General features: G+C 42.3%; 2 protein-coding genes across 2 annotated transcripts; both read right to left on the bottom strand.

Moving 5' to 3' along the window:
* Positions 1–14,528: 14,528 nt before the first annotated feature.
* LOC141804796 (uncharacterized) lies at positions 14,529–25,322 on the bottom strand. Its single transcript, XM_074689415.1, has 11 exons — positions 25,056–25,322; positions 24,814–24,916; positions 24,613–24,716; positions 24,246–24,518; positions 24,013–24,106; positions 23,788–23,855; positions 23,467–23,688; positions 23,239–23,373; positions 23,091–23,153; positions 22,908–22,976; positions 14,529–22,805 (listed from the first exon to the last, which is right to left on the bottom strand). Exons 2-11 carry the CDS (start codon positions 24,914–24,916, stop codon positions 14,658–14,660), a joined length of 9,279 nt encoding a protein of 3,092 aa, XP_074545516.1. The 5' UTR covers positions 25,056–25,322; the 3' UTR covers positions 14,529–14,657.
* Positions 25,323–112,271: 86,949 nt separating this feature from the next.
* cdh6 (cadherin 6) lies at positions 112,272–247,718 on the bottom strand. Its single transcript, XM_074688741.1, has 12 exons — positions 247,619–247,718; positions 195,269–195,587; positions 166,370–166,664; positions 166,157–166,276; positions 160,517–160,690; positions 141,900–142,087; positions 139,917–140,167; positions 132,546–132,682; positions 129,928–130,049; positions 121,703–121,820; positions 119,301–119,552; positions 112,272–116,791 (listed from the first exon to the last, which is right to left on the bottom strand). Exons 2-12 carry the CDS (start codon positions 195,485–195,487, stop codon positions 116,244–116,246), a joined length of 2,424 nt encoding a protein of 807 aa, XP_074544842.1. The 5' UTR covers positions 195,488–195,587; positions 247,619–247,718; the 3' UTR covers positions 112,272–116,243.
* Between the last annotated feature and the right edge of the window lie 40,640 nt (positions 247,719–288,358).

The following is a 288,358-nucleotide window of genomic DNA, read 5'->3' as shown; positions in this document are numbered from 1 at the left end:
TTAGCAGGGGGCTGGAGTCAATTGTTAACTACCATCAGTGATAAATACTTACTTTTTGGAAAAAGTTCCTGATATCCATTCTTTATTGATGGCTTAAATAAAGACTTCTTGTGTCTTCTTTTACTCCTGAGTCCATGACAAGAAGATAGCCTCCATCCTTTTGACTGTCCATCCAGTAACAAGGAAGAAGAGACGGATAAAGCCTGCCCACCGCTCCTAGCTTAGCTCAAACGCTGTGAGTCAATATGAAAGTTTAGCCTGTCTCTGCCTCATCAGATAAACTCTTCAGCCCTCCAAACGGTCTTGAATGCCCTTTGTGAATCGTTTTTAACTCATTAGTTAAGCTAGCTTCTACTATCAAAGTATTATCTCCTCCCACTACTAAAAAGAGGCTTTGTTTCGTAACTTGTGTTGTCCTAGTACCGGGATGGTTTTCGCGAGAGATGGGACGTTCTCGAACGAGTCGACTCTTTTGAACAGCACTTTTCAGTGAACAAAAATAACTAATTCGCTGCTCTGTGTCAGCCCTTTGTTTGTAGGCCATTACTGAATACAAATTGCCTGCACGTTTCAGAACGAACAGCTCACTCACGAGTGTGAATCGGTTCTCACCGTTCATTTGAAAAAGCGATACAAAAGACTCGAGTCGTTCGCGATTTCACATCTCCCGCGAAAACCACAGCGGGTGTGAGTAGTATGTTGAAATCACCTCAAATCATTTAGGGGGGCTTGATGATACTTTAGGGGGGCTTCAGCCCCTCAAATTAGGCCTAACGACGCCACTGTTTTTTTTTTTCATTTAACACAAATTCATGTATTTTCAGTTGAGGCTTAAGGCAGGTGGCAAATGAGGGAAAAAAAGATGTGTGTGAAAGTGTGTTTTTGTCAGATTTTCTGTCTGATGGTGGTGACATAGTTTGACGGTGTTGACAAAAATATCCTTAATGGAAGCTTGGATTCAACTTTTTTTCTTACAGTAAATGGTAACACAGCTTGCTTACTTCCATATTCATCATACTTGCAAGTCATAGTAAATTTGTTCCATGTGGAGGTCGACAGTATTTCCTTAATATTTGTTTTCCAAATGACTTAAACCATTAATGAATGTAGCTGCAACATTTAATAGTTTCACACATTTTCAATACAACAAACATTTTCCGAGTCATTCTATTAAATCCAGAATCTCTGTTTATGTATAGCCTAGTTAAGCAGGATCTATCTGTTGCAGAGCGCAGAAGAAGAAACAGACTGAAAGTATCCAGTCAGCCAGAGTTGAAGTGAGAATACCAACATCTGTTCAGGGAACACTTAGGCCTTAATCTGATCCTTCTCCTCTTTGTCTTCAGGGGCAGAATGAGTCAGAAGGTCTCAGACCAGCTCTTAGTTCTCAGCACTGATCATTGAATGTTGTTGAAGGTTGAATCATATAGTTGCAGCAATTAATCATGATTAGTTATAGCTACATTATTGGACATGGAAAAAAATCTTCTTGCTCTTAACGGCAGCACCTGCAGCCAAATGACTTGTAGCACTTAGTGGCACTAACTAAGGTTTTCCTTTCTGTATGAGGTATTTCATGTTGATTGTTCATGATTAAAAATTGCCTTTCTGGTTGATGATAACTATTGTTCACAGTACAGATGAAATGTTGAAGACACATTTTTATTTGTTGGCTCAAATTGCTCATTGAGGTGTTCAGTAAACAACATTAATTTGAGAAGAAAAAGGTTTAAGTTATTTGTTGTGCTCGGGCTGCAACAGCCATCAGAACTGTGTCACCACCATCAGAGTGAATGTTTTTTTCTTAATTAATACGTTCACACTGATTCATTTAAATACTCTAATGATTAAAAAGACTTAAATGTTTTTAAAGTCCAAACTTGTCGGTTTGAATATCTTATGTAAATGATAAAAGTTGCAAGTCTGAAGTTTTTCTAAAAGAGAAAAAATAAAACTGTGGAAAAAAAAACAAACAAAAAAACAAGAGGTAATATTTAACTTTTGAGAATCTATGAGTGTTCCTATGATGCAAACAGATTTATTGAATAACACAATACCAGAATAAGGATAAATGAACAGAAATTGAAAGCTTTTTATTGCGTCTGACAGTGTTGACAAAAACTAAGAAATGACAGTAAGAAACGACATTTTTGATACAATTACAGAATTAGGAGGCTGCAACTAAACATGTTTTGATAGCTGAGACTTTACTTCATATACACATGGGTTAATATTTATTAATATTTCTAAAAAAAATCAAAATCAAATCCTGTTTGAGCCAAATTCTCAAGAATCAGTGGAATCACATTTACTCCAGTTACAAGTTACTGCTCACAAGGAAGAGAGAAGCACAGAGAGGGCAGTGAAAAGAGAGCACAGAAGGGAGTAAAGACAGAGAGCACAGAAGTCAGAAATGTCAGAGTCTGAATGACTTGAATTAGACTTTGTAGAAAGGAGGCCTGAGTAAAGGGATGAGCTGAAAGAAAGCAGAATAAGTAGAAAGAAAAGAGAAAACCAACCACCACCATGTGAAACGCTGTGAGTTAGTTTTGAGGTTGGTAACCGAGGGTGAGACTGCTGGACAACATTGGAGTACTGCAGCACATGTCAGTTTTCAACGTGGAGGAAACTCTAAAAACCAATAAGAGCCTTGGAGAAATGGGAAAAATAGTCCAGCTCCTCGGCTCCTCTCCTGCAATGATAGATGAGATGTTCCAGCAATGGCGTGCCATTGGTCTGAGTAAATAGAATGAAACACTTTCTGTGAGCCAGCACAGTTTTTTTTTCTATTTAGGGTCCTCGGCCAACGGAAGAGGGCACCTTCTAGCAAGCTAGAAGGTGCCCTCGGCCGAAGGCCGAGGGCACTATTGTTCCTGCTGCGTTTCTTTTTAGGGTCCTCGGCCTGAGCAGAGGGCACCTTCTAGCAAGCTAGAAGGTGCCCTCCGCCGAAGGCGGAGGGCACTATTGTTTTTCGTCTGTTTCTTTTTAGGGTCCTTGGCCTGAGCGGAGGACACCTTCTAGCAGAGCTAGAAGGTGTCCTCCGCCGAAGGCGGAGGACACTATTGTTCCTGCTGCGTTTCTTTTTTCTTCTTCCCTCCTCCAGTGAATCGCTTATTAGAACCCCTAAACATGCTCAAAAACTCACCAAAATTGGCACACATGTTCTATGTGCCCAAAATTTATGTTTAATACAAAACATGACCCCCGACATCCCATAATAATCTCTCTACAGCCAAAAAACCTCTAAAAACCACTCAAAAACACACAAAAATGGCTCTCGCTCGGTCCAGGAATGTCGTAGAGAGATGAAACCAACATCAAAACGTTCGTCTCATTGAGACGCACAACTTTGGGGGTGGTCTTTTTTCGCGTATCTCGCACAGGAAGCCGGCAATTTGCCCGCCAAAATAAGAGATTTCGGCATTTTTACCGTTTCTGCCAAAATTATCTCCTCTGGAACCAAAAATGGTACTGGCATGAAAATTGCCTCACATGACAGATCAGACCCTGTTCTACAAAAGTTGTGGGGGAAGTTGTTGTTTCGAGCCCGGTTTTCGAATGGCTAACCCTCAAAGTCGCCGACCACGCAATGTAAACAGATGGGAGAGCAGCCCTCGCTGAGCAGTTGGGCCTCTAGACAAAAAAGTAAAAGTCGCACAGCTTTAAAAATGACATGGTTGGATTCCTCACAAAATGTTCTTTAAGAAAATCATATTTTTACACAGATAAGGTCAACATTCTGGCCTACAGGATGAGAAGTTTGTCCCTTTGGAATTTGATCCTCTCCCAGGGCTGCTGCATTCCAGTGATGATGTCACACACTGATTAGGAGTTCCACACAGCTGGTCACATGACTCAGCAGAGGCAACAATGACTCTCTCCTCCATTAAAGTGCTTATTAGACCCCCTGAACATGCTCAAAAACTCACCAAAATCGGCACACACATTTCAAGCATCAAACTCTTCAATATAATACCAAACATCCCATAATATTCCCTCTGTCCACATTCTGACACATTAAAACAGCCATAGCAGCCAGTAGGAATGTCCTAGAGGGATCAAACCAACATCAAAATGTTCATCTCATTAAGACGAACAAATTATTTGCTGACACCCTGACCTTTCCCTGACAGGAAGTTGGCTATTTCTCTTCAGCATAGCAGAGGATACGTTGTCATGGTATCAACTGACTCCCTGACATCCCATAATATTCTCTCAGAGCCATTAGGCTCACTTCCACCTATGCACAGCAAAATAGCCCTAACTGGGGCTAGGAATGTCCTAGAGAGATGAAACCACCACCAAAATGTTCGTCTTATTCTGTTGGACACAGTGGGGCCAATACCATGATAGTAGGGCAAAACCGGCATGAGCCCCGAGGACCCGTCTAACGCTGCTTGCAGCTTTAATTAGGGTCCTCGGCCAACGGAAGAGGGCACCTTCTAGCAAGCTAGAAGGTGCCCTCGGCCGAAGGCCGAGGGCACTATTGTTCCTGCTGCGTTTCTTTTTAGGGTCCTCGGCCTGAGCAGAGGGCACCTTCTAGCAAGAGCTAGAAGGTGTCCTCCGCCGAAGGCGGAGGACACTATTGTTCCTGCTGCGTTTCTTTTTTTTTCTTATTATTCCACACGCTCCGAGAACGCAAATTAGACCCCCTAAACATGCTCAAAAACTCACCAAAATTGGCACACACATCAGGATCGCGTGAAATTACGATTTGATACCAAACATGACCCCAAGACATCCCATAATATGCTCAATAGCGCCACCTAGGCACACTCTGAGGGCCCTAGCTCGGGCTAGGAATGTGGTAGAGAGATGAAACCAACACCAAAACGTTCGTATGATCGAGACGCAAAAATCATATGCTGATACCCCTGACCTATCTCCAACAGGAAGCCGGCAATTTCCCCCCAAATTAAAATCCCCCCACATTTTTTCATCCTTTCTGCCAAAATTTTCTCCTCCGAAACCAAAAATGGTACAGGTATGAAAATTGCATCACATGACAGACCAGACCCTGCTCTACAAAAGTTGTGAAGGAAGTTGTTGTTTCGGGCCCGGTTTTCGAATGGCGAGCCCTCAAAGTCACAGACCGCTTTTGGCCAATTTAGGATTTCTCCATGTTAGCAGATGAGGAGAACAGATTTCAGGTCAAAACACTCACTACTAGTACTTCTACTAGTGCCGCATTTGGGCCTCTAGACAAAAAACTAAAAGTCATAGAGCTTTACAAATTACATGGTTGGATTCCTGACAAATTTTCCTACAACCATATGATATTTTTACACAGATTTAGCCAACATTGTGGCCTACAGGACAAGTAGTTCAGACATGTCTCTAAAATAAAAAAATCCATTTTGAGCACTTTTCCACCGGTTTAGTGGCACATTAGGGCTTCTAGAGAAAAAAGTTTAACTCGTACAGCTTTAAAAATGCCAAAAATGGATTCCTCACAAGCCCTACTATCAAATATGATATTTTTGAAACAGATTGGGGTAAAATTGTGGACTCTGTGAGGATTTCTTTACATTAGATGGCTGATAAACTCTCCCTCTACAGTCTAATCACACTAGTGTCACGCTAATTAGAACTCCACGCATGCAGCTGCTCATGTCACTCAGCATAGCAGAGGATACGTTGCCATGGTATCAACTGACTCCCCAACATCCCATAATATTCTCTCTGAGCCATTAGACTCACTTCCCCCTATGCACACGAAACTGGCCCTAACTGGGGCTAGGAATGTCGTAGAGACATGAAACAAACACCAAAATGTTCGTCTCATTTTGTTGGACACATTGGAGGGAAAACCGGCAGGAGCCCGAGGACCCGTCTAACGCTGCTTGCAGCTTTAATCTTTTTCTTATTATTCCACACGCTCCGAGAACGCAAATTAGACCTGCTAAACATACTCGAAAACTCACCAAAATTGGCACGCACCTCACAATTGCGAAAAATCGCGATATGATACCAAACATGCCCCCCGACATCCCATAATAATCTCTCTAGAGCCAAAAAACCTCTCAAAAACACACTTAAACGGCCCTAGCTCAGGCTAGGAATGTCGTAGAGAGATGAAACCAACACCAAAACGTTCCGCTCATTGAGGCGCACAAAAAAGGTAGGGGTCACTATGGCTCTATCTCCAACAGGAAACCGGCAATTTCCCCGCCAAAATAAGAGATTTTAGAATTTTTAGCCTTTCTACAAACATTAACTTGTCAATAACCAAAAATGGTACCGGCATGAAAATTGGCTCACATGACAGACCAGACCCTGTTCTACAAAAGTTGTGGGGGAATTCGTTGTTTCGGGCCCGGTTTTCGAATGGCGAGCCCTCAAAGTCGCCGACCACGCAATGTTAACAGATGGGAGAGGAGCTTCAGTGAAGCAGTTGGGCCTCTAGACAAAAAAGTAAAAGTCGCACAGCTTTAAAAATGACATGGTTGGATTCCTCACAAAACGCTCTTCAAGAAAATCATATTTTTACACAGATTAGGTCAACATTCTGGCCTACAGGATGAGAAGTTTGTCCTTTGGGGAATTTGATCCTCCTGCACTTCTGTGATGATGTCACACACTGATTAGGGGTTCCACACAGCTGGTCACATGACTCAGCAGAGGCAACAATGACTCTCTCCTCCATTAAAGTGCTTATTAGACCCCCTGAACATGCTCAAAAACTCACCAAAATCAGTACACACATTTCAAGCATCAAAGTCTTCAATATAATACCAAACATCCCATAATATTCCCTCTGTCCACATTCTGACACATTAAAACAGCCATAGCAGCCAGTAGGAATGTCCTAGAGAAATCAAACCAACATCAAAATGTTCATCTTATTGAGACGAACAAATTACTTGCTGAAACCCTGACCTTTCCCAGACAGGAAGTTGGCTATTTCTCTTCAGCATAGCAGAGGATACGTTGCCATGGTATCAACTGACTCCCTGACATCCCATAATATTCTCTCAGAGCCATTAGGCTCACTTCCACCTATGCACAGCAAAATGGCCCTAACTGGGGCTAGGAATGTCCTAGAGAGATGAAACCACCACCAAAATGTTCATCTTATTCTGTTGGACACAGTGGGGCCAATACCATGATAGTAGGGCAAAACCGGCATGAGCCCCGAGGACCCGTCTAACGCTGCTTGCAGCTTTAATTAGGGTCCTCGGCCTGAGCGGAGGGCACCTTCTAGCAGGGCTAGAAGGTGTCCTCCGCCGAAGGCGGAGGACACTATTGTTCCTGCTGCGTTTCTTTTTAGGGTCCTCGGCCTGAGCCAGGGCACCTTCTAGCAAGAGCTAGAAGGTGCCCTCGGCCGAAGGCCGAGGGCACTATTGTATTTCGTCCGTTTCTTTTTTTAGGGTCCTCGGCCTGAGCCAGGGCACCTTCTAGCAAGAGCTAGAAGGTGCCCTCGGCCGAAGGCCGAGGGCACTATTGTATTTCGTCCGTTTCTTTTTTTTTCTTATTATTCCGCCCCGTCAATGAACGCTAATTTGACCCCCTAAACATGCTCAAAAACTCACCAAAATTGGCACACACATCAGGATCGCGTGAAATTGCAATTTGATACCAAACATGACCCCCTACATCCCATAATAAGCTCAATAGCGCCACCTAGGCACACGCTAAGAGCCCTAGCTCGGGCTAGGAATGTCGTAGAGAGATGAAACCAACACCAAAATGCTCGTGTCATCGAGACGCAAAAATCATACGCTGCTACCCTGGACCTATCTCCAACAGGAAGCCGGCTATTTGCCTCACAAAATTAAAAAAATTTTTTTTTAACCCTTTCTGCAAAAATTTTCTCCTCTGAAACCAAAAATGGTACAGGTTTGAGACTACCATCACATGACAGACTAGACCCTGCTCTCCAAAAGTTGTGAAGGAAGTTGTTATTTCGGGCCCAGTTTTTGAATGGTGAGCCCTCAAAGTCGCCGACCGCTTTTGGCCGATTTAGGATTTCTCCATGTTAGCAGATGAGGAGAAAAGATTTCAGGTCAAAACACACATTCTACTAGTGCCGCATTTGGGCCTCTAGACAAAAAACTAAAAGTCATAGAGCTTTAAAAATTACATGGTTGGATTCCTGACAAAATTCCCTACAACCATATGATATTTTTACACAGATTAAGCCAACATTGTGACCTACAGGACAAGTAGTTTGGACGTTTCTCATAAATAAAAAATCCATTTCCAGCACTCTTCCATCTGTCTTGTGACGCATTTGTGCTTCTAGAGAAAAAAGTAAAACTCGTACAGCTTTAAAAATGCCAAAAATGGATTCCTGACAAAAATTCCTATCAACATGATATTTTTGACACAGATTGGGGTAAAATTGTGGACTCTGTGAGGATTTCTTTACATTAGATGGCTGATAAACTCTCCCTCTTCACTCTGATCACACTAGTGTCACGCTAATTAGAATTCCAAGCATGCAGCAGGTGATGTCATTCAGCATAGCAGAGGATACGTTGCCATGGTATCAACTGACTCCCTGACATCCCATAATATTCTCTCAGAGCCAGTAGTCTCAGTAAAGCCTATTCACACCAAAACAGCCCTAACTGAGGCTAGGAATGTCGTAGAGGGATGAAACAAACGGCAAAATGTTTGTCTCATTTCGTCAGACACATTGGAGGGAAAACCGGCAGGAGCCCGAGGACCCGTCTAACGCTGCTTGCAGCTTTAATTTCTTATTATTATTCCACACGCGCTTTGAACGCTTATTAGGTCCACTTAACATATTCAAAAACTCACCAAAATTGGCACACACATTGTGACTGCCAAAAAATTTTATAAAATACAAAAAATAACTCCCGACATCCCATAATAATCTCTCTAGAGCCAAAAAACCTTTAAAACACACAAAAATGCCTCTAGCTCGGGCCAGGAATGTCGTACACACATGAAACCAACATCAAAACGTTCGTCTCATTGAGACGCACAAAAAATATAGGAGGTATTTTTGCGTCGCTCCAACAGGAAACCGGCAATTTGCCCGCCAAAATAAGAGTTTTCAGAATTTTTAGCCTTTCTACAAACATTAACTTGTCAATAACCAAAAATGATACAGGCATGAAAATTGGCTCACATGACAGACCAGACCCTGTTCTACAAAAGTTGTGGAGGAAGTTGTTGTTTCGGGCCCGGTTTTCGAATGGCGAGCCCTCAAAGTTGCCGACCACGCAATGTTAACAGATGGGAGAGCAGCCCTGGCTGAGCAGTTGGGCCTCTAGACAAAAAAGTAAAAGTCGCACAGCTTTAAAAATGACATGGTTGGATTCCTCGCAAAATTTCATATAAGACATGTATATTTTGACACAGATTAGGTCAACATTCTGGCCTACAGGATGAGAAGTTTGTCCCCATGGGAATCTCATCCTCCTGCACTTCTGTGATAATGTCACACACTGATTAGGAGCTCCACACAGCTGGTCACATGACTCAGCAGAGGACACAAAGACTCTCTCCTCCATTAAAGTGCTTATTAGACCCCCTCAACATGCTCAAAAACTCACCAAAATTGGCACACACATTTCAAGCATCAAACTCTTCAATAAAATACCAAACATCCCATATTATGCTCTCTGTCCACATCTACAACATTCAAACAGCCATAGCAGCCAGTAGGAATGTCCTAGACAGATTAAACCAACATCAAAATGTTCATCTCATTGAGATAAAAAAAAATACACAGACACCCTGACCTTTACCAGACAGGAAGTTGGCTATTTCTCTTCAGCATAGCAGAGGATACGTTGCCATGGTATCAACTGACTCCCAGACATCCCATAATATTCTCTCAGAGCCACAAGGCTCACTTCCACCTATGCACAGCAAAACCGCCCTAACTGGGGCTAGGAATGTCGTAGAGAGATGAAACAAACGCCAAAATGTTCGTCTCATTTTGTTGGACACATTGGAGGGAAAACCGGCAGGAGCCCGAGGACCCGTCTAACGCTGCTTGCAGCTTTATTTCTTATTATTCCACACGCGCTTTGAACGCTTATTAGGTCCACTTAACATATTCAAAAACTCACCAAAATTGGCACACACATTGTGACTGCCAAAAAATTTTATAAAATACAAAAAATAAAACCCGACATCCCATAATAATCTCTCTAGAGCCAAAAAACCTTTAAAGACCACTCAAAAACACACAAAAATGGCTCTAGCTCAGCCCAGGAATGTCGCAGAGAGATGCAACTAACACCAAAATGTTCGTCTCATTGAGATGCACAAAAAATATGGAGGTATTTTTGCGTAGTTTCAACAGGAAGCCGGCAATTTGCCCGCCAAAATAAAGAGTTTTCTGAAATTTAAGCCTCTCTACAAACATTAACTTGTCAATAACCAAAAATGGTACCGGCATGAAAATTGGCTCACATGACAGACCAGACCCTGTTCTACAAAAGTTGTGGGGGAATTTGTTGTTTCGAGCCCGGTTTTTGAATGGCGAGCCCTCAAAGTCGCCGACCACGCAATGTTAACAGATGGGAGAGCAGCCCTCGCTGAGCAGTTGGGCCTCTAGACAAAAAAGTAAAAGTTGCCCAGCTTTAAAAATGACATGGTTGGATTCCTCACAAAATTTCCTACAAGATTTCCATATTTTTACACAGATTAGTTTAACATCCTGGCCTACATGATGAGTAGTTTTTTCCTTCAGGGGATTTGATCCTCCCCTTGGGCTGCTGCACCTCTGTGATAATGTTATACACTGATTAGGAGTTCCATGCAGCTGGTCACATGACTCAGCAGAGGTAATGATACATTGTATCAACTGTCGTAGCACTAAGAGGGCCAGAAAGGGATGAAACTCTAACTGTGGAGGTAAAACAGGTACAACACACCCGCATCAAAACTCATCCAACACTGCTTCCACCTTTTTCTAGACGCACTTGGTAAATATTCTGCCATTTATTAGTGCTTCTTGCTTAGCTCTGCAACAGTTGTGTGATCATATCACAAGCTCATTTGGATTTTAGTGCAGCTGCTTATGTGTCTAACTTATAGGGGGGAAATGCTATGTTTTTCTCGCGCAAACATTATGAATGTAATTTATATAATACATGACTCCAAACATCCCATAATTTGCTGTCACGATCAAGGCACTCAAAAATGGCCATAGCGGCCACTTGGAATGTCCTACAGGGATGAAACCAATGCCAGAATGTTTGTCTCATTGACACAAAAAATTAAACGCTGACACTCTGACCTTTCCCAGACAGGGAATTTCTCTTTTAAAATAACATTTCCACACATTTTTACCCTTTCTACACTTTTTGATTGCTTATTACACCCCCAAGCATGCTCAAAAAATTGGGACACACATTATGAGCGCCCTGAATTTTCATATGATACCAAACATAACCCACAGCATCCCATAATATGCCCCCTGGCCAGACTTAAAAGGCCCTAACAAGGGCTAGGAATGTCATAGATCAAACCAACGCCAAAATGTTTGTCTCTGTCACGATGTGACAGACTGTGTATGTGTGTGTGTGTGGCCTACATGATGAGTAGTTTGTTCCCTCAGGGATTTTGATCCTCCCCCTGGGCTATTGCATTTCTGTGATGATGTCACACACTAATTAGGAGTTTTGTGCAGCTGGTCACTCAGCAGACGAAATTATACATTGTATCAACTGGCATAGCACTAAGAGGGCCAGGCCAAAAAGGGATGAAACTCTGACTGTGGAGGTAAAACAGATATGACAGACCCATGAGAGCATCAAAACTCATCCATCCCTGCTAACACCTTTTTGTAGACACAGTTGGTGAATATTGTGCCATCAATCAGCACTTTTTTTTAAGCTCTGCAACAGTTGTGTGATCATATCACTAAATCATTTGGGGTTAAGTACAGCTGCTCATGTGACCAACTAAAGCAGGAAAAACACTCCCTGTGAGAGGAGGCACCCATGAGTAGTTTCAAACAAAACCCACCAACATTAATCACGTCAAATTATGTCTTTTTGGCCATGTCTTCCTGAAGGAAGGACCACTTTCTCTAAGAAATGTCTAAAACACCTACAGGTAAGAAGTATAGAAAATTGACATATGTATGCCCACATCCATCTTTTAGAAGTAAAACAATTACCCTCAACACTTTAAATGTGATTTATTCAAATCAAATTAAAATTGGGATCTGCAAATTTATGTCCTCATCCCTAAGGAAGAATCTAGGTGGAGTAGTACAAAAAGACAAACACCTTTAACCGTCAGGTCTCTTTAACACAAACAGATACCATATTTATTTAGTTTTATGTAGCAGTAGCTCAAACATTAACACATAACAAATGTGTAGAATTCAGGAAGTTCTAAACTTTATGGGTAAAAATTTACATTTAAAACAAGCAAATTAAAAGGCTTGTCTCTTCTTAGAGATCAAATTGAGTCCCCCAAAAATGCCAAAATGTGCTCTCTAGTGTCACCCCAAAAATTCTGTGAAAAAAAAGTCATTTAAAACAGGCAAGCCAAACAGGTCTGTTGCCCTAAGGGCACCGTCATAAATCTTAATCAGAAACTACTAACAAAAACATATAGATTGGAGGTTTTACAGTCCACATACTGCTGATCTACTCACAGCTGCAGCTTCACACATCAGTGTAACTCTAGGAAGGTCACAGGGTCCCCCCTGAACTTTGATCTAGCATGTGAATGCGCACTGTTTGTTTGAAGGTACTTTTCATAAACAAAAAACACTTACAGTGGAACTCAACACTCACTGCACACATTGAAATCAAGTTTTTTGTCTCTGGATTCAGTCAATTTGTTCTTCTAAAAGGCTGCAAGTACAGGTGTGAAATGAACATGTTGGGTATGATGGGGTTGAATGAATGGGCAATTCTCATTTCAAATGAAACATTTGTCTGCTTGCCTAAAAATACTTTTTTCTCATCACATCAGTCACGCTTTCACCATTTTTTAATTTATGCCTACAACTTTATATTCAAAAACTCACCACTTATAAAATTGAAATCTTACTTATCAAAAATACACTCAAAGAACACCATTTCTTCTAAACCAAAGTCATCAAGAACTTTTAAATTTTCAACTACACTATGTTAACAGAATTGTTTTTAATGAACTCACATCTTTGTGACTAGTGTGGGACCAAGACAATCAAATCTCTGCCTTTCTCATCCTCACTCAGCCGACACTTTAAGTTTGACCCATTACACTGTAGACCAGGAAAACAGTTATCACTCACCTGTGTTTTTTTCACACTACATGGAAAACATTTTGAGTAACTATTAACAGCATGATAGACAACACTGATGATTAGCATTATATAATTTATTTTGAAAAACGGTTTCACATTAAAATGTCTGCTTTCTTGCTTAAATGTACTTCAACATACTTTAACTGTCTACACATTTTACTTGTGATTTCTCTTGTGAATATGAAAAAGTTACTCAACATAAAGATGAATAAAATGGTAATTTTATTTTACAATTCATCCAACACTTATTAGGAATCTAGATATTCATTCTTTTCATGCTGTCAAACTTACATTAAGATATCTTCAATTTTTTATCTTTAACTTTTAACATTTTAATGTCATGTACATAAATACTTTGACTACAGCTCATCTAAACGACTCCGGCTGAAGAAAAACAAATACATATGTTGTTGTGAATCCAAAAGTCTCTCGCTGCTTCATCCACATCCACAGCTCATTGCTGGTGAGGAGGTTGGGGATCACTGCAGCACCTTCCACCAGGCAGTTTACCTCAGAGACACAAAGATTCATTTTAAGAACAAAATCATCTGAGTATGTGCACCGTCTGCAAAATTAACTCTAAACACAGATTTACATGACCACAATGTTGTTATAAGTTTCAGAGGGACAGAGAGAGAGAAAACATAAGACTGAAAGACACAAAGGGGGAGGAGACATTGAAAATGACAACAATAACAATAATCATTATTTATTTTTATAAGTGTCCTGTCCTGGCAGTCAGGCATGCAGAATGGGGAGTCTGAGCCTTGTGGTGCCAGAACAGATTTGCTCTTACTTCATGTTCACAAACAAACAGTTTTCATCTGAACTGTTGAAAGTGAACTTATGAAGATTGAACACAACTAAACTGAAACATACAGTCAATAATACATATTTACACTTTAAAACATGAAGAAACTGACAGTTAATGTGCAGCAAGCAAAGACTAACAGCTAAAGGCACTAACAACTATAGCATACATGATTATCTCAAACACCTGCCTACATGATCAAAAACATTAAAAAAATCAAAAACACTTTCTTCTTCACTGAGACACCTGATTATTTTGGAAACTATCAAATCATAATTACTTTTTCTGTCTTTAATTACAACTAGACAAAATTTACATGACAAATACCTACAACTCCAAAACCTCACCATAAATAAATGAATAAATATATAAATATATAAATACAATCAATATATATATACAATCAATATATATATACAATAAATATACCAATATAGAAAACAACCACAATGGTCCACTAAAAGTTAGTCCAGTTTCCTCTTTATAACCCACAGGTAAACACAACCAATGCCAAAATACCAAGATTTGCACCCGGGCAGAGCGATGTAGCGGTGTTTGACTCAGACAAAGAACCCACACTGCCACTGTGAATCCTTTGTCAAACCAACCACATTAAACATCATCTAGATTTAACTCAGCATCAAAAAGCTCCTCTAACTCACCTACACTAATATCTACCTGCCCCTGATCATCTTTAACTCTAAAACTACACAGAATTCCTTCATGATCACTGAAGTACGTGGGCATCACTGCACATTCCACATCGTACTGTGCTGTTTTAACATAAACATGATCAATCAAAGTCCCCTTCTCTGTGGTTTCCTGTGTTACATGCTGCATGAATCCTTTTGTGCCCATGAATTTACAAATTGATGAGGTTTTCAAGATGTTTTCGTTAAAATCTCCCATCACTACAATTGTGTTACTGATTGGATTCAACCAATCAAGCAACTTCCCCAGATTTTCTTTCAGTACTAAATTTGGATAACATGGTGGACAATAGATCACTGCCAAAACTACGTTTACTTTTGGAAACAGGCACACCAAACACTCCAGATTCAAATCGGGTACCTGCAGAACGTCACAGTCCAATTGGTCTTCACTATACAAACCAACTCCACCATGTTCTAGCTGCTGAAGCTCTAACAATTTGGCGTGACTGCTGCTGCTGCTGTAACACACACCACGAGGACGACTGTGGAAAGTGTAACCATCTATTTGGACACTGTCCAATGAGGACTGTGCAGTGAGCCACGTTTCTGTGACAGCAATACAGTTAGGCTGTAAATGCTGTGTGCAAGACACCAGATCCACCAAGTGGCGGCTTAAACTTTGAACGTTCATCAGATACACAGAGAAGCTGGGTGCATCTGATGAAGGTTTCTGCTGACCAATCAAAAATGGAGGCATGCCCTCCAGTGCCTCCCTGATGGTGGTCTTGCTGAAAATAGCCTTTTCATTAAAATCCCTGATGATCAGTCCCGACAAAGCCCTGACTCGGCTAAGTGCTACATACGCCTGCCCGGGTGCAAACACCTTCTTAAAACAGACCACAGCCTGGTCCACCGTCAAACCCTGCACTTTGTGTACAGTACACGCCCACGCTAACCTAAGAGGAAACTGAACACGCAGACCCCCCCACTTAGTGGCCTTCTCCTGCTCTGGATCAATAGCAGTAGAATCCCTGCATTCTACTGCTGCATGTGCACGCTGTTTCCTCCTCTGTGAGCCAATTCTAGGGTCGTCAAATTTAACATAAACTGTTTGAGGAAACTTGTCACTCACATTTTTAAACTCAATGTGAGTGACGGTGCCACATGCTCCATTGACCAGACCATCCCCGACATCTACATTTTTACAAAGCATGACGCGCGCGTTTCTCGCTAAACACAGCTGCTCTTGCAAACACGTGTCTGATGCTGCTCTATGATGCCCGGCCATCTTTTCCAATTTGCCTGTTTTGCTACTGTTTTGGTAGTCCTGAGCATCAATAGTGACATAATCAGGACACGAGGCAAAGAGCTGCTCCAGATTGTGCTCAGCCACTTGCATATTTGTCGGGAAAATATGCAAGGCTGAGCTCTCCTCGCCGGTCTCACGTGACTCTAAAATTTGGACGTCCGTTTCTAACAGGGGCGTGTCCTTGGAACGCACTCTCAACCTGTTCAACAACTCGGCAAACAGGCTATCCTTCTGCCTAACTACCGTTGTGAGCTCCACTACGCTAAAGTTAGACCACAGATCCACCCCGATGGGACTGCTATACAGAGGCTTCCCTTTAACAGGAGGCAACTGATAGAAGTCACCAACGGCTATCACGCTCACACCGCCAAAAGGGGAAAAGTCGCCTGTCTGTCTAATCTGCCTTAACCTACCATGAACATAAGCCAGCAGGATGTGATCAACCATACTGATCTCGTCAATGATTAGAATTTGGAGGTGACCCAATTCAGCTCTGAGCGAGTTTAGTTTATCTTCACCTAAAGGGGTGTAAGGTAAACTAGCATGTGTTCCGATGCCGAATGTGTGATGAATTGTGGCTGCATTTAAATTGTATGCAGCGATGCCCGTAGGAGCAGTTAACAAAACTGTGACATCGTCTGGTTGATGACATAGTGCTGACAGAAGCCTCCCTGCCTCATACTGAATGGCCCTGATTAAATGACTCTTCCCCGTTCCTGCGCCGCCTGTCACAAACACCTGCAGAGGCTCTGGGTTTTTGCCCATCACCTTCTGCAAACACCAATGTCTCACCCTGTAAAAAACACCTAACTGTGTCTCGTTCAGAGACCTAACCAAGCACAAACCCTCACTACGAGACATGGTGTTTCTGTTCTTCTCTAACCTAACAACCTGTCTAGCAGCACCCATCAAATCTGGAATATTCTCTAAACCTTCAACCAGCTGCTCTCCCTCTATCTCCTCTGCCTGCTGCTGCCTCCTCTCCTCTAAACACTCAATGCGCTCCGCTTCCTGCTCAGGACACAACTCACCCCACACATCCTCATCTACACCGCCGAGCAGCTCAGCAATCTCCTGAGCTCGCTCCAAATCCGGACAGTCAAACTCAAATTTGGCCCTATTCTCCTCGACCACGGCCTGCACCGAGTGCACGGAGCAGTCCCTAAACCTGACCTCTCCGTTCTCATAGAACTGACTGAAAAACTCAAAGCCCTCAGGTTTGAGCTCAGAGTCAGTTCTATAAGGAAGGAACAACTGCAACAGACTCTGGAAATGAGCCTCCTCCTGCTTCTCTAAGTTAAACCGCATATACCGAACCACGGCAAACTGAGATCGTGTTCTCCTCAGGACGAAGCCCAAATTGTTTTTCAATTTAATCGCATTTTCAGATTTTTCATTGCCGTAGAGAACACGATATTCAGATGCAAACGTCGCCATACACATGTCCGCAAACACCTCGTCGTCAGGCCTGTTCTTGAACCTGTCCACTATGCTAGTCATCCACATGTCATCCGAGCGAAGATCATGTGATGACGCCCTCTCCTGCAAAACACTCAGAGGTAAACTCATCTTGACTATGTTGCTCCCTGTCGGCACAAAGACAACCTTTCGGGAACATTCCCTCAGATGCATGGACGTTAGCCTGTACACTGCCTCCTGAGCGCAGACGTCTCTGTGGTGTAAATATACACTCCCCAGCTTCTTCAAGCTTTCTCTAGCAGAGAGATTTCCTTGTTGGGAAGCTTCTTTTTGGGCATTGCTCAATAAAAGGCCAATTTCTCTCTCTGACTTCGTAATGTAGGAAATTATATAAATGACGACTGCATAGGCGTCAGTGACAAAGCTAAGGTCCATGTTGGCGTTCCAGCACTTCAACAACTTTTTACTGTACTGGTTCACCCAAACACTGTTTACCTCTCTCCTATACACTACCTTTGTCTTCTTCTCTAAACGCCGATACGCCTGCTCATAGATGTCCTGATTAATGCCCAAAGTCGCAAACAACTCATCAACAGACACAGGAGGCACCTCATTTTCAACAGCTTTCTTAACAGCTGTTAAAATTGCCTCAGCTGTTTCTTTGGGCATCTCGTCATCGTCATCAAAACACTTACAGATTGGCATGTTTTTAGAAGCAGCTCTCTCCTCTGCGCTATATGCATCTTTCCCGTCACATTTGCACTCTTTCTTGTGACAAATAAATGTCCGCTTCGTCGCTGGTTTTGGAAAATTGAAACGACATTTGCTCTTCTTTGACTTTCTACAAGTCTTAGCGTGCCGTTTGGAGTGTGTTTGAACCGATGTCACAATGTCCAATAATGTGTCATCGTCAGAGGGCAACTCGCACGAGACGTATTTATCTATGAACGCAACTACCTCCTCATCTGTGTTCTTACCAATTTTGGGGGCGCCCTCGATCCAAAACAAACAGTGAACATGAGGAGAACCGCGCTGCTGAAACTCGACCCTATGAAAGTGATCGGAGATCTTGCCAATTGGTTCAGTAGGAGACATGAGAACTGCTTTCAAAAAACAATGCCATCTGTAATCGAACATCCTCGCAGCCGTTACCGGATTACGACGCAACAACTGACACCTGTCTGCCCACTCCAAATCCTCTACCGTCTGCGATCTGCCTTCCTGCCTCAGGATGCTGGTCAGCAGATTCTGCCAGCGCATATCAGCAGACGAAAAGGAACAAAACCACGTTGGGATCCCTAATTGACGAACGCAAGCCATCACTTCTTTCTGAACGGTCTGCCAAAATGCCGGAGTTCCCCTAATTGGTCTCAGGAACTTAAACCCATCATCAAACTCCAACAACTGCTTTAAAGCCTCCACATCCTTCAACATACCCTGAGTGATTCGCTGAGACCTCTGACCTACTTTACCTTTACGTAACGCCACAGAAACATTCGACACTACCTGATCTAACTCCGACATGTACTGCGCAAAAAATATGTACTCCACATTACGCGCAAAACGACCGTCTGCATGCATAATCCTATTGTTGAAATAACGCGTAAGTGACAGATGAGCATTTCGAGTGTCATGAAAGGTCTTATTACCTCTAGGAAACAACACTGGGAAACATTTAGCCTCATTCGTTTGGTCAGAAAGCATCTTCACCGGACAATTTCCCTCTGCAGGCGCAATATTAACTATATCCTCAAAATACTGATCTAATGCCTCCTGACCAATATCAACAGGCATAAGACAAGTGTCCTGAAACATGCAGTGCTGCTGCCTGTCATGTAACATTTCATCTTGTATTATGTCTGAAGCTTCCTCGACATCTCCCTCAACAAACTCAGCCTGTGCTCTAACTTGATCAGCTCCCTGAGCACCAACACCACCCTGCTCTGAAACAACCTCTTCCTCACTAAACTCAGCCTCTTCCCTTTCTTCATCCTCTATCCTACAAAACTCATTAACCCAGTCCTCATTAAACTCTATATCTGCATAAAGGGCATTGGTCCTCTTTAAATAATCTAGCGCCTGTCTTACACGCAGAGTATCTACAAACTGATACTCGTAATACCCTTTATAGGTCAGTTTACGCTTCAGCTTAACCTGTACCAAAGACCCCTCCATACTGGACCGGGGCAACACACGAGTCGACTGCACGATGTCAGCTGGAACACATGTCACAGGTCCATGTACTCCGTTCTGCCCCCCTTTCGGCAGTGCCAACATCTTCATAAATGGAATATGCAACGCGACTAAATGCTGCTCTAAACTATTCAGGCATCCCAGTTCAGGTGGAATGGGATCCAGCTCCAGGTTATTGATCCAGCATTCAGCTGGCATCTCACCCTTACTAATCTTACCCTGACAGGAGTGACAAATCCACAGCTGACCTCTAGAAACTGCCAATTGACAGGGCACAACACACTCATCACTACACTGATGCAGGAAACACTCACTGATACACGCCTCAGCAAGTTCAGCTGTTCTGCTGGTTCTGCTGTAAGCGTCCCTATCACAACTAACAACCTGATTTCTAAACAGCAACCTGTGACAAACACAGCAGACAAAATCAGGTCCGTCTCTAACCTGCTCCAAAAACTGATTCATAACAAAACCAAAGTCTTTTAACTGCTCTAGCCTCTGTTTCCTGCTCAGCCTAACACGACCAATAACTTTCTGCCTGTGCTTTAAACTACCGTACTGACTCTTACTAAATTTTCTACTCCTAGCTTTAACTTTCTCCCTACGCTCCTCACTATCCCTGTATTTAACCATAATCCTGTCTATAACTTTCTCCCTATGCTCAACACAACCTTGATATTGTGCCCTAACCTGGACTTTAACCCTCTCTCTGTGTTCAGTGTTCTCTTTATACTTCCCTACGCTCATTCCTTTAACCCTCTCTCTGTGCTCAGGGTTCTCTTTATACTTCCCTACACTCATTCCTTTAACCTTCTCTCTGTGTGACACATTTTCACTATACTTTTCAACACTCTTGAACTTTTTCTGTTCCTTAAAACTCTCATCTTCCCGATACCTCTCTCTAAACCTGAACTGACATCTCTCCATAAGCAACTTATTTTTTTTCCTTTGTGTCCACTCCCTACGGATCATATATTGTGATTTTAAAGACAGCCTACCTGGCTCTGCACCCTCTTCATCTAAACCTAGATCTGACACTTCAAAACTCTCACTGCACCTAAGTGCTGTTTCCTCCCTACCAACAACACCTTCCTGACATCTAGCCCTAAAGCTGTAACCTGAAACCTCACTGACTTTACAATAACCATAACAGCTCTGCAGTCCAGGCTCATAAACACAAACCACATTCTCAAAATGGCTCCCTGAGACATTCTCTAAATAAATGCAATCCGACGACAAACACCTACCGCTACAGCTGTACTTTAGCCAACGACCATCATAAAATGTACAAACACTAACGCCTAACATATCTGCTGTAGCCTGAATTTCCACCTCTGAAGCCCAAGAATTAACACTTGCCATCCTGGACTGCTGAATGTACTCTGACACTGAAGAGTACTCACTCCTAATCAAATTAGAATAGTGACGAGCATTCCGCTGGAGATGTTTACAAACCGCAAGCCTAATTCTACGATGGTGCTTCTGAGAACCACTCACAGCCTGAGAGATGGCTCTGAAGAAGCAGTTACCATCCGCCACGATCCTCTCATTTCTACAAGGAACCCCTAACAAACCGACACGTGTGGACACCGGTCCACCGAGCTTCACAAACTCCAAGTTAAAGCTACTGCACACAGCCTTGCAGGCGTCTACGCTGAGAGGACAGAAAGTTAACTCTGCATTTCTGACGGTATCTACAAACTCTACATCTAAATTAGCCTCGCCAACATCAAAGCGCTTGGATTTCTTTGACACACAAGGGTCAGAAGAAATCCTACGCTTCTCTGCTGCTGACACACCGCTAACTTCGCTAGCTAAAGACACTCCTGACGACGCTGGACTCGCATCTACACTAACACAAACCTCAGGCTCACAACTGCCTTCAGAAACCACATCACTTAACCTGCACTCACTGACTACACTAGACTCTGGTGTTGGAGCAGTGTTCACCTCAGTGACCCGCCTCTCCACGGAAACACTAGACAGCACCGGACTGACATCTGCATAAGCACTAAGACCAAGCGGAGGGAAATCTTCATCGTATCTAAAACGAAAGCCGGATCGCCTTGATTTCTTCGACCAACAAGTGTCAGAAGAAATGCCCCACTTACTGCCATCAGTAACGCTTGGTCCTGCCGGTGAGCCGCCGCTCAACACACTGGCATAAGACCGCAGAGAAACGCCTGACAGTGCTGGACTAACATCTGAACTGACACAACGCTCAGACACAACACTACACTCTGGTGCTGGAGCAGCAGTCACCCCTGTGACCCTACCCTCCACAGAAACACCAGGCAGCACTGGACTTGCACCCACATGGACAGAGATGCCACACAGTTCAAAGAGCTTCTCCCTCGAACTGAGACTGTCGGCCAAGCGACAGATGTAGTGGTGCAGGTCATCCAGGCACGCAAAATGCAAAACCACGCTTGTACCGTTAAAGTGTAACAAGCCCTCGTTACCCCGTGAGTGACTGTCCACCACAGCGAACCGTCCATCCTCACGGATGATGGCAGAAGTGTTGCCACACATCGTCAGAAGACATGTGTGGTACTGACCGAAGATCCTGTTCAGTGCGTCACGCAAACTGTTGAACACACCGCTGTCGATGTGTTCACCCTCTGTTACGCCGACATCACCAAACGCCGAGTCGCCAAAAACAAAGCGAACCACCGCATCATCAATCATCAACCGCTGTGGCAAATCTGGGACAGAGAGCAGATTTGTCACGTGGTTGAAGATGCCTCGATCGCGCAAATTACTGTACAACTCGTCGCCGCAAATCACCGCACGATCAAGCTGACGTCTGTCCCAGGAAAAAACACTGCTCAGCGTGTGTTTGGCTAAGCTGACCAAAGCTATAGCCATACACTGCTGTCCTCCGTAAAAAAAGCGCTCGTCAGCCTGATGAAACGACCCGCACACAACCCTGACTGGCCTCCCATCTCTGCTAGCCTCTGCTGCTACATCACTACTGTCACAATCTAACCCAGCATCAGAAACACAAGCAGAAGAAAAAAAGTGGTCCTTAGCTTTGCTGATCTTCCGTGGCCTCTGGGTTCCCTCGGCGACAGCAAGGCACGGCGCAGCCACCTCCTCCGCGACGACCTGCGGCACCTCGGACTCCAGCGATGTCTCCTCCACGACGACCTCTGGGACCACGGACTCCTGGGCTGCTGCCTCCGCCTGACACAAATCAAAAATTCAGTTTAACTGCATGACAAACCAGGGGGAAAAATGCAGGTGTAAAAACAATAAGTCACATAACATGTTTAAACAAAAACGCACCTGGCGCTGGACCGGACTGGGGCCGGAGGCAGACACGGTCTCCTGGGCAGGTGAAGGTGTTGCCGCCACCTATAGAGAACAGAAAACATGAAAAAAAAAATCAAAATGCAACTCTTATCAAAACATATATCACACCGCATTGGTCGCTCTTCGTAACCAGCAAAAAATTAAAAAAAAACACACCTGCCGCTTTCCTCCACTGCGCTTCTTGGCAACACCTCGTGGCCGACGCTTCGCACGCGAAGCCTAGAGGAAGAAAAAGAAACTTTATAACAGCTGTTTACCGCTTGTGTTATCAACTATGTGGTCATATGGCTTGTGTGCACTTTACCTGGCCAGCTGGTGGCTCAGCGATGCAGCCGGAGCCAGAAGAAGGACTGACCTTCTCCATAGCATCCAACATGTCACCGCTGAACCACACAGGGTTGGGCGGGATGACAGGCCGAACCACAGCAGGTGTTCCGGCCTTCAAAACAAAAAACAAAAATTGTTTTAAAATAAAACTTCACATGCAGGCTTTGTACAAACTTCTACACACTCAATCAGAGAAACACTTTACCTTGTCCTCCTTTCCAACCACAGTCCACTCCCAGGGGTCGCTGTGACGGGTCACGGGGAGGTGTCCTGTCACAACTAGCCTGGGAGACACCGTGGCACGCGGCGATGTCCGGCGGGACACCGCGGGCGTGGGCGAGGGTGGACGCGTGGCCAGCTGCTGGACAGCAGCGTTCCACAGCAGATCCACCAGCACAGGGGTCCCATCGGTGTCGCTGAGGTGCACCTGAAAAACAGTCAGACACAGCAGACATTTCACTTTGTTAGCTGGATGTTTTCTTTAGTGTCACATAAAGTGATGTGTAAATTTTAGGACAATACTTACGCCGTCGGGGCACCACAGCTCCAACCGATGGAGGGGGAGGTGCTCAGCCACAGACACGTAAGGGAAACCTGAAATAAGTGTCACAAACCACACACAAAAAAATCATTAAGTACTTGAAAACATTAACACATGCATTTACATGTACATGTCCATCCATGCATGCGGTCACACAAAAATAAATTTCTCAAATCTCAGATTTTGCAGAAAAACTCGATTGAAACGTACCCATGCGTGCTGCGACTCGGTGGAATTCCTGACGCAGCGCCAACTGCAGGCCCGGGTGGATGTTCAGGCGTGGAGGGAAGTCCAGCACGAACACCTTACAGAAAAAAAACCTTTGTCAGCAGATCACATTGATGTCTCTAAAATAAGTGCATGACAATACAAAGGCTGCTCACAACAGCTTTGCTGACACAAAACCAAACGATTAACAACAAAAACATGAAACAAACACGCACCTTGGGCCAGCGGCTGGCGATGGAGGTCAGGAGAGCACCGAAGTCCAACGCTGCCTCGCCAACCGTCCGGCTGGCCGTGAGGTTGTTGCTCGGGGCGAGCACGCAGACGGCGTCGGGGGTCCACGGGACGTCTGCGTGCAGGGCCTCTGTCCTCAGCTCGGCTGCCGATGCACCTGGAACAGACAGAAAAGCAAAGGACAGAGAACCTACCGGCATGGGCACGAAGCCGTCCACCATGGCCCGGAGGTGGGAGTCTCCGACGACGAACACCAGCTGCAAAAACACAGACGTTCTTTAACAACAGAGAAACCTACCAACAGACACCTTACTCGCTGCAATTTTTCGATGAATTAAACAAAAATCATACCTTCTGGTCCGGACGATGCGCTGGAGTGACCAACTTGCGGCTCCGGTGGGTCAGTGCAGAGGTTGGCCATCTCCGCGTTCGGTGGCGGTACCCGGTACCGCGCCCTGTTTAATGGACATTGAAGTTTGTCAGAACATTATTAAGGGACATTACATCCAAACCATATCAGTGAACATTCTGAAATGAAAGTTTGACACATACGAGCAACGAACTCGGGGACAGGCTCGAGGGCAGTCCAGGGGTGGTCCTCTGCCCTCTTCCTCTTCAAGGCCAACGCCCTCCGATGGCCTTTCGCTCTAGGCATCTGAACAGGAAGATTAAAGAGAAATTTTTGAGTCCACGCTCACAGAGAAAACACCAGTCAATCTGTGCCAATCATACTCACAAGGCTTCACATAGCAACGCTTCACCTAACATTACAATGTAGAAATGTTTTAACTCACCTTGGCTGAGGGCAAGTGTGTGTGTGTCTGTGTGTGTGAGTGTGTGAGTGTGTGACTGTGTGTGTCTGCTTGAGTGAATGTGTATAAAATCAATTAAAGTGTGTGCAGATTAGCAGTTACTCTAGGTGTGTGTCGGTTTAAAGAGATGTATAAGTGTCAAGATGTGTGTGTCCTGGATCAAAAGATCGCAGAAATGCAGCAGTCTCAGTCGCAGTCAGTAGCCAAAGCACAGGTGAGCACAGGGAAGCAAATCACACAGCCAAGGAATCTGCAAATTAATACCATTTAAGAGTAATCAAGATAATTGTAGGAGAAAAAAGCAACAAAAAGTGTATGCAAAATGTATTAAAACATGCACCAAAAAGCACAGGACAGTACTGAAGGAAAAAAGCCACAAAAATGCATGCACATGTAATCTATACATTAAGATCATGCCAGGAAAACCACACAACACAACTTTAAAATGTCCTAAACAATCACTTTATTCACTCACACATTATGGATCTATAACCCTCACAAAATGCCAGTAAGCTCAGGCCTGCTAACCAGGACAGATACACAACTGATTAACAGCTTAAACTAAGATTAAAACATTGGCAGACAAACCTCACACATACTCACACAACAATAAGTCTTTTCTCTCAGCAAAAAAGGAGCAAAAAGATACAGCTAACGTTGCTATCAAGTAGCTTTCACAGAAAAAAAAGGCTGAAACAGCACAGCTATAACTTTAAAGCACATATCAAACCAAGTTATAATCTTCAAAATGTATTCAAAATGCAGCAAAAAAGCACAGGAGAGAATAAGATCACGCAGCTGAGAATTTTGCAAATCAATACCATTGAAGATTAATCAAATTTATGTGGGAAAATAAAAAGCTACAAAAAATGCCAATCTAGTCTACACATTTAGATCAAGCCAGGAATGCCACAAAACAACTTTAAAGGACCAAAACAAGCACTTCAATCACTCACACATTATGTATTTTTAACCCTCACAAAATGCCAATAAGCTCTGGCCTGCTTACCAGGACAGATACGCAACTGATTAACAGCTTAAACTAAGATGAACAACATTGGAAGACAAACCTCACACACACTCTCAAACAATATGTATTTTTTTATCAGAAATACCCAAAAAGAGGAAGAGCTACATAATGTGGCTGACAAGTAGCTAACACAGGAAAAAAGGCCGACACAGTGTAGCTTTATCTACAACCTTAAAGCACATATCACACCAAGTAATCGTTTTTCAACATATATATATAAAATGCATCAACAAAGCACAGGAGAGCATTGGAGCACACAGCCAAGGAATTTTCAAATACCATTTAAGAGTAATCAAGATAATTTTGGGGGGAAAAAAGCCACAAAAAATGCACGCAAACCTTATCTACACATTTAGATCATGCCAGGAATCCCACAAAACACAACTTTAAAGGACCCAAACAATCACTTTTATCACTCACACATTATGGATCTTTAACCCTCACAAAATGCCAGTAAGCTCTGGCCTGCTTACCAGAACACACACACAACAGATTAACAGCTTAAACTAAGATGAACAAGCCACATAATGTGGCGAACAAGTGGCTTTCACAGAAATAAAAAGCCAACATAGTATAGCTATATCTACAACCTGAAAGCACATATCAAACCAGGTCATAATCTTCAAAATGTATTCAAAATGCACCAAAAAGCACAATAGAGCATAAGATCACACAGCCAAGAAATTTGCAAATCACTACCATTGAAAAGTAAGCAAGATTATAGTGGGAGAATAAAAAGCCACAAAACACAACATTAAAGCACCCAAACAATCACTTTCATCACTCACACATAATGGATCTTTAACCCTTACAAAATGCCAGTGAGCTCTGGCCTGCTAACCAGGACGGATACACAACTGGTTAACAGCTTAAACTAAGATGAACAAGCTACATAATTTGGCCAACAAGTAACTATCACAGGGAAAAAGGCTGGCGTGGAATAGCTATATCTAAAACCTTAAAGCACATATCACACCAAGTAATAACCTTCAACATATATTTAAAATGCACCAAAAAGCACAGGAGAGTAATGAAAAGCACACATTTGGGAAATCTTCAAATCAATTCCATTTAAGAGTAAGCAAGATTATAGTAGGAAAAAAAGACCATCAAAAATGCATGCACATGTTATCTACACATTATAAGCATGCCAGGAATGCAATAAAACACAACTTTAAAAGTCCCAATCAATCACTTTAATCACTCACACATTATGGATCTATAAGCCTCACAAAATGCCACTAAGCTCTCGCCTGCTAACCAGGACAGATACACAACTAATCAACAACTTGGACAAACAACAACAAAGGCAGACAAACCTCACACACACTATAAGTCTTTTCTCTCAGCATGACCCAAAAAAGGAGCAAAAAGCTACAGCTAACATGGCTAACAAGTAGCTTTCACAGAAAAAAAGGCTGACGCAGCATAGCTATATCTAAAACCTTGAAGCAGATATCACACCAAGTAATAATCTTCAAAATGAATTCAAGATGCACCAAAAAAGCTCAGGAGAGTACAGTAGAGCCCACAGCTAAGGAATCTTCAAACGATACCATTAAAGAGTAATCAAGATTATTGTAGGAAAATAAAAAGCCATCAAAAATGCCAATTTAATCTACACATTAAGATCAAGCCAGGAATGCCACAAAACACAACTTTAAAAGTCCTAAACAATCACTTTAATCACTCACACATCATGGATCAAAACTTCAACAAAATGCCAGTAAGCTCTGGCCTGCTAACCAGGACAGATACACATCTGATCAACAGCTCAAGCTAAGATTTAAAACAAAGGCAGACAAACCTCACACACACACTCACACAATAAGTCTTTTCTCTCAGCATGACTTAAAAAAACAGCCAAAAGCTCCAGCTAACGTGGCTAACAAGAAGCTAACACAGGGAAAAAGGCAGACACATCATAGCTTTGTCTTAAACCTAAAAGCACATATCACACTTAGTAATAATCTTCAAAATATTTTTTAAAATGCACCAATCAAAAGCACAGGAGAGCATAAGATCACACAGCCAAGAAATTTGCAAATCAATACCATTTAAGAGTAATCAAGATTATAGTAGAAGAAATGAAGCCATCAAAAATGCATGCACATGTAATCAAAATGTATCTTTTATCAGAACTACCCAAAAAAGAGCAAAAATATATAGGCAACATGGCTAACAAGTAGCTTTTACAGAAAAAAAAAGGCTGACAGCGCAGCTATATCTAAAACCCTAAAGCACATATCACACCAAGTAATAACCTTCAAAATGCACCAAAAAAAGCACAGGACAGTATAAGATCACAAAGCAAAGAAATTTTCAAATCAATACTATTTCAGAGTAATCAAGATTATTATGATAAAGAACCACAAAAAATGCATGCATATGTCATCTACACAATAAGATCATGCCAGGAATGCCACAAAGCACAACTTTAGAAGACCCAAACAATCAATTAAATCACACACACACATTATGGATCTTTAACCCTCACAAAATGCCAGTATGCTCTGGCCTGCTACCCAGGACGGATACACAACTGATCAACAGCTCAAGTTAAGATTTAAAACAAAGGCAGAAAAACCTCACACACACACAACAAGTCTTTTCTCTCAGCATGACCCAAAAAAGGAGCAAAAAGCTACAGCTGACGTGGCTAACAAGTAGCTTTCACAGGGAAAAAGGCTGACATGGAATAGCTTTATCTAAAATTCTAAAGCACATATAACACCAAGTAATAACCTTCAACATATATTTAAAATGCACCAAAAAAGCTCAGGAGAGTACTGAAGAGCATGCAGCTAAGGAATCTCAAAAACAATTCCATTTAAGAGTAAGTAAGATAATAGTAGGGAAAAAAAAGCCATCAAAAATGCATGCAAATGTAATCTACAGATTTAGATCATGCCAGGAATGCCACAAAACAACTTTAAAAGTCCCAAACAATCACTTTAATCATTCACACATTATGGATCTATAACCCTCACAAAATGCCAGTCGGCTCTCGCCTGCTAACCAGGACAGATACACAACTGATCAACAACTTGAACTTGGATAAACAACAACATAGGCAGACAAACCTCTCACACGCACACTCTCACACAATAAGTCTTTTCTCCGGGCATGACCCAAACAAGGAGAAAAAAGCTACAGCTAACGTGGCTAACAAGTAGCTTTCACAGAAAAAAAGGCTGACGCAGCATAGCTATATCTACAACCTTAAAGCACATATCACACCAAGTAATATTCTTCAAAATGAATTCAAGATGCACCAAAAAAGCTCAGGAGAGTAAAGTAGGGAACACAGGTAGGGAGCCTTCGAATCAATAGTATTTCAGAGAAATCAAGAAAATTTGAGGAGAATAAAAGCCATCAAAAATGCATGCAAATGTAATCTACAGATTTAGATCATGCCAGGAATGCCACAAAACACAACTTAAAAAGTCACAAACAATCACTTTAATCACTCACACATTATGGCTCTTAAACCCTCACGAAATGCCAGTTAGCTCTGGCCTGCTAATCAGGACAGATGCACAACTGATCAACAGCTCAAGCTAAGATTTAAAACAAAGGCAGAAAAACCTCACACACACACTCACACAATAAGTCTTTTCCCTCAGCATGACCCAAACAAGGAGAAAAAAGCTACAGCTAACGTGGCTAACAAGTAGCTTTCACAGAAAAAAAAGGCTGACACAGCACAGCTATATCTAAAACCTTAAAGCACATATCACACCAAGTAATAATCTTCAAAATGCATTCAAAATGCCCCAATAAAAAGCACTGGAGAGCATAAGATCACACAGCTAAGGAATCTTCAAATTAATACTATTTAAGAGTAATCAAGATTATTGTGGGAGAAAAAAAAGCCACAGAAACAGCATGCTGTCATTTTCTAAACACAAATGCTGAATGTTGAATTTCAGAGCCCATAAACTCTAACTCTAAGGGCAACAGTCCTATTAATGACTTCTGTTCACTGAATAAAAATGTGAAAAAGCAGGACAAAGAAGACAATACTTCCACATTTAAAAATTTTAAGTTTGAATGCAAACAAACAGAGCCCTAGCCTGCCCTCTGAGAGTTCCACTTCTATTTGGAACCTCTGTCAAGAGTTCCAGAAGCCTAAGCTCAAATTCTTATGAAATATTTATTTCACAAATTTGAAAGTAAACAGGCACAACAAAGAAGAAGGTTTCCATGGTGACAAATCATTGAATATTCATTTATTAGTTTATTACTACTATCATTTATGATTTATATTAATATCAACTTGTTATTTCATATTTCAATATCCTGTGTTCACTCTTTAAAACATTTTTCCTACTGTTAAACAAGACTACAACACTACAGGAATATTAAAGCCACAAAAACAGCATGCTGTCATCATTTTCTAAACACAAATGCTGAATGTTGAAATTCAGAGCCCATATCCTCTTACCCTAAGAGCAACAGTCCTATTTATGAGCTCTGTTCACTGAATAAGGACACTGCATAGCCATATCTACAACCTTTAAGCACATATCACACCAAGTAATAATCTTCAAAATGTTTTCAAAATGCACCAAAAATGTTTCATAGTGTCTAAAATACATATATTTAATTTATTTAGAAGCCAATCATTGTACTTGGAGGTAACAAGCATTTCTCTCAGTATTACCAGAAAAGCAACACACCAACCAACCAAGTAAAACTCATAAAAATTTTGTTAAATTCCCCAAAAAAGTACCAAAGTATCTTAAATATATATCTTAATTGTGTTAAGGGCAGACTTTTTAGCATTTCTTTCAATATTACACAAAACCAAGCACTGAGCAGGCCGAGGCTGGCACACCATGGTGGCTAACTAGTAGCTATGACACAGCATTATTAAAGCTAAACCCACAAAGCAAATATCACACCAAGCAATACTCTCCAAAATGCACCAAAAATGTTTCATAGCATGTAAAATTCATATATTTGATTAGTTTAGAAGCCAATTATTGTACTTGGGTTAAGGAATATCAAGCATTTGTCTTAATATAACAGAGCAGGATAACGTGGCTAACACAAAGCAATTATTGAACAAAGGCCGAGCTTACATTAGCATATGTATGCACAACTTTTGCCAACCGAGTAAAAGCCATCAAAATGTATTCAAAATGTACAAAAAATGTACAATTCTTTCATCAATATATATATTTTATTTGTTTAAAGGGTAACCATTGCACCATGATCAAAGTTCATCGAGTATTGGTGTTAACATGACACAAAAGACAGCACAGAGTAGCTAGCGTGCTAACACAAAGGCTGAATGCAGATCAAAGACTGAGATTTCCATAACATTAGCATACGTTTAGCGTCGGAGCACCAACCACAAATGCTAACTAAAAGTCATCAAAATGTTCTTCAAATTCACCACAAATGTAACACAATATCTTACATTTATAAAACTTATTTAATTTAGGACAATTATCGTCTTTGGAGCAAAGACTACCGAGCATTTCTCTCAACAGGACACAAAACCACACACGGAGCAGGCCTCGCTAGCGGGCTAACAGAACAAAGGCTGAGATTTCCATAACATTAGTATACTTCTAGCCTTGAAGCACCACCCACAAATGCTGATAAAGTCATCAAAATGTACTCAAAATGCGCCAAAAATGTATCACACCATCTTAATTATGTATATCTTATTTGATAGAAAGGCTTACATCGTTTCACTATCAAAGTAGTTCAGAAAACACACCTCACAGAAGCTTCTAGAAAGTTTAAAATCTCACCGCAGACCAGCAAAATCTTACTTATACCTGATATCGTTCTTTCATTTCACCTTAAATCACGTTTAACATTGCTCAGGTTCAACACAACATATGCTTGCATCAAATTAAGAGACAACGAAATGGGTCTTACCTCCAGAGTCTGTGAGAAGGAGGAGACGACGCCAGATCGATCCTTTTATACCCCGCTGGTACCTCACGTCACTCTGACGTACATCCCCCTTCGGCAGAAGACGCAGCAGAGAATGCTACCATTAGCTGTGCATTCTAATCACATTGACATTGAATGATACCACACAAAACGTAATTGAACATAACCGAATCGTTTAATCATGTGTTTAACGCAACTGTAGTGTTTTTAACGTCTTTAGAGTCAGCTATAACGAATAACAAAGCACCACATCTACAGTATTTGTCCAAGAGTCACCAGTTATACGGTCGCGATTAACTCCAAAATACTGGGTTGCTCGGTAGCCGTTAAAACTTGATCAACGTTGCCTCTGTTGTGAAGTACAATCTCTGGTAACTCACCACGAAACAACCGTACATTTTGATGCTGCTACCAGGTTGAATTTATTGTTTAAAAATGCCAACTCGTCTCAATGAATGCAGATAAATGCAGCAAAATACGTGCGCATCTTTATGATATGTAGACTGATAATCTCCCTTTAAATGCAGAAGCTTGTATAGTCTTTCATTACACCACAATTATATTTCCCAACCCCTTTTCTACAATAAATTGCTTGTAGCTAAGTGAGCAACAGACGTTTAGCTTCTGTTAGCTTCTGTTAGCTACACGGTCCAACTTGCCTTTCACGTTCAAAAATACTGCTGATAACTAAGATGACAGGTAGTAAAATAAACAGTACTGAAGCCTAGAAACTTTAATTTACCGTACCTGTTCAAACCACAGACGGAATCCGTTGTTTGAGAGCTCCCGACGTTAGCGCTCTCTCCTGGCTTGTCCCCTGTTTCAATCAGTCTAATCCACTTCATGTCATCTTGCGGGATCTCTGGGGATACGGTGAATCCTCTCTCTCCTCCCATGCGCTGGAGCAAAGCAGCTGTGTACAATAAGTTGACCGACCGACAGAGAAACAGACTCATATCTTCCTCTGCATCCGCTCGCGTTTTGGTGAGATCAGCTGTTGACCAGACCGTATACTGTTGACAGGTCGCGTGACGTCATCCCCCGCCGCTCCATTGATCCCCGCGGATGTTTTACAAACCACGTACGACAGTAGTAGTGCCTGCTATTTTGCCCCAAATTCAGTATTTGTTAGGCAGAATGGTAAAAGTTGTAAAATCTACTGTATACATCCCAGGATGTCCCACTGATACTAGAGAACGTTTCTATCTGTGTCTGCATCTGACCGGTGTTCTTGGCATACAGTTCCCACAATGCACGGCGCTAACGCCGGTGGCAAGTATTACTGAATTACCGCCATCTACTGGAATGAGTTGCCATGATAAATACAACACAGTCCTTGAAATACAAGGGAAGTGATGCCAAACACTGGTAAATCCTGTAACTTTCATTTGTAAAACAGGTGTTTAATTGTACTAATTTATTAAAGCCCATATAAACCAATGAATACTCGTTTTAACCATACGTGAATGATATAGAAATGTTTATTTTTCCACCAGCTGTAAAAATAAAAAGTCAATCCCTTCCACATTGTAATTTTGAGTATAAGATTAAAAAGTCAAATATGATGATTCTACTGTGATATGATAAACAAAATAAATAGGATGTTGACATCTGCCCATAATTTTTTAGTACATTAATAATAATGCAAGAAAACAAACAAAAAAAAATATTTTTTTCTTTTTTGTAAAAAAAAATCCATCACCTAAAATGTTGCTTACCAGACCTCTCTGGACACACTAAAATGGCCACCACAGCCAGTACATTTTTTTTCCCTTACTACACCCTTTTGACGTTCTCCCATCGCTTATTACACCCCCAAGCATGTTCAGAAATCCACCAAAATTGGCACACACATTATTTGCGTCCAAAAAAAGAGAAAAAATACCAAACATGAACATGAACCAAACATGACCCCAAACATCCCATAAAATGCTGTCTAGCGCCACCTAGGCACACTAAGACAGCCATAGCGGCCAGTAGGAATGTTGTAGAGAGATGAAACCAACACCAAAATGTTCGTCTCATTGAGACACACAGTAGGACAGACTGTGGGGGGACAGGAGCCGGCATGAGCCCCGAGGACCCGTCTAACGCTGCTTGCAGCTTTAATTTCTTATTATTATTCCACGCACCCCGAAAACGCAAATTAGACCCACTAAACATGCTCAAAAACTCACCAAAATTGGCACGCACCTCACAATTGTGAAAAATTGCGTAATGATACCAAACATGACCCCCGACATCCCATAATAATCTCCATAGAACCAAAAAACCCAAAAAACACACTTCGACGGCCCTAGCTCAGGCCAGGAAGGTCGTAGAGAGATGAAACCAACACCAAAACGTTCCTCTCATTGAGACGCACAAAAAATATAGGAGGTATTTTCGCGTAGCTCCAACAGGAAGCCGGCAATTTGCCCGCCAAAATAAGAGTTTTCGGATATTTAAGCCTCTCTACAAAGATTAACTTGTCAATAACCAAAAATGGTACCGCCATGAAAATTGGCTCACATGACAGACCAGACTCTGTTCTACAAAAGTTGTGAAGGAAGTTGTTGTTTCTGGCCCGGTTTTTGAATGGTGAGCCCTCAAAGTCGCCGACAACGCAATGTTAACAGATGGGAGAGCAGCCCTCGCTGAGCAGTTGGGCCTCTGGACAAAAAAGGAAAAGTCGCACAGCTTTGAAAATGACATGGCTGGATTCCTCGCGGAATTTCATACAAGAAATCCATATTTTAACACAGATTAGGTCAAAATTCTGGCCTACAGGATGAGACATTTGTTCCTTTTTTTGGGGGATTTGATCCTCCCCTTGGGCTGCTGCATTCCTGTGATGATGACACACACTGATTAGGTATTCCATGCAGCAGCTGGTGATGTCACTCAGCTTAGCAGAGGATACGTTGCCATGGTATCAACTGACTCCCGACATCCCATAATATTCTCTCAGAGCCATTAGGCTCACTTCCACCCCACACACACCAAAACAGCCCTAACTGGGGCTAGGAATGTCATAGAGAGATGAAACAAACGCCAAAATGTTCGTCTCATTTTGTTGGACACATCGGAGGGAAAACCGGCAGGAGCCCGAGGACCCGTCTAACGCTGCTTGCAGCTTTAATTTCTTATTATTATTCCGCACTCCAGTAAATCGCTTATTAGAACCCCTAAACATATTCAAAAACTCACCAAAATTGGCACACACGTTCTAAGCGTCCAAAATTTACGTTTGATACCAAACATGACCCCCGACATCCCATAATAAGCTCAATAGCGCCACCTAGGCACACAAATAGGGTCCTAGCTCGGGCCAGGAATGTCGTAGAGACATGAAACCAACGCCAAAATGTTCGTGTCATTGAGACGCACAAAAAATATAGGAGGTATTTTTGCGTAGCTCCAACAGGAAACCGGCAATTTGCCCGCCAAAATAAGAGTTTTCAGAATTTTTAGCCTTTCTACAAACATTAAATCCGCTGGAACCAAAAATGGCACTGGCATGAAAAGTGGCTCACATGACAGACCAGACCCTGTTCTACAAAAGTTGTTCAGGAAGTTGTTGTTTCGGGCCCGGTTTTCGAATGGCGAGCCCTCAAAGTGGCCGACCACGCAATGTTAACAGATGGGAGAGGAGCTTCTGTGAAGCAGTTGGGCCTCTAGAAAAAAAAATAAAAGTCACACAGCTTTGAAAATGACATGGTTGGATTCCTCGCAAAATGTTCTACAAGAAAATCATATTTTTACACAGATTGGGTCAACATTCTGGCCTACAGGATGAGAAGTTTGTTCCTTTTTTGGGGGGACTTGATCCTCCCCTTGGGCTGCTGCATTCCTGTGATGATGTCACACACTGATTAGGTATTCCATGCAGCAGCTGGTGATGTCACTCAGCTTAGCAGAGGATACGTTGCCATGGTATCAACTGACTCCACGACATCCCATAATATTCTCTCAGAGCCATTAGGCTCACTTCCACCCCACACACACCAAAACAGCCCTAACTGGGGCTAGGAATGTCATAGAGAGATGAAACAAACGCCAAAATGTTCGTCTCATTTTGTTGGACACATCGGAGGGAAAACCGGCAGGAGCCCGAGGACCCGTCTAACGCTGCTTGCAGCTTTAATTAGGGTCCTCGGCCTGAGCCAGGGCACCTTCTAGCAAGCTAGAAGGTGCCCTCGGCCGAAGGCCGAGGGCACTATTGTTCCTGCTGCGTTTCTTTTTAGGGTCCTCGGCCTGAGCAGAGGGCACCTTCTAGCAAGAGCTAGAAGGTGCCCTCCGCCGAAGGCGGAGGGCACTATTGTTCCTCGTCCGTTTCTTTTTAGGGTCCTCGGCCTGAGCCAGGGCACCTTCTAGCAAGGCTAGAAGGTGCCCTCGGCCGAAGGCCGAGGGCACTATTGTTCCTGCTGCGTTTCTTTTTAGGGTCCTCGGCCTGAGCGGAGGACACCTTCTAGCAGAGCTAGAAGGTGTCCTCCGCCGAAGGCGGAGGACACTATTGTTCCTGCTGCGTTTCTTTTTTCTTCTTCCCTCCTCCAGTGAATCGCTTATTAGAACCCCTAAACATGCTCAAAAACTCACCAAAATTGGCACACATGTTCTATGTGCCCAAAATTTACGTTTAATACAAAACATGACCCCCGACATCCCATAATAATCTCTCTACAGCCAAAAAACCTCTAAAAACCACTCAAAAACACACAAAAATGGCTCTCGCTCGGTCCAGGAATGTCGTAGAGAGATGAAACCAACATCAAAACGTTCGTCTCATTGAGACGCACAACTTTGGGGGTGGTCTTTTTTCGCGTATCTCGCACAGGAAGCCGGCAATTTGCCCGCCAAAATAAGAGATTTCGGCATTTTTACCGTTTCTGCCAAAATTATCTCCTCTGGAACCAAAAATGGTACTGGCATGAAAATTGCCTCACATGACAGATCAGACCCTGTTCTACAAAAGTTGTGGGGGAAGTTGTTGTTTCGAGCCCGGTTTTCGAATGGCGAGCCCTCAAAGTCGCCGACCACGCAATGTAAACAGATGGGAGAGCAGCCCTCGCTGAGCAGTTGGGCCTCTAGACAAAAAAGTAAAAGTCGCACAGCTTTAAAAATGACATGGTTGGATTCCTCACAAAATGTTCTTCAAGAAAATCATAGTTTTACACAGATAAGGTCAACATTCTGGCCTACAGGATGAGAAGTTTGTCCCTTTGGAATTTGATCCTCTCCCAGGGCTGCGGCATTCCAGTGATGATGTCACACACTGATTAGTAGTTCCACACAGCTGGTCACATGACTCAGCAGAGGCAACAATGACTCTCTCCTCCATTAAAGTGCTTATTAGACCCCCTGAACATGCTCAAAAACTCACCAAAATCGGCACACACATTTCAAGCATCAAACTCTTCAATATAATACCAAACATCCCATAATATTCCCTCTGTCCACATTCTGACACATTAAAACAGCCAAAGCAGCCAGTAGGAATGTCCTAGAGGGATCAAACCAACATCAAAATGTTCATCTCATTAAGACGAACAAATTATTTGCTGACACCCTGACCTTTCCCAGACAGGAAGTTGGCTATTTCTCTTCAGCATAGCAGAGGATACGTTGCCATGGTATCAACTGACTCCCAGACATCCCATAATATTCTCTCAGAGCCATTAGGCTCACTTCCACCTATGCACAGCAAAATAGCCCTAACTGGGGCTAGGAATGTCCTAGAGAGATGAAACCACCACCAAAATGTTCGTCTTATTCTGTTGGACACAGTGGGGCCAATACCATGATAGTAGGGCAAAACCGGCATGAGCCCCGAGGACCCGTCTAACGCTGCTTGCAGCTTTAATTTCTTATTATTATTCCGCACTCCAGTAAATCGCTTATTAGAACCCCTAAACATATTCAAAAACTCACCAAAATTGGCACACACGTTCTAAGCGTCCAAAATTTACGTTTGATACCAAACATGACCCCCGACATCCCATAATAAGCTCAATAGCGCCACCTAGGCACACAAATAGGGTCCTAGCTCGGGCCAGGAATGTCGTAGAGACATGAAACCAACGCCAAAATGTTCGTGTCATTGAGACGCACAAAAAATATAGGAGGTATTTTTGCGTAGCTCCAACAGGAAACCGGCAATTTGCCCGCCAAAATAAGAGTTTTCAGAATTTTTAGCCTTTCTACAAACATTAAATCCGCTGGAACCAAAAATGGCACTGGCATGAAAAGTGGCTCACATGACAGACCAGACCCTGTTCTACAAAAGTTGTTCAGGAAGTTGTTGTTTCGGGCCCGGTTTTCGAATGGCGAGCCCTCAAAGTGGCCGACCACGCAATGTTAACAGATGGGAGAGGAGCTTCTGTGAAGCAGTTGGGCCTCTAGAAAAAAAAATAAAAGTCGCACAGCTTTGAAAATGACATGGTTGGATTCCTCGCAAAATGTTCTACAAGAAAATCATATTTTTACACAGATTGGGTCAACATTCTGGCCTACAGGATGAGAAGTTTGTTCCTTTTTTGGGGGGACTTGATCCTCCCCTTGGGCTGCTGCATTCCTGTGATGATGTCACACACTGATTAGGTATTCCATGCAGCAGCTGGTGATGTCACTCAGCTTAGCAGAGGATACGTTGCCATGGTATCAACTGACTCCACGACATCCCATAATATTCTCTCAGAGCCATTAGGCTCACTTCCACCCCACACACACCAAAACAGCCCTAACTGGGGCTAGGAATGTCATAGAGAGATGAAACAAACGCCAAAATGTTCGTCTCATTTTGTTGGACACATCGGAGGGAAAACCGGCAGGAGCCCGAGGACCCGTCTAATGCTGCTTGCAGCTTTAATTAGGGTCCTCGGCCTGAGCCAGGGCACCTTCTAGCAAGCTAGAAGGTGCCCTCGGCCGAAGGCCGAGGGCACTATTGTATTTCGTCCGTTTCTTTTTAGGGTCCTCGGCCTACGGAAGAGGGCACTTTCTAGCAAGCTAGAAAGTGCCCTCGGCCGAAGGCCGAGGGCACTATTGTTCCTGCTGCGTTTCTTTTTTCTTATTATTATTCCACACGCGCTTTGAACGCTTATTAGGTCCACTTAACATATTCAAAAACTCACCAAAATTGGCACACACATTGTGACTGCCAAAAAATTTTATAAAATACAAAAAATAACTCCCGACATCCCATAATAATCTCTCTAGAGCCAAAAAACCTTTAAAACACACAAAAATGCCTCTAGCTCGGGCCAGGAATGTCGTAGACACATGAAACCAACATCAAAACGTTCGTCTCATTGAGACGCACAAAAAATATAGGAGGTATTTTTGCGTTGCTCCAACAGGAAACCGGCAATTTGCCCGCCAAAATAAGAGTTTTCAGAATTTTTAGCCTTTCTACAAACATTAACTTGTCAATAACCAAAAATGATACAGGCATGAAAATTGGCTCACATGACAGACCAGACCCATTTCTACAAAAGCTGTGGAGGAAGTTGTTGTTTCGGGCCCGGTTTTCGAATGGCGAGCCCTCAAAGTCGCCGACCACGCAATGTTAACAGATGGGAGAGCAGCCCTTGCTGAGCAGTTGGGCCTCTAGACAAAAAAGTAAAAGTCGCACAGCTTTAAAAATGACATGGTTGGATTCCTCACAAAATGTTCTTCAAGAAAATCATATTTTTACACAGATTAGGTCAATATTCTGGCCTACAGGATGAGAAGTTTGTCCCTTTGGAATTTGATCCTCTCCCAGGGCTGCTGCATTCCAGTGATGATGTCACACACTGATTAGTAGTTCCACACAGCTGGTCACATGACTCAGCAGAGGCAACAATGACTCTCTCCTCCATTAAAGTGCTTATTAGACCCCCTGAACATGCTCAAAAACTCACCAAAATCGGCACACACATTTCAAGCATCAAACTCTTCAATATAATACCAAACATCCCATAATATTCCCTCTGTCCACATTCTGACACATTAAAACAGCCATAGCAGCCAGTAGGAATGTCCTAGAGGGATCAAACCAACATCAAAATGTTCATCTCATTAAGACGAACAAATTATTTGCTGACACCCTGACCTTTCCCAGACAGGAAGTTGGCTATTTCTCTTCAGCATAGCAGAGGATACGTTGCCATGGTATCAACTGACTCCCTGACATCCCATAATATTCTCTCAGAGCCATTAGGCTCACTTCCACCCTATGCACAGCAAAATAGCCCTAACTGGGGCTAGGAATGTCCTAGAGAGATGAAACCACCACCAAAATGTTCGTCTTATTCTGTTGGACACAGTGGGGCCAATACCATGATAGTAGGGCAAAACCGGCATGAGCCCCGAGGACCCGTCTAACGCTGCTTGCAGCTTTAATTAGGGTCCTCGGCCTGAGCAGAGGACACCTTCTAGCAGGGCTAGAAGGTGTCCTCCGCCGAAGGCGGAGGACACTATTGTTCCTGCTGCGTTTCTTTTTAGGGTCCTCGGCCTGAGCGGAGGGCACCTTCTAGCAGGGCTAGAAGGTGTCCTCCGCCGAAGGCGGAGGACACTATTGTTCCTGCTGCGTTTCTTTTTAGGGTCCTCGGCCTGAGCAGAGGGCACCTTCTAGCAGGGCTAGAAGGTGTCCTCTGCCGAAGGCGGAGGACACTATTGTTCCTCGTCCGTTTCTTTTTTTTTCTTTTTCCCTCCTCCAGTAAATCGCTTATTAGAACCCCTTAACATATTCAAAAACTCACCAAAATTGGCACACATGTTCTATGCGCCCAAAATTTTCGTTTAATACCAAACATGACCCCCGACATCCCATAATAAGCTCAATAGCGCCACCTAGGCACACGCTAAGTGCCCTAGCTCGGGCTAGGAATGTCGTAGAGAGATGAAACCAACACCAAAACGCTCGTGTCATCGAGACGCAAAAATCATATGCTGCTACCCTGGACCTATCTCCAACAGGAAGCCGGCTATTTGCCTCAAAAAATAAAAAAAAATTTTTTTTAACCCTTTCTGCAAAAATTTTCTCCTCTGAAACCAAAAATGGTAGAGGTTTGAGACTACCATCACATGACAGACCAGACCCTGCTCTACAAAAGTTGTGAAGGAAGTTGTTGTTTCGGGCCCGGTTTTCGAATGGCGAGCCCTCAAAGTCGCCGACCGCTTTTGGCCAATTCAGGATTTCTCCATGTTAGCAGATGAGGAGAACAGATTTCAGGTCAAAACACTCACTACTAGTACTTCTACTAGTGCCGCATTTGGGCCTCTAGACAAAAAACTAAAAGTCATACAGCTTCAAAAATGACATGATTGGATTCCTGACAAAATTCCCTACAACCGTATGATATTTTTACACAGATTAAGCCAACATTGTGGCCTACAGGACAAGTAGTTCGGCCATTTCTCTAAAGTAAAAAATCCATTTCTAGCACTTTTCCAGCGCTTTTCCAGCGTTTTTGTGACGCATTTGGGCTTCTAGACAAAAAAGTATAACTCGTACAGCTTTAAAAATGCCAAAAATGGATTCCTGACAAGATCTTCTATCAAACATTATATTTTTGACACAGATTGGGATAAAATTGTGGACTCTGTGAGGACTTCTTTACATTACATGCCTGATAAACTCTCAGTCTCCACTCTGTTTGGGGTTCTGTCACGCTAATTAGAATTCCAAGCATGCAGCAGGTGATGTCATTCAGCACAGCAGAGGATACGTTGCCATGGTATCAACTGACTCCCAGACATCCCATAATATTCTCTCAGAGCCATTAGGCTCACTTTCACCCTATGCACACCAAAACAGCCCTAACTGGGGCTAGGAATGTCGTAGAGAGATGAAACCAACGCCGAAATGTTCGTCTTATTTTGATGGACACATTGGAGGGAAAACCGGCAGGAGCCCGAGGACCCGTCTAACGCTGCTTGCAGCTTTAATTTTTTTTTCTTCTTCCCTCCTCCAGTGAATCGCTTATTAGAACCCCTAAACATATTCAAAAACTCACCAAAATTGGCACACAGGTTCTATGCGCCCAAAATTTTCGTTTAATACCAAACATGACCCCCGACATCCCATAAAAAGCTCAATAGCGCCACCTAGGCACACGCTAAGGGCCCTAGCTCGGGCTAGGAATGTCGTAGAGAGATGAAACCAACACCAAAACGCTCGTGTCATCGAGACGCAAAAATCATACGCTGCTACCCTGGACCTATCTCCAACAGGAAGCCGGCAATTTGCCCGCCAAAATAAAAAAAAAAAATTTTTAAACCTTTCTGCAAAAATTTTCTCCTCTAAAACCAAAAATGGTACAGGTTTGAGACTACCATCACATGACAGACTAGACCCTGCTCTCCAAAAGTTGTGAAGGAAGTTGTTATTTCGGGCCCGGTTTCTGAATGGCGAGCCCTCAAAGTCGCCGACCGCTTTTGGCCAATTTAGGATTTCTCCATGTTAGCAGATGGGGAGAACCGATTTCACCTCAAAACACACATTCTACTAGTGCCGCATTTGGGCCTCTAGACAAAAAACTAAAAGTCATAGAGCTTTAAAAATTACATGGTTGGATTCCTGACAAATTTTCCTACAACCATATGATATTTTTACACAGATTAAGCAAACATTGTGGCCTACAGGACAAGTAGTTTAGACATGTCTCTAAAATAACAAAATCCATTTTGAGCACTCTTCCACCGGTGTTGTGACGCATTAGGGCTTCTAGAGAAAAAAGTACAACTCGTACAGCTTTAAAAATGCCAAAAATGGATTCCTCACAAGCTCTACTATCAAATATGATATTTTTGACACAGATTGGGGTAAAATTATGGACTCTGTGAGGATTTCTTTACATTAGATGCCTGATAAAAACTCCCTCCAGCCTCTAGTCACACTGGTGTCACGCTAATTAGAATTCCACGCATGCAGGTGGTGATGTCATTCAGCATAGCAGAGGATACGTTGCCATGGTATCAACTGACTCCCTGACATCCCATAATATTCTCTCAGAGCCATTAGGCTCACTTCCACCCTATGCACACCAAACCAGCACTAACTGGGGCTAGGAATGTCGTAGAGAGATGAAACAAACACCAAAATGTTTGTCTCATTTTGTTGGACACATTGGAGGGAAAACCGGCAGGAGCCCGAGGACCCGTCTAACGCTGCTTGCAGCTTTAATTTTTTTTTCTTCTTCCCTCCTCCAATGAATCGCTTATTAGAACCCCTAAACATATTCAAAAACTCACCAAAATTGGCACACAGGTTCTATGCGCCCAAAATTTTCGTTTAATACCAAACATGACCCCCGACATCCCATAATAAGCTCAATAGCGCCACCTAGGCACACACTAAGGGCCCTAGCTCGGGCTAGGAATGTCGTAGAGAGATGAAACCAACACCAAAACGCTCGTGTCATCGAGACGCAAAAATCATACGCTGCTACCCTGGACCTATCTCCAACAGGAAGCCGGCTATTTGCCTCACAAAATTAAAAAAAAATTTTTTTAACAATTTCTGCTAAAATTTTCTCCTCTGAAACCAAAAATGGTACAGGTTTGAGACTACCATCACATGACAGACTAGACCCTGCTCTCCAAAAGTTGTGAAGGAAGTTGTTGTTTCTGGCCCGGTTTTCGAATGGCGAGCCCTCAAAGCCGCCGACCGCTTTTGGCCGATTTAGGATTTCTCCATGTTAGCAGATGAGGAGAACCGATTTCAGCTCAAAACACACATTCTACTAGTGCCGCATTTGGGCCTCTAGACCAAAAACTAAAAGTCATAGAGCTTTAAAAATGACATGGTTGGATTGCTGACAAAATTCCCTACAACCATATGATATTTTTACACACATTAAGCCAACATTGTGGCCTACAGGACAAGTAGTTCGGCCATTTCTCTAAAGTAAAAAATCCATTTCTAGCACTTTTCCAGCGCTTTTACAGCGTTTTTGTGACGCATTTGGGCTTCTAGACAAAAAAGTATAACTCGTACAGCTTTAAAAATGCCAAAAATGGATTCCTGACAAGCTCTTCTATCAAATATGATATTTTTGACACAGATTGGGATAAAATTGTGGACTCTGTGAGGACTTCTTTACATTACATGCCTGATAAACTCTCAGTCTCCACTCTGTTTGGGGTTCTGTCACGCTAATTAGAACTCCACGCATGCAGCAGGTGATGTCATTCAGCACAGCAGAGGATACGTTGCCATGGTATCAACTGACTTCCAGACATACCATAATATTCTCTCAGAGCCATTAGGCTCACTTTCACCCCATGCACACCATAACAGACCTAACTGGGGCTAGGAATGTCGTAGAGACATGAAACCAACGCCGAAATGTTCGTCTTATTTTGTTGGACACATTGGAGGGAAAACCGGCAGAAGCCTGAGGACCCGTCTAACGCTGCTTGCAGCTTTAATTAGGGTCCTCGGCCTGAGCGGAGGACACTATTGTTCCTGCTGCGTTTCTTTTTAGGGTCCTCGGCCTGAGCCAGGGCACCTTCTAGCAAGAGCTAGAAGGTGCCCTCGGCCGAAGGCCGAGGGCACTATTGTATTTCGTCCGTTTCTTTTTTTTTCTTATTATTCCGCCCCGTCAATGAACGCTAATTTGACCCCCTAAACATGCTCAAAAACTCACCAAAATTGGCACACACATCAGGATCGCGTGAAATTGCAATTTGATACCAAACATGACCCCCTACATCCCATAATAAGCTCAATAGCGCCACCTAGGCACACGCTAAGAGCCCTAGCTCGGGCTAGGAATGTCGTAGAGAGATGAAACCAACACCAAAATGCTCGTGTCATCGAGACGCAAAAATCATACGCTGCTACCCTGGACCTATCTCCAACAGGAAGCCGGCTATTTGCCTCACAAAATTAAAAAATTTTTTTTTTAACCCTTTCTGCAAAAATTTTCTCCTTTGAAACCAAAAATGGTACAGGTTTGAGACTACCATCACATGACAGACTAGACCCTGCTCTCCAAAAGTTGTGAAGGAAGTTGTTATTTCGGGCCCGGTTTTTGAATGGTGAGCCCTCAAAGTCGCCGACCGCTTTTGGCCGATTTAGGATTTCTCCATGTTAGCAGATGAGGAGAAAAGATTTCAGGTCAAAACACACATTCTACTAGTGCCGCATTTGGGCCTCTAGACAAAAAACTAAAAGTCATAGAGCTTTAAAAATTACATGGTTGGATTCCTGACAAAATTCCCTACAACCATATGATATTTTTACACAGATTAAGCCAACATTGTGACCTACAGGACAAGTAGTTTGGACGTTTCTCATAAATAAAAAATCCATTTCCAGCACTCTTCCATCTGTCTTGTGACGCATTTGTGCTTCTAGAGAAAAAAGTAAAACTCGTACAGCTTTAAAAATGCCAAAAATGGATTCCTGACAAAAATTCCTATCAACATGATATTTTTGACACAGATTGGGGTAAAATTGTGGACTCTGTGAGGATTTCTTTACATTAGATGGCTGATAAACTCTCAGTCTCCACTCTGTTTGGGGTTCTGTCACGCTAATTAGAGTTCCACTCATGCAGCTGGTGATGTCCTTCAGCCTAGCAGAGGGATACGTTGCCATGGTATCAACTGACTCCCTGACATCCCATAATATTCTCTCAGAGCCATAAGGCTCACTTCAAGCCTACACACACCAAAACAGCCCTAACTGGGGCTAGGAATGTCGTAGACAGATCAAACCAACGCCGAAATGTTCGTCTTATTTTGTTGGACACATTGGAGGGAAAACCGGCAGGAGCCCGAGGACCCGTCTAACGCTGCTTGCAGCTTTAATTTCTTCTTCCCTCCTCCAGTGAATCGCTTATTAGAACCCCTAAACATGCTCAAAAAGTCACCAAAATTGGCACACATGTTCTATGTGCCCAAAATTTACGTTTAATACAAAACATGACCCCCGACATCCCATAATAATCTCTCTACAGCCAAAAAACCTCTAAAAACCACTCAAAAACACACAAAAATGGCTCTCGCTCGGTCCAGGAATGTCGTAGAGAGATGAAACCAACATCAAAACGTTCGTCTCATTGAGACGCACAACTTTGGGGGTGGTCTTTTTTCGCGTATCTCGCACAGGAAGCCGGCAATTTGCCCGCCAAAATAAGAGATTTCGGCATTTTTACCGTTTCTGCCAAAATTATCTCCTCTGGAACCAAAAATGGTACTGGCATGAAAATTGCCTCACATGACAGATCAGACCCTGTTCTACAAAAGTTGTGGGGGAAGTTGTTGTTTCTGGGCCGGTTTTCGAATGGCGAGCCCTCAAAGTCGCCGACCACGCAATGTAAACAGATGGGAGAGCAGCCCTCGCTGAGCAGTTGGGCCTCTAGACAAAAAAGTAAAAGTCGCACAGCTTTAAAAATGACATGGTTGGATTCCTCACAAAATGTTCTTTAAGAAAATCATATTTTTACACAGATAAGGTCAACATTCTGGCCTACAGGATGAGAAGTTTGTCCCTTTGGAATTTGATCCTCTCCCAGGGCTGCGGCATTCCAGTGATGATGTCACACACTGATTAGTAGTTCCACACAGCTGGTCACATGACTCAGCAGAGGCAACAATGACTCTCTCCTCCATTAAAGTGCTTATTAGACCCCCTGAACATGCTCAAAAACTCACCAAAATCGGCACACACATTTCAAGCATCAAACTCTTCAATATAATACCAAACATCCCATAATATTCCCTCTGTCCACATTCTGACACATTAAAACAGCCATAGCAGCCAGTAGGAATGTCCTAGAGAGATCAAACCAACATCAAAATGTTCATCTCATTAAGACGAACAAATTATTTGCTGACACCCTGACCTTTCCCAGACAGGAAGTTGGCTATTTCTCTTCAGCATAGCAGAGGATACGTTGCCATGGTATCAACTGACTCCCTGACATCCCATAATATTCTCTCAGAGCCATTAGGCTCACTTCCACCTATGCACAGCAAAATAGCCCTAACTGGGGCTAGGAATGTCCTAGAGAGATGAAACCACCACCAAAATGTTCGTCTTATTCTGTTGTACACAGTGGGGCCAATACCATGATAGTAGGGCAAAACCGGCATGAGCCCCGAGGACCCGTCTAACGCTGCTTGCAGCTTTAATTAGGGTCCTCGGCCTAAGGAAGAGGGCACTTTCTAGCAAGCTAGAAAGTGCCCTCGGCCGAAGGCCGAGGGCACTATTGTATTTCGTTCGTTTCTTTCTTATTATTAGGGTCCTCGGCCTGAGCCAGGGCACCTTCTAGCAAGAGCTAGAAGGTGTCCTCGGCCGAAGGCCGAGGACACTATTGTTCCTGCTGTGTTTCTTTTTTCTTATTATTATTATTATTATTCCGCACTCCAGTAAATCGCTTATTAGGTCCTCTTAACAAATTTGAAAACTCACCAAAATTGGCACACACATTATGGGCGCCCAAAATTTTTGTTTAATACCAAACATGACCCCCAACATCCCATAATAAGCTCAATAGCGCCACCTAGGCACACGCTAAGGGCCCTAGCTCGGGCTAGGAATGTCGTAGAGAGATGAAACCAACACTAAAACGTTCGTGTCATCGAGCCGCAAAAATCATACGCTGCTACCCTGGACCTATCTCCAACAGAAAGCCGGCTATTTGCCTCACAAAATAAAAAAAAAATTTTTTTTCCCCTTTCTGCAAAAATTTTCTCCTCTGAAACCGAAAATGGTACATGCATGAAAATACCATCACATGACAGACTAGACCCTGCTCTACAAAAGTTCTGTAGGAAGTTGTTGTTTCTGGCCCGGTTTTCGAATGGCGAGCCCTCAAAGCCGCCAGCCGCTTTTGGCCGATTTAGGATTTCTCCATGTTAGCAGATGAGGAGAACCGATTTCACCTCAAAACACACATTCTACTTGTGCCGCATTTGGGCCTCTAGACAAAAAACTACAAGTCATAGAGCTTTAAAAATTACATGGTTGGATTCCTGACAAAATCCCCTACAACAACATGATATTTTTACACAGATTAAGCCAACATTGTTGCCTACAGGACAAGTAGTTCAGATGTTTCTCATAAATAAAAAATCCATTTCCAGCACTCTTCCATCTGTCTTGTGACGCATTTGAGCTTCTAGACAAAAAAGTAAAACTCGTAAAGCTTTAAAAATGCCAAAAATGGATTCCTCACAAGCTCTACTATCAAACATCATATTTTTGACACAGATTGGGGTAAAATTGTGGACTCTGTGAGGATTTCCTCACCAGAACTTTTTCTTAAACCCCCCTCTCCACTCTACTTCTCCTCTGCCACGCTAATTAGAACTCCACGCATCCAGCTGGTGATGTCATTCAGCACAGCAGAGGATACGTTGCCATGGTATCAACTGACTCCCCGACATCCCATAATATTCTCTCTGAGCCATTAGACTCACTTCCCCCCTATGCACACCAAAACAGCCCTAACTGGGGCTAGGAATGTCGTAGAGAGATGAAACAAAAACCAAAATGTTCGTCTCATTTTGTTGGACACATTGGAGGGAAAACCGGCAGGAGCCCGAGGACCCGTCTAACGCTGCTTGCAGCTTTAATTATTATTATTCCACACGCGCTTTGAATGCTTATTAGGTCCACTAAACATATTCAAAAACTCACCAAAATTGGCACAGACATTGTGACAGCCAAAAAATTTTATAAAATGAATAAAATTAAACCCGACATCCCATAATAATCTCTCTACAGCCAAAAAACCTCAAAAAACCACTAAAAAACACACAAAAATGGCTCTAGCTCGGTCCAGGAATGTCCGAGAGACATGAAACCAACACCAAAACGTTCGTCTCATTGAGACGCACAAAAAATATAGGACGTATTTTCGCGTAGCTCCAACAGGAAGCCAGCAATTTGCCCGCCAAAATAAGAGTTTTCAGAATTTTAAGCCTTTCTACAAACATTAACTTGTCAATAACCAAAAATGGTACTGGCATGAAAATTGGCTCACATAACAGACCAGACCCTGCTCTAAAAAAGTTGTGGGGGAAGTTGTTGTTTCGGGCCCGGTTTTCGAATGGCGAGCCCTCAAAGTCGCCGACCACGCAATGTTAACAGATGGGAGAGGAGCTTCAGTGAAGCAGTTGGGCCTCTAGACAAAAAAGTAAAAGTCGCACAGCTTTAAAAATGACATGGTTGGATTCCTCACAAAACGCTCTTCAAGAAAATCATATTTTTACACAGATTAGGTCAACATTCTGGCCTACAGGATGAGTAGTTTGTCCTTTGGGGAATTTGATCCTCCTGCACTTCTGTGATGATGTCACACACTGATTAGGAGCTCCACACAGCTGGTCACATGACTCAGCAGAGGACACAATGACTCTCTCCTCCATTAAAGTGCTTATTAGACCCCCTGAACATGCTCAAAAACTCACCAAAATTGGCACACACATTTCAAGCATCAAACTCTTCAATATAATACCAAACATCCCATAATATTCCCTCTGTCCACATCTACAACATTCAAACAGCCATAGCAGCCAGTAGGAATGTCCTAGAGAAATCAAACCAACATCAAAATGTTCATCTTATTGAGACGAACAAATTACTTGCTGACACCCTGACCTTTCCCTGACAGGAAGTTGGCTATTTCTCTTCAGCATAGCAGAGGATACATTGCCATGGTATCAACTGACTCCCTGACATCCCATAATATTCTCTCAGAGCCATTAGGCTCACTTCCACCTATGCACAGCAAAATAGCCCTAACTGGGGCTAGGAATGTCCTAGAGAGATGAAACCACCACCAAAATGTTCCTCTTATTCTGTTGGACACAGTGGGGTCAATACCATGATAGTAGGGCAAAACCGGCATGAGCCCCGAGGACCCGTCTAACGCTGCTTGCAGCTTTAATTTTTTTTTCTTATTATTCCACACCGTCAATGAACGCTAATTTGACCCCCTAAACATGCTCTAAAACTCACCAAAATCGGCACGCACATCAGGATCGCCAAAAAATTCGAGAAAATACCAAACATGACCCCTGACATCCCATAATACTCTCTAGAGAACCAAAAAACCTAAAAAAAAAATACACAAAAACACACAAAAACGGCCCTAGCCGCCACTAGGAATGTCGTAGAGAGATGAAACCAACACCAAAATTTTCAGCTCAATGAGACGCAAAAATCATACGCTGCTACCCTGGACCTATCTCCAACAGGAAGCCGGCTATTTTGCCTTTCAAAATAAGAGTTTTCTGCATTTTTTCCCTTTCTGCAAAAATTTTCTCCTCTGAAACCAAAAATGGCACATGCTTGAAAATACCATCACATGACAGACTAGACCCTGCTCTACAAAAGTTGTGAAGGAAGTTGTTGTTTCTGGCCCGGTTTTCGAATGGCGAGCCCTCAAAGCCGCCGACCGCTTTTGGCCGATTTAGGATTTCTCCATGTTAGCAGATGAGGAGAAAAGATTTCAGGTCAAAACACACATTCTACTAGTGCCGCATTTGGGCCTCTAGACAAAAAACTAAAAGTCATAGAGCTTTAAAAATTACATGGTTGGATTCCTGACAAAATTGTCTACAACCATATGATATTTTTACACAGATTTAGCCAACATTGTGGCCTACAGGACAAGTAGTTCGGCCATTTCTCTAAAGTAAAAAATCCATTTCTAGCACTTTTCCAGCGCTTTTACAGCGTTTTTGTGACGCATTTGGGCTTCTAGACAAAAAAGTATAATTCGTACAGCTTTAAAAATGCCAAAAATGGATTCCTGACAAGCTCTTCTATCAAATATGATATTTTTGACACAGATTGGGATAAAATTGTGGACTCTGTGAGGACTTCTTTACATTACATGCCTGATAAACTCTCAGTCTCCACTCTGTTTGGGGTTCTGTCACGCTAATTAGAACTCCACGCATGCAGCAGGTGATGTCATTCAGCACAGCAGAGGATACGTTGCCATGGTATCAACTGACTCCCAGACATCCCATAATATTCTCTCAGAGCCATTAGGCTCACTTTCACCCTATGCACACCAAAACAGCCCTAACTGGGGCTAGGAATGTCGTAGAGAGATGAAACCAACGCCGAAATGTTCGTCTTATTTTGATGGACACATTGGAGGGAAAACCGGCAGGAGCCCGAGGACCCGTCTAATGCTGCTTGCAGCTTTAATTATTATTATTATTCCCTCCTCCAGTAAATCGCTTATTAGGTCCTCTTAACATATTCGAAAACTCACCAAAATTGGCACACAGATTATGGATGCCGAAAATTTTCGTTTGATACTAAACATGACCCCCAACATCCCATAATAAGCTCAATAGCGCCACCTAGACACACGCTAAGGACCCTAGCTCGGGCTAGGAATGTCGTAGAGAGATGAAACAAACACCAAAATGTTCGTATGATCGAGACGCAAAAATCATACGCTGCTACCCTGGACCCATCTCCAACAGGAAGCCGGCAATTTGCCCCCCAAAAAAAAAAAATTTTTTTTTTTAGCCTTTCTTTAGAAATTATACCCTCTGAAACCAATAATGGTACATGCTTGAAAATACCATCACATGACAGATTAGACCCTGCTCTCCAAAAGTTGTGAAGGAAGTTGTTGTTTCGGGCCCGGTTTTCGAATGGCGAGCCCTCAAAGCTGCCGACCGCTTTCAGCCGAATTAGGATTTCTCCATGTTAGCAGATGAGGAGAACCGATTTCAGGTCAAAACACACATTCTACTAGTGCCGCATTTGGGCCTCTAGACAAAAAACTAAAGGTCATAGAGCTTTAAAAATTACATGGTTGGATTCCTGACAAAATTCCCTACAACCACATGATAGTTTTACACAGATTAAGCCAACATTGTGGCCTACAGGACAAGTAGTTTGGCCATTTCTCTAAATTGCATAATCCATTTCTAGCACTCTTCCATCTGTATTGTGACGCATTTGTGCTTTTAGAGAAAAAAGTATAACTCGTACAGCTTCAAAAATGCCAAAAATGGATTCCTGACAAAAATTACTATCAAATTTGACATTTTTGACACAGATTGGGGTAAAATTGTGGACTCTGTGAGGATTTCATCACCAGCAGTTTTTCTTAAACCCCCCTCTCCACTCTACTTATCCTCTGTCACGCTAATTAGAACTCAACGCATGCAGCTGCTCATGTCACTCAGCATAGCAGAGGATACGTTGCCATGGTATCAACTGACTCCCCGACATCCCATAATATTCTCTCAGAGCCATTAGACTCACTTCCACCCTATGAACACCAAAACAGCCCTAACTGGGGCTAGGAATGTCATAGAGAGATGAAACAAACGCCGAAATGTTCGTCTCATTTTGTTGGACACATTGGAGGGGAAACCGGCAGGAGCCCGAGGACCCGTCTAATGCTGCTTGCAGCTTTAATTATTCCCTCCTCCAGTAAATCGCTTATTAGGTCCTCTTAACATATTCGAAAACTCACCAAAATTGGCACACACATTATGGATGCCGAAAATTTTCGTTTGATACTAAACATGACCCCCAACATCCCATAATAAGCTCAATAGCGCCACCTAGGCACACGCTAAGGGCCCTAGCTCGGGCTAGGAATGTCGTAGAGAGATGAAACCAACACCAAAATTTTCAGCTCAATGAGACGCAAAAATCATACGCTGCTACCCTGGACCTATCTCCAACAGGAAGCCGGCTATTTCCCTCCCAAAAAAAAAAAAAAATTTTTTTACCCTTTCTTTAGAAATTATACCCTCTGAAACCAAAAATGGTACAGGTTTGAGACTACCATCACATGACAGACTAGACCCTGCTCTCCAAAAGTTGTTCAGATAGTTGTTATTTCTGGCCAGGTTTTCGAATGGCGAGCCCTCAAAGCCGCCGACCGCTTTTGGCCGATTTAGGATTTCTCCATGTTAGCAGATGAGGAGAACAGATTTCAGGTCAAAACACTCACTACTAGTACTTCTACTAGTGCCGCATTTGGGCCTCTAGACAAAAAACTACAAGTCATAGAGCTTTAAAAATTACATGGTTGGATTCCTGACAAAATTGTCTACAACCATATGATATTTTTACACAGATTAAGCCAACATTGTGGCCCACAGGGCAAGTAGTTCGGCCATTTCTCTAAAATACAAAATCCATTTCTAGCACTCTTCCATCGGTGTTGTGACACATTAGGGCTTCTAGAGAAAAAAGTATAACTCGTTCAGCTTTAAAAATGCCAAAAATGGATTCCTCACAAGCTCTACTATCAAATATGATATTTTTGACACAGATTGGGGTAAAATTGTGGACTTGGTGAGGATTTCTTTACATTAGATGGCTGATAAAAACTCCCTCCAGCCTCTAGTTACACTAGTGTCACGCTAATTAGAATTCCAAGCATGCAGCTGCTGGTGATGTCATTCAGCATAGCAGAGGATACGTTGCCATGGTATCAACTGACTCCCCAACATCCCATAATATTATCTCAGAGCCACAAGGCTCACTTCCACCCTATGCACAGCAAAACAGCCCTAACTGGGGCTAGGAATGTCGTAGAGAGATGAAACCAACGCCGAAATGTTCATCTCGTTTTGATGGACACATTGGAGGGAAAACCGGCAGGAGCCCGAGGACCCGTCTAACGCTGCTTGCAGCTTTAATTCTCTCTTTTAGTTTATGTTGATGAAGATTGTAAACAAAAAGTTTAAAAGGTTATTATAAGAAATATTCATGTTCTGCTGTAACTCACTGTGATACTACAAAATCAAAATTAGGAAAGAAAAAATATTTTCAAAAAATAATTAAAAAAAAGAATGAAAAAAAGAAAAAATAATAATAAAAAAAGTTCTGATTGAAAAAAAGAATAAAAAAAAAAAAAAGAAAGAAAAAAAAAAAAAAAAGTAACTCCGCCATCGTGTCTCTGTTGAGTCACTTTGCCGGTCCCAAGCCCAGATGAAGGAGGAGGGCTTTTATTATTATTATTATTTTGATATTTAAAGGATTTAAAGGCTGAGGGCTGATATTTGTGCAGCCACAAACTGAATTTGAATGATTATATTGAACTTAAAAAGCTTGATCTCAAATTGATTTTAATGTTCCCTACTTGGAAATTCAACTCTTGATCTATATTCCTTAGATTAATAAATATAAATTTAATCTCAGTTCAGAGAGACACGTCCAGTACATAGTCTATGACCATGAGGTAGACTAACTGAGCTCAGATTCAGGTTTTATCAGGTTTTCTTTAAACGTTAAAGTACATACACGCCTGTTTTGTTTAAACACACCTAGCAATTAATTCATTATTACTACAGTTACCACTACTGTTAACTAGTTAGCTGGTTAGAACAAATGCCAACTAAACACTGTGACATTTCCCAGACTTCATAACCACCACACATAGAAACACAAACTGCTGTGTATGTTCAATTTCAGATTATGCTTTTCAAATTCAATATAATGAGTCAGATTAAGTTTCTGGTGGCCCAACTCTCAGCCCATATTACCATGTTCACTCACTTTTTGTCTCTCCAACCACTCCATTCCTCTCCATATTGTATTACGTTTTTATCCTAATGTCTGATTGGAATAAAAATAAAACCACTGGTTTCTCTCCTTACACTTTCTGTAAGGAGGGAATTTATGCTTTCATGGTTTCTACATCCTGGAGCAGTTTGGTCTCCTTTACATCTTCAAGCTTATTTATGCTGATTTGTTCTGTATTCCACAGACATCAGAGTATTTGTACAATATCCAGTACATATCTACATCATAACCAGGGTTCAAATTACACAGTGGCCTCCACTCAGGAGCAGCAGCGGACTGTAATGTCACACACAACAAACAGTGCTATCCATGGTGCTGAAACAAGCTCTGTACAACTGATACACCAGCTGGATACTGAGAGGAAGAAAGGCCTGCTGTCACTGTTAGTTGGTCAGCTGCTGAAAAAAAATCACCTCAAGGAAAATTTCTGTTTCTGCTTTAAGGCAAAAACAGTTCCTGTTTCAATAGCGAGAAACAACAACAACAACAAAATAGTTAATTGGAAAAATTAAACAGTTGATCACAATTAATGTATTAATAAACACATAAGGAAAAAAAATGTATTCATTCAATAAATTAATTTAAACCAATTAAAACCAAATAAATAAAATCAATTTTATTTATTTGGTTTTATTTTTGAGACGCACACAAACGCACAGACGTACATGTACACTGCAAAATCTTGAGTGTTAATTCAACTCCCATAGTGTTAAATTTAACACTTTCCTAGAGTTTATATAAATCTCACTGACTCAGAGTTAAATTACTTCTTTGGAAAGTGTTAAATTTTGAACTCTCTCATAGTGTTAAAATTCTAACACCCACCATGTTATTTTACCAAACTAAAAGTCGTTTTTTTCACACTAAGCTAAGTTGTTCTGTTACACTAGGGGGTTTAATTTCTAGCATTTACAGTATTAATACATCACCCATTCAGTGTACACTGCAAATCTGAGAGGGTCAATTTAACTCCCTTAGTGTTAAATTTACCACTGCTCTGTGGTTTATATGGGAACCACTGAAAAAGTGTTAAATTAACACTTTTCCAAGTGTAAAAAGTTTAAGACTATAACAGTGTCACCCAGTAAACTCTTACAATGTAAAATAACACCACAATGGTGTTAAATTATCACTCAGTTGGTATACGTTGTTCTTCCATTGGTACCACTATGATAATCACCAAAAAACAGATTGAAGTGACACTAAGAACATTTATTTGTTCTCTTCATCAATTTACAGGAGAAATGTGAAGGGACATACACTATCATCCAAAAACTTCTGTAACACAAGGTAGTCTATAGATGCAGTTCCCTCCTCTCTCACGGTTCACTGCAAAGTTGAAATGGCATAATTTAACTCTGTGGGAGTTAAATTTAACACTGCTCTGGGGTTTATGCGGGAACCTCTGAAAAAGTGTTAACACTTTTCAAAGTGTCTAAAGTTTAACACTATGACAGTGTCAACCAGTCAACTCTCACAGTGTAAAGTATTAACACCACAATGGTGTTAAATGGACACTAGGTTGGTGAACATACACTGTAAAAAGGGAATCTCTAGTCAGTTGAAGTGATGTAATTTTTTTAATCAATCCAACTCAATATTTTAAGTTAAGGTTTCCAATGTATTTTTTGTGGATCATGTCAACTTGAAATTCTGCGTTGCTACAACTAATAAAACAAAATAGTTGGACCAACTTAAATGAATTGCTTCAATTGGTCACACCTAAATACATTAAGTTCTTTGAAATGAAATTAACAAGTTCATTTAACACAACTTAATAGGTCAAATAAACTAAATATTTCAATTCTTTTCAAATCAACATTTGCATCAGTCCAACTTAAAGTTTTCAGCTGTTTCAACTCAATAATCTGCAAAACCCAAAAGGAAAAACCGTGGGTGAGGAGGGAATGCTGTGGATATGAGACCCTGCTGCACATTGAGATACACACAGGGACAGTGTGTCTGTGCTCCATGGCATGGACCAGCTGTCTGTGGTCCACTGTGCTAGCTGGCTGTCTGTACTCACCCTCATACGAGAATTCCATTCCTAATTGTGACTTCAAATTCAAAGACCAAATTGAAAATTCTTGGATTTCTGAATTAGATCTTTGAATTTTCAGATGAGAGGAAGATGTAACAGAGTTTACAATGCATTCTGTACAATAAGTGTACTTTGAGAATTTCCTTAGTGAGTCACTGTTTATTGACCATTAAGATGGAGCCCTTTAAATTTTTCCTCCTACATTTTTTGGGTGTTTATGCAGAATCATGAGCTTATTCTTGTGTAGTTTCACACCACTTTAGACAATCTTTAGAAGTGCCATTTGTTCTATAGCTTATGTTTCATGTCTGGTGATGATGTCCCGTTGCAGAAACCAACAGGCATAAAATCCATTCTTTGTATGTTTGGTAGCAGAGGCACAGAGAAGATTTTAAAAGACATTTGATGTGTGCTTTTTGTCTTCTTACAGGGATGTGTTTAAAATATCAACTTATTTCCATTCAGACATCTAGATGCATGTAGTTGTTTATTTTGTCCACTAGATGTCACAGTTGTGCCGTGTAGAATCACTGGAAGACCTGTGAATATGTCAGCTCCCTCCATGTGCCAATCATCACACGTTACACAGACCTTCAATACATTTTATTGCTCTCATTCATCCCCTGTAGCAAGTGTTTGCAAGTTAAATGAAGGTGAAATATCAGGATAGATAACAGCTAAACTGTAGTGTTTATATAAGTGTCCTGTTTGCTTCACACAGATTCTGCAAATATTTTGTTTCAACACAAAGTTGAACTCTTTTTGCACCTTTATCAAATAAACTCGATGTATCGGGGGTTTTTACACATGAGATATATAAAATGACTATACTGCAACCATGGAGTACAAACAGTCACACTAATGTTTTCAGATGTCTGAACTTAAATGTCTTCAGTAATTTACTGTGGCTGAGAAGTGCAAACGAAAATTACAAAGTGTAAAACACTTTTTCAAATCAAAAAACCAATATACATTTCTTAAAACAAAATTACATTTGGAAAAACAAATTTACACTTAGAAAGACAAATTAAAAAGGAAACAAACAAAATAACATTTTGCGAAACAAATTTACAAATGAAAAAACAAATTTACAAATGAAAGAAAAAATTACATTTTGTGAAACAAATTTACAAATGATAAAAAAAAAATCGTGAAACACCTTTATAAATCCTGAAACAAATTAACAAATTATCCAAAACTGAAATGGAATGTACTAAATGCTGAGCGTGACCCAGAAGTGGTTACCAGAGGCGTCAGTCACTGGGTGCATCTCAAAGCGATAAAGTTCCATCCATCCTTCCTCCACTTGTGTCTTACACTTGGGTCTCAGTCCTTCCCACCAGAGATGCATGGGAGAGACACGAGGAAATAAAGAGAGGATAGAGGATGGAGGAGGTTTGTTTTTAGAGCAATGGAACATCCACTCCTCCGGAGCGTCACATGAAGCAACGTGTTTCAGTGATGACAGCATCAGCTGATCACCTCTGGATCATCTGTCAGTCAGCTCTAACAGCTGTTTGTGTGTCTGGGCATGTGCACTGTAATAACTCTGATCAAACAGAAACAGTAACAGAACTTTGTCTGTTTCTTTAAATGTTTAACAAACACGTTACCATGAAGAAAACCTGCTCTCTGTTTATTCTGTGTGCTGTTTAGAAGCTTGAGGAACACTTTACCGGTAAAATGCATAATTGTGAGATTATTTATGAATTATTTAGCCTTTATCTAGATTGTGAACTTGGAAACGTATTAATTTAACCTAGTTTATTGTGTTTCAGGAAGATATCATTTATGACATTTCAGTATAAATCCTTCATTATATTGATTTAATGATGGTTGTGTTCAGTGTTTTGTGCTTTAAACTCACAGCAAACACTTTATTACCAGATTTATGATCAGTTTCAGAACGATCCCCTGTGCCTGTTTTCAGCTCGTCTTTTCTCTCATTGAACTCTGTTGTGTTTGTGAAGTTTCATGTGAAGTCTGAGCTGCTGCAGCGTCCAATCAGAGAGTGATATTCCATATGGGGGCGTGTCTGTCAGTGAAAAGACTTCTGCAAAGCCAGCTCTCGTGTTTCCTCAATCATAGCTCCTCTGATCAGTCTCCTCCATCCTCTTTCCTCTGCCCTCAGAGCACAGTTATCGCTTGGGGACAGTCTTCAAAATGGTGACTAAGAAAGTACTTCCGGTGCCGCGTAGAAGATAAGGACGGAGGAAGCACAAAATTAACGCATTGAGACGCACCCACTGTGTTGACGGAAGTTGCGAAGGAAAGGGCGGTGTGATATCAGTGGAGTGTATACGAGTTTTAAAAAGAATTTCATGAGCATAAAGTATGTTCTGGATAACTGATTGAGGAATTGATTGAAAGTAAGAATATGGTGTGCTTGAATGATGGTAGTGGTACAATAATAAATATTAGAAATGGTACAGAGTCAGCAATAGACCTTACCATAGTTTCAGATTCACTTGCTGGATTGTGTACATGGCATGTAACTAAAGAAACCACCATTGGAAGTGGCCATTATCCTATTGTTACTGAAGTGGGATTAAGAGTGGAAAAAGGTGATTTTAGTGGTTTAAAGAAATGGACATAGTACCGCTGAATGGGTGAAATTTAAATGTCTTTGTAATCAAGGCATTGGGAAAATTGATATAAATGAAGATGTTGATCATTTAAATTTTGCTGTGTGTAGAGTTATCCTAGAGGCAGCAATAGAATAGAATAGAATAGAATAGAAAATACTTTATTTGTCCCCGAGGGGAAATTCAGGAGTCACAGCAGCATTTAAGAAAACAAAAGTAAGAAAGAGTATAGAAAGTGCAAAAAGGTCCATAAGAAATTAGATGACGACATCCCGTCCACCACTCTCCAGCCCAGCCAGTCTCCACCTCCACAGGGTCCAGGACTGAGCCTCCCCAGCAGTCTGTTCAGTCTCTGTCTCCTGGATCCTGTCTGCCCACAGCAGGTGAAGCTCCTCCAATGTGGCACCGGCGTCCGATGTCAGCTCCGTCAGCCACGTCTGTGAACAGCACGATGCTGCTGGGTTAGCACAGCTAGCTCGTCCATCCCCAGGAGCTAGATCCCACGTTCCCAACAACGATGGATGGAAGGACAGGTCCACGTCGTCACCTCCCAGCTCACATCCGAGAACCAGCACGTCGTCCTCACCTCCTCCTCCTCAGCTCGAGGGAAATCATCAAGCCCTATACTAGTTAGCATTGACATGCTACAGGCTGCTAACAGCTAATTTCACATGTAAACAATGCAGCCATGGTTACATGTAGGATCTCCAGACAAACACAGGAGAAACGTAGTAAAAAATATCGCTGAAGCCATAAAAAGTTTGGTGTCTGTGACCGACAATGAACCATACAAAGTGATGATCCACTCCAAATACAAAGATGACGAAAAAGAGACGAAAAAAAATTACAAGAAACGGACAAAGACGAGAGAGCTGCTGCAACAGGCAACTACTTGGGTAGCGCCTAGCAACGAAAATCCAACTGCAAAGCAGTTTACAAATGAAAGAAAAAATTACATTTTGCGTAACAAATTTACAAATGAAAAAAAAAAAAATTGCGGAACACTTTTACAAATCCTGAAACAAATTAACAAATTACACAAAACGGAAAAGGAATGTACTAAAAATGTACTAAAACCACATTTGTAAAATCAGACTGCAAAGTAGTCTATTCAAGAGAAACTGGGTGAGTACAAGAAAAAGATTGTTCCGTGGTGGACAAAAGAGTGCAGTACAACAATTAAAGCCCAAATAAGTCATTTAAGATGTTAAAAAGAGATCACAGTTTTTTGTAACTAAGTTGGAAGAGAGACAGGAATTGAGAAAGTGAGGAGAATGATTAGGAGAATGAATTGGGTTAAATGTGAGTATGTGTTTCCAGTTCTGATTGATGGGGAACAGACTGCAATAAGAGAGCAACTGTCATTACAACTTTAAAAAGTTAACGAAAGCATGTCTGACTACGACACTGATGAAGATGATCTTTATGAACCCGAAAATAATGATGCTGAAATTCATCAGATGGAGTTAGAATGGGCAGAGAGGGAGACGAGGCACAGTCATGTCGCTCCTGGAGCCACAGCTGAAGTCGTGAAAGAGAGAGTGACAGACAACTGCTGGTGCACTTGTCTGAAGTGTGAAGTCATGTCGACAGAGGTGAAGTGCTACTGCTGCCACGAATGAAACGTCATCATGCCACAGATGCAAGACCTTTCAATTGATGAGGAGGACAGTGTTGCAGCTTCTGTCTGCATCACAAACAATAATGACTTCCCTGCATTACTGAATGAGCGTGTCTTAAGCTGCGTTTCCACCAAGCAGTCCGGGTCGGTTGAGTACGGTTTGGGACGGTTTGGGACAGTTAGGCCTGATCCCGTTTGCGTTTCCACAGCAAACTGTGCCCTCTCGTGGTTGGCGGCGTGTAAGCCTGATGCCAAAAGCCACAGCTGGTAAACAATAGCGCGACGCCGTAGCAGCTTACCCCGCTATTAAATCCAACAAAGAAGAAAACGCGACACAGTAAACAAAGAGCAAAGATGGAAGACATGCAGCATTTCATCCTCTCTGTGATTTTCATGTAACTCTCTGTTACAAAGTGCAATCAAGCTTCGTTTCAGAGAAGTCTGTGAGCCGCCAGGAGAAATGCAGCCGCTGTCGGGGTAAGTGACGATTCTTTTGACCAATCAACCGTCTGCAGTGTGTTGCTCCACCTTCCGAGTGCGGATCGGTTCAGTCTGGCACCGATACGAAAGGGTCCCAAAAAAGTGGGACGGTTTTTAGGGATCCGTCCCGGGATGAGTCAGTGGAAACGCCGCTAAAAGCGCACCGTACCAAGACGAACCGACCCAGACTACTTGGTGGAAACGCGGCTTTACAGACCTTTTTCCACGTACCTAGGTACGTGGAAAAAGCAGTAGCACTCCACCTCTGTCGGCATGACTTGAGTCAGAAATCCTCTTGGGCAAGCCAATAATAACAGCTAATGTATTAAAAAAAGACGTTTATATTACAAAAAATCACAAAAGCTGCATTAAGTTTTGATCCCTTATGCAGTGATGGCTTGTCAGGCGACAAAGCACAGCTCTGCTCTTCGAGAGAGAAACAACTGAGTCATTTGACCTGGTTGCTGAGCTCCCTCCCGATACTGAAAACTCCATGACCCATCCACAGTACGTCCAGCAGCTCAGAGAACGGCTGGAGCTCTCACATCAGCTGGCACGGGAGGCTTTAGGAAAATCTGTTCAACAGGCCAAACGACAGTTCGACAAAAACATGTGTCAAGTCCAATATAAAGTCCGAGATGCAGTTTTGCACCTGATAAAGGGCACCAAGAGGGTGAAAAACAGAGTAAGAAAGTTCCTACCATCCTATGAAGGTCCCTATCTCATTGTGGGACTGCTGGACGACTTGGTCTACAGGATTAAGAAGAGCCCACGATCAAAAACCAAGGTAGTTCACCATGACAAGCTAAAGGCCTACCACTCCAGGGCCACGCTGAATAACAGCTGGGTTTTTTATGATGCTGACACCTGGACGCCAGTGGAGGTGCTGCCACCTTTACCAGACTCTGGATCCTTCACCCTGGATGTTGGGCTCAGCGAGCTGAAAGAGACCCCATCAGAGAACGAAGACGCAGCCCTGGAGTAAATTCAAAGTCTCTACTCACCATCACCGGATCAGAGCAGCAGCCAGGTCCCTGACCTCCCTCCTCAGCCTCAACTAGATGAGGCTGGGACCCAGTCTTTTGCAGAGGGACCCAGCCGTCGTCATCCTTTGAACTTTATGCCTCTTTGAAGATCCTAGAGAAGTCACAGACTACCGGATATGCTTGGTGACTGGGTTAGTCACTGAACTGAGTTAAAAAGGATCTACCCCAAGGTAGGGTGTAGGCGGATCGCTGCCCTCCTTGGAGAAAACAAAAACAAAAAGGAAAAAAACAAAAACAAAAAAAGAGTTCCAGAAATGTTCAAAGCTGTAAATGTTCAAAGAGATTTGGATATTTTTGCATATTGTTCCTTATATGGGTCTAATAGTTCGTTTCTTGACAAGAGTAATTTGGACAGTTTAACTTTGCATTTCAGTCTTGATATCCTGCATGTTTATGGTCTAAACTGTTAGAATTTCAATCGAGGTTGACACATGCAATTGAAGAAAAAAAAAAAGTTCAATTTGCTTATATGTGTAGCTAAGGTGTAAACTCATTTTCTCCTTTTTGAGTCTGATGTCTATAAGTGGTATCACATAAAGGTTTGATTTAAGTAGTCTTCATGACCACATCTCTCCTTTTCAAAGTGTGTGTATACTGTAGATGTTGTATTCTGCATGTGTTTGGTTACATTCTTACAGGAAGGTTATGCAGTATGCCTACATTGACATTATATGGACATTTACGTTTTCACCTGAAATTGTTTTACCACAACAGGAGGACTCATTCAAGGACTGTGGGAAACAAAGGTTGTATTGTGGCATGTTTTCATTTATAATGTCTAATGTTTACCTTCTTTAGAAGTAACGTGCTGAGGTGATGTTCATGTCATCATCCAGAGTGGGGGTAGTGTTACTGGCCAGCCCTGCCTCTTTAATGGGATGACAGGCTCTGTGTGTGTGTGACGTAGACGGCAGGCGGGAGAATGTGAGTGAGGGGAGACCGTCTGAGTGCTGGTTATGTGTGAAGCAGGAGTTCTGCAGCAGGGGTACATCATCATTTTTGCTCATAGTTATAACAGTGTCCACTATTTGGCCCAGAGTAAGCAGAACTGTTCTATTTGCCTAAATAAATGTGCGGTTGTGCACGAAGAGCACCTTTTCCTCCTGTTTCCTCTTTCCCACACTTTTGGCCCTGACTCCTAGACGCAAGTTACCAGCAATAAGCCAAAAAAGAAACTAATTCAGCTCTTCCAACTATGGTTCGGAGACAGACTGAACCCCAGGGGCTCTAATTTTGTGGCGCAGCGCAGGGGGCGCAAGCCTGGCGCACCATGCGCAGTTCTAATTTCGTGCAGCGCACCTCCGTGCGCTGCAAATTTGACAATTTGGTAGACCATATGCGCAGAGATGGGTGTGACTGAGCACCAGGGGGAGTTGACAGCGCACCAGGGGGAGGTGTTAGCATTTTTGTGCCAAAAACAGCGCAGAAAGTGTGCTGAAGCTCGCTAGCTCCAACCTGGTCTATTCTCGGCGCAAAGCGGAGCGCACCCTCCACAGCTGCAATTTGGTGACAGGCGCACATGTGCGCACATGTCAACAAAGCCTCAGAGGCAGGTTTCCAGAGTGTCAGGCACATTTTAATGCAAAAAACAATCAAAGTAATCACTATTTAATGTAACCGTCTGAACCAGCATATACATTTGTATCTATATTAACTGTCCCGTCACATCTGATGTCAGATTAAAGCCGTTTGTCATAATGGAAAGTTAACCTGACCGCAGCTGGAAGTTTGATGCACATCTTACAATTAAACAATAAACAGCCTTAACATCTGATACTGAGTATATGTCTGGTTCTCTCATTTCATTTAATTCAAAGAAAAGAGGGAGAAAAAAGACAAAGAAAAAAGAGACAAAATAAATGTGTGTCACTCAGGATTTACCCGTGATTTCCCATATTTCTCTGTTTTAGTCTTTATTTTTAACCTGATCTAAAAAGATGGAGTACATTATTGTAAGGAGGATGAGGTGGATACACTGGGAGAGTATACAGTATATCACCAAAGGTTCTGCTATTTGGCGATGACAAACCAGGAGTGCAGGTGGATCAAAAGTATTCTGAATGGATAAGCCAGCTGTGTAACTGTCTCTTCATTTTGTTCTCCTATTAATGACAAAGGAACAGATTACATCTGTCCGGGAGCTGGCCCACACGGTGACACGCTTCATGTCCTCCGATGTGCCCCGCTGTCCATTCTCCTGCTGCAGGGACAGCGGCTCTGACCATCTTCGCTATCGGGTCTTTCCAGCACACTGTTTTCGCGGTGCTGGGGATCAGTCAGACCAATCAGACGCTGTGCCTCAGCCACAGCGCATTTAAAGGCAAGGAGAGGTGCTCATTTGATTGGTAAAAACAGCGCTCGGCTGTGTTAAACCCACTCACGGCTTTTCTCCTCCCTCTCTGCCATTTGCCCGGAGGGAGGCATGGACGCGCTCCTCTGCGCTCCTCTGCGCTCCTCTGCGCCTTGACTGTGCCTCTCTTGGCACTGCAGGAAACTTGCAAAGTGCGCCGGTCACGCCCTGTCCGCACGGCAAAGGGCGGTGCAGAGCAGGTGTGCCTGCGCTTGCGCCTGGTCTACGAAATTAGAGCCCTAGGAGGTAACAGTAAAGCTAGAAGTAACAGCAGTAGATGTAATGTTATCAGAGAGCCAGTATTAGTAGTAAACGTGAAAGTCACGGTAAAAGTAGTATGGAGTTTGTAGTATAGTAGTTAATAATGGCAGGCAGCAGTAAGTTAGTAGCAGCAGCAGTCATGGTAACATTAGCGAGAGTAACTTACATATAATTTTTTTGATAACATAAATAACACTCAATCTCAACGGGGCAACGTTTCTTACTTACCCAGCCATGCATGTGGAGTTTGCCCTCAAGGTGTAGCTGCTTCTCCTATTGACGATTGCCCATGCCTGGTACATCCTTGTCTTCCACCCTTGTTGTTGACTGGGCAGCACTTCTGATTGCACGACACAAAAGTCGTTGCTTAAATTGTTATACTGCAAATCTTGAACATATCCATTCAAGATGTAGTTATCGGCGTCCAAAGATTTATAGGCCTTCAGTTTGTCTTTCGTGTAAACCCTCGGCTTCTCGACAAAGTGATTGTAAATGTCTGGGCTTTACACAGTCCTGCCACATCATCCATCCATTTAGGGACCCCCTTGAAAATGAGATGCTGCATCTCAAGGGGCTATCCCTTAATAAATTCAATTCAATTCAATTCATCCAGTGAGTGGGATTGTAGGGGTGTTTGAATGTTGTCCCATCAGTCAGAGTCAACTTTTTGAAAAAGCATTTATGGTCTCAGAGAGTGACTGCACTGCAAAAACTGAAATCTAATCAAGTGTTTTTGTCTTATTTTCAGTAGAAAATTCCTTTTTAAACTCAATATGAGCCAAATTCACATGACCAATCCAGAAAAATGTCTTGTTTAAAGTTATTTAAAGACAAAAATGAGGTCTGAATTGATCGTAACCAGTAAAAAAAAATCTGCCAATGGAACAAGAGAAAAGTTACTTGCATTAAGACATTGTTCTAGTCTCAAGGAAATTTTCAAGCAATCTTTTCTTGTTCCATTGGCAGATTTTTTTACTGGTTACAAGCAAATCAAACCTCATTTTTGTACTCTGATAACTTGAAACAAGATACTTTTCTGGAGTGATAAGTTGAAAGTGGCTCATATCGAGTATAATAAGACAATTTTTAATTAAAAAAAAGACAAAAACACTTGATAAGATTTCAGTTTTTTGCAGTGTGTGAAGGGGTCTAGCAATAACCCGGCTAGGTACAGGCATGTAAACATGAATAACCCTATTTAAAAAACAGAATATGCTCATATTCTGTTTTTTACAAACCTGAAAATCCCCTCCGGGTTCCTCCTTTTCTAACCTGAATATTTGCTCATGTATATGCCCATCAGTATATCCCCATCCAAAGGAACATTAAGCTGTGTTCTGCACATGTTCTATTCACAAGGAATCTTGGTATTTGGAGTACAGGAATTCTGCTGTGCTGCTGTTGCTGTTGTTGTTGATGTTGTTGCTATGCATACAGTAAGAAGAAGTGAAAATGACGCACATTGTGTCATGACATTCTCCGTGCATCTCCTGTGGTTTGGTGTGGATGGCAGGCCCAAATGTAAAAAAATATATGTGGTTTCCCCGATACCTAGCTACATGTGGACAGGGCCTGAGACTGAACCAGACTCAGAGACCATTTCAAGGCTCAGGAAACCTTAGCAGGTGTTTCCAATTCATCAGCTGAGTAGAGTGATACCATTATTTTACGGTAATCAACTTATTTTATTGGATTTTGAAAGAAATAAATGCTTAAAATTAGTGCTGGGCAAGTTAACGCGTTATTTTCGCGTTAACCCGTCAGTCTAACGCCGTTGAATATTTTATAGCACATTAGTGCATGTTGCTCACATGCTTTTATTTTGTAAATGTCTGTTGCTGACCGCAGTGGAACCGGAAGTGAAATTGGCGGAAAAACACGATGAGTAACCAAAACAAGCATGGAGAAGAGGGGCAACGCCACGGAACTTTAAGGCGCTCGCCACTTAGTGTATCAGTCCACGCGCATGGCGTGCCAGATATAAACAAACGCAGGTAGTCTGTGTTTTTGGTCAAGTGAAATATGGCCCCGTCTGAGTGCTGAGGAAACCGGCAGAGGAGCAGGGAGGGGGTGCTTGGTGCGAGCGCTCTGGTCTTCTGCTGCACAAAATCACTCCTGTAGGGGTAATGTCTGCCCTAAACCTTGTGATTGGACCCAACTTGTTCCATCCTGGAGTATCACTTTAATGCCCTGACAGTGGCAATAAGCTTTAATTTTGTATTTACATTTTGTAAATTTGATTTGCACTAAATATGTGATTTAACTATTACTGTATAACAAGTACTGATTTAGTGTTTGCATGACAGATGTTATGGCACTTTCACAATGGGATTAATTATGATTAATCAGGGAAATCATGCGATTAATTACAATTAAAAATATTAATCGTTGCCCAGCCCTTCTTAAAATATTTTACTCTATGTGAACTGAATCTTTAGAATTTATGAGTTTCACTTTTTGAATTAAACTACTTACCTTTTTTTTTTCCTCAACAAAGACAGGACTGTCTTTCTCACCTAACAGCTCTTTTATCTCGAACGCCGGGCTGGATGTTGTTTTTATTGTTCAGTAAAGCCCTTCAGATCTGTTTGCTGCAATTTACTGCTTTAAGATTTGATGTGATCCTTTCCACCAGTGAGATGATCCTTTCTCTCTTTTGACCTGAGCTATGTTATGTGCTGGAGCTGCAGATAGATACTAAAGCATGCAACCTTCCTTCCCTGTATGTGTGTGTGTGTGTGTGTGTGTGTGTGTGTGTGTGTGTGTGTGTGTGTGTGTGTGTGTGTGTGTGTGTGTGTATTCAGGCTGTGTTTATGATGGATCACTTCAATGAAATGTGCTCAGTTTGCTTCATGTTACTTATTGGCATCTCTCTCTTTTCTCTCTCTGTCACTTGCCCGCCCCTGCTCGTCCTCTCCCTCATTTCACACTCCTCTGAAATGAAAAGTGTAAATTGTTTTTCTGCTGATCAAAAGGATGAAAGCGGGGATGTGCTCCTCTTTGCTGATTGCTGTAGATTAGGAGTGAATAGAGTGACACAGATTTGGAAATTCCTGAGGCATTTCTCCTCACAACACCGAGTCAGGCGTCGGAGTTCAAAGGCAGCGCTTGAATACAGAGCTTGGCCACTTAACTTTGTGCTGTCATCCATAGACGGATTATCATGACTTGGGGCCCTGGACAAAAAACTCACCACAGACCCCCTGTCCATGCCTACACAAGCAAACAGTGCACGCGCAAAGGCAATCTTCATTATGCACAAAACAGCACCGGCAACACACAGCCACACAGGCACAAAAAAGACAGCACTGCCACCATCCATGACGCTGTGACACCAAGCCTCTGAATCATCTATACCAGCACTGATGTACATATCATGGCCAAACAACGATGGGACTTCATTTTCATTCTCTATATGCTACCGGCGCCAGACCTAGGGGAATCTGGGCCGATAGCAAGAGTTGTCACAGGCCGAGGCGTGCTGTGAAACTTAATGATAATAATACGGGACACTGTGAAGCAAGGAGAGACAAGACACACGTTAGCTCCTTGCTCCGCTGTAGCTCTGTTTATTTTTGAGCTAAAATGCTCAACACATTTGCATTTTCCATAACAAAGTTCATAAAACATTCAATAACATACATTTCCACATTCAAATGTTCGACCGTTTAACGATACAACGTGTAATTCAGTACCTTTAACTAACACTGTAACATAAATCATAACTGTAATCTTCACCTTCACTTTCAATCTCAAACACACATTCACTTTCAGACATACGCGCGCACACATACACACGGGAGCGGACACACACGAACACATACGCACACACACAATGCTGTCTCTGCTCTATACAAACTACGCGGCATGCGCTAGCATGCTAACAAAACGACAAACTCAGTAGCTAGCTCGTCTCGGCACAAACACCACACTCATTCAATCAGTCTATAACCTCAAAATGTCACATAAGCACTCATAACAACCTTACTGATTAAAAAGACATAGTTTGTCTCGAAAATGAACTTAAAAACACACCTGTGAAGCAGGGAGAGACAAGACACACGTTAGCTCCTTGCTCCGCTGTAGCTCTGTTTATTTTGAGCTGCACATGAGCAATGTAATGGTCTCCCCTGCGTTCACAGTAGCGCAACAGCGCCATCTGCTGACGCATTTTAAGCATATTGTAGTGCCATAATATTGGAACTGCATTAAATCTGTTTGACACTTAACAAAAAAATAAGGGGGGTCTGTTATAATGCAAAAATATAAACAAGTAGCGTTTTCAACCTACTACATATACACATTAATTCACAGCACACACCCACACTTGCATTGCAGCACCCCTGAACTACAGTGATGTTGAGCAAGCAGCTGAATTAGAGTGAGATCAGAAAAAGCCACGGCTACAACCACACAAAACTTAACAGTTGTGAAAGTACTCACCTAAAACACAGCCTTTTTTCTTGCCTTCTTCAAGGAGAAGTCCCAGATAATGTCATCAAAATCTAACTTGGTACAGTTCGGATTCTGTGGCCAAGAGTGATAAACTGTTAAGGCATTTTGGTCATTTTTGTCCAAAGTTCATTTTTTATCCTGGCCATTTGGGAAAACGACCGTTCTCCCTCGCAGTTTGTGACATTAGGGCTCCAACTTCGTGGCGCAGCGCAGGGGGCGCAAGCCTGGCGCAACCCGCGCAGTGTTAATTTCGTGCGGCGCACCGCCATGCACTGCCAATTTGACAAGTTATAAGTTACATTCATAAACATAAGGTGTCGCAAAATGTATATGCTATTAGGTGTTCCCCTACCACTACACCACAGCCTTAATAGCCATGCGTTATTTATCTTATTTGCGTGACAGGATGTTAATTGTCTGTACATCCTCGCGTTCGCGTCTCCCCTTTTCTCTGTGTCGCGCACAGCATCCTGCGCAGTTCCACCCTGACGCGATCACCCACACACACAAACAGACAGACAGACAAGTACACTTGGTATATTGGACAGTGGGCATGGCAAACAACCACAAGAAACAGTAGAAACAGCTCCCAGCCTTCTCTGTGAAGATGCAACACACGCTCTCCAGCCGCGGCTGCCCCGGCTGTAAACCGAGGGGAACTGCTTTTTATCGCTGCTTTCAAGTTACAAACAGCTTTAAATACTTGACTTTGGCTCAGCTGACCGTTTCAACACCCACTAACAATGATCTCAAATGATCGTGTTTCAGGCAGCAAACTGTATGTGACTGGAGCTGAAGACTGGAAGTGTCACACTTCGTTTACTCATTACATTCAAGTCACTGACTCAATGAACTGTGAGCGAAATGAATGAGAGATTTGACGTGAATCACTCCTGACTTGAAGGGAGGAGCTCCCATTCAGTACATCTAAGTCACTGTATAAAGTATATGTGATTGTTTTTGGATCCAGTTTGCAAACCTTTGCTTCATCCCTCTAAATTCTCTGCTCATTTGCCTCAGTCTGATCACGAGTAGAACTAAACGTTCTACCGCGATTCAGATTGTTAAATTCTAATTCACAGGCAGAGCTGCGGATAAGTATTGAACGATTTGGTGAACAAATCTTTTCAACAAATCATTTTACTAAACTGATTCTAACGATTCAGCTCACTGAAAAGAACATTTTTTCCCCATAACTATAATCCACAATTTAAAATGAGATTATTGGGGCCAATATTGCTGGTTACAGGTTATTTTCTTCTATTATTTTCATTCATTCATTCATTTTCTATACCGCTTATCCTGTTTAGGGTCGCGGGTGGCTGGAGCCTATCCCAGCAATCATTGGGCGAGAGGCAGGGTACACCCTGGACTGGTCGCCAGTCAATCGCAGGGCTGACACATAGACAGACAACCATGCACGCACACACTCACACCTAGGGACAATTTGGTGTGACCAATTAACCTGGTAAGCATGTTTTTGGACTGTGGGAGGAAGCCGGAGTACCCGGAGAGAACCCACGCATGCACGGGGAGAACATGCAAACTCCACACAGAAAGACCCACCGGCCGTGGTGGGGATTTGAACCGGTGACCTTCTTGCTGCGAGGCTGCAGCGCTAACCGTTGCACCACCGTGCAGCCCTTCTATTATTTTATTATTCAATATTTTATTTTATTCTCTATGCATCTGACTGTACCTCTGCACACCCAGTAACACCATCATGAAGTTTGCTGACGATACCACAGTAGTGGGGCTCATCTCTGGGGGGATGAGTCTGCATACAGGGCTGAGGTGGAGCAGCTGACTGGGTGGTGCAGTGATAACAACCTGCTCCTTAACACAGCTAAGACCAAGGAGCTGATCATCGACTTTCGGAGGACTAAAACAGACATTCCACCCCAACACATCAACGGGGAATGTGTGTGAGAGGGTAGAGGACTTCCGCTTTCTGGGAGTCCACTTAGAGAAGAACCTGACCTGGACTGTGAACACCTCTGAGCTTCTGAAGAAGGCCCAGCAGAAACTGCACTGGGTGTTCAGGAAGAACAACATCCCCCAGAGACTGCTTGTGTCTTTCTACAGGAGCACCATCGAGAGCATCCTGGTGTACTGTCTGTGTGTGTGGTACACCAGCTGCACAGTGGCTCAGAGGACGTCACTACAAAGGATCATCAACACAGCTAAAAACATCACAGACTGCCCTCTCCTCACACTGGAAGACTGCACCATTCCCGCTGCCTCTGAAAAGTGGGAAAAATAACCCAGGACCCCTCTCACCCCGGACACCACATGTTTAATCTGTTACCATCAGGCAGGAGGTACAGGTCAATCATTACAAGGACAAACCAGTTCAGAGACAGTTTCTACCCAACAGCAGTAAGGGTCCTGAACAAAGGCTGAAATCAGTACCTCATATGTCGTCATATAATTACATAACAGTTACCTCATGTCATTAATGTACCTGAACATGGCAGCTATTTTGCACTTTTAACTGTTTTCCACTGACTGAAGGGCTTTTGCAATTTCGTTGTACTTTGTTGCAATGGCAAATAAAAGTTCTATTCTATTGTATTCTATTCTATTCACTTTTTAAAATTTATACTTCTTAGTTTCCAGCTCGGGTTGACCAGGACCGGATTGAGTTACAGCACCTCTAGGTCTCTATGACAACAACAAGCCGGCCGATGAAGTTTAGTACTGAGAAAATATAAAACACAGATCTGTGTTCTTCTCTACTAAAAACTACCTCTATGGCTAATTTTGTAGTGATTGTGGACACAGGAGCCTAACTGTCAGACAGAAAAAGGAGAGACAAGCAAAAGAAAGCTAAACAGAAGAGAGATACAGCCTGAGCTAAAGACTATACAGCCTTTAGTTACTTTAGTTACTTTAGTTACTTTAGTTACTTTAGTTACTTCAGTGACGCGGGCTGCCAGCTGTGCTAAATATAAACAGCTAATGAACTACTTACAAACTGACAGTGTTTACTTGTTGTCCCTTTAGCCTACAGATACGTTGGAGCACCAGGCTGACGATGTCTGCTTGATGTCATGCTTCAAACTATAGGGCCGTGTAACTGCACTGTTAAGTCTCCGATCTGGGTGTGTTGTATCCAGTAAAAAGGTTGTCTTGAACAAAGAAAATTTGTTTGGATCTGATCTCTATTTAATTCCACAACAAACACATGCCTTGCTGAAGGTAATTTACGACAGTGTGAGGAGACTCCGGGCCACAAGGTGGCAAGGGAGTGCAGTTCAAACAGATCCTTCTCATAGCATCTTCAATGAACTCGTTCAATTGATTTTGCACTCTGAAAAGAACTACATTTCCCACCTAAAGAAGGAGCACTTCAGGCTACGCTTCTGTTTTTGCAAAAGGCTATCCCGGGGTGACCAGGTGTCCCACTTTCTGTGGGACTCCACAGCATTATCATCACTTTTCCCCCATCCTGCAAAGTGAAATACTGTCCTGTGTTCAATCCGTTCTGGCTCTCCAAAGTGAAGGGCAGTTACCATTCCCAAAACATGACTTTCATCTGATAGCTGAGAGAGGGCTATCCCCATTGCACGTCCCCTGTGTCCTTACCGTGCCCACTCATACAAAAAAAAAATTAAAAAAAAATTAAAAATAGAAATAAAAAAACAAAGACATAAAAGCCTCAGCCATCAGAAGAAGATGGCAGAAAAACACAGAAATTCCTCAGAGAAGAAGGAGATGCAGCTGCAGCAGAGAATGGGAACATGTTGATCTATGGGGGAAACTGGGAGGAGGATCTGAAAAAACAAGGCAACTGGACTGTGAGCTAAGGGAGATGGTTTGCCTCTCATCCAAAAAGCTTCATCAGTTCTAAATGCTGGAGAGGGACGCAGGTAAATATGATACTGTGGAAGAGACAGCAATGACTGGGAGGAGCTAGGAATGAGTATGTCTTTGTTACCCATCACTAATTCCTAACTCCTCCAATGCCCCTTTTTGACCAAGCTGGAGCTAGTGATAGTTCTAGGTCAGAGCCCAACTATATGTGTTTCAACATTAAAACAGTAATTCTGAAAAAAGAGAAAACTTGAAATGGAGGCAAAATTGAAGCAGAAATGCCTTGTCTCTCTAAAAGATCAGGCCTCTATATTATTTTATTCTAAAGACTAAACAGCCTGATGTTATTGATCTTATTAACATGATGGGATGTCATTTCTGCCTCATAGCCTTGTGGTCATGTCTCCCCTCCTCTCTGTATCACACACACACACACACACATACACACACACACACACACACACACACACACACACACACACACACACACACACACACACACACACACACATATTCGGTTTAGCATACATTCAGGAAAAATAATGTCACAACCATTAACAGAAGTGAAGATAAAAAAAAGATATAAATCTCTGCGATTTTTCAAGCATGCCCAACACCATCTTTGTTGTAGTCCCCCCGTCCCAAGCATATGCAGCTGATGCTGCCACCCCCTGACCCCAGAACAACCAAGTATGCAGTGACATACTGACATTTTATGGTGTTGCAATGATGTGGCTCTAACTTGGCTTCTTGCTGTTGGAAACCAAACCGGTTCTCAGGAAGAATGTGATCAGAACCAACTAAGCAATAGCACCAAATAAGCACTGGTGGAAATGGGGTACCAATTGTTTTCTCTTCCTCACTAACACATACTTATTTTCCTCAAGCTGCTATCAAGGGAGGGGCATGATTCTCTGTGTTTCACCTCTTCTTTCCCTTACTTACCCAGAGTAACTTGAAGTGACTTCTCTGGGTGACCCTTCAGTGCTCAGGCAGCTCTTTTCTCTGATTGGTCAGAATTCATCACTGCAGCGTGTGAAAAAGTTTTTAATAGTGTCTTATAGAAGCTGATCTCAGAGGCAGGCATGCAGACCACATAGAGAGCATGGTATTTAGAATGAAGCCAGTAGACAGACTGCAGGCAGCTGAAGGAGTTGTTTGGATCTTCCATCTACAGACACATCACCTCACACCCATCAGGTCATTCTATATTCACTTTAAAATACTTCAGGTTCATATTTGGAACCATATAAATGTATTTCTCACCTTGTGTATCTCTAAACATCCAGCCTCCATGAACCTGCAGATGGAGTAGAGCAAGCTTTTTCAGTATGCTGCTTTTTGACAACCTTCACACACACACACACACACACACACTCACACACACACACACACACACACACACACACACACACACACACACACACACACACACACACACACACACACACACACACACACACACACACACACACAAGTTTTGTAGATTACATGCAGAATCAATTCCTAGAGGGAACCCCTGAAGAATAATCCAACTAAATAGAAAATCAGAAAATAGTAATTGTTGTACAGTAATGAGCAGGTAAAATAACCCTGTCAGACTTTAACATCCATCTATTGTTTTCATTCTCAGCACACTGTAACTTAGCTCACACTGTGTGTGTTGAGACACTGAAAAACACCCTTTTACAGTTTTTCTCGATTGTTTACACACAATTTTTTGGTTCCTGAGACACAATGACCACAACATATAACCAATGCACCAACTCCATGAACCAAGTCTACTAAACTGTAAGCACAATTCCTGCTTTACACTCAGACTGCAGATCTACAACACACTTTCTTCAAAACACTACACACAATTCTCTGAGTTTTGGCACAATTTTCATGAAGTAAACTTCTTGTTTTCACAAAGAACACAATGCCACTCAAAACAGTAAAATGAATATTCCTATTATGCCCACTGACTCATCACATGGGTAAACACCTGTCACACATTTTTACATTTAGCAATCAGAGCTTTAGCATAAAAGGGCAACAGGTGAGTTTCTCTGTTTTGTAACAATGGACTCCAACATTGAAATCAGAGGGAGAGCCAGAGGTGTGAGAATGAGAGGAGGAGGACGCAGAGGATGAGGAGGACAAGGACGTGGACGATGAAGGATGAGGGCCATAATCTCTGATGAGACCAGGGTTGGTTGACCATGTGGTAAACCACGGTCTAACAATGAGGGAGGCTGGGCAAAGGGTGCAGCCAAATTTGGGCAGAAACACAGTAGCATCCATCTTTCGGACTTTCCAAAAAATGAGAATGAGAAATTTAGTCTTACTAGTTTTAGGAAATTGTTGTACTGCAATTCAACACAGTACTCAATGAGGACAGTATTACAGTATTGTCAGTGTACTGTTCTGAAGGACTGTAGGAAAGTAAAGTGTTTTTTTGAGAAATGTATTCCTTCCTTTTTATCCCTTCACAATATTTACAATATTTCACTCTCTGTATTGCAGAACTGAAAGACGACCATCAAGAGGAGGTCTGGAGCGTCTACTGTCTCCTGAACAGGAAAATCAAACTTGGAACATGGTCCTAGAGAATAATGCCATTACATTACGACAAATCCAAAGAAAAGTACTAGAAAACAATGACATTTTTCCAAATGTTGATAGAATAAGTTTATCCACTCTGGACCGTGTCTTGTGAAGAAATTCTCTGAAGATGAAACAAGTCTACAGAGTTCCATTTGGACGCAATTCAGACAGAGTCAAAGAACTGTGATATAACGATGTGCAAGTAAATCCTGTAACTGATGCATACCCTGAAAACTGTAAATATTATACATGTTTTAGTATTGGAATCATAATGAATGTATTTCACAATAGTGACCACTCTATGTCTATTTCTGATATTATCCTGTGTGTTTCAGAGAGTCCTTGAGCTAGAGGTGGCTGCAGCAGAGCACCAGTTTGTCTTTATTGATGAGGATGGATTCAACCTCACAAAAAGACGTAGAAGGAACATCATCAGCCATTTTGTGTTCTGAGTCAAAAAAAAAAAAAAAATTCCGAAATATTTTGCAAGAAGTGTCACACTGAACACAAAAAGTCCCGAGTCATGATGAATATTATGTAATCACAGTGTTTTACACTGAGCACATCAGTGTTCAACTGGTTCATAGAAATGTTTGTCTATATAGTGGTTTGTGTGTGTCATTTGGAGACAAAACACCATTTTGAGAAGAATAAACACTGTTTTGGATGTAAAGTTTCATTTTGCAGGAGAATTGAGGGGTTTTGAGAAATGTGTAAGTGATTTTTTGATTTGTGTGTAGAGTTCTGAGAATATGAGGCATCCTTTCAGAAAATGTGTGTAAGAAATCCAGAAAAACTGTAATATGAATACTCTAAAAAAAAGTGTACCCATGTTATTTAAGCTCTGTCACAGATGCAACAGTTTAGTGTCTCCAATAGGTTTCTATTATCGTTAAAATTAGAAAACTACTTGTCACTTATTTAAACTGTGTCAACACCACAGCTCTGTGACTCAGGGCTGCGTGTGCTCCACACAGCTCGTGTGTTTATAATGCTGATTACTAGTCTTATCAACTAGAAGTAGTGGTGAACTAGTTTGCTGTCACAAAGTAACTGACAGTTGTTTGACTTTTGTTTCTGGGCACGTCGTTTGTATCTGTCACTTTTGCTCTGAGGAGGTGAGGATGCTTAACGTCATGTTTGTAGTGTTTCCTCTGTGTGTGTTGGTAGTAAGCTTTATAGACGGGCTTTGAAACGTGTATTAGCTTACGAAGCCCCCAAGACTTTTGGCTTCGCAAGCAGGAGCTGAGCAGCGTTGATGCTGAACTCAGTTGTGTGTTAATATTTCTCTCCTACTGTTTTTCAGTGCTCTGCTACCAGTCCAACATCAGCCTGCTCTCAGTGTCAATAGCCACGTATACATGGACCCAAATATTCTGCTTGCATTTGGTTTATTTGCTCAAACGGAAAGAATTTAACCTTTGTTTACACCTCATCCCGAAAGAAAAGTGTCAATCCGAATGGACATTTAATCGGTTCCAAAGGGGTGGAATATTCCTTTCCCCAAACCGATTGAGGTATCATATATCCACTCAGACAGAAAGTTGTCAGAGTGCGTTCTTTCAGCGCATGCTCAGATATGACGTAAGACGCAACTAGAGACGTTCCTCAACTTTAAAAATGGCAGCGAGCCGTCAGCACTGGACTGCTGCGGAAAGTTTGTTTTTGATCCAAACTTTGAAGAACTGAACATAATTTCAAGACTGGACGGACACTCGCAATACAGAGTATTGCAACACCGTGATTAAAAAAAAACTGTCGTCCTCCAGCTTTGATAAATCACATGATGTTTACGTTTTTCTGCGCATGCCCCATTGACTATTCTGTTTGATTACAGCGGCACATGTAGACCAGAGATTGGAATATTCCTTTCCATGTATACTTTTGTTTTCGGAAAAAGTCATTCAGAAAGATTCCATTTGGAAAGACGAAAAACTCATCATGTAACCGTGGCTAGTGACCATGACCAGCTCTCCTAGTGACCAGCTGCTAACCAGCCTGAGTCTGACCTTTTCCTTCTGTGGTGAGTGTGTGTCTGACATGGAGTGCATGAGCTGAGCAGCATTGATGCTGAACTTAATTAAACTACACAACAAGTCTGAGTCTGACCTTCTCCTTCTGAAATCCTTCACTAGTGTTTTGGTGTTCTCTGAGTGATTAGATGTGACGTGCCATAGAGCACTCCTGACTTCACCTTAGGCCTCACCTTAGACTTCGCCTTGGGCCTCACAAATCTCCCAGTCCCCGCTGGTCTCAGGGCAACAAAGACAAGAACAAACAGACTAAAGAACAGCTTCTTCCCAAGAGCTGTTGTTGCCCTGAACGCTGCAGACTCCACTAAACAATAATAAGCCAAATCCTGTGAAACAGGGAATATCTGTTTGATACCAAGTGCAATACTCCTTTGAACGCAATATCCCATTTTCTTTGTTATTTATGTTTACAATTTTTTCTATTCTATTCTTCTGTTCTTTGATATTTTGCACCTTATAATTTTTTTGCACTTTTTGCACTGCACTGCGAGAGCTGCTATTTTTTTATTTCATTGCACCTTTTGGTACAATGACAATGAAAGAATTCTGATTCTGAAACAACATGGCCATGAAATTGTAAAATAAGGCAGTATAATTATAAAATAGTTTTTATTATTCTTCATTATCCAATAATTAGATATTTCTTAATGATTACTTTTTATTTATTTTCCAAGCTTTTATCAAATAAAAAAAGGTTAGAAATTGGATCTTTAATTTACCAGGAGCACAGAGAGCTAGTATGTACTAGGACTTGAGTTAAAGATGCTATGAGGAGGATCTTTTGTAACTGCATTCCCTCACCACCTTGTGTCCCAGAGTCTCACACACACTGTCGTAAATTTATTCTTGAGAGGCGTGTGTTTGTTTTGGAATTAAATAGCGATTGGATCAAAATATTTTTTGGGGTTCACGACATCTTAGACTAGATACAACAGGCAGAGGTAAGGGCTTTATCAGTACAGTTACGCAGCACTATGGTTTGAAATGTCACATCATGCAATTGTTGTAGTAGCTGGCTATATAATAAATTTATAATAATAAATTTTATTTATAGAGCGCTTTTCAAAAAAACTCAAAGTCACTTTACATAAAAAGTTAAAAGTGCAGATAAATGATACGTGAAACAACAGAAAACAGATAAAAGCAGAAGGTTACAGTGCAAAGGTAAAAACATAGAGCATTGAGAAGGGACTTTGGATTATTGGTTGAAAGCAGTGCGGAAGAGGTGTGTTTTTAAACTGGATTTGAAGGTGGTGAGGTCAGTGGAGTTGCGGATGTTTTGAGGGAGTGAGTTCCAGAGAGAGGGGGCGGCAACTGAAAAGGCTCTGTCCCCCCAGGTTCGGTGCTTGGTCCACTGGACGGTGAGGAGGTTAGAATCTGAGGAGCGGAGGGGACGGGGAGGGATGTAGGGGTGGAGCATGTTGGTGAGGTAGGTGGGGGCCTGGTTATGGAGGGCTTTGTGGGTAAGAGGAAGGATTTTGAATGTGATGCGGAATGGGATGGGGAGCCAGTGCAGGTTGTGAACGATGGCGGTGATGTGCTTTCGGGAACGTGTGTGAGTGAGGAGGCGGGCGGTGTAGTTCTGGATGTACTGAAGTTTGTTAATGAGGGTGGATGGTGAGCTGTAGAGGATGCTACTGCAGTAGTCAATGTGTGAGGTGATGAAAGCGTGGATAAGGGTTTCAGCTGCAGGGAAGGAGAGAGAGGGGCGAAGGCGGGTGATATTTTTGAGGTGGTGGAAAGCTGTTTTTGTCACTGATTTTATGTGCTGGTTGAAATTGAGGGAACTGTCCAAGATGACTCCAAGGTTACAGCAGTAGGGTGCGGGTGATAGGGTGGTGCTGTTTAAGGTGAGGTGGAAATATTTGACTGCGGAGGTGAGGGAATGTGGACCTGTGATGAGGATGTCTGTTTTGGAACTGTTGAGTTTGAGGAAGTTTGTTTCTAGCCAGGAGTTGATGTCAGAGAGGCAGTCAGTGAGGGTGGAGTGGATCTGAGGGTTGATTGAATTTGTGGATATGTATAATTGGATATCATCTGCATAGCAATGGAAATGGAGAGCGTGGTGATGGATAATCTGACCGAGGGGGAGGAGGTACAGGAAAAAGAGGAGGGGACCAAGCACCGAGCCCTGAGGGACACCCTGGGACAGGGGGGCAGTAGTGGAGGAGCAGCTGTTGGTGGAGATGAATTGTTTCCGGTCTGTTAGATAAGATTGTATCCAGGAGAGAGCGTCGTCGGTGATGAGGAGATGGGATTTGAGACGGGATAACAGGATGGAGTGATTGATGGTATCAAAGGCAGCAGTGAGGTCCAGGAGAATGAGAATGGTGAGTTTGCCAGAGTCAGAGGAGAGGAGGAGGTCGATGGTTATTTTGAGGAGAGCGGATTCTGTGCTGTGGTGGGTACGGAATCTGGATTGAAATTGTTCATATAGGTTATTGTTGGTGAGGTGGGTCTTAATCTGGGATGCAATGGCTCTTTCAAGTATTTTGGAAATGAAGGGGAGATTTGAAATGGGGCGGAAGTTGTGGAGGTCGTCGGTGTTGAGTCCAGGTTTTTTGAGGATGGGGGTTATGGCAGCCAGTTTCAGCGACGGAGGAACGGTGGAGGAGGTGATGGAGGAATTTACGATGGCGGTGATAAGCGGAGAGATGGTGGGGAGACAGACTTTAACAAGGGAAGAGGGGATGGGATCGAGGACAGAAGTGGAGGATTTCATAGTTATAATAATTTTTGACAGATCGGCTTGGGAAATCGGTAAGAATTTGCAAAGTGGAGAGGCGATGAGAGGAGCAGTGGGGAGGGGGGAGACACGAGAGTGGGGCGTTGTAGGTAGAGAACTGTAAATGCTGTTGATTTTTGTTTGAAGGAATGAGAGGTAGGTGTTACATTTTTCAGTGGTGAAGGAGTCTGTGGTATTATTTGTGGGGTTAAGGAGCTTGTTGACAGTGGAGAAAAGAGCCTTATGGTTGTTCGAGCCAGTGTTGATGAGATTGGAGTAGTAGCTGGAGCAGGCGTGGGTGAGGGCGGATCTGTATAGTTGGAGGTGGTCTGTGTAAGCTTGGATATGAACAGTGAGTCTTGTTTTTCTTGAGAGTCTCTCTAGCTGGCGTTTTTTGGATTTCAGGTGGTGGAGATGAGGGGTGAACCAGGGGGCAGGGTGGGTGAAAGAAACAGTTCTGGTTTTTAAGGGGGCTAACTGATTGAGGCAGGTGGAGAGACAGCTGTTGTAGTGGGTGATAAGTTTGTCCGGGTTTTCCGTTGATTGAGGGGGGTGGGTGATTAAAGCAGTGCTAAGTGAAGCTGAGAGGTCATGGGGCAGGATGGATTTGATGTTTCTGTAGGATATAGTACGTTTTTCTTTGAGAACAGGGGTTGGGAGATGGATGTCAAAACCTATGGCAAGGTGATCAGAGATATGGAGGTCGGAACAGGTGAGTTCTTGGATGTTGAGACCGGTGGTGCAGACTAAGTCCAGGGTGTGGCCATGGGAGTGGGTGGGAAAGTTGATGTGTTGTGAGAGGTTCAGGCAGTCGAGGAGGTCCAGGAAATCAGAGGCATGTTTGCAGTTCTCATTGTCAATGTGAAAATTGAAGTCCCTAAGAAGTACAACAGAGGGTGAGTGGGCTGATAGCTGGGTGACGAGGTCAGTGAAGTCCAAGAGGAAGGATGGATTTAGTTTGGGTGGTCGGTAGATAATTGAGATAACAAGGGGAGTGGAGGAGAGTACTTTAAAAGTAATATGTTCGAAAGATTCAACAGTAGGTGTGGAAATGAGATTTGTTTTGAAAAAGTCCTTGAAAACAGAGGCAACGCCACCACCTCTACCAGAGGGGCGATGTTTGTCGATGTACTTGTATCCAGGGGGGGTGACTTGGTTGAGGGAGAAATAGTCCAGATGAGTGTGCCAGGTTTCAGTGATACAAAGGAAGTCCAGGTTATTTTCCAAAATGAAATCGTTCAGGATGACTGCTTTACTGTTGAGGGAGCGAGTGTTTTGGAGAGCAAACTTGAGGATGTGCTGTTGAGGTTTGTGAGTTGTGGGAACAGAGGGGAGAATATGGATGAGGTTATGAGTGTTACTGTAGTTGCGTCTGTGTTGAAGGGTGAACGGCCTGGCGGAGATAACAGGCTGGATGTGAAGAGGATCTGCAGTAGGAGAAGGTGAGCTCTGGGGCCTGATGAGGGCGCTGTGAGAAGTGGAGGTGTTTGGAAATTGTACCGTAGAAGAAGACAGGGGAAGCTGTGTGCGAGGTGTAAACAGTCAGTCTGTTATGGTCCCCAAAACGGCTAGCATCAAGGAGACACAAACATAATTTAAAAACAGTCAAGAATTACCGTATTATTGTTTTATTGGCAAGAAAAAAAACAGGTTAGGTGACCAAATCAAATAAAAAATAAACACCATAACTATTTTCCCAACCAAATACCCCAGAAAAGAAACTAACAAAATACTGGTGGGCCAGCTAAAAGGAACAAAAGAAAGGGAGCCATCACTGTCCAGCCCATGTGAGGGCCGGCAGAACAGGATTCTCCCTTCTACCTAAAAGAAAACCCCTAAATACTTAACCAATAGAAATAAAACCGAAAACTTCACCACTGGACCCACCAGAAATTAAAGAGAAAAGAAACTACTTAAGGTCACACAGAACTGCCTTCTGCTCTCTTAGCCGCTCCTGCAGCTGCTGCTGTGTTGGATGAATGGGATCAAGAGAGAGCTGCAGTCTTTCCCCTCTTCACAGCTCATAATCACTGCTCAGCCACACCTGTGTAAAAAAACAGAGTAAGTGAGGCTGATCAGCCAGAGAGTAAAGAGAGAGAGCATGTAACACAGTCACATTGTGGATTTTGAACTGCGTACTGGATATTAGCTGTCAAAATACGACTGCCCAGCTTATTAGGATGGAGCCTGTCTGTTCCAAAAAAGGATTCGCGAGCCCAGAACAAGTTAAAATTGTCTATGTAGCTCAGAGAGTGAGACCTGCAGGCTGATTGGAGCCAGGTGTGCAGCGAGAGGATCCTGCTGAAGAGTCCTGAGCCATGGTTATGGGGAGAGATTGGGCCGCTGATGAAGACTTGACTTCCCGGTGGTTTGGATGTAATGGAAGAGTTTATTGAAGACAGTTTTTGTAATTTCGGACTGTCGGCAGGATGCATCTACACAGCCGACATGAATAATTACTCTATGGACGGATGGAGGGAGTGTGTGAAGTATGACTGGGAGTTTATCGAGGATGTTAGTGACGGATGCCCCAGGGATACAGTGAGTGATGACATCAAAAAAAACAGATATTCCTGGTGATGAAGTCGCCAAGCAATAAGGTAGTAGGGGGGAAAAGGGGGCGAGGGATTGACGAAGTGGGAGAGGGATCAGTGCTGGTCGAAGGCACCCCAGTGGCTGGAGAGCGGGATGAGGGGGGCGTGCCAGGGAGCAGAGCTGGAGCCGGGGGTGAAGTGCGGGATGGATAGGCGGCGGCCAGCACGGTGAGGAGCACGCTGAGAGGGAGTCTGAAGAGACGGCAGGTTGGTGGACAGGGGGGAAAGCAGCTGAGGGGTTTTAGTATCCTTTTTGAGAGTGAAATCCTGTCGGGCAAGGGCGTCATATCTGTTATTCACTGTGTGAAGGAGCGAGTCGGGGGACCGCTGAGATCTCCCGCTACGGGGAGCGACCAGGGTCCAGGATGCAGGATCTCATGGAGTGGAGGTGGCGGTGGTCTTGGGCTTTGCGCCCTGCCTGATCCAGGAGTGCTCTCTGGGGGAGATCGGAGGAAGGAGCTCTGAGGCAGCAGCTGCCCCGTTGGGAGCGGTGACACCAGGGGGAGAGGGTGCGGAGTCATCGGCTGGAGCACTGGAGGGACGGATGGGCTGATCGGAACTGGAAGACACGGACACCGGTTGAGTAGTACGGAAGATGAGCGTGTCCATCTGCAGCTCGGCTTCACGAAGTGTGTAGAGTGTGGAGATACGCCGCTCCAGCTCGGTGACTTTTTCAGAGAGGACGGTGCAGTTGGTGCAGCCGGAGGGAGAGGTAAGTGGAGCCATGACGCCTGGAGCAAAACAAAGACAAGAGGGGCCAGTACAGGTCTAAAAGCACAGTGCAGGTTTGTGGCAGAGAAGTGACGAGGGGATAGCAGATGATTTGCAGGGGCAGGTACAGGCACTTACACGCAGGGGCTCCAACACGGAGCCCGCAGCGGTGAGGAGGCTTAGCGTTAGCAGGGGTGGTAGCAGGAAGACAGCAGATGTAGCAAGAGTCAGCAAAAACTTACCGGCGGGGGCCCCAGAAAACAGGGCCCACTGCGGATAGTTGACGTCCTGGTTTTTTAGAAACTCAGTGGTCTTTGGAGGTGTTTGATCACTATCCAGCCAGCAAACCAGGGTATGAAGCAGCTAGCTTTAGCCGAGTGCTGCTGCTGTAGAGGCCTGGCTGCTTCTGCTGCTTCGGCGAGGGCTCCAGAAAAACAGGGCCTGCTGCTGATAGTCCACTTGCTGGACTGAAAACAGGGCCTGTAGTCCAGAGAAGGTCTTTCGCAGCGATGCAGCAGCTAGCGAGCAGGTTTGCCCAGGCTACATGTATATGTTGCGCTATCGGCAGCCTGGTGCCCCAATGTATCTGTAGGCTAGTGGGACAACAAGTAAACACTGTCAGTTTGTATGTAGTTTAGTAGCTGCCTATATTTAGCACAGCTTACAGTCCGGTGCTCTAAGACATGTCTGTAATGTGTAATGCCAGTAAATCCTGGTTGTGTTCTGCCAGTCATCCACCGAGCAGAGTTAATGTAACCTTACTCTTCATTTTACTGATTGACTCTCACTGCAGAATAACTGCTGCATGTGGGTTGAAATGAACATTAGCACAAATCGCTTAGCCCTTTTAGCCTTTAGCTCATTCTCTATCACTCTCTCAAGTAGCTCTCTTCTGCTCTTCTGTCCTTTTTTGTCTGACAGGTAGGCTCCAGTGTCCACCATCACTACAAAATTAATCACAGAAATCATTTTCAGCAGAGAAAAACACAGATCTCTGTGTTTTATCTCTTTGCTCTATCAAACTTTGTCAGCCAGTGTGGTGTTGTCATAGAGACCTTCAATCAATCCAGTCCTGGTCGGCCTGGAAGCTAAAAGGTAGCAATTTGAAAAATCCTGTAACCAGCAATATTTGCACTGATGATCTCATTTTAATGTGTGGATTACGATCAGGCATATATCTAGAAGGGAGCCTTTGTCAAGATCACTTAGGGCGTATTCAGACCTGGACTGTTTGGTCCACTTTAAACAGACCAGGGTTCGTTTCCCACGCTGGTGCGGACTTTTCATGCGGGTGTAAATAGACACAAACGAACCCTGGTGCGGACCAAACAACTGGACCAAGACCCACTTTTTGAGGTGGCCTTGGTCCACTTCCAAACAAACTCTGGTGCGGTTCGTGGTTTTCCGGTACAGGTCTGAATACACACCAAGGTCCATCCAAACTAGCTACATGATACATGCGCCTTTTGGGCCTATAAAGCCACCGTAACCTAACCGTCTTTGGTTCATACCTGATCCTCCGTCTTCTGTTTATCCACACTGTTGCTAGCATGTTGTGGGTCAGGACACGCAGAGCATAGCGTCTCCTGGCTGCGCACATTCGTCTTCGCTGTTCCAAAATTGTAAACGGTGTTGTTAAGCCTTCTTTGAAGGAGCTGCTCTTGAAACTGAAAATGATTTTGCAGCTCTAATAAGAGCACAAACACACGTTCACCTCCATTTCTGGGTCTGTACTCTGTGTGCCGCCCTTTGTCAGTGCTGTCCAATGAGAGCACTGATCGTCACACACGTGGATGTGTTAGCAGAATATAGTCCACTTGCAATAAGTACAATCTGAATACGAACCGCACCAAACTAAAAAAATAAAGTCCGCTTTTGGTCCGGACCAAACAAGTGGACCAAAGGACTTTTCTGGTCTGAATACAGCCTTAGAATCTCCTCACAGCCATTTTAAGAAAGAGGGGGGGAAAAAGAGAGAGATGGATCCTCTGTACCTCAGACCAGGAAGATGAAAGAAAGAAAGAAAGAAAGAAAGAAAGAAAGAAAGAAAGAAAGAAAGAAAGAAAAACTGATAACAGGTTTTAATCTTCATATCTGAGGAGTATTTCACTACAAATTCTCTGGAAGCTAACCAAAGTAAAAACCCTGACAGAAATAAAGCCATGACACAAGCACAAATGACAGAGACACATTCACAATATCAGGTTGAAAGAAGAACATTGTTCAGGAGGTACTAAACCAAGACCATCACACCTGGAGGAATGGGAAAGGACAAAAAAACTGTGGGTGCGCCACCAATCTGTTGTTTACTGTACAGACATCCTCAGCTGGTTTTATGTTGATTGCATGATTCACATTCATTGCTTTGACACATTGTTAAACAAGCCTCTGCTCGGTAGTTACTGGTTTTGGAAGTGGAGCTCAATGCCTGGCAGACCGATGACAAACCGGCCCCTCAGCTGGACTGATGCTTCAATCTGAGTGGCCTGTTAGCTCACAGAATAAATTCACCTTCATTTCCAGGGCTCAGGGCTGCCTGGAACAGCATGGTGGAGTCAACCTGTCTGCAAAGGTTGGTAGCTTAACCCCAAGTCAGTAAGTGACCATCATTCCCTGTGAGTCATACACTTACGACTGACCACAAATACCTCATACAACCGTGCTTCAAACAATAAGCTGAACTATCTACTTAATTCTGACCACATACATTAAAGAAGAGAAGGAATGGTCTTCATTCTTTTTTTTAACACAAATATATTTCAGCTTCGCTTGGATCTGTTTTAAGACTTGTCATCTGATGTTGCACAGAGAAAAATACAGCCTATTTACAGTAGATCTTAAAGCCAATTTAGCAGCATTAGAGTGTGAAACTGAGAGGGAGCAGCTCTAAATAAAGAATCACACGTGATGTGTTGCTTTAAGGCATAAATAGATCATTTCATCCCATTACGGAACTCAGATCTCATTTTGCTGCTTCAGAATCAGATTGTGGGCTTAAACACCATCTCAGACAACAAAGACTGATCTACTTTACATCACAGTGGGCCCTCCACTGTATTTATGCATCATGTGAACAAAGGGGGCACAGAAATAAACCCATTTGTCTTTGTCACAGCTCAACAGAAGATCCCATAGGTGGACTTAGAGAGCTTTTTACTTAAAGTGCTGTATTGATCAGTGCAGAGTGGTGACTAAAGGTCCTATTTTTAAACATATGAACACTCAGCCCTGACTCTCACTCAATCAATGGGGTTACCGTAATGGAGCATAAATGTATGTTTGAGCCAGGGGAGAGCTTGAACTCTCTAACTCTGGTGTTTTCAATGAAGCCCAAAGTGTTGTGGTACTTCCCACATCTACAAATAGCTCTGTTGAGACCAAAAGTGACCTTACGGTAAAACAGTCATCAATTGACAACCCTAATTTATATACAAATGTTAAATAGCAAATCATCGTATGATTGTTAGTATAGATAGATAGTATAGCACTTACTGTGTATCACCTATCCTTTGATACAGGCCCTGGGTTCATTACATAAAACTCTGAAAAAGGTTATAGCTAGTGGTGCGTTTTAAAGTTTTGAGTGTCACTCACCCACATTTAAATAATTGTCTTTAATATTCACTCACATTACAACATTCACAACATTAACTCAACAGGTAAGTGCTTTTCAAATGCCTGGCATTTACAAACCGTTTGTCTTATTCAAAAGCTGTTAAAGTGGTGTTATCATCAGATCCTCAAGTTTCCGACGGTCCCTGAATATATCACACATGATGTCAGCAACATGCCAAAAACTGGCGGGAAAGAACAATGATTTTTGTGAGACTACCGTCAACATCTTGTTTATTCGCGTCCTCTTTGAAAATCTGCAGAAAATAAACTGTTTGCTCTAGCTCAATTCTGTTAAAAAATAAAATAAAAATAATAATAATAAAAGTTCTACACTCTTCACTAAATGATCAGTAAATGCCCTGAATTTAAATCTAAAGAATTCTTTGAAATTTGCCTTCCATCTTCCTGGTGTCATGTTTCAGCTTGGGGCTGCTCTGCACCAATGAGCAACAGTTTGTGTGTTCAGAGCTTGTAAAAATGAAAATACTTCACTCTTCTTTGATCCAAGACTTAAGTAAAGTGTTTTGTACAAAGTTATTCACAGTTTTCATTGTTTTGGAGTAAATATGCAATTTCTTTCTGTTTTTATTGAATAGTTGCTAGCATGCTGGTTCTGTTATATTGCTGAGACTTTGTTGAGTTACATCTGCCTTTAGCCCTGGTCCTCCTGACCTCATAGAAGTGTAGAACTTCATATTGGAGTGAAAAATGGGTCCACAGTGAGTAAAAATGTGACAGCAGCAAAAACAGGCCTAAATTTTAAATCAGCTTATCTTAGGTGTAGGAATCTATAGATTCTGTAAAGATAGAACAACAACACCTTTTTTTCCTGTGTTCCTTATGCCTGAAGGTACCTAAAAGTGTGTTGTTTACACTCCTACCTTTTTTTTTTTTTATCAGAAAATCAGAAAAAATCAAATTACATTTCTCTTTTTTTCTAATGAATTACAGCTTTTAAATTTTGTTACACTACATAAAGACATAATTGAGTTACACCAGCTTTTAGCCATGGTTATCCTGAATCTATAGAGGTGCTGCATTTCACTTTGCAGAGAAAAATGAGGCCACAGTGGGTAAAAAGCAACACGCTCAAAAAGTGCTCAGGGTCCAGAGGGTTAAGATCTAGAATCATAAAGAGAAAATCTGCACTAGAATGGTTTATTAACAAAAAGCAAATAAATAAATCACAAAACCTTTATTATCTACTTAACCCTTTTAAGACCTCTATATAAACACGGAAGGTAAGAGTCAGTCCCTTTTGAAGCAGCTTATTAAGGTAAACTTCACAGTCTTTCACAAAACAGTTTTTAGCATGAATGTGGGCCCACAAAACAAACACACAAAAAAGCCTGCAGTTAAAGCTATGGTCTCCGATTTGGAAGGTTTGTACATCTTAATAATACCGGTTATAAGGCTGTTATGGTCCTATGGTCCAATCTACACAATATAAAAACCAAAGAGAAAGAAAAAATCCATTCAGTATATCCGCTGCAAAGCTGCATACTAGTTGACCTATCCAAACCGCACATGGCATGCGCGGTTCGGATAGGTACGTGAGTCCATCCAATCTGTCTCCCTCGCTTCGCACCGTCATGCCCATGGTCCCACCTCGTCATTCCCCACTACCCCTCTCACGTATGCTAACTGCTCAGCTATCGAAGCATCATGGAGCCAGAGGAGACCGACTGACGCTGAGACAGCTGAGTTTCTGTTGAACAGTGAATCACTCAGTTTGACCTTTCAGGCGGAAAAATGATCACTTTCTCTAATTTCCTAACTAGCGGCCAAGGATCCAACACAATCACAAACATTTCTCCCCCACGCCACAGTGCCTCACCACCACAACAAGTGGCTTGCTGTATCCACAAAAGAAACAAGAGTGATCTTACCGGCTGTCCGTTCAGCTCTTGGATTTTGGTACACACACAGCTCAGTAGATAGCTTGATGAGAAACCCGACTGATCTGACCTGCTCACATTAACCGTCTCCTTTCCTCCTGCTTGATTCGACACAGCTGAGCAATTAACATGCACACGCACCAGCTGACAGGACAGGCGCTCCACAGGGACCGCTCCAGGGTGGATACAGGTGCCTACCTGCTCTGGTGAGTGCTTCCTTAAAAACCACAGAAATCTTAGAGTTTGGCTGTGTGTTGTGCGCATCACGGGGAAACCGAGGCTGTGCCTCACGTATCAGCTGGCAAACAGCTGTTCGCTCCAAAAGGTAATGACTTTGTTTACCACTGTGGGAGATGTCAGCTGAATAACTCTGGTTAGTCTGAGCCTGTACTGGCTAATGACTGAACGCTGCTGGTCAGAACGGGTCTGCTCTGTCAATAGATTTTAGCATGAGTTAGCCACACAACTTTAGCATTGTAAACTGAGCTGGTGAAGCGTGCGGAGAAAGGTAAAGCCTCGCCCACAGTCGGCTCTGCTCTGATCAGCTGGCAGTGGCAACGTCAGACCTGCTTCACCGGCTAATTCATGGTTTTGATCGGTCCTATTGAAAAAGCTCCCACTGTGAGTTACAAAGAGGATGACTGTCTTGTTTTTTACATTTTCTGCCGACCGGCTTCTTGCTCTGTCGAAGGGGGCGTGTTGTCAGGAGGCGAAGAAGGGCCATACAAGCTGCGGGGGCAGGATCTTGGAACACGGAGGGGAGGGGTGAGTGAGGCTGCGTTTTTCAAATGTGTCTCATCAGCCAAACTGGGTTTCACATCGTAGACCATAGCTTTAAGTATTATTTATTTGGAGAATCAACTTGGGCTTTTAACAGTTTTAACTTAAGGGTTAAATCTTAGACTTCTACTTTGAGTTTCAAGAGTTTAGACTCTCATTCTGGGATTCATCCCGGGGTTACACCTTCCCCTCTCTAAAAGTCTCCATGTCCCCATCAGACTGTCCTCCTCACCAGTTTGGGACTCTTTGTAGGGGTGGAATGTCTGTTTTAGTCCTCTGAAAGTCGATGATCAGCTCCTTGGTCTTAGCTGTGTTGAGGAACAGGCTGTTATCACTGCACCACCCAGTCAGCTGCTCCACCTCAGCCCTGTATGCAGACTCATCCCCCCAGAGATGAGCCCCACTACTGTGGTATCGTCAGCAAACTTTATGATGGTGTTACTGGGTGTGCAGAGGTACAGTCCGATGTGTAGAGGGTGTAGAGCAGAGGGCTCAGCACGCAGCCCTGGGGGGAGCCGATGCTGAGGCTGACGAACCCAGATGTGTGGTCTCCTACCCTCACCCTCTCTGACAGGAAGCTGTAGATCCACATACAGATGGAGTGTGGAAGCCCAAGGTCTCCCAGTTTACCCACCAGTTGATGAGGAAGGATGGTGTTAAACGTGGAGCTGTAGTCCACACAGAGCATCCGCGTGTAGGTCCTCTGCTGCTCCAGGTGGGACAGTGACATTAGGAGCGCTGTGGCTACAGCATCCTTTGTAGATCTGTTGGACCTGTAGGCAAACTGGTGGGGGTCAAGACTCTCGGGGAGGAGTGAGGTGATGTGACCCCGTAACAGTTTCTCAAAGCACTTCATCACCACTGGAGTGAGAGCTACTGGCCGGTAGTCATTGAGGCTGGAGATGTGTTGCTTCTTGGGCAGGGGGACGATGGTGGAGGACTTCAGGCACAGTGGAATGATGGATTGGTACAGAGACTGGTTGAAGATTCCAGTGAACACTCCAGCCAGCTGGTCAGTGCAGTCCTTCAGGACCCGTCCTTCAGGACCCGTCCAGATCCTGTCTCAAAGCGGGCGAAGAAGCTGTTCAGCTCCTCTGTCAGTGAGGCTCTTCCCTCAGCAGCTCTGGTGTTGGCCCTGTAGTTCGTGAGGTGTTGGTTCCCCCGCCACACCTGTCTGCTGTTGTTGCTCTCCAGATGGTCCTTGATCCCCCTCCTATAGTCCCTCTTGGTCTCTCTGATGCCCCTCTTCAGGTTGGCTCTGGCCGCGTTGTAAAGAGTGCTGTCACCAGCCCTGAAGGCAGTGTTTCTGTCTTCAAGCAGCTGCTGGACCTTCTGGGTCAACCAGGGCTTCCTGTTTGGGTACACCCAGATGGTCTTGTCCACTGTGACGTTGTCTGTGCAGTTTTTGGTGTTGCACAGAACACTGTCTGTAAACACCTCCAGGTCTGGGTGTTCAAAAATGTCCCAGTTAGGCCTTTCAAAGCAGTCCTGTAGCTGCTCAGAGGCACCATCAGGCCATGTTGTGATCCTCCTTCTGGTGCTAGGGGCAGTTTTCCGAAGGGGGTTGTATGCAGGGATCATGAGCAGGGACATGTGGTCAGACTGGACCAGGTGTGCAAGCTGTTTAGCCTTGTAGCCCAGCTTGATGTTGGAGTACACCTTGTCCAGTGTATTAGCTCCTCTGGTGGCACACTTGACGTGCTGATGAAACTTGGGAAGCACCGTTTTAAGATCCACATTTTTGAAGTCCCCTGCTATGATGTGTGCTGCTTCGGGGTGTCTACTCTGCTGCTTGCTGCTGTGGAGTAGTCTATTAGCCGGGCTAGCATTGGCATCTGGTGTCAAAAATACTGCCGTTAACTCCCGGGGAAGGTAGATGGGCCTGCATTTAACAGTCACATATTCCAGTTCCGTGGAGCAGTGATTGTCCACAGTCACCGTGTCAGTACATCAGTTGTTGTTTATGTACATGCACACACCCCCTCATCTTCTCTTTGTTTCCTTCGTCCTGTCCTGTCGATGGGCTATGTAGTCGAGTAGCTCGATAGCCAAGTTAGGTATGGCTGAGTTTAGCCAAGATTCCGTGATCAGAATAATGCAGCTGTCCTTAACGATGTTGTTAACTACAACCTAGAGCAAGGGATAGTGCATTCGAGAGAAAAATGCTTGGAAGCGGTGGATTGTGTGGTTGCTTCCGTAGCCGCGTAAGCACTCCGGCCCTGCAGCCCGGCATCTGTGTTCTCTTTCGACGCCACCTACATCATCTCTCAGCCAGCATGGTGATCCACAAAGACCCGGGAGTTCTTGTTATGTCCATTGGGATGTTGTGCGACCTCCTCCTGTCCCATCTGGAGCAGTTTGTGTCTGTTACATCTGGTTTTAAGTCTATAAGTCTGTTTTCAACGCACTGGTTGGGAGAGCAGTTAGCCACAGCTATTGTGAGCGCCGCCATTGTAACCAATTACCATGCTTAAGCCTGACTCACTTCTCTGCTTTGGCTAGCTTCGGAGAGGTGGGCTTCAGCACAGTTGACTTCATGCATGAGCACAAGCACGCAGACAGTGCGTATGATCCATGGAGGAAATATCAGGAGAGCTAAGACCTTAAGACCTGTAGACCTTTAGATGTCCTATGTACCCCAACCCAAGACTGTGGTTATCCTCATTTCTAATAGACAGAAGATTCACTGTTTGTATTAATCAATCAATTACTTAATTAATTAATTAATCTTATGTCAGACTCTTCTTCACTGTTTTGTGGTGTACCACAGGGCTCTGTCCTGGGGCCTGTGCTCTTTTCTCTCTTCCTGCTGCCTCTTGGATTAATTTTACTCCATAATAATACTTTACATTTTCTATATGCAGATGATACACCGCTGTTTTACTTTTGTTTCTTACCTTATGTGTTATGTTTTGTGTTTCCAATTTTATTGTGCCACTCATTGTGTTTTGTTTCAGGTTATTTGACTTCCTTCCCTTGTCTTTCCTGTCCCCTGCCCTCCCCTTCCCTGTGTCTTGTTAACCTCACTCCCTTGGTACGTGAGCTTGGCTTCCCTGTTCTTTTCCAGGTTGTCTTGTTCCCTTGTGGCAAGATTCCAATGAGTGAGTGTTTCCGACCGGTGTTTATTTTTCTGGGTCTTAAATCTGCCTGTTGACTTGGATGCCTCTACATTTCCTGATCAGTGGACCGTCCCGTATTAGCAGACTTTCACTTTGATTTTCATCTGTGAGTTTTGCTTTTGGGCCTCATTCTTGGTTCAGCTTAAACACTATCAGTGAGAAGACAACAAAGATGATCTGCAACTCGCCGGTGCAAAAAACAAGTCTTATCTTTCGACTGAGTTAACCCTCCTCCAGCAATAATGTAAAACCATTACGTCTTGATTTTATTCGACAGCCATGTTTAACAGCGGAACAAATCTTGTCTTTATCGTTTCAGAAAAATCAGTAAACTCTGAACTTTTGTGTCCACTCCAGAACTTGAGATGCTCAATTGGCCCCGGTCTCCTCTTGTATTGATTACTGAAACTCTCTTTCACCTCCTCTGCTCTTAACCACCTACAGTAAATGCTGCTGCTCGAGTTCCAACATCATTCTGAAACTGAACTCTCTGCACAGTGAATGTTTGTTGATGTCTGTGGAGCCTTATTGCATGGCACGTTGAAGCTGCCACTTATCTTATTTGATTATTATAACTTTCATTCATGTCTTTGTATTTTCTCATTTTGGCTTCTATGTGTGAAAAATGTTGTGTAAACAACAGTTACTTGAGTAGAGTGACTGTATTTATACAGCACTATCCAGTCTTGGCTCGTTACCGCCAGAGCTCTTAAAAAGGGTAAAGGGAGTAACATAAGCCGGTGTTAAGGCAAATAAGGAATTTTTAATGAAAGAATGGCAGTAAGGAAAGTCCAACTGAAGTTTATTTAACAAATTAAATCGGGTTAACGGATAATTTTACAACAAAACTTAGAAGGCGACAAATCAGACAAGGTATTCTAAAGAGCCAAGCTCAGACGGTCTTTGCGGGCGACAGACCACTGCAGATCAGCCGCTCCCGCTCCCAACTCCAGGCGGCCTTATGTAACCTTCCTCTTGGTCGAGCTCCGCTCCTGATTGGTGGACACCGTAACCCCCAATCACCTGGGAAGAGGGAGGAAAAAACCCACACACCTGGCGCACGCACACACACTCAGATACACACACTCGTCACACTAGAGGTCGGGACTGTAACACCCCTCCCCTTAAAATAACAACCCACGGTTGTTTACAAAAAGGCCAACCCACATAACACACAACATAGGCTACACAGTCTAAAGCGTGGACAAGGCATCTACCAAAATGTTTTCCTTACCCTTCTTGTGTCTGATAACCAAGTTGAAATCCTGCACGATCAACGCCCACAGCATCAGCCTCTTGTTATTGTTGTACATGCGTGCTAGGAACCTGAGCGGGTCATGATCTGTGAAAACAACAACTGGCAAAGGGCTGGACCAAACATACACTTCAAAATGTTGGAGTGCCAACAGCAGAGCAAGAGCCTCCTTTTCTATGGTGGAGTAATATACCTGGTGTCTGTTAAACTTTCTTGAAATATGGCTCTTGACAGACAATCGTTTGAACAAGCAAATATTATGATACTTTTAAAAAAAAGAATGATAAAAACAAGATGGGATGCCCTCAAAGACTCAAAGAGTTCAGCTTTTTTCAGCTTTACTGACCACGTTTAACAATTGACTCTGTGTTCTGAACAAACTTAAGATCATAGTCAAACACAGTTCAGAGATACCAGTAAGAGTCAACAATTAGTACAGCTTTTTATTGAATGATACCAGCTTCAGATATAGGCCCCTGTCTTTTGGACATTGAGTTTAGGGAAGTCGTCATCACACCATTTCACAAACACTGACAAAGCATCCCCTTGGCCTGACTCAGAAGCCTCACAAAGAGACAGCAGAACCATATCATCTAAGAACTTTTAGCCATATCATCTGAGAACTTATGCAGTCCTGTAGTTCTACAGTTTCATTTAGCAGAAGCTTTTGTCCAAAGCCAAGTGCAACACAAGCAAGAACTCAACAGAAGGGAAAACCTAATTTAGTGTGACAAAGTTCTAAAAGTTATTTGGCTGCAGGTGCTGCCATTAAATGCAGGATATCTTGTTCCTAATAATGTAGAATAATCTAGCCAGCTAACCACAATCAATTGCTGCAACAATATACGTCAACCTTCAACAACATTTTGTAATTAGTGCTGAAAATTCACTGAGAGCTGAGTCTGAGACTCAGGCGAGGTGGCATGGTCAGAGTGCAGCAGGAGACTCCCACTGTGGGCTCGGGCAGATCTTCCGCCCTGGACCAGCAGTTGGTGGCTGGGTTGTACATCTGCACAGCCGCCTTGTAGCCAGCTTGTTCCAGCCGCCCAGCAGGTACAGCTTCTCATTCAGAGCGGACAGCCCGGCAGTGCTCACACCAAGGTGGAGAGGAGAGGCCCGGTTCCATGTGGCGCTCTCTGGGGTGAAGACCTCCACAGAGACGATATCCACTCTTTCACCTTGGGCCCCAGCTGGCTTTCTCCCACCACATACACCTTCCCACCGAGCATGGCGAAGCAGTGCCAGCCGTGGGGGGTCTCCATGGACGCGCACTCGCTCCAGGTGTCACTCTCCACCTTGTAACACGCCACAGAGCGAGAGTAGGCACAGTTGATGTAGCCGCCGGTCATCAGGATGTCACCAGAGGGCAGGGTGGCGCTGGAGTGGCAGCAGCAAGGCATCTCCATGGGGGGCACGCATCTGCCAGGTGTTAGAGGAGGGAAGGTAGCTCTCAGGGGTGGCGAGCAGACCCTCCACATTACGGCCTCAGATGGCTAACAGGCGGCCATCACTGGCTGCCAGAGGAAAGTGGGTGCGGCGCTGACACATGCTAGCCAGGTGTAGCCAGGTGTTGAAGCGAGGGTTTTATCTGCTGAGGGTGCTGACTGCGTGCTTGGCCTGGGTGCACACGTCATTCTGGTCCTCTCCTCCAGCCACGAACAGGAATCCATCCATCACTGCCACGCACTGGTTGAAGCTCTTTGCCGGCAGTTGGGTGAGGTGACACCAGGCAGCTCCAACATCATGAGGGTCCCTCCACTGCACCTCCCTGCTGGGCGCTCTCTCTGTGAGGGATGGCTGACCCTTGATGGTGAGCAGAGTCTGCTTTTATTTGCAAAGAGCAGCCCCTGGCCACTTTTGTCCACTGTGGTCCTCACTGTGTGAACTTGGTCACGCAGGCAGCCTGTTCCTCTACACCAGTGATCAGAGATGCTCTGCAGTGGATCCATGAGCTGGGCTGCTTGTTTGGCCAGTCTGGAAAAATCAATGAAATATTTAAAGAAATCGCAAAAACCACCACTGGCTCCTTCAGCACTATCAAGCCTCTGTGTGCTCTGTGTGATGGTCTGTGCAAACACCAGTCAGTCCTGAGGCAGTATGAGGCTGTCTTGGCCGCACTGGAGGAAATGATCTCGGTAAGTGGGACAGGCACTGGCTCCTGAGCCAATGGTCTCCTTGAAAGGCTGCAGAAAGGAAGGAAGTACCGTCCTTGGTCTTCTCCTGGGACAAGATCTCCTGATGAGGTTGGAAAATCTGAATGCGAGTCTACAGGGAAGAACAACCACAACTGGTAAAATGTTGCAGGCAGTCGATTGTGTCAAACAGGGCATTCTCTCCATTGGGTCTGAGCATACCTTCAAGGTCCTCTATGAGAAGGCTTCCAACCTCATTTCATCCATGGACCTTGTGCCACTACGGCCACCTCACGCCAGAAAACCATCCAAAAGGTATGGTGGTCCAGTGCAGCATGATACCCCTGCAGCCCCTGAGGAGTACTTTCGGGTAGCATTTTTCAAAGCCATCGACACAGTCATCAGCCATCTCACTGATCGGTTTGACCAGGAAGGCCTCAACAACCTTGTCAGGCTGGAGAACGTTTTGATTTGTGGAGATATCAGAAACAACACTGAAATGCTTGATTTGTACCCAGAGCTTGATAAGCAAGCATTGGTAATCCAACTTGCCATGTTCAAAACAAATGATCAGTTCAACACCACTAAAGAGGCTACCCAAATACGAAAGAGGTCCCGCAGAGTGTGTGTATTGCCCTTCGCTTTTATGCATCGGGTGCATATATACTGTTGGTGATGCTGAGAACCTCAGCAAAGCTATGGTGTGTGGCACGTCACACACAGTACATGACACTTTCTACAGGTAGTTAAAGGGAATGAAGAACTCTCATTGTCGTAATAAGCTCTTCAATGCCAACACTTCTGTTCCATGACAATATTTTATTGCCCGTCTTAAAATTGTGACAGGAATCTCATGTGGGCTACATATCGCACAAAAAATGTAAACACAATAGGAATGAACAAATATTAATTCATTTAAGAAATAAATTAGGTTTGTTGCATGCTACAGTAAAAGTGCATGGTGAACAGAGCTATTTCAGGATGATAATGGCACAAAATATTTTTTTTTGCACTACACTTACACATTTAGGCTGTCAGTAATTTTCTGCCAGCACTCCTTCCGTGCTTTAACAGCGGCGACGGTGCTGCTTTTAACATTAATTACATGTTTCACCTCGTCATACTTCCTCATGATCACCTCCTGCTCCTCCTGTATGAAGTATGCGCTCCTTCTCTCTCCGGCCTGCTCTGACGCTCCAGACTGCTCCATGTTCGCGATTGGTCAGATGCAGCGGGCTCCACCTTATTACGTGCACGCGCTCATTGCCTAGCTGGATCCACATATGAGGTTGATAACCAGCGTTGTAAAACAGTGTAGTGAGACCGCCGGCTACCGCGCTCAGTTCAGCGAGGTAGCTCCAAGGCTATCTCGCTAGGCTGAACTTGCGTTGTAGAACAGGGCCCAGGAAAGGTTTATTTCAGTAAACTGGATAAGTCACACCTCCCCTCCCCAGCAGCTCTTGTCCTGAGAGATCCAGGAGCTACACACCATTTTACCAGTTATCTGTCTATAACAACCCAGTGCCCTTCCTTAGTAACATGACCTTGTTTCTGTGTTAAAGAGTACCATGTGTATTATGGTCTTAATGTGTCACCTGTGAAAATGTGGAGATGGGTTTTTTAAGGCACACAGTGTGTCTGCACACTCAGAACAGTTTTTCTGTTTCCTATATCAGAAACACTTGACTTGAACACCATCCTGTCTCTCCTCGCTGATTGGGAATGTTCCTGACTGTCACCTGTCACCTTCACATAAACACTTCCATCACCTGTCATTTGCGTCCACATTCAGAGCAGGCGTGAAAAAAAAGAAGGGCTTTGATTTGAGGTAATTATTGAGGATGAGGAATCCTGTCCCAACCCCTCAGCAGCATCAAACCTGGAGCTCCTTGTGCCTCTCATCAGCTGACACTGCAGGGTGTTCCAGTTCTACACTACACTGACTACACTGTAACAGAGAAACAGAGCATGATGGTATTTGGAGGCTGAAACTTAGTTGACCCTCAAGTGTTTCATCTTTGTTTTTTTACTGCAACTCGACTGTAAAGTCCTCCTTTTCTTTCTGCAGCTCTGGGTAAGTCCTACAAATTCAAGAATTAACTGACCTGCATTTTGGAGTGGATCTGTGTGTGTGTGTATGTGTGTGCATCCCTGAATGTGCAGTGTCTGTGAGTGTGTGTGTGTGTGTCTCTGTGTGTGTCTACCAAGTGTGCGGAGGTGGGGCCAGTCAGTTTGACAGGCGTTTTTCATCTCCTTACACGACAGCTGCATCAAAGATTAACAGTGAGGAAAAATATGAAGCACTAATGGAGGCACACAGTGTTCTCATAGCATGGAAAAGTTACAGCTGTCATCACTAATGCAGCAGCTGGCTAACCACACACACACACACACACACACACACACACACACACACACACACACACACACACACACACACACACACACACACACACACAGAGTTGTAAGCGTGTGCAACCAGATGGTGCAGAGAAAAGGAGCAGCGCTGGTGCAGCACAGGCGAGAGCTTAAAGTCTGTCCAGTGGAGTTAAAAACAGTCGGGGTAGCCCTCATCCAGAGACTCTCCTCTAAAAACGTCTCTTACACTCTGAGCTCAGCTCAGAATGGAACGTGTAGTGGGGTTCCATGTATGGGTAATTTCTCATTTTCATTTCAAGTTGATGCAAAAGTTTTTGTTTTCACTTCTAAATTGATTAAAAGGGTCTACAGAACAATTTTGGTTCAAGGGTCAAGCGAGCAAATCCAAAAAGTGCCCTCTAGGGGGTGTTGAAGGCTACAAACCCACCACCAGCCTTGACAGAACATGGAAACTGTATTGATCAGATTAACTGATCCATACATAATAAATAACTATGATTCAGGATCAGGAATAGCAACTGATATTTCTAGCGTACGACCAATGCAAGCCATATTTTTCAGTACGGAGCACAACTTAGAAAAGTTTGAAAATCATAGGTCTGTAAAACATGTCAAACAGGTGTAGTTTTTTTGTTTGTTTGTTTGTTTGTTTGTTTTAATAGTCTTGGTGATTAGTGGTTGGTCCACCACTAACAGAGGGACTTGACAGGGGTTTAGGGTGCTCTGTGTTCCTTTTAGCCAGTCTATAACAGGAAGCAGTACTTTGGAATAACGTTTTTTTTGTTTGTTTGTTTGTTTTTTTCCGTTGTCAGCTGCTGCTGGCCTGTTAGGCACACATACACATACAGAGACACTACAGGCAGACAGACACAGGGCTTTAATTTCGTAGACCAGGCGCAAGCGCAGGCGCACCCATAGATATACATAGAAAGGCTAGATAGCTTACAGACGCTGTGAGCCAATAAGGGCTGACGTCGCTATGCGGCAGCCATCTTACCAAGGGGCTGCTGGCTCACTGATAACATTAATGCCTATGGAGCATGTACTATTTAATTAACTATAACTTGCTCAATTTTCAACCAATTTTTGAAGGGTTGGATTTGTTATAAACGCCAGAGATGTAGTTATGTTACTGCATACTTACGGATGATTATAACCATGGGCTTTCATATTAAATCAAAAAGTAGATAGTAGAGCAATACCTGCCATAGCTGCACACAGTGAAATTAAATCATCAGTGTTTATGTTAAACATTTAATAGTTTGATATTTTATATTTCTAATTAATACATATATTAAATATAAAGGGGTTAGTTGACCCACATGATATTCTAAACTTAAACTGAAGAAATAATGTATGGACATAATATGTGATTCAAATTGGTTTAATTTACCCCAAGGCTTTTGGTTCAACTTGCCCCATGACCATCATTTTGATAAAACGTAATTAATTTAATGATTCAGAATGATCTTTTGCTGAATGATTCACATAGTTCTATACATTGAATATCACAAACATAAATAATGTATAAGTTTAGACCTGGGTCCATTTGCTAGTTTCTCAGGTTGCTCTAAGACAAGATGTGTCTAATTTTCCTGTTATAAGGAAGATGAAAAAATGCAGTCCTTGAGACCTGTTGGATGTGAGAGTTAAAGGACAGGTCCTGATGGAAAAGAACTCTCAGGTTCCTGACAGTGGTGCTGGAAGCCAAGCTGATGTCCTCCAAGGCGGTGATGTTGTTCAAGAAAGCTTCTCTGAGATGTTTAGGTCCAAGAACAATGACTTCAGTCTTCTCTGAGTTCAGCAGTAAGAAGTTTCTGCTCATCCAGGACCTTACGTCTTTGAGGCATGCTTCAACCAACTAAATAGAGTTTGTGAATGAGGCACACAGATGAATGAACTTGATCATATCAAAGCAGTAGAAGAGAGAGAAAAAAAGGAATAAGACCTAAGAAAATAAATAAGTAGAAGGCATCAGGTTTTGTAAGACTGTAGAAACTTCCTGACACACATTCCAAATTCTTGTTTATGAAATACAATAATTGATAAAAGCCTTCCCTTACTCTCAACACTCAGGTAGTAGTACAAAGTTAGGAATTAAATGAAACAATTTCTCCCTCAGTGTAGCAGCTGTACTGTAGCGGCTAATATATTAAATTTGAAAAAGCTATGAAAAATGGCAGCCATCTGTAATTTTTGCCAAACCATAATACTGAAAAACTCAATATTTGAATAAAAGTTGATTCTCTACACAGGATTGACTTAAAATAGTAATAGAAATTACATTAAAAAGCAAATTATAAAAACATTGAGACCTTTTAAAAAAATCCTTAATTTCATTGAGGAAATTTTGGATAATGAGCTGAAAACAATTTTCATTCCATCTGGTTTCTTGACCCTCGGACAAAAAATGTTTAATAGAACCTTATCTCAAATTTGGAGCAGAAAACAAATTTTTGCTTTAATTTGAAATGATGGAATGCCAAGGCACCCCACTAATGTGAATTTTTCATCATGCTGTCTCATCCAACTATGTCAGTTATTACTTTGTTTCAATTACTAACAAAACAGCACCATGTGGGGTTAAACATTTATACTGACTGGCCTATTTTTCAGGATGATACAGTTTAGATTTTGTGCCAACAAAAACTAAACAGCAGCAATGTCGGGTTTAAGGAATTGAATGTCAGAAAAATGTGATCAGTTTACAAAACAGCACTGAAGCAAAATGGACCAGGCTGACTGTAAATGGCATATGTGTGGAATATGTGATCAGGGTCACATCAAAATACAAAAAGTGATTCATGGGTTAGAGAGGCGTCAGGGTTTGAATAGTGTGAAACACGAGGGCGCAGGCATGAACTTACTGTCCTTCATTTTGACTTTATTTAACCATGAGCTTAGTGACAACTGTGCAAGAGGCTGTTTTACAAACTGCCTTACTATGCTAGCAGCGCATACTTATTCAGTGGAAATGTAGGGTTAGGATGTGAAAAAAGTCAAATGAGCAGTATGCCAAAAGTTCAGTCTACCTGGCATACTTTTCCCACAATGGATGGTGCTGATGCTGTTCATCTTCTTCCCTGTTTAGGTGAATTACCTCCACCTACTGGGATGAGTTAGCATTGCAACCACAATACAACAACAGTAACGTTAGAACAGTGGTGGCTGCTGGTCAGTCAAGGAGGGAAAGCTAATTTTTTTCCGGCCTACATCATAAACGTGTTTATTTATTTAGACATAAATTCTACCCTCTGTTCCTTTTCAAGAAAATGATCTGTGACCCTGTCGTACCAACCAGGTGTTTTTTCCAGGGATTTTACTACTGTTCTCTCAATGGCCAGCAGAGCTAGACTGCTTTAACCTTGGCCTATTGTGTTGCGGGTGTAAGACTTGAGACGCTGTACACAGGAGAAGCTCCTCTCCACAACTGCAGGCTGTAAGTGTGAGTGGCAGGGGGAGAAGCTCCACAGCTGTGGCTGTAGCTGCTTATTGGTGAAAAGAGAGAGAATCTTTAGACACAACGCTCACCATTTTTAAGAAAGGTAAACTCGCTGGGGATCAATAAAGCCTTCGGATCAGTCCAGAACAACCGAATGTACAACTGAGAAGACGCTCCAGTGGAGGGTTATACTTCAAGATCGCTGACTGGCTCATTTCACCGTCAATCAAAAAGGGATTCAGCCTCAAACAGATCATCCAGTCATCATGCAGAAGCCCAGCGTCCAGGCCAGCCCACTGTCTCACAGACCTCCCATAGAGACGCTGAGCGTCTGATGGGCGGGACAAAGCCCAGCGTTTATCCAATGACCTTCCAGTTTACACAGTGGAACAACCCACTCTATAGCCGCGTTTCCACCAAGCAGTCCGGGTCGGTTCGTCTCGGTACGGTGCGCTTTTAGCGGCGTTTCCACAGACTCATCCCGGGATGGATCCCTAAAAACCGAGACGAGCCGTCCCACTTTTTTGGGACCCTTTCGTATGGGTGCCAGACTTAACCAATCCGCTCTCAGAAGGTGGAGCAACACACTGCAGACGGTTGATTGGTGTAAAAGAATCGTCACTCACCCCGACAGCGGCTGCATTTCTCCTGGTGGCACACAGACTTCTCTGAAACGAAGCTTGATTGCACTTTGTAACAGAGAGTTACATGAAAATCACAGAGAGGACGCAATGCTGCACGTCTTCCATCTTTGCTCTTTGTTTACTGTGTCGCGTTTTCTTCTTTGTTGGATTTAATAGCGGGGTAAGCTGCTACGGCGTCGCGCTATTGTTTACCAGTTGTGTCTTCCGGCATCCGGCTTACACGCCACCCACCACGAGAGGGCACAGTCTGCTGTGGAAACGCAAACGGGATCAGACTTAACTGTCCCAAACCGTCCCAAACAGTACTGAACCGACCCGTACCGCTTGGTGGAAACGCAGCTTATGTTTCCCAGCTGAAGTCAGAAGACGCTCAGAGTCCGACTGTGTTAAAGCGCTGAGATGCTGCAGGGATGAATCAGAAGGAGGTGGAGACAGTTACCTGTGATAGGTAGCTGATTCTGAACAAAAGATGAAGGAATTCTAGCGCATAATTTGTCAATGAAATGTACACAAAGCAGAACATATCACCACTTTTTTTGGGGACATTTTAGGGGAAGCTGAGCTTCCCTTGCAGTCTTAGAGCAATCACTACCGTGTTAGAAGGCCCGTCTAAAAGTGAAGTGATGTGAAGAGCACTGGTTATTCCTGTCACTTCCAGTTGTAAAAGTACAGAAGCGGATCAGGGTCATTTTTGATGGAGAAAATAATTTGGGGCAGGTGGAGATTCAAGTCATAATGTTGATATTTAAGTTGAAATGTTAAAATTTACTTTGAAATGACGAGATTAGAGTCAAAATGACGAGATTGAAGGGGAAATGTCAAGAATATTGTCAAATTAAATTTCAAGATTAAAGTCAAATGACAAGATAAAAGTCAGAACAACCTGCTCTGATGTTTACCTGTAGTACGCTGGGTACAGTCAGCTCAGTTACAGCCACAGACCCCTTTGACAGTAGCAGCAGCTGGTGGTACAGGAGCTGAAACGACAGTCTTCAGGATCTGTGTGTGTTTTGAAAATTGGATTGTCCTACCACCACAGTTCTGTGTGTTGGTTTTTCTTCCTTCAGTTAATGAAGCGATTACTAGTCTTGATTTAGCAGCAGTGAATAAAGGCTTTGTTTTCCTGTGTCTGGTTTTTCCAATAGCGGTTTAGTTCTATTGAGACAGTACCAGAGCGTGCCTTTGATACATGCACTTTGGCTCACAGCACACGGATTGATACTGAAATATTGATACTTCCGATGCTGGCCCTCTGTGCTCTAAAATCAATTCTCAAACCAGAATATTGATACTTTTAATACTTGAGTCATTTGAGGTCCTGTAAACCATTAACAGGAACACAATGAAAAACAACCACACTGTTGAGAACATACCTGAATGATACGCTGTTGGTGGGAACCACTTTTTCTTTCACCTGGGTAAGTGCTAAAGTGCACCTGCACACTGTCAGTCTGTCACTCAGTCTCAGCCCATAGTCATAGGACAGAATGGCAGAGTGCAAAAGAAGTCGTGTGAAGCTGTTTTAGCTCAAACAGCCAAGACGTGGTTTCTGATATAGGTAGAGCACTGTTAGTGTTGGAGTTGATCAAATTAATAGATATGGTTCTGAAATAAGTAAAAAAAATATATACAGGCTTCAATAAATAGCTGTATGACTTTATTAGGAGTAATAATTTGTGTATCAAAGAGATAATCTCACATGGGTAAAGAGCCTAGATTTATTCAGATAAGTTCCCTAAGAATTTATATTAAAAGTGGATTACAAACACCAGGTGTCATTAAATTACACAGAAGAATTGCAATAAAACAGTCATGGGGAGTTAAGAAAAATATTTCAGTCAGACAACTCACGTTTGAATTGTTTATTTAGCAGCAAATATATTTTATGTTTGGCGTCCAGGCTCCGGCCTCTTCACCCCTCACAATAAATTTACATGGTGACATTGAGGAGTGATGAGCAAAACATACTGAACATAATCCCCCAAAACAAAATTTAGGAGCCTGGGCCAGAATGTAGAGCCTACTATGTGTGGCCATGGCACCAGCCGCCGTGAGGCCATTCCCCGCCAGTACAGCGCCTGTCGGGGAATATACTATCTAGTGTTCTCTTCTATGTGTGACCATGGCACCAGCCGCCGTGAGGCCATTCCCCGCCAGTACAGCGCCTGTCGGAAAATATACTATCTAGTGTTCTCTTCTATGTGTGACCATGGCACCAGCCGCCGTGAGGCCATTCCCCGCCAGTACAGCGCCTGTCGGGGAATATACTATCTAGTGTTCTCTTCTATGTGTGACCATGGCACCAGCCGCCGTGAGGCCATTCCCCGCCAGTACAGCGCCTGTCGGGGAATATACTATCTAGTGTTCTCTTCTATGTGTGACCATAGCACCAGCCGCCGTGAGGCCATTCCCCGCCAGTACAGCGCCTGTCGGGGAATATACTATCTAGTGTTCTCTACTGTGTGAGGCCATTCTCTGATAGCACTGTGGCCGCAAGGGAACATTCTACGTTGAAGATGCAGACCTATAGCATTTATTAGATACTTTCTTTAACCCAGCAAACCACCTGATATGCATTGACAGTATTAAGCAGCAAGTTAATCCAACTTTTCTTTCATTAACACTTTCAAGCAGAAGTTCAAGGGCTTTTGAGCAAGCTGGATCTCTTGAGAACCATCATAGCGTTGCTAGCAGAAGACAACTAGCAACCCAGGGATTTGAGTGTTGAGGCAGGCAGATGAGCAGCAATGGGCATCCTTGATCGTCAGGGACTGAGGGGACTGGAGTTTGTCTGGCAGGCAGAAGCACAGGCAGAGAGCAAGCAGCTTTTGGAGAACCAGGATCTCATCATAGGTTGTGACCATCGATGATGAACAGGAGGACGATTGATGGGTTGAGGGATGATAATGCCAATATTCCATCATAAAAACAAAGAACAAATAATGGTTTTAGTTTCAGCAATAACCAGTGGCAAGATCTATCAGAGTTTCAAGAATATGGAATACATGTGCTCTTCTAAGTTGAATCAGAATAGTGAGCTCAAATGATAATAAAGGAGAGGCCTAGATTTGGATTTGCCACTGAGAAACTATAAAGCCATGAAGAGAACTGCTTCTCGAAGAAGAACAATAGAAGTCAAATAGGTCTTAATCTCAACACTGACTTATGTACCAGTGATTTAAAGAGGGGCATTCTTTATCATTGCTTGGAGGATATGCCTTAAGTCATTGAGAGCAGCAGAATGGAAGGGTCCCCAAGAAGAATCTGAAGTCTTAGCATCTAATGTAAAACTAAATCCAGACGAGCAAACCATTAACCATAAAGAATCCCCCAAAACCAACTAATGGAGCAGGATCATTATAAACTAGAGAGAATCTTAAGTCTCCACAAAGTCGTTGCAACTGAAGAGAGATCTAATGAAACCTATATTATTATTATAACGTCATTGAACATTCCTTGTGGCAACACCATAGCTCTTGCTATGAATAGAGAAGGGAGTTTGACCTTAACTTACTGAGAATTTGACAAGGTTGTTCAAAGAGCACAGGACTGCTAAAATCTTTTACTAAACCAGTACTCAGATGATTCACAAAACATCTATTGGGGAGAATAAACAGAGCTTTGGAAAGAGCCGGCACGTCACCGGAGTTGAAAGATGCTTCCTATTAATTCCTCGATTCAGCAGGAGTGAGCCTCCTGAAAGACAGAGCGAGGGTGGCTGTCTGCACACCAACTCCACATAGGCATTATTTAACAATTAGGAAATGCAAATGTTTTCATTGCAAGAAAACAAACAAAAAAACAAACAGGAAACTCATATCCTGAAGAAAAAGGTGCCTGACCCTTTAAGAATGATCTATAGAGCTAGACATGAATTTGGCTGGAATTCTGGGGCCGGCAGGTCTTGTAACAGTTATCACACAAAGAGAAGTCATGAAAGAGTCTCGGGTTTTACGCCCAGTAAAGCCAGCTTGTGTGGTCAAGGAATAGGCTCTGGAGTTTCAACAGGTTTTTTTTTTTTTTTTTTTAAGTATATCATTTTCATTTATAATTAAATTTATTATTATTGTGTATTATTATCATCCTGTATTCATTCATTCGTTATCTTTATTAATAAATAAATTATTATTATTATTATTTATTTTATTATATTTCTAATTGTCATGAGTATTATATTTGTTTTTATTTTTTATTTTTTATTTTCTAATGCCACAATAGATATAACTTAAAACCCAATTCACATTTCCACTGGCAAAAGAAGACATAGGACATGACAGATTCAGAGCACGGATTGAAAGAAGAGTCAGATTAAGATTCTTCTTAACAATTTAAAGGACTTCCCTGGCTGATGACCAGAAATTAGATGTTTCCACAACATTCATCTGTTAATGAATTATCATTTGCAACGCATTTATTTTTTTTTTTATTATTATTATTTTTTTTTTTTTTTTATGTTATTATAATTATCATTATTTTAATTTTTATTTATTTATTTATTCATTTATTTAATCATTTATTTTTTATTTCGTTTTATTATTTATTTATTTATTTATTTTTCAATCATTATTATTCTTTATTTATTTCAATTTTCTTCCGGTCTCACAGTCTGACATAAATGCACTGGCAGAGGTGAAAGACAGCAGCACTGCCTTCAAACATACCCCCATGCAGAGGAGCAGCAATGAAACTCTGAGCATTGGTCATAACTGCATGACCTCTCCCAATCAATTAAAAACAACTGAATGCATTGCAATAAAACACTGAATATATGCCTTTTGTTTTACTATTATTATCATTAAACTATTATTTATTATAACTATTATTATTTTATTTCTATCATTATTTATTCCTCTATACCTTTGCTATTTCTTTATCTATTTTATTTATTTATTTATTATAACTATTATTATTATTATTATTATTATTATTATTATTATTATTATCATCATCATCATTGTTTTACTTCTATACCTTTATAGAAGGTATAGCATATTTCTTGTATCTTATATCCATTTCTTATATCTATTTAATTAATTTAGGTATTTTAAAAATATTATAATTCATAAATTTATTTATTATATTTATTTATTCAGTTTAACTGACACTGAATTGCCTTGCTGCTAAGATAAACTTGCTTTTTATCTTTTATTTCTTTATTTATTTGTTTAGAGAAAATGTCATGCATTTCAGTTCTTAGCATTCATATTCAGGCATTTTTATAAAAAAAAGAGGATTTAAGACATTTAAGATCTTAAATTCAAATTATTGGATTTTATGATTAAAGGCTTTTATACCTTGCAGATACCCTGAATCGAATCTCTGAATGTCCACGACATCTTGGCTGAAAGATTGAGGTGCTCAAAGAAAGAGCCACCATAGATGAGAATGAGGTCTGAGAACATGGCAGAGTAACAAATTCCTCACTGTATTGAGCATAAACTGCAAGCAGGTTTTAAAACGCCTAAAGTCTTATAGATTCTGCCATTGTAAAGTTTTACAGACCTGGATCACTATTCTCAAGAACCTGCAGAATTTTATGCAATCTACAAAACTTTTGTCTGCAACGTAATCTTTACCAATATAATGTCAAAGCCTGTCAGAATAAGAGCAAAGATAATACGCATATTAAATGATAAAGTAACTACATCTTGCACAACCCCCGTGTCTGCTCCGATACGACAATGAATAAATAAATAAATATATAAAAAATGCATTAAATAAGTAAGGAATAATTACAACACAAGCAGGAGAGTGTTGGCTGAGGGGCTTAGACCTGCGTCCTTTGAATGACGGACCAGTGGCGGACTTTTAACTTTATCAGTTATGAAGGCAATTGAAGGCACAATGAGATTACCTGCAGGAATTATTCCCCAAAGAATCAAGAGCGACAGGCAGCAGGGAGCAGGGACCGAGAGCCAAGGCAGGGGCTGGGACTGCAGTTCCCAGGGACCTTTGCGGCGTCAGTAGGAAGACCGAGGCAGGTACAGCAGACACGGGAGAGCCCAGGCAGCTCACATGGCGAGAAAGGGAGTCCATGGCATTCAAATAGGCATTTCTGACAATCAGAGACTCCCCCGAGAGGTGAAGACAGAAGGACGCGTCGATGGAGGTGTCAGGATCCGGCAGCTCCGATCTCCGGTTCGGGAGGAACAGAGTGAGGAGCAGAGGGCGCGCTTGAGCTGGAGCTTTACCTTCCCCCTGGAGGGCCCGCTGTTCGCTGTGCCTTCGACACCCGGCGTCGAGGCATCGGGGAAGGTTTGTTGGATCAGCAGATGATCAAAACTGTTAACGGCTGAGGCTGACCAGGAACGTTAAGCTACGGCTTACAGCTCTCCCAGGTTGAGGTGCATGGGCCGCCCGGCAAGTCATTTGCTGGTAATGTAGAAGGATGATTCATTCATGGAGCAAACTTCGCCGACCGAGCCTGGGTTTCAGGAATAAAACCAACGTCCGCCTCTGAAAGTCGAGACTCACCCTTTGAATCAGAAACGGCGAGAGACACCGCGACCTACGCAGCCAGAAGGTAAAATCACAAGAGGCAAAGAAACATGCAGCATTACAAACGCAGGGCAGCCAAGGCATTGACAGGCAGAGAGGGATGAGAGACTCCCGGTTTAAATAGACCGCCCAATTGAGAGAGTGTGATTGCAAGATGGTTATGACGTGTGAGACACGTGGTATGTGTATAGCAGTGCTGCTCGAGTTGACTGCCTGAACTAGCTTGCGGGCTCGCCCCATATATTATACAAGATGAATAAAAAACAACATTTACTCTATAAATTGTATCCATTATAATTTGCAACCAGTCTAATTTGTTTTAACTGTTGAATAAATAATTCAAAATGTAAGTACTGAGGTATCATTTTTAGATTTACCAGACACATTACATGTATTTATACAAAGTTCTAGTTTGCTCAGTGTAAAGTGTTTGGATGTTACCAAATAATTATCTGTGAAAAGCTGAACTGAGAGCAGAGCTGACTGCATGAAGGCCCAACACAAACACCAGACAGAGTGCCACTGTGCATGTGTTCTAAACGGACCAGAGGTGGATCAGACCAGAGGAAGATCAGACCAGAGGAGGATCAGACCAGGGATAGATCAGACCAGAGGAGGATCAGACCAGGGACAGATCAGACCAGGGATAGATCAGACCAGAGGAGGATCAGACCAGGGATAGATCAGACCAGAGGAGGATCAGCCCAGGGATAGATCAGACCAGGGGAAGATCAGACCAGGGATAGATCAGACCAGAGGAGGATCAGACCAGGGATAGATCAGACCAGAGGAGGATCAGCCCAGGGATAGATCAGACCAGGGGAGGATCGGACCAGGGATAGATCAGACCAGAGGAGGATCAGACCAGGGATAGATCAGACCAGAGGAGGATCAGACCAGGGATAGATCAGACCAGGGGAGGATCACACTAGAGGAAGATCAGACCAGAAGAGGATCAGACCAGGGGAGGATCAGACCAGGGGAGGATCAGACCAGGGATAGATCAGACCAGAGGAAGATCAGACCAGGGGAAGTTTAGATAAGTGGAAGATTAGATCCACAGGAAGATCAGACCAGAGAAAGATCAGACCAGAGGAAGATCAGACCAGAAGAGGATCAGACCAGGGGAGGATCAGACCAGGGGAGGATCAGACCAGGGATAGATCAGACCAGAGGAAGATCAGACCAGGGGAAGTTTAGATAAGTGGAAGATTAGATCCACAGGAAGATCAGACCAGAGAAAGATTAGACCAGAGGAAGATCAGACCAGGGGAGGATCAGACCAGGGATAGATCAGACCAGAGGAAGATCAGACCAGGGGAAGATTAGATCCACAGGAAGATCAGACCAGAGGAAGATCAGACCAGGGGAGGATCAGACTAGAGGAAGTTTAGATCCACAGGAGGATCAGACAAGAGGAAGATCAGACCAGAGGAAGATTAGACCAGTGGAAGATTAGACCAGTGGAAGACTAGATCCACAGGAAGATCAGACCAGAGAAAGATTAGACCAGAAGAAGATTAGACCAGTGGAAGATTAGATCCACAGGAAGATCAGACCAGAGAAAGATTAGACCAGAGGAAGATTAGACCAGTGGAAGATTAGATCCACAGGAAGATCAGACCAGAGAAAGATTAGACCAGAGGAAGATCAGACCAGGGGAGGATCAGACTAGAGGAAGTTTAGATCCACAGGAGGATCAGACTAGAGGAAGATAATACCAGAGGAAAATCAGATCCACAGGAGTATCAGAACAGGGTAGGATCAGAGTGCAGCAAAGAGGGCACAGGGTTTGCTGTTGCATGTTACTGCAGTGGAAGGACACCAAATAATAAATCATATTTATTATAACAAATGAATAACCAATCACTATGCCCCTCTCAGTCTATGGCGATTGTTTATGAACACCACAGTTTTGAGGTGGTGTTTTTTCAATGTCCAAAGTTTAAAAAACACCAAAAAAAAAAAAAGAACCCTGAGTCTTATTCACTCCCTTAATGTCATTATGGCAGGCCCAAGTCCCAAGAGAGTTTTTTAAGCAGTTTATTTTGGTCAAAATACTTCACAAAACATACCATTCTTGCTCCAAATCTTCCCAGGTTTGAAAAGAAAAACAGAAAGTGAGCTGTGAGCTGTGAGCTCACTAACCCCCTGTCTTTGTGAGTGCCCTAGCAGTGTCCACAGTGTTTTTTTTTCAGCATTTTATTTGTGTCCCTATGATTCATGGGCAGTGGTGATCCTGAGCTAGAGAACAATATCCTAGGTGGGGCTGTGCTGTGCCATACTTAGTTTTTAATAACCATTCAACCATTTGACAAAGTCAAACAGCAAAAGAACAGCATTGTGGTGACCTACGGTACAATTCTTTGGGGCTGTGGAGGGGATCAAAAACCTTCAGGCTTGAAAGATGTAGAGAGAGAAAGATGAAGATCATCTTTCAGCACCACAACCACCCAAATCAGCAAATCCAGATCAAAAGGACTGCTTCACTCAAATACAATTCAAAGTTTGAGACAAACAAGAGCCCAGACATGAATCCTATTAATAAATCTCACAAAGTCAAGATGTGCCATGCTGATAGACATCTACCCCAAAAGACTGAAGAAAATCAATAAATACTGAGTAAGCTTTGCTGAAGAGACGGAGGATCAAAGACAAAAAGCAACTCATTCCTACATTTAAAAAGAAAGAATCCACTGTAAAAGTTTATTTAAACAAAATTAAACAACAGGATAATACATCATGTACATCATGTACAGACAGCAGACTGCCCACATGTTTCACACCTCCCAAAATACATTACAAAACAGTTAAACTGGACAATATTTCAATATTTTCCTCTTGGAGAATGGCATCAGTGCATCTCATAAATGTTTAAACAAAAAAAGATGAAGTAAATCATTAAAAAAAAAAAAAAAAAGCAAAAAAAAAAAAAAAAAAATCTTTTGAGCCTTCAGGGCACACCACAGTCACAAGACACGGCCGGAGCAAACTGAGGCTTTACTGGAACAACACACACTCTAATACCCAATGAGTGGAGAAAACACAGGAGTGTCTGTGTCAGGAAATGATGTGAGTCCTGTGTGTCATCCACCATGTGGTGGTTCATAATCACATGCTGAACACTGCAATGGTAAGCTGATGGTTCAATCAACCTTCTCTGGTCTGTGAATGAGACAAGCAAGGAGGAGGGCTGAATCAAACCAGGCAAAGAAAAGTGAAATGGGAGAAGCTCCTCTCTCTTTTGTCTTTAATACTGCCAGGAATTTTTTTGGGAAAAAACAGCCCTCCTTTTTCCTGAAATAATGATAGGAAAATAACCAGTGCAAAAAAGTGAAAATGAGGTTAGCAGTCACTGAAAGGCATTCAAGTAGAGCTGTCACTTTTGAACCAATAAAAAAAAAACAACAAAAAAAAACTCCTGAACATGTATTCCTGAATGCAGCCTGGGCTGACAAACCACCACGTATCTCTATCCCATGAGTTTTGTGAGTGCTGCAAGAGGTCATCAATGGGTCAGGTGACCGACAGATGCTTGCTTTTACTTTTCTTTTCTTCAGAGTCACATGTTTAAGAATAGAACTTTATTTTTCATTGCAACAAGTACAACAAAATTGCAGGTGTTGTTCATTAATCATGAACAGAATCAAACAGATCAGCAGAGAGGTACGACCAGTTAATTTTTCCACAGGGGGATGCCAGAACAGACATAAAATCCTCCTTCAGAAAAGCCTTAACTTTCATCTTTTATCTTTTATCTATACCTGAAATGGGAAACACTGAAGCAACTGGAATGGATTAATTTTAAGCTACCCACAGATTTTTTGGCCAAAGTGTTTCAAAAGTGTTGCTACATTTTGTTTATTTGTTTCCCCCCAACAGGGAATTTTGTTGGATTATGAGCTTTTTGAGAGCTGTCCAGTTGGTAAAAAGTTTTTTTCTGAGGGCTCTATACTGCATATAATCATCCCTCCATGTCATGGAGGTCAAATCCATGGTTACGATAATCTCTGATTGGATTCAAAATCTGAGCATGACTCAAACATTATCGTTCTTATCCTGTTATTATCTAACTCCAGAGCTCTTGCATACTGGATACGTAGAGAAACAGAGGCTGAAAGAAACCTAGAGTGGCTACAGTTCATAGCCTCCGCCGCTGGACCCTTTTTACTTCGCACCTTTTTGTTTTCTGGCTCTGCTTTAGCTGGCGCAGTTTAGTTAGTTTATTGAAATGTTATGGCTCATTCTTGTTCCACTGATTCATGCTAAAGATTAATCTAGCAAAACATGATGAACAAAATGCACTTCTGAAAAACATAACTTCATCACATCTTTCCTTCAGCGTCCTCTAAAGCTTGGTTTATGCCTGACACATCTGCGTGGCTTCATGTAGACGAATGGCGTCATATTTGCAGCCTCACCCTGTCATATGCTCCTTTTCAAGTGGAAAATTTCCACATTGTATACCTCAGAAAATTACTAACTTTCGTACAGAAATGTGCAGACAAACAGGAGCTCTTAGTGTTCAAAGTATAAAACATAATGGCATTTGGCTGATTCATCACAGATAGATCACCGTGATGACCGCATGATGAACAATTCCTGGCATGGAATTGCCCCACGCTCAGCAGAGAAGAGGAATTAGTGAAAAAAAGGTTAAACAGTGTAAACAGCTTCTTCTACTCTAGTTTAGTGCTGTGGTAGATGTGTATTTGCAATACACCGCCCCCTGCAGTTTGGATATGGTCACCACGCCACGCGCTAAAAAGTATAAATGCCCCACCCACTTTTTTGTGCTGATTCTCTTCTGTCATTTCTGTGTGTCATGTTTGTGCCAGATGCATAACCCATCCTTAAATCATGAGACAGATGGTGTTCTGCTGAAGGTTCTCTGGTACATCTTTTAAAGCTGTTGCATGATATGCAGATTACCCTTCATTTGGGAATGATGGTTGCTAAAAGAACTTGTCCTCCTCACATGAAAGTCTACGTCATCCTGCTTTTTGCTCTGGCTCAAAGACATGCTGTATGTTTTACACAGAAGAACTGCATTAGGACACAACCAACCAACAGAGTGAGGTGAGGGAGTTTGGAGACCAATCTTAGCACACTAACTCGCTTTCACGTGACTGTTTTGAAACACTGTGTGAGTAACTCTATAGCCCTGTTGTTAATTCTTCTTTCTGTTTTTTTTTATTTATTTATTTATTTTAATGTTGTTCCTTTTTTTCTGTGCCTTTTCTTCCTCTCTGTATTTGAAATATTTGTGTTTGATGTAGTTTTTCTAAAAGTCTTCTTTGGTGTTTCATTTCTAATATGTTGATCTTTGACAAAAAGAAAAAAAAAACTTGGAAAAAAAACAAAACAAAAAATAAAAACCCAAAGTGAATTCTGGACTTTGGCACGTCAACCATTCAATCCATTTTCCAAAGTTTTGACAAAAAGTGACAGCTTCACTGTGGAGGCTTCCCTGATGTCAAACATGCGTTCAACAATCGTCTGTACACCTGAAGGTGTTTAAAAACAAAGAGACTCCTGAACTGACCCAGTAAAACTCAGTTTCACCACATTTCTGACACAATATACATTTACTCAATAGCTAAAAAGAAATAAAGCCATGAACATATGCGACTTATATTTGTGTACAGCAAAAAAAAATCTAAAAACCAGAATAAACAGAAAGAAGTCAGTGCATTTATTCATGTGAGCCGTTCTCTTTTTACTCTGTGTCCTGAAGAAGAAGGCGATTTCAGTCCAACAGCTCCACTGGAAATGCTCCTTTGTACAAGACAGCAAGAAAGACAAAAAGTAATCATGTGAGAGTCATGAGCCCCCTCATAGTCCACAGCTCAGCGCGGAGGGCAGCAGAAGGGCACTTAGTCAAAAAACAAAAAAAAAACATTTCCCCACACTCTCTTGCAGAGGCTAGCAAACGTGGTCCACTCCTGAAACACCAGGCTTTAGTTCTTGACCATCCTGATTCTCCATTCAGGAAAGCCACTGGAAACACTCTGTAGAGTGGTTATTTGGTCACAGAGAAGGGATTACAGTAAAGCCTGTAAGTATCAAAACTTCAACTCTCAATACAAAAAACACAGAAACTTGATTCTACACTGCATTAAGGTCTGAAATCAGTCTTTGGAAGGAAGGAGGGAGATTTTTGGAGTCTTTTTGCTGGCTGATTGACTTTTCTAAATCCAATTGTTCCCAAAATCAGATTCTTGGAGCTTTTGTAGCAATTTGTAAAGAACTTGGGCAAAGAGGTCTTCATGTTTCTTCTAGTTACCAGGACCACGATTCTTCCTTAAATCTGACCAAATCCTGACCACACAGGATGCTGGATCTATAACCAACACCCTGAAGACCGTAAAAATGACTTAAACCTGTGTTGGGTTGTTTTTTATGGGGTGTGGGTGGACATGTGACGACCCAAACCCAAGGCCGCATTGGGATCCTTCCAGCCAGTTGTCAGTGGGTATCCTTGAAGTTTCCCTTGAATGGAGTTCAGTGGACATCTCTTTGTCCACTCGGTGTTGTCTGTTAATCTGACTTTTTTTAGAGCTGGTCAGCACCCCTCAGTGACTCTGGGTTTGTGGTCATTGCTCCTCTCTGTGCTGCAGCGATTCTGTCTCTGTGCCGACACCCAGCAAGTCTTTGTTAGGAGAAGTCACTGTCCTCGGCCCCGTACAGATCAGCTAGTTTCCTGAACCTGGGGCCCCAGTCACTCAGGTAGTGATAGTCCTGCTCTGCCTCAGACGATGCCGAGCCCAGCGAGCTGAGCGACTCAGCCACAGATCCCACCCCCTCATAGGCATAGGTAGCCAGTGAGTCGTAGGGTGGCGCTGTGGGGTTACAGTCGTTCTCCAGCACCCTTTGATTGATGAACTCTCGAACGTCTCCGTTTTCCCGTGACGCCATGGTGACCGGTGGCATCATGAGGCTGGAGGCAGCTGGGGCAGGGCAGCGATGTGGTGGGTATAGCAGGGTATCAGAAGGTATGATGTCACGCCTCTGTTTGGTGGACTCCTCCAAAACTGCTGCAGTGTCTGGATGTCTCAGAGCTCCAATGTCAAAAGCCTGGGTGTCCTCTTCGCCACCGCCCTCGTCATTGTAGCTCACCACATTATCCCGCACATCCTCCTTGGAGATGATGAGAGGTTCCTGCTTCCTCTGGCGTTTAAGGGCAGTGAATAGAACCACGATCACTGAAAAAGGACACAGGGTAAGGAGTTCAGATTACATCACAGTCATGGAACTGAAAATTCAACAAATATTAAAACGGTTCTTGCAGACTGCTGAAGAAGCTCAGTCCTGGACCCTGTGGAGGTGGAGGCTGGCTGAACTGGACAATGATGACCAAGCTGTCAGCATCTATCTTGTTATGGACCCTTTTGCACTTTCTATACACTTTCTTAATTTTGTTTTCTTGATTGCTGCTGTGACTCCTCCTGAATTTCCCTACTGGAATAAATAAAGTATAAAGGTTTATTTTAAAGGGTTTGGATGGTGTGTATAAATTTGGGGTGAAATTTAAACTGTTAAAGGGTTTTATAAAGAAAGGACCAGTTCACAGAGTCAGATGCCTTTTCTGTGTCCAAAGCTAATATGACCATTGCAGTTTTGGTCTGATTTATCTTATGAATGACATATAAATTTTGTCTGATATTATCTTGGGATTAACAGTTCTTTATAAAACCTGTTTGTTCCAAACCTATAATCTCAGGTAGTACATTTTCCTGCCTTTTGGCTCAAATAGAGGCAAAAATCGTATAATCCTGGTTTAAGAGACTGACAGATCTAAAATGTTTACATTCCAGCATGTCTCCATCCTGTTTGGGAGTAACAGTTATGACCGCTTCCCACCAGGAAGGGGGATCTCCCCTTTTTCAAGCACCCAACTAAAGGTTTTTAGCATAAGAAATAATGGGGGATACCTCGTACCATCTGGCAGGGTATCCGTCTGGACCCGGGCTTTTATTTATTTTAAGCCCAGAAATAGCTTTAACTAATTCCTCATTTGTAACTGCTTGCTTTAAGATACTATTTTAAATCTCTGACACTGATGGCAGAACCAATCCTGCCAATCTGAGAGCCAGTATCTTTATTGTTGTTTTTCATTTCTGTGTAGTTCTTGCCTTAAAGCAGTGTTTCCCAATCCTGGTCCTGGAGGACCCCTGCCCTGCATGTTTTAGATGTTACCCCACTCCAACACACCTGATTGAAATGAATGGCTCGTTATCAGGCTCGAGCAGAGCTTGATGACAAACTGATCATTTGAATCAGGTGTGTTGGAGTCGGGAACATAAAAAAAAAAATACAAAATCCAATTTAAGTTCACACATGTTTTTTATGATTCAATTTCAGTTTAGCATGGCAAAACCTTTACATTATCCATGTCAGTGAGGGAGAGTAATCAAGCATAGACTCACAGAAATCCTCTTCATGCCCACAAAAGCACATGGGTGTGTTCACACCTGTGACTTGTTTGCTTTGTCCAGGGGCAAAATGATTCAATAATTGCAGTTGTCGCTTGGTTAGTTTGTGTCCAAAGTTGTAAACAAACACATGTGGTCTAATTTTTCTCTCATTGGTCAGAAATCTGACCTTGATGGTTTGGGACTATCCTTACCTTCATCCATTCATTCAGGCCAGGGAGCATCAGCAGCATGTGTGGGTGGTTTGAAGCCTCACCAGTATTTTCACATTTTATGAAAATGAATATTGGCTGCAAATCGGTTATCAGCCTCCTTGACCTTTAATAATTGGTATCACTATTAGCCCCGGAAAACCATATTGGTGGATTTTGTCATATTGTTTTCCCCTTGGACGAAAAGGTAAAGGGTAAAAATTAAATAGACTTCATACAAAAATTGAAAGTCAGTGGGTTAAAAGAAGAGGTAGTTAAAGGGTTAGGACCTTGGTAGTTTCTGACAAAACTGAAAACCTGCCAAAACAATCCAAAGACTGATGATCTAAGATTGTTTTGACATGTGAAGGTCTAGTTTTCAAAAGCTAGTTTGTTAGCCAATCAGAGTTTCCCATCGCTGTTGTGATGGAAAGAAAACGTTCTGTGTCCAGTTCTGTTATTGGTGGTCACGTGTCAATACCTCTGTGGCAGAGGTTCAAGTGAAAGAACAGTTTAACCTAATGGTGACAGTGACCAGTCACATTGTACCACTGTAGCACAAGCTAGCCCAGGATTTAGAAGCAGACTAGCTAGCTCACATGCCTCTTTCCAGGAGATCATAGTACTGTCTCTGAGGGCCGCCGTGCAGCCCACCTCTCTTTTACTGACTATTAGTGTCTCTTAAAGGTTTGAGTCCCTACCTCAGGAAGCGCTGGATTTACATGAAACCATGTATGACATTCAGTGACAGGCTGCTGCTGTGCTTCTTGAATAACCCACAGATCTGCTGCTTGTTTGTGTCGATGGGACCCAAAAAGCCCTGATCACGTTTGCTGACAGATGTCCTGGAGAGTGTGTTGTTTGCTCAGCTGTGTGTTCATTGTGTGTGTTCACTGTGTGTGTGTGCTGTGATGAGGAGGATTAGAGTTTGAAATCAGCTGTTTTTTGTTTGTCTTGTTTTGATATCGTGTTTTTTTTTTGCATCATAGTAATATAATTTCAGAGTCTTAACGTTCTTTTGTAAAGACAATGTTGCAGCACCCCGCTGTCTTCCGCCCTGTGGTATCATGGTACAAAGAAACACTTACTGAGCAGAATAATGACACACAGCAGGATGGCGATCAGAGCTCCGGTGCTGAGTCCAGGTGAGCTGCTCAGTGCCTCAGCGTTACACACTTCCATGTTGCCCTCGCGGTCACAGGTGCAGACACGCACCGTCAGGGTGCCCGTGCTGCTCTGCATGGGGTAGTCTCCATCAGTGATCACCACTGGGACCAGGTAGATGCTCTGGTGGAGGCGGCTGTAGCTGGCTCGACGTGTCAGGATGCCAGCAGTGTTATCTGAGCAGAGAAAGGTTGGTATGGGTTCACAGCTCGTTTCTGACGAATCAGTGTTACAGATCACAACTCAAATGAATGAAATTAAAGGAAAGGGCACTCGCGATAGTAGGGAACGTGGGTTCACGTTCTTGTCTGGACTTTGGGCGAGAACAGGCTGAACGTATTTGCCTGTAACACTGCACGCTCGTGTTGTCAAGTGCTTTTGGAATTGTTATTACCTTCTACAATGAGTAATTACACAAACCTTTATTCCTCCGACGTTTATTATTTTAAATAACATCATCTTTTTCTTTTCTTGTATTACCCTTATAGTAAGAATGGGATGTGTCATATAAAATGGAATGACTGTCCACTTGGAGGATGAGTCTCTCGTTGTCCATTGTTTTCGTCAAATTGAGTGAGGAGATGCTTGTGCTGCTCACTTTTGCAACCTCGTGTCACCGGTTGTGATGTAATGTTTACATTTACTTCTAGCGCGACTGTGCTATCAAAGCTTTTGTTTGTACACTGATTTTATTTGGAAAAACAACGGATCTTCATGCCACCCGGCAATTCACTTCCTGTAAAGCACGTCATATTTCATTTAGCTTGATGCAGACCCTCTCAGGCGTCCGGAAAAGATAGACTTCTAGCGGATTCTTTTCATTGTGCTGTACGGCTCCCGCAACCGGACTCGCACCGCGCGGGGCTAATGTGAGCCTACAACAGTGATTTTAATGCTAGGGCTACATGCGGAAGCCGCACTGGACCCACACAGGATTCAGTGTGAGCCTGGGGTAAGACAGGGGCCATGGTCTGGTTGACCATGATACGGGTCTGGACCTAGAGGCCATTGTCTACTTAATCAGACCCATAATTTTTCAATTTTTCAGTTTTCAATTTTCAATGACCCAGCTTTTGAAGTGTTTACAGTATCGACTGAGCAGAGCTGGGAACACACGGACCAAATGCACTCAAGTTAAGCCATCACACATGCTCAGCCAATGAAGTCTCTGCATTCCACGCTTTAACCCTGTATGGAACACATACAGTGGGGGAAATAAGTTTTGAATGCGTCAACTTTTTTTTCCAAAGCTGCAATTCAAACGAAATTTCTACCAGACATTGATATTGACTCAAATAATCCACACATGAAAAGAAATCATGACATTCAAGTCCACTAATAAAGATAATGTGGAATTAAGTACGATAACACAGGAAAAAAGTATTGAACACACCATGGAAAGGCTGTATACTTTGGCAAGGAAATGCACCATACCACCTGAAATCTGTCAGTAATTATTACTGGAACTTCCAATTAGTGCAAACCAACATCAGCTGGGCAAGAGAAAATTGATGGTCCTATAAAAAAGGTTGTTTTTTCACCAAGCAGTTAAACAGACACACCTCATGATGGGTCGCTCTGAAGACATTCACAACCTGATTGTTGCTCAGCATCAGAATGAAACTGGTTACAGACTTCTATCAAAGCACCTTATATCAATATTCCAGTCAGCACCATTGGGGCCATTTCATGGCCCATTTTATGTGTGGATTATTTGAGTTAATACTAATGCCTGGTAGAAATCTTGTTTGACTTGCAGCTTCGGAAATAAATGTGATGAGAAAAAAGTTGACGCGTTCAATACTTATTTCCCCCACTGTAGTGATGCCAGATGGGAAAAAATGTTCTGAGGTTTGCTGTCTTAAAATATATCAAATCAACATAATCTAAATAAACTTTGAATAGAATATATATTTTTTATAGATTTACTTGTTTATTTATTTATTCATTTATTTATTTGTTTATTTATTTTGGGGGTTGCCTTGAGGCAACACTGTACCACAATGAATGGTCAGTAATAAAAAAGAGATATATTTATTTATATTTCAGCACATTTTTTAGTTTACAATGCATGCCATAAAAAGTGTAAAAACTTGAAAAAAACAACTCTTTTTTTAAGATTTAAACACTCAACACTGTACCATTGTACAGTCAAAGAAATCACATTAAGTTTCAAGAAGTGGAGCACGGCAAACTGAAACACCAGATTTTGATGAACTGCTAACTTCTGTAAATAATGCTAGAACCTTCTTTTTGGTGACAGAGTTCTTCAAATAGAACACAGCGTTCTGACTCCATGCTCCTGCGCTCACTCAGCAATGCTCACCTCCATTGTCTCTGACTGTGAAGTTACTGAGCTGAACCCCCTCAGTGGCCAGGCTGAAGAAGAACTTATGTCCTGATGAAGGCTCGTCTGCATCCACAGCACTTACAGTCTGGATCCTCTGTGAGACACACACACACACACACACACACACACACACACACACACACACACACACACACACACACACACACACACACACACACACACACACACACACACACACACACACACACACACAAAGGTTATCTTTAGCCTGGAGCCTCTGATCACTGCTGTCCAGGATAAATAAAACATGATTAACAATAATATTTCACATCAGACAAACTTTTTGCTTTTTCAGGAACTATTTTTTTAGTCAGAGGCAGAGATGAAGGCAAGGAAATGAGTCCTGAGTCTCTGAATGCTTCAAAGTAAAACTGTTATGGATCGACACCAGACAGGACTCTACAGTTGTTTTTAAATTATGTTATCTTATGATTCAGGGCCCGTAGGCACGTTCAGCCATCAAACAAACGAGACCATTAGTCCTAATGTTCTGTTATGGAACGGCCTGCTTGGCCGCAGTGTTAGCTGCATGCACGACTGCAAATTATTAGCCAGTTCACTAATTACACCATGAAAGAGACGCAAGTGCAGATTACGTGATAATTAAAGGGAACCTCCTGGAAAAACCCCATCAAACAAACTTGAACTGTGCATGTCTACCACGCATAAACAGATAGATAGATAGATAGATAGATAGATAGATAGATAGATAGATAGATAGATAGATAGATAGATAGATAGATAGATAGATAGATAGATAGAAACTTTATTGTCTGTCACAAGTGACGGAAATTCATCTTAATCTGCAAAAATATTGCCAGAAGCATCAGTTTATAAGAAACAGTCAGTGGTGGAGAATACTTATTATTTCGGGGAGGAATTACTTATTATTTTGTGATGGTGTACGACGGCGTACCATAACGTATTAGGGCCACTTAGAAGACAAAAACACATCAAGGATAAACATCATACACACAATACAGTGTGAAGAATGAGGTGAAGCGGGAAAATTTAAGGTGGTGATTTCCAGAATGTAACGGTAAACTGTCATAGTATACTTGGCAGTGGTTTACACTAATAATGCCGCAGTCCAGCCGTTACAAACCGTTAATGGAAAAAACAACATCAGACTTTTTTTACAAGTTATAACACACACTATTGCTGATCCCATTCTAGATGCTGTTGTCAGAAGGCCGTCTGACTGTGCTTTGTCTGACCTCACACCCTACACCTGTCCAGTTCGGTGAAACCTGCTTGGAGTTTTCTCCAACTGGAAAAGCTCTCAAGGTTCACTGAGATACCAAGCTCCCTCACCAGGACAAGGTCTGCATACTACATGCTACATTTTGGGAAAATCAGTACGCACTGCTAGTATAGTAGGTGAATTTGAATACGGCCGCAGTGTTCTCCTGCTTGTTTGCATAAAAAAAACTATGATGATTGGATGATTTTTTTTTTCGTTGCTAGGTGCTGCCCAAGTAGCTGCCTGTTGCAGCAGCTCTCTCTTCTTTGTCAGTTTCTTGTAATTTTTTTGTCTCTTTTTCATCATCTTTGTATTTGGAGTGGATCATCACTTTGTATGGTTCATTGTTGGTCATGAACACCAAACTTTTTGTGTCTTCAGTGATATTTTTACTACTTTTCTCCTGTGTTTGTCTGGAGATCCTACATGTAACCATGGCTGCATTGTTTACATGTGAAATTAGCTGTTAGCAGCCTGTAGCATGTCAATGCTAACTCGTATAAGGCTTGATGATGTCCCTCGAGATGAGGAGGAGGAGGAGGTGAGGACGACGTGCTGGTCCTCGGATGTGAGCTGAGAGGTGACAACGTGGACCTGTCCTTCTATCCATCATTGTTGGGAACGTGGGATCTATCTCTGGTGGGATGGACGAGCTAGCCGTGCTAGCCTAGCGGCAGAGGGGCTGCTGGAGGGCAGAGTAGCATTGTGCTGTTCACGGACGTGGCTGACGGAGCTGACATCAGACGCCAGCGCCACATTGGAGGAGCTTCACCTGCTGTGGGCAGACAGGATCCAGGAGACAGAGACTGAAGAAGCTCAGTCCTGGACCCTGTGGAGGTGGAGACTGGCTGGGCTGGAGAGTGGTGGACGGGCTGTCTTCATCTATTTTCTTGTGGACCTTTTTGTGCTTTCTATACACTTTCTTACTTTTGTTTTCTTAATTGCTGCTGTGACTCCTGAATTTCCCCTTGGGGATAAATAAAGTATTTTCTATTTCTATTTCTAAAGCGACATTCCTTTTCCCTTGTGATATCATCATTTCTTCAAGCAAAGTTATATAGGGCTCAGCATTTCAACATTCAGTCATTTGCACCTTGTCGTGCATATGCATGCATATGGGCCCAGGTCATAAGATGAGCATAAAACTCTGATTAAAGAAAATGTTCCTGTTTCCTTCTCCCTCTTGCAGCACTTTTCAACCTCTGTGGAGAAAAGCGATTGTTGTCTTTGACAGCTGATGTATTGCTGTGTCTCCAGGTTTGAAATGTTGTGACTTATTTCAGTCTACCTCTCTGTCTGATAAAAACACTGGCAACCAACACGTTCCTCGCACCTGTCATTTTGTTTTACATCTTTTACACTCTCATCAGCTGCTGGAGACTTTTTCTTTCTGCCAATGTCTTTGGTGTGAACCTTATCTCTATGAAAAGCGACTCCTCACACCACCACTGCTGCTGCTGATGGAGGAGGTGTGAGGTGTGTTAGCAGGACTCCCCCACACTTTGTGTATCTTTATAAAGCTACAGTAATGAGTGTTTAGATCCCACGGTGCGTACACAGTTTCTGTTCTTTTCTGTCAAACACTTAAACTCATCACTGGATTTCACTGTAGCTCAGAGCTCCAGCTGTGCATAGCAGCTCCTCTTTCTGCAGACAACACTCAGGTGTTCAGAGGACAGGATGCTCTTTAAGGAGGCACGCTGAGAGAAGACTAAAGAGCTGGATGACTAAAAAGTGCTGAGATAATTAAATTCAAGATTTGTCAGCTGTCGGGTAAAGACAATAATACTTAAAGTCTCTGTTTTTTAAATTCAATTCAGGTGACACAATAAACAAGCTATCAAAGTAAAAATCTTAGCTCACACGTCTTCATCTGATTGACTTGCTTTGAAGCTGGATGATCATTTAGCTCAGAAGTTGTAAGGTTTGCAAGCTAAGATAGAGTCAGATCAGTCTCATAATAAATAAACACACACAGAAGGATTCACAAATGTATACTACAGATACTTCCCTGTTGAAAAAAACGCATTTGTGGATCCAGCCACGTCAAGGGAGTCTCAAAAAGATTCACACACAAATGCAGCAATGTTTACAAATGACGAGCGGTTTGTGAATTCAGATTCAACAGTTTGTGAATAAACGTCACAATATACTTATTTGTTTTTAACGAAAATTGCAAATTATTTTAAATATAGACATTTGTGGATTTCCATTATGAATATATAAAACAAGTAATATTTGTGTGTTCATCAGAAATACATTTGTGAACTTTGAAAAATATTTGTGAGTTGAGAGACATTGATGTATTAATCCCAGTATACATCTGTGAATCCTTCTATGTGCATTTATTTATTATGAGACTGATCTAACTCCTTAAGGTGAGGCTTGCAACCTTTCAACCTGAGTATCAATCTTCAAAACACATCTTTTCCTCCATAAGTATTTCTTTAAAATAAATGCATCACTTCACTTTTTTTTAGCAAGACACTCCTACAAATGCAAGAATAAAACTGACTTACTGCCTTTTTTTTAAAAAAAGAAGAAACGAAAAAAAAAGCAAATTGTGATATATCTAGCATCTTTTCTGGAGTTGGAGACTCTGACATGAATGCATGTTGTTGATCTTACTCTCCTCAATGAGCAGCGGGTGCTGCCGTGTGTCCCTCTTCTATATAAGCACTCACAGGCAGACGAGTCCTCCACATTCACAGCAGTCCCTTTCAGCTGTAGCCAGCCCACTGCATGCAGATAGATTGTGGGTCCAAAGCCCAGGTAAAGTAGGAGGGTTGATATTTTGATTAAAAATAACAGTTATTATAATTAAATAAAAAAAAAAAAAAAAAAAAAAAAAATCAACAGAAAAAATGTCACTTGTAGTTCTCAACATATTGAGTCTTTTTTTAACTTGCTTTCTGTCTCGTTCACGACAGTTACATGCAAATAGTTTATTATATGCAAATCAGGCGACAGAGTCATCTGGTGACTTTTAGTAATTGGATCGTACTTTTACATTTGTGAGAAATTATAATGACCTTGTCTTGCATTCTTTTGCAAACCATATTTATCGTGGAGTAATATACACATGGTGAAAACGACCTTATCTCACAATGATAAAGAATACTTTTAAAAAAAAGTCCCTGATTCAGATGGTGATCCAGATCACCTTCAAAATTTAATCACTTTTTCCTCATCCCATTTTGAACATTTCCTGGAAATGTGATCAAGATCCGTAGGTTAGTTTTTGAGTTCTGTTGTTCACAGACAGACAAACTCTCCCAAAAACACAACCTCCTTGGCGGACATAATGAAAGGTCTCTTTTGAGATGTTCTAACTGAAAAAAATAAAATAATAAAATAAAAACCAGAGGCAGACTTCTTTATTCACTACACAAGTCACATGACCCACTTTAATGTTTGTAATATCCTGAGATATTCTCATTCCTCTGGGCTTGTCTCATTATGCGGCTCACATTAAGGCTCCTCTCTGAAACTTTCCACATGGAGCAGTTTAAGGGTTTCCCGTGAACTAAGTGAGACCTCTTACTGCTTTCCTGGTCCTGTATTTGTCAGACAATAAAACCTTTTTGTTGCTGAGAATCTTTGGAAAACATCAAACTGAGGTTTATCTGTCCCATCACTGTCGCCTTCCTCCTAACAGCAGATTCAGGCTCTAAAACTACAGTCCAGCTGATGGTCCTGTTCCTTTAAGTCATAAAGAGTCATTACTGGTTGTTTAACCCTGATGATTAGAAATTTAAAAACTTCTAACAGGAGCCTAAAGAGCTGGTTGTTGGTTCAAAAAACAGAGCTAAAGGAGAGAGTGTGTTGGTTACTGTGACTCTACAGGGAAGTCATCACTCAGCTGGTGTCTCTGTTTGTGTCAGACTCCACTATTTGACTTATTTAATCAGGAAGAGACTTGGTGAGAGATCAAACACTTTAACAAGGATGTGTTCCAATAACACAGACAATGATGTGTGTGTTATATTTAACCTGCTTAATAATTACACACACTGATTGTGTTATTATTCCATTAACTGTTGAATGAGATTCATGAGATATTTGCTTCTGTGTGTGTGTGTGTGTGTGTGTGTGTGTGTGTGTGTGTGTGTGTGTGTGTGTGTGTGTGTGTGTGTGTGTGTGTGTGTGTGTGTGTGTGTGTGTGTGTGTGTGTGTGTGTGTGTGTAAGGCCGTCTGTACGATCTTCCCTGTGTGAAAGCTGCTGTCAGCCCCCATGACAGAGTAGTTTGTAGCGTCAAAGAAGAGAGAGTGAGTTGACTCAGGAGGTCAGCCAATCAGCTGCATCACTCTGTGTGTGTGTGTGTGTGTGTGTGTGTGTGTGTGTGTGTGTGTGTGTGTGTGTGTGTGTGTGTGTGTGTGTGTGTGTGTGTGTGTGTGTGTTTGTGTTTGTGTGTGCACAGCATGTGTGCATTTTAAGCTAATTACATTAGTTGTACCAAATTCAGTAGAGTATATGTGAGTCATAGTTTGAAATGGTTACAGAGCAGAAACAATAAGTAGACCATCGGCCAGTTAAGACAGTGGCAACTGGAGGAGCTGCAGGGAGTGTTTGTCAGTGAAGTCTGAGGGCTACAAGAGCATCCAAACACTTTCTCTTTTGGTTTAAAAAGGAAATGACTTTCTCAATAAAAGACTTTATCTCTGCAGCCAGTCTGCTCTGAAGTTCACAGATATTTGTACCCAAAAGTAATTTAGATGACTTAAAAACAAGGTTAGGTTAAAAGTACCAGAAGTAAATAGATTTGACTAACACAATCCTCAGACAAACACAGGAGACATGTTGGCTCACATTTCTCTGGATCTAAGAGTCAGTGTGGTCATAGGAACGTCTACTCTCTCTGTTCACAACATGGGATTACCAGCTGAATTTAGCTCCCTGTGTTTGGTATGTCCCACAAGTAATTCATTAAAGCACATCAGTGCACAAAGTCTGCACAGCAGGACCACCTGCTCGGGGCAGATGCACAGCTGCTTCAAATTCTGCGGCAGAGGTTGTTTGAGTCCAGTGTAGTACGCTGAAATAATGTAAGAGAGCAGCCTCACTTCCACCAAGCCGTTTAGTTTGGTTTGTCTCAGAATTAAATTTGTGGTGGTTCTGTTGACTAAAACCAAGATAAGTCCCCAAATTACTGACCCGTACCGTCCCACTTTTTGGTAGCCTTCTGTTGGGGTGTCAGACATACTGATACTTGATTTTGTTTCTTTTGTTGGAGTTTTGAGTTAAGTTAAAATAAAGAGTTTTTGTTTCATCTGCATTTGGGTCCTCCTCTTGTTTTTCCTGGGGAATTCATGACAGAATGAGCCAACCAAAAAGGAGCCAGCAGATTTTTTGCAGTCTATGTTTTTTTTTTCTAGCATGTCTTATTTTCAATCCTTTTTTTGCAGCCCTGAATGGACTGTGGAGGGCCAGGGCCGGTCTCCCTGGGAGGTGACAAGACTGGCCATTTTCCCAGGCACCTGGGGAGGCTGCCACAAGAGGCGTGGTGGTCCCCCATAGACAGCTAGGACCACCCTACCCTGCAACCAGCAGGGCACCAGCCACTCCCTGCTTCTGATCTATAAACATTGCTAAAAACTGAGAACAGTAAAGGACTGCAGATCAACAGAGGATGCTGTAGCCACAGCGCTCCACATGCCACTGTCCCACCTGGAGCAGCAGGGGGCCTACACGCGGATGCCCTTTGTGAACTACAGCTCCACGTTTAACACCATCCTTCCTCTTAAACTGGTGGGTAAACTGGGAGACCTCGGACTTCCAAACTCTATCTGTATGTGGATCTACAGCTTCCTGTCGGAGAGGGTGAGGGTAGGAGACCACACATCCGGGTTCGTCAGCCTCAGCATCGGCTCCCCCCAGGGCTGTGTGCTGAGCCCTCTGCTCTACACCCTCTACACATCGGACTGCACATCTGCACACCCCAGTAACACCATCATAAAGTTTGCTGCACCATCGAGAGCATCCTGGTGAACTGTCTGTGTGTGTGGTACACCAGCTGCACAGTGGCTCAGAGGACGTCACTACAAAGGATCATCAACACAGCTAAAAACATCACAGACTGCCCTCTCCTCACACTGGAAGAACTGCATCATTCCCGCTGCCTCCAAAAGGCGGGAAAAATAACCCAGCACCCCTCTCACCCCAGACACCACGTTTAATCTGTTACCGTCAGGCAGGCGGTACAGGTCAATCACCACTAATTACAATATAACAATTACCTCTATGTCGTGAATGTACCTGAACATGGCAACTATTTTGCACTTTGAAATGTTTTTGCACTGACTGAAGGGCTTTTGCAATTCTGTTGCACTTGTAGCAATGACAAATAAAGTTCTATTCTATTCTATTCTATTCTATTCTATTCTATTCTATTCTATTCTATTCTATCTCAGTGTTTCCTGTTTGCTTTCATACGATCATCATTAAAATGTTAAAACCCTGACAGAAGAGACCTGCGCAGAGCTTATCGCCTGCTGGCTCAGGTGAACATATAATCATCTCCGGGTGATATATAATCAGCATCTCCTGGACTGATCACAGTAGCTAAAATAATTACACCACTGGGGAAATAGTCTGTGTCTACACCAGGCTGTAATGAAAGAACACACACCTGAGGCACAGACGCTAGCAGCCAGGCCCTCACAGGGTTTAGATTTTTTTGGGGCTCATTACTCCTTCAACAAATTTTCACTGAACACGGTTCAGTCAAATTCCTTTTATGTGCAAATGTTCTTGGCAATAAAACCTGATTCTGATTACGATTCTGATTTGTCATCTGAGCCAGAGGATGAGACCCTCAACCCTCTCAGGTCTGCAGCCTGTGATGGGTCAAAGTGAAAGTTGTGGGCACTTCCTGCCTCTCACTCTACAGATCACAGTGTTTAAGTTCAACAAAATGAAGTGATAAATCTCTGGTACCTGGCCGGCCTTGGTCCTCTCACACACGTAGGTCTCATACACAGTGGCAAAGGTGGGGGCGTTGTCGTTGATGTCGAGCAGGCGGATGTAGACAGGAACATGGCTGGTCTGACGGGGATTATCTGCAAGACAAACACAGGAGTTCATGCTGGGAAACAAACCCTCCCTCTCCCAGCTGTCACAATGTGAGCTGTTTCCTGATACAAGCTCAACCACTTATCCCAGGGCCACCGCTGAGCAGCTCGCTGACTCCATTAACCCAACCTAGTCAGGATATCACACACATACAAAATTAAACAGGAGGATATGAAAGGGAACCAAGTAAAAATAAATTTTTGCATAGAAAATGAGACATTTTATAAGGTTGTGTTGAAGTATTTGGGTTTTTTAAGTCTGCAGAGCACAGCCAGCCTGATGTTCACATCCAGCATCAGTCAAACAATGTGCATTGAAAACTTCTGGATACGCAGAATAAATCTGATTATTTAAAGCTCTGGTGCAAAAGATCAGTTCTTTTTGAGTCCCACCCCTCATACTCAACCATCAAAAAAGTTGAATTTGACATGCATGCGTAAGTGGGTTTGTGAAGCAACATCCAGGAACCAACGCTGTTTTCAACAGTTAAATTAAAATTTTGTCACTTATTTGATGGTGTGTTCCTGTTTCAGCTTGCTGCACAATAAAAAATGAACTCTAATCAAGTGTAGCAGTCTTATCTTTAGTGAAAAGCCAGATCAGACTTTATCAAGCTGACTTGTAAAAAGTCATTCATCCATTCATCCCATCTCTGCTTTTTGCAGACAATGTGGTCCTGTTGGCCTCATCCAACACTGACTTCCAGCTCACACCAAGACGGTTTGCAGACGTTGAAGATCAGCACCTGTAAGTCTGAGGCGAAGGTTGTCAGCTGGAAAAGGGTGGACTACCCACTCTGTGCTCAGAGTCTTTGCGCCAAGCAGAGGAGCTTAGGTATCTCAGGGTCTTGTTTGCCAGTGAGGGGGATATGGCTGCTCTTTTAAACACAACGATTGTGTAATTATTTTTCCACTCACCTGAGGCTGGTGTAGGCATCATTAGAGAAAGGGAAGCTGTGTAAAGCATCCATCAACAGGTTGGTACAGCTTCAAAATGTAATTTCACCACCCCATGAAGACCAGTAAATAAAAAGCAGGACTTTTAATTTATCACTGCACAAGTAACAAGCTGCTGCTCTGTCTGTCAGCATGAGCACAATTAATAATGTGCTTTTCCTTCACTTATTCAGCCAACATTTGTTAAGAATTAAAAATGTCTTTCAGCTGGTCTCACACACAAACACACACACACACACACACACACACACACACACACACACACACACACACACACACACACACACACACACACATACAAAGATCCGAAGTGTTTGGGGGCTGTACTGACACAGACAAACACTACAGGTGAGTTAAAACAAGCCATGGCTGACTGACTCTCTCCACAGACTGTTTTAGGGATTTGTATGTACCTGTTTCTTTCTTGCCTCGCATTAGGAGTAAAGAGACACCCACCAATTCCTGTGACACCCATAGACTGTAAAAAAAAATGACTCGGCTTGAAGTGAGGTCTCCACAAAAACTGCTCCCCCTGGTGACTGGCTGCAGTATAGGTTTAAAGATACGGATTTCCAGCCATTCCAGATGGGCGGTGGTCAAACTTGAACAAATTAATACTCCTCGTAGAAATGTTTCTCACGTCTGATTGTTTTGGTGATTTGAAGATATTATTTGGCTGTCTTGTATCCAAGTCCTCTTTTTTTCTGAAAAGTTTTGTTTTCATTATTTATTCGAGGTTAAAAACGAGGCTTTACATAATGTTTAACAATGATTTACAGCTGCCGCTCTCGTGTATTTTTTGGGGGGACTGTAAAATATGTTGGGAGGTAGAGTAAGGAAGTGATTAGACTCTCGAAAGAAAAAAAAAAGATAATTATTTTTGTCACCCAGCTCCACTCAGATTCTCCCAGAATCCCTCATCGTCTCTTCTGCGCAGAATCTGGCTCCAAACTGCTACAATGTCTACGCCTGTGACGGCGGTATTTTGTCTTCAAAACCGTACAATGATAAATGGCAGAGCCACGCTGTCCACTCTATATACAGTCTATGGTGACACCTGCCAATCTGTCAGTCACACCCGCAAGTCTCTCAACAACACCTTTGATTCTGTTAGTGACACCTGGCATCAGCAATACCTGCCGATTACTCAGTGAGACCTGCCAGTAGTGCACAGTTGCTGTGCTGCTGGTGTCCCTGAGTGACCAGTAGGTGTCGCTGAGGAACTGGCAGGTGTCACTGAGGGATTCGCAGCTGGCACTGAGGCCATGGCGTGCTGCTTTTGGGTCTTGGCCCAACTGCAGAACTCTAAACTGAAGGAAAGCTCTTAAAAATTATCTAGGCCAGGAATGTTAACAACTGATATAAAAACCAGGAAACTGTGAGTTATTTCCTCTACCTACTCTCTCAGCCCTGTGCATCTTCTTTGATGACATATAACATGCTTTAGGAGTTTGTTACTGACTTTCCATGGCTGCAGATGTCATGTCTGGCACCGTGCAGCATCAACACATCATCTCCTGAACTTACTGAGCTCTGAGGCGATGACAGAGATGTTGTGCCAGGCGCTCTCCTCCCTGTCCAGGCTCCGCAGCAGGAACACAGACCCATTCCCTGAGTGGATGTTGAACAGGCGGTCCATGTCAGTGCGGCGGTCGATTGAGTACCTACCAGGGGAGAGAGAGAGGGAGAGATTGAGAGGGTGAGACAGGTTTTTCAGGTTGAATTATTTCTTCTAGCGGTGAGGGAAAACAGATCAAGGTGACAGGAAGTCAGTCATTACATTATTGTAGATATGTTTTTTTATACACTAATGGTGGTGAGAGCGGGAAAACAACACTGATTCAAACTGAGGAGCAGCCGAGCTTTCATTCCTGATGTCAGTTAAAACTCACCACCTGACGACTGAAACAATTACACCCATAGTAAAACAAATTTCACAACAACTTGTTGCAGCCCACGGTGCATTTCAAGTTGGCAGAGTCAGCAATTGGACAGTTTAAATGTGTCTCACTCCTTTATCTATCCATAACATGCCCAGGATGATATTTTAAATAAGCTTAAGAGCTTTTTTTTCTCCATTTTTCTATTTTGAAAATATCTGATTTTGCCTTGTTTTGAAACACATTGCTGTGAAAAGTCATGACATCAAAGTCCCTGTAAGGTCTATCTGTTTGGGGCTGTTTGCAGTGACACCTGTGGTCAGAATCAGCAGTGTTTCTCTGGGAAAACAGGGCACTGTTTCCATAGTTTCAAAATCATGGATACAAGGAAAATGCAGAGAAAAATTGAAATTTACAAAATCTATATTGAAATAAATGTAAAATGATGATTGCCAAGACAGTTGACATGTTGGATTACTTTGACTCAGGAAATGGGGAGGCATGAAATAATGCCTGAAGGTATCATAGATCGACAATACAAGTCCTCTCTAGAAATCAAATTTTAAAAAAAGGACTTCTTGTGACGATGAATGACATTAAATAATTAAATGCTATAAATGATGGCACCATCCCAAAAAGAATGTTAGGAAAAAAAGAAAGTATCGCAGCTCATTATTTCAACCACTAGGGGAGCCACAGGGCCATTGAAAAGATCCAGATTACCCTTCATAGCAGGGATTCATATCAAAAAGTCTTTTGGGGTCAGCTGTATAAGTACAGCCACTTATTGGTTGACAGTTCAAAACAAAGATGGCAGCCTCCTATTAGCACTCTGAGCTAACAGGAATAATCATGTTTTCCTCTTATTTATCAATAAATCACTAGGTCACTGAATGTCAAAAACAAACGTCATGTTTATCACCAGAGCGACTGGTTCTGGTGGCAAGTCTCTATGACCATTCCACTTTTAGGAACTGTAAAATGTTAAAGAAATAGAACTGTTTCCGTTGACTGTTCCAGCTCTGTTTTTAAGTTCCTCCATGTCACCTTCTCCCACCCCTCTGTGGCCTGAGTGTGAGGCTCATATACCCACTGTTTTTAAGTGGATGACAGGGGTCAGCATAAGCCCAATTTCCAGAGATGAACTGTTAGCATCTCCAGTCTGAGCTGCACAGAGCTGAGCTTTGCGCTCTCATCCTAATAAAAATAAACTCAAATTACATATCTTATGAGCTGGATGGAAAGAGGAAGTCCTTGAGCCATTTTGTTCAGTAGTCAATTCATGACTCCTCAAGTTAAAGGGACTGTGTAAATGATCTGTTTTACTTGGATTGCAATGCCACCTAACAGGCACACACTCATAGTCATAAAGACATCACTCTTAAAGGGGACATATCATGCTTGTTTCTCCTTTTCACTATGCCAGACTAGGATGCCTGTAAACCATTTCTGCCCTCAGTACAAGTCATTTAGTTCCTTCATTGCCCCACAATAGCGTTCTCAATATCCTCATTTTAGGCCATTCTGAAGATCTTGTTGAAACGCTCCATTTGGAGAATGACCTCCAGTAACCTTGCAACGTCACAGCCCTTTGTGCTCTGATTGGTCAGTTCCATCAGAGGGGTGGAGGGGGTAGAGCCAGGGGGCGGTTTTTGCAGCATGGCAGTATTTACAAAATCGCCACATTGAATGGAGCAGACCGAGCGAGTTTGCTGTTTGCCAAAACTTCACCGTAAGGCATTGATAGCACTAATAAAATGGCAGAGTGAAGGATACGTTCTTTTGTATTGGACCCCGAGTCAGACCCGGACGGTTCTGCAGCTCAGGAGGAAGAAAATCCACCTGGACACAGATCATCTCAGGACGCTTCAGTGTGGTGAGTCAAACCGGTACTGTAACATGTATAGTTTATACGTGGAAATATAGGCAGACTTCACCAATAAACTATTTCTATAACAGGGCTCCATCCTGCTCCTTCACTTTTCTCTGTCTGTTTTATCCATCATGCTGAAAGTGTAGTCTAAAGATCACCTCTACCGTCAGTTCCTCACTATGTTATTACTGCAGCATTATTGTGGTCCAGGTTCACAGTGCATGTCAGAACAAGCATGCAAATATCACAGTCTCACAAGTATTACCATGTCTGCTAAAACTACAGTGTTTTAACTGCTAATTCACCATGTAAAGCCGAGCTGCTCAGCAGAGCAGAGTCCCTGCATCCAGCATCTGAGGGGGGATACTGGGCTCTTGGTGGGTGTATCCCTCGGTGGCGGTTATGTGACTAACTGACATCACAGAGGAGGAGCTGCTTTATCAGATTACTCCAATAAAAAGAAAGGATCCTCGTGTCGTCAAGACAGTCGAAATCTTGCGGCCAAATGGCAATGACCTATTTTCAGAGGCATCAAATCTCGTTCTAGGATATCAGAAAAAATACAATATCTCAATTTGTGAAAATTCAGGGGGTGAAAGGTCTTGTTTTCAAATTTATTATATTATATGTAAGTATTAAATCAGGGATCAGCATGATATGTCCCCTTTAACAAAGCATGTATCTGAAGATGGAAGGTGATCACTGAAAGTTCAGACTTCTTTTCTCCTTTCTGCCAGAACCAGGATTCAGTCTCATCAGTCAGTCCCCTGATGCATCAGCACAGGCTGGCGTTCACCCCACACATACACATCAGTGAGCCCCAGCAGCCCCTCCTCCAGCTTTGTGTGACCCTACCACAGTTGTTCTTAAACTCTGCTGTTTAACGTTTGGTTAACATAACGGTGGACTGCTGGAATCCGCCGCGTCTGCTCCACTCCTCCTTTTCAATCTCACTCTTGCCTTTTTTTAAAACATCACAGCTACTTGAAAATCTCTTCCTCTGTCTGCGGACTGCTTGCAAAGCATTCTCTATTTTTGAACGAGCTGCTGAATTCAGCTATTCACGGCTTCACAGCACTCCACAGATAATGGAAGTGCTATGCTTCTTCTCCTGCTCCTGCCTGTCAAAGAGGAGGCAAACTGCTGCATGAACACAGCTGCTCATGAGCATCCACAGAGTGTGCATCAAGGATGGTTTCACCACCACAATAACACATCGCACTATTATCAGCTTTTAATTATGTACCATTCAATCTCAATGATTGATTTCCACAGGGAGAGAGATGAATATGAAAGCAAATATTGTCTGAGAGCAGTGGAGCTCCATCATAATTACAAAGCACTCAACAGTAAAATAATAGATGATACAGTCACAGAAACAAAGGCCCAAACACAGGGATAATTGGGACTGAGTTTGAGTGTGTGTGTGTGTGTGTGTGTGTGTGTGTGTGTGTGTGTGTGTGTGTGTGTGTGTGTGTGTGTCTGTGTGTGTGTGTGTGTCTGTGTGTGTGTGTGTGTGTGTGGCGCCCCTGTGACACATCACTTTAAGAGCACTCCATGCTCCCATGCTTGTTTTAATTGGAATATGTTTCTCATCAGCTGCCTCCTTTAAACGAAGAGGAGTAGGAGCTCAGTTCCAGTGTGCACACGCTCACCCTGCTCGTCCCTCCGCAGCTCATCCTACACCTATTTGTCCTTAGCTTGCACCACTTCCAGTCACATCATGCTGCTTTGTTTTTCTCTGGAAAGTTCAGGAAAGTGTAAACTTATGGTTTCAGTCCTGTTCCTTCCTAGTCAATACCTGGTGCAGCACAGCAAATTACAGAGAGACTTTAGGGAATTCTCAGGATGTATTCATGACATTTGAGTAATGGACGGTTACCAAGAGGAGAGCAGCGGAGCTCACACAGTCACAACAGCAGTCTCAGTAATGAAGAGTGCAGCAGAGAGCAGGTTTAAATACAGCTCTGTGTTGTGGATGCACTCAGCAGTTTTCACACTGATGGCTTGGTTTATCATTTTAACTCTGATTACTGTGCTGCCTGTCTTTAAACCTGCTTTATATATCCCCTCTGCCCCCACCTCTCAAACACCTATAGAAGCTCATCACACTCCTTTACACAGCAGAGGTCCATTTAAAGTTAAACTTCAGAAAACTTTTGCTGAGCTTTCTAAATAAGGAGTTCAGGCTCTCCAGATGTGAAAATGTTTAAATAAAAGATCGCACTGCAGAAAGAGGCTCGCTGCTTCCACAAGAAAGTCCAACAGAGACCCTGAAATAAAGCTTAAAAAGAGATTCAGACCTGACGTCCGCACTTCATAAAATCTGGATTAAAGGGGTCAGAAAATTTAAGCCAATCATTCTTTCAGGCACAATGTTCAAACAAAGAGTGAGACCTGACCCAAACTTAAAGGTAAAAACGGAGGACAGGAGTGAGGATCTGACCTGAGGTTTCTTTATGACTGAATGTAAAGCCCTATTCCCACAAAGTGGCCCGGTGTGGATCAGTACAGTTTGGTATGGCTCAGATTCAATTAAGCCTGATTCTGTTTGCGTTCCCACAGCCAACCATGCCCTTCATGGAAGGCTGCGTGTAAGCTGGATGCTGATAGCCGCTTCAAAGTAGAACCAGTCCAGTGTGTCAAATGTCTTGGACATGATTTTTTTTCTTTCTTATTTTTCCATTTATTTCAATATATTGTTTTAAAGTTTCAATTTTGATGCTTTTTTTGTATCTATGATGTTAAAACCATTAAAATGATGTTGTCGGCCAAGAGAAACACCAGAGTTTTCGGCCAGAGGTGTAATTGCAATCAACACTAAACAGGTTGTCCTTAGTTTTTACTGCCAGGTGTCTCAAAACAAGATAAAATCAAATATTTTCACAATAGAAAGTTGGAAAACAAGCCCCAAAGTGTAAGCTACCTGATAGTGTGACAGCATAGCAGCTCAACACAGTTTGGTTTGGACAGTAGTTTCACGCTGTTTGGTCATGCCATTTTCCAAACAAACAGGAAGTTCTCTTTAGTAAGTGGACTGGTGATTGAAACATGTCAGAGTTATGTGATGTTTTTATAACTACTGTCACACAGAAAGTGACAATTCTTTTCACCAATCAACTGACTGCAGTGTTTTCAGCTCCACCTTCTGGGGTTAGGTCAGGATGCCAGGCACCCCCTATTGCTGCCAGTATGGCAGCTCACCCTCTCTGGTCCTACTTTGCTCCACAGCTCTCACTCCCACGCTCTTCTAAACATCCACACACTTAGGACCTTGAGGTGCATGCTCGTCAGGTGCGGAGGAGGGGTGGGGTGGGGGTCCTGAGGGACCACTTCTGCTGCACCCTGATAGAACTTGCTCCTCAGTTTTCATTGCACTTAGACGTCCCTACATGGTACCAACTACCCTACACAACATACACAGAGAGCCTTGGGGGGTGGGCCAAGTAGTATACTTGGGTGGGCAGGGCTCTTCAAGCTAACTACCTGAAGGGCACTGCCCCCTGAGCTGCACAGCCATCCACTCCCCAATTCTAACTTTTTTTTTTTTTAAACTGCATTATGATTACAAACATCCACACACTACCCAGCGGGGGGGGGGGGGGGGGGGGCTCTTCTCACACCCCTGTTTCTGTGGTGCTCCCTGGGGCATGGGGTAGAGGGGATCCGCTGCCTTGGGTTTTGGGCGGGTGACACAGCTGGGGTCCTGCGGCGCCCGGGGGATACCCATGGCTTTCTGTTTTGGAGAGTATGGAGGTAAGAAGGAAGGAAAGGAGGGGTATTTCACCACCTGAGTGGCTAGAGACTCCCAAGGGTCACATTGGTCTGAGTGCGTTGTGTTGTGGTGCTGCTGTATTGTGGTGTTGGTGTGTGGTCGTCTTGTGATGCTGTGGTGTCGTTGTGCTGTTGTGTCAATGTATGGGTATGGATGGACAGAATGTTTGTGTGTGGGGTGCAGGTGTCAGGGTCTTAGTGTCCTCTGGCCAGCTATGGGGGTGGCAGATGAGGGCCAGGACCACGGGGGAGGGCTGATGAACTGGGGTACAGATGGGAGGGGGATAGGGGTGGGTTGGAATGGGGGGTTGTGTACGGGGGACACTGGGCCTTGGTTAGAGGACCTCTGTGGTCTACAGAGTCTGGCTGGGTGCACTGGGGGGTGGCACCGACTCGCGGTGGGTGGTGGCCTGGGTTGGGTCCATCCTCCTGGGGGCCTAGCCGAGTGCTCCCTCTTCGGGGGTGGGTGGCCCTTGGGCACAGGGGGTCCCGGGTCCTACCCCATGCACTCGATTGGGGGCCCAGCCTCTAGCAGGGCCTGTGGGCCTCAGTCCCTGGCCCCCTGGGGCCCTCACTCCCTGGTGTCGGGGGCCTGCCTCTAGCCTTCCCGGGGCACCCCCTCCTTGCCTCCTCCTGGGTTGGCGTGCTGCTGTCTCCGTGGCGAACTGTCTGGGCTCTGTGCTCTGTGGTGGCTGCTGGATGCCCGGGGATGAGGGCCGTCTCAGTGTGCGTCTGGCCTCTGGGAGCAGCAGGGCCACATCTGAATAATCACACCTTGGCATGATCACCTAACCCTAATCAAAACTAACCCCCAGTATTCTGCACTCTCACCCTAGGTGAGTATATGCTTCTGAGTATATTTTTTTATACGTATACGCATTTTTCCAGAATTGTCATTGATGTGCTCACTGTTGCTCATGATTTCTCCAGTTCATCTCTCCAGGTGTTTCTTGTGATTATGATGTCAAAGACCCCAGGAAACTGTCTCCTTTCAGGCTCAGTAGCTGGTTGTTTATTTCTCCTGTCCGTAGTCATTTGTTCAGTTGTTGTGGGTGCTCTCTACTGTTGTTTTGTTGTCTCTCTCTCCCTGTCTGTCTAGTCTCTTCTCTACACTCTTTCCCTTTATCACTGTTTCCAGACCATAATTCTGTTGTCGTGACGCTGAACAGGACAAGGTTACAAAAAAGAAAAGGATGTCAGGCACCCCAAGGGAAGAGTCTTAAAAAGTGGGAAGGTATGGGTTGGTAACTGGGGGACCTGTCCCGATTTTAGGAAACCCTATAGAATGGGTGCTGTACTGAGACAAAGCAAACTGAACCAAACTTGGTGGAAACAGGGCCTAAGACTGGTAGGGCACAGGTTTAGTCTTACCTGACCATGTTGCGAGCTCCATCAGGATCCATGGCGCTGACTGAACCCACGGCCACGCCCACTGCAGCATCCTCCTTCACTTCCATCAAATAGCTGGCCTTATCAAACAGCGGTGGTTCGTCTACATCCTCCACGCCAATCCGAACTGTGGCCATGTCTTTGGAGCCCGCTGACATGAAGCGGGGGTCCAGCTGGGTGTTCTGGACCTGGATCTCCACCGAGTACGACGGTTTCTTCTCAAAGTCTAAAGGCTGCAGAGACAGAAAGGGTGGATTTGGTACAGAAAAGAAGTTCTGTTCTATCACTGTTCAGTTTGAGGAAATTTGAGGTGAACCAGGCTTTAAACTTAGGGAGGCGAAGGGTGAGGGAGGAATGGAGGGAGAGTAAAGTCAGGTCTACTGGACAGATAAAGCTGGGTGTCATCTGCAAAGCAGTTAAAGTGGATACCAAATTTATGGAATATACTGCCAAGTGGGACGAGGTAGATAATGAAAAGAAGGGGCCCCAAGGACAGAGCCCTAAGGTACACCTGAAGTAACCGGGGAATACTGAGAAGTGAGGGAATTTAGCAGGATGAACTGAGTGCAGCCTGTGAGGTAGGAAGTGAAGTGAGTGCAGAGGGGGATGTTAGTGAAACCTATGGAGGACAGTCTATTGTGGAGGATGGGGTGAGAAATGGTGTTGAAGGCCGCACTCAGATCAAGGAGGATATGGATGGAAATGAGACCTAAATCAACTGCCATGAGGAGGTCATAGGTGATCTTTATGAGTGCTGTCTCTGTGCTGTGGTGGGGACGGAGAGCGCACTGGAAATGTTCATAGAAGCTGTTACTGGTGAGATTGAAGTGGAGTTAAAAAAAGCAATGTTTCTTTCAATAATTTTGGAAAATGGTGAACCTAGAAAAATATATATACCAGAAAAAATGGATAAAAATATCATTTAATCTCTGAAATACATCTATTTTTATTTACAACCAGTTGAATCGTTGTCTGTCAGAAAGCAAATCAGTGGAATGCAACACCACTTCATGTCAGCCATGCAGCGATTCAGCCTGTAAGTTCTGTTCAGTAAAGAGATGTGCTAGAAAAAGGTGTATTGAACACTGAAATTACAGAAAAGCAGAAATAGAGTTTTAACTTGTAATGTCAGAGCTGAGCAGAGTAAGAGGAAGGCTCTCTGTGAGGTAATAACACCTCCTTACTGCATGCTGCTGCTGCTGCTGACTGAACCACAAAGCAAAAAAAGAGCAGCACATGCTGCCACACACAAAACTCTAAGATGAATAAAAATGTGATAGAAAGCCACTGACAGACCTGATCTCATAACAAATGATCATGGTTTTTCAAAAGTGAGTGTGCTGATGAAATCTGCTTCTCCTCATTGCTGCCACAAAGCTTTAGCAGCAGCAGTGTCACATGTAGTGTTTTAAAAGAGTCCTCAGCTAACATCCTGCTGACAAAATAATAAAACCCCTTTGTTGAAGCCTCCAGACATGAAAAAAAGAGTGACTAAATATCACTTGTGATTCCACGTCAGTAAGCAGGCATTCTGTGAGGACATTGTGAGGTGTTTTTTTTATTTTATTTTGCAAACCCAGCAGCATAAAAACCTCCAGTCCTGCATATGAGTGCCTGCTGCAGATGCTGTGATGAGGGTTGTGGAGGTACAGATGAATAAGTTTAATTTAGTTTCTTTCATCTGTCAGGCATACCCAAGCTTTGCATCTTTAGCAGTACGTGCAAAACAGAGTACGTGGGCAGGGTCCCTATGAGCAGAGAGTGTGGGATCTGCTGAATCACTGCTTTAGAATTAATTGGAATTTTATCAAAGGTGTGAGGAAAATATGACAAGATAATTAACAGATTCATTTACAGGTGGGCATTAGGTCTGACGACAGATGTGCTTCCACTCTGTGTGCAGCTCACAGAATCACTTCTTCACGTTAATCTCTTCAAATGGTATGAATGTACCATTTGACTCACCTTGCTGACAGTGATGACCCCCTCCTGGGTCTCTTTGTCCGTGGAGATGTCGAACATGTCCATGCCATCTCCACTGACGATTGTAAAATACATCTCAGCATTCTTCCCTGTGTCTCTGTCTGTGGCTCTGATTCTCCCAACTGGAGTACCGGACTTGGACGACTCCAGGACTCTAAACTGGTAAATACCTGAAAGCACAGAAAGAACTCATTCAGCTTCATGGTGCATGATATGAGCAGTTCATCAGGTCCAGTCAGGAACTGTTTCAACCAAGGGGATGTAGCCGTGCAGGGCCACAGAGCAATGGAACCATTGGCTGTCAGCAGAGAAGGGTACTTCAACAACAGGGTGCAAAATACAAGAAAAAAACAAAAAACAAAACAAACAAACAAAAAAAAAAAAAATATATATATATATATATATATATATATATATATATATATATATATATACATATATATATTTGGCTTTCATTTTTGTTGTTTAACACTTTAAAACACATCAAAGTGCCAGAGCTCAAATTTACAACTGCTCTTTAATTTACCTAAAAATTGATTAATTAAAAAAAAAAGTCATCCATGTACATGAGGTCTGGCAAGCAGACAAGGGTAATTTTAATCATAAAGTAGGTTGCAGGACTTGTTATTACCACTAGTTGTGGCTGGGATTTTTATTTTTTTTATTTTTTTATCTTGAGTAATGTGACAGAGATCACTAAAGAATGCTTATGATTCAAAGCACCTTTTGAGGTGTTTGTGGGGGTAATACAATTTGTGTCCAGTGAGTGGCCTTTCTTTTATTCATACATCTTTATACGAGTCCAGAGTGGGACTGTGGTCATCTGTGTGAAATGTTAAGCAGATTGGATTTTATGTGAAGAAATTATAATGACTTCCTGGTTCATCGGGAGATATCAGAGTGTGATGCACCATAAACACACCCTTTACCTACGGAGCCCAAATGAAAGTAATATGTTAAAGAATGGGGGAGTACATGGCCTATATGAGTGTAGGATCACTCAGGCTGAGACACTGAACATGTGTGTGTTTTGGTCCTGATCTAACTTTGACAAAGGTTTTCATTTAGTCGAAAAAGTAGTCAACTTTGGAGGTCATTTTTGGCCTTGCCCATTGAGTTACAAAATAATCCTTTGATAAATTTTTATTGTCATTATGTCTAAAATACACATGGTAAATAAGAAGATGATCTGAAAAAAAAAAAAAACTGTGGGACCGTTTGTTCAAATACAGGCCCCATTTAGATCAGGAATTCTGAATTTCCTGTTGGGAATTAACTGTGATGGTAAGATAGTTTTTGTAGGTCTTGGCATGATGGTTATCCCTTGTATTGTGTTAGAAAGCTGCAGATGTCTTTAGTGTTAGTGGGTCAAATTTGACCCATGGTTAAACTTAGCTTGTTTATACTTAAAAAACAATGGTTATCACTCAATATTGTTTTTCATTTCAAAGCTAACTTATTATGTATTAATATCCATGTAATCAATGTTTTAAATGTGATATTTTTTTGGCTTTATACTCTTTTTATCTTACAATATACCACTTTTCTTAAGCTGTTTTGAATCACTTTTTATTGCGCACATTATGCAAGTCTTAAAGACTCATATTAGAGCACACCTACCAAAAAGTTAGTTGTGTTAGTTGTGCTTTTCTTTTTTAACCTAAGATTATTGACAGTAGTAACATATGTGGTGCTGTGGGTCAAAATTAAGCAAAAACAACTTCAGGCCTGTAATTCAAAGTAGCTAGGTGTGTGTGTTTGTGTTTTTCTCACCAATGGGGCACTGTGGAGCATGCGTAGGCACAAGAACACTGGATTCATAAATTATTAGCTGTGTCCAAACTTTGTGACTGGGTGCTTGTACATACCACTCAAATTGAAAGCATGCAATTTGAGGTTAAAGCTACAACGAGAAAAAAAGAATAATCCCAAGGGTTTCCAGAAGGCCTTCGCCCTGTTTTGGGGTTCTGCCCTCTGTCCTCTTTTTGGGCCAGGGCCCTACAAAAGCCTGGGTGGCCTGTAATGCTTGAGTAATAAGGGTTAATATCTTGAATTAAGACGTTTTTCTCAACCTGTCCATCTAGAAAAATAAATCTGATAAGATGTTTATGTCAAAAATAAAACATAAAATTGGCTTTGGTTTTAATTTTTCTTGTTTACTGTATTTACTATTCTGTGTCCTATAGACCTCAGTCCAGAACATCTGCAGACCCAGCTGTCCTGGGTTTTTCCATCCCTCTCCTGAGTTCAATGTTCCCACTTTTTTTATTCCATAAGTGCTTCTGTCTGTCTGTGTCACTGATCCTGTCTTGTAATTGCTGCCTGCTAACCCCGCAGCGGGCTTTGTCTCCTGTAATCCCTCTCAGGGTCTCAACCCTTTCCCACCTTAGGGTGTGTTTTAGGGAGATTTGCTCCGTTGTCTACTTTGTGTGTGTATGTGTGTGTGTGTTTGTTAATGCAGACCTGCTTAGAGTGTGACTGGGACTAAGAGCTGCACAAACAGACCTGGTTTAACGTAAAGTTCTGGCATCACCGCCTGGTTCTGTAAGAGGTAAGGACTGGCTGTATTGATCCAGGCCTATTTTAATCCTCTCCTTGGTGCTGCGTGAGGCGGTGATGGAGCAGGAGCGCTCTGAGTGTGTTCATGAAAAACCAGGAACTCAGACAAAGACAGAAAAAGTATGTCTCTGTTAAAAAGCTTATGACAGCTAAACGCTGAGCAAGGAAACATCTCCGTTATGAGTTTTACGACAACACAGAGATGAGACGGGCCGACAGCAGGAACAAAGGAAGCAGAGAGAGAGGGGTGTAAATGCTGATGGAAGCTAGGCGCTGGAACAATGTCTCCCTTCCCCACTGCTGACTGTCATTAAAAAAACGTAATTCAATGTAGTTCTGTGACTGTGACTTCCTTTGTTTTCAGGAATAAGTGCTAACTCTGTGTTCTGTCATCACAGACGAGATGGGCGCAGCTCTCAGCCGCTGTGTGTGTGAGAAAACACACACAAACACTACTACAGCATGAATTCAAATGACACATTACTCTGCTCTCTGGACCACAGGCACTTTCACATCAAGATGCCTGCCACACACACACACACACACACACACACACACACACACACACACACACACACACACACACACACACACACACACAAATCTGGTGGTGTATGTAAACCACTTGAGTGTGTAATTATTTGCTGCTGTGACACAGCAGGCATCAGATAAACAGTACTCAGCCTGTCACTGTTGTTGTGTGTTCTTTGCTAATGTGTGAATGTGTGTGCATGTGTGTGTGCGTTGGTGTGTTAGCGTGTTGGTGTGTGTGTGTCGGTGGATGTATGTAAAGGAGGAGGAGGTGTGATTATATCTGTACACTGTGTGTGTGTAAAGTGCAATTATCAGGAGATTCAACACTGGAGCCGAGCCGGCTGTCAGCAAACACAGCCCTCAGGATCATGAATACTTTAACAAACTGTAAAGATCTGTTTCCAAACATTGCTTATCTCAGACGATCAGTGCAGAGACAAAGACACACACACTCATACACACCAACACAACCTGAAAACCCAAACCATGCCACGAAAGAAATAAATCCAAACTCAACTACAACTGACAAATTCATTCCAAACCAAAGGAAATCAAACCGAGCATGACAACATCAAACTTATCCATGAGAAAAACCCACTGTTACAGGTCTGAACAAAACCAAACAAATCCAAACCAGAACAACCAACTTTATTTATAAAGCACCTAAAAACAACCACAGCAGTAAACAAAGTGATGCACAGATAGCTGGAGTTACAAAAAAAAAAAAACAAAACAAAAACAAAACAGAGGCACCTGAATGAAAAGACATTAAAATCAACTAAAGCAAATAAGATCCGACACAAGGAATTACATCTTGCTGAGATAAAAGCAAATGAATAAAAATGGGTTTGAAGATGCAGTAAAAAAAACATAATAATAATAATAATAATAATAATTGTTATTATTATTATTATTATTATTATTATTATTATTATTATTATTATTATTATTATTATTATTATTATTATTATTATTATTAAAGCTGCAAGCAGCAAAAAGTGGGCCCTTGCTCGTGCCCCTCGGGGCATGTCCTGGCCACCACATGCACAGCGAAATCTGGCTGAGCCAAAAGTAGTGAGATCATGCGTAAAAGTGGGGACAAATTTGACAATTCATATGAAAGATATTACCATGCATTACCAGAGGGTGGCGCTCTTTCAGCAGCAGAGATTTGAGGTTAAAGAAGTATTGTAGGATAGACCTTGAAGGTGTGTGTGTGAAATTTGAAGTAGATTGGAATTAATGTCAAAGAGTTACTATGAGTTCCTGGTTCATAGATATCAGAGTTTCATGAGACGCAATAGACAGCGTTTAAGTAGAGGACATGACTGTGTCAGTGATGCTTCATGAAGGTATTACAAAAAACATTTGTGAGCAGAAATGAAAAGAAAATATGTTAACAAGGAAGAGCTTTTTATAATATCCCTTCCTCAAAAATATAACTGTTTTAGATCACCCAATAAGAGAGGAAGAAAATAAATGAAAAATAAATTAATTAATAAAGGGAGCAATAAATGGAATGGTGTCAAAAGAAAAGTGATAATAAAAAAGGAAAGAAAACAACAAAATGACACTGATTTGTAAACTTTACAGAGGTGTGCAAGCTATGATTATTTTATCGTTATGCTGGTGTCCTGTAGGATGTGAAACTTCCCTATCTTGCAACCGCAAAAGCCAAAATTGTTACCCCGCACGAGCACTCCACGAGCAAGAGCAGAACCTCTTGAGCTTGTGGGATTCAAATCTGTGCGCGGTAGTCAAATATCGCGCGTGTGAAATCATGTACACCCCTTGTGGGACGTTATTTTGTGCGTAGGATTATTGTCCCCATTTTGACTCCATATCACAGTCCACAGCATACAGGATCATCCTGATCCCATTGTGCACCACGTGCATGCTAGAGTTAACAAAATATTACAGGACATTCTGACTTCTGAGCACAAATGGAATGCAGCATAGGACTGCTTGTGCTCGTGCATGAAGTAAACCGTGCTAAAGCCCACCTCTCCGAATCGTGCCAAAGCAGAGAAGTGAATCGTGCTCAAGCACGGCACAGTTGCTGTCTCAGTGGCCATTCAAAACATGCTTCAGGGCTGAAGTGTGCTTAAGCACAGCACGGTCTGCCCGTGTGACCACCTCCTTAATGACTGACTTAGGGGGAGAGAGACTCAGTGAATGTATTTTAGAGACTCATGCATGATGAACAGATACATAAACAGAACAGCGCAAGGGAGGTCTGGAGAGGCCTGAAAACCATCTCAGGTCACAGCAGGAGCCTAGCCAGTTAACAGGGTCACACTTTACACCTCAACACCAGTGACATCTGCAGGTGAATAATTATATGTGCCGTCTTTATCTGATTCGGTGCAGTTCTCTGGACGTAGTTTCTGGTTCTATAATTATGAACCAGGTCTCAGACTCAGCAGTCTGTGTGCTCTTTTTGGTTTGGGAGGGTATCTGTATTATTGACACATGTTTACGTCCTGGTCTGTCACAGTCTGGTTGGTGTCCACGGATAATGCAGTCATGAGCATCGAGTCACAGTTATGTGTTCCAACTCCTCGCCTGTCTGCCTAATATCTGTCCACTTGCTGATCTCTTCTGTCCACTCACTGCTTTTTCACAAACCTGAGAGCTGTTGACCCTCCATAAAAGTGATTTTATTTAGTTTAAAAATGAGTTTTTTGGAGGTTAACTTCTTCGCATCAGTTGATAAACCATTATACTGCGCAGTGCTTCTGCACCCAAGTTGTGCGCACATCCAGCATTGTTGATAAACAAATAATCCCTCTATTAACAAAACTAATGGTCTACATTTAAAAATATTCAAATGACTCAGACAGTGAGACACTTATGTACTGATTGAAGTAAACAGAATGGTCAGGAAAAATATATGTGATTGCTATTGCATTCAGTTTGCAAACTGCAGCTTTATCCCTCTAAATTCTCAGCTCGTTTGCTATCCTCAGTCTGATCGCGAGCAGAACTTCATGTTCTACAGTGATTCAGCTTGTTAAATTCTGATTCACAGGCAGAGCTGGAAATAAGCACTGAACAATTTGGTGAATGAATCTTTTTCATGAAAAATTTTACCGAACTGAATGTAATGATTCAGTTCACTGAAAAAACTCTTTTCCCATCACTAACACACAGGCAGATATTCACTATTCTGCACCAATCTGTCAGCAAAACACTGCAACAAGGATGGGGCAGAGCCCAGAGGTGCAGAGGGGTGCAGCAGATTTCATTCTCACTCCCTGCTCTTCTTGCTTGGTTGGACATTGTGTTGCCTCTTGGCTCTGACACCAACAGTACTGATTGGAGTCCTGCTGTGAAGTAAAATGAATTGACATGTGCCTGCCAAGGTGTGTGTGTCGGAGCGTGTGTGTGGGCTAGCAGATAGGAAACATGAGGCAGATATGGGATGAACTGTCCTCACAGTGGCAGAAACTCAGGCGAGTGTGTACTTTAATTGTAGTGAGCAGAGTGAGCAGAGTGATAATGCCACATGTAATCTGTGGAGCAGACCTGAGGCTGATCCTGTTCTGCACTCAGTGCAGCAGAGGGGAACTCTTGGTGAGGGGGTGCTAATGCTGAGTGAGGGGGAGGGGGGAGGGAGAAACTGATACGGTGACATTGATGGAACAAGGCAGAGACGTAGAACAAGAACACCAAAAACAATTAGACGCCTGGGAGCCCAAGAGAGGGAACGGGGAGGAAGTCCTGCCTTTATGTCAGATCAGCAGGATGAGCCCAGAGAGGGAGGGATGAGATCGAGGCCAACGCTGCATCAGTGGACACACACACTCATATACACACGCATACACGCACGCACGCACGCGCATAGCACATGCACATACTTCAATTTAACAACCATCAGATGAAAGGCTGCAACTTTTGGCTCAAACAGTCAGAAATGTCGGCTGAGTTGAGAGGTCACAAGAAAACTAGATGGTTCTGACAGATGTTAGAGCGGCACTGATGAGTCACAGTGATAGAAAATAAAATGCTGTCTTCAGAAGAGCAGAGACAACATTTCATACACAATAAGCCCCTGAGGTTTCATTAAAGGTATGGTAGGTCATGTTTTTTTTAAGCATTTCTGTCAATAACTGTTAAAAAGTCAACAACACACTGGTAGTGAGTCACACACATAGTGCACTGACACTGTAATTATGAAAGTCCGTAGTCTGTATCAGCAGCTGGGCCGCAATAAGTAAGCTAAATTAGGGTAGTCACAATTATTACAATATTCGCCAATCGCGATAATTTTTCATATTCATTTTCATTTGCGCCAGCAGCACATAGCGTCGCAGCCTCGGTGCCTCACTCACTCTGCTGTACCTCTCGTTATAGTTGGATAGTTAGCAAGGCTAGGCTAATAATATGGAGGGTGAGGAGGTTCTGGTTCCAAAGCCACGAACAACAGCACCGCTCTGGATGCATTTCGGGTTTAAGTCTAACGACAAGGGAGAGCCTGGTATCGTGGAGGAAGCGATATGTAAACTTTGCTGTAAAAAAAGTGCAGGTCAAAAGCGCGAATACTACGAATCTGAAGCAACGCCTGCAGACCCACCATCCACAGCAATACGCTGAACTCAGAAAGACCACAGTAGCACAATCTCCAGCCGGTTTAACAGCAGCTGGGGCATCCCATCAACTGGCTCTTGTCGAATCTTTCGGACAACACTCCAAATATAAACAGGACAGTGTAAGATGTCGTGCCTTAACGGACAGTGTAACGCAGTTCATCACAAAGGAAATGCAGCCGTTCAATACTGTAGAAAAACAGTATTTAAAGAAATGCTGCATAAGTTTGATAAGCAGTTTGACCCACCAGGCAAAACATACATCTCCAAGACTGCAGTACGAGACTGTACAACAACGTGAAGGATGATGATCTCAAGGAGTTAAGAGACCCGTGCTTTTCACACTTTACAGAGCCTAAAAGGTGAAAATATATTGTTTGCCCTGTGCAATTTTTGAAGACAACCATGTTTACTTGCCCTCCTGTGTTGTTTTTCAAAATCTAGAGGGCAAAACAAACATTTTTGTCTGCATGTAACTGTTCAATTTGTTTACTTTTTTACTGTGTACCGATTGCATTGAAGGTTGGTTGGTTTGAGTTTCCTTGCGTGGTTTCCTGTGCCACTGTATGGATGAAAAATTGTTTAAGAAAGTCAAAGAGACTTTTACCTGACCACTGACCTGTGCACTTTGTTCATTGACTAAGAAGTCAAAGAAACCCTCTGCCTGACCTGTGCAGTATTTTATAACAGCTTAAGCCAAACAGGCAGAAATAATGCAAGTTTGCTTCAAGTTACGAATGCCTTTGTTTATTTCTTGATGTATATTGCTCTTATTCACTAAGGTTTCAGCGCAGAATGGATACTATGAAAGCTAGTTATCGTACAATAGAAGTATATAAAGAAGAAAAAAATGGACAATATATTCCTCAATCGCAATTATTTGTCTGACAATCAATCATCTGCAGAAATTCCTAATCGTGACAGCCCTAAGCTCAATCATTCGTTTTTTTCCGAATCGACGCTTGTGACGCTGCGCCTTGCGCGTGCCTGCTATGCTTCCGCAACAGCTGGATGCCACTCAGTCTTTGGACACCACTCGGTCTCTTTTCAGAAAACGTTGGCAAAGAGGTAGCATCAGGAGCCACTTCCCTCAAGTTCTGCTAGGCAGGGCAAGAGGAGAAAGGTTGTTGGAAAGGTGACGACTAAAAGGCGTTTGGATGCTGAGAGAACGAAAACTAGAGTAAACATTGGCGCTGCATTTTCTCAGCGGCGAGACCTGAGGGACTTGAAGGGATCCAAGAGCGATGCCAATGTTGCCGAGTTTCTGCTGGACAGGTAATCCTGTGATCTGACTTTATTGTCTTTGTTTTATTCAAATATCAGGTAGCTAGTGATACAAACGGCTAATGCTAGCAGCTATCGGATAGCCTGTAACTGTGTTTACAGAGACCTTCTGTACAGTCTGTTAGCAGCTAGCTCATCAGTTGTTGTTCATAAACAAGAATGAGATTCTTTACAAAGCCTTTACGTTGTACCCTGCGTGTTTTCATAGCTATAAGAAAGATACTTGGACATCCAGACCGTTGAAACGCGGAAAAGAGAGGCTGCCACCTCCAGCTGTTTCAACCAACTGTTGGGCCCCCCCTGAGCAGGGATTTTTAGCCTCGGATGCAGGTCAATGAACAAGAACGTTACCTTGACCATTTGCTTACTGTTTGCAGTGAGGTAAAGTAATGTATCGCGTTGGATTAGGATCAGGCATATAACTAGAAGGGAGACTTTTTCAAAATCACTTTCAAACTCCTCACAGCCCAAATGGGCCAAAGCATTTACTCATATGTCGTTTTTTGACTGTTTTATGGTCAAAATAAGAAAAAAAAATGTTCAGGCAAGCATTTTGAGGCTGAGGTGTTAAAGGGTTAAGGATCATGCTTGAAAAATGAGGTGAGTAAAAAGAACTCTTGGAGCTGAACCTGCTCACAGCGCTGCAAACTGAAGAACCTCTTTTCCAGCTTTGAGCCTTAAACTGTCAAAACTCCTGAACAGGTTCAACCAAATTAATAAAACTTCTCTATTCACAGTGTGTGTGTGTGTGTGTGTGTGTGTGTGTGTGTGTGTGTGTGTGTGTGTGTGTGTGTGTGTGTGTGTGTGTGTGTGTGTCGTTTCAGTCCTCATTATGAGAAAAATATCTGAGGTATCTGCCTCTGTCTCAGAACAATACAGCTCAACATTTAGGGAATTAATTAATGCCAAGGAGCCTGAAGGCAGAATGAAATCCGGGCCCCTTGACCCCCTGTGCTTCTCTCTCTCTCTGTGCATTGTTTTTACAACACAGCTTTTTATCTCCCATCCATACAGAGCAGAAAGAAAGCTACACATGGTTAAATTAAAAATGTGTCATGATGTTCACAAACTAACTTCTGGAATGACTGATTTGAATTATTTATTATCCCAGAGTGTGGTCTTCAGGTTTCCGAGCATGACTTATTGATTTGATCTTAGGATTGGTGCAGTTTTCCCTTCAAACCTCCTGCTCCTGCACTCACAGAATGCCTGCTCACACTTTACTCTGCTGCAAATGTTGAGTACTTCTCTGTGCTTTCAGCAGCCACAATCTTTTCTTTAGCCTCATTTCCACCAAGTGGTCCAGTATGGATCAGTACAGTTTGGTACGGGTTGGGTCAGTAAAGCCTGATCCTGTTTGCCTTTCCAAAGCCAACCATGCCCTTTTGGTAGGAGGTGTGTAAGCTGGATGCTGATAGCCAAGTCAGCTATGTAATAGCTTGACAGTACAGTAGTGCTACACAGTGTACCCAAATAACATACCAACAAAGAAGAAAAGCACAATACAGATTCATTTCCAACAGCAGTTTCATGCTATTTGGTGACGCCATTTTCCAAACAAACAGGAAGTTCTCTTCAGGAAGTGAACTGGAGATTTCAACATCACGGTGTTGTGTGTTGTTCTTTATCACCGCCATCACACAGGAAGTGACACTTCTTTCCACCAATCAACAGACTGCAGTGTTTCTAGCTCCACCTTTTGGGGTTGGATCAGTATGTCTGGCACCCCAGCAGAAGAGTAGCCTACCAAAAAGTGGGATGGTATAAGTGGGTGATTTGGGGGCCTGGTTTTATTTAAAGGAAACACCACAAAATGCGTGCCACACTGAGACGAACTGAACTAAACCTCTTGGTGGACTCAGGGCTAAAGACTCTCTCAAAGTACAAGTCCTACAGATCTGGGTGCAGTAAACAAGCTTTAACCAAGGACTGACTGCTAAACGATCCTGTACTGAGAAGTGGATTCACATCTGTCGCCAGTGATTTGATCAAAACATAGCCAAACTTAGAATGTGAGTTAAACATGAAGCACTAAGGCTGGAGAGACCCTCAGAGTGGAATCCAAGCAGAGGCAACTTGAGGTGTTCGTCACTTCTGGTTAGGGTGTGCATGTGATGTGGATTAGTTGAGAACCTTCCCAAACAAATGTATATTTCAGTGAATTTCCAGGGGCTAATTAGCACATGGTGAACCTTCAGAGCCCCTGAGGCTCAGAGGCCTCAGGGAAGTCTGTGCATGCTTCGTCTCCACTCACAGTGACATTTAAAAAGTTCACATTCAACATCTTGTACCCAGAGACAGCGCTTCTGTTACTCTGCATAAGCCAGAGAACATGAAGTCAGGTTTCTGCTCCTGTCACTGCAAAGTCTGGACAGTAGGTGAAGGGGTTTCTCTCTATTCTGCACTTTCAGGGAGGAGATTATGCAAAATAACTTCAACCTGAAGGAGCTGGAGTTAAAGGCAGATTTAAAGATGTTATTCTTAGCTTACCTTGTTATAGACCGTTTGGGTCAGACTAGGGCTGAGCAGTTTACATGGTATGACAGTAGAAACAATATAAATTTGGCCCACGGTAGAGATTTGTGCTCCGCCGTCATACCATGACGTTGCCACGTTGTCATACCGTGATGTCACAATGTAGGGGTGTCATTGCATTTGCCTCTGTGAGAATAGCTGCAAGCACAGTGACAGACGTGGTTCAGGTTTAAAAAGTCGGATGTGGAGCAGAAAAATGTCATCTGCAAGATGTGTGGAGTAACTGTAACCGCCAACAAAGGTAACACGAGCAATTTATTCCACCATTTGAAGTCAAAGCATGTGCTCGAGTACGCTGAGAGTCATAGGCTGCCCTCAGCTCAAACCCCGGCTCAGTCTACAAACACGGAGGGAAACAAAATGTTTCCCCCGCTACCCAACAACAGACCTCCATCACGCAAGCCTTTTCCAAGAGCACTCCTTATGATAGAAAGAGCACTGGGTGGAAAGACATAACAAGAGCCATCAACACATGTGCAGAGACATGGTCCCTTTCCAAACGGTGGAGCGCAGTGAGTTTAAAGAGGACATATCATGCTTGTTCCTCCTTTTCACTATGCCAGATTAGGATGCCTGTAAAGCATTTCTGCCCTCAGTACAAGTCATTTAGTTCCTTCATTGCCCCACAATAGCGTTCTCAATATCCTCATTTTAGGCCATTCTGAAGATCTCGTTGAAACGCTCCGTTTCCATAATGACCTCCAGTAACTTTGTCACGTCACAGCCCTTTGTGCTCTGATTGGTCAGTTCTATCAGAGGGGTGGAGGGGGTAGAGCCAGGGGGCGGTTTTTGCAGCATGGCAGTATTTAAAAAATCACCATATGAATAGGGCAGACGGAGCGAGTTTGCCGTTTGCCAAAACTTTACCGTAAGGCATTGATAGCACTAATAAAATGGCAGAGTGTAGGATACGTCCTTTTGTATTGGACCCCGAGTCAGACCCGGACGGTTCTGCAGCTCAGGAAGAAGAAAATCCACCTGGACACAGATCATCTCAGGACACTTCAGTGTGGTGAGTCAAAGCGGTACTGTAACATGTATAGTTTATACGTTTATACTCAGCTCTTGGTGGGTGTATCCCTCGGTGGCGGTTGTGTGACTAACTGACATCACAGAGGAGGAGCTGCTTTATCAGATTACTCCAATAAAAAGAAAGGATCCTCGTGTCGTCATGACGGTCGAAATCTCGCGGCCAAATGGCAATGACCTATTTTCAGAGGCATCAAATCTCGTTCTAGGATATCAGAAAAAATACAATGGGCTCTAATTTCGTGGCGCAGCGCAGGGGGCGCAAGCCTGGCGCAGCCTGCGCAGTGCTAATTTCGTGCAGCGCACCGCAGTGCGCTGCCAATTTGCCAATTTGGTAGACCTTCTGCGCAGAGATGGGTGTGACGGCGCGCCAGGGGGAGGTGTCAGCAGATTCATGTTGGCGCAGTGACAATTTCGTGCCAAAAAAGTGCGCTGAAAGCTCGCCAGCTCCAACCTGGTCTATCCTCGGCGCAAGGCGCAGCGCACCCCACGCAGCTGTAATTTGGTGACAGGCGCACATGTGCGCACATGTCATCAAAGCCTCAGAGGCAGGTTTCCAGAGTGTCAGGCACATTTTAATGCAATAAACAATCACAGCAATCACTATTTAATGTAACCGTCTGAACCAGCATATACATTTGTATCTATATTAACTGTCCCGTCACATCTGATGTCAGATTAAAGACGTTTGTCATAATGGAAAGTTAACCTGACGGCAGCTGGAAGTTTGATGCACATCTTACAATCAAACAATAAACAGCCTCAACATCTGATACTGAGTATATATCTGGCTTCTCTCATTTCATTTAATTCAAAGAAAAGAGGGAGAGAAAAGACGAAGAAAAAAGAGACAAAATAAATGTATGTCACTCAGGATTTACCCGTGATGTCCCATATTTCTCTGTTCTAGTCTTTATTTTTAACGTGATCTAAAAAGATGGAGTACATTATTGTAAGGAGGATGAGGTGGAGACACTGGGAGAGTATACAGTTTATCACCAAAGGTTCTGATATTTGGTGATGACAAACCAGGAGTGCAGGTGGATCAAAAGTATTCTGAATGGATAAGCCAGCTGTGTAACTGTCTCTTCATTTTGTACTCCTATTAATGACAAAGGAACAGATTACATCTGTCCCGGGAGCTGGCCCACACGGTGACGTGCGTCGTGTCCTCCGATGCGCCCCGCTGTCCATTGACCTGCTGCAGGCACAGCGACCGTCTCCGCTACCTCTCTCCGCGGTGCTGTAGATCAGTCAGACCAATCAGACGCTGCGCCTCAGTCGCAGGGCATTTAAAGGCGAGGAGAGGCGCTCATTTGATTGGTGAAAACAGCGCTCGGCTGTGTTAAACCCACTCACGGCTTTTCTCCTCCCTCTCTGCCATTTGCGCGGAGGGAGGCGTGGATGCGCAGCTCTGCGCCTGGACTGCGCCTGGAGTGCGCATCCCTTGGCACTGCAAGAAACTTGCAAAGTGCGCCGGTCACGCCCTGTGCGCAGAGCGAAGGCTGGCGCAGGGCAGGTGCGCCTGCGCTTGCGCCTGCGCCTGCGCCTGCGCCTGGTCTACGAAATTAGAGCCCAATATCTCATTTTTTGAAAATTCAGGGATCTTGTTTTCAAATTTATTATATTATATGTAAGTATTAAATCAGGGATCAACATGATATGACACATTTAAGTGTCTAGTGTTTCTCTCTTAAATATATATTGTTCAGTCAGAGACACTTTTGCAAAACAGAAAAAACAAAAGTCTGTTCTGTGTACTTGAAGTGTTATTTAGAATTGTATTTTTGTGTTCCTTAAGATATGAAAAATTTGTGTGGTAACGTGTGCACTATTATGGATGACAGAAAAAAAACCCTTACTGCTGTTAACCAAAGTTCAGTGTTTGTGTTTGCAGCTTGATTTTAATGTGAAATATGCTTCTTTCTGTTTGTTTGTTTGTTTTTTTTAATAAAAATATACTAAGTGTATTGTGTTTCTCTTAAAACATATATGCAGCTGCAACTTGAGAAACCAAGATGATAGTGACACTTTTTGTATAACAGAATCAAAGTCTGTTCTGTGTACTTGAAGTGATGTTATTTAGAATATATATTCATTTTTGTGTTTTTTAAGATGTGGAAAATGTAATGTTTGGTAACTTTTGCACAATTTTGGATTACATAATCTTTTTTTGCCATTTGCCTTATAAAAAAACCTCTCTTACTTGAAGTATTGTTAACAATATCCACTTTATTTTTGTATTAATGAAAAATTTTGAACTTCTGAGGCACTATCTTTATTTATGTTGTTCTTCTGCACAATAAATGCTTTAAAAATTACATTATTCAATGTATACTGTGATATAAATTTTAGGTCATGCCGCCCAGCCCTAGGTCAGACACTTTATTTTGAATCTAACATCTTAGTGATGGTAAGCTGTGATTAAGTTCTCTGTGTGTCTGTACTTATATATATATTGTTGTAAAAGGAACTGAGTTTTTAGGGTCTTATTATCGTTACAGCTGTGGTAGGGGCTTGTGTGTTATTGTGATTTGATTAATGATGCAGCTCTAGAGGTCTCAATCCCAGTGAAACAGCAGCAGTTCTGCCCAAAGGTGTCACTGCGGTCACAGAAAATGTAAAGTCCTCACAGCACGTTCACATTCTGAACTTCTGAATGAAAGCCAGGAGAAGTTCCTGAGATGTTTCTAGTGACCACAGAGGACCAGAGGCTCGAGCCACGACAGCATGAAACTCTTTTGGTGGTCACACTGATGGTCTGATCAGGCCAGCCTGTGAGGAGCAGGAAACCAGACTGTGTATGAATTAAATCTGATATCAAATATGTAACTAACAGAGTGGGCTGATGTTGAGTCACAGTGTGTGTCCTCACAAACCTCAGCAGGACAGAGAGCCCTCCTGTTTACAGTGAGATGGCTCAAGTGATTAAGGATTAATTAAACTTAATTAATTAAGAAGGCTTTCGGAACACTTAATGTTACTCTGTTTCATTTGCCCGAAAGAACAAACACAGCTAGTGAAGGCAGGGCTTCATTTCTCCACAGCAGAGCTCCACTGTGGGCAGATCCACACGCTGACACTGAACACTGATCCTGCTGAGGCGGCGGGACGAGGAGTTTGGAGGGAACTTTGGCTTGTGTCAGATAAAAAGTGAACCCAAAGCATGCTGGTTTCTGTCCGGGCTGATGGTGAAAATGGCTGCTTCTTCTTGGTGATTTTGTTGTTTGATTTTCCAAGAGGTTCTCCTCAGGATGACGACATGCACCCGTCTTAGTGGACGGCTCCTCTGGGAACGTCTCTGCGATGCTAATCTGTCGACCAACAGCAAATCAGAGCCACCGCTTTCTTGGCTCAGGAATCCAGACCCAGTTAAGTCCCTGGTTTTACTCAGTTGGTGGAGCAAAGGCCCCCATACAGAGAGATGAGTCCATGCACAATCCAGTCAGTTAACTCATTACTCTACTACTACAGTGAGACAGGAGTGGTCACCTTTTATGCTATGTCTAGTATCCCCTAGACTGGGTCTGAACAAGGGAACACTTGTGAAATTTGATCAGAGGTGTCATAGTTGGTATTTATGTCACTGGCCCATAGTAATAAGTATTTTTTGTGCCTTTTGTTGCCGAGCAACCTCGGATAGGGTCTGTGTAAGGTCTGAGTTTTTGTTACTTGTTAGTAAACACACCTTTCAAACTAGGCGTCTCCTCCTTGGCTCAGTGCCAGCAGCAGCACACACCCACAGCCTCTGATTGTGACTACGTGAACAAACTCACTAGCCCAGCAACCACCTGTAGCATTATGTTTCTACGTGGGGGAGACTCGAGAGCCTTGCACCTGACTTGTATTTTAGCACAAGCTAATCACAGGTATTTGACACATATCTGGTTAGCAGAAAGCTAACTCTCGTAGCTTTTCATCCCGTGCTGCTCTCCAAGGTCCTGAAAGCGAGTGAAAACTGAGCCAAGCTTCACCCTCGTTTAGGAAAAAAGCTTTTGGAGTGTTGTTTCACTTCAGTTGTGATGGCATATCAGCATCAGCCTTTTTATAAAAAAAAAAAAAAAAAAAAAAAAAAAAAAAATCCAACAGCTGATAAGAAACAATTTAAGACGGTGTTATTTTGACTCTGGTGCAGCCGTGCCTCTCTGTCTACAGTCACTACTCCATCTCCAGACTCTCTTTAACTGTATTAAACATCCCTGTCCCAGTTTTTTAAGTTTCCATTCAAATTTATTTAACAGCTGCTGAGCCTGGGAGCTTATTAATTAACACCTGCTTAAAGGAGTTAAGGGTTTTTATCATTCACAGTTTTGACTTCAATATTTTCACTTTTACTGCAAATGAATATCGGCCCCAAATATTGGTTACTGGCCTTCTTGACTGCTACCTGTACCAGCCCTGAGAAAAATAAATTGGTCTATCTCTACTCACTATTATCCACATGCTGAGTCATTTGCACACTAGGTGCACAGTGATGGGCTGATGTAAACATGCCTATTCTCCATCCAGTAACGTTCTGGAGCAACCAAAACATCAACATCCAGGCAAAAGAGGGGGTTGAGGCAGACACAGACACAGGGCCATTTTTTATTTGACCAAAAACACAAATAAACGGACTCCCACCGAAAAAATCTGATATCGGTCTGCATTGACGCTTAATTCAAAGCGAACGGCAGGTCGTCCTCGCTCTCATAATCACTCATCTTTACGTTGTTATTGCATCATTCATCCTGGCAGACTACCTGCGTTTGTTTGTATCCGGCACGCTGCCCGTGTGGACTGATACACTAAGCAGCGAGCGCCTCGTAGCCAGCTGTGGCTCTGCAGCTGAGGTTGCGCCGTTTTACAATACGATGAGAACTAGAGTCTTATTTAGAGGTGTTTTTGTGTGTAGTAGTAACGCACTGAAAATTCTCTAAATAAAGCGTGAATGCAGACCAATATCAGATTTTTCGGGTGGAAGTCCGTTTATTTGTGTTTTTGGTCAAGTAAAAAATGGCCCCGTCTGAGTGCAGAGGAAACCTGCAGAGGAGCAGGGAGGGGGTGTTTGGTGTGAGCGCTCTGGGCTTCTGCTGCACAAAATCACTGCTGTAGGGGTAATTTCTGCCCTAAACCTTGTGATAGGACCAAACTTGTTCCATCCCGGAGTATCACTTTAAAGGGTGAATGCAGAATTTAAAGAGTGAGGGCAAAATATCTTAAACCCACATCAAACAATCAATCAATGTAGCAAAAAACAACACATATTTCAGTGTTGGACATTTTGACTTCCCCAGTTTGTATGAACAGTTAAATCTCTGGACTTGTTGCAGGTGGTCTCTCATTTTTTGAGCTAACAAGTAAACGATAAAATCAGAACATCTCATACTGATAATCTTAGTCTTAATGCATCATCAAACCTGACCCTGCACAGCACTCCTGGCTGATGCACCTCTCTCGCTTGTGTTGCATAAAGCACTCATCACTGACGGGCTGGAGGAGTGACGGCCTCTTGAACTCCTGCTTCTTCACTGAGATCTCTGTTTTTGTTGTTGTTGTGTGAAGTTAGGACTGACAGCCAAGAGACTGATTCATCATGACTTCAAAAACATTTCTTGCAGCTGTCAGGAAGCTGAAGAGTTCTGTTTTTAAGAGAAATCAGCAAAGAGACATTCCCTTATTAACTTCAAGGAGGTAAAGTTTCTCTAAACTTCTGTGGAATTAAGTAAGAGTTTCACCTCAGAGAGACAGGAGCACTTCTATCTGAGGGTGCACATCGTGAATAACCCTGAAGAAATCAATGAAATTCCATGTTCTTCTTTTCATTAGAGAAAAAAAAAATCCATTGCAATTTAAGGCCAGCTCCTTATTTACCCCTGAGGGGACATTTGATGAGTGGATTTAACCTCTGTTTCATTTCAGTTACTCTGTTTCCACATGCTGCACGCTGACTGTCCTCAGTTTAAAGCCACCAGAAGACCTTCATTCAATAATGCATCACCCTGGATGGCTTCACACAGTCAGCGAGTTCAAACATCCCAGAAAAATGCGTGTGAGTGAATATGAATGTGTGTGGGGTGCGTTTCTTACTCTGGGTGAATCGTGGAGGATTGTCGTTGACATCGGTGAGGCTGATGTTGACCACAGTCGACCCAGTGAGACCCCCTCTCTGTCCGGCCATGTCTTTGGCTTCGATCACCACCTGGTAGTGTTCCCTCTGCTCACGGTCCATGTCTCCAGGACCAAGAGCGGTCCGGATCACTCCTGAACACAAAACAAATCCTGACTTCGTACTTTCTCTTTATTACAGTTTGTCCAAATTTTACATCATATCGTAAAAAGAATCCTCAGCTTGGAATGCTCATATCTCTGATCTTTAACATATTTCTTGGAGAACACGTGGGATACCGCTTTAGGAAAATGCCAAAAAAAAGTTTTGAATTTCATGACTTGGCTCGATATCTCCCCAGAGAAGACTTACGCAAGGTTAAAAATCCTCTATACTGTCATAGATCACTAATGTTGCTTCCTTTTCTCCAAAATTCTCCACTGAAAAACCTAACAGTACATCTTACTAAAATAAGCAAGTAAACATGACTTAAATCTGAAAAATCATTAGCATTATTCACTTTAATTAACTGAACTCAAAAATGTATAATTGATGTAATAACTCGCTTGTTTTGAGTGCTGCTCAAATGTGGAACATTTAAAGTACAATTCCAACATATTGCATTAATTTACTTAATTTAAGTGTATCTGTATCATATCTTATCTTTTAGAAATTTAATAATAGTTTAACACTTTCTGCAATTAATTATTAGGTTACTTTTAATTATTTATAATAATTTATGTTGTTCAAAAAATGATTATTATGACATATTTACACTTAATTTGACTAAACTATTTTTTTGTGTACCCTATTTTTGTCTTAAAAAGATTGAAACCTTTAAATGTATGACAGTGACCCTGCCAGTTCGCGTCATGGTCTTTTTCGACATCAGGCTCACTCGAGAAACAGGAGGTGACATGTTTGGACTTCTCCTTTTTTCAATGGTTGCCCTTTATTTATGGTTGGGAAACCCTGTGTGCTTTTTTTGATGACCCTGAGTAGTGAAGGCATACATCTTTGGAAGTTTGCATCCAATCTAGGTTTGCGGATTCTTGTTTTTCATCAAAATTGGCCAGCTTTCTAATCATCACCCAGCTGAGTAGCAGTTTTGTCTTCTACTCGAGGAAGTGTTTGTGTGTTCTGTTTTGCCTTGTACTTTATGATATACTTCGACTGTGCTGTTCGCAGTTGCTGCTAGCTTGCAAAGCTGGATAAAAGCTTTACTAATATGAAAGAAAGCCCATTTCCAATAACTACATACAAACTATCTGACATGGATTTTGACCTTTCTATTATTGTTGTACTGTCTATGGTAGTGTGCATACTTGTTATGTTTGTGTTTTTTGTTGTCGTTGCTATTTTCTCTCCTTTCTGTCTCTTGTTTTTATTGTATTGTTAAACACAAAAAACTATAAATAAATTTATTAACCAAAAAAAAACAACAAAAAAAAAACTATCTGACAGTAAGTTTATTTGCGTGTTTTCTGCTTTACTGAGCTACAGTTAGAGCTAGTGAGCTAGAAAAACGTTTGCGCCTTCCTTCTCATTCTCAACTTTGCGTTGTTAGTTGTTTAGGCAGTTTCGTTGTAGTGGATATAGCTTGGCAAGACAACTGAGTGAATCACGTGGAAATTGATCACGTTTGAATAGTTTTAGGCTTTACCAGTTAATTCGACTATACAAATATGTGGAAGTGCAAATTGTGCAGATTTTTTCGTAACTTGAAAGTACAGTTACTGAGACATTACAAACTGTACCATGGTCAGTATTCAAAAGTTTCCCCTTCACCATGCCTCTACAACAGCTGCCTGTGTACATTAAGTACTTATAACTCACTAAAGGTACATTTGACAGGAGTACATTCAGGGAAAAGCAAGGCAGATGGGGCTATGACTGGTCTGACTACAAAAAGAGTATTTCATCGCCCTGTTTGTGACTTTAAACAGCCATTTGCTGAGAGGGAAATGTACATACATCTACAGGGGCATTTAAGGAAAAAAGAAACCTTTCCTCGTCCATTCAGGGCCAGCAGGTTTAAAACAAATGTGTACCCCACATTCAATGCACACGGATGCAGAGAACATCAAAATCCATGTGATTATGATGACAGTACAGAGCAAAATGATGTGAATGTCTCTAAGGATAGTGACATTGAATAGGATCCTGGTGAGCTGTCAGGTGAAAATGAAATTTTGGCTTTGTTAAAGATCTGGAGCATGTGCTTCTCCAAAGAGAACATTTAATCTGCTGACCCTCTCTCCCATGAAAATAAAGTAGTAACATCTATGTTTTCAAATGTTTGGGTAGATAATGCTAAGATGCTAGTTCCTCACATGGCTCTTAAAATCTCTCTCTTTTTCTTGCTAGCTGAGGCCTCCATGATAGGTTTTAGTGTGCTCTGCATGTTTTTCCACATTTGTTTCAGACATCCTAAAATCATAATTTACTCTGCACTTCTACGTCCCTCCATTCAATGTTTACATTTGTGTGACTCCAATATGGCTGCATATCTGGGGCTGCAATCTCTCTTTTTATGGTTTTCATTTTTTATGACGCAAACTTTCTCCAGCAGCCCGATTGGAAAGCTTGGTTTCCAGGGGGTTAAATCAGTCGTCATCTCTCTGTGTAGTCTTATTTTTGAGCTCATTTCACCGCTGACCCATGTTTGCCTGTGTCACAATAATATGTTTATGTTCTGAGGCTGCATGTGCTCTTCCTCTGAGCTCTTTTCAAACTGCTGAACCCTCCTCATAATGTTTAAAACCTAGATTCCTTTTAAAAATTGTTGAAGTTCGTATCTAAAAGTGAGAGGAAGCTTTAAAATGAATTTTCATTTTGTTACTTTTGTGAAGCAAGTACACAGGATCAGGAGAGGGTCAACTTTTCTGTGGTTTGGTTTCTCAATCACAGATATCTGTTTTTACTGAGAGAGATGAAGACACTTTCCTTTCAGGAGAAGAGCTGTGATGATTCACTGGTTCAAAACCTAGTTCTGATGAATGAGATTCAGTATCCAGTGTCACATTTTCTTTATTCATGTTATAGCCTAACAGATATTTCTCACATTTGAACCCTTGTCCTTTTTCAAATATCCAGCATTTTCCAAACGTTTTTGACCCATTAAAATGAATAGAGTTGATCTGTCACCATGGTTATAATAAAGACTGGTACAGTTAGGGTTAGGGCTCAGCATTTCAACATCCAGCATTTATGGTAAGGAAATGCACAGCCCCCCTTGTATTGAGTAAGGTTTAGTTCCCCAGAGGCTTTTAGGCCTCAGAAAGAAGCTTCAGCCAAACCTGAACTGAGGTTTCATTCTCTGGAGACACAAGTGAATGAAAGATCCCATGTCAAAATGATGTTTTATATATCATTCAACTTACTTAAGGAGAGTGTTTGATAAGAGCATAAGAACAGATAAGAAAAGGAAAGATTAAAAGTATATGAAAAAATGGGATCTGTGCGGTCAGTGAGTAGGTTCTGTCATTTCTGGATTTTCTCACCCTGTCTACAGCACAGTCATGTCATTAGCTCTCAGCTGTCTTTGTAGTTTACACTTTAACTGACTTTCTCTCTTTTCAAACTCACTATCCTACCAACCCGTAGTAGTTTGCACCAAGCACTCTGCTTTTTTTTTTTTTTTTTCCACCAGGGTGTACACTTCCTCAGTGTTCTGACTGTTTCTTCTGTTAGCCTGTAGCTCATTAGCACTGGCGATGTCGTCCCATTTGGGCTCTTACTTTGGCCCCCACTCGGACTCTCCCTCTCCAGCACGTTACTCAGCTATTTGTCGTCCTCCTTTACAGATAATGATACTTGTAATAAATGTAGTTTATTTGTAGCTCTGGAGGCGAGGGTTACTGAGTTGGAGCCACGGCTCCGCACCGAAGCTAGGCCACATTTTGCAACTGTAGATAGTCAGCCCCCTGTAGCCAGTCCGGGTCGTCTAACCTTAGCCTATTTGTGTTTCAACATAATTTGGCCTCCATTTTATATCAGTGGCTGAGGAGTGCACACCTTTAAAATCTATGCAGTAGTAACCTGTCGACTACATAGTTCCTGTTCTATATGAAATCTTTAACAGTGAAGTCAGTGTGAAAAAAGTATTTAGACACTTTAAAGTATGTTTAGAGTAGAGAACTATTACAAATAACTTTGATAAGTAAGTATTTGTATATTGTTTGTATATCTGCATTCACCCAGAGCCTGGTTCTCTCCTCTGATTGGTCATCCATGTGTCATGTGAGCAGGTAACAGGGAAATGAAGTTGTTGTTTGCAGTGTTGGCTGGAGAGACCGCTTATTCGTGTCCTTGGGCTTGTTTTCTAATGTTTATTTGCTTATTGGAGCTTGCTTTGCTCTCTGTATGATCCCACCTGACTCTCTTCCAGCTCTCCATGACAACACATTTAGTTACGTTTCTCTACATGCATTACTTTTATTTCACTTATGCGCACTTCACCCCTCCTCCTCCCTGCTGAGTGTTACTGGTGCAGCATAAGCATGAATGAGCTCCATCAGATAAATGTCCTCACTTTTTAAAAATTAGGGGAGATTTGACACTAGTTTGTGACTCAGATCCTGTAAAAACTGTCTATAATGGGGAGTGAAGAAGACTCACTAAATCACGTTATCAAACACTTCACACCGGGAGCTTTCAGTCTGTCCAAGCTGGAGATGCATAGCCTCCGTCAGCGTGCAGTGCCACTGGGGCGTGGACAAATTTCCTCATCAGTTTTCCTCATGTATGAACTTAGTGGTCTTTTTTCATAAAAAGTATCCGTGCCTGATGCAGTGAACTGAAGTTACAGATAAGAACTTACCGCCTGGTATTTTATTTCACCATATGACAACATCAATAAAAACAATAATACGACGCATTGACTGTTAAAATCTGTGTTGATGAATTTTTGTAGTCTACATAGTTGATTATATCAACAAATCCTTGCAGCCCTACTGCTGACCTTTATAAATGCCTGGTTTTAACTACACCCAAGAATCCAAACTGGTGTCAACATCATGTTATACACGTGTCTCCAACACAGACACCAGTAGAGTGGAGAGAAGTACAGAGACAGACCTGTGACCTCATGTCATAAATAAGAATAAAAACACAACATCTGCCGCTAACAAATTAAATGATAGAAAAATCACCATCATTTCAGTTTAAGGCTGTGAAGGCAATTTCACTTTACTTTTTCTTCTGTTTTGTTGTGTTTTGTTCTTTTTCCCAATAACCATCCTGAACACAACTTCAAAATAAAAGTATGTGTTCAAACTAAGAAGGAGGACTACAAGGGAGAGGAGCAGGCTTTGCATTACAAAGCATTCTGAAAGTGCTGTCATATAATACTCTAAATATGATTATAGCCACATACAGACTTCAGTCTTTCATTGCATTATTTGATTTTGGCAGACAACCACCACAGCGTTCATGAAAAAAGGTAAGCTTTCCAGTCTGTGGTGTTTTTAGTGTGTGAGACAATCATGTGACTCACTGCTTATACCAGCAAAAAGCGCAGTATGATCTCTGGAGGTACGGTTGGCTGTGAAAACCCAAAAAGGGCTCACTGGACCAAACCAGACCACTTGGCGTGAACACACCCTGACTGTGAAATGTACCTGTGTTTGGGTCCACAGAGAAGTACGGGTGTCCCTGGCTGATGCTGTACACCAGTTTGGCACTGTTGCCGTACATACTGTCATCAGCGTCTGTAGCGGTCACCTGGATGACTGACGTACCTAAAAGATAAAAACGGACACAACAGATTCAACATCCAGCTTATACAACAGATGCTTTTGACATTGATGGATCACAGTGTGAGTCGTTCTTACCGATATCCGACCTCTCAGGAACGCTGCCAACATACACCTCTCTCTCAAACTGCGGCTCGTTGTCATTGATGTCATGCAGTTTGATGGTGAACTCAGTCTCTGGCTCCAGTTTGACGCCTGTCCGTTTGTTGACGACCGTAGCTCTAAGGATGTAAAAGGATTTTTCCTCTCGGTCCAGACGGCGAGTGGCATGCAGGTCACCATTATTTTCATCAATGACAAAGATGGTGCCAGCTCCGTCCCCAGACAGAATGTACTTCACTAAACCACTCCCACGGTCCTGGTCCGACTGGAGCTGCAGAAAAGCCACAAGAAATAAGCTGTTCATCCTCTTATCATAGAGCAGTACTTCAAGAGAGGAAGAGAGATACATCATGTCTTTCTCTGTCAGTGCATTCAAGGATTTTAAACTGCAAGGGCCTGTGTCCAGTGATGGCTGTCAGGGCCCAGTGCTTGAAGCACAGAGAGGCTTACCCTATGAGCAAAGAGATGTTCAAAGGACATCTGTTTAACATCATTTATGGACGTCTAATTTTGGCCCCCTGAAGGTACAGACTGTTCCCTCAGATGACGTCTTTTTCCAACGTCTACTGAAAATCCATTTGACGTCCACAGTACCTCTGTATAAGAGCTACCCCTGAGCGATAGACCTTGGGTCCAAGGGGGGTCATAGTTAGACATCCCAATAGTGGAACTAATTTGACGTCCAGAACTGGTCTTGAAACAACAGACAGAATATAGACTTAATCTGCACGTCCATCAGATTTCCAATGTTTAATGGGTACTTTTTGCAGCTCTGTCAATTTATAAAGTTTAAGTGACAGTTGCACTTCTTCCTGATCAGAAACCAGAATGGATAGTAACCCTGACTGAATATGCTGTTAGTGGACACAGGCCCTAATGGTAGGTTAGCACATCTTTGAATACCAATGAAAAACGACCTATTCCTAGGTATAAAGTCGCTGCTTTTATGACAAAGCTTTTCAAATACACCCAGAAATGATATATTTCTACTACTCTTAAAAGGCACGCCTACTTTAGACGGTGCTTGGAGTAAGAACTAGTTTGAGACTGACACCAGTATCAATGATGCAGATACATTCCCAGGAACAGGCAAGTCCACCTGTGACACAAGACACCCAGCAGTTTGTCTTCTTTGTGATTGACATGTGGCTCTTTCTTAAAAAGCACAATCGAGCTTTATTTATTTATTACCACTGTCACATGGGAAGTCACTATATTGGATCTGTATATCTAGTACCCAAACAGAAGGGTACCAAACTGTGTGACAGTATGGGCCAGTAATTTTAGGACCTGTTAGGTACTAAGTGAGCGCCACAAAATGTTTGCTGTATCTAGATAAAATGAACTGTACAGCTTAGTGAACTTTTCTTTCTTCACAAAGACATTCATTCTTAACTCTCATCAGAGCTAGGCCTACCTGCTCAAACCACCGTCACATGGGTTTATCTGCTGTTTGGATCGATCCTGGTCAGCTAAACTGTTACCCCCTCTTTGAACAACTACTGATAATAGACTGCAGTTAGTGACTGTTTCAGGAGTGTATGCCAACCTCTTATCCAAAAAACAAAAACAAAAACAAAAACATGTTACTAGTGTGCAGTGTGAGCCAACAGAAACAAGATGTTGTGTTTGATCATTGGAGTTTGTCAATAGCTCTGCCAACACAGCGTCGGGCTGAAAAGACCTCAAAGGAGTTAGTTCAACAGGGAGGAGATTTAAGGTGCTCAGGTCTGAAGCTACATTAAATGGTTTGTTGGTGCTCTGCTGCTTCTTCAGTGGCCTGAACTTATTCACAGCTTTAACAGCTGTGTGTGTGACAGCTCCAAAAAGTGTATGTCTCTCATAAAACTTGTGACACACTGAGGCCCTGACGTCACAGGTAGAGATATACAGCCCAGAGAAAGGATGGAAAGCACATAAATTCATGTGTTTCCTCCTCATGCAGCTTTTACACCTCCTAACACAAACAAACAAAAAAACGAGACAAGACGATGTTGTGAGTCACGAAACACATACATTTGTTTGAGGTAAACTGACACCTTTCTATGCAAAAGAACAAAAAACATCTCATTCTTGAACAACTGAGAGTTCATCACGAATCTGCCTAGTGCTAACTGTGCTACCTAGACATAGACTTTTTTTTGCGTAGGCCGCAGTTTTTCAGTATACAGATACAGTGCAAAAAGAAGTAAAAAGGTGCAATGATCATAACAATGGATCCTCTGTGTGAAGGCTTTTAAAATGTGTGGTGGTGCTACATTAGAAAGTATGTGTCAAAAGAAATGAATGAGGAATCTTAAATACTGTAGCCACACCTAACAGTGGCTTAAAATTAATGTCAACAATATAGTTCAACCTTTAACAACATTCAATAATCAGTGCTAAATAGTGATTAAGAGCTGGGTCTGGGACCTTCTGGTGAATTCAAAGTAGCGTCTGGGAGGGACAGAGTATTTTCTCACCTAGGGGGTGCTCTGGTAACCTTGCAGAGCAGATGGACCTGCCTCATTCAGTTTCTGAATCCTGCAGATCCAGCTTGCCAGGCTCCATTGACCAACAAATTCACTCGGCTAAATTCTAACAGGCCCAATTAGGGAAAAGAGAGGCGGGAGCTGCGGGAGTGACGAGCAGACGTGACGTCAACATGCTTTCGTATTTGTCAGCGTTCCTTTGATTCTTAACTTTACAAAAACAGACGCAGTTGTCTAACGCCATTATCACAGCTGTTTCTCGTGTTCCTGTAGTTGTTTGTCTATTGTTTCTCAGCAGCAGCGCACATAAGCTACGTCATACTGTGGCTTGATGTGGATTTGTCTGTGTATCAATCACAAAGAAAGAAAGAAAGAAAGAAAGAAAGAAAGAAAGAAAGAAAGAAAGAAAGAAAGAAAGAAAGAAAGACAATAAAAAAAGGTAGAAAAAAATAAGAAAGAAAAGCAAAAAGAAGTATAGAATAGAATAAAAGAGAATAAAAAAGAAAGAAAGAAATAAAAAATGAAATAAAAAAAGAAAATAAAAAAGAAAATAAAAAAGAAAGAAAGAAAGAAAGAAAAAATGAAATAAAAAAAGAAAATTAAAAAGAAGATAAAAAAGAAAGAAAGAAAGAAAGAAAGAAAAAATGAAATAAAAAAGGAAATAAAAAAGAAAGAAAGAAAGAAAATAAAAAAGATAATAAAAAAGAAAGAAAGAAAGAAAAAATGAAATAAAAAAAGAAAATAAAAAAGAAAGAAAGAAGGAAAATAAAAAGAAAATAAAAAAGAAAGAAAATAAAAAAGAAAATAAAAAAGAAAGAAAGAAAGAAAGAAAGAAAGAAAGTAAGAAAAAAAGAAAGAAAGAAAGACAATAAAAAAGGTAGAAAAAAATAAGAAAGAAAAGCAAAAAGAAGTATAGAATAGAATAAAAGAGAATAAAAAAGAAAGAAAGAAATAAAAAATGAAATAAAAAAAGAAAATAAAAAAGAAAATAAAAAAGAAAGAAAGAAAGAAAGAAAAAATGAAATAAAAAAAGAAAATTAAAAAGAAGATAAAAAAGAAAGAAAGAAAGAAAGAAAGAAAAAATGAAATAAAAAAGGAAATAAAAAAGAAAGAAAGAAAGAAAATAAAAAAGATAATAAAAAAGAAAGAAAGAAAGAAAAAATGAAATAAAAAAAGAAAATAAAAAAGAAAGAAAGAAGGAAAATAAAAAGAAAATAAAAAAGAAAGAAAATAAAAAAGAAAATAAAAAAGAAAGAAAGAAAGAAAGAAAGAAAGAAAGTAAGAAGGAAAGAAAGAAAGAAAAAGTGTAAGAATCTCTAAGGTATTAAGAGGGGCTTTGCTGCACCTTTACTCTGGGGCTTTGGCCCACATAAACCAGACCTCACTTTGCTTTCCAGCAGCAGAGGATCTGAGCTGTGACCGTTTGATGGGACTGGCTGTGTTAAAGTACCGTTCTCTTTCACTTCAGCCTGGTTATATTTAAACAGTCTGAGAAAGTTTCCTCATATATCTGTGTACAGGCAACGCACTTTGATGGTACACAGGAGGAGGAAAAAGAAGGGCGGACAGCTGAGTGGATCAGAGTGACAGGTCTATATAAGAACAAACAAAGAAAGAGCTGAAGGATGAAAGACAAAACAAGACTCCTCTGAAGGTTAAGAAATGGACAGAGAGAGAGACAGAGAGACAGAGAGAGAGAGAGAGGAATTCGTGCTGCGCCTGAAGGAGTCCACATCTATGTGATCTGCTCAGATATCTGCTGCTCCCCTCTCCACCTGCAGAGATAACCCCCCCAACACACACACACACACACACACACACACACACACACACACACACACACACACACACACACACACACACACACACACACACACACACACACACACACACACACACACACACACACACACACACACACCACCCTCTCCTCTCTCGTCTCTCTCTCTTTGTCTGTGGCTCAGCGTTCACCCTCTGCCTTCATCCTGCAGCACTTCTCCAGGCCAGGTGGGTGTTAGGGTGAGCCTTTGACTGTGTGTGTGTGTGTGTGTGTGTGTGTGTGTGTGTGTGTGTGTGTGTGTGTGTGTGTGTGTGTGTGTGTGTGTGTGTGTGTGTGTGTGTGTGTGTGTGTGTGTATGAGTGTGTGTGTGCTCTGATACTTTCCCACATCCTGTAGGTGTGAGCTGCATCTGGAGGATTTGGACAGATCTCCAGCTCTGATAGTTATTTTATCAAACCTGTCTTTGGGTGGATGTAATGGAACCCATTTCCCACAGGCAGACATCAAGCAGGACGTTAACACCTTTTATTTGAATTCCACTCAGGTACAGCATCATGGTTATTATGTTTTGGAATCATGGCAGAGATGCTGCCTGTCGCTCTGTCTGTCTGTCTGAAGCAGCCTTTCCTAGGTGTGACTAACAGATTCCTGAGAGTTTGGGGGTGCGAGTGTGAAGAACGTGAGCTGTGAAAGTGTTGAAGCAGAGCTCAGGGTGTTGCTGTGGACTCGTTTTGTTGCACTTCACTGAAAACATGCATAGACTTTCGGTGCGTTGGCTTCAGCCAGGGGAGGAGAAGGGCACTGAACAGCCTCACGTGAAACATATATGTTCACATCTGGCACTTGGTGTGCTCTCTGATTAGATAACACACACCACAGGCATGTAGACATGGTCAAGACCATCTGCTGCAGTTCAAACCAAGCATCAGAATGGGAAAGACTGGTGATTTAAAGGACATATTGCAGGTTAAAGAAAACTGCCAAGAAATTGATGGGAAAATAACTTGCAGACAATATTCTAAAATAAATTCCTAAATCTATTAACCACAGGGTCTCCTGGAGATGTTTTAGTATGGGTTTTTGTACTTCCCCATCAAAAACCAGCATTTGAACTAGAGCCTGACCGATTAATCAGCCGGGCCGATTAATTGGGCCGATTATGCCTGTCACCGATTAATCAAAATGTAGCCGACTATAAAAATTTTTGCTCCACGGAGATTCTTTTGCTCCTGTTCCTGTGTGTTGGGCTGCACACTGCCAAAGTGCCCCGCCCCTCCACCCACCATTATGTAATGTAAGACTATCAACGTTTAAACGGCGTGAAAGTTGCTTTTTTGAGGGATAAACACAAAAAAATGCTACTGTTAATTCACACGTTCACCATTATCTAATGTAAGACTATAGAATAACATTTTAATGTTGTGTAAGTTGCTCATTGTGTGTTTACAGTTTGACTTTTTTTTTCTTACTGTGTTTAAAGTTTGACTTATTTATTTAAGGTGTTTACAGTTTGACTTCTTTATTTATTATTGTGTTTACAGCTTGTTCTTATTTATCATTGGTTAACACTACAGTTCCTATGTTGACAGTTTTATAATTCAAGTTCCTTGTTTTCATTTAATAGTGTTCTGTCTCTGCCTTGAATCATAAGGGTATTATAATAATTTGTGTTCATGTACAGTATTTATCATGTGTATATCAATGAATTTATTATATATATCAGCTGATATCCGATATATCGGATATCGGCTTTTTTTGCCCCCCAGTATCAGCATCGGCCCCAAAAATCCCATATCAGTCAGGCTCTAATTTGAACATGACATCACAATCAGGAGTCCCACTGCTTCTGCCCATAGCCGTGGGAACATATTTTTCAGCAAGGGGTGCTGAGAAAAAAAGTGAGGGGGGTGGGGGTGGATGACTGTGCAGCTCACGTTTCCGTCCGGTTGAATCTCGGGCTGAATCTCTGACAATCCTTGCGTACGTCTGTCACTGGGAGCTGGGCAAGGAGCTGCTGCTGCTGCTGCCAGTGAAGCTACAGTTGTCTGTATTGATGGGACAACAGTCGCATCAATCTTACCCGCATCAATAGTTTTTAGTGACCAACACAAAAATGAAGTCCTGTCTTGTCAGCTGCACGAAACGAATACAGGCATAAAAGCTAACTCACCCAGTCCAAAAAAGTGGACTCTATGTCCTGCTAAGCTAGTATTTCTGCATCCACCCATCCAGACGCATCTGAATCATCTTAAATGGTTGGTCAAATTTAATAATATTTTGAAAGACAAACAATAAACACGATCCAAAATGTCTGATCTCACTCATGCAATATATATATATATATATATATATATATATATATATATATATATATATATATATATATATATATATATATATATATATATATATATATATATATCCAGAAATTGGTTTTCTAGTTTATCTTAAAATTTTGCAGAATATTTTTGAAACCTTGTGTATCTGATGTGCGCTTTTTGATTTTGATGAAGTAGCTGTTAATAAAAGGAAAAGGGGATATTTCTCCCTATAGCATCTTCCACTACTGGGAAGTTTTTTGGTTTACTTTTTTTTTTTTTAACTTTCATACAGTGTAACTGAAGTTTAAAATGCAACATATTTTGCTTAATGAATCTGAGAATTTATTTTTTCACCTTGATTTGGTCTGTGGCTTGTCATTGAGCTGTGACGGTGGGTCTTGGATCCAGATCAGGTAAGAACCACTGCAATAAATGACACTAGGATAATAATTCAGCAGAGACATTTTTCAAAGAAAAGTGAAAGTCTGAGCGTCATTGTTGCCATAGTAATTGAAATTCTCTAGTCTTTTTGTTTGGCTGAAGACACAAAGACACAGACGCTGCACAATGGTTTGCATTTTTATCCTGTCATGTTTCTCTGTTGGGTTTTGTGTTTAAGTCCGCATTAGGGCTGCATGATTCTGGTAAAATGTAAACCTTTTGTTTTTGTTTGTTTGTTTTTTTTTTCACTTAATGACTGCAATGATGAACTTACAGTAAAAAACAAAAGAAAGAACAGTTAAAAGGACACTTTAGTAGGGGGTGCAGCACTTACTCCTTCTTCCTGTAGCTGCAGCTGGCAGGAGCAGGCTCACGTGATGTAAAGAAGCTTTATTGTTGGTTGAAGGGGAAGTCGGCAGCGGTGCTGCATTCGGTGGGCATTCGTTTAAAAAGCAGCCTATGAAATAAGATGCTCTTAAGTAGAATATGGGGGATTTTATAAAAAAATAGAGGGTCATTTCTTCTGTGCTGAGGACTGATAACCTAGCTGCTGTTCTGGTTCCTCAACAAAGGAGCTTAGAGTAGTCATGTTAAAAAAAGAGTCTGTGAGGTTTTCCTGAAGAAAAAAAAAAAAAACAGTCAACTTTTACAGGAATAATCCTGCTCAGTCATCTCCTCTGGGCCTCTGTACATGTGTGTCAGTGTCTGTGTCTGCCTCAACCCCCTCCCCTGGGATGTTTCTGGGTGGAACGTAAGCATGGTTGCCCCGGCCAATTACAGCACACCCAGTGTGCAAGTGGCTTTGTGTGTTAATTAGCAAGTGGAAGAAGCTAATCAGAGCAGCTACAATAGTGGACGTAGCACAGAGGAAGGAAAACAACCAAAGTGAAACAAAACTCAAAACAGATAAAGCTTTCTTCTAAAAGAGGGTGAAGCTTGGCTCAACTTTCATTCGCTTTCAGGGACTTGGAGGGCAGCAGGGGACAAAGAGCGGCGAGAGTTAGCTTTCTGCTAACCAGGTATGGTCAGATACCTGTGATTAGCTTGTGCTTACATGCCAAGTAATTTGCACAGCTCTAGAGTCTCTCCCACATAGAAAGATGATGCTACAGATGGTTGCTGAGCTAGTGAGTGTGTACGCTCGGAGACAGTGGGTGTGTGCTGCTGCTGGCACTGATCCAAGGAGGAGGAGCCCAGTTCGAATGCTGTGTTTACTTTTGGAACATGGATGATAAAGACGAGCTTCTGGTCCAGATTTTCATCCTCTAAGTCCTTTCACATGTTTATTTTTCAGACAAGCTCTGGGATGAAAAGAGGACGTGTTGTGTAAAACTGTATTCTGCAGCGTCAAACTGCTCAAAGAGCCACCAAACTTCAAGTGCACAGACAGACTCTGCAGCTGTCAGTAATATTTCTGAATGTGGTATCACACCAGGATCACATTATGAATTAGCACTGATCCAAGGATCTTTATCCACTTACGCAGCATAGGACTCAGTCCTCCTTTCTCCAGCAACATTAGGCATTCACTGTGTGAGACTTTGTTATAAGAGGAGAAATAAGTAAAAATAACTTTAACCTGAGAGCAGGTCAGCTCTGAGCTCTCTGTTCTTCAAAACTCTCTTTCCAGCACATATCAATGAGGAACAGGAGTGCTGACTCTCAGCCTCTTCTCCCTCCTCCTCAAAAAAAAAAAAAATCTGCAGACCTGGCCTGTTGGAATTTTTGCTGGGTTGTCAATGAGGGGATTTTCCTTTTAACTTAATATCTCTGTTCCCAAAGACTGTTCCTCTGAACACAGAGAGAAAAACAGCCAAATCCCAGGTCTGCTCCAAAGTATTATGTTTTCACAATGCAGAAGCCTCTTTGAAACCAGGCTGCGTCAGGTGAGCTCTGCCAGTGCTCAGGTTTGGATATAACATATGCAACCAGCGGGCTGTGCGTTTGGAAAAAAATCACTGTTTTATGTTTGTATTATGTGCTGCTTCCTTCTTCTCAGCCAAGAGTCATATTTGTAGAATGAAGAGAAAGAAAAAGCCCTTCCTTTATATCTAGCGGAACTTAAACATTCATGAGGGGAGGAGCATTACTCTTCAAACACACACACACACACAAACATATATATATATATATATATATATATATATATATATATATATATATATATATATATATATATATATATATATATAAATGACTGCAGCAATTGTTTTTTATATTGATTGCTTTCTCCAGTGCCAAGGCAGGTTTATTGTTTTTCTAAAGCCAAGATGCAGTTAAATATGGAAATGCAGTGGTAGTAGGAGTTGATTTGTGACATTTATATGTTTTTGTTGAGGACTTGTTAGTGTAGCTCTTACTGTGGGTCACTGTAAGTTTTACAGAAGTGTTATGAACAGACCATTGTATTCTATTAAACTTAAACCACACAGGTTTTCTTGTGCCCCAATCCTTTTCAAAGTCTAATTCAGCGTCCACACCAAACGTTAACTCGCAAATTTATTCGCGCGAATCGGCTGTAACGCACCACGTGAACGCCCGAGTCTGGACGCTGGACTATTTTGACAAGCTGAGGGGCGAATGCGCAATAACGTGGCACCGCGCATGCGGAGTAGAGTAGAGTAGTAGAATAGAGTAGTGTTCCTTTAAAGAGCGAAAGCCCAAAAGAGCATCTGAAAAACAATGAGCTGTGGTTTCACAAGCATGACAGGAGAGTGTGTGAAGGCTTTGGAGATCACAATCAAGGCCTGCTGCCTCTACCTGGTAATCCACCTCCACCAGCCCTGCCTGGCTGTTCCCTGCGATCTTAACCTCGACCCCCCCAACCCATGTTCCCAGAGGTCTCCCTGGGGATAATGAAGGGGTGGAGGAAAGAGAGGACTGCAGAGAACTTCCATCTTTTCCCTGGCTCTGTCCCTGCCCCGCTCTTTCCTCCTCTCTATCAGGCTCAAAACTCCACTGAGGAAAACACAGTCAAACTCAGTGATAGCCCGTGCAGGGAAATCCAGCTGGGAACGAATGTTTACAGAGTTTACCTTCAAAACCTGTCTCCTCAGCGACTTTCACCCAAGCCTGCTGCTTTTTTCTGGTCTCTGTACAGTACACACTCATATTGTATAACTTTGGATAATGACACACCGCACAGATTATTTTCTCCTCCATCTCCACGTGGCAGTTCCCCCCCAGCGTCATCAAATCAATGATGTAATCAATGATGTAATCAATGATGAACGAATTTTGGTCTGCCGCCCAAACGCGCGACAACCTCAAACGCGCCGTCCAGGGCAAATCGGCGTCTGAACGCGTCTTTGCATTAACTGTATGTAATCTCGCCGCAAATTTGCGTTTGGTGTGGCCGTACCATACATTTGGTCCATATTGGTTATTTTACCATTCATATGCTTTTTCTGTTTTGGCACACCCTAGTGGTTTTTGCTGTGCAATTATTTCTCTTTAATTTCCCCATCATTTTTTTCACAACTTAAAGGGGGACATTAAAACAGGTTGTATGATTTAAACTGATAAAAAGGTACTGATGAAAAAAAATAAATAAAATACTGTGAGTATGTAGAAAGAAATGCTTCATGACTTGTCTTTATCATTTTAAATTTAAAAGGATGTAGTTACATGATTAAGCTGTATCAGACAGAGGGGAGTACAAGAATAGTTCATTTGAATAAAAGTCTGCAAACAAAAGTTGTGTGATTCTAAGAATTAAATGAAAACAAAAAAATCCAGTAGCTCTATGGATTCATAATGCAAGATCATTTTTAGAAGGTTAGACAGTTTATACTAATATGCAATGTATTTAAAATACATAAGAAAATTAAGTTGCAATAACTCATTTTGATGATTTACAACGAACATATAAAATGCATTGAATTTACACAATATAGTTATGTGGGTTTAACGTACAGTTAACATTAAAGAAGCATTTAAAATAAAAATGATAAAGTGAAGTTTTTAAAATGAAAAGTTATTAAGTATATTGAATGCATATGAAGCATTTACAGTAATCACAGTTTCATTCAGTGTATCTGATGTACATAATTTTTTTTATGTAATACGACAGACTTTTTTTTCAGCATGGAAACGTGGAGTCTTTGGGTCTGTGCCTCCTTTTTTTTGGTGGGGGATTATTCTGGAAAACTTAGATGTTGTGATGCTGAACAGATTGCTGAACAGATGTGGTGATAATGCAGCGTAAAGCAGGGTGAGCATCGCAGCAAATGCAAAAGCTAAACTGCTCCTGTGGACTAGTGTGTGACTCTGGTTTTACTGCTCAAAGATAAAGAAAAAATGTCCTTAAGCATCTAGATGAACCACCGTATAAAATATGATAATACTGTCAGAGGAGGAGGAGATGGACTGAGGCTGAAGAAATCAAACACACTGGTTCAACCAGAAAGTCCTGTGTGTAACTCATCTGAAGGCAAACATGTACTCTTTTTAATGGTGCAGAGTATTTAGGGCCTGCTTTTTACTGAAGTTGGGGGGGATTGACAGGAAACCAGGCCAGCAGAACACTCCCTAGCCTAATTTGTCTTTAAAGTACTCCAGGTAACACATTCAGTCTAAAGGCCCCTCCAGGTCCCTGCAAGCAGACGTGTTTTACCATGACTGAGACAGAACTGGGATACTCCTGAAACCTGATCTGAGAGTTAAACGCAACCTTAACATGTCCTTACTCAGACTGCCGTCTGGACCCTGCTCCTATGAAGACTCATTTAGTTATTCCTCTGGCAGGTGGTAGCCTATTTAAATCAACTCTCTGTAATTCATACAGAGGAACACACACAAAGTGTGGGTCCAGAGTCCCACACTTTGTTCTGATAAGAAGAATATGCCTATATTAAAGGTGAAGAAAGTGAAGATGCTCCTGCACACTTCAGTTTAAAGTTAACAAAATGGATGTTGAATAACAAACTCAGGATCCTTATTAAAGAAACTCAAGGTTGTGGAATGGGGGCATGTTTTGGTTCCTCTTACTCAGGTCTTAAATATATTATTAACATAAAAAACATGATGAGGCGCCACCCTGTTGGCTATGGCTGCTTTTTACAGCAGCTCTCTCTTCTCTGTCCGTGCTTGTAATTTTTTTGTCTCTTATTCGTCATCTATGTATTTGGAGTGGATCAGTACTTTGTATGGTTCATTGTTGGTCATGGAAACCAAACTTTTTGTGGCTTCAGTGATATTTTTACTACTTTTTCTCCTGTGTTTGTCTGGAGATCCTACATGTAACCATGGCTGCATTGTTTACATGTGAACTCAGCTGTTAGCAGCCTGTAGCATGTCAGTGCTAACTGGTGTAAGGCCTGATGTCTTCCCTCAAGGTGAGGAGAAGGAGGTGAGGACGACATGCTGGTTGTCAGGTGTGAGCTTAGAAGTGATGACATGGACCTGTCCTTCTTCCATCTTTATTGGGAACATAAGATCTATCTCCAATAAGATGGATGAGCTAGCTGTGCTAACCCAGCAACAGAGGGAATATCAGAGGGCAGAGTAGCATCAACAAGGCTAACGGAGCTAACATCAGACACCAACGCCACATTGGAAGAGCTTCACCTGCTGTGAGCAGACAGAGATGGAGCATGACTGAAGAAGCTCAGTCCTGGACCCTGTGAAGGTGGAGACTGGTTGAACTGGACAATGATGGAAAAGCTGTCATCATCTATTTTCTTATGGACCTTTTTGCACTTTCTATACACTTTCGTACTTTGGTTTACTTGATTGCTGCAGTTGACATCAATTTTGTTGAACTTGTTACAATGACAATGATGTTCTATTCTATTTCATTCTATTCTATTCTATTCTATTCTATTCTATTCTATTCTGTCCTATATTCTATTCGATGATGCTCTCTGTGGAATATAAAATATATAATTCAGAAACTTTACTCCTTTTATACTTTGTACTTGTGCAAAAGTTACCATCCCCCAAAAAATAAACAATAACAACAACAACAACAACAACAACAAACATAGAGAATTAACTTTATTGCTGAATTCAGAGACTAAGAACCAATTCCAATTCTACTCCCTAGCCTTTGGTTTGTGAAGTAGTGTACCATTTCTCTTTAAGGAGAAGGTGAAGGTGAAGAGCTACACAGCCCTTGAAATGAAGACAAACCAGGACCTTACTTAAAACCAAGGAGAATGAAAAAATCCCCATAATATGGATATTTTATCAGATCTCCAATCCTTTGCTCCTACACTTAAATATCAGCCATGTTTGAATTGTTGGTTGTATTTTGAAATAACTCGTTATAATGATCTAGCTAATGCTGCTATAGCAACAGCTACAGATAATAATAGCTGCACCGATGTCAGAGTGGGCAGAAATTTCATGAAGGATTAGACAGCTAAGCTGCATTCAGGAGCTGCATTAGCTACATAAGCAATAGTAAGCTAAAGTTACAGTATTTAGAAGCTACATTCTGAATTCTGTAACATCAGCTTAACGCTCAGCTGTCTCATTAGTCATGTAATGCTGTACATGGTAGTAAAGTCTGTTTGCTGTGAATGTGACATCCTAATCCGATATCGTTGGTAATTTGGGGACCTGTCCTACACTGTAAAAAAAATCCTGTAGTTTTTACGGAAAAAAACTGGCAGCTGTGGTTGCCAGAGAAATTCCGTAAAAAAAACAGTATATATGTAAATACAATTATAAAACAACCTGTTTATTTTACAGTTAAATTCTGTATTAAAAATACATTTTTAACTAGTAAATCCAACAGTTTGTTCTGCTAAATTAGCATGAACATGCTGCTTTTAAAACAAAATAACTCGGTAAAATTTAAATGCAGTTTTTGCTAAATTTACATTAAATCCCACTCAATTTAACAGAAAAAAAACAATACTGAACTGTTAAAGCATCATTAAAAAACTGTAATTAAAATGAATTTTCCTGTGAATTCAACAGGAAAGTGATCTATAATTTAATGTCTTCTACAGTATTTATAAGGGTTTTTTTAATTAATAGTAACATCTAAGAACTGTAATAACAAAGGGATAAATCTGCACTATATGAATACTTAACACTTATTTCAACTATAAAATATTAAACAGAAAAAAATATTTTTCATTTTTAAAATCTGGATTATTGCTCATGTTCAACACATTACAGAGACTGGATATTTAAATAGCACCGTATTGTTATAGACATGTGACTTTTACCTGTAATACAAAATAGTGTACCAAGATTTAACATTGAAAGTTATAAAGCAAAGATTACCCTGAGAGTTACTGTACTGAAAAAAAATCATAAAAAGTAAGTTGCCTGTCCAAGAATTTATTTATATAAGCGCAGTGATCAACATATGATTTTTCCCAAAACATGCATTTGCTACATGAATTTTACAGGAAGTCTGTCAGATTATTTTACCGGGACTGAAAAAGGGCAAGAAGGAGTTCGGAGAAGACTTCCCCTCTTTTTTCTATAAAGAAAGTATTAAATGAAACATCCTTGGGTGATTATTGCATTCCTTTTCAACATACATAAATGCATACCAATACAGTCAAACAAGCTTTCTAACAGTAAACTAACTGTTCAACAGGCATTTGGTTCTGCCAAAGCTGGAAAAACACAGTTCGGCTTTATAACAGCAGTTCTGCTCCATTAAGGTTTCCAGCGATAGTGATATGCAGCCAGCATGAACAATGGAATGACCAGTGTGTTTTTTTTGTCTCATTAATCTATAACATTTTAACAATACAAACTCAGAAAAATGTGCTTGAATCATTATCTGCTTCTAAAGCATGACAAACTGGACAGATAATGGCCCAAAAATGAAATTTTAACCTGAATGGTGCACATCACCACATGTGTTTAGTATATAGTCGTACATCACATTAGAGATCTTGTTAAGATATTATGTAGAACTACAACAGTGTAATAACAATTGCATATTTTAACCAACAAAAATAAAACTTACTTGCTTTTAACAATGACAATCTGGGCAGGTGAGCTGAAACAACACTTTCAACTTAACAATGCAGAACATCACAGGCCTGACAAGTCTTACTTGGTTCCAGTCCTTGTTCAGACATCACGCCACTCATGATCAGAAAGTTCCTGGATCAAAGTAAAGACTCTTGGGTTCACGTGAAGACGAGACGTTCGGGTCTTCTCCACTTTGGTGCCCTTCTCTGGGTTGATGGAGAAAAAGCACCTTGGAAAATAGATAAAACAGATGTCAGTATCAATTCACATCCTCAGTTACAACAAGACAAACTTCCCATTTTTATATTCAAGCATGTATTTATGTTGGATAAGGCCTTTCCAAAAAGACTCACCTCTGCAGAAACTCCAGGGTTGATGCCAGCTCTGATGGGTAGTGGATATTAAAGCAGTAATAACTTCCGAACATCAGGCACAGGGCGGAAATGAAGGAGTGGATGTTGTCATGTACAATGTCTTGATCGATGCTCAGCATAAACCGCCTTGAAGAGTAGCAGGAACTTCCTGAAAAAAAAAATTAAAAAATGAATAAAAAAATAAGATGTCTTCCTGAATCAGGGCTGAGCTTAAGGAGATCTGAAAAAATTCTCGAGAAAAAATTAAAATCTGATGCCACGCAAAAAAAATTATCATGCATCAAAGTTAATGTGTTTTTTTTTTTTTTTTTTTACCAAATTGAGATATTCAAGACTGAATGACACGTAATATATCTCCAGCCTCTGATCATTTTTTTAAAATAAAAATGTGTAGCTTTGTGGGGTTTTTTTCCAAATTAGTGATATCTCTTGTGAGTTTGGCATGTAAAGGGTAAAATCCCAAAATATAACACAAATCTAATCATATTTACGATCAGGGTGGATGTTGATTAAGAGATCTAGGTTGAAAAAAAAAGTTCATGATTTGTTTACAGTAGCCAAAATTGTGGCTTTAAAACTGCAAATTCAGGGTACAAAGATTTTTTTAACGGTACCAAATTTGGGGCAGGCTGACCACTGTCTAGTAGTTTATACAACATACAATTTCACTTCAACCATGCAAAATGATTAATTTAAGAAGTGAGCAAAAGACAAAAACAATGTGAAACAAGAACGCCCCTTACTGGTTTGAAAAATGAAAGGTCTCCAAAAAAGGAAATTCACTTTATCTTACCACAAACAACAATGGTCGGAGTCAGGGGCACTTGATCCATCTTCACTTCCCCTGCCAGGCATGTGTCCTCCACGTAGCAGAACATCACGTCTTCCTTCTCATCAAAGTAGGCCAGCAGAAGCAGAATCATCTCCTTAATGTCTTCAGAGCAACCGCTCAGATCTCCCCTCATCACTTTATATCTTGTTGAAGCCTGTAGGAACTTTTTGTTTTTGTTCACAGCTACAGTATTCATGTAGTTCAGGAGCCGTTTCCCTTTCAGATCCACATTCTTTGTGAAGGTTTCTTTCAGCCCAATTCCAGTTAGCTCCTTGAAGTGGACTGCCATGCCAAGCTCACTGAACCAAAACGGCCACTGCTCCAGAAGGTATTTTATGTTTTTTCCCTGGTTTACTTGCTTACGCTGTGTGTAGAAAGTCAACTTCATCAGATGCTTGACCTCTTCTGGATCTGCATCAGCTTGCTGAGACATCCTCTGGAGTTTGTCTCTTTTCTCCTGCTGGCTCTCATGGGTCTCGCCACGGGGTGGGAATTTCAAATCCCAATTAATGCACCCATAGGTGTCCTGGATGGCTGCTCTTTGCTCTGTAGGGACTTCTTCTGTGTCATAGTCATCAGAGTGATGCTTTCGTTTTCTTATTTTTGGGGTCGTACATCGCTTTGAATTCTCAATCCTGTTTTGCAATTGCTTGACTAGAGAGTGATAGCCTGGCCCAATCACTTCTCCCTCTATTATATCTTGCAAAGACTGTGGATATTTTGCCACAATCTTTTTTGCAACTTCAGTGGTGCTCCTTTTACTTACGGAAGAGCTCTTCTTCAACATTTCACGAACCACAATCCGAACCATCTCTCTTCTCATTCGTGGACTTGGACGTTTACCTCTCTCCAACAACTGCATCAATTCCTCTGGAAACTCCTCCCATGGGATGACAAAGGTGTCCACCCAGTCTATGTCGGGGCTCTGGCAGCTGTTGGAAGATGTTGAAGATGAGCTTCTGGGTGATATAGACAACAATGATGAGGGATGTCCTGGCGAGGCACAGGCAGGAGAGCTGCTGGTTTCTGGAGTTTGACCTACAAAAACATACACACAACAATATCCAGCCATTAAAAAGCCATCGAAAGAAATGCAGGCCATTTCTGACCCATGTTGCGCATTCGAAGAGCGCTCATGGTGCTCATCAAAATATTTTGATATTTCAAATTGATCTTTATAGAGTCTAACTTTGAGCCCTGGCTGCACCCTGTGGTTCAATACTTACATCTTAGCTTCCAAGCTGCAAGGATTTTTCGAGCTTGAATTGGCCTTAGTGCTGACAGCAAATCTGCTTCCTCGATAAACTGAAAATCATCATAGGTCTCCACACCGAGGTTTTGAAGTGTCTCTTCGAGAATGTCTTTGGAAACCTCTGGAAGATCTGGCAAGACCTCAGTTATGGCAGTGCGTAGAAAGGTTTGTGTGCAGTCAGTCATCTCTGGATTCAAGAAAGAATGTGTTTTTTTAAATTGAACAACAAAAGGCATTATGCATTTTTGTGAAGTATCACTGTACATATACACATATTGCCTGCACCACGAGTATAGAATATGAGCAAGGATTTTAACTTATTTCAGCACTTTTTAAACATTCAGGTAAGCAATTGTGTACAATATGACAAATGGCATAATACATAGCGAACAATAACTCAGCCGGTAGTGTAACATTACAGGGACAAAACCAGCACTCACAATTCTCTTGATACAATTTATCTTTTTTTGTTTTATAGTATAGCATCAGGCATTATTGGTATGGTTTCTCCAACACAGTAACCAACATCATGTTTACTTTGACAGCACACTGTGTTTCAATGGGATAACTTGGCGCCCATTAACTATGTATGATGTTAATGGAAAAAAATCTGCCAGGTTGTTGATGTTAAGACACTGCAGCCTTGTACTCTGTTTTGTCACCGAGTACAGATGGTATTCAGAATGATAGTCAGCTTTAAATGCGTCCACCACAAAATACACACCTGTGTCATTGTGAATCAAAACAATGACAAGCTCTCCAAACTCCATGAACTCATCATTTTTTGACACAACAAAATGCCCTTTTCGATAGGATGTGCCTTTATACTGTATGTGTGTGGAAACTCGAGTATTGTTTTCTGAAAAGCCAAAGTCTTCCACTGCATGCTTAATTGCATCACTGTAAAGGCTGGGGTAAAAAGTACAACTGTCTTTTACATGCAAAAGCTGAATGCATCCTGGCCCAGCTGAAAGATATGCCTGGAACATCTGATGTCTCTCTGACAATGTTAGGCAGATGTTTTTGAAGTTCTTCATATGCCTTGCACATCTTTTAAAGTAGCTGTGTTTACTTTCAAATCTCATCGTCCACACTCTAATCAAGGGGCCAAATTTCAAAATAAGTCCTGGATAGTGCCGCAAGAAATGGTGTTTTGGTTTGAGTGGAGTCTCAGGAAACTGGCACTTTCTTGATTCCAAATATTCTTGGATTAAAACATCGAGATATGTTACCTGTGAGAGGGAAATTTTTTGTGCACAAATAAAATCAACAATATCTTTGAGCTGGAGCATTAACTGCCACACATCATCTTCTGTATTTTGTATTTTGTCACCAATTATTACAGGCAGCAACCTTAAGAAATTCCAATTTTGAATAGCTTGACCTGAAAGCTTGGAAGCCTCAGGGTGGACAGCACATGGCTTTGTGAGTGCATCAGTTCCTTTGTACTTGAATTGCTTGATGCGTCGGTTCAAAAGTGAATATGTAAACCACTTTTTTTTCTTAATGAAATATTTCAAGTACAGTGCAACATCATATGATACGATGCCCTCAAATATGTCATGGCCTAAACAAGGAGGGAGACCAGGCAGGCAAACATGAAAAGACTTCAGAGCATTAAACACTGAGTTTACCTTAATGCCTCTGCTGTGTTCACTGTCTCCAGCTTGTAGCTCACAAACAGCAGAATCGTAGCTCTCTGGGGTGCGCTGTGGACCAAATACATTTGGATCGTTATGAAAAGCATCCAGTGTTATTTCACAGTACCTGCAAAAGTACTGAGAACGACTGAAGTTCTCAGTAAACCCACCAATGCCATGGGAACCCAAGTTATCACCAGCAATGCAATACAGTGCCCCTTTGACTGTTTCACCACCTACAGTGATGCCATTTTCCTCCAAATCACTCAAATCCTCAAGCAACTCTGAGAAAGCCTTAGCACAGCCAAACTGTTTGAGGTCATTTTCACCACACAACAGGACAAGTGACATGTGATCAGTGTTTGACCGTACATGAACAGGTAGATTAGCCACAGAGAGATACACTGCAACAACTTTGTGTTTTTTCTTGGCAGAGCCAAGTGGATTTACTATTTCAAAAGCGTCCTGGTACAGGATAAGCTTTAGGCACCCTGGATTTTCAATAAAGAACTTGTTGGATGTAAAGTTTTTTCCATCACTTATGTCACCAAAATCATCAAGGTTACAGTCTGTTTCAAAACAACGTTGATGTGACACTGAATTCTTCCATAATTCAGATTCCAGTAAGTTATTTAGTGTTTCCTTCAAAGGTATGTAATAGGCAAACCTTTCAGACATGTTTTCATCATTCCCCAGTTTTACTTTTTTAGGCTCAATGTATTTGAACATCTTTTTAAATGTCTGGGCTCTTGAAAATGTTGTTCTGAGAGGTCCCTGATGACAGGAAGAAAACAAATCCGAATCCTTTACACAATCACAGATTTTAGCAACAAAATCATCTGTTAGACACATGTCATTTTTGAGAAGTGAATGCAGTTTACTCATAGTGTACTCCTGTCCCAACTCATGCACATTTTGAATCTCTTCAACAATTTTCTGTATTGTTGAAGCTGGAAGGAGGAGCTGCCCTTGCAGTTTTAGATAGAACAAGCAAAGATTCCTCAGAAAGCTCTCACTGAAATCGTGTGGTAACTCTGTGCTTTCATTCACTGCTGCATCATTTGAGCACTCCCCAGCATCTGTACGTGCAGTAGCAGGTTCAGACGCAGACAACGCAGACATACCTCCCCTGTACAAATCACTTAAGCTATCCACTGTAAAAGCTCGATGATTCCTCGACATATGAGCAGTAAATGACGATTTAACAGTGAACGTTTTTTTACAACCAGCAAATGGGCATGCCACAGGTTGCCCCTCTTCCATATGTTGTTTTAAGTGAGAGATAAGTTCCTTCACAGTGTGAAATTGGCGCTCACACAGCGCCATTGCACACTTCAAGTCCGTAACGGCCCTGGCAATAACAGGGGGTTCGGGCACATTGTGGGCACGGTAGAAGTGAGCCTTAAAGGCTGCGTAGCTACAAAACGTCCGCTTACAGTCAGTTCCAACACATTTGAAAAAACAGTGAGGTTCATTTCTGTGAACTCTACAATGAAGCACATAACCCCTTAATGTCTCAACTGTTTTGCTACAAAAACGGCAGGTAATCATTGCAGCAAACTAACAAGACTGACAGCTTTTTCAGTTTTTAGATGGCGCTCCTTAACTGCTAACCTTGCATGAAAACAATACTGAAACGCCGGAGTTTGGTATACAACCAACACAAACTCACGTAGGTCGGCGTTACTTCCAAAATACTGACATGTAAGCGAGATGGAAAGATGTAAACACAAAATTACCTGCTCAAATCCTGTAAATCGCTGCGTAGAAGTTGGTCTGGTCAAAAATGCGTCTATTCCGGCGTGGTCACGGTCAGCTCGCGTAGCTCCTCTGCTCGACGCACAGTGGGCGGCTCCTCCCGCAAAAGTACAGCGTCCAATGAAATCACAAATGAAACCCTGCTGCTGCGCGCTCTACGGCGGCAGAGTTTTTAAAGTAAAGCACAGCCGTTACTTTCTGCGGGAATGCAAACTGTATGTGGAAAATCATAATATCGACCTAAATTATTAATTGATGAAAACAAAACACAATTCTGATCATATAGATGTGATTAACATCATTCAAAATTAAAATTATAACGCAAAGCAAATTGCCTATTTACTGGAATAAGGTATTATTTCTTCACTTAAAAATTTACAAAGTTGGTCAAAAATTGTCATGTTTAATATTTATGTTTCATGTGAGCAGCAGATTAAATAATAATACAATTTATTTATTTTTTTATAATGGATAATGTAACCTCCTGTGAATCCATAGGAAATAAAGGACAATGCATAAGGCATAATGCTGCACTTAGCTATGTCAACTACATGTTATAGCTGACCCTGTTTTTTAAAATATTTTAACATAACTTGACTGTTTTTGTACATATTCTCATCCGTAGATTACAACGTATGAATTTGTAAAATCAAATACAGTACTTTTCTGTAGGCAAGGAAAATCTATCTAAGAAAACCATGAATTTGACACGCTTATGTTGTAATTTTTACTGTATTGCATTGCTTACTGTATTGCAGTTTTTCTGTGTTTAACCAACAGTACTGCGTAAATTATACAAAAAAGTACATTTTTTTTAACATGTTAATACTGTCAAGTTAACAGTTGTGCTGGGTTCACTATTTTGCGGAATATAACTGTAAGTTTTACGGTGCTAAACTATTTTTTCATTTACATGTTTTTAATGTCATGAATTTACAGTATTTCCCTGTTAATTCCACGGACATTTTTTACAGTGTAGGATTAGTCAAGGGTAACACCACAACATGTAAATAACTGTCATCCTATCAAGAGAAAATTCTTAGAAAAATCTTTGAACTGTTGGAATTCTACAGTTTTTCTCAGGATGACGTCACTAGGAGCTGCTTTCAGCCTTTGGATGCTTTGTGAATACAGGTCTGGCTCCTTGTAACCTTGACTCAGGTCCTGTAGGGTACAGCCTGATGCTGGTTAGATGTTAAGCAGGATTTTTCTCTGTCCTGTTGTGTGTATTTGTAGATGTGTGTATTCAGTATGTCTATAGCTGGCTGATCTTTGCATGTGCTCCTTCAGAGACCACCTCATGGACTTGCCTTCATAACTCAGACAGGCAACCTCTGATTCTTTACCCCCGGGGATTCATTCAGCCTTTGTATTTTTGATTCACCATGATGCTAGGCACTCAGACACAGACAACGGAGGTTATAGTTTTACCTACGTTCTACATTTAGAACATACTGGATTAATATTTTCCCTCCAGAGATGAGTGCTCAGGCCCTTCCTCGTCCTTAGTTCTTCCTTCCATCTAAACCTCTTTAATGTTGAACTCAGTCAGGTCCCACAGTTTGTATATTTAACAGCCTGTCACGATGTTGCGTGTGCATTATTCTAGCAATGATCAATGATTCAGATGAACCTCAGTGCAAAGATTGAAGACAGAATCTGGGTTTGTTCAGACGTCCACTCTAAAGAGCCTCAGCACATTCAGAGCAGCAGCTGACAGCAGCGGAGCCATGACTCACTCATAATCACAGAAAATAATGTAGTAAAAAGCTCAAACTGACTTCCTGATGCTTTGGTTATTACATAATGAAGCAGACATTCACTGAAGTGGACTCTGTCCTGGTTTGTCCCTGGATTGAGTGTTTATCCATACTGCCCACACCTCAGCCAGCATTTTGCAGACTGCTTTTAAACACTGGTTTGCTCACAGACTGAAGTATTCAGTTCATTGCATTGCCTTGTTTTATCTATCATTTAACCACTTAAACATCAATAATGTCTCTATTTACTGCTGCCTTTCTGTGCCACAGCTGCAGCCTCAGGGGACCTAGAGGAAACGGCTCAACTTGCCCCAGCTGTTTGTCTGGGTAACCAAACTCTGCTCATGTCTTCACTTCTTCACTTTTCTTTACTCCTCATTGTAATTTGTCGCTGCCCCTCACATCTCCTTCCAGCTCACTCCTACTTCCTCTCTCCTGCTGTTCTTTTCTTCCTCCTGTCCTCCACCTCCTTTAACAACTCCTTTTCTGTTCACATTGATCACACTGAAAAACTATTTCCTCTGCTCTCCTCCTGACATCAATCCCTTGTCTACCCCTCTTCAATCCTCTCTGCCTCTCCTCTCCAGTGGTGCTTAGTCTGATCTGATCTGTCAGTCCACTCTGCTGCTTCAACCCCGTGATCGCTCTGAACACCAGAGGACAAAGCCTGAGGAAGTTTCTCCACAGCGCAGCTTCTCCAGAGTCAAATCTGTTTGTGTCTGACACCACCTTAACCAGACCTCTACAATACTTCCATTAGACTTCCACTAGGTGAGACCTCCATCAAAATCTGAACCGAACTTCAACTAGACCTTCTCCAGTCTTTCAACAGACCTCCACCAGCTTCTGCATAGATCTCTACTAGACCGACACCAGACGTCCTCAAATAGATCTCTCCCAGTCCTCCAACAGAGACCAGCCTTCCATTGGACCTTTACTAAACCTACACCAGACCTACACTAGAACCTCACAAGGCCTCCACCAAAACTCCACCAGACCTATACCAGAGCTCCACCAGACCTTCACCAGTCTTTCATTAGACATCTGAAGCCCAGTTTCCACCAAGCAGTCCAGTTCAGATCAGTACAGTTTTGTACAGGTTGGCTCGGTTAAGCTTGATCCTGTTTGCGCCTCCACAGCCAACAGTGCCCCCTTGTGGTAGGCAGCATGTGACCTGGATGCTGATAGCTGTGTAAGTTGCATTATCGTGTGACGCCATAGCAGCACGACACAGGGTGCCCCGCTAATAAAACCAATGAAGAAGAAAAAAAGTGACACAGTAAACAAAGAGCAACGATGGAAGACATGCAGAAATTTGTCTTCTTTGTGATTGGCATGTGACTTTTTGATACAAAGACCAATCAAGCTTTGTTTCAGAGAAGGCTGTGAGCCTCCAGGAGAAATACAGCAGCTGATGTCACACAGGAAGTGATGATTCTGTTTACCAATCAACAGACTGCAGTGTTGTAGTTCCACCCTCTGGGATCAGGTCGATTTAGTCTAGCACCCCAATAGAAGGGTGCCAAAAAGTGGGACAGTTCGTCTTGGTTATTTGGAGATCTGTCCCAGGATTAGTCAGTGGAAATGCCCCAAAATGTGGCTATACTGAGACAAACCAAACTAATCCGCTTGGTGGAAACAGGGTGGACCCACCAGATCCTTGCCAGACAACACAGGCCCCTGATGCCCTCCTCACAGGGTTGACAAATCAAAAAGGTGTTTTTTTTGGTATAGTTATTGAAGTGCTCATTGAACGTGCTCATATTTTCATGAACTGAACCGCTCGGTTTTTCACTTGTGAACAGCGATGTGAGCGTACTTCTCTCTTGGGGCAGTGAATGGCCACTCACAATCTGAGAGGTAAAGAAAGATGTTGAGAGATGAGGGGAGTTGCCAAGAGGTGATGGTAGGTGCTAAGAGAGAGTGAGAGTGATTAATGGCATCAGAAGTCAGATCTCCTGCGGCACTCTGTGCATTCAGCATGGTTCACCCTGCAGACAGTCCACACAGCATGGTTAGCGGCAGCAGTGCGGGTGAGACCGGTGGTGGCTTTGGACCTGCTGTACAGCAAATTGTTTAAGTGCTAAAGATCTGTGTGGGGTTCTATAATACCATACAGGGATTCAGTCATCTTGGGAATTGGCTTAAGGGATTGGGTGAAAGCATAGTCTGCTTTACTGAAAACAGAACTTGTGAATGTGAACTAGTTCTCTTTTTCAGTAAATTGGTGTGACCTGAACTGTGAGTTTGGTCACGTTTTGTGTGAACTACAATGGTAGACTGAACTCCTATGGAGCTGATTGGAAATGAACTGGACAGAAAAGTGAAAGCCAAGGGAGACAGCCAACATTTATGAGAACCTCTGCTGGAACAGAGCTGGAAGAACTTCCTGAGATATATTTGATTTCTCTGTAAAGGTTTTGTAAATTATTTTGTAAATTTTGATTGTTGCTAGGCGCCTGTTGGCTTTGGCTGCCTTTTGCAGCAGCTCTCTCTTCTCTGTTCGTCTTTTTTTCATCTCTGTATTTGGAGTGGATCAGTACTTTGTATGGCTCATTTGTTGGTCACGGAAACCAAACTTTTTGTGGCTTCAGTGATATTTTTACTACTTTCCTCCTGTGTTTGTCTGGAGATCCTACATGTAACCATGGCTGCATTGTTTACATGTGATCTCAGCTGTTAGCAGCCTGTAGCATGTCAATGCTAAATGGTGTTAGGCCTGATGTCTTCCCACAAGGTGAGGAGAAGGAGGTGAGGACAAAGTGCTGGTTCTCAGGGGTGAGCTTAGAAGTGACAACATGGACCTGTCCTTCCATCTATGGTTATTGGGAACGTAAGATCAATCTCCAATAAGATGGACAAGCTAGCTGTGCTAACCCAGCACCAGAGGGAATACCAGAGGGCAGAGTAGCATCATGCTATTCACAGACACGGCTAACTGAGCTAACATCAGACACCAACGCCACATTGGAAGAGCTTCACCTGCTGTGAGCAGACAGTATCCAGGAGACAGAGATGGAGCGTGACTGAAGAAGCTCAGTCCTGGACCCTGTGGAGGTGGAGGCTGGCTGAACTGGACAATGATGGAAAAGCTGTCAGCATCTATTTTCTTATGGACCTTTTTGCACTTTCTATACACTTTCATACTTTTTTTTTTTTTTCCTTTTTTTTTTTATTGCTGCAGTTGACGTCAATTTCAATGTTATTGTTACAATGACAATAAAGTTCTCTTCTATTATATTCTATTCTATTCTATTCTATTCTATTCTAAAAGAATGCCAGGAGTGTTGTTATATCATCCCATAATTAATTTTTTAACCTCATTTGCTAATTTATTCCTTTTTTTCATTTCAGAGTACAATGAGACATTTGAAGTTAGATGTGCATCAGATTTAGGTGTTCGGGAACCTCTGACTGGTAGTGTTTTTATGTTTGAGAATAAAGTGCAAATCTACTGAAAGGAATGTTTTGATGGTAAAAGTTTAAAGGACAAAAAGCCTTTAGAGAAATGTTTTCACACACACACACACACACACACACACACACACACACACACACACACACACACACATACATTGTGTGTGCTTGTTTGTCTGTGAATAGTTCTGAATTTGCAAACATTTGCCTTTGATCAGAGTAACTTTGAGGTCTGAGGGAGTCTGTCTTTTTACCGTTCTGTTTAAATTGTTTGTGTGGATTTTTGTGTTCATTAAAAATAAATAAAACACAGATGACATCTCAGACCCATGTTTATCTCAGCTTGTGTAGTTTTACTCCAACCGTCAGGTGACCTTTGTGTCTACAGATGCTCAGATAATGCAGCAAGCACTGTTTCACTTCATGTGCACGTGTTTTCTGGCTGGACAGAGCTGGATATACAATGAAGAGGACTTGGTCTGGGATTCCTGTTCTTTGAAACAGGGAGGGAAACTTTCCCGAGCTTTATGCGTTGATAGGAGATTTACAGACTGTATCAGGACAGAATGAATCTTCAGCAGATGATTCACAGAGGCTGTGAGCAGAGAACAACAACCATAGATCAGTGTTTTTTCTACATATTGTTCCTGTAATCCGGGCGTGAATCACCCAGTGTCACTGCAGTATATCTGCACCATGCAGCAGCCCCCCCACAGTGAGGCAGTCCTACCTCCCCCCAGCAGAGAGAGAGAGAGCAGTCTGCTGGTGGAGCTGCTCTCGCTCTGTGTTTACCTCCATCATGAGGAGGTGCTGTTTGTTTCAGAGCTGACTTTGTTTAGTGCTTCTGTCAGACAGCAGGCTTCACACAGCGCAGCACAACACCTCGCGGCATCTGGCTGCTGATCAAACAGCCGCCCGGCGTTCATCACGACGCAGTTGGTGCTAACTTCACTACACACAGCAGCGGCCAATGTTAGGAGGATCCCCACATGACCCTTGTTATCTCTGCACAGAGCGAGCGTCTGTTACACAGCTGATTATAAGAGCGAGTACACAACGCTACTTTCCAGCTCCAGCAGCTCCCCCTACTCAGGGAACTTTTACCCTCTGCTCAGGTAAATCTATGGATCAGGTGTCACACACGCACTCCTTTACATTTCTGCTGAAAAATCAAGTATTTTTCAACCACAGGGACATTTTCTACTTAGAAAACATGCATTTCAACCACAAGAACTAGGGTCTACATTTAGTTCTGGGGTCATAAATGTACCAACAGCTGTGCATCAGGGGGTACTACTTTCCAGATGTCCAGCTGATAATTTCTGATTGGTTGAGCAGCCAAAGTGGCTTTATTACACGTCTCTGTGATGGTTATTTCAATAAACCCTAAACAATGGTCTACTTCAGAGGTCTCCAACAGGGGGTCATTGACCCCTAGGGGATCTGTGGAGGTACTGCAGGGATCCTTGACATTTTTGGTTGATTGGGCAGTTTTTTGTATTTTCAAGTAAATATACCCAAATATTTCCATTTTTCCTCATGGTATTGTCTTTGAACACACATCAGTGGAAACACAGAGGGCAAATATTTTATCTTTCGGTCAGAAATAAACACTTACAGCAGCACAGCAGCTCTCTCAAACTGACACAGGTTCACTCAGCATTCATTTCTAGCTCCTCAAGACAGAGGAAGACCAGCCTCTATTGTCTCAGCCAATCACACGACAGCATGTTTCATACTGAAGACCTCTGGTCATCTTTGAGCCTGATAGTATGAATGTGTCTCTGTCAGCTCACGGTGTTCCAGCTTAAAGAGTGACCCCTGTAAACTGGTGACTTTCAGCTGAATGGGTCAGTGAAGATCCAGTGTGTTGCAATTATTATTTTTTTTCCTCTATTTTATACTGGTGCGGTTCAGTAAATTATCCAGGTACTTCTGTCTGTGGTTGAAACAAACAATAGGCTATAGGAACTATGTAGTTCCTGGGGATGTTATACCAGGACTAGGGATGGGTATGAATTAGGTACTTTTATAGGTACCAACCGAATTCTGTCAAAAGTATCGGGTACCAATTCATGTAAGATCAAAAGGTGCCATGTTTGGGTACCTAAATGCATCCTTGTGACTGTGAGGGAGTGGAAGAGTAGGTGATTTTCCATGCTGGACATGAACATAGCATAATAAGGTTATATACTGAAGAATAAATATGTTAAATTGAAAAGAATTGACATTTTATTATCAAACAAATTGATATTTTTAACCACATTAACACAAAAAAGTACCGAAAATTAGTATCGTTGAGTACCGGTACCGATTGTCAGGTACTGGGCATTGGTACTGTATCGTTTCAAATGTGAAAGGTACCCATCCCCAACCAGGACCTAAAGGTTCCTGGACCTTCTGGTGGAGAAACACCTTTGGTAAAACTTTAAAAGTATGACAACCAAACAGTCTATTAACTTCAAAATTAATAAATAAAATATACAGCAACTAACATGAGCTAAAAGAATATAACATGTAAAATACAAAAACAATTTAAAAACGTAAAACAAAAGAAAAAGGTACGTAATCAGATAAACAAAGTCAACGACTACTTTGAGTCAAAGGCCAGGGAAAAGAGATGAGTTTAAGGAAGAGATTTAAAAACAGGCAGAGAAGAGGCCATAGAGGAGGCCTCTTAACGTACAGTGGTAATTGGTATATATTCTGGCCATGCGTGTATCTTAAGTCTGGTTCCTATTGGAGTAGTGTGGCCACAGCCTATATAGGCCAGTAGGAGGGCTAATCGTGCTTGAGAACAGCACTGTTGGGTCAGCCAATGTGACCATGCCCTCAGAGGACATTAACAGATATCACTGATGAGCTTGATCTTGACTCCTTACCTTGCCGATGTACTGGTAGTCGCTGCCCGTGTACTCCTCCTGCAGGAAGAACTGGTTCCACATCCAGCCTCGCCGTGATCGTCGAAGTAACTTCTCTCCACTGATCTCTGTGTCAGATCCTTCTCCTCCACCAGACTCAGTCCTACGTCCATCCAGAAACAAAGCATCCCCACACAAGCCCAGACAGAGCCACAGCACAGCCTGTAATGTAGTCCTCATGTTTTCTGACGTACAGGTCACCAAGGGTTTTATCTTCCAGCTGGATCAACTGGACTCTAGAGTCATGGCTCTTCAGGGTTTGACTGATGGGTGGAAGGTCCTGCAAAGAAAGAGGAGCAGGGATGAGACACAGAGCTTTTTTATACTTCTTAATTTTCAGAGGTACTGAAGGATTGTTCTTGTCTGATGCATGGTGGAATAGTTCATTTGGATCATTTCCATGACTCTGGAATAAAAAGAGCTCTCTGTTAGCTGTAATGTTGGTTTGCTTTGCTCATAAAAACAAGAACAAAGGTCAGAGAGGGTTTTCTGAATCTTATATATGGACCCAACACTTGTTACACATCCACACATCCTGGCTCTGGATTCGGCAGGTTGTGCCTCATAAACAAAGATTTATTTGTGCCTGTAACATAGAGAGACCACACATACACACACACACACACACACACACACACACACACACACACACACACACACACACACACACACACACACACACACACACACACAAACAGAACTTCTAGTTCCAGATATATAAGCCCCATCAACCATCATCCATCATCCAACCAATCTTTGTGTTTACACATGGATGATATGGGTTGTGTCACTGATAACTTTGTCCACAAGGGGCGCCAAATGCAACACTTGTGTTGTTCTTTATTATTGTTCTCACACAGGAAGCAACACTTCTTTCCAACAATCAACAGACTGCAGTGTTTCTAGCTCCATCCTCTGGGGTTGGATCAGTGTGTCTGACACCCCAACAGAAGGGAACCAAAAAGTGGGACAGTACGGGTTGTTGATTTGGGAACCTGTCCTGGTTTTAGTCAAAGGAAATGTCCCAAAGAAAACATACTGAGATGGACTGAACTGAACCGCTTGGTGGAAATGTGGCCAAAGAGTGACAGTGTCTGTACCTTGATGACTTTAAACTTCCTGCCAAACAGCAGGGAGCTCCAGTAAAGTGACTCTGTGGATAAGAAAAGGATAAATTCTTCAACTTCTTCCCATTTGAAACTTTGGAGCTGACTCACAGAGCGAAGCTTTGACTGACACAATCTTTCCAAATATCTGACAACACAAAGAGCGAGGCAGAGACACAGAAGGCCTCAGATCTGAGGGAAGTCAGCATTAGCTGCTGCAGTGGCTTAATCTGCATCCACTCATAAGAGGCAAATACCCATTTCAGATCTCTTTTTTCAACAAGTTCGATCATGAAGTATAAATTATCTAAAACCTTTTTAAATACTGTCTCAACACAACTCTAGTCATTTACATGAATTTTGATTCTTTTCTAGCTGTGGTCAAACACTTTAACGCAAAGACACATGATGTGGACACATTTAGTAAACAAACTGCACATGCACTCACTGTAGGCTGTTACTACAAGAGCGCAAAGCCATGAGAATACTGTCTGAATACAAGACACTAATTGGGTACTGTTTCTCTCCTGATGTTTCAATCCAGGAGTCATTTTGCCTAGAATATCTTGAAATGAGACATGTATTTAGACTTGTCAGGTTAACATGGCTTATATTAATTCTAATAAGTCAATATTTACTAAAAGTAAGACATAACCACTTGCTTAGATTCAATTTTTCTGCAGTGCATGGACATCACTCTCTGCTTTTAAAGTTGCTAGCTCCTGAAAACAGCTGGACTTACTCATTTTATTGAATACACTTCTGACTTAAGACACCTGACTCTAGCAGACTTAAACATGAGGGATGATTTTATGTAATCAGCATCAAATCTGCTGCTGTATTCCAGCTTCAATCCAGGGTTAAATGTCTAAATACCAGATTTTAATGTTTAGATTTTTATCAACTTAATCCTCATTGGTTCAATCAGGCAGAAAGTGTAAGCCTCATTACTGAGTTTTTGAAAGCTTAGCCACCTCCTGTTTTGTTTCCTCCCCTCTTTCTGACTGAACTTCAGATTAATGTGACACCAAGGGGAAAGATTTTCACCAGAGTCTCAAAGACTCAGAACAAAGCAGGGGCGTTGCCAGGATCTCAGGTTTGGGTGGGCCAAGCAAATTTTGACCGCATCTTAAACTACACTCAGAAGATCATTATTTAAATAAATAAAAACACCTAAAATACTGCTGTCATTTGTTTTGGTTGCTCCTTTACTATCTTGTTGCATATTTGAAATGTTTTTGTGCATCAGAAGAATCCATCTGTGATTGCTCTCTTTGGCTCTAAACAAACAGTGGTGCTCTGGCTCCTCAGCGAGCTGCGCTGTTGCTTCTGCTGCTTCTACTGCAGTGCTGCTACACTGTTGCATTACTGCTGCTGCTGCGCCTCATTTGTTACAGGCTGTAAGAACAGCAACATTAACCATGATTAAATAAAAGACAAAAATCTACAGTCTTTCCCCAAACCATTTTCTAGTCCTGCCTGTAAAACACAGGGCTGAATGTTTTTTTTTAATAAAAACCCAATATAGTCACTTCTTTTTTTCCCCATCAGGCTAGGAAAATTGACTGACTCGGCTCAACCACTAAAATTCACAAAAAATCAGCTCAGCGTGACCAAATTCCTCAATTTTCCTTCAAAACAATAAAAAAATAAAATAAAGTAAAAATAAAATGAAAATAAATAAATTAGGGCTGTCATTTTAACACGTTAATTAGATTAATTAATTACACCACAAATTAACGCGTCATAAAAATTAACGCAGATTAATCTGGATCCCAAACCCGCGAGGCGTTCAAAGACGCACTTACTTTCAAATGTCTAGCATTTACAAACCGTTTGTCCTACATGAAAAAAGTGGTGTTCTCATCAGATTTTCAAATTTCCGACGGTCCCTGAATGTATCACACCTAGCAACATGCTTTGAACCGGGGGGAAGAGAGAGCGCTGTTAAGGGGACTGCCGTCCACATCTCCTTTATTCACACGTCCTTTTTGAAAATCTACAGAAAATCAACTGTTTGCCCTAGCCCAATTCTGTAAAAAAAAAAAAAAAAAAAAAAAAACAGGTAATTTTACACTCTCCACTGCATCAAACAAGCCCTGAATGATCGAAAAATGTCTTGTATTTAAATCTAAAGAATTCTTTGAAAATTTCCTTCCATCTTCCTGGTGTCATGTTACAGCTTGGGGCTGCTCTGCACCAATGAGCAACAGTTTGTGTGTTCAGAGCATGTTAAACTGAGAATACTTCACTTTTCTTTGATCCAAGACTTGAAAAAAGTGTTTTGTACATAGTTCCTCACAGTTTTTAGGCTTTAGCCCTGGTTCTCCTGACCTCATAGAAGTATAGAAGTTCATATTGCAGTGAACATTGAGTCCACATCGAGTAAAAATGTGAACAGAATCAAAAATTGTCCTAAAAATCAAATCAGCTTATCTTAGGTGCAGGACTGTGTAGATTTTGTAAAGATAGAACCATAACACTTTTTTCATTTGTTCCTTATGCCTCAGGGTACCTAAAAATGTGTTGTATATATTCCCACCTTATTTTTAAATGTCTTTTAATGTAATTTTAATGTCCTGGAATTCAAATTATTTATTTTGTGACCTTAAGCAGATATGAGATTAAAATGCGATTAATTCGATTAATTAATTACAAATCCTGTAATTAATTAGATTAATTTTTTTTAATCGCCTGACAGCACTGAAATAAATAAAACACACTTTTCTTTTTCTTTTGCTTTGAAGGAACATTAAGAAAATTTGTCACTTCAAGGTTAAAAAGAAAGAAAGAAAGAAAGAAAGAAAGAAAGAAAGAAAGAAAGAAAGAAAGAAAGAAAGAAAGAAAACATTTATTGTTTTTGTTCCAAAGAAAAGTTTAGCATGGGCCTGGGATCCTTGGATACACCCATAGCACCGCCCATGTAACAAAGGTCAGCCCATCAAGTTCTGGACTATTATCTGCTGACTCTAGTTTGGAGTAAGAATGCACCAGGAAGAAAATTCTTAGCGAAAACTTAAAACCAAAAAATTGTCAAATCAAGGTTGAAAGAAATTATTAAGCTATTTTTTTAGTATCACAGCATTAATGGCTATGACAGTGTGTAGCCTCCTAACCTCAGTAGAATCAAGGTATTGCAAAAGCATAAATTAATATTAATGATATTAATGCTTCATATCCATTGTATTATAATAGCTTTCCTGACTCTATGTTGGCTATTCAGAGTGTGCTTGTCTGTTTGTGTGCTCATATTAGGGCTGAACGATTCATTGTTTACTGATTTAAATTACGGTTTCAAACAGTGCGATCTAGTGATTGTCAAAGCTGCATTTTTTTGCAGCACTCCTGACTGACCCAGGATCCGCTGTGTCAGCAGTTTTACATATACATGCTGTCTCCCTACCATCCTGCCCAGCTGACCAACCAGCCGCACGCTACTCATGGACACATCATGCTGACCAATCAGTATTAACCTGCCCCTTGTGCTTTGTATCCTCAACATGTTTGGAAACAGCTTCTGTGGCACCGGATGCGGAGTTAAGGGATTTAATTCCCAAGAAAAAACGCACGTCGTTTATTTGGGGGGATTTCAGGTGTAAACTTGCTAACGTGTACTGGAAACAGGTACTGTGCAAAACCTGTAGCACTAAAGTTGCAACACATCCAACTTCTAGAGGGATTATTTGTTCATCAACAACACCGGTTGTGCGCACAACTTAGGTGTGTGTGTGTGTGTGTGTGTGTGTGTGTGTGTGTGTGTGTGTGTGTGTGTCAAAGGTTGACATGCTGATTTTCTTGACCAAGAATCTGCAAAGAGTGACACAGAGATATCAGTGAAGGAGAGTAAGAGTATTTGTATCAGTTTTCTCAGTAGTAAAAATTCAACTTGGATGGAATTACTAATATTCGGTTTGTTAAAATTGAAAAATTAAGTTGAAACAAAGTCAAATAATGGTGCAAAGTCCTCATGATGAATAATCTTTTCAATTTGTGTGAATGTAAATTTCTAACTTTGGCAAAATTACTTTTTTAATTTATATTACAGCTAAATTTAATGTTCCAACCAAATCAGAAATATAATTTGTGAAAAAAAAACAATAATTTTAGGTGAAACAAATTCGAGTAAAATTTTTAGGTTGGTCCAAAATATGATTTTTTTTCCAGTGCATGTGACTGTTTACATCCAAGTAGCTTAAAACATCATGGCAACAGATATTTACCAGGGCCACAGCTCCAGCTAGTAGAGGGAGGCTGAACTACACCTTGGACATGACATATCATGCCTACAATAATGACAAACTGGAGGGTGAGGCCTCTGTTCCTGGTAATGTCAGAAAACTGAAGCACGTTGCTTTCATTCTCTGCTGCTGTCTGCAGACTCCAAACCTTTTACTGTCTCTAAACCCAAATCTCTGTGTTCTTTTGTAAAGACTGGAGCAAGTTCCTCCTCTGCTCACAGGGAGAGCACATGTGCCTCCTCCAGTGTGCATCACTGCAGGCAGAATAATTGTCTTGGCTCTAAACAAATGTTTCCTTCAGAAACTCAGATTGACCACTGACTTAGCGGATGTAGCCTTTTGTTAAAACCCTCTCCAAAAAAAACTGCCTTTGTGCTCTTTAAAACAGCACCGGATCAATAAATCTATCCGCATCTACATTGAAGGATCAGAAAGGAACGCTTACACAGCAATTACGGCTGTGAAAGGAAATGTGCTTTTATCTTCCCACGCAGCGCTCTGTCAGTGTCTCACTGCTACGAGCAGAAATAATGTTCTCCTTTATCTCAGCTCCTCTTCATACAAATGTAACCCAGTTCATTCTGTCCAAACCACATGCAAACACTTTGTTCTCAGCAGATCCGTGTCACTCCGCAAGACTTCAGGACAATAAGGAGTTAGGAGGTGGTAGAAAAAGAGGCTGATTAAACTGACTAATAAAGTCCCCCTGCTCACCCAGCACCCAGCCTCCAGTTCACCTTCTCAGCACTAGGGTGCAGCCCTGGCATGCTGCAGTGAGCGTGAACCATCAGCCAGCACAGACTGACTGCGCTGACAGCTGCAGCAGCATGACTGAACACCATCACACTACTTTATCCCTTAAAATTCACTCACTTATTGATGTGGGGCTCTCTCTCTCCCTCAGTGTCTAATGTACCCTCTCTCTCTCGGCCCCCACTGCCTCAAACACATTAAGTCTGTTCTTTATGAAAAGGCTTTAACAGACTGGGTGGAGAAGTCACAGGAGGCTGATTGATTCTGGCCTGACGCCTTCACTCAGGTCTTTAACCAGGCTCACTACTCCATTATCGCTCAGAGAGAGGGTGGGAGAGAAAAGCTTTCCAGTTCAAAGAGGATTTCCCCCATCACCTGGTTACTCTGCCATGTGTGTGTGAGAGAGTGTGTGTGTGTGTGTGTTTCCAGTCATCAAAATGCTCTTAAAACACTGTTAAACTGACCAAAACCTGCAGAAACCAGCTCCAGAATCTGATTTACTCTTACGTCTGCTGGATATTCACGAGTCAGTCAGTGCCCCAGATAAACAGACTCACATATTTAAAGTAAAAAAAATAAAGAAAATCAACTCTTGATATTTTTATGTGTTTGAAATTTCCAGCAGCCAGGTATAAGAGTCCTGATTCCAATCTGTGTGTGAGAGAAAAACCTTTGAACGATCTGAATTCCGTCTGGTTGATCTTCATATGATCTTCATGACTGAGTTCGTTGCTCTGAGGGTGACCCTCAAATAATTAGATAAATAATAATTCTAAATAATAATTCTAATAATATCTTAATAACTATAATAATAATAATAATAATAATAATAATAATAATAATAATAATAATAATAATAATAATAATAATAATAATAATAACAATAACAATAATTCTAAATATCTCAATGAATGACCCCTCATGTGTACTTGCTGAACACAGAGGTGAAAGCAGGGAGAGAGAATGATTATTTATTTTCCATAGAGGCTGCAGGAAACAGTCCTTTGTGTCCTTATCCCGCAGCTCTAATACTAAGTGACTTCAAACAGCATTAAGCCAATCATCAACAAAACAGTCCAGTGACTCAAAGATGGGGGCTGAGCTCGATGTTTTCATGAGAACTAGGATTTAAGCTTAAATTGTTTTTTATTTACGGATTAAACCATCATCACATCGCTCTTTGATGCTCTGAACCACGTCAGAGAAAACTCTGTATTACTGGGGGTAGTTAATCCGTCTGATTTTCCAATTCCATTCTCTTCCCATTATTGGGGTCCTGATTTGATTACCAACCATTTTTGGGGATCTCTCAGAGGTAGACCTGTCACGATAACACATTTTGCCAGACGATAATTTTCCAAAATATTATTGCCGATAAAAGATATTATTGTCAATATCATTTTGATTTTTTTTTTCCATTTTTTCATTGATGTAATTATGATAAATGGGATAATAAAGTGAGTACACCATATCAAAAGCAAGAAACTTTAATTTCTCAAGAGTATTTAACTGTAATTAAAAGGTCAGGATCTTTTTAATAAAATAAATTAAACAAACAAGAAAGAGAAAAAAAAATACAATGAAAATGAAATGGACTCTCTTTAAGAAAAAAATACATGTCAATGAAATAATTAATACTAATCAAAAACAATAAAACATAGACCCAGTCTCTAAAGACAAAAGAAACTCCAAAAAGACAAAAACAAAAAAATAAATAAATAAATAAAAACTATAGCCTAAATAAAAGGGAGTTTATACAGTTCCTGAATTGTGTGTAACATGTACTTTTTCCCAGTCAATCCGTACTGTCTGTCAAACATTTTGAACATTTCTGACTTTCAACCGTATTGAAGGGCTGCATTTCTTTGGCAATGTATCTGTCTTTGAGCGCCCACCATTTGGTGCTTTTATTTCTATTTACTTTGCAGACCAAAAGCCTCAGTAAGAGCAGATTGTCAAAGAACAAGGCTCCGCTGCACCTCCCCTTCTTCTTCTTCGTCGCCACTATTTTCAAACAAATGCGACATATCTGCTGGTTGGTGTTCATGAGCTCACACTTTGTTCATTGATAAAATACAAAATATTCCCACACTGGGACTGTGGCAGGCGGCTTAAGAACCGTATCTTTGGTGCCATCACTCATATTAGCGTGTGTTTCCTCCTTACCCCTCAGGACGCTCGCTTCAGCTCTCTCCTTATGTATGCGTGAGCAGCCCCGTCTTCACCCCAAAGATTGCATTTTTGACAGATGCTCACTCCACTATAAATCTGCTATAGAACCTATGCACCCTGATGTTAGGAAAGATAGATGTAGTGAGCCATCTTCTCATTCAGCCTCTTTGGTGGAAAGAGAGGAGGAAAACAAACATGCATGCACGTGTCAGTTTATCAAGGCTGGCAAACTAACCGAGGACGTTTTTATTTATCATTCGGTTAATTGATTTATTGATTATCATGACAGGCCTACTCAGAGGTAAAAACTGGAGTCCAACAGAGGGGCAGCAGGTCTGTGTAAAGCAACCTGCATACCGCACCTGCCTGAGCCCCATGCATGGGAAGACTAATGTAAACATGGGCTTTAGAAAGTTTGTTCCACAAAAAGTACAGTGACGAGATGATAGCACCAGCTAAATGTAATCTTACTATTGGTGGTTATGGTGCAAAAAAGAGTGAATGATAGAAAGTTTTTCCATTGGAATACTCCAAACAAGTTGGATAATAATCATAAGAATAAGGTGAATAACAGAGAGGCTGATGCTCTCTGGATGACTGAGAAACAAATGAAAAAAGCAGTGTTCTAGCTAGTAAACACTGATCATTGTATGTTATTTATACAGTTAAACTTAGCAGCCTTCCTGTTTTATATTTTCTGCTGTCAGTGAATGTGAGGTATGTTCCCTGGACCAGTGATCTGAGGTGACTTCAGTCAGCAGCTGACTGTGAGTTATGTTGTTGATAGTTGTTGATTTATGGTGTTATTTTGCTTTATTAAAATATATCTATTATAAAATGCAACCCATGCTTTCTCTGCTTCAAGATGGTCAGAATATGGGAAATGAGATGCTATATCATTTTTTTTAAATAAGAACCATTTTTTTGCACCTCATCCATCACTCATCTGGGCTAAGCCTTGAAGCCTTGTAGGCTCTTGCTGCACTACTTCAGACAGGTCCAAGACCACTTAATAGGGGTGTAACGGTACACAAAAATCACGGTTCGGTACGTACCTTGGTTTTAGGGTCACAGTTCGGTAAATTTTCGGTACAGTGTGGAACAAGGCAAAACCATTTTCTTGTTTAGCATATTTGTTAAACCAAAAACTTCCTATTATACAGCGAGGAGGGAGGCTCTTCAAGCTCCGGTTGGTCGTTAGCAGCAGCCATGATACACAATTCAGACACAAGCTCCTGTGGCTATGGAAGCTCTTTGATATTCATCTTCTGATTGCCTCACCGTGGACGTCACGTCCTCATGATATGCACATGATCGCAAAGCAGGAATCACAGACCACTTTCCTCATGAATATTAAAACACCTTCCCTGCTCAGCCAATCATAGACGAGTACTCATGTGAGTATTAAAGAGCCATGTGCAGCAGCTAACGTATACTTACTGCACTCGCTGGAATACAGCACTATACCGACAGGCCTTATTGAGCGGTTCAGCACGGATACATGTACCGTTACACCCCTACCACTTAATAAGAACTTGTCAGGGAACTGAAGCGTTTTCACTAAAGGGAACCTGATTGAGACTTCCACCAGCCCCTGGCCAATCAGTAGTAGCAGATGGAAAGGACAGGAAGAGAGTGGGGACCAGGATCTCATAACCTCATCTGTAACATTTGGGCTTTCCAAACCCATCTTGAGTTCTTCTTTGATTTGCAAACAAAAACCCTCCACAGCTCACAGAAACTCTGCTGTTAAGTCACATCAAATGCATGAAGTGCAGTGCAGCAGCTTGTTGCTGTCCATCTTTTTTTTTTTTTTTTTTTTTTTCTGAACTCGTCCACATCATTAATAATGACGGCAGAAGAATGAGCTAAATGTTAAATCAGGGGTTGTGTTGTGCTGTGAGGATAAATCTGTAAAAGTGGCTGCTGATGAAGATTGTAGGAGTAGACAGAAATTGAAAGAAATGATGATGGAACCTCAGCTGATATCCCACCTAAAAATCTGCATTATTTAAGAGATTATAATCAGGAGTGATCACTACTCCAACTGATTTCTTTTTCTTTTATAATGGACGAGTAACCATGGACACACATCAAAATCTCAAATGTGCAAGATTAAAAGTCTATTTTTCACTGTTAGCATGCCCCAGAAAAATCTATCACGCAGGTGCATAAAGTAAAGTACAACCACTGATGTCACACAAAACTAAAAACTAGCCACAGACTGCAAATATCTGCAGAGCTACAACACTGCAGGAACACATGTTAGGGTTTCTTTAAATGAATGCATTCATCACATGAAACTAGATCATTAGTGTAAAACAGATCAGAGAAAAAAGCACTTCTGCATGAAAATAATCAGGAAGAAGAAGAAGAAGAAGAAGAAGAAGAAGAAGAAGAAGAAGAAGAAGAAGAAGAAATGTTTGGTGCTGGGGGAATAACTTTTTTCAATATTTAATCACATTATCTAACATGTTTTTGATAATAAATAAATAATCATTTCAAGTTGTAGGAACATCTTTTGGGCAGTTTAATGAATTAAAAAAGAAATATCTCAGTCAGCATCTTGGTACTGACTACCCCCCACCCCTTCAGGTTGAGTTTGATGTCCAGATGACATCCCCACTCTCTGTGTTTGATGATGACACTATAAAATCCCCCGAGCAGCTCTGAAACATGTCCACAGAGCGTCTGTGGATGGATCGACGCCACTCTGAGGAGAAGTTTAAATCTATCAGTGGTGGATCTTGAGCTCCATCTGCTCGGAGAGCTTAACTGTACAGAAGCAGCCATCACAGAGCCTGAGGGTAAACAGAGCTGAAGCTGTGGGTAACAGCAGGGAGGGAGGGAGGGGTTCAGCTTTGTTCTCCACAGAAGCTTTCAGACGACAACACCGGGCAAGTTCATCAAAACTAAGCTTCAGAGAATACACACAACATGACCTTTGAACTGTGCATACACACCACTTTAGGTCTGAAGACTGTTCCTCTGTGTTGACGATTGTTGGCCTAGCTTCTGTTCTGCTTCCTCAACAAAGGAGCTTAGAATAGACTAGTCATGTTAAAGGTAGAGTCTGCAGAGTCTTCCAAAATAAATAACAAGTCAACTTTTACAGGAATAATCCTGCTCAATTGTCTCCTCTAAATGAAGAGAAGGCATGGTTACATCAGCCAATCACAGCACAAGAGACTTTGTCTGTTGAAAGTTAGTGGAATCAGAGCAGCTACGACAGTGGACATAGCACGGAGGAAGAAATTCAACCAAAGTGAAACCAAACTCTAAACAGATAAAGCTTTTTCCCCAATGAGGCTGAAGCTTTCAGGAACTTGGAGAGCAGCACAGGTCGAAGAGATATGAATTAGCTTTCTGCTAACCAGGTATGTGTCAAATTCCCGTGATTAGCTTGTGTCAACACCCTGAGTCAGGTGCATGGCTCCCAAGTCTCTCCTACATAGAAACCTGATGCTACAGGCAGCGTTGGAAATTAGCACTCGCCACTCGCCATTGGTGAGCATTTTTTCTGTTTGGCGACAAGGATTTTTACCTGACTTGCCACATGACGAGTAGAATTTTAGACCTCCCAAAATATCACACCTCTGAGGTCAGATCATGCGCCTCACGTGATTTCTACATAGCAATATATTTTCATTAATATCTCTGCCGTTCTCTGCTCAGTAAATATGGTTCAAGCGCTCCTGGAGAGCCGAGACTCTGCCGTTTACGCACGTGCCTCTCGCGTGATTCTACGTGAATCCCACATGGAGACAGAGCGAATCAAAGAGCCGAGTGTGTGTGACGTGTGTTGAAGCTGTCCTGCGTGGCTGCACCTGATTGGTGAAAACTGATATTGGATTTTGGTCATCATCTTTATACAGTCAATGGTCATCATGTGGCGATACCTAGCAGGTATCAAAGACTATGACCCCTCCACTGCCATAGGATTATGGCACACAGACACCATTCGTGGCTGTAGTAGAAGACCAGAGTTCATGGATGGAGGGAAGAGAAAGCATAAATTGTCTGACTCTGAGGACTCTGAGGACTCTGATTCTGGCGGAGTAGAACCTTCTGACTCAGAAGCTAACTGAAGAACAGTGCAGATCATGGCAGCATGTCATGCACCCAAGAACAGGCAATCGTTTTGAAAAGATGAATTGAATAAACAGATTAAGTCTACATCACGTGTTTGCAACTTATTGCTACATTTCGATTTATACAGTTAATACTTAAGGTTTTTACACATTACAATTAACTTAGAACAGAATGACTAATATTACGAATTACTACGACGCCTGAAATATGATTAATGATGTCTGAGTACAGTAGTAAAGCAATTTGTTGGGTTTAACATTTGGCAAGTTGAAAATCTGGTTGACGAGTGACTTTTTTGGCTACAGGTGGTTGTTGGGCTAGTGAGTGTGTTCAGATAGTCGCAGAGCCAAGGAGGAGGAGCCCAGTTTGAATGTTGCATTTACAAACATGTAATGGAAATCTCGCAGACCTTATCTTTAACACAGCACACCTCTTAAATTCCGGGAGACTGTTCAGCTATGCTTACCCCTAATACACACATAAAGCATGTATGCCGCACAGCGCCACACACTATGTCATACTTAGGAATCACTCTAGTCAATCATCGCATTCACAAAGCCGTTAGTGATCATGGCGCTGTGGTTCGCCAGCGCCACGATCACCAACAGCTGAGCGCGGCTGTTTTGCTGTGAGTCTATCATTGCTGTAGTGCGCTGCAGAAATGTGTCAATCTCATATCAAACAGAAAATCAGGCACAAAAATGATCAGAGTATCCGGTCATTTCAAAATAAAGCTCCATGTTCTATCTCCCAATAATAAAATGTATCCTTGTTCATCAAAACTACGTCTCTGGCACATGGCCAGAAGTCATCAGCAGGTCACATCCAGATGAAATCTGAGCTTTTGGACAGGGAAAGTTACTCTAGGAGGTGAAAAACTTTATAGGAAAGGAGTAATCAGTAACTAGTAATCAGATTACTTTTTCAAAGTAACTGTGGCAACACTGGTATTAAGGGACAGTTATGAAAAGACAGACAAACAATAAACAACAAAATCTCAGGGTTAATGTGACAAGTAAATCAATAGGTTCATGGAGAGAAGCTGTGATGTACCAGCAGGGTAACACATGAACATGTTCCCATGACACCAGAAATGATTTAGCACGCCAAAGGAACACGTTACATCTATCACCTGTAAGCTGCAAGCTTCAGGGAGTGACTGAGTGTCTCTATGACGCTGCCGTTCTATTTTCAGAGACGATTATTTCAACAAAACTGGTTTATGTGGAATGTTCCAGTTCTGATTAGCCTATGTCTGAAGTCTGTGTGTGCGTGTGTGTGTGTGTGTGTGTGTGTGTGTGTGTGTGTGTGTGTGTGTGTGTGTGTGTGTGTGTGTGTGTGTGTGTGTGTGTGTGTGTGTGCGTGTGTGTGTGTGTGTGTGTGTGAAATCAGCCACAGGGATAAAGCTTGTCTCACAGTAACACTTCAGCAGAGTGTATTTAGAGAAAAATTCAAATTTAATGACGACTGCTACTTTTTGTCTTCCAGCCAAGGCAACCATGCAGGCGACACATGGTCCAATCTGCTGCAGAGAGCTCCCACGGAGGAATCCAAGACAGATCTGTCCACCGTCATTTACAGCTCGTGTTCAAGACATCTGTCCAGAAGTGAAGCTAAAGAGTCTCTCCACAACAATGATCCAGGAAACACACAGAGTCTGCTCCCATTTAGGAGCTTCTCTGAGAGACATGCAGAGTACTCGGTGGTCTTCCTGCTCACAGGGTCAAAGCTGTCCAGCCTTTGTGGACTCCACACTCACACAGCAGAGAGATTGAAGAAAGCAGTCAGGACTCTGAGAAGAGTCTGATCTGGTTAAAATCAGCAGCTCAGGCCAACACTGTGTTTCCTCCCAACAAACACTGATAAATGGTACTGACCTTCAGGTGACAATCACAGCTCCTCTCCCCCTCCTCTTCCTCCTCTGTCGCCTGCATCTCCCCATTCTCCTGATGCATGGTTGTGTTGGTGTGTGTGTGTGTGTGAGAGAGAGAGAGAGTGTGTGTATAAGTGTTGCCACCTTGCAGACAGCCGCTGAGACCTCTGACAACTCCCAGAGGACCAATTAGAGGTGAAAAAAGGAGAATGTCAGCCACCGAGCAGCTTGGGCCCAAGTGAGTGTGTGTGTGCATGTGTGTGTGTTTGCATGTGTGTGTGTGTGTGTGTGTGTGGGAGACAGACAAGTACAAACCCAGCCACCCCTTTCCATCAGAATAGAGCAGCCATCTGAAGCCAGCCAACAGCAACCACCGCCTGTCCACTTTTAACTCACACACTGTGCTCGCTGTCTTTCAAACACACACACACACACACACTCGCACTCACACACACACATACACACACAAACACAGCCGTCAGATAGTCCAGTCTCTGGTCCTTGGGAGTGTGAAGCCTCATTATGAATAAACCATAAACGAGCCACAAAGCTGCACCTTGACTCTCGACACTTGGCGATAAGTTTTTAGAGAAACTTTAACAGAAACTTTTGTGATCCGTGTGACATGTCCATGAATCATTCTGTTTCATACGGGGACACACACCCACGTTGTCCGGTGTGGGGCATTCACAAACACTACACAGGTGTCTTCTTGATGCACTCATCAGGCAGTCCGTTGGTAACCCAGTTTGTGTGTGGTTGTAAGTAAACATCAGAAGTGGGTTATGCTGATAGAAACTCCCAGAGCTCTCCCTCTAAATGGATCTTTTTGAAGTGGGAACATCACATTGCTATCACTCATAGATTTAATTTCTTTAAATGCTGATAAGTTTCAGTCACTGGCCGTGTTCTGTGTCCTTCCTCGGTGACAAACAACAAAGAGAGAAGAGGCAGGAGAGTTCAGGGACTCTGGGCGGCTTCAGGAAAACAGCTGACGTCAACTTCTTCCACTGACCTTCATCCTGTTCATGAACCAATCTTTATATTTACGCTTGGATGTTAGAGGGTCAGTAATAACATTTTCCACCAAGGGGCGCCAAATCCAACACTTCTTAACTGGTCTTTATATCGCCGTTTCCACTAAGCGCTTAAGTGAAGTTTGTCTCAGTATGGCACACATTTTGTGGCATTTCCTTTGACTAAAACCAGGGCGTGTCCTTATTTTACCAACCTGTACCATCTCACTATTGGGTTCCCTTCTGTCAGGGTGCCAGACATACTGATCCAACCCCAGAAGATGGAGCTAGAAACAGTGCAGTCTGTTGATTGGTGGAAAGAATCATCACTTCCTGTGTGACAGCCGTGATAAAGAACAACACATAACCCTGCCATGTTTAAATCTCCAGTCCACTTCCTTAGAAGAACTTCCTTCACAGAAGATGAACTGCTGAACTCTTCCATTGTAGCACTCTGTTTACTGTGCAGTGTGTTTTTCTTCTTCGTTAGATTTATTGGCCGGTTACACCAGCTATCACGTAGCTGACGTGGCTATCAGCATCAGGCTTACACCCCCCCAACCAAGAAGAGCACGTTTGGCTGTGGAAATGCAATTAGAATCAGGCTTTATTGATGGGATCCGTACCAAACTACTGACCAATACTGGACTGCTTGTGTGAGAGGCGGCTCGAGATCCTTATCAGGACTTCTCAGGTTAAACTTATGCGACATTCCTAGACTGTCTGGCTGATCTGTGTCCACCTCTGTCTCTATGAGGAGGACTTTAGCAGCTTTCCTGTTATTGTTCTGATCCAACTTGTACCAAACTGTACTGATCCACACCAGACTGTTTGGTGGAAACGAGGCATAAGGGGTTGTTCATAAAATTTCCCTTACCTAAAAGTGAATTTCTCTTCGTAAAGCAGCAGATCCAAACACAGACCAACTCTTTGTTGTATCTTCAATCTGACAGGAGTAAACCCTGAGCAACATTTGGCACAAATGACAAGAAAAATATTATTTTATCCCTGTTTAGTTTGGATGTGTTAGATTAGAGTTGAGTTAAAGTAGTTCAGATTATCTTGTTTTATCATTTTATTCGCTTAGATCAGTTTATTGTTCAGCAGGGCTCTATACTAACTTTTTCACTGGTAGCACTGGTGAAACCAACTTTCTCAGTTGGTCGCACCAGCACATGATTTGGTCGCACCATTTATTCATTTCTTTATTTATTAACTAATTTATTTAATTATTTATTTATTTGTGTGTAGTAACTATAGCTATGATTTAGCTAAATGTTTAACTGTAAATATGAAGTTTGTCTGCAACAAGCTCTGGCTGACAAAGCACGTTATTTCTTTTATGTAACTTTAAAAGAAGACAATAAAAATGCTTCTTAAATGAAAGCAAATAATAACAACAGACATGCATGTGTGTACATATCTGGGTCATTATAGTTAACAAAACCATTTTCGTTGAAAAAATAAAATATATTTTAAAAAAAACGAGGCTTTTCATAAAACAATGACTAGAATTCCTAAGTGAGTTTAAAAAACTTACTAAAATAACCTAAAATGACAGAGAAAATGTCTTCAGTTTTCGTCTTTGTCAATCTGTGCCGTACATAAACTCGTTACTTTCACCCATCGAGAGTGCTGACAGGCTGCCAACACTCCTGAATATGGAGGGAGTCTCCCATTTTTTAACCCTTTCTCCTGCTGTTCTCCTGGCTTGTGATTTCTCCTGATTGTCCCCCAACTTTAGGTATGCTCCTGTGATCGCTAATATTTTTCAAAGTCAAATCAAGTCCTGTACTTGGGCATTATATTGAAACTCAAAAAACCACCCACCCCCTCTTTCATAGTTGGTTTGATCCAAAGACGCTGCAGAGACATCAGAGACAGATAACTGTGCAGCACTTATTGATGAAGAGTTTATCAGAGCATTAGCTGTTTTCTTTCTTTCTTTTTTGGTGTTGACATGTTGTGAGTTAAACTAACGTAGCTCTGCTCTAACGCAGCATCCTCTTCAATCAGAAAAGTTTAGAGCAGCGTGAATCATATAGTGAGAAGGCTGATTCTAAAATAGTGAAACGTGTGTCGTTGTGAAGTTCTGTCTGTCTTCAGTGCATGATGAACATACGCGCTGCGCATGTATACAACGGCGCTCTCTCTTCAGAACAGGAGAGAGTTCAGGTGGAGGAGACTGACTGAGTTAGTGAAAGAGAGAGAATTCAATCCATGATGTCTTGTTCAGTGCCTGTGATAGATGAAGAAGGCGTCCAGATTGTGGACCTAATTTAAACGTTGTGTAGACGTCCAGAACTGGTCTTGGACCAACAGATGTATTAAAGACTTGATCTGCACATCCATCAGACATCTGATGTTTAGATGGTTAAAAAGAGCCAAACAAAAAAGAATCAACAGACGAAAGTTCCTTTGTCATAAAGTCAGTTATGGTGTTTTTACCCACTTTCTATCTTTCTCATTCCTCTCTCCTGCAGTGTCTACGACAATCACAAGCATACAAGTAGTCAAGGAGTAGGAGGCCATTTCCCATTTGAAAGTGTTGTGATTGGTAACTGTTTACTTGAAAGATGAGTGCTTTATTTTTCAGTACTCCAGTGATACTGCAATCTATAAAATGTAGTTACCTGGGGTTACCTGTACCGTCACACCCCTAAAGTCTTCACACACCTCCAGCCTCCTTTTGAACAGGTGGATTTATTGAGTTAAAAACAACATCTGAAGAGCCCCTGACCCCGATCAAATCTAAAGTTAGGCAGGCTGAGAGTTTGTTGGAAGAGTGTGTGCATCACTAAAGTCCTCATCCTTCAGAGGCCGTGGAGGTCTGCAGCAGATGTCTTGAAAATCTCAGAGAAACTTGTCAAGAGTTCAGTCTGGACCAAAGCGACGGGCTGAAAGAGCAGCTGAACAATAGCCGCCCACTGCCCACTGCCCACTGCCTCTCATTATTCAGGCTGTCTCCTCAGCATGTACTCTTCTTCATTCATGCTTTATTCATCCCTCTAACTTTGTGAATTCTCCAAATATATTCAGTGTGCCTCAGATCTGGGGGCTGTGGAGAACCAGTTGGTGCTCCTTGCTCTGCCTGGACTTCAAACACACACAGCAGAGGCTTCTCCGACACTGAGGCAGCACTTTCCCAATCATCCTCGGACCCTTGGCTTTATCACTCTAGCCAGGATTCTTGTGAAGCGTTTACAGCAGCTCTCTGAGACGTACAGACTGGTGTAAAATGGAGATCAGGCTGGTTGAGCTGTGAGTAAAAATGACTTGCTTGTGAGCAGGTCTCCTGCTGGCCTCAGAGAAAACAGATTCAAAGCACTCCATCAGGCAAACAATCTGGGCCTGATCTGTCAGGACTGTCAACCTGTTCCACTCCTTCTCCATCTTCAATCTGACACAGCCTCCACACCACTGATTTCTTCCCTTCCTGGAAATGATTCACAGACTTTAATGTGGTTTTTAGGAGGAACTGCTGGGTGGACATGACAACACACGGTGCTGGAGTTCAAGAGAGGCAGAATTAAACAAAGACTTTCTATGAATGTAAAAATAATGACCTGCTGTTTGGATCCATCTCTCTGGAGCTGATGCTCCTTGTTTGGACTCAGATAAACTAAAGTTGTTTTCATCAGAGCAGCTATTCTTACACATATTACTATGTACTCAAAACTTTTCCTAATTGCAGGTTCAGAATGACCCACTGCTCTCCATCGTTTCCTCTCAGGCCCAACTGGTTCAGCTGATTTGGTTGATTTTTAAAATAATCATCATTGGCCGGACTTCCGCCGATTAGTTGCTGATATATTTTTAACTCCTCATTAAACAGAAAATGCTGTCACGTGTCGAAGTTCTGCAGAATGTCCTTGCACCGATTGTCCACTAGATGGAGCTCTGACTCCATCAAACCCCATGTTGTCCCCTAAGTTACATACAAGAGTGAGCTACAGCCAGGCCACATTACAGGAGTGGGTGGAGCTTACTGACAGATAACATTGTAACAAAGCTGTGAAATTAACAATGACTCAACATGTCTCCTGTTTAAGTTTAACTCTCTTTGATGTGTCATGATGAGTGACGCATGCTTTTTTTGTGGAATTAATTTCCTGTCTACATTCAAAAGCATGTTTAATTGATTTGAGAGCAATATTTTATTAATTTCATGCTCAGATTTTGTGATGTCTCTAAAACTATACTCTTGTGCTGAAACTTGCTCTGCACATGCTCAAACTGTGTCCTCGCACTCGGTTATAATGCTGCTTGTGCTCACACTGGGGTTCTTCCTCTCGCACTGATGGAATTTCTGCTCACAGATCTCTTTCTGCTCTCAAATTTTTTTATGGATCAACCAAAGAAGGTCGACTAGTATTGACCAATCAGATTGTCCCTGTTTGTTTACGAGAGCGTTTGCTGTTTGTCACATATGGGCGGGCACTCTTTTAACCTGGTTTATCAGCCCCTGGCTCCGGGCCATAATGAATGTGATTTCTTTAATTTTTTTGTCAACTGTTGGAATTGTTGAACTGTCAGAACTGTTGAAAATATCATTCAATAAAAACATTAGTGCCTGTGTTTTTCACTGAAATAGCTATATGGTATAATCATAATCACAGTGCTCTTTGCGGTGTGTTGGTGAAGAAAACAATGTCAACATCTTGAAGCTAGCGGGACAACAGATCCCATGCAAAGATGGACCAGCAAAGTTAAGGAAGCCAGGCAAGTTGTTTTGAATTTGTTTTAATGAAAACTATATTGGGCTGTTTACTGAATATTTGGTCATATACCTGGTGTTATACATACATGAACACTATACAAAAAAATGTACTTAAGTTGGCTAACCCTGTATTTGTTTTAGTTTGTTTTGAAAAAAATGATTTATAACATTAATAACTGCCAAGTATGATCATACTATGTGCAAGATGTGATTCTTAAAGGGGACATATCATGCTTGTTCCTCCTTTTCACTATGCCAGACTAGGATGCCTGTAAAGCATTTCTGCCCTCAGTACAAGTCATTTAGTTCCTTCATTGTCCCACAATAGCGTTCTCAATATCCTCAGTTTAGGCCATTCTGAAGATCTCGTTGAAACGCTCTGTTTGGAGAATGACCTCCAGTAACCTCGCAACGTCACAGCCCTTTGTGCTCTGATTGGTCAGTTCTATCAGAGGGGCGGAGGGGGTAGAGCCAGGGGGCGGTTTTTGCAGCATGACAGTATTTACAAAATCGCCATATTGGATGGAGCAGACCGAGCGAGTTTGCTGTTTGCCAAAGCTTCACCATAAGGCATTGATAGCACTAATAAAATGGCAGAGTGTAGGATACGTCCTTTTGTTTTGGACCCCGAGTCAGACCTGGACGGTTCTGCAGCTCAGGAAGAAGAAATTCCACCTGGACACAGATCATCTCAGGATGCTTCAGTGTGGTGAGTCAAACCGGTACTGTAGCATGTATAGTTTATACGTGGAAATATAGGCAGACTTCACCAATAAACTATTTCTATAACAGGGCTCCATCCTGCTCCTTCACTTTTCTCTGTCTGTTTTATCCATCATGCTGAAAGTGTAGTCTAAAGATCGCCTCTACCGTCAGTTCCTCACTATGTTATTACCGCAGCATTATTGTGGTCCAGGTTCACAGTGCATGTCAGAACAAGCATGCAAATATCACAGTCTCACAAGTACGACGACGTCTGCTAAAACTCCAGTGTTTTAACTGCTAATTCACCATGTAAAGCCGAGCTGCTCAGCAGAGCAGAGTCCCTGCATCCAGCACTCAGTCAAGTTAGCCAGAGCTAGTAGGGAGCTGTATTTATACTCGGCTCTTGGTGGGTGTATCCCTCGGTGGCGGTTGTGTGACTAACTGACATCACAGAGGAGGAGCTGCTTTATCAGATTACTCCAATAAAAAGAAAGGATCCTCGTGTCGTCACGACGGTCAAAATCTCGAAGCCAAATGGCAATGACCTATTTTCAGAGGCATCAAATCTCGTTCTAGGATATCAGAAAAAATACAATATCTCATTTTTTTGAAAATTCAGGGGGTGTAAGGTCTTGTTTTCAAATTTATTATATTATATGTAAGTATTAAATAAGGGATTAGCATATGTCCCCTTTAAGGGAACCGAGCTCCTGCTTCAGGAATGATGCATTCAAAGACTCAAGGCAACACAGCGACTCTCCATTACATATTCAACCACTTTATTTCTGTAATGAAACCAGCCAGAAGGTATTATATTTAAAAAAATAGAACTATGGAAAAGGAGAAACACTCGAATCAATTCTTGTCTTCTATCTTCCTTTGTTGTAAGTGGTAAGGGACTAAAACATAGGTCAATCTATTCATTATATATTTTCAAAATCAATCAAGAAATTATCAGAGTTTCTCTCAGCAAATATTTGAATTCGTAGAGGACTAAAAAAATCTGTCTCGGTTGGGCCCTAATAAATATAATCCCAGAGTTACAGTCCTCTGAACACTGTCTGCAGCACATGGGGAGGATGAAGAGATCTTTTCGTAAAGTGGAACTGACTCTGTTCTGTATGTTTTGGGTGTTCAATATGTCACAGAAAGTGTAATTTCTGGATGAATGGAGTCTTTTGTTTACCCCATTAAGACTCTATTATAGCAAAGCTAGCAGACACGCTGCTAACATATGGAGACAAAACAAACCAGGACTGGCCTACATGCTGTTCCTAAGCCTTGTGTTTAATATGTACGTGCCATGGAGGGCTCAGGCTGTAACGTCAGATGCTGAAAAGCTTCAAGCTGTTGACATTTAGGTCTGTCCATGAACCCATGACCTCCAATCAAACAGCCAAAGGGTAAAGTACATCATTTTAAAGCCCTACTGAAGTAGCCTTCACTGGCTGCTAAATACAAGGTGAAACATGCTTTTTACCCATCCACTGATGGGAGTGTTGATCTTCTCTCCTGTGCCATTCGAAGTCACAGCTTAGATCCATTTTTTCAAGTCAGCAAGAGTGTTTTTAACACCTGGTGGACGTGTTTGAAAAGAAAAGCTGGTGTTATTTTTCTGATCACAGCAGCAGCAGCTACATCATCTGCACAGCATTCACGGTGCAGATAGTCAGCTCATCATCAATCTAGACAGGCTTCACTGATTCTACTTACAAAGCAGAGATCAAAAACACCTAGCATCAATAAATACACACACACGCACACCCACACACATAGAGACGTACATGAGAGTGTGTGGTCCAAAGGCCATCCATCACACACTCCTGCTGTGATTAAATCTCTTTTTATTTCCACCCAGCTCTCTGATGTTCCACAATAAAACCAAGAACACAAAATCAACACGTTGAATTATGAATTATTCTTCTGGAACTGAAAATATGTAACTACATAAAGTTTGGTTTAAAATAAAAGGTTTGCTAAACTTTACCTGATTAAGATTTTCCCCTTTTTGCATGCAAATTTAAAAAATCCAACTGAAAGGTCTGAGATAGGTTAAGATATTGGTTTTTGGTCATATCGCGCAGCCCTAGGCTCACTGCTCGCTCTGAAGCTTATGTATTCCCACATTTGGGCTTTGGTGCTTCACGGTACAATCATCTGTTTCCCTCTATGCTACCTTGTGTTGCTCCCAAGAGACTCACCTGCTGCACTCTGTGGCCCAGGTTTATCAAACGTGTGTACACCTGAAAAATGAGTGTACGCTCCTTTCCACGCACAGATCGGCATTTATCAATCTGAACGTGGGCGTCGGGTACGCTCAAACCCCACGCCAGGTCTGAGTTCGTGTGCGCAAGTATTATGTCAGTGAGGAGTGCGGTGCAGTGAGGGAAATCCATCTGTGGAGGAGAATTATTCGATGTGAGTGCAAGATATTTTCTGACAGAAACACTGATGTTCTTAGATTAATATTTACATCGTTGAATTAGATCTGACACCAATAATGTTTCTAACATTTTACTCTTCTTCCGCCAATCTGTAAAATACATCTGAGCTACATAAAGCTGATTTCTTCCCTTAAAAAAGTGTTTCCTTCATTGGTTTACTTTAAAGAAAAAAATATACAGACGCTGTTAACAGCTTTTAATACTCTCCCATGTCCATGATAAAGTCTCTGCAGAGAACATTCAGATGACGCTGGAGCAAACTTTTAGCCTGGATTTTTGGAAGGAAGCCGTATCAATGACAGGATTTATAGTGGAGATAATTATTTCACTCCTCACAATATTATCTTAAAACTTCACCTGTGTGTATAAGAGAGTGACTATTTCATAACAAAACAGGATCACAAACAACCTGCTCATCTCGTGGTACAAATAATCATAAAACTCCGGTCTACCTATGCGTAATTGCGCACGATCGACACACCTCAGCTCCACTCCCTCCTCAGTCTGTGACAGGTTCAGGCTGGAGTCTGCAGCTTCTTTCAGAGCTCAAACATCTTTAAAAGAAAACTTTTCATGTATCTGGACCTGAACAGAAACATTTAAAAACACTGTGGCTTCTAATTGTCAAATATTGCTGATGAATAAATCAATGTGTAAACAAATGAAGTGTAAATCAAATGTTTTAAACTTTGCTGTATTTAGGTTTGTCACGTCCACACTGCTGACGGCTGCAGTGATTTACTAGCATACGAGTTTTTCTGACTCACTCCGACGCCACTTTTCCGGCAGCCAAACAACACGGCGTCATTTCTCTCTTCCTCTGTTGATATGGCGTTGCCGATCCGCTGCACGGGGAAGTTTCCTTTTTCTCGCAATGCGTCCCTCTATGTCGTAAATTCCGTGGGTTCCGCCAACTGAACCTTGAATATTTAGGGGCGTGTTATGTAAATAATGATTGTTTTCAGCCGCCACATTTATCAACAGCTGATCAGGCGTACGCCGTGATTTTCCCTGGTACGCACGTTTCATAAATCACACGGGTACGTTGCCGTAAGCTGATTTTTACACCCAGATCTGTGCCAATTCCCACGCAAGATCGATAAATGAGGGCCACTGTGTGTGAATGCTAGCTGCCCCGCCTTCCCTCCTGCAGAAACAAAGAGAGTGAATGACTGACAAGAGGGCTCACTCTGTTTGGGCCAAACGCACCCAGGTGCTGAGAGCAATGCACAGAGTGAGCCTTCTTAATATCAAGCCTATGTGGAGGCCAGAGACGAGGAAAACACACATACATGTGGCAATATATCCAAGCCAACAAAATTATTGGGTTCATATTAATATATTGTGCGATTAATTGATTTATTGACGATCACTCCAGGTGCAGGTTCATTGTTGACGTCATTGTGACGGTTACGCTGAGAATCACTCTTAAGTGAAAGAAGAAGCTTGCAGATTATGGTTGTTTTTAGTGAGAAAGCTTTTGTGCAGGTTGCTGTTTGCAGTAAAGAGGCTCTCCCACCTACACTGCACTCACTGACAAAATACACAACGTAATTCTCATGGCGCCACTTCTCATCCTTAAAATGCATTTCTGGGTTTAAACAGGCAGGGATAAAAACAGAGCAGCAGAAATCCTTCATGCAGAAGATAAGATCTTTCACTCTGTCAGAGAAAGACAGAACAATATAGCAACCAAACACAGCATGGATAAAAAGGAATGAAGGAAGGAATGACCTGATGCTTTCATGATACAACAGCCTGGTTTCACTTCCATCAATAAGACGTATTTCTGTCCCTCTTTAATGTCAGCAAATCTAAATGAACCATCTCTGTCAGACAGTTCAAACTCCAGAGGTCATCTCTGGACTGCAGCCATCTCCACATCAAACCTGCGCTGCTTTTGCAGACTGCAGCAGAAAGCAGCTTCAGGTGGGAAGCAACAGTGCAACACAAGCGAGACTTGCACAACTTCTTGATCAAATTCCTGATGTAGGCGATGGCGTTTTTGAAGTGTGAGGGAGTTTTTTTCTTACTCATATGCAGCAGAAGTAATCAATACTTTCAGTCCCAGAGAACAAAAGAGGAGGAGATGGACAGATATAACTTTAAGTGTAAGCCCAAGTGAAGAGCACCATCACTGTTATTCTTCCACACTCAGAGCAAACACACTTTGGCTTGAGAGGGATTCAGATTTAGTTCTTCTTGTGTAATCAGTTTGAGGCAGTGGCCTCAGTCAAGTTGTGTTCCACCCCCAGCTCTCATCAGAGCCTCACAAGTGTTCTCATGAAAGACAGCACTTTGGTGAAGCTGTTGCTTCTAAATGCAATCAGGCCAAAAGTGATGGCAGAACAGTACTGTTATTAGTCCAGTGTGCCATGGAAGGCTCTGTTACAACTACCAGAGAGAGGAAGAGGAGGAGGAAGAAGTCTGCCAGTCCTAAAAGACTTGATTCTGAAGTGTTTAGTCAAAGGACGTTATAAAGGTCTGATTTTCTAACTGATGCGCCACCAGGGTCTTATGTAACAGCAGGGTTCTCCCTCCACCTCATGAGCTGTGACCATTGGACTGCAGAAACCTCATCACCGTGCAGCGCTCAGAGCAGTTCCTGTGTCACTCAGGGTTTCAGGAACCAGTGAACTCGATGACTGATCGCTCACGGTGTGACAGCAGAGGGGCTGACTGCATCCAGCCAACCAGCACTGACACCCAGTTTCTGTTGCAGCTGCAGTGTGAGTGCGTTTACTGCTGCAAACTAGGGCTGCACGATATTGAAAAAAAATGACATTGAGATTTTTGGGGGGGTTGCGATATATATTGCATTATTAAAGATAGAAGAATTTTCACCAGACGACTTGAATAGCTCTGTTTGGGAAGAATTTGGTTGACTCACAATGACACCATTGTATTCCTATAATACTGTTCAATCCGGGCTAAGGGGGTTTATCTGTGAATGATGAAGATTGCTGTATAGTAAAGGGATCCAGGAGGCCATGTCTCTGTACAAAATAGAATAGGTTTCAATTTCAGTTGCTTTTTTTCCATTTCTCCAATAAATGCGATAGTCACATCACATGCGCGATGTGACTTTTGCGAATGCGCAAATTGGGATTGCGATGTTCAAACGATACATTGTGCAGGCCTACTGTAAACACACATCAGTATTACTTAATATACAATAAAATACAACAGACCCCTTTACTTTTTATAAACACATACGGCTGCACGCGCATTCTGACTGCAGAAGCACTGCGGCGTATAAGGGTTTGTCAAGCAACATGAGGATCATGAAATCTGTTTCTCTTAATCATAATTTATGTTCACTCATCATTTACTCTGTAAATTCAATTCATAACCACGGACTGAAACCCACATTTTCATTAAATACACAAAGTAAAAACTGGATTTAGAATATCAGCAGTTCATATTATTTCTTTTACATTCAAACCTGGTTAACTGAGGTTAGATAAAGACACATTCAATAGCAGCCGCAGGCTTCACTGGTGTTTCAATGTAAAGTGTGACCCTGCTAACTGGTGACTCTTGTGGTACAGCCACACCGAACGCAAATTTGCTTCGAGATTGCATACAAAGTCAATGCAAAGATGCGTTTAGACGCCGATTCGCCCTGGACGGCGCGTTTGGAGCGTCGGCGCATTTGGGGCGTCAGACGCCTATATGCTCGAATTAGTCAGTTCTGTAAATATTTGTTTCCAGCTGGATTTGCCTGCACAGGTCATCACCAAGTCCGACTGTGTCCTTCTCAGTGGAGTTTTGTCGTAAAAGATGGAAGAGCCTGATTGAGAGGAGGGAGGAGCGGGGCAGGGGCAGAGCCAGGGAAAAGATGGAAGTTCTCTGTGGTCCCTTCATTATCCCCAGGGAGACCTCCAGGAACATGGGTCGGGGGTTCGAGGATGAGGTCGCAGGGAACAGCCAGGCAGAGCCAGTGAAGGTGGATTACCAGGGAGAGACAACAGGCCTTGATTGTGATCTCCAAAGCTTTCACACACTCTCCTGTCCTGCTTTTGAAACAACAGCTCATTGTTTTTCAGATGCTCTTTTGGGCTTTCCATCTTTGAATGAGCGGGATCTCTACTCCGCATGCGCAGTGATGCGTGTCAGCCCCTCAGCTTGTCATAATAGTCCAGCGTCCAGACTTGGGCATCCAAGCGACGCGTTACAGATGTGACGCGCGTTCAAGTTTGCGAATTTGCGTCCTGTGTGGCCGAGACATTAGTCTACCATCACTGAGTATCGTTTCTGATAACTGACCACAGAACAACCGTACATTTTGATGCTGCTTTCTGTTTAAATTCATACTGCAAAAAACTGAAAACTTTTCAGGTGTTTTTGTCTTACTTTCAGAGAAAAGCCTTTTTTGTACTTGATAGGAGCCATATCCACCTGTAGGGATGGGTACCAAATTCAGTACTTTAATAGGTATCTACCAAATTCTGTCTGTAGTCCTGAGTGAAAATACTGAAATACTGAAAACTGGTACCGTTGAGTACCAATACCAATTGCCAGGTACCGGGCATCGGTACCTTATTGTTTCAAATAAGAAAGATTCCCATCCCCATTCATCTGATCAGTCCAGAAAAATGTCATTATTAAGTTACTTAAAGACAGAAACAAGGTCTGAATTGTTTGTAACAAGTAAAGAAAAAAAAATTCTGCTGATAGGGTAAGAAAAAAGTTACTTGCATTAAAACATTCTGGTTTTAACGAAATTTAATGAGCACATTTTCCTTATGCCATTGATTTTTTTAACTTGTTACAAGCATTTCACGGCTCATTTTTGTCTTTAAATAATTTGAATCATTTTTTTTACTTAAATAAGACAAAGCACATGATATGGTTTCAGTTTTTTGCAGTGTAGCATTTTAAGAACGCTAACTTATCAGAATGAATGGAGCTAAACGCCACTTCCTTTGCCCCGATTCATCTTTATGATGACATATATTGAAGAGGACTCTGTGTGTGGTCACAGGTGTGTTGTTTAGAATATGCACTGCATGTCAGGTGGTGGGTGTGACCAGACAAACACAGGGTGCAGAAGCATTTTTGATACCTTACAACTGTAAACAGACAAATTACACACACCAAAAGGTGAAATGTCAATCATTCTGAACTCTAAAACAGAGCCTTTATTTCCCATCCCCTGCTGAACAGCATGTGTGTGTGTGTGTGTGTGTGTGTGTGTGTGTGTGTGTGTGTGTGTGTGTGTGTGTGTGTGTGTGTGTGTGTGTGTGTGTGTGTGTGTGTGTGTGTTGGAAGGGGGGGGCTGCATGCAGATGTTTGCCCATAAAGTGACCCACATCCTGATATTAAGTGTTGACAATACGGCGTAATAAACATTAATATCTTAACTGCATGCAAACAAAATGACATGCAGCTTTAATCTAAAGCTCTGCAGCATTATAGGGAGGACATTACCCAGTAGGGCTTTATTGTAGCATTACGCTTGACGAGAGCTGTACATCAGGAGGGTCACGTAATCCCTGCCCCCTCTGCTTGACCCCAACATACACACACATACGCACATGCACTCATCAGGTGACCCCTTCCCAGCAATTACAAAGTCTTGACTAGTCTAATCCCCCCTAGTGACACACACACACACACACACACACACACACACACACACACACACACACACACACAGACACACACACACACACACACACACACACACACACACACACACACACACACACACACACACACAGTGGAACCTGAGCTGCTTTAAGCTGCACAAAGGCAGATAATAGATGTTGAAATGTGGACATGTGAGTCCAGCTCTGAAAGAACTCAAGTGTCTCTGCAGGGTTTGGGATCAGCTCTTTCTGCTGCTGTCTGTATTTTTAATAATAATAACAACTCAAATTTATATAGCGCCTATCAAAAAAACCCAAGGCGCTTAACAAACAGAAATCAACACATTAATGGTCAAAAGCCTCCATGAAAAAGTGTCTCTTCAGTGCAGACTTAAATGATCAGTGTTTGTAACTGACGAATAGCCAAAAGGAGAGAGTTCCAGAGGGTTGGAGCAGCCACACTGAAAGCTCTGTCGCCCAAGGTCCGTTTGTGTTTGTGGGTACTGAGAGGAGCCCAAGGTTTGCAGATCTCAGGTTCCGCTCCAGGGGGTAGTCCTGGAGGAGATCTGACAGATACTGTGGGGGGGCATGGAGAGCTTTATAGGTGAGGATGAGCAGTTTGTATTTGATGCAGAACTTGACAGGGAGCCAGTGAAGGCGTTTGAGGGTGGGGGTGATGTGCTGCCAGGGTTTGGTTATTGGAACACTGATGTTCTGACGTTCTCAGAAGTAAACTCTTTTCTGTGTTTGTGTGTGCGCATGCGCTCTTGTGTGCGTGTGTGTGTGAGCTCTAATGATACGTGCCCTGCACATCAAAAACAATTAGTGATGGATAGTGTTGTTGGTAGCAGATGGTACTTAGGGATTTGTGATGTTATGTAAGCACAGGGAGGGCTGGAGGAAGAGGGTGGTGGGGGTGGGGGTGGGGGTCAGTAAGGAAGAAGAGAGACCTTTATCACACAGCAGCAGACCCCTAACACAGCAGGAGGCACTTTAGAGACCAGTGACCTGAAATCCTGCAGGCCGAGGCTGAGGGCCGTGGGGTCACTCCTTCACACAGGAATGGAGCACATTAGGGTTTCACTGCAGCTGAAACTGAGCATTAATTTACAGTCAAACACAGAAAATTTATATTTTTAGTCCAAGAAAGGTCAGAAACAGTATTCATGTCTGTGATGTTGGAATGAAATGTTCTCCCAAACTCTCCAACGATGCCCCACTCTGCTGGAAACCCAGCTACTCATGCTGAAACAGACTTGATTGATCCAACAGGGAGGTTGAATTTGTCTTCAGGCTGACTTATATGTCTTCATTTAAAAACATCCGTGTCCACTTGGGCTGGGCGATATGACCAAAATGTAATATCCTGATATAGCTAATTTTATGTCCTGATATGATATACGTCACGATATAGCACATTTTTGGTCAATTCAATGAATGAATAGTTAATACAAAATTGCAATGTGGAAATGAAGTTTGAAATTATATACTCAATAAATAAAGGTAGTAGGTATTTGTTTATATATGTGTATATATGTGTATTTGTTTAATTTAGAACTTTTTTTCCAAGCATGTATTATACAAAATATGTGTTGTTCATGTTAACATCTGTCATTAACTGTATGTACCAGTAGCCTGCTTCATAAACAGTACACCACCCAGACGTTTCAGCATTGTGTACGTTGCATCAAAAGTTGACTGATGATGTGAGCAGGGAAAGCTCTGCTCAGCATGACCTACATCATTGCTCTGCTCTCTCACTCACTGGGATCAATCTGTCTATTACCTGCTGTGTTTATGATTTTCTGGATTGAAAGTTCACCTTAACATCAGGATTCCCACCTCGTCTGCTGAGGCTGTGAAACATCTGATCTACAATAAAACACCAGAGGTTTTATTTCAGTATCAGAATCTGTTTACATGCTGAGCATGGATCTCTTCAAACAAACCATGACTCGGCTGACACCCTTGTAATGTCTTCTGTAAACCATAAACCCAACTCTGTTCAAACCCTAAAAAGAAACCTGACTCTAAGGCCTGAGGACTGCTGGACGCCTCATAAAGACTCTCAGTGTCTTTAACAAGGAGCAAACATTTCTCCAGACAACAAAAACAGCGGTAGATAAGTGTGCTGCAGTAAACTGTTTGTGTGTGTGTGTGTGTGTGTGTGTGTGTGTGTGTGTGTGTGTGTGTGTGTGGGGGGGGGGGGGGGGGGGGGGTTATGGATGGCTACAGAGTTGCTCTGTTTGCACTTCATTCACGAGAACTTTTTATCCTGAGAACTGTGTTTTATGGCCCCCATGGAGCCAGGAAACAGCAGGAGCACGCACACACTTACACACACACACACACACACACACACACACACACACACACACACACACACACACACACACACACACACACACACACACACTCACACACACACACACACACACACACACACACAATGCTCTTTGTCACTGTCCCCTGGAATGTAGCAGGCCATTACTATGCAAAAGAGAAAATGTCCCTTTAAAAACTGTCCTTTATGTGTTTGTGTGTGTGTGTGTGTGTGTGTGTGTGTGTGTACACTGTAGTTTAAAGGAATTCTTTGATATAAACACACAGTAGGAGAGTGTTTTAACCTGCCGTAAATACCTGCTCTGCTTTGTGTAGGACTCTTTCAGAGGGTGCAGAGGGGGGACCCCTACACAGAGCTCACTTAGAGAATTGGTTCAGTGCGAGCAAACACTTCTTGTTTGAGTCAACTCAAAATAATTGAACCTGGTTTAGAGCTTAGAACAAATAAAATCAGTTGTGGCTCTCTGTGCCAGGATCCCTTCACATCTTTATCTCCTTTAAAGGATCAAACTCTGTCAAGAAGCACTCTAGGAGTCTGCTGGGGAAACTTTTTGCTCCAGAAAACTACCATCAAATATTCATTTCCACCCAGTTCGGACTTCCAGGCCACTCATTTCTGGGTCACATCCAGAAGTGACCGACATAAAGCTGACTGGTAAGCACTCAGACTCCAGAGGAGGAAAGAGGAAAATCAAACCTTTAACTTCTGGCTGTGAGTCTTTTTCTCTGTCTTTAAATCAGACTTCACTCAGGCATCTCATTGAATGATGGTGCAACACTGGACAAAGATTTTAGATTGGTATGCACCCCAGTTCCACATAGAATAAAAGAACATCACTTCAAATGTCCTTTCCTGTTTCATGGATTAAAAACAAAACGATACAGATCCAAAATGTATACCTGCCAAGACCTCCTGCTGTTTGTTGGGACAGCTCAGGCCCCATTTAAAAAAAAGGGACGTACAGCAGGTTTTTTTTCACCCATGATCCGAGTTAATATTGTTTAAACCAGCCAAGGGGGGTTTGGGCTCCAAGGGGGTGCTTTAGCGTGGGCTTTAGGGATGGAACGGTTCACAAAATTTACCGTTCAGTTCCTATCACGGTTTTGTAGTCACGGTTTTCGGTTCAGTTCGGTATACATTGTTGTTGTTTTTAATGCCTTCATTTTTACCATATACCCCAATAATCCATTATTAACAGATTATTTTTAATCAGTTATCTCATGTATAGTCATGAAAACCTAGAAAGAATGAGGCTGTTTCCCATTTCAAACATCACTAAAGCTGAGTCAAACATTGCTAGTTTGAACATGCCAACTCCTCAGTAAGGAAAGTCACTTTTGGCTGTCCCAGAAGTCACTAAACGACGCTGCTGTCTAATTTGCAGAATAATCCATTTGCATGTAATTGTCATGGACTCTGGAGATGAGAGGAATAATGTGGGAGAAACTGAAAGCAGGTTAAACACAACCTCATAAATATGTTTAGAACTACAAATTAACTTTCTTCTGTCCATTCTTGTTTTTTTTGCATGTTTAAATATCTACCCTCCTCCTTTATCTGGGCTGCAGACTGGCAGAAGTGACCATAATGAGACAGACACTTGCGTGATTTCATCTACAGCAGGTGAGGACTGTCTGTGTTTTGGATAAGGAGGGGCTGATGAAAGCTATGCTGCTCATTCAGGCAATCAAAACGCTTTAACGTCAGACTCAAACTCCAGAAAAGCTGCAAGAATTGTCCTCTTTAAAAAAAAAACTCGCCAGAGGGGTCTTATTGCAGTCAATAATGTATGACATCTTTTAAGGCTGTTGACTAGTGAAGGGAGGGGAACCTAGATTTTAACCTCATGAGACGATTTCATTTGCCAGGAGAGGAGCGGTTCAGGAAAATGAGAGAAAAGGAGTCACAGAGAGGGGTAAAGTATGAAATATTTGGGTCCTGTTCTAAGTTCCCTGGAGCAGTTCAGACTCGTTGACTCCTTATTAAGTTATTCAAAGAAGTTAGTGGATACCTTACAAAATGGCAAAATGAAGTTGAGGGACTCAGACAAATGTTGGAGACGTGATAAAGCTCTGGAGACTTTGGAGTTGAAGTTTTCCTTAAGCAAATGCAGAACATCAACAGTGCTGCCCCAAGATGGTTTCATAAGAGTTTGTGACCATCTCACCCTCTACTTTATCATCTCAGAGTAAACGAAGAAAATGCTGGATGTTAAAAAGCTGAGCCTTAACCACAGCAGTCCCATTTAAAACCCCCTATGATATTATCAGTTGAGTGGTTTCCATGGTGACGGATCACCTCCATTCCTTTTAATTTAATTAATTCAATTTAATTTAAAGTATGTTAAAGAAAAGTTCACACAACCTTCTGAACATGCTTTACTTTTTACAGTTAAGATGGAGAATAATTCAGTCATAATTTGTGGGAGAAGTAGCAAACCAAACAACATATGAGAGAATAAGAAGTTTTTTGAAGTCACAGGATTTATATGTGATATTTCAACATAAATAGCAAACCAAAAGTTAAAATCCCTCCTGAAACACTTTGTTAGTTCTTCAGGATCTCAGAATTTATCAGCTTAATCAGGCTTTCTACACCACACCAAGAAATAACATCTCAACAAACACAACTGGTTCCGTTTAAGACTTAAAGGCAGTGGTCCCCAATCCCCGGTCCTTGGACAGGTACCGGTCCGCGGGTCAATTGGTACAGGGTCACAAATAAAAAAATATTCAACTTACATTATTTCAGTTTGTTCTGTAATCTGATTCTAAATTATGTTTTAGTTTGAAAAATGTTTTCCGTTACACCTGTCTTGGACTCATTCTTGACCCCCAAGTAAAATATGGCCCCGTCTGAGTGCAGAGGAAACCGGCAGAGGAGCAGGGAGGGGGTGTTTGGTGCGAGCGCCCTGGGCTTCTGCTGCACAAAAACACTGCTGTAGGGGTAATTTCTGCCCTAAACCTTGTGAAAGGACCCAACTTGTTCCATTCCGGAGTATCACTTTAATGGGTACTCAGTGTTTGTGTAGCTCGGCTGCAGGATTTCACTGACAGCAGACGTTACTTGCATACTCAGGCAGATATTACACACACACATACGCACACACACACCAATCCCCCAACATTTCTGAAAGATCAGTTTCCAGTACGCAGCAACTGACTCTGTCAGTTATTATCCCTGTGAGGAGGAAATGTTGTGTTTGGTGTTGAGATAAACTTCTACAGCTCCTCTGATCGTTCCCACTTTACAGAATAAACCTGACACTCTGTATAACCATGACAACCGTGGATGAAGCTATCAGAACTCTGCCATGACAGCTCAGAACTATGGGAGTCATAAGACCTCTGTTTCCTATTGAAGGTGAATTCTCCTGAAAACAACAGGTAGCCAAACTCCGGTCAGCCACTGAGAGAAACCACCAGATCTTTCTTTTAAACACTCCCAAGAATAAGGTTGAGCTTAAAGAAAGACGTGCTGTTTCATTTCAACCATTATCTGTAAAATGTATTAGAGACCATGAATAATGGACTGCAGAGATCATCCTCTGATTCCCTAAAATCTCTCCAAACTCAGTCTACACACAGCAAGCTGTGGACATCACAGATTTTTAGTTTCCAGATCAGTTTAAAGAGGATTACCCACAGTAACCTTCTGCTGCTCACTTTCTGCGAGTTAAATCTGTAAAAAGTGTGGAGGCTCTGCTTGTTAGGATTTTTGTGTCAGATCAAACAGCCATCTCCTGCATCCATTTTCTTGGTGTTAATATATGAAAAGAACACAGAGAAGATGAAAAGCTGAGCCAGGAAACATGAGAAACTGACGGCTACAGATCACTAATGAAGGTTTCTGTGCAGCACCGTCTCTTTGAGGATCACAGCGGTTTGTTCTGTCCAATCCCATCCACCGACAGAGAGAGAGCAGAAATAAAACTAACAAAAAAGAATATACAGTGAAAGAGAAGAATTTAACCTCAGTTTTTCTCCTGTGGGTGTCCGCTGCTCTCCTGCAGAGCCGCACTGTCAGACAGGATTAATGAAGTCAGGATGGAGTGTGTGAGGGTGTCCATCAGCTGCTCCTGCTCCTCATAGCTGCTGATGAGGAGGAGCGCCTCACAGATGAGACCTTTACAACCTGTTTGTGTTTTTAACAGCCCGAGGTAAAGACGTGGGTTAAAAAGCTCAGAGATCCTCCTCTCCTGTCTGCCGTCTGTCTTTAAAGCCTCTCAGAGTTATCACAGGTGAGCTGTCAGCTCCTCACACCTCCACTGTCACTGACTCCAAACACCTTCAGAAAGCTGTTTGCTGCTTTCCTGTCATCATCAAACTGTCCTACGTAAAAGAAAGAGTCTCTGAAAACAGAAATCATATTTCAAACACTCATCCACTCATTGGTTGACTTCCTGTGTTTTTACAGATGTGTTATTTTCTGACAGAGTCCCTCCATAAAGACAGGAGGCTTGTTATTTCTTCAAAAGCTGCAGTTGGAACGTAAAAATGAGATTCTGTTGACGGAGACTGTTCACATGTGTATAAAAGCTTTTCAAAGCAGCACACCTCAAAAAACTTTTAAAACCACCTGCATGCTCCACTCTGAGCTGCCATCATCACAAAGAGCTTTAAGTGGCAGATTTTTGATCCTCAGCCACCAGTGTGGTAAAGTTAACCCCCTCAAAAAGCACAGGCCCATCTTTCTTACAGTGGCTGTGATTGCTGATATTTCAGTCAGGACCACTTGTCAAAATAATCTTTATTAACTTGCACATTTTCATTTGGCGGTATGGTTCTGTTCTGGGACTCCCTGCTCTTCCATGCGCTTGCGTGGAAAGTCTGAGGCAGGAAGAGCACACCTTCCCGCCCATCATGAGCCATCGTGAATGGCATAAGCAAGGAGCACAGCAGCATAAAAACCAGCCAGAGCAGAGCAATCGACATAAATACATTGGCAAGAGGAGGTGGGGTGGAGGTGGGTTGCAAAGTACCAGCAGAAGAAGCAGGAAGTAGACTGGGCTAGAGCTGTTTAAGTTGTTCAGTTCGACCAAAACATCCTAAAACAACATGGAACGTCGTTCACTTACAGAGGAAAGGCTGCTCCGCTATCTCTGGGCTTTAAAAGAACAGATGAATATCCACAGAGGGAAGATGACAGCGCCCAAAAAGCTCTGAGATGACGGTGGACACAGGTTTTTGCCACCTCAGTTATCCACGGTATATCCTTCAGTTCAGACACTTGATCTAACAGCCTGCTTCACTGCAGCTGTACAGCACAGTCCATAGTAACATGCAGGGATGTGATGATGGTAAGATCAGTTTGACAACAGAAGTTTGTCCGGTGTTTCTCCTGAGCCTAGACACTACACTGATCCCTTGCCATGGATGGTTCAGGTCAGTTGAAGTTATGATCTACTTTGTAGCAAAACAAATATTTCCATGAAAGGGGAAAAACATGAGGTAGTCCCGTTGGTGTCTAACATTTACAAGTTGTCCACCATTCAGGGTTGGCTGAAAACCATGAGACGTGTAGATATTATTATTATTTTTTTTTTTTTTTCAAGCAAGCGAACGGTCATTTTCTGCAAATGTTCTGAGAAGACATGGGATTTAAAGCGATGTTCATGAAGTTCTCCTGTCTTCTTGTCATGTCATGTCAAGACATGTCTCCAGCTTTGCATGTGTTAGAATATCTAGCTCGTGTATATGTGCTTTTGCTAAAATGTGCTCATATGCGGTCATAAATTAACAGGTTTCTTTACAGATGGTTTTAAGCTCCTTAGAGGCTACAGATCACCCAGAATTAAAAAAGAAATAAAATAATATGAGGAATTTAGCTTTGAGCTGTGACAAAGAACTAATAGTCTTGTATGATTAGTGTTTTTCATATAAATGATGTGTTTTCAGTTTTAAAATGAGGAAGACTGAGATGTGGAACAGTGATTTTTATAATCTGCAAGTGTAAGGGATAAATAACAGAAAGTTCAACTGCATAAGTGAAACTGTGGTTTTGTAAAAAACAGATAGAAAAGAGGAAGTTGAAGGTCTGTCGTTACAAAGGCCATGAGTGTATGCGTCTGCACGCTTTTGTACATTGAAGTCTTTTCCAGGAAATCTATGATTGACTATCTATCTATCTATCTATCTATCTATCTATCTATCTATCTATCTATCTATCTATCTATCTATCTATCTCTGATAGATAGATAGATAGATAGATAGATAGATAGATAGATAGATAGATAGATAGATAGATAGATAGATAGTGGTTGTGACACTGCTCATCTGTGATTGACAAAGACTGTGTCAAGGGAAGCCACCCCGTCTTTGGCCTCAAACCAATCAAATCACAGTATCGTCATCATCGAGCCACTGAATGAAATCAGGGAGATTTGCACATTAGCAGTGAGCATGAAGCGGCCGGTTGTGTGTTTAAGTGGGCGGTTGAATGAATTAATAAGATGTTTAAGCTAAGTCAAGAGGACGATGTACGTGTGTGAATTAGCGAGTGAGGGTGGGAGAGCTAAAGGGCGTGTGTCGGTGTTCAAAGTAAGTAAAACGAGCGCTCTCTGGGCACTCTAACAGGTCCGTTACATGAAATAGCGATACAAACTGCAACATAGCCTTTTATGTACCCCACTCCCTAAAAAAAAATACAGATAACAGGCTTTGTCTCACTTGGCTTCCTCAAAAAAAATCTCCACGCCACGCCACTGTTTGAAAGTTACAAAATAAGGACTGATTGGCGTTTCATTGCTTATTTGGCCATGTTGAATATCATTCAATTATGCTCACGGCCTTTGCAAACAGAACTGCAAGCAGTTCAAATAAGCATGTAAGCCTTCATTTTTCACTGTCTCTCTTCTCCCCTGTGCTCTGTGTGCATCTCACTTGGTGTTGCCTGCTACTTTAATTAGAAAGTAGCTAGCTAAAAACTGCATAAAAAGTTGCTAATCTCTCCTCTCTATACACATGCGCTACATACTATTTAAATGGAGCAGAATTCCTTGCTACATCTTTCCCATTCATTCTCGTATTTTCTCGAACAGTGTGAGATACTATGTTAAACGTAGCCCAGTCAGACTACCTGTTAACCGCTGCTATCTCAAAGCTGTCCCTCCCATAGTCACTGCAGCTCTACTGAAATCACTCGGAGGCGTTTCAGCTCACAGCGCCCAGCCCGATAAATGTAATGCCCACTACAGCTCTGTGCTGCTCCTCTGTCTGTTACTCAACAGAAGACACAGACTGAGGAGATAACAATGTCACACTATATACAAAACTGAGTTGCTGATTTTGGGCACTTCTTGGGAGAAAAATAAGTCCTCACTGGGGTCTGCTAAGTAAGTAAATCTAGAGATAAGTAAACACTGGGTAGCAGGACTGCGCTAAGGAAACATGCAAATTTGATTGGCTGGCAGCGTCACGTGAGGAGCCGGCTTGACGGCTGGAGGCAGAGAAACACTGCAGCTCAATTTTGCCAGCTGAGAAAAGACATTTAGGCTATGTGCAGAGGGACAGGGGAAAGCTAAATGATTTTCCAGGACCATTCAAGCTTTTCCAGGAGATTTTATGTTTTTTCTCATTTTCCATATGTTTTCCATGACTGGAAAACTGGTTGATCATTTTCCAGGTTTTCCAGGACGCGTGGTAACCCTGGTAAAGTCTCTCTGGTATAAGATCCTAAAGGAGAGGTTTGTGTGTAGTAGACCACCTTGTCAGCTCAGTGGATTTAAAGCTGCAGAGTCAGGTCAAACTCCAGGCTACCGTCCTGAATTTGAAAAGTTTGGGGTTTTGTTTGTTGTTGTTTTTGTTTGTATCCTAGATGAGAACAGTACAACCCCCTCCCTGTCTGCTGTGGTCCCAGTTTTCCGCAGAATCCCTCTCTTTGTTACCTCAGCTCCTCTATCAGACACTAATTAGAAATCTTGCTGGTTGCTGGGGATCAAAAAACACCTCTAATCTGATATCAGTCAGAGCACCGAAGCTGCCACGTCTCTTCCTTCTCTCTGACCCGGCTTTGATGAACACAGCTTACTGGTTTTTCACAAACACAACACAGCGGGCTGCAGGGCTGTAATTGGAGGAGCTGTCACAGAGGAGGGAGGCTGACGCTCCACTTCAAACGGCAATACAGAAGATCCTTCCAGAACGATGCAGCTGAACACCTGTCAGAGGAGAAGCGCTCATCTGATGTGAGCGTTAGTGCAGAGTGTTAAAAGCTGCTCAAAGTCCCATGCAGCACTCCAATCTGCTGCTGGAGTTCTGATCACAGAGCTGGGAGAAAACTGCCTCACGACAAGACCAACAACACTCCTGGAGTCTGAGAGCTCCAGGTTCCTGGGCTGATGGGGGATCAGTGGGTCAGAAAAACATGTGGATGCAGATTTGATTTCCATGGAAACTCACACACACACACACACACACACACACACACACACACACACACACACACACACACACACACACACACACACACACACACACACACACACACACACACACACACACACCACTGCTGCTGCTCAACTCAGTGTACCTGAAGATGCACCTGGACTGAGCCACTTATCACCTTCCTTACACACTCATACACCCCCCCACACACACACACGAATACAAAGCCTATCATCAGGTGTAAATTAGCACACAGAGGTGGACAAAAGAGACAAAGAGCTTCATTAGCATTAAGAGCTCCTGTGATGAAAGTGTGTGAGTGTTTCAGTACTCTCTCATTTGATAACTCAGGATTAATCTCTTTGTGTTGGATCACTTTTTATTGACGTAGCCCTGGAATGACACGAGTCACGGTCTGAGTCCTCTGAGCAAACATCACTCTCTGCTGTTAGCTTCTCTTCCTGTAATCCATTCAGGTTCTGACTCCAGATTTGGCCTGTTAGGGTCATCAGACTGACTTTTATTCATTCAAAAAACTAACAGCAGCTTTTTCATCTCTCTTTGATCTCTAAAAGAAACAAGGGCTCATTTTCTTGTTAGAGAGTCCAACTGAACGACAACTGTCAGATTAAACCTGTCACAATGACAAATTTTGCTAGACAATGATTTTCCAAAATATTGCAGATAAACAATATTATTGCCAATATTATTTTGATTTTTTTCCATTTTTTCATTGATGTTATTATGATAAATGGGATAATAAAGTGAGTACACCATATCAAAAGCAAGAAACTTTAATTTTCTTAAGAGTATTTAACTGTAATTAAAAGGTCAGGATCTTTTAAGTAAAATAAATTAAACAAAAAATATTATACATTTAACAAAAAGAAAGAGAAAAAATACAATGAAAATGAAATGGACTCTCTTTTAGAAAAAAAATACATGTCAATGAAAATAATTAATACTAATCAAAAACAATAAAACATAGACTCTGTCTCTAAAGAAAAAACGAAACTCCAAAAAAAAAAAATAAATAAAAAGGGAGTTTATAGAGTTCCTTAATTGTTGATCATTACCTTGGTTTACGCTCATCAGAAGGCAGATCTATACTCTTCATCTATGTCCTGATTGGCTGTTGTGTCACAGTGCTCAAAAAAGGGATCAATCAGTATCTACAAACATTAACGCCAAATCATGGATGGAGTTGCTATGTTTTTAGGAATTTAACAGACTCCTGATCTCCACAGCCCCCTGAGCTTTAGGTGATAGTCCTCAAAGCCTTTTTAACTCTGTTTCCACCAGGTGGTCCAGTACAGATCAGTACAATTTGGATCAGTAAATGCTGTTTGTGTTCCCACAGCCAACCATGCCCTTTTTAGTAGGTGGTAGGCCTGGGCGATTAGCCCAAAACTAATCAAAACGGACATTTAGAACTTCTAACCAACGTAAAACTGCTGTATTGATAATTTTGATTTTTTCTTCCTTGTAATTCTCTCTCTACTTACACCTTCACTTTAAACACACCACTAGTTGTGCAGTTACATGACAGGCAGTGGTGTCACAAAGTGTGAAGACTGCCAGAAAACCAGGGGAGGAAGAAAAAGTAGCCACATGACACATCCAGTCCACTACACGCAGTACGTTTACATGTATGTGAACAAAACGGACCTGGAGTTAAGTCAGCACGAGATCAGACTATTATGATGCTTTGCTATCAGACTGCGTGTGAACTTGGCAGGACTCAGGAAGTCTAGGAACAGAAGCGTTATGGAGGAAAACTCACACACAGAGCAGCTTGTACCCAAAAGGCATTCACTGTTAGCTGTGTGGACACACCTTGGTTACAATGAGGATGATGTGGACTGGAAAAAGTGAAGAGCCTTTTTTGTAAGGTTAAGGTTGTTTTCCACAATGACAGTACATAACATTATTAAAATTATTTTGCTGCAAGAAAAACAAATTATTAATTTTCTCCCATTTGGGGGATTTTGTTTTTCCAGAATAACAATTCCATTCTAGCTGATGTGTGTTTTCAATTCATTTTTTTTAAATTAATAACCTTTAATAGTTCATCAGTGAATGTTCATTTCAGTTGTTTCTTTCAGAGTTACACAGATATTTAACGAATGTGTAGGAATCCTTCATTAACTCAAATAGGTTAGAAGTTTTATTTGATCCTGAATTTGGTTTTTGCCATAATCACCCAGGCCAGTGGGTGGTGTGTATGCCGATAGCCGTGTCTGCTTTCTAATAGCATGATACCATAGTGGTGCAACACAGTTTCATTTCAATAGCAGGTTTGTGCTGATTTCTGGAAAAAAAAGAAAGTTCACTTCAGGAAGTGGACTAAGGAACTAAACATGTCCGGGTGTATGTGTTGTTCTTTACTAACGCAGCCACACAGAAAGAGGGGATTCTTTCCACCAATCAACAGACTGCAGTGTTTTTGGCTCCACCTTCTGGGGTCGGATCAATATGTCTAGCACCCCAACAGAAGGATACCAGAAAGTGGGATGGTACTGGTTGGTAATTTGGGGACCTGTCTCGGTTTGAGTCAAATGAAACGCCACAAAATCTGAGCCCTACTGAGAAAACCCTCCTTCAGTTTCCTTCCCCTTTTCACTGTCTCTAAAATCAAGACATAAAAGTCCAATAAATATGTTCAAAAAACCTTTTGGATGTGTCATGAAGCCAACAGTCCTGAGTGAGTCCTCTGTTTGTTTGGCTCATGGAGCTCATGTTGCGTCTCCTGAACCATAAATGACGTGGCTCTTGTAAAGACAAGCCTCCACTGGTTCATCCTGCCGGCTGATGAAAGATCCCAACATGAAGAGAAAACAGAGCTGAGAGCTTAAAGTACAAATCTGCTGCTAATCAGCGGCTAATGAAAGACATAATGTGTGATTTCACATTTGAAGACGGAATATTTAAAACGTCTCTAACGCCTGGTTTTGAAGACAGAATAATCCCCTCATGTCTGGGCTTCTGGAGAGCTCTGTACTGATTAAATCATCAGTCGGTGGGTTTCTTTTAAACCTGCCATCAGATTAATCACTCTGACAGTTTCTAACACAAGACTGGTTTTCCACTCTGTAGACATCATCAGGACACCATCTGCCCTCTGTGGGGTCTGATAGGAGACCCCAGATCTGGGCTCTCTTCTCTCAAAGTCTACTTCAATTTTACTGCTCTTATGTTAGAATGTGATCAGAGCTACACCCAGAAGAGTGTGGAAAAAAACCCTGACATTTTTTTATCTTCTGTGGTTTCAATCAACCACAAAAGATTCAGGTTCATTGTGTCTGTGGAGCTTTCAACACATTTAATCTTTGAAATGTTTCTACTGTTCAAAAGTATGTTAAGTTAAAAAGAAAAAAGAACACAACAGAAGCGTTACTTGATTTGCAAAGCAGTATTTCTTACCATGAGCAAATAAATTCTATAAAAACAGGAAGTTTAGACCTCAGCCACAGACTGTCTATAGCAGCAGTCCCCAACCTTTTTTGTGCCATGAACAGGTTTAATGACAGACAGTATTTTCACGCACCAGCTATTTCTGTCTCCTCTCTGGCTCTTTTGCCCTGCCTAAAGAAACTTTCCAAAGATGTTTGTTTTTGTTCATTTTGCTAGCTTTGGGGATTTGGCATCAAGAATGAGTCATAGACAGGTATGACAGAGAGAATCTGATCATTTTTCAAAATAAAACACAGTTCAAAATCTAATTATAAATGAAACTGAAATAATGTAAGTTCAGTATTTTTTATGTGAGGCTTGGTATCAATTGACCCACAGACTGGCACCAGTTCACGGCCCGGGAGTTTGGGACCACTGGTCTTTGGAATGGACAGCATGGCCCCACCTTTTACCATTGTATGCTTTTGAAGCCAAACTACCCCTGTCACAGGCATCGTAGTAGGGAATCTAAGTGGAGCCAGGTGACAAAAATTTCTTTCTTTGAAAATCTGATCTCTTCTTGGCTCCCCCTCCAAACATATTTTAAATCCTCAAAAAAAAAAAAAAAATACACAGGAACGTCAGCTGTCAATCATTGTTAAACCTGAGGTCTAAACTTGTTTTTAACCTGTAATAACTAATGATAAAGAAAATTTTCAGAACTAAAAGAATGATATACAACCAAATAATATCTTTATATCACCACAGCAGACAGATGAGAGAAACATTTCTACCAGGTGTTTTATTTTTTCAAAGTTTGACCACAGTCTGGAATGACTGGGAAGACTTTTTTTTTTTTACCTATACTTGAAGCCGAGTGATATGACGTCCATTTCTTTCTTTTTTTCCTTTTTTTTTTTATTACACCATTTGATTCCACCATCAGAAGCTGTAGAGGAAACCTCAGGCTCAGCCTGATTCTTAAAAACAACCCAAAATATAATAATTTAAAAAAATGCTGGGCAAAAAGTTGCGATGTTTTGGGCAAAGCATGGTTACATTTTGGGTCAGTAATGACGTTTATCAACCACATTTAGGTTTTGTAATAATTATTTATTACATCTTTGGTGTTTTTTGCGTATTGGGTTCTATCAAAGTTGTTTAACAAAACTCAGCGCTGCACTAAAAGTCCAAGACCTCTTTATGCAGGACTTCTGAACCATTTGAAAATATCAGTGAATTATTGATATACATGCATTAATATTAATAGCCAAAGCTTTTGGGACACATGTGCACATGAAGCTTTTCTTAGACTTCTCAAGGAATCATTAAAGTTTTAAAAGCTCCACAGTATTTCACCCTGACAACTTTTAATGTGGTACATAGGACTGAAGTCACACACACACAAGCAGTTGCCAACTTGATAATTTTGTCACTATGTTTGGCGACTTTTCAGACCCCTTTAGTGACATTTATTTATATATTTTTTTAAAGTGACAAGTGATCAATCCAGCAAGTCTTCAGGAGTTTGGAGACTCTGTCATGACAACATGTACTGATATGCAGCATGTGCTGTTTCTCAACAAGCAGCGGGTGTGGAGCCCCTCCACTATTTAAAACACTCAAAGACAGACTCCTCACTAACAGCAGTCTCTCTCAGCTGCAGCCAGAACAGGAGACTACATGAACGGCGGAGGAGGGGTGATATTTGATAAGGAAAAGAAAAAAAAATCAACCAAAGAAAGTTGATTTGTAGCTCTTGATATATCCAGTGTGTTCTTACACACTTTCTGTCGTAGAGTCTCCAATACTAAAATATTTGACAGCTTCAGTCCAAGTATGGACCCCAACCGCGATGACAGGCCTGTTGGATCCCAGAGAGCAGACACATCTCAGGAAAGCTTCAAAGATCAAAAGGACCTCTGTGGAGGAGCAGCGTCAGACGAGGCAGAGCTCCTGAAAGTTTCTGAAATATTCCAGGAGTGCATGCTAAGTTAACAGCAGTCATTAAACAACTGCATATGCATTAAAGCCAATCTGACACTGCAGACACCAAAGCTGCTCAGAAACATGTATTTAAATTTAAAACCATGGACAGTTTGAAAGTCTGAGGAGTGTGAGCTGGCAGACCATTTGAGCCCTCCGTTCAGTAAAATCTCTCATTCCAGTGTCTTGCAGCCAAACTGAAGTCACCACGTGAGGTGTGTTTGTGTCTTCTTTATGATGACACTAAGAATAGACTGGTTAATTCAGGCTCTCTGTCACCTCTGGAGCGTTTCTTTTCTCAGATCATCATGAGTTGGGACGATACAGAGGATTATAAGCTTGATCTTCTCTCTCCTGACTGCTGCTGCCGCTGCAGTGGATGTTTGTTTTTTGCATTCAGAGAGAGAGGGAGAGAGGGAGAGAGAAGGAGGGGTGACACCTCCAGAGCACAGAGAGTGAGAGCTGGAGAAAAGCTCCACCTCTTACAAACAGAGAGAGCCTCTCTCTCTATCACTGACGGTGGCGCTGATCTCTGGGGTGATTGTGTGCAAATGTCCTGACTGCAGGTCATCTCTGTGAACTCTTCCCTCTCTAACGGAGCACACAGATGAGCTGAGTGGGACTGAGTTCAGATGAGAGACTGAAGGCTACCCAAGTAGCGTCCCTCATCTCCTCCAGAAAATCCCATTAGCTTGTGAACATTACAGTAACAGGCTGCAAAGTAACACTTCAGTCCTTTATTATAACATATTACAGATAAATGTTATAAAATCCTGTTCATATTTTACAGTATAACAGGTGACATCATGGGTATGAGGTGGTGTGGGTGTCTTGTGGTAGCTCTGCTCTGAGCCTGAAGGCTTTCTGTTTCCTTGTCATTTGTTTTCATCTCTCCTCAGCCTCAAACATGATTGGCTGTTTTATTATCGTCTTTTTCTTCTTCTATACAATACTGAATGTTTGTTATAAGCTCACTAGCCCCACCCCCTGTCCTGTGTTAGGGAGGTGTAACACTAGGCCTGTCATGATAATCAATAAATCAATTAACTGAACGATAAATAAAAACGTCCTCTGTAAGTTTGCCAGCCTGGATAAACTGACACGTGCATGCATGTTTGTTTTCCTCCTCTCTTTCTACCAAAGAGGCTGAATGAGAAGATGGCTCACTACGTCTATCTTTCCTAACATCGGGGTGCATAGGTTCTATAGCGGATTTATAGGATTTATAGCTGAGTGAGCATCTGTCAAAAATGTGATCTTTGGGGTGAAGACGGGGCTCCTCGCACGTATACACGGAGAGATTAGTGTTAATTATTTTCATTGACATGTATTTTTTCTAAAAGAGAGTCTTTTTCATTCTCATTGTATTTTTTTTCTCTTTCTTGTTTGTTAAATTTATTTTATTTTTTGTTTAATTTATTTTATTGAAAAGATCCTGACCTTTTGATTACAGTTAAATGCTCTTGAGAAATTAAAGTTTCTTGCTTTTGATATGGTGTACTCACTTTATTATCCCATTTATCATAATTACATCAATGAAAAAATGGAAAAAAAATCAAAATAATATTGACAATAATATTGTTCATCGGCAATAATATTTTTTGAAAATTATCGTCTAGCAAAATTTGTTATCATGACAGGCCTACCTGAACGTATAAGAATATATGCGGTTTTCTAGATACACAGCTACCATTCCTCCTTCATAGAGATCAATGAATGAAACCCAGATCTATGAGGTTATATTTGTGCCATCAGAAACTAAATTTGAATTAAAGTAATGAATTTGAAAAAGCATGATGTGTAACTGAATTTAATGTTTTGAAATTGAATATATTTTCAATTGAATTTGAAAGTGTATTTTACCTATGAAAATTCAACTTTTCTATACCCTAAATTTAAAAATACAGGAAAATTCAACTCTTTTTATACTTTAAATTCAAAAACACAGAATTCACTTTCAATTCACAAAAGGCACTTACAGTTTTGAATTCAATTTCAATTAAGAGTGGCACAACCGTTACGTCATCTTGTGCCTGTAGGGAGACTAATGGAGCAGAGATTAACACACACCCTCTACGCATCCCGGACTCTCCTGTGTTGTGTCTAGCTGTACTCCTCCTCCCTCCTCGTCTGGCTGAAGACCAGCGGTTGAACAATCAAGTTTGAAATCACTAAATACACATGGTTGTCTGTCTACTGTGATACCCTGCAATCGACTGGCGACCCGTACCGCCTAACGCCCAGTGACAGCTGGAATAGGCTCCTGCACCCGCCTGGAACTGAATTGTAAAACTGAATCTGCCTTTTGTAAATTGAAAATGTGTTTTTGAATTTTAAGTATAAAAAGAGTTGAATTTTCATAGATAAAGTAGAATTTCAAATTCAATTAAAAAAATAATTCAATTAAAAAATAAATTCAATTTCAAAACATTAAATTCCATTACACATCATGCTTTTTCAAATTCAATATTTTAATTTCAAATTTAGTTTCTGATGGCACAAATTTAACCTCATACAGATCAGCCTGGTGGTGAATGTTTTTCACTTTATGTGCGATTAATTCTGGTTTTTATTTCATTAACATATTTTCCTCCCAGCTCAGCAAACACAGCCGCTCGGTCAGCAGCTCTTAGCTTCAAAACATGACCGAGGCGTCTTCTTTCTGTGCACAGAGAGTTCTGCTGATCATACAATGCTGATCATAGTCAGCATCCTGTTAGACTTTCAAAGTAAAGACAATGACTAACCATGCAGTGGATGTTTTTTAGAAGCTTTAAGGAAATGTCAGCTTATGAAGCAAAGCTATGAAGCTAAATCAAGGTGTCAGCGATCAACCACTGACTCACGTCATTCTCAAAATGACCATAAGTCTCATCCCTGAGTACTTTTCACCTGTTTTACACTATTTATCATCACCTGACGTTAAGGAGGCTGTAGGAGTCATAACCTGAAGCTCTGGGATACTGACAGTCATTTCTAACTTGTGAAGAGTGACAGTGTGTTGGATGTTGATCACAGGCCACAGGCTGTGATAGGACAGCTATCACCTCTGATCCTCTGTGATTGGTTCAGGATTAGAGACTGTGAAGGTGAGGGTCAGGACCACCTGGGGTCTGTGCTGCCTGCAAGTATTACAGCTTAAAGAAACAAAGTCTGCCATTGTGAGGAGAGCATGGTCCATAGGGGGACAAACAATACATCCTGGTACACACAGGCACAGGGGCCAGAGTCCACCACGTCAGACACAGGGGGGATGATTTAAGACCTAACACAGACTGTGAGTCAAACTCTGAGCAGGGAAACAGGCGATGTAGAGGAAGAACTACACCGCAGACTGTTCCTGGCTCACACAGAATGAACACAGGACCAGGACTAACACACTAAACCAGCTCCTTGCTCTCTGTTGTGTAGGGATGGGTACCTTTCATGTTTGAAACAATACAGTACCAATACCCGGTACCTGGCAATCGGTATCGGTACTCAGCGGTACCACTTTTCAGTACTTTTGTGTGTTTATGTTGTAAAAAAAAATCAACTTTTTTAATAATAAAATTTAAATTATTTTCAATTTGACATATGTATCCTTCAACATATAACCTTGTAATGCTGTGTCCATGTCCAGTATGAAAAATCACCTTCTCTTCCACTTCCTCACAGTCACAAGGATGCATTTAGGTACCTAAACATGGTACCTTTTGAATTTACATGAATCGGTACCTGGTACTTTTGACAGAATTCGGTTGGTACCTATAAAAGTACCTAATTCGGTACCCATCCCCACTGATGTGTAAATAGACCAATCGGAGGCTCTAAGGTCATGTCAGAGAGGGCTCGGCTTGTCTGACACAGACATACAAGGGCATAGGAAGGGGTTGTGCATTGGAGGGTACACACATAAGAAACCTGACAAATCCATAAATAGTTTGAGCAGAAATGTGTCATAAATAACCTTCACTCCAAAAATTCACAAAGTGGAATGTGATACACACAAACAAATCTTTTTTTCTCACTTTTTTGTGAACTCCTGAAAAATATCTCCTGCTGTTATACGTTACTCCTTCTTACCTGTTGGTCTGCTCCTGTCTCTACCTCACTCTGACTCCCTGCCTCAAGCCCCTGTTGTTCCTGCATGGCATTAATGTATTTACAACAGACATTACATATAGTAATGCAAAGTATCAGCATTTTCCCTTACAAAAGCTACAAAAGAAACTGATCAGGTTTTTGTCATACAGAATGAAGACGTTTAACAGCTGATTTGCAGATGTTAATAGACTCATATAAGTAAGAGTATAATAAGATTTCATTGTTACCAGTGTCCTTATCAATTCTGCTTATGAACACAGGACACCTCTGATCCTCTGTGATTCCCTTATCAACTCCTGCTGTGAATTTTCTCTGTACAAAAAAAAAGTAGCATCACAGGTTTTCTGTGTCAACAACACTTAATTGAGTTTATAAGAAAATAAATATGAAATTGGTCACTGGATCTGGATGTTTCTGGGCTTAAATGAATAAAAAATAAGTTAAAAATGTATGTCATGTGACATTTGTGTATTGTTTTGTTATATGTAATTGACTGACGAAGGTCATCTAGTGTCTTAAAGCGCTCTGTAGGAGAGAGAAATAACCTGAGAAACAGAAAGCAGGTAAAACACAACATCACAAATATGTTTAGAACCACAAATTTTCTTTCTTTGGTCAATACTTGTTTTTAATGTCTAAATATCAACCCTCATCCTTTATCTGGGCTGGGGACCGTTAGAAGTGATCATAATGAGATACACCCTTGTGCGACTGATTTGATTGCAGCTGTCTGCTCGTCAGAGGGGCCTGAAAAGTCATTGAGCGTAGCGACAAAGTCTCTAAGTTGGCAACACACTCAGTCCTGGTTTTACCCTCCTCTTTCTTACCACCGTCATCAGAGCTCACACTGAATCTAGAGAGCTCCCAGACAGCAGAACGACACAACGCCACAGGTACACCCTCTAACTCTGTCTTCTCACTTGTCATATGTAAACAACATACACACTGTACTCCTGCTCACATTGCGCGTGCGTATGATCAGAGTGACATACTCGCTTCAAATGAAAAAAGAAAACAGGAACCAAACGAAGCACGCTCGCCCCGAACCGAGTGTGGAAAATTGGACGGTTCAGGGGTTTTTTTTCACATCCCTTCCATCCCTTGAACTAACACACATTTATTAACAAGCCATATTCATTGCAACATTCTCTATAGGTCGTTTTACCTCATTCAGAGATTTTCCGACAGCCAGCTTTTCTGCCTTGCTGCTGCTGTCACCCGCCTCTCAAACACTCAGAGAGAGAGAGAAATGAGGGAGGGGGCGTCCCAGTGACAATGACAGTGTTGCACTTTCAAAGTAAAAGCACGGGAGTTATTTCATCACATATTTTCCTCCTCCACAGTTTTGGGGGGGAAAAATGCACCTGTCCCAAATATTGGGGGGGACACGTCCCACCCATCCCTCCCCGGTTCCTACGCCTATGCCGACATGTAATAACTCTGATGGATGCTGCTGCAGAGAACGTATCTGTCAGGAAATCCCCAGAACCCTTGAAAGTGCAGAATTCAGACGGACTACTCTCAGCAGCCAACGCACAGGGACAGAAAGTAAAACCCTGTGGTTTTCACCGAGCTCGTCATATCTGAAGAAACAACAGTCTGCTTTTTAAAGCTTGAGGTTTGTTGAAGCTCTATATGTAACAACCACCAGAGATTAATATGTAATAAATTAACTTGTTACATTTTTGGTCCATTATTACTTTTTAGTTTTAATACATTTCTTCTTTTTTTTTTTATTACATCTCTGTCCATTGTTACAAATCGGCCACAAGCAAGATTCAAGCTGGACTGAAGGATACATTTAGAGGCTCTGGGCTGACTCTAAATGGATAATCTGGCCTCTGTTCAAATTGTAAGTTATTCTATTATTACTGTCTAATACTATGTCTTATTCATATGCTTTGATTGAAAAATAAAATACATAAATCATGTTATTTTTTAAACCTGAATTCATACTTTGCAATAAAATGCTTTTTTAAGAAGTTTCTCATCCTTTTCCAACAAAACACAACAAGTTTCTCCTCTTTGAACGAAGAGCATTAACCCTTTCAGCCCTTGTTTCTTTTTTGGCTTCCTGCTAGAAAAACTCCAAATTGGTAATATCCAAATTGAAAAGAGAATGTATCTGCATCACTGTATTTTTGAATCATTCTGGTGCCATAATAAAAGGAACACTATTAAAATTTGCTCAGAGTCAGGACTGGTATTTATGTCACTGGCATTTTTGTGCCTTTTGTTGCAGAGCGACCACAAAGTCCCCACTAAGGGGATTTGGGGTCTAAAGAATTAAGAATATTGTTAGTGTAACATCCAATTCAACCATGAGACCCCTCCTCTCCAGAGCTCTGATCACCTCAAACACACACTGCACCACTACCATTCAGTATGACCTCTGTCATACCCTAACTGTCTGACAGGAAGTCTCATCAGTGGCCAATCACCATACCAGCAGGCATCAATTCTACACAGGCAGCAAATGCAGTCACACGTTCATCAATTCGGTCTCCCCTACCAAGGGTCTCAGAGGAAAGTAATGATTCAAAGAAACTCCATCCTTCACGATGGGAAGATGGAGAGATGGAGACGGGAATAAGAGAGAGAAGGGGGTTAAGAAAAAAATAGTCGGAACGGATCAGCATCAGTCTGATCTCTTCTCTCTCTCTCTCTCTCTCACACACACACACACACACACACACACACACACACACAAAGAGAGAGAGAGAGAGAGACACACACACACACACAAACATTTTATAGTCAAAAAACTTGGGCTGTGAGGAGTTCATATTCATCTACAGTTAACGCTGTTTTCACCTCCGCAACACAAAAATCTGGTTTCAGAGCACCAGAGTGCCTGAACCCTAGAGACTCGGTGCTCACAACGCCCTGCACCCTCTGCTTCATCACCGAATGAGGTATTAAATACCCAGCATCCTTTAAAAACTCATCATTTAAATTATAAACCTCAGTTAATGTTAGAACTTCCTGATGAGTTTTTCTCCCGAGCGTAAAAACAAAACGCCGAGCTCCGCAACTTCCAGGTTCACGGAGCTCTGTGGTTTTCCTTACCATTCACAGTCTGAAGAGTTTCAGACGGAGTCTAAGAAAATAAAACACATTGAGCCCAGCTTCAAACTGGCATAAAAACCAACACAATGTTCCTCACTTTGGGCTCAAAGAGCCAAACTACGCGCCCGACGCGCTCCAGCAGCGCGGAGCCCCCCGACGAGCCAGTTCAGTCAATTACGCATCTCCGGCTGGGAAAGCTTCAACACGCAAACATATCCGAACAACACCAGCGAAGGAACATGTGCCACATGAGAGTGAAGGTAGTACCGGCTGTCTGACGGGGTGTCAGCCGGGTGAAGGGGGCAGAAAAAGCCGTGCGGAGCTGGTGCCACTTACCGCTGAGAGCCGAGGATGGATGGAGCCTGATTCCCGCTGCTGCGCTCCGAGTCTGTGCGCTCTCTTCCGTTACGCCCTGTGCTCTGTCTCTCTATCCCTCCCTCTCTCTGTGCACACGCCCTCCGTACCTCTCTCTGCCAGCCCCCACACACCAAATCAACAAATTGAAGAGTCGCAATGGCTGCTGATTGGTCATTACAATGCCGACGGTAATTAAAGGGACACACACACACACACACACACACACACACACACACACACACACACACACACACACACACACACACACACACACACACACACACACACACACACACACACACTTGTCCAAAAGCAGAAACATTTTAATCAGGATCAAGCTGAGTGCTCTCTTAAAGGAGAACTCGGGGTTCTTCAGAGACATTTGAGCGCGTGCAGATGTCTCCTGTGGTTCTTGATGGACAGTTACAGGTTTGCTGAGGTCACAAAGGGAGGTGCCTACACACGTTTCTATGGACTCAAAGGTCTGGACAGCAGAAGTTAAGATCATTAAAAAAGATAGATTTAAAAAAAAAAAAAAAAAAAAAAAAAGATTTTATAACAGCGCCCCATGATCTCCAGATATGTTGAGACCCAGAGGGTCTCAGGTTCTCAAAGGTGTTGGAGTCAAACGTACAATTTTGGAGCAGGAAACAGGTAATCAGGTTTAAATGAGGTAAAATACACGAAGAGAGAGCATTTTTAAAGCTGTGTGCCAGAAAATAACTACAGAGGGTCTTCAGGTCTGTGAACTGTTAAAATGCCTCACCTCCCACAGACCCAGTGGTACTTCTGGATCCAAATCTACATCTTTATTCACCGTGCTTTAATCAGGAAACAGTTGGACACAGTTAGAAAACACATAGCACATGTCAAACAATGCACTGCAGGATTCGGTAATGCCTGATGACATCAAATAATATGATAAACTGCACCTGTATGCTGAGCTCGTAGCTAACACAAACATATATATATATATATATATATATATATATATACATATTGAACAGAATAGAATGGAATATAACTTTATTGTCATTGTAACAAGTACAATGAAATTGAAGTCACAGCAGCAATCAAGAAAACAGAAGTAAAAAAGTGTATAGAAAGTGCAAAAAGCTCCATAAGAAAATAAATGACGACATCCCGTCCACCTCTCTCCAGCCCAGCCGGTCTCCACCTCCACAGGGTCCAGGACTGAGCCTCCCCAGCAGTCTGTTCAGTCTCTGTCTCCTGGATCCTGTCTGCCCACAGCAGGCAAAGCTCCTCCAACGTGGCGCCGGCATACGATGTCAGCTCCGTCAGCCATGTCCGTGAACAGCACGATGCCACTCTGCCCTCTGGCACCCTCCGGCAGGGTCAGTGGTGGTTGAGTGGCGGAGGTCAGCCAGCCGCTTGTTCTGACTGGCCAAGTGAAGAAGGGCAGCCCCAGCATCCCTCCAAACAGACCCTCACTCACTAGAGATGTTCCCTCACTGAAGGGACGGCCACAGCTTGCTCCTGGTCAGGGAAAATGTGAGGTTTGAAACTCTTACACACCATGAAAGGTGACCTACCTGTGGGCGAACTGGTGAGGGAGTTGTGTGAGTACCAGGTCCAGGCGAGGAATGATTCTGTGCAGCCACACACTGGAGAGCCGCTTAGAGGCTCTGATTAGCCCGCTCCCTCTGGCTGTTAGTCTGGAGAACACGAACCTGTTCAGCATGTCCCTGAGGAGGTCTGTCATGAGTTTGTGAGTCCAAACGGCATCACCTGGTCCTCGGCCCAGAGGGGTGTTAAAAGCCATCTTCCATTCAGCTCCTTCATGGATTTGGATGAGGTGGTATATGTTTCTGAGGTCTAGTTTGGAAAAACCTGAGCCTTACACAAAGGCACAAAAGAGGGATCAATCAGAGGAAGATAGGACTTCTTTGAATGCCCCTGGAGATGTCAGGTCCATGGTGCTGCGACCTCCAATGAGGTCTGGTTTGTCAGGAATCCCAGGGAAAAACAAGCGAGGTGGACCCAGAAGCAAAAAACACAAAAAGATTTCATTTATCTAATGTCAAAATCCAAAATCTCAAAAACCAACGGAACAAAACCAAAAACACTAGAAAACTCTCAAGAGAAAATCCAAGAGGCACAGAGAACACACAAGATGTGAGGCAACAGCAAACAATGAACTGACAGAGAACCAAGGAAACAGAGACTTTATACACTGAAGAGTAATCAGACAGGTGTGGAACAAGACACAGGTGAAACACATGAGGGGCAATCAACCACAAGAGAAACACAAGGAGAACCAAACCAAACACAGGACACATCAAGACAGAGACTAGATACATCACACAGAAACACTAAGAATAATTCTAAAAAGACACACACAAGACAAAAAACAAATCAAAACCACAAGAAGCACCAACTAAAGACAATAACTAGAGACACAGAACACTCAACAAGAGTCCCTTAGATTAACACAGAGACACAGGACGAGAACAGAATTACAAAAAACACAAGAAGACAAAAACACAAGAAAACCTATGTGTATAGATACATCTACGGATGCGCTGGGACACATCATCAGTGATATTTCCTGAGCTCACTGGGTGTTTTGGGTCTCTCAACATCAGACACAACCGGGGGTGATCAACCCCCGGCTTGTGTCCCAGCAGCGTTAGCCCACTTTTCAGACCTTTTGATCCAAGTCCACCTGGAGGCTCTCTCTGCAGCCTCTGTGGCGGACTTGATGGCTCTCCTCTTTGCAGCACCTGAGATTCCAAGAAGGCTGTAGGCCAGGGTTCTCCAACTCCTACCCTGGAGGGCCGAGACGCTGCAGGTTTTCTTTCCAACCAAAAACTCTACCAGCTGATTTCACTGATTAGTCCCTGCTCTCTGCTTGAAGAGGAGGTAATCAGTTAAATCAGCTGGTGGAGTTTTTGGTTGGAAAGAAGACCTGCAGCGTCTCGGCCCTCTAGGGTAGGAGTTGGAGAACCCTGTTGTAGGCCCTGCACAGGGAGCCTGCCGCGAAGCCCCGACATCCCACCTCTATTGGCTCACAGCGGGCTTTCCAGCCTCTCTTCGGACATTCTTCAATGAGCTCCTGGTATTTGAGTCGCTTGCGCTCATTGGCCTCTTCCATGCGGTCCTCCCACGGGACTGTGAGTTCCAATAAGAGGACTTGCTTCGAAGAGGTAGATGTCAGCACCAGGTCTGGTCTCAAAGAAGTTGGTGTTACATGTTCTGGGAATTTGAGCTGCCTGCCCAAGTCAACTCGCAGTTCCCAGTCTGATGCCGATGAGAGAAGACTGGCCGATAGTGTTGGCTTTGAGCGTGGCTTCTCTCCAGCCTTCACGAAGGGAATTGGCTTCCGGCTGCTGGTGTGTTTGTTGTTGGCCACTGCACTGGATATGGTCTCAGCCCCTGCCTTAAACACCTGGTCGTGTCTCCAGTGGTAACGACCTCCTCCAAGGGCTTCGGGGCAGCTGCTCATGATGTCCTCCAGCGTGCCCCTTGCTGGACAGAGAGGGCAAGTTGGAAGCTCACTCTTCCCCCAAACGTGCAGGTTAGCTGGGCTTGGTAGCACGTCATAGACAGCTTGGACCATGAACTCAATGTGCTGAGGCTCCGCCTTCCAGATGCCATTCCAGATGCCATTCCAGGTCAGCTTCCTCTCCAGGGCTCCTTCCCATCTTGTTGATGCCCCCTGCTGTCGCATGCTCACCATCCTGCTGGTCCTGACATCCTCAACGCCTGCCCGCACCTCCTCCAAGACCAGATCCCGCCTTTCCTTGCCCTGGGCCCTGTTGTACCGTGGCTGTAGAATGGATAGAAATACACAAACCAAAAACCCAAACCATGACTTGGTTGTTTGTAACAAGTAAAACAAATCTGCCAATGCAACAACAAGATTGTCGTGTCAAGTCAAATTAGAATAAAGTCTTAGTGTGAGTAATTTTCCCTTATTTCATTGGCAGGTTTTTTATTTTTTTATTTTTTTGAATAACTAATAATAAGATAAGACATGTTCCTGGACTGGTCAGGTGAATGCAAATCTTATTAAGTTCAAAAAAACATTGTTTACTTAAAATAAGACCAAAACAATTGAAAAGATTTATTTTTTGTTTCAGTGCAGAGAGAAGGGGCTGAGCTTCTGGACAACCTGACCCATTTTTTTTTAGTTCAAATGTTAAAATTCAACCAATAACATGTTTTCTTTTCCACATTAGCTGATTTAAAAAAAATGGTGCAAAGAGTCCACAATCAAACTGATGTGAGCCCCAAACATGAGGAGAGTGTGGGCCAAAAGTAACCCTGATTATGAGCCCACGCAGGAGCTCATCCACAGCTAGTGTTTGCTTTATGAATCATGACCCACTGTAATACGTGCACTTGTGGATCAGTCCAATATTCCTCCTCTCCTCACAGCTACTTTTACCCACAGATGCTCCATGTAATGCACCTGATGATTGAAATGCATAGGAATAAGCGGGCAGATCACAGATTTCCCATGGTGCACTGTGAGAAATTAAGGATTCCTTACGGGCAGAAGGAGGGAGGTAAACTCTCAGGCTGCTTGTGACCAAAGCGGAGGTCAGAGAGCACATGTTGTTTGTGAGTCCAGCAGGAGTCAGAGCACTTAACCACATATTAATAATGTATATCAATAATACATTCAGCACTGTGTTAGTGCATCCACAATTTATCATGACAAGCGTGTCACTGCAGAGCTCACATATCTGGCTCTCTGCCCCTCTCTTCGTTCAGCCAGTCCATTAAAGCTTCACCTGAGCCAGTTTCATCAGGGGCCACATTAAGACTGATTATGAGGAGACGCGTAACAATAGCAGGAAACTCCCACTGGCTTCTTCACACACTTTGCTTCTTTGACGTGTGATGAGAAGGAGCTGTGATCAACAGTATTTTTTAGATGACTATTTTACTTTGGCATGTTTAGCATCATCGTCTTACTGGGCTACATGTGGACTGATGTGTTTAAACAAGCGTTTCTATCATGATACAAAAATGTGAGAGTTTGAAAACACATCAGAAGACAGAAGACAAGGTTGGCCCAAAAAACAAAGAAACAAACAATAACAGTGCATTACAATAGATCAGAATGTAGAATCTGAAATATTTGGGGCTAAAACTGTTTTTTCAGGTCGAAAAACTCAGACTTTGAAAAAAATCCTGATCAAATCCAGATCCTGATCCTGCCATACAAATATCCTGACATGTTTCCTTATATCGCCCCCTAATGAAGTGCAATACAATTCAATACATTCAACATGTTACACATCCCCTTATGGAACAACAACAAAAACAAAGCATATAGAAAACAAACATTAGCCTGATGCTAATGTATATGAAAAAAAGCATGGATGTGCTGGTGGTTAGCATAAAACTTTAGTTGAAAACAGAATTTCAATTTTTATCACAGAAGCATATCATAGTTACTCCCAAAAACAATTCTAAAAACTTTAAAATCAAATTACTAACTTTTAAATGTTTTCAAAAAGGAAAGATAGGAGAAGAGGTCCATACAGGCTCATAGCTGACTATGGCAAGCCCAAGGTCCCAAACAGCTCAAAGCACTGCTATCAGTTTTTTTTAGTTTTATGCTTTGTTGCGTGGTTTAAGACTTAAAAATTGCTCTCTGTTGTCAATTTAAACTCATACTAAAGGACAGAGTATCATAAAACAGTAAACTGTTCTACCTGTAATTCAGATCTTTGTTGTTGTAAGCGTTCAGGGACCAATAAAAAAGAGTTATTCTATTCATTGTGTTTTTGAAATGAATCAGCTGATGTGAGACCTGGTGTGATATTTTTACCTCCCCGGATCAGATTATTTATTCCATGTTTGTATACATTTGACAGGAATCTCATGGACATGAAATAAGACTTTAAAGTGGCAGGTTTTGACCTTTTCTTGTGTTTTTTTAGAAACCTTGTCATTGATCCATCTGACTGATGATGACCCCTCCACCCTGCAGCAGCAGCAGGCTTGCCCATACTCTGGAGAACCACAGTAGATTTGTTTTGTTGTTGTATTTCACAGACGACCAGCCCTGAGGCAGTGATCTGACAGTGTTGATAATGATGTAAATAAAGGCTCCATTTTAGGGATGAGTGCAGCAGAAATCAGGTCTGATGTAAACAGACTTGTGATGATCCTCTCACAGGTCCATGTGTCCTCTGAGTGATTCTTCAGCTCACTGTGTGTTTAGTAGAAATTAGCTGGCACATTTAATCCTTTCTACAAAGTGAAATTACCTCTGCCCACCAGGACCCGGTGTTTTAGGAGCTTGACCCATATTTCCACTCTAATCTCCCCCTAAACCCTTCTGCAAGTCAGATACCCCAATCAGCAGAGTCAGCTGTAAGACTCTCTGCAGAGGGGTGCTCAGCGCAGACACACAGAGCAGAGGAAAACATGCACAGTCATTTTTGACATGCTTACACTTCTACAGCAAACTAGAGTCTGTTCATTCTCAGACAGCTTGTGTGTTCCAGGAGCTATGTGCAATCATGTTATGGTTAGATATGTTACATGTGTTTACTAGACTATGCTGAAATAAGCACAGAATAAACAGCCACATGCTTTTCAAGACATCCTTAATCACAGCAGCATCCTCCCAGCAGTGTGCAAACGCACAGCCTGGATAAAACAATCGCTCACTGTTTATTACATGGAGTTTTGAAGCCTTTAGAGGGTGTATAGAGAGTGGCGTACACAAACTTTTTAGAAGGCAGGGGGAAAAAAAGAAAAAACACAAGGCAGATACTGCACATTTTTGCCTCCAAAGAGGACAATCAAGTGTGCATTCTGGCCCCCAAGATGGAACTACAGCACACATTTGACTCAAAATTGTGCAACGGATAATTGCAAATTTCAAGAGAATTGTTCAAATGGTGATGCAAGCATGAAATTTGGCACAGATACTCTCTAAGAGCCACTCTTTTGAAATAAAACATGACACGTAAAAATTCAAGAGGGTGGCTGTTTCTCAAGATGGATGTCATTTCCATCAAACTCCCATTAATCCAAAAAGTTCAAATGGTGATGCAAAGCACTAAATTTGGCACAGATACTCTCTGTTGGCCACTCATTTGAATTAAGACATCAGACACTTGAAAATTAACAATGGTAGTTGTTTTTCATGATAGCCACCACCTTGGGAGAAAATTGGTATTAGGAGTGGTATTACAGCCACTTGAATTTCAAAACTGAAGGCCAGGAGTGTTTATTTGACTGTGTTTTGTCTAAATCCTTCCACTTGACCTGTTCAATTTGGTGAAACCTGCCAGGAGTGCCTCCTAACAGCATAGCTCACAGGGTTTATCAAAGTACACGAGTTCCCTCACCACAAAAAGGTGACAGCCACAAGGTAGGATTTTTTTTCTTTACTTGTTTTTGGTTTGGTTTTATATTTATAAACCTTATCTTTTTTTCTTGGGCTGCACAGTGGCGCAACGGGTGCTTTTTGTCTTTTCTTTTTTCTTTCTTTACTTTTTCATGTATGTAGAAAGGAACAGTAACTTTGTCAATTCAATTCAGGGGAAGGGAAAACCAAAAGAAAGATTAGATTAGATTAGATTAGATTAGATTAGATTAGATTAGATTAGATTAGATTAGATTAGATCAACTTTATTGCCCTTTGCAGGAAATTTATCTTAGACAGCAGCAGGGCTTGACATAAACATTTTTGCTCACCGCCACTGTGGCTAGTGGTTTTCCAAAGTTACTAGCCACTCAGCACTTTCACTAACCACAATTCTGTTGTTGGATAATTATGTTTAATATGATGAAAGCAGACAAAAACATGCTAAAGTTTACTTGAACTAGATTTACAACCTTTTTAAATGTGAATGACCTCTGATTACACTTAAATCAAGACTACATAAATGTTTAACCACATTATCAGGTATTCAGTTCTAAAACGGCTGTGCTCCTTTAATATGAGAATATGCAGACAATTAAGACAAAGTAATTAAAGAAGAAGTTTATTTTTGCATTGAATGAAATTTGTTATGTTTGAAGGTTAGTTGAAAAGATAAAAACTAAACTGAAAAACTAGCAAGAAAATACGTCTGCTTAGATATTTATTTACAACAGTAATTTTTCAGTCATAAACCAAGTACCATACTTTCTGGACTATGTCACTTCGTAGCATAGTTATACATTTTTTTTAAGTCGTATCACTGAAAAGAAAAAAATGTGTCATGAAGATGAAAACAGCAGATAGGCTATAAGTCACACTGGACCATAAGTTTCATTTATTTAGAATGATTTGGTTTGTTTACAGTATTTCCAGAGTGAACTTTTTACATGTAACTGTGATAAGTGTTTGTGCATTAGGAGGTTTAAATATTGTTCCTTGTAACCAGTTTATCTTCTCTACATGTGCTCCTCTCCCCTCCCCTGCTCTAGGTGAGTGTTGCTGGTGAGATCAGTGCAATGTGAGTTTAAATGAGCTCCATCTGATAAATGTACTCACTTTTAAAAAATTACAGGAGTTTTGGCGCTAGTTTGTGACTCAAAACCTGGAATCTGTTTGCAATACAGAGCCAAAAAGACGCGAGTTAAGTTTTGAATCACGTTATCAGGCGCTAAACACCGGGAGCTGTCAGGCTGTCAAAGACGGAGGCTCGAGACGAGCGCGTCCAATGAGCAAACACTGTGTGCAGGCAGTGCTCATGGGAGTTGCAGTGCTGTAGTCTCATATTGCAATGGGTTTAGTATTTCAGATGCCGTTTCAGAAAACTACAATTAAATAATTCAACCCGCCAAAGTGGCTGGTAGGAGTGACGGTTTTACCTGCCACAGCTGGAATTCACCCGCATTTGGCGGGTTGGCTGGTGTTAATGTCAAGCCCTGGACAGCAGTATTACTGGCCAAGGACGCAGTATTATAAATAACAAAATACTAGACAACACACAACAGTAACATAAGCAAGAGGTGGGCAGCAGAAATGGCCAGAAGTTATTGCACAAGGATGTTAAAGTGCAGTGCTTGTCACAATACCCAGTGAAGATAAGCAGAAACAAGTTAAAAACAATAAGAACAAAACACGGGTAAAAGTCGGATAATAACAGCTAAAGAACAAGTAGAAGCAGATAATAAGTAAAATATGTAGAAACAAGTTAAAAAATCAAATAAGTAGAGAAATAAAACCATGGATAAAAGTGGAATAATCATAACAGGTCAGTGACTGGTGGCATAAATATATTCATATACAACCATTATATATCAATTCAAGGAAATTATTAATTACATTGTTTGTTAAGCAGAGAGATGGATGTTGGGAGAAAAGAGAGATTATATTGATTTGTTTTGTGTTTGCTTGCTCTGTATCATCTCCCTGAAGGCAGAAGTTCAGAAAGAATGTGGGAAGGACCATTCAGAATTTTCTGTGCCTGGTTAAGGACGACACTATCAAAGACAGCCTGGAGAGAAGGGTGGTCTTTCTGACCTATCACCTTCATGGCTGATTTTATCAGTCTACTGATTTGAGATGAGAGAAGTAGCATAGCTATGGTGCTGAACTGAGAGAGAACCAAAAAATATGATTTAGCAACTAATGCTGAATGGTAATATGACCAGGTCCTGAGGCAACAGCAGCTCTGTCTGACCACGTTTTTGCTCCAGAGTGGGAAAAACTTCATAAATGAAAGATAGAGGTGCTGACTTTACTATCTTTTACCTATAATGAGTCAGTGAAAAACAATACACTTTAACCAAACTAAAAACTGTGATTCACTGTTAAAATTACAGACACACTGATGAAGAGCTGAGCCATATATCTAACTGAAAATGCAGAGACTGAGCCATACCAAAGATTCAAGCTGGCTGCTTACTTTTCCATCCACACTTGCAACTGCACAGTGCTGTGCAGGTGAACCTCAATCTGAAACATTTGCACCTTTCACAGCACTCTGATTTGCAGCCAAACATGGCCAGTTGTTTAAAAATTTGTGCAACTGGTGATATTTGCTGTCTATAAGACCCACCATTGTTCACCAACCTTTTTCATCCCCAGTCAGGACTCTCTGGTTTTGGTTGACACTGTTGCCTGACCCCATATGCAGTCTGCCTGACATACAGCACGTTTAGTGTGTTGAAGCACAGCTGATTTTTTTGGAGAAATGAAGCTTAGCGAAAGTTCAGTCAGGAAGACTGGGGGCACACTCACACACACTTCTGTTCACTCATTCTTTCCCGCTTTGTCTATCAGCTGACTGGGAGGCGCGTCAATTTTTTCTCTGTCCAATCACATCGTTTCCGCTTCAATCGTTAGCCAATCATTTCATAGCTGTCAAAGTTTAAATGCCATCTCTTCTGCTTGTCAGCTGTCTTTCAGGCTCGCGTCTCGAATGGCAAATCTTTTCCTACTTACCTTCATTGTGTTTCTAGCAGTCAAATCCATGTCCGACTCCGATATCGACCAACTCCCGGGCGGTTCGGGCCTCGGCGAAGATTTTACGCTTGAAACAGCTTCTACCTCATCGGGCTCTCGGCACAGAAGCACTCGCCTCCTGTGTCGTGGGGAAGCCCCTCCAGATGAGACAGCTCTAAGGCTTCATCTTCAAGAGCTCGGCATCACGCCGGATCCAGAGCTTTCTGTCTCTCAACTCCGCCAGCTGGTGGATCTAGCAGTCCGCGAGAGCCCTGCGGAGTTCGTTCAGAGCCCGGGTCCAGATGTTCCGGCTCCTCCTGCCGCTTCAGGCCGTGGACGGAAAAGGGCTGCGAAACGCAACCACCCTCAAGTCCCGGCCAAGAAGAAAAGTTCCGTCATCCCAGCGGACCATGCTCGGGTGTTCACAGCCCCATCCGCGACTCCCGGACCATCTTCATCGGACGACCTCCTTCTATCCTCGATCCAGGCCTTGGCTAACTCCATGGAATCCATCGACACTCGCATTCGGTCTCTGGAGAATGCCGCTCCACCAGCTCCATTACCCGCCACCCAGGCCTTCTTGCCTCAGCCCGCGCCCTCATCTGATCCCTCTTCAGGCACGCTGACCGCGGCTCAGCATTCACTGGCCACCGCTGCCCCAGCACCACCTCTAGGTAGGCCTTTTGTTCCTCAAGCCGCCAATATTTCAGCACGCCTCAGATCAAAAATTCTGCAAGGCAAAGACATTAATATGGTGAGCCTCATTCTGCCGTCCCCCGACTTTAACACAAAGCTAGCTCTGGGGGAAAATGTTACTGCAGTTTTAAAAAATGCGGATCCTCGGTTAATGAGAGAGCTTTCCATCTGAGAATTTCTGGTAGCTTTTGGTATTTACCGGGACGTTATATGTTCAGTTTTTCCGGAGAGGAGGGCGGAGCTGGACTCTTATCTGGCACTGATAGGCGACCTGAATCTGAAATATGGCAGACTTTTTTATCAGTATCACAAATCCTACTCCAGCAAAGCAGCTTTTTTCATTACCCAATTTAACACTCGCCTGGACTGGTCGGTTCTGGACACTGAGCTCCTGGTTCTGCTCGTAGGAGGATCGCAGGCTTCGTCTTGCGGTAGTTGCGGGAATGTAGGTCACTCCGCTTCCCTGTGCCCGTCTGTTCCGTTCCAGTCCTCCACACCTGCGGCCGTCCCTCCTTTGCCGCAGCCTTCGTCTTTCTCTGTGCGTTCAACTGACGCCCAAGGGCGTCAAGTGCATCGGTTTAAGAACATTCCCATTTGTAATAATTTTAACAAAAATGTGTGTTCTTACCCGAATTGTATGTTTCTTCACATTTGCAGCAGTTGCAGGGATGCTCACCCCCGGTCTGTTTGCCCCCGGCGCAGCAGGAACTTCTGGATCCCAGCGCGGCAGCAAAACCGGCGAGGTTCAAAGACTTGATAACTAATCACCCGTCTACTCCAATAAACTTATCACGATTAGCAGCAGAACTGTCAGCTCATCCTGATACTGTGTTTGTAGATCACCTCCTTACAGGGCTATCGCAGGGGTTTCGGGTAGGAGTCCTTTCTCTCCCCTCTTTTACCTTCGTGGCCAACAATCTCCAGTCGGCTGCTAAAGATCCAGGAACAGTCACGCAGTTGCTGGAGAGAGAGGTGGAGAAAGGTTACATCATTGGCCCTTTCAAGTCATCCCCGTTTTCTGTTTTTCGAACCAGTCCATTAGGAGTAGCGACCAGGAAATATTCAGGGAAGAAAAGACTGATATTCGATCTGTCTGCGCCTCACTCTGGCTCCGTGCCAAGCATAAACAGTCTCATTCCTCCCGAACCTTTTTCTCTCCACTACGCTTCAGTTGATCATGCCATCCAACTCATTAAGCTCGCAGGGCAAGGCGCTTGGTTATCTAAGGCAGACATAATAGATGCGTTTAAAATAGTCCCCATTCATCCATCTCAGTGGCATCTTTTCGGGGTTAAGTGGGAGTCGAAATTTTACTTCGCTGTGCGGCTGACCTTCAGTTGGAGAAGTAGCCCCAGTATTTTTAACCAGGTTTCCGAGGCGCTCTGCTGGATTCTGCTTAACAGAGTCAGAGTCCCGGCGGTTCTACATCTGCTGGACGATTTTCTCCTGATTGATCCCCCTCACGACAGCTCTGGCGCTTCGTTAAAGAAGCTTAAAAGCTGCTTCGAGTCCCTCGGAGTGCCCTTGTCTCAAGAAAAAACTGTCGGCCCAGAAACATGTCTTGAGTTTTTAGGCATATCTCTCGATTCCGTCGCTATGAAAGCGTCTCTCCCGCTAGAGAAATTGCAGCGCATCCCGGAAATAGCTTCTTCGTTTTGTGCAGCAGAAAATATTTCTAAACAACAATTGCTCTCTCTCCTCGGTCACCTAAATTTTGCCATGCGCGTTATTCCCCAGGGGCGGTCATTCATCTCTCGTCTTTTAGATAAGGCTTCCTCAGTCTCCAACCTGCATGACACTGTTTCATTAGATGAGGGCTGTCGCTCTGACCTGCGCTTCTGGTCTCTCCTATTAGATCAATGGAACGGCATCACTTTTTTCTATAACGAGCTCGTGCAGTCCTCAGATTCTCTTCGGCTTTTCACGGACACGGCTCCATCCGTGGGTTTTGGGGGGTTTTTCCAAGGCCAGTGGTTCGCTAGCCACTGGCCTCTGGATTTTCCTCGGCTTGATCCTTCTTCCGCGCTGTATGAGATCTATCCAATAGCCGTGGCATGTCGCGTGTGGGGGCATCACTGGCGGCGCAAGCGCATCGCGGTGCTTTGTGACAATCAAGCTGTAGTGTGTATCATCAATAAAGGGCGCTACTCCGCTAATGACATCATGCCTTTCATGAGAAGTATCACTTGGTCAGCTGTTACCAACAACTTCATTATCACTGCTCGTCACATACCTGGTCATTTCAACGCTTTAGCTGACGCACTCTCCCGTTTTAAATTCCAGACCTTCCGCAGCATCTGTCCAGAAGCCAATCCAGCTCCAACGCCAGTTCCTCCCCTCAAGGAGTTAGCTCTCTTTTAGGGCAGACCTCTTTGTGTAGATACATGGAGTCTGCCAAAAGTTACATGAGGAAGGGCTTGGCAGCTTCCACCCTGAAATCGTATGATTTTGCTTGGAAAACATTTGCAATGTTTTGCTTATCCATCAATGTGCCACTTAAACCGGTCCTATTAAAAACTATTTGTGCATTTATTTGTTATTGCATGGACGTTCGCCATTTCAAACCTCAATATATCCGTGGTTTGGTTGCCGGCATCCAGTTTAACATTAGGTGTTCTGATCCTGCCTTCCCAAGCATTTTTTCCAATCCTGCCATCAAATTGTTGCTGAAAGGTATTTCTAAAGCTTCTCCCTCAGCTCCTGACCGCAGATTACCCATTACTCTGTCCATTTTACACAAAATGCTTTCAGTTCTTAGAGAAGGTGTTTTCTCTCCTTATGTTGACACAATGGTAGAGTCCATATTTTTGTTAGCCTTCTATGCTTTCCTTAGAAGCGGCGAATTCACTTCAGCTTCCAAAATTCACAATCCTAATCTGGACATTACATTTTCCGATTTGGTGTTTTTTCCAAATCATTACAGGCTCCACCTCAAGCATTCTAAATGTGGTGGCGCTTGCGACGTCATTATTGCTCGCACAGATTCTCTTTTTTGCCCATTTAAAGCTATGGTTAAATATCTGCAGGTCAGACCAAAATCTCATCCTTCTTCACCTCTATTCTGCATTTCAGGAAATCTTCCCCTCTCTAAATCTTGGTTTAATTTTCACCTGGAGAAGGTGCTCTTAAAATGTCAATTATCCCCTAAGCTTTATTCAGGGCATTCATTTAGGATAGGTGCTGCTACATCGGCTGCAAATCAAGGTTTTTCTGCTACCTCTCTGCAACGTCTGGGGCGCTGGTCTTCAACGGCTTATGCTTCTTACATACGCCCAGACATCGATACTGTCATCAAAAGTCAAAGAGCTCTGAAACCTCATCCCTGGTAAGCATATAACTGGTGGTGGTCAGATTCACATTGTGCAATTATGTCACTTTGTATCTCTGTCATTTCTTCTGAAGGTCGTCGGACCTCTGCTCACGTCATGTTTTCTCAAGGTCGTCGGACCTCTGCTCATTGTCAATGCTATCACAAATGGTCGTCGGACCTCTGCTCCTTGTCAATGCTATCACAAATGGTCGCAGGACCTAGGCTTAGTGTCTTTGCTGACAATAGAATCTTTGGACTTAGGCTTAGCGTCAGTACTGACTTATGGTCGTCGGACCTAGGCTTTAGCGTCATCACTGTCAATAGTGGTTGTCATACCTAGTCTTAACGTCAGTGTTGGCAAAGGTCGTCGGACCTAGGCTTAGCGTTATCACTGACAACATTGGTAATCTAACCTAGGTTTAGCGTCAGTGTTGGCAAAGGTCGTCGGACCTAGGTTAGTGTCATCACTGACAATAGTGGACCTAGGCTTAGCGTCAGTGCTGCAATCAAAGGTCGTCGGACCTTGCTCACTGTCATTTCTTTCTCAAGGTCGTCAGACCTCTCACCTCTGTTATTGCTGTAATCAAGGTCATCGGACCTCTCGCCTCTGGCAGTGCTGACATTAGTGGCTGAGTTCTATTCCTCTTATTTCCTTTCCGTCTCCTCTGGTGGTTACCCTAGTTATTTGCATTATCATAACTTTATTTCTATTTTTTTCTTGCAATTATCTAGAACCATCAGACTGGCTTCAGGTAAGTATTCTTTTATTCTTTTGGGGGATATCATAATTCTCAATGTCATTGCACCCCCTTTCATTTATTAATTGCTCAATGATTGATGGGGTCTAACCGCCAAACTATCTTTGCATGCATTTGTTCATTAAATTGGTTCATAACTCTTTATGGTGTTTAAGTCTCTCCTGATTGAAATGAAGCTTAGCGAAAGTTCAGTCAGGAAGACTGGGGGCACACTCACACACACTTCTGTTCACTCATTCTTTCCCGCTTTGTCTATCAGCTGACTGGGAGGCGCGTCAATTTTTTCTCTGTCCAATCACATCGTTTCCGCTTCAATCGTTAGCCAATCATTTCATAGCTGTCAAAGTTTAAATGCCATCTCTTCTGCTTGTCAGCTGTCTTTCAGGCTCGCGTCTCGACCCTCCTCCTCCCCAGACACCCCCAGTCTCTATGGCTCAGTCCTCTTTCTTCAGCCCAGCAGTCGTCCGCCCTGCAGCTGCAGATTGCAGTTCGCAGCCTCGCAGTTGCAGCCCAGCAGTTCTCAGCCCAGCAGTCCGCAGCCCGAGTCCGAAGTCCGCAGCCCGCGGACTATCACCACCACCAGTGTCTAGACTCCATCAAGGGATATCATAATTCTCAATGTCATTGCACCCCCTTTCATTTATTAATTGCTCAATGATTGATGGGGTCTAACCGCCAAACTATCTTTGCATGCATTTGTTCATTAAATTGGTTCATAACTCTTTATGGTGTTTAAGTCTCTCCTGATTGAAATGGCTTTATATAGTCTCTGCTTTCAGGCAAACATGTCAAGTCTAGCCTCATCCACACCAACAGCTGTACTTGACCTATCGTACAGCAGGACCACAAACTTCTCCAGGATCTCGTGGTCACCATCAGTCAGTACAGAAGGGTATTGACTTAATTTGCTAAAGATGGGAGAGGGCTAAGGATGTCCCAGGTTTGCCAGGGTGTCTTTTTTGTTTTTTCTGCAAATGGCTGATACAGTAACGCACCATGTGAAGGTGTGATATAACGATATGCCTATGGCCTTCATAAGTCCAATAGAACTGCACAGGGTAACCCTGCACGGTCTAGCATCATTATTCAAGAGTGTCCAATAGAGAGTATTTGTACCAAATTTCATGCTTGCATCACCATTTGAACTTTTGGAATAATGAGCATTCAATGGAAATGGGGCCCATCTATAAAAAATGGCCCCCGTCTTGAATTTTCATGTGTTGAACATAATTTTTCAAAAGAGTGGCCCTTAGAGAGTATTTGTGCCAAATTTCATGTTTGCATCAGAATTTGAGCTTTTGGATTGATGAGAATTTAATGGAAATGCCACCCATCTTTAAAAAATGGCCGCCATCTTAAATTTTCAGGTGTCTAACATTCTATTTCAAAAGAGTGTCCCCTTGGAGAGTATTTGTGCCAAATTTCATGCTTGTATCATTACGTGAACGATATCTGCTGCACTAAAAGAGGGCACTTAAGCATGCGTTTTTGCCCTAAAGAGCACACTCTATCACACATTTTGGCTCCCAAGAAGGCACTTTAACAAAAGTGGTACCCAAGAGGGCACCGTAGCACATGTATGGCTCTAAAGAGAGCACTTAAACACGCATTTTGGCTCCCATGAGAGTACTTGGGAGTGCATTTTGGCCTCCAAGAGGGCACTTTGGTATGTTTTGGCTCCCCTGATGGCACTTAGGTGCAGATTTTGGCTCCCGAGAGAGGACTTGATTATGCATTTTGGCACCGAAGAGGGCACTTCAGCATGTTTTTGGCCTCCAAAAAGGCACTTCAGCACACACTGTCTTGAGTGAGGGCACATTTGCAAATTTGGCGCTTTGGTACATTTTGTCCCCCCAGTAGGGCACTTTCCAGCGTGTTTAGGCTCCTTAGAATCCACAGCTAAATTTTTCAAAAGTTAGGCCACTCGTCAAGGCGAGGCAGTCCATCAGCCTCCTTGGTAACAGTGTGCTTGCATCTCAGTCAGCTCAGCCATGTGCCATGCCCATTTATCACTTACATTCCATTTTACTGTCAGGATCAGCTTTTTGAATGGGCATGGTTTTCAGTTCCTCATATGGACATCTCAGGAACTGCAGTTTTTAGCACTTAAGCATCAGCTTTATTCCTCTGGACTGGAGGTGGCAGCTGGCAGACCAACATAAAATCTAAGCCTGGGACTATAATGCATTAAGATTCATAAATTACAGGTAAAAAGCTGATAAAAGTACTCCATTTTATAGCAGTTTATAGCATTGTTGCACGTTTCTCAGTGCATTAGTTCCTGAAGTACCTACCGCTGCACAAAGGAGCACCTGAAAAGCACCCTAGTCATGTAAAATAGAGGAGATGGACTATGGACCTGACTCCTGTCTGTGTAGCTGCCATAGGCTGTTTATGGTAGCAGCAAGCCAGGAGGCCAGAGCAAGTCGAGTACAAGCAAACGTGTCACCAACCCACACTTGAGTTTACTAAAGACCTTTAAAACTTCAATCTATGAGCTGAGGATTCTTTTTGATCAAGTTAATCTAAATATCTAGTCATTGATCTGTTAGAAAAAATGTTGTTTCTCATGTTCAAAGCTGATAAGATTAATTGTGATTACTTACAAATCCTCTGATGAAATAGATTATTTTGTTTGACTGAGCTGCACCACTAATAAAAACAGAAATTGATTCTACGTTGGAAAGTTTTATCCAGCCCATGTTTATTGATTTGTCTGTGTAAACTTAACTTTCTGTCACTGATCCTTTCTTCCCAGCAGCTGCTGAATAAAGTTGGTGCTCTATTTCTTGGATGAACAGCACCATGAGGTGGAGTCCTGTTTGTGTTGATGGAGCTTGGTGTCCGTAAAGAGAGTTATGTAACATGCAGTGGTGTGCGGTCAGGGGAGGCAGTGCCTCCCCTAGGCTAACAAGAAAAAAAAGAAAAAATTTTTTTTTCAGTTGTTCGTATACAATTTGTCATAATTAAAAAATAAAAAAGGAAATCGCTGATTTGTCAATAAGAGGGAGGCTAACAGAGGGGACAGACAGCGTTTCGCGTTGGCTTCATGCTTGTAATGTGCGTCGGAGGCAGAGACTCTGAGAGAGAGAGAGAGAGACCGTTTACTTGAAATCACAACGTTTTGCAGGTTGGCGCATGCGTACTAAGGTCTCACGCTGATAAAGGTGGGCATCGATGAGACACAGCGCTTCTCTGCCTCCGCCGGTTGTAATACCGCTCCCTCTTTGAGGTCTCGCGATAGTTTGTTAGTGCAGACCTTTAATAGATTATACCGGAGGTGCCTGGCCTGTGTTCTTGTGTTGTTGAGATACGGGTTAGTTTTGTTCGTATTTTGCTCTTTCTCCTGTGATGTAAATCCTGTAGAAATGCAGATGAACGTATGTTTCGGGTTTTAATTGGCATTTCGTCTTGTTAACTCTGGGACTTCAGTCTGTCTCTGAACCGTAGATGGGAAAGCTGATTAACATTTATTTACTTGGCTCGTTGCTGGTAACTGGTGTCTAGGAGTCAAAGTGAGGGAAAAGACTAAAGAGGAGGAAAAATCAGGTGCACCTTATGCACAACCGCACATTTATTGAGGAAACAAAGACCAAAATAATGTACTCCCGCCCCACACACACCATGCATGCACTCAGACCGTCTCTCCTTCTGCTATGTCACACATGCGCACAAACACACACTCAGCACAGACTGTCACCGCGTTCAAGGGGCAGGGCTGGCCAGTAACAGTTTGTATTAGCAAATGTGAGCAGTGCACCGTATATATAACACACACATATAGAAATTTCAACTTTAGCTGGCTGCCTGCCTCCCTCGTCATGGACCTCACCGCACGTTACTGGTAACGTGTCTATCAAAATGTCCATCAGACACTTGTGTCTCAGCCTGTCAGAGACTAAAACATGAACCTCCCCCTGGTATCAGGGTGAAGACAGCTGTCGAGGAGCTGTCTTCCAGCTCTCCCTGTCTCCCTCACATCTCCTCAAAATGATGGCAGTCACACTGTAAAAGAGCCACTGTATTCCTGCTCGTTGTCTTATGTACTCGGTGACCTTTTTGTGTGGAGTTAACAGTGGAGTGGAGCTACTCGAGACCACACAGCCTCTCCAGTTATGGATCCGCTGCTCTCTTCTATTTTAGCTCTTCAGGAGCCGTCTGTCCTCCCCTGGCCTTAATGTACCTGCAGCCCTCACATATTCTTCAGTTTGCTGTTGATACTGCTTCAAGTGGCCACAGCTTTCACAGTGCGCCCAGCCTCTGCGTCTTGGTGATTTTTGCTGGGAGCCTGCAGAGTCTGCACTCTGCTGCTCCTACGGAGGATTATGTAATTAGCATCTTAACTCCAACATCTTATGATGTAAACATGGTGTGTGGAGGACTGGTAAAATTGCTGCCAGAATAATACTGGATTTTTTGAAACGTTACAGCAGTACACTGTAAAATCAGTCAGAGTACCATAAAGTTCATTAGTGTAACTTTACAGCCAAAAGTTTAACAGTCCGCTGTGACAAATCACTGTAAACTCACAAGAAAATTTCAACAGTATAATACTGTTATGTTTAAGTATAGCACTGTAATTTTTTTTACTGAGAAATAACAGTAAAGTACCAGTATCTGTGCTAAAAGTATTTTACAACAAAGTATTATTTGTTGTAATAGCATTTTGTAACCATAAGTGACGAGGTAATACAGTGGAGATGAGATTTTGCAAAAAACTGAGACATTACACTGCGGGGGGAACAGGCAGGCTGTGCTTCACATGGCCCACACTGGCTGTCTGTGCTCCGCATGGCACACACTGGCTGTCTGTGCTCCACAGGGAATGCACTGTTTGTCTGTGTTCCACATGTAATGCAGCAGCTGCCTGTGCTCAACAGGGCATGCACTGGCTGTCTGCGCTCCGCTTGGCATACACTGCCTGTCTGTGCTTGGTTACAAAATGCAATCACAACAAAAATTGCAGTTTAATGTACTTTAAAATAACAAGAAGTCACTGACCATTTCTGCTGCCAGTATTTCACTGTTATTTTACTGTCTGTTTTTTTTTTTTTTTTTACAGTGTTACTTGCCCCCAACAGAGCATTGTTTTCAGATTTTCACTTTTTAATAAGTTTCATCAACCTTCATTTAAGACTGAAGGGAAATGGATTGTGTTAACACTGGAACAAAAAGCAGCCACATGTATGACACTGACATAAGAAACAAAATGAATGCTGAATTAGTCCAGGGATGGGGGTGCAAAATCCTTGAACATATCAGTTTATTAACCAAACTAGGGTGTGAATAAAAGCAAACTCTAGACCTTGCTGAATTAAAACATGGAGGCCCTTTCTTGACCTCAGGGGGATAGTGTGCCACAGTTTACAAATCACCTGCGACAAAGGTCCATTTAAAAGCTTTGAGAACTTCTCACCCCAATTAACTGTCTGCATACGATACAACTACGAAACGATACAACTTTCAATCAGCATTCAGCTTTAACTCCCACCGTGCTCTGCTGAAAACCTTTCTAACCTTTAAGCTCACAGCATTCAGGAGCATGTCCTCCAAACACAAGCACTCAGGCTGTTTTTACTTACTGTTCAGTATGACAAACAAAACACTTTTTAGCTCCACTTAGAAGCTCCACTTCTTGTGGCATACCTTTAATTTCACCCAGTCCTGGAGCTGTGCATGGCAGCTTTAATTTGCTTTCTGAAACCACTCGCTGAAGAGCTCCTGTGTCTGTATTTACTCTCTAACTTTACAAAAAAGGAAATAGCTCTGAAAATAACACGTCTCTGTGATGGTTTGTATAACCAGCAGGGTTTTCTGTGACCCCAAGGGAGGCGGGGGCAAAAACAGGTTTGAGGGTTTTTACTGAGTTTGGTTCTGAGAGAGAGAGAGAGAGAGAGAGAGAGAGTGGCTGTCGGTGAGCAGCTGCAGGAGCGCTCCAAAGAGGCACTGGAAAAGTGGAGATATATACGGGTTGGTCTGAGGACGATCAAAAACACACAAGCACAAAAAACACAAGAGATACTTTCTCAGCCTGATTACCACGGTGAGAGCAGGAATCAGCTGGCACTGGCCCACTCCTTGAGTGGAACTTAAGTGCCGGCACTCCTAATCACCTAACTTGAGACAGGTGTGCAGAGTGCAGCCATGGGAAACCTCCGCGCAGCTCCACAGGGAGGGGAGGAGAGACTTTCTTTCCTTTTCCAGGCTCTCCTCTTCCGGTAACATAAATCCTTCCTTTTAGGCCCTCGACTTAAACCTTCTCCTTTCAGGCTTGGTTCTAATCCTGCGGGTAAAACAGAGAGAGAGCGGTGAGCTTCTAGTGGATTCTCCAGGTTTCCAGCTGCCAGGGGTTTAGAGTGGGAACCAGGTTTACCTCCATGTGAGTATCTGTATGTTCTACTGGAAATTAGTGGGGTTGGACACAAATCAAATAATAATTAAAAAACAGTCCAAAACAAAATAATTAAAGAAATATAATTAAAGCAGCAAGCTGCAGAAGAACAGAAGAAGAAGAAATAGCTACTCAATGAAAGAGTTAACAGTCAATTAAAGAAACAAATTGCCAAAATCAGACTTGCAACATAATTCCCTAACAAAAACAATTTACCAAAATTGAATTGCAACCAAAATTCTAAAGCCTGACCAAACAAAAAAAATGTGGTGATCAGTGCAAGCTGTGGACACCAGCACAAAAAGAAAAGAACAAAAACACAAAGCAAATGAAATTTACCTTAACCAGACTTCAAAATAATAATAGTTAAAGGGGACCAACCCCGCCACTAACACACATTTAAAAAAAATGCAGGCACAAGAAAGAAAGAAAGATGTCACAACAACATATAAACGACGTAACTGCCCGGCTTACTCCCAGGGCGATTCACCCTCTGCTACGCTAAATGCGTGCAGGTAAGCCACACTATACAAAGGACCGCCGAGACCAGCGACGCTAAGCACAGCAGAGCAACGCACAGTAAAGCCCAGCAGAGAAGAGCGCAGCAAACCAGCAGGAAGGCAGAGCAGCGGAGCAAACAAAGGCAGGGCGAAGCAAGATGAAACAAATCAAAGTGAAGCAAGGCAAGGCAAAGCAGCAGTGTCTCTTTTCTTTTTTTCTTATCACCAACACCGCAGTTCTGGTCCATGCACCGGATCACATGCAGACAGGAGAGGAAAAGGGCTGCCTGCTTACATATGGGAGCAGCAAACCACGGCCAGCAGCAGCAAGGAGAGTCAGAGCAGGGAATACCCCATTAGCCGATTCAACGAAAACTGAACTGCGAACAGGCCAAAAGAAACATAAATATAATGTAAAATCACTGCCAAAATAGGCAGGGTAAGGCTATATTAGGCCACGCTAGGCCACATTAGGACTCAATAGGCAGTGTTAGGCCATGTTAGGCTACAGTAGGCCACAATAGGCAGTAAAAGGCTATGTAAGGCTATGTTAGGCCACATAAGATCACAATAGGCAGTGTTAGCCTATGTTTGGCTTTGTTAGGCTATGTAAGGACACGTTAGACAGCATTTACACCTCAATAAGCCAGTGAAGGCATTGTAGGGTCTGTTAGGGTGTGGTCACATTGGCCATCCAAATCGTGCCGTGCTTAAGCATGATTGCCCCCCCAAAGAGGTGTTCCCCAGCTGAAGAGTACAGCCAGCGGTCACATTACCTCTATATGAACCAGACTTAAGCAGGTATCACACACGCGCATGGCCTGCCTCCATAAACGTGAAGCGGATGTTTACATGAAGTGCAATCTCATCAGAGTCAGCACAATGAGACACAGAGAGCACTGCTACAACTTTAGAGACTTTTAGACTTATGCTAAGTCATTTTGGTCCAACACAGCCCTCTAACACCCTGCTTAGTTTAAAATGATTGTCGAAAGATGCGCTTGCGGTAATCATACGTCAAGGATCACACGCCCCATCCACGTGCTTGTGCTCCTCTATGAAGTAAACCGTGCCGAAGCCCACCGTGCCGAAGCCCACCTCTCCGAAGCGTGCCAAGCAGAGAAGTGAATCAAGCACAGTATGGTTGCGGTCACACTGGCCATTCCAAAACGTGCTTTAGGGCTGAAGCGTGCTTAAGCACGGCACGGTTTGCCAGTGTGACCGCGTCTTGAGGCTACGTTTCACGGCGCAAGGCCATGTAAGGCAGTAGTAGGAATGGTTAGGCCACAGTAGGCAATGCTAGGCTGTGTTAGGCCTTTTCAAGAGCACGTTAGGCCACAACAGGGAGTGTTTGTCTTTGTTAGGCTAAATAAGCCAGTGTAAGGCTAAGCTCGGCCACAATTGGCAGTATAAGGCTTTATTAGGCTAAGTTAGGCAGGGTAATACCATTTAAAGCTGCAATAGGAAGGGTAAGGCCATGTTAGGCCACAGTAGGCAATGTTAGGCTATGTAAGGCTACATTAGGCCACATTAAGTGGTAAAAGGTGATGTTAGCCTCTTTTAGGCTACACTAGGCCACAATAGGCAGTGTTAGCCTATGTTAGGCAGTGTAGGGCTATGTTAGGCTACATTAGGCAGCGTTAGGCCACAATAGGCTATAAAAGACTATGCTAGGCTATGTTAGTCAATGTTAGGCCACAACAAAGAACATCTTATCATCTAAATAGGCAGTGGTAGGCCATGTTAGGCTCCATTAGGCAGTATAGTCCACAATGGGCAGAGTGAGGCTATGTAAGGCTACATTAGGCAGCTTTTGGCTAAGCTAGGCCACAATAGGCAGCATTAGAGTCTGTTCTGCTGTGCTAGGCAGTGTTGGGCTATGTTAGGCGTCAATTGGCGGCGTAAGGCTATGTGAGTCAGCATCACTCTACCTAACATCTGTCAGGCCACAATAGACAATGTGTGGCAACATTAGGCTATGTTTGGCAGTGATAGGCCACAATCAGCTATGTTGGGCAGTATTGGGCTACATTAAAAGGTGTAAGGCTATGTTGAGCAGCATTTGGCCATGTGAGGTCACGAAAGGCAGGGTTTGGCAACACTAGGCCATAATAGACAGTGTTTAACAATGTTAGACTACATTAGGGCACAATAGGTAGTGTCAGGCTATGCTAAGCTGTGTTGGGTCACGTAAGGCCACAAATGGCAGTGTTAGTTTATGTTAAGGTATGTTAGGCAACGTTAAACAGTGATGGCTAATGTTAGGCTATGTTAGGTTGCATTGGGCAGCGTTAGGCCACAATCGGCAGTGTTAGGCTATGATAGTCGACATCACACTACTTTAGATCTGCCAGGCCACATCAGGCAGCATTAGGTCACATCAGGTTACCTTAGGCAGGCCACAATAGGCAGGGTTTGGCCATGTTAGGCAGCGTTGAGCCACTTTAGGCTGTGTTAATTTACCGGTCACACATGCACGAAAGGATGAAAAGTTTTCTCCTGCTGTCTCAGATGTCATGGTCAAAACGTGACTATTCACTGTCAGTCTGGAGTCCTGCTGGACATAAGTAATGGGTCAAATTAGACACCTGATGCTTCTACGGTGCGGAGACTTTTTTATTCAAACAATGAACATACAGAGGGCATTCTGGGGGACTCTTAACAGGCCTGGGGCACTGGACAAATGCCTGGTTTGCCTAATAGTACAGCCCATCTATGATCATGGAGAATTACTTTTAGACTGGCCATGAATTCAAAGGACTGAAGCATAATTTTGGTTGAGATTCATTGCAGTCTGACAGCAGTGGAGTATTGCAAATGTGTATTTCAGGTTAATCCCAGTGAAAGGCTGTTTCTGCTGACAGTGTTTCTTTCCTGAAGACTTGTCTCCTGTTCAGGTGCCGTTTCCACAGTAAAATTTAGGACCAGTGTTTTCTCATCCCTCTGTATCTGAGGCAGCTGTGTGTACAGCTTCAGTGGCTTACTTGCAGGAGAAAAACAGGATACTGCTAAGCATATCTGACAGTTGTAAACTCGGAGTAATTTCACTTCCTTTGAGCCCAGAGCTTTTCCAGGAATTAGTCAAAGTCACAGAGTGTAAACTTTCTGCTTGAGGATTTTATTTTTCTGTGTGAAGCCAGTGATGTGTATTTTTAAATCATGTTCTTGTTCAAATATCATAAAGAATGGATTAAAGCAGCTTTAAAATATAATCATGTCATATGTTCCTCAGTCAGCCACCTACAATGGCTGCAAATATCACAGGATGCAAACACTCCACATAAGATGCATTGAAAATGTCCATTGTTTCTTCCACTAATTCAGTCCGTCTGAATATTTGAGAGGATTCTCTCAGGCTTAGCACAAGAATCTCTAATCCCCCTTAAATCAGTTACACCATATTGGCTGGCTGGCTCTGGCAAAGCTGTTTACTTCACCCTGCCAAGACAAAGTGAAAAACTGGAGCCCTGACTGAATTAGGGTGCCAGGATGAGCAGTGAAAATGAGCTTTTCATTCAGCCTCTTTATGTGGCTGCAGAAACAGGGGGTGGACACGTTTTACTGCATGATGGCACAGATTCAGCTTTGTTCCTTTAGTTTGGGAGTTATGACACAGTAGCATCCATTGCCATCATCTTAATTCATTCACTGGTCTTATTTTAAGAGGAACCGTGACACACATAGCATGCTCCAGAGGAACTATGGGTTAAAGCTGTGAGCCTGTGATTGTGAGGATTCTAGCAGAGGAGCCAGCAGATGAGAACAACACAGAAACACTGTTTTCAGCCACTCTCTGCTGATATTTCTGGCTACTGTGAACATAGGAAGGTGTTACCTGGATCGTTTGGCTAAACCTCTACATGTGGATTCATTAGTGTGTCTCAGGCACCCAGTGGAGGCCTTACCATGGAGAGGCGGCCCATGAACACCCAATTTAAGGTGCAAGAAAAGAATGTTCATCACTTCCTTTGGATGATCCTGCTGACTGTCAGGTCTTCTGGGTTTTCAAAACATCAGGTCACCATGGACTGGTTAGCCCTGGAACACAAGTGTTGAGTAAGTTTCATTCATGGGATTGTTGTCCCATGATTATCATTTTCAGGACTTTAAACTTTTCAAAAATCCTTGGAGTGAGATTTGGAAGGGCCAACCCAAATTTGGTTTAAAAAAAAGTAAAGGTACAGGTCAGTCAACAGGTAGAAACAAGGGCATCAGCAGCTTTTTGAATGTGAGGGGGACATATTTTGATGGGGGTTTGGGGGTTTTCCCTAGAAAAAAAATAGAAAATTAAATGCAATTTTCTGCATTCTGGTGCATTTTATCATGTTTTCAGATTGAAAGTTATCATTCTTTTATTGTTTTTCCTTGGAGTGGGCTTGGTCTGCAATTAATGACTACCATTATGATCTGGTGGAATACAGAGGACTGACACTGACAACTTTTTGGTACTTGTTATCTATTTAATTCAAGGATTATGCTTTTGCAATACTTCATACATGTACTGTGGCACTGGGCATTAGAAGATTTTGAAAATACTAAGTTTCCCAATAAGTCATGTGACATTATTCAGAACTACCTGTCACCTTTCAGCACTCACCTTAGCAACAGAGCTGCCTCCACTGCGCCTGCGTGCTGTCCCTGCCTCTGCCTCACTCTCAGTCTCATCCACCTTAATCAGGAGACATGGAGATACAATGAGCATATTGATAATTGAAATAAGCTTAATATAGACCACAGGTGTCAAACTCGTGCCATGGAGGTCCAAGAGGCTGCAGGTTTTCTATCCAACCAAGAACTCCACCAGCTGATTTCACTGATTAGTCCCTGCTCTCTGCTTGAAGGTGAGGTAATCAGTGAAATCAGCTGGTGGAGTTTTCTGGTTGGAAGGAAAACCTGCAGCCTCTTGGCCCTGCATGGCACGAGTTTGATGACTGTGATATAGACTGTTCATATGAAGATTTCTGTGATGTAGCTCAGTCATGTTATCATCATATCAAATGCACAGGTAGAATGGCAGCCTAATAATTATTTAGGTTACATTGGGAATGGGCCACCTCCCAAAAACATGACTGAGTAGTTTGGCAGTTCAGAAATGGTTAAAAGCGTGTTCAGACCTGAGGTATTTTTTAATGAACGCTGTCAGAAAGAGGAATTATGTCACAAAAAATGTGAAAAAAAGATCCTAAGATTGTTTAGAACTGCAAATGAACGTCCGTCAGTTGATTCTCGCTTTATAATGTCACAATTCCACTCCTCATCATTTATCTTGGCTTAAGACCAGCAAAAATGGCCCAAAAGAGATACTCTGACAGCCATTTCAAACTGCCGTTATAAATTTGTTTTGTTTATTAATTAATCTTAGTTTTCTAAACTTTGCTTTACTTTTTAGGGGTCTGAATATTTGCCAAATATGGCTCAAAGACGGTAGAAGCTAGCTGTTAACATTCTTATGAGAAAAGCTGGCTGAGTTTGGACATCAACTTAATTATTTTGGATTATTGACTTGATTATTTTTCTCGCCTTTCAGAGGCAGCGGGAATGGTGCAGTTCTTCCAGTGTGAGGAGAGGGCAGTCGGTGATGTTTTTGGCCGTGCTGATGATCCTTTGTAGTGACGTCCTCTGAGCCACTGTGCAGCTGGTGGACCACACACACAGACAGTACACCAGGATGCTCTTGATGGTGTACGTGAAGAAAGACACAAGCAGTCTCTGGGGGGGTTGTTCTTCTTTATGAGCACCCTCAGGAAGTGCAGTCCCTTAAATTCTTTTGCAGTTTCAGACCAATGGAAATTAATAGATTCCTTTATTTGGCTCCCATTTAAATGAATGGAGATTTACCATCACCATAGAAACCACTGGAGCAAAGACATATGTGTGATGCCACAAGGAAAACACAGTACGTTTTCGAAATTCGCCTACTACATACTGTGTATGATAGTATGTAGTAGGCACTGCATACTGCCTACTACACTTAAGGCCCGTCCTTCCAGGAGGTGGTAGTGTAGACATCACCAAATTTATCAAAGCCGAACCAGTTTTTGGCCTTCATTTGTAAGCTGTCCCATTTGCCTTGATTCATAACATCTGTGAGCTTATAAGGCTTACCACATTTTATGGGAGTGTTTTTAACACATTAGGAGTGAATGAGATAAATATGAAACTAGAACCTGCATTTCCTTGCAGCATATGCTGAATGTTGAGATGCTGAGCCCTATATAACTTTGCTTGAAGAAATGATGATATCACAAGGAAAAGGAGTGTCCCTTTATCCAATCGTCATAGTTTTTTAACGTAAACAAGCAGGAGAACACTGCTGTCATTTTCGAATTTGCCTACTATACTAGCAGTGCGTACTGATTTTCTCAAAATGTAGCATGTAGTAAACAGTATGCAAACAAAAACAAAGTTGCAGTATGCAAAAATTTCCCAGATAAAGTACTGATTCAGGAAATAATTCCCAGTATGCATCGGACCACTCTGCTTCACCTACTGTTGCCCACAATGCAAAGCACCTGAGTGAAAACGACTGAGAGCAAAGCTTCAAGAAACAAAGCAGTAGACAAATACAAATATAAGAGCCTCTACTTGTTATCTTTACCTTTTCAACACGCAGTAGTGTGTAATAACTTGTAAACGGTCTGTTGTTGTTTTTCCGTTACAGTTCGTAACGGCCAGACAGTGGCATTATTAGTGTAAACCACTGCAAAGTATAGTATGACATTTTACCGTTACATTCTGTATTTCGCCTCTATATAGAAATAGAAATAGAAAATTCTTTATTTATCCCTATTTATACTTAATAAATTCAGGAGTCACAGCAGCATTTAAGAAAACCAAAGTAAGAAAGTGTATAGAAAGTGCAAAAAGGTCCACAAGAAAATAGATGACGACATCCCGTCCACCAATCTCCAGCCCAGCCAGTCTCCACCTCCACAGGGTCCAGGACTGAGCCTCCCCAGCAGTCTGTTCAGTCTCTGTCTCCTGGATCCTGTCTGCTCACAGCAGATGAAGCTCCTCCAATGTGGCGCCAGCGTGTCAGCTCTGTCAGCCACGTCCGTGAACAGCACGATGCCACTCTGCCCTCCTGCAGCCCCTCTGCCGCTGGGCTAGCACAGCTAGCTCGTCCATCCCACCAGAGATAGATCCCGCATTCCCAACAACTATGGATGGAAGGACAGGTCCACGTCGTCACCTCCCAGCTCACACCTGAGAACCAGCACGTCGTCCTCACCTTGAGGGAAATCATTAAGCCTTACACTAGTTAGCATTGACATGCTACAGGCTGCTAACAGCTAATTTCACATGTAAACAATGCAGCCATGGTTACATGTAGGATCTCCAGACAAACACAGGAGAAAAGTAGTAAAAAATATCGCTGAAGCCACAAAAAGTTTGGTGTCCATGACCAACAATGAACCATACAAAGTAATGATCCACTCCAAATACAAAGATGACGAAAAAGAGACGAAAAAAAATACAAGAAACAGACAGAAGAGAGAGCTACTGCAACAGGCAGCTACTTGGGCAGCGCCTAGCAACCTTAAAAAAAAAAAAAAAAAAAAAAAAAAACACCTATTACACTTTATTTCCACCACCTTTAATTTTCCTGCTTCTCCTCATTCTTAATACTGTATTGTGCGTGTGATGTTTATCCTTGATGTTTTTTTCTTTAAGTGGCCCTAATACATCTTCCTACACCGTCACGAAATAATAAGTAATTCCTCTCCAAAATAATAAGTATTCTCCACCACTGACTGTCATATAAAATGCTGCTTCTGGCAACATTTTTGCAAATTAATAACTGAAATGTCAACATGTCAACTATTCATGGTTTGTTTTGAAAAATTAAAATTAAGTTTGAAAAATAAATCATACAAAAAATAAAATAAATCCTATTTCCCCTTTGCTACATAATAAACCTAACAGAACAGCCATAGTACATACAATATTAAAGTATAGTAGGCAGTATGCAGTGCCCACTACATACTACTTTCATACACAGTATGTAGTAGGCGAATTTGGAAAATGTACAGCATTTTTCTTGTGGCATCACACATGTCTTTGCTCCAGTTGTTTCCATGGTGATGGTAGATCTCCATTCATTTAAATGGGAACCAAATAGAGGAATCTATTCATTCCTTAAGTTTCATTGGTCTGAAACTGCAAAAGAATTTAATAAAGCCCAAAAAAATGTGACATAGACCTGAAAAGTCATAGCCGCATAGTCCTTTTGAATGGGAAATGGGTAATCAACAAGTGTTGTTTACACATAAACATCTACCTTATTGACTTCAGATGTTATTTCTGAGAACTTTAACTGTATATTATTCAATTCATCATGAACAGAGCTTTCATTATAACCCTATCGAGACTCTTTAACAGAAAGGAAAAAAAAAATTCCCAAAAAGGCAAAAACTCCCCCCAAAACCCCTAAAAACACCAAAAGTGGCAGCCATCTTGAATTTAAAGGTTAAAGTAAGGTCAAATCATTATGTAACCCTGAAATATGTATTTCTTAACAAAATAAGGTCTGAAAACATGTATTGTCCATCATTGTAGGTCAAGTCTTTAAGAAGATCATTTCCACAACAGCCATTTTGGATTTTGGACTCCTAAAAATTTCCCCCGCCATTTTTTTTTTTTAGCCCTCTTAGATGACAAATCCATTGAGAAACGGACCTTTGCTCACCTAGGCTAGTTTTGGTCCAAAATGACCCAACTATATGATTTGATTTGATCTTCATAAGTTAGTGTCTTATTGACACTTTAACCTTTATTCAATCTTTAATTTAAACACATGATCAGGGTTGACCCCCTAAATTGGATTTTTTCATGGAAGTCTGTGGACACTGCTGAGGTATAAAATATTTAACAGAGATCAAAGTGATCCAGACTTTTGGGCTTCAATAGACTCTCTACTTCACAAGAACCAAGACAGCCGGAGGTCCTCCCCTCATTGAGCAAACAGTCTCAACATGAATCAGACAAACAACAGGACAGTTAATCAATGATCCACTTTGACAAGTGAAGTGTATCAGGCTGAGAGGAGACAGTCAGCTGGTGTGGTAGACTGAATGATAAGCACGAGGCTGACAGCTGGCTGCTGTTCCAACACCTCCAGCTCCCGGTGGATGGTTACTGTGGAGCTGCATGTGCTCGGTGTTTGCCCTAATTCACCAAACTGCTCAAAGTATCTCAGGACGGTAGATTGATGAGGGCCTGGTAATTAAAGATGCTAAGATGCTGTCGATGTAAACACTGATTTCATGTCAGAACAGTGCTCTGATGATCCTGGTGTTTGTAAGAAAGATCAGAAGAGTTTATTGACCATGCGGCAACAGAAGGATAATGCACCAAGTATGTGTTTGTGTGCGTGGGGTGATGCTGAAAGTAATGTCGGATGTTGGCCTGAGATACACAGACTCTTATCACATCTGTCAGCATCACACACTCAGATCCTGCTCAGGCTGCAGATTAGACTACTCCTGCAGACCCCTGCTGTTCATACACACACACGCACACACACGCACGCAGGCACAAGAGTGTATGCATGAAATTAACTATGCACACACATTTTCACAATAAATACATGATATATGTGCAGAAAAAGTTGCAGGATGTATCTACACCACCTTACAGACACACTCTGGCTTTCTCTCATACACACACATGCACACACACACACACACACTTGTATGTTTATCAGCAGAGCCTGTGACAACTGGGCCCTGGCAGCTTCTGTGTCTGAATGGCTCTCTGGAGCTTACTGAGCACAGCTAATCACTGAGTAAAGCATTTCGGAGCTCTCTGATGTTCTGTGAGATTCCCAACACACACATACACACCAACACACACACACACACACACACACACACACACACACACACACACACACACACACACACACACACACACACACACACACACAGTCCAGAGGCGGTGGGCTGCCTGAGGCCACGGGAGGAAGAAAAAATAAGAAAGTCTTTGTGTTGTGCATCCAGCCCTCATCTTTGTCTCTCTTGAGAGAATGAGAGAGAGCCAGAGTTCTACACACACACACACACACACACACACACACACACACACACACACACACACACACACACACACACACACACACACACACACACATGCTTGGATCATTTCATGAGTTAGCCTTTCCTCAGATTCTCTCAGAGGAACAGCGCATCAGTTTACAGGTGAAGTGAAAATGATTCATTGGTCTTTTGCCGTTATGAAGCGAGAACAGGACAGGTGATGAAGGAGGAGGAAACAGCAGAATGAGAGAGACAAAACAGAACAAAAAAGAAAACAAAAAGAAAGGGAGTTCAGGCTGGAATCAAACCCAGGCCACCCAGTAGAGGACCATAGCCCCTTTATCCGGGACCAGCAGCAGGTTCAGGTTCATCCATCAGATCCAGTTTAGAGGTGTGTAACTGTGGTTGTGTCACTTCGCCTCATAAGTGTGTGATGCTCATTACAGCATTCGCAACTACTGCAGACTTCTAATCCAGTCTTAAGTTAGCGTGCTGTCAGAGACTGAGCAGAGGGGCCCTCAGAGGTCTGAACCCAACACTTCAATCTGAGCTCTATTGTTTCAGAGAGAACAGAATCTGAGGCTCTCTAAGTGGGATTTCAACCCACTGCTCAGGGGTTTCAGGGTCTCTGGTCTGATGGGGGTAGACATCACACATCATTCCAGGTCTAGACCGGGTCAGCCTGCAGAGCAGTGACCCATGTGGAGCCCAGGTTCTGAACAGCTCAGCGTGACCTGGCTTTGTGACCCTGCACCTGACCGGCTTAAAGAGGCTCTGACTTAGCGGCCCCAAAGAGCCAAAGAGCCGACACATGCTGCTGGAGGTTCATCAGGGGGTTGGATAGGAGATGGGACTTCAAGGAGTCTGGTACTGTTTCAAAGATCAGGACAGGCTTCATGCAAACTTGTTTTTAAAAGCTCTCTTACCTTTAGGCTTAGGTCTAGACATTAGCACCTGCCAGCCCACCAAATGCAGATGGATTTCAGCAACACCTCCACTTCCTCTAGCCACTTTGGCAGGTTGAATTATTTAACCCCTTGATGTCTGTTGTCACAAATTTGTGACATACCCTGTCAGGTCCTGATGCAGCTAAAAGACCTTTGTATCTCATTTTTACCTATCGATTCATATTCTAAACAAACCAAAGATTGTATCATTATATACATATTATATATTATATATTGTATTGGGCGCTGCCCGAGTAGCTGCCTGTTGCTGTAGCTCTATCTTCTTTGTCCGTTCCTTGTAATTTTTTTCATCTCTTTTTTGTCATCTTTGTATTTGGAGTGGATCATTACTTTGTATGGTTCATTGTTGGTCATGGACACCAAACTTTTTGTGGCTTCAGCGATATTTTTACTACTTTTCTCCTGTGTTTGTCTGGAGATCCTACATGTAACCATGGCTTCATTGTTTACATGTGAAATCAGCTGTTAGCAGCCTGTAGCATGTCAATGCTAACAAGTGTAAGGCTTGATGATGTCCCTCAAGGTGAGGAGGAGGAGGTGAGGACGATGTGCTGGTTCTCAGGTGTGAGCTGGGAGGTGACGATGTGGACCTGTCCTTCATCCATAGTTGTTGGGAATGTGGGATCTATCTCCAGTGGGATGGACGAGCTAGCCATGCTAGCCCAGCGGCATCGTGCTGTTCACGGACGTGGCAGACGGAGCTGACATCGGACGCCGGCGCCACATTGGAGGAGCTTCGCCTGCTGTGAGCAGACAGGATCCAGGAGACAGAGACTGAACAGACTGCTGGGGAGGCTCAGTCCTGGACCCTGTGGAGGTGGAGACTGGCTGACTGGAGAGTGGTGGACGGGCTGTCCTCATCTATTTTCTTGTGGACCTTTGTGATAAATAAAGTATTTTCTATTGTATTGTATTGTATTGTATTCTATTCTATTCTATTCTATTTTATCATATCCACTATGTCACAATATATTGGCCATGGGATAAAGTTCTCATGGCTATATACATAATATAACTTAGTTATAACTATTGTTTATATTTGACTCAAATTTACAACCTCACTTAATTTAACATCTGTATCAGTTGTCTTTAAGGTGAAAGCAGGGAGGTGGTGCATAAACTAACTCTGCTAACTAGATCAGAGAAGTCAAGCAGGGTCCAGGCCTCATTTGATCTGTAGAGGGCAATCTGAATCTTAACTGAGTTCAGCCCTCTTGTCACCTCCAGCTAGCTCAGCTGACTAGCTAATGGCTCCATGTAAACAATCAGTGCATTGTGGGAAATGATGGCTCCTATTGTTGTCAGGGAAACACATTTATACTCCATGTTTGCTGGGTGTAGTCAAAGGGGGACAATCACACTGCCACAACTCTGATTTCTGTAATCTGGACTGAAGTGACATACATCCCCCACTTCCACTTCCACTACCCCCAAAACCAGCAGCAGACCTGTTTTTACAGTACCTCATGCGTCCAGCTCTGCTGGGGGTGGGGGGGTGGGGGTTCAGAGACAGAGATTAGAGGCCCCCCTCTGAGTCTACAGATGGATGCTGTCGTCCCCCCATCTTTAAATGCACACACACATACACACACACACACACACACACACACACACACACACACACACACACACACACACACACACACACACTGTAGAGCAGATAAAAATAGAGCCTGTGGTCCGAGTGGTTTCAGGAGGAGAGGGTGACTGTCCCTCTTTACACAGAGGTTCAGTAACAGCACACACACTCAAGGTACACACATCTGTGTTTTTTTTCGAGGCAGAGAGATTTTACACCACAGATGCAGACAATAACTTTAACCAGCCAGGCTGCAGGCTGGACAACTCCACCCCACCACTGAGCTTTGTTACCTCTTCAATCAGGTGTAAGGCCCCGTTTACACGACGCCGAAAACGGTCGATTCCGCAAACATTTCGTTGCGTTTTGGCCTTCCGTTTAGACGAGACCACGTTGCGTTTTCAGTGAAAACGCAAACTTTTGAAAACGCTCCCCAGAGTGGAAAGATTTGAATCCGCTCCTCCATCCAGCTTCGTGTAAACACAGAGCGGAGCGTCTCAGGGTGAAACGCTGACGTCACCGCATGCGCACTCGCAGTTTTAGGTGTAGGCTCCGCGCTCAGCCACATTTCCAGTTGAGCCGGTAGTTGGCGGTAATGCGCGTTATGGTTGGATTGCCGACCGTCTCACACAACAAAACGGCAGAAAAAGAAAGAACAGAAGAGGAGACTTCTCCTCCTGGAGTCATATGAACGCGGATCGTTTTCACGCCGTCCTCATGTAAACGCGGGTGGCTTTTGAAAACGCAAAAGAAGAATCGTTACGGGAGTCTCCGTGTAAACGGGGCCTTAAGAGCCGTTCTCAGGCCTCCGTCTGGACCCATGAACTGAGGAACCCAGGAACCTTTACTTGTGCTCTCCATTGTCGGAATGAGGCTGAGGGCGTGGCCACACTGGTCATTCAAACCGTGCCGTGCTTAAGCAAGATTGGACCCCCACAGCGCTGTTTCCCCCGCTGAAGAGTGCCGCCAGCGGTCACACTACCCCAATACGAAACAGACTTAAGTGTGTGTAGTGCGTGCTTAAGCTCTGCGTGGTTTGTCAGTGTGACCGTGTCCTGACACCAAGGACCTGTACCATGCTTAAGCAAGCTTCAGACCTAAAGTCTGTTGGAATGGCCAGTGCAACTGTGCCGTGCTGGAGCATGATTCACTTCTCTGCTTTGGCACACTTCGGAGAGGTTGGCTTCGGCACAGTTTACTTCATGCACGAGCACATGGACGCGGACAGAGCGTGTGATCCATGATGTGTGATCACCGTGAGTGCACCTCTTGACAATCATTTTAAACAAAGCAGGGGTTGTTAGATGGCTGTGTGGGACCAAAACGACTTACCATAAGTCAAAAAGTCTCTATAGTTGTAGCAGTGCTCTCCTTGTCACATTGTGCTGACTTGGATGAGATTGCACTTCATGTAAACAGACGCTTTACAATGAAGAAGGTGGGCCATGCGCGTGTGTGATATCCACCAAAGTCTGGTTCACATTGGAGTAGTGTGACCACTGGCCAAATGTTCCAGTGGGGGAACAGCGCAGTTTGGTTGGCCAGTGTGACTGTGTCCTGACAAGCATACTTTGCCAAGGTGTTAACATGGCAACAACCCTAATAATGGTGCAGCTTTGAATCAAAATTAGTGTATTACCACAAATCACCCAAGCGCCCAGTGTCTGAATGATTTAATTGAGCACTGTTGTTCTCTGGGGTGCCCTGCACTGCTCACAGCCAGGTGAGCAACATGGGTCAGGCCCCATTTACACGACAATGTTTTATCTGAAAACGCTTGAAAGTGAAAAAAATCTGCATTTACACGGAAACACTGAGGGACTGAAAACACTGTAGTAAGCGTGCCAGATGTGTATTCAGCGTGATAACTGACTTGTCCAAGTAGAGTTGAGCGGATCATCTGGTGTATTGAGGAACACAACGTGCAAAAGTGGAGCAACAGATGCACATTTTGTTGAAACACACTCAGCAGATTCAGCAGCACAAGCACAACACGGTAATTTATGACCATCGTAACAACAGTACTCTTGTCCTGTTGTATGCGCTCGCGTGAAGTGGAGTGTGACGTCAGCATTTCCACTGAAAATGCCGGCTTACTGTTTACACGGCAACAGTGTCGGCAGGGTTTCAGAAAAATCCCACTCTGGAGGCCGTTTTTAAAAGTTTGCGTTTTAGGTCGGCTAAAATGCCATTTCTGTGTGTACGCAAGGCCGAAACGCAACAAAACTTTTGCGTGTAAATGGCCCTTCACACACTATGATAGTGGCTGCAGAGCCATCAGTCTTCACTCGGACAACAAGAACTCTGAAGTGCACCACTCTAAACCTACAAGATAGAAAATTATTCCTTTTTTTCTTTCATTCTCTTTTATCTTGAGCCTGTCGTTACTCTTTATATCTCATTTGTTGGTCATTGACACCAAACTGGTTATGTCTGGAGTTGTCTTTTTATTATTTCTGTTCCTATTTTTCCGGAGGGCCTACATGTAACCATGCTTTCATTGTTTTCACAGGAGATTTTAGCTTTTGGCTTGATGTTCCCTGGGAGCTGAGGAGCAGGCGTGCTGGTGCTGTGGTTTGAGCTAAGAAGATTAATAAATAAATGAAATATGTAGAAAAACAAGAACATTTTTGATAAAAAGGTGTTTTCTTTTTGTGTGGGAATCATCAGTTATCAGTCCTGAAAAATTTCAAAGATTTCCGGAGGACCTTCATCGACTGGAAAACTTTCAAACCTTTATTCTGACCTTCATGTAAATCAGACTTTAATTTTGAAAATAGTTTTGGTCTATTAATTGTTTGGCATGCTTGACAACATGGGACCTCCTGTGAGCTACTCAGAGGAAGTTGGCAGAATGTTTGAAACTTTTTTTTCTCATAAACGTGTGTTTTTAATCTCACAGGATTACTCCTCTCCTCTGACTCCTCATCTACTTTAAACAGCTCTAAAAAGCCATCATAGCCTCATCCTCAGCGTTTCTTATTTCTATTGCATCATCATGAAATGTGATTTTTCGCTGACTTTCTGAAGGATAATATAATGACAGGGGATTAATGTGGGTCCAGTGTGTGAGATCCAGCCTTCAGCCAGTGGGTTCTCAGCCCACTCGGCCACCCTCAGATTACCTCACAACATTTATCAAGAGCAGCCAAAGATGTGGTTTGGCACCCAAAGCCACCTGAGGGGTGCTCATCAAACAAAAAGGGAGAGGAAAAATCCCATCATGCCTGTCACCAAACACAGGACTGTCTGCCACATTTTCACGACTGTCAGCTGATATTATCCAGGAGGTGATGAGGAATCTTCACAGCCGAACTGAGGAGAATCCTGCAGCTTTGTCTCTCTTGTCTATCATTGGGAAATCCTCTCACTGAGACAGGCGTGACTTGGAGGGTGGGGGACTTTGTCAAGCAGTGGTGATTGCTCTAAGACTGCAAGGGAAGCTCAGCTTCCCCTAAAATTTCTCCCCAAAAAGTGGTGATATGTTCTGCTGTGTTTACATTTCATTGACAAAATATGCGCTAGAATTCCTTCATTTTTTGTTCAGAATCAGCTACCTATCACAGGTAACTGGCTCCACCTCCTTCTCATTCATCCCTGCAGTGTCTTAGCGCTTTAACACAGCTGGACGCTAGGCATCTTCTGACTTCAGCGGGGAAGCGTAGAGTGGGTCTTTCCACTGTGGAAACTGGACGGTCATTGGATAACTGCTGGGCTTTGTCCCGCCCATCGGAGGCTCAGCGTCTCTGGGGGTCTATGAGGCAGTGGGCTGGCCTGGACGCTGGGTGTTCTGCATGATGATTGGATGATCTGTCTGAGGCCGAATCCCTTTTTGATTGACAGTGAAATGAGCCAGTCAGCGATCTTGAGGTATAACCCTCCACTAGAGCATCTTCTCAGTTGTTCTGGACTGATCTGGAGGCTCTATCAATCCCCAGCGAGTTTACCTTTCTTAAAAAACGATGAGTGTTGAAAGAACAGTGGTAAAATTGCTGGAAAAAACACTTGGTTGGTATGACAGGGTCACATTTTCTTAAAAAGGAACGGAGGGTAGAATTTACGTTTAAATAAATAAATAAATTTATGATGTAGGACGAAAAAATGAGCTTCCCCTCCTTGACTGATCCGATCCAAGATGGCGCCGCCCAGGGCTGCTATGGTGACTACGTGTGCTGAATGCACATTTGTAAGTTGCCAAAGCAAATTCCTATGTGTAATACACAATGGTAAATAAATGAATCTGAATCTGAATCTGACTGAACAGCAGCCGCCACTGTTGTAGAGTGTTATATAAAGTGACTAGAGCCTGAGAAAGAAGAACATGTTCACAGTTAGTGTGTCATCAAGAGTTTGTCTGGAGTGGAATCGTTCAGGTGCAAGGCCCTAATCAATGTGTGTGTGTGTGTGTGTGTGTGTGTGTGTGTGTGTGTGTGTGTGTGTGTGTGTGTGTGTGTGTGTGTGTGTGTGTGTGTGTGAAAAGGAGAGGGAGAGAGAGTCTGCAGGGGGGTTAATCCCAAATTCCCAACCAGCTATTAACCCCCTACCTTCCTTTTTCTCCCCTTCCTCTCTCGGTCCACCCCCCCCTCCAATTTCCCCCTCTACAATGCCCTGCAGTCGGCCCTCTTCTGCTTCCCTCTCCCTCCTGCTGGCTCTGATCCTCCCTCTCAGCCGGCTTCCCTTTCTGGAGCCACTCTCTCATCCTGCTGACTGGAGACAGACAGCAGGTTGGAGACAGGAATGCTGACCGTGTCCTTTTATTCAGACAGACACAGAACAGGAGGTGAAACAGTCAGGACACTCCTGGACTCTGAGGCCCTGTTTACACGACGTTTGATCAAAAGAAAAAAAAAAATGCTAAAATGCAGTGAAAAAAATCTGTGTTTACACAGAAATGCTAAGGGACTGAAAATGCTGTAGTAAGCATGCCAGGCCTGTAGGTGGTGCTCTAATGTCTTGTCCAGAAGCTGCTCATGGTAGATGTCCACTGAAGTAGAGTTGAGCCGATCATCTGGTGTATTGGTGAATACTAATTGTAGAAGTGGAGTAACAGATGCACATTTTGTTGAAAAACACTCAGCAGATTCAACATATTGAACAGCACAACATGGTAGTCCATGACCATTGTAACATGGCACTGTTGTATGAGCTTGCGCAAAGTGGAGCATGATGTCAGCATTTCCATTGAAACTGCTGTCTTACTGTTTACACAGCAACAGTGTTGGCAGCGTTTCAGAAATATTCCACTCTGGAGGCCCTTTTTAAAAGTTTGTGTTTCAGGTCGGCTAAAATGCTGTTTCCATGTAAACGCGAGGCTGAAACGCAAAAATACTTTTGCTTTTCACCCTTAAACCGTCGTCATGTAAACAGCCCCTGACACACAACCACGTCTTTTTTTTTACTCAGTGAGAAACAAAGGAAACTTAAACAGGAGGAGCAACCAGGGGAAAAAGAATGAGTCCGTTTCAAGTGAACTGTGTCACAAGTTTAGAGACAGAGCCACCAAATGTTGACTCACATTCTGCTCAGAAGGTCAAACCTCTTTACTACATAATGTCACATTCTTAACACCATTCTTTGAATGCGATGTCATCATAAACAAACCAAGTAAAGTCAGGATTTCTTGCCCAAACATTAGTTGACACAATTTATTTACCTTTTATTGAGTGAACATGAGCAACAATAGGAAATTTTGGCCCCTCACCCTTCATGGGCCTGTCAGGGAATGCCACTAGCTTCTGAGCATGTTGGGGCCGTTGTATATGCGGCAAGATCTGTTCTAATAAAAGTAATGAACTAAGATAAGGTCTGGCCCCAACAGCAAGTATACATGGTTAATTTTACATTTTGGAGTAAATATCACTTATCTCCAAGAGGTGGCACTAGTTTATTGACGAATACTGTGTTTTAGTATTTGATGAATACTTCCCATAAGTCGACTAATAGTCAACCCCCCCCCCCAATGACCATAGCAGCATGGTGTTGCCAGGCCTAACCATTGACACAGTTTGCCTCTGTTAATGACCATAAAGCAGTCTCACTACTGAACATAAATGGCCACAGGTTGCATAAAGATGTTGTTTATTGCAATAACCCATTTTACCCACATTG

This window comes from Halichoeres trimaculatus, unplaced genomic scaffold, assembly GCF_033239565.1.
Source record: "Halichoeres trimaculatus isolate MK-OKI-2021-1 unplaced genomic scaffold, fHalTri1.1 fHalTri1_scaffold_15, whole genome shotgun sequence".
Taxonomy (NCBI): Eukaryota; Metazoa; Chordata; class Actinopteri; order Labriformes; family Labridae; genus Halichoeres; species Halichoeres trimaculatus.
The sequence above is the reverse complement of the archived record's forward strand: the minus strand, read 5'-3'. Positions and strand labels throughout refer to the sequence as shown.

Coding starts and splice junctions, on each gene's coding strand:
- LOC141804796 (XM_074689415.1), bottom strand. CDS start 24,916: ATGCCTAGAGCGAAAGGCCATCGGAGGGCGTTGGCCTTGAAGAGGAAG. Junction 24,107..24,245: donor TCGCCAGCCGCTGGCCCAAG/GTGCGTGTTTGT, acceptor TTTTTCTGTAAG/GTGTTCGTGCTGGACTTCCC. Junction 22,806..22,907: donor CCAGTCCGGTCCAGCGCCAG/GTGCGTTTTTGT, acceptor GATTTGTGTCAG/GCGGAGGCAGCAGCCCAGGA.
- cdh6 (XM_074688741.1), bottom strand. CDS start 195,487: ATGAGGACTACATTACAGGCTGTGCTGTGGCTCTGTCTGGGCTTGTGT. Junction 166,665..195,268: donor ACTACCAGTACATCGGCAAG/GTAAGGAGTCAA, acceptor GCTTTTCTGCAG/CTCCAGTCGGACCAGGACCG. Junction 132,683..139,916: donor GGAGCTCGCAACATGGTCAG/GTAAGACTAAAC, acceptor CTCCCCTGGTAG/GTACTCAATCGACCGCCGCA.